Here is a 288,358-nt window from a genome sequence, read left to right as displayed (position 1 = left end):
TAGAAATCCAGTATCACCGACAGAAAATGAAATTCATATCCATCCCATAGGGACTGGGTGCGTGTGTCAAGCGGCGTTGTACTTGAGTCATGCTATCCACATTACCAGCAAGATTCGCTAGTTATCTAAATTTGGTTCGTTATCCACAAGATAATGAGGACGAAAGAAGCAGAATAGTGCATTCCTTCAAGGCAAATTATTATTATTATTATTATTATTATTATTATTATTATATGTTTTAAATAACCTCTTTCTTTACGACAATATGGAATAATATATCAAATATCAAAATTTTCAATTTTATGCATATCCACAAATCCTACGGGAAGGCTGTGATTTTTCCCAATAGGCCTATTCTTCAACTCTTATATTGCAAATAAAAGCCTATAAAGGTAAAAGGTAAAGGTAAAGGTATCCCCGTAGCAGTAATAAAAACTAATCAATACAAATAGAATCAAACTGATGACAAAATTTTTCAAAGAATTTTACGGAAATGTTTAATTTTTATCGTAAAGTTAGAGAAAATTAACAGGAAAGAGCATACAACCTGAATAAGAGTGATTAAAGCTATAGTATGTGAACGTCCCGCTCTAAAAATGCTATGGATGGAAATAAATTCATCGCTAGTCAAAATTAAGACTCTGAAACCAATAATGGAAAGAGTGTTCACTTTCACTTATTTGGAAAATATATTTTCGGAATACAGTTTTGATACCGACATCATAGTATAACAATGCAACAAAATGAATGTGATTGGAGGCGAAATTGTAAAGAAATTGGATTTGATCATGTTTTATCCAAGACAACTTCTGAAATAAAACGTGGAATAAAATTAAAAGCGACTAAAATGCGCTTCCCGAGACTGTTTTTTTATGATTAACACATTTAGAACACGAAATAAACACAGACACGCTGGAGAAACTAAATACTTAACTTACAGTAGAAGGTAATTATTATTTAGATGGTTTCCAGTTAAAAATTTAAGAAAATACTACCTAAGAATACTTGTAAGGCCTGTGTATTGCTTGGCGAAATAAACTCAATCCTAAATATTAGGAAGATGTAAAAAGAAGATACTTTATTTTTCTGGGGGAAAATGATTAGTTTTATCAACACAATTATGCTTTCAATTAGAAATTCTACGAACAGTAATGATAAGGCTTAAAAATATATTTGTAAAATTGACGTAATCCTAACCACTACCAATATGCGAGAAAAAAGAAAACTCATTTCTTCGAAAGAAAAAATAATACTCCAGAATAATTATTCATCTAATTAAAAATACTATGGATATAAATTATAAAGGTAAATAATGCCTACACAAATTACTCTCTGAAGTTATCATAACCTTTACCGTTACTGAAAAAGATCAGAATAAATAATTATTTTTTTTTGTAATTTTTACAGAGACTAAATCTGAAATTTCATAACTTGTTTCACTATCGAGCCACAAATGATTTTAAAGTCTGGACAGTCAGAGTTTAGACTTTTAAGAGAGCTACTGAAAACTGCTGTTATGACGCTATAATTTTCCAGGTTAGTATTTATAATGTAGTATTTTTTAATAAAAGATACAAAAATAGTGACTATTTTGCATTAGGTTTAATGTGTATTTGACAAGTGGTAATACAGAATCTCATTACAAATCTTTACAGCGTTGTAATAATGCATCAATTCTAAATACACATTTTTGCAAATAGCAATATTAAGTTATACTAGTGCAAGAATAGCTGTTACATGTGAATTTATCAAAGAATTGATTGTACATACCCACTTACATGATAGAATTTAAGACTAAAGTTATGCCGTATATCTTACTTTTGTAGCGTAAACATATATTTTTACAAAATTCTGAACACGAAAATTTGTTTTAATTCGAATTAACAGCAAACAATTTCAATTAAGCATGTCTTTTGAATGATAATTCAATGAAATCAAGTAGCCTACAAAATGGAATAATTGGAAACATGATATGAACTTATTCGTTACAAAACGTGTCCAACGTATAATGAAAATTAGATCGTCTTCAAGACACCAATTTTGTTTCCCATAAGACACTCAACAAGGATATAGTGAGATTATCATTGATTGGTGCCAGCACGACGTCGAGTCTGAAACACAAAAATTACATAGACGGCGGAAAAAACATTCTTATTCTTTAAGCACAGTATCTCCAGCGATTTATTGTTCAATATTAATGCCATATGTTATGTTTTAAAATTGCTTATTTATTCATTTGTTGTATTTCACGCACTTTACATCACACGACTATGATTAGTTTTCCAGACAGAGGTCGAGTTCTAAAATATTCGTTTTGTAACAACTAGCACAGAAAACAAGACCAAAACATTCAAGCCAGTGGTAAGGGATCAATAAGTTAGTCTGTGACTTTAGTAGTGCATCATGTACCAAAAGCTCCTGCTCAAAGAGCTGTGCAAATATAATGGGTTATACACAACAGTGTTTCTCCAACCTTATCCTTTGGAAGCTGTAATTAATTACACTACATATTCGACATTATGTAAACACACACACACCAGATTTTCTTTTAATACCTTTATAGCCTTGAGTTCATAACAACAGACGATAAAATTATTAAGTTCCATTAGAGACTACACAAATTTGCAGTGGGAAGATTGAAATGAATCGAACTCTGAAATTATTAGATTTAACGGCTTTTATGAGCTCTTTAGTGTCACCTGTATTTCTGTTGTTTCAGGAACTACACTGATGTCTACAAGTGACAAATGAGAAGTGGACTTTCAAAACGCAGTTTTGAACAGTACACGTTCTTTTTTTTTAATGTAAAGAACAGCTTTATGGAAAATGAACAAATGTCCAAACCAAATTCATATCTATACAACTGTGTAAATTATTATATAGTGACGCGAAAATCATACGTATAGTATGGAGGCTTATGTAAAATTATTTTGGTGCAATTCTTTTTAACTGCTTTCTGAAAGTCCACTCCTCAAATATAGAGTGTTTCAAAAGTATCCAATATTTTAGGGGGTGATAGTATGCATTAAAACAAGAAAATCATGTCTAATAAACATGAGTCATACAACACATACTTTCTGAGATCTGAACACTTGTTCATAGAAGGTGCTCAATGTGACGTCCATTTATGGCAATGCATTTTTCTGCCCTATAATACAGCAAACTAAAAGATAATCATACCGTAGTTGACACCCCTGGCATGGAATACTGATACGTCGCAAGGAATACTGAAAACAAAAGTTTAGTTGCGGATATGAGCGGGGTTCAGCAGAGATGATGTTGTGAATTTTCGTAATCAGCATGTGTAGGCTGATGAAAATCCCCATGGAGTTGAAGAAACAAGGCATCAGCACCGATTCTCAATCAACTTATTGGCAGCCGTTCTTTGTGATAGATTAATAGTGCCATACGTGCTACCACGGAGATTAACTGGAGCTCGTTATCAGGACTTTCTTATTAACGTGTTAACAACAAATTTCAAAGAGTGCGTGATTCCTTACGGCAAAGAGCAGAGAAATGCATTGCTATGAATTGACGTGCCATTGAGCACCTCTTATGTTCAGATCTCAGAAAGTGTGTGTTGTAGGACCCATGTTTACTAGACATTATTTTCTTGTTTTGATGCATGCTAGCACCTCCTAAAATATTGGATACATTTTTAACATTCTGTATAATTCACATTATAATTCAGACAAAATGGTTGAAATTTATTTTCATTCTCAAAAGCACACGCCCGTGAAGTGTGTGAGGGATCGTTCTGGAATTATTGTTGACAATGAGAGGGCGGATTGTTTAACTAAAACTACAGCTGCAATATGTAGTCTATGTGATGACTACGCTATCTGCACAATTTCGCATTTGAAAGAAAGCGAAAGAGAATTGAAAAATGCATATGAAAATAGGTAAAATAGTTGCATGATGTTGAAAAGAATGTTAGAAGAGTAATTTATTTTGAAATAATTTTCGCTAAAAATAAATTTTGTAATTACTTTGAATCGAATCACAGAATTTGGCTACTAAATCAAACTTATCAAAATAATTTTGAAATATTTAGACTGGCGAAGGTTTACACCTAAGTCGGATAGCGGAAATCGGACATTAATTTGCTTTATATATTTAAATCATTATATACAGGTACAGATACACACAGATATACGAAGGACTGAGCATGAGGTAGTCCTAAGTCACTCTTTAAGAGAAAAAAATTCTTTTGCGTATTTATTTCTTACACATATGGGGAAGGTACTAGTGAAACATTATAAAATTTACTCAACAAATAACAGAAAAATACACTGAAGAAATTATGATACCGTACCTAATAGCGTTAGACTCTAAACTTTCAGTACGCTCTCTTTTAAAATGTTGCCTTTGTGGTTTAGGATTATATCATTCTCAGCCCTTCATAATCAGTTGGCAGAAGCGCTTTTCTGTTGATTCGGAGTTGCTCTCGGGCGTGGGTTTGAATCCGGCTTTGATGATCACGTGGTTGGTTTTTTTCGAGGTTTTTCGCAACCGTAAGGCAAATGTCAAGTAATATATGGAGAATCCTCGACCTCATGTCGCAAAATGCCATCTCGCAAATTCAATTGACGCTAAATAACCTCGTAGTTGATACAGGGTCGGTAAATAGGCAACTAAAATATTTATAAAGTCACTGAAGTTACAGCAAATTTGAACACCAACATCCAATGAATAAATTCAAATGTATTAAAACGTATATCTTATTTCAAGATATTAATTTCTTGATTTTTACGACTGTTGTTGTTTAGGGTCAACTGTCCGAAGACTGGTCTGAACCTCACAATGATACCAACAAGGCTCCACTTACGAGACAACTAGGCCAGGAGATAATGGGGTAGGATGGACAGTTCCTTTCCCCCTCCATTGCATACATTGCCGACTAGCTACATATTGCACTAGTCAAACTTCAGATGCATAAAAACAATTGTTCTTCCTCTAACACACATCATCAAGTGAGGTGTACTGCCTGATAATAGATGTACCAGCCAGAACCTCAATAAGATGGTATTTACGACTGTGATACATAGTTATGTGACTGGCTGCTAAAACTTCTATGAGTTTGTGATAATTTAGATCCTTCTTCATTGTGATCATATACAGGGACATCATTTTATTTTTACTAACATTTTTAATATTAACCTGTCTATACCTTTAGAGAACCGGAAACACCGCTTGCTCCCCCCTCCAAGACTGGAGTTCGATGATACTGGCGTAAAACACAAATCACTGTACTAGGTATAGGATGGAAGAAAAGTAGTTCATCCATTTACGTAAACTAGGAAATATCGCGATTCTGAGTTTGATAATTTTCATTAGGTTTTTCTTTAATCAAAGTACAGTACTGTATTAAGAATAAGTGTTTTTACTCACGAAGTGAGTTATCCATGCGAACGTATTCATTATGCAGTGTATACTGTCTACAGCACATTAGCGTACAATATAGAGAAAGAAGTTAAATTGAAAAATAATCATAATATGAATATTTAAACACAATTTTGAAAATGGTGGCCGTTCATTTCGATACAGGCTTCAGTTCTTTTGTGCATATTATCGCACTATAGACTATTGCATCTAATTCCAATTGCCAGTTTCGTCCTTCGTACTAGCAACTCATGTTGAAATAATTCTGTAACTACTCTACGTATTGTGAATTCAATCTTCACTTCTGCCCGACCCGAAAATATAAAATTACTCAGACATGCTATCTACTGTCCGTCCAAGTGGTTATGCCGCAGGATTGTAGGAAGGGAGGAAATCACGTGACAGTTAATTACTTAACGAGGCCCTTTTACTTAAGTTAAATTAAACAGCTGTATAATATTACGTAAACGTCCAATTCCTAAGAAAAATTAATGTTTTCAGAAAAGAGCTAAGACAGCCCAGCTTTTACAGAGGGGCGAGCAGAAGCAGGTGGGGGAAATCGGGATGCGACGTAGGCAAACGGACAGTACCTGTGCGAAAATATGATTCAATATTGAAAGCTCTTTCGTCACTGGAAAACGCGAACATATTTCTGGAACGTACTATACTCAGTAACTCAGTACTGCTTACTATCTGCGGTCTTGGTTCTGTGTGGAGTTAGAACTTCCTTAGTAGAAGGGGTGGGAGTGAAGTACATTCAAAAACTCAGGTACAATAAAAATTGAAGTAAAAATAAAATGATGTCCCTGTAGAAATGAAAAAAAAAAATATCATTTATGAGGTAGAACCACGTATAAGACAAAGTTTATTGTACCCACTTATATGATAACAGGGATAAATGACTGCTAAATTTTGTCTGATCTCTGTTATTGAGAAACAAGTTTCTTTAGGGCGCCGTAATTAAACAAAAAAAAAAGTCAATATATTTTTCTTCCAAAGAAAATTATCCTAATGATTCTGTCAATCTAACAAATTAAATATTCTCAGTCGATTTTGAACGCGCAATAACTAATTCTAATTGGAAATATTGCTCATTACTGCAATACCGAGAACGACATTTTAATATAAACTATTTAACGACGCTGTATCAATTACTAGTAACCTAGGGTAAGTGAAATTGGTGAAAGTCGAATTGTATCAGACCAAGGATTCGCCATGAGATTAATTCACATTTTGCCTTACAGTTGGAAGAGTCTCGAAAAACCCCACTCAGGTAATCAATTCAAATGGGATTCGAATCTACACCATAGCGCAGTCTCGGGTCGCGAATCGAACTCCGTACCACTGAGATATGGCGGTATCCGAGGACTTGATCCAAACTCATAATTTATTAGGGATGTTTATTTCCGAAGAGATATATTTGACATATAAATGTGTTCTGTTTATCATATGTTTTAAATGATTTTCAGATTTCAATGCAAAGAATTTAATAATAATAATAATAATAATAATAATAATAATAATAATAATAATGATAATAATAATTTATTTATTTACGATATTTTACAATATTATTGTAATACTCGTATATGAATATTCTTAAAAATTCGAAATTGATTACCAGTCTCCTAGTAAAATAGCCTACATATTACAATTTATTCTATAAATACAATGTAACTGGGTCACACCCGAAAAAGCAAGATGCTTAAATTTGTGGCCTATATTAGCGTTACATTTATTTCTCCATGAATATAGGCTCGAAAAGATTGCGAACGGAATATCAATACCAGGACAAAAAAAAAAAAAAACAAAACAAAAAACAAAAAAAAAAAAAAAACAAACAAAACTTGTTCCGAACTCTTTCTGCAGTGTCTCTTAATGGAATAGCCACTATTTAAAGCTTCCTTGTCACGGAAACGACCTGGAACACACTACCACGGCAAACTTTGGTAGTCTGCTAAAATAGATAACCGCACTATGTAGCATTGGTATAAATGAATGTGTTGCCTTTATTGTATCCATTGGCTTAACTTAAGGCAGATTACTTAGTAATTTTCTGGAGAGTGTGGGAGATTTATTATTGGAGTACTGTTTACAATTGCTACTGCACTGGCTTTCTAGTTAAGAAGTTCTGATTCAGTACTGAGTGCGATGAAGGAGAAATGCACCAAGTGCAAGCACAGGGTGATTCACGAGGATTTACCGTCACTTACGAACCTTATTTCCGAAGACATTCTGAGAAAAAAGTCATATAAACATTTATCCTAATTTCAATATTTTCAGAGTTACACTAATTTGAAGTTGTTACCAAAATATCTTTTGTGCGAGATCGTGCGTATTTGCTTGGTTTCCGCACAAAACCAATCTGCGGAAAGTCTAAAATTCCACATTCAGTATTCCCAACCTAACACACATAACAATTTCCCTCTTCTTACCGCTTAAGTGACATATTGATTTTACTGCTTTAGGATTTTAACATATTATTTTTAGAGACGTTCAATGTAGTAATAATTATAAATTGGAAACTTACCACTGCAATTTCACCTTAATTGCACTGTTAATTATTGTTTTTAAATATTTGCAAAAATGAAGTAAACTCTACAACTCCACTAAAGTTACTGCATTCGTGATGCAAGTAACATTAAGGAAGCCGTGAAAAAATCAACAAAATTCCAGACTCATCATAGACTGGGAGAAAAAAAAGACAGACGTATATCACGGCCTGCTGGAGTATAGTAAACACAGAAAACGTTTTAAAGCAACAATGTTGAAGATAGATATTTTAGTTTTGCAAATTTGCCGTCATTGAACAGAAACCAAGATGGAGATTTCATTGCAACTAATTAGAAATTCCTCTTTCAGGTATGTAATAAACGATTTTCGCACAAAATAATGTACGATACACGAGCGGTATGTTTTCTTTCAATTCTCGGAAATTAAAAAAGCTCAACTACGTTTCGCTTTTTCAAACTTTTCCTCGAACATGAAAACTTCAACATACCGCTCTTGTAACGCATATTACTATTTCTTTAGTTTTAAGGGTAAAAAATATTACAAATAGAGAACACTGAAATCTAACAGAGACGAACTGGATCACTAAGACTGAAGAATGAATCTAGAGAATGAATGAATGAATCTTGCTATGTAATTAACGGTTGAGACTATTCATTTGAACTAAATCCACCCACAAGTCTACGTCAAAAGTAGTCAACAGTACAGAATGGCGCCAACTTTGTCAATTAAACAGCGAATACGGATTTCCATCATTCGCTACAATTGGCTACCGCTTTCAAACCCAGCGGCTTTATTTACACCACATTCGGTGTAATGTATGCTCGTTCAAAATTATAGCTAGTTGGAATATTAGGCTTTTAGTAATTAAAAATCCGTTCCATGATTACCATAACTCGATTTATTTTCAACCTTAACGTTATTCTCTATTATTACGGTTACTATTATTACTATTACGGCATTACAATCATAATAATCATTTCACGACTGGATCCTCTGTCTCTTCGGTTCCCAGACATATATGGATATTAAACAGATTTCCTACATCCACAAATGAAAGAACACTCTGGTCATGTGGTCGGTGTGTGTCAAGGACAACATTTTATAACAACAAACGAGAAATACAAGACGAGAGACACGCAATGGGAACAAAGCTTCACTTTGTTTTCAAGAAAAGAATTCGGGTTTTGCGGATTGATAACAGAAAACCAACTACTTGCGCATACTCAGGAGGATGTGTAGCCACATTACATTTGATTTATTGTATTGAAAGCTATTATATCTTACATTCATGTGGACATTGGGTTTTATATTTTCTCGCCAAATACGCAATATTATGCAATACTTCGCTTATATACTGTAATACAATATTTGTCAATAGTGTTGATTATGAATAACACTAATAACGTTGTAAGAAATTAAACAGCATCCCAGTGCTGGGTATTTTCTTTCATTTGGCTTTGAATTTGTGTCTTAATAACCAAGTTACTAGACGCGAAAGGTGGCCAAATGTAGAACGACGTCTCGCAACACCTGAAGCAGCGACATGGCACAGAATTCCAGGCAGACATATCGATCCTACAGTTGTCTTGTTGAACTGTGACCGACAGACAAAAGATTTTCTCGGTAATTCCATTCCATATAATAAAAAGTTATACAGTCTAACTTATTGATAGAGATGCGACATCTATCGAAGACAATGAACTTCCATTACCACATCTTCTGGGAATATCCTCGTAATAATGACCAAAATACAACATTTTTAATTGGATTATTTTACGACGCTGTATCAACATCTCAGGTTACTTAACGTCTGAATGAAATGGTGATAATGCCTGTGAAACGAATCCGGGGTCCAGCACCGGAAGTTTCCCAGCATTTGCTCGTACTGGGTTGAGGGAAAACCCCGCAAAATCTCAACGAGGTTTATGCCTTGACCAAGATTCGAACCCGGGCCACCTGGAATTCGCAGTCACCCTAATCTATTTTGCTCTGCTTCTGAACATACAGGGTGATTCAAAGGCACGTCAGTACACTAGAAAGTGAAAAGGCTCATAATTTGAACAAGAAATGTAAATTTAATTTTTTTTGCAATTTCACCTGTTTTGCATAATTAAGGTGGTAGCCGGAAAATGGGCCTATAGGTCTATAGGTCCTTTTTCGGGAGAATGCTTAATTCGATTCTACGTTTTAAAATCTACTTCCTTACGTACCCTTGTTTCAAAATCTTCTAAACAGAGGGGAGGGCAGAGAATTGAATGAATCCATGCATCCTTGCGTAGTAGTTGAACTCAGAAAACATCAGTGAAGATGATCCTCAAAGTGAGTGTGAGTCCACCCGGGATGTGCACTCTGAAGATAAACTTTGAAGTGAGTGTGAATCCATTCTAGATTAATATTATATAACGTGTAATGTATATTCTGTACTCAACAGATATTGCTGATTTTTACGTATTGGATACAATTTATGACGGAACTATGAGATATATGTAAGAAATATAATTTTACTAAAATGATTATGAACTTATAAACCTCTGTAATGTGCGCTGTTCAATGCAGATGTTTAATTTATGCTAAAATATAATCATATTGAAAGTATTTTGATAAAATTAACTTCTTCGGGAAAAGGGCCAATAAAATGCTTCTATAAAATATATTCTTTATTAACACTATTAAAGTTGGAATACATTATTTAACAGAAACTAGTAGACAAATATTATTGTTACAGTATGCAAATTGTTCTTTGATAAAAGTGCATTCAAATTGCAATTACACAAAAATAAATCTTTCAATCATAGTTTTCTCGAAACATGACTTTTGCTTATAGGCCCTTTTTCCGGCTACCGCCTCAATTCTGTGATGGGAGCAAACAAAGGTTTTGGTACTCAGTTGGGCCTACACTGAGACCAACTTGAAAAATTAACAGATTGATTTTTTTCGTACACATCTAAGTTAACACTACTGAAGATTATGAACATACTTAAAGTTTCACAAGTAGCCGGTCTCCCTGGCTATGTGATGAACATGACGCGAAGTCACCTTTAAAATGGCATGGGGTTCGTAGAGTCCCGGTAATTGCATGGAACTTTTAAGTGATTGATTGTGGTGTGATTCTGTGGGTTTGGAGGTTATGATGTGTATGAAATGAATTGAAGATCATCATGTATGTTGTATTATTAAGAGTTATTTCATTTGCATACAACATACTTGACAGCAAAATAACATGAAAAAAGTATCTGCTCATATATTTATTTTGTTGTTTGAAGTGCTTTTTTCTTTGAATATTTATACACATGCTATGTCTCTATATTCAAACTAAAAAGTACAATTTAATATTTTGCAATAACTTATTTGGAAACTCTGTTTTTATAATAGATTTGGCCTTGTATGAACAACAAAGTGATACACTGTAAATGTTGAGTAGTCGCAACCTATTTTATACTTCAAATAAACTATCACTGATATTCATTTGATAGAATGCGGACTGGACTCAGATCTATTCGTAAACTTAGTCTGAAAAATGTTGTTCCACTGGGATTACATCTTTGTCTTTCCAGTTTGTTATCACTCTGAATCCGTTTAGAGTTGAATTTCCACATGAGAGTCCCATAGGAGTAAACCTCAACGTGAGGGTTCCAAAGTAGGTTCACTTCACGCTTTATTTGATGATGAACATGAAAGTGACAACGATGGCGAAATAATCCCGAAGACCAGTAGCCTAGAAGTTGTGAGGGATTTGATCTTGAATGTGTTGAGAAAGAAATCCGAGAAAAAACCTCACCTAGGCAACTTATGCCAACCGAGATTTCAATCTGGACACGCTAGTTTAGTAGTCAAACAAGTCCTAACTTGTGGACTAGAGCAGACTCGTCGTTCTACCGACTAAGCTAACATGGTTTTAAGTAAGTAACGATATGTCATGCTGTCAAATATATGAACTTGTGAATTTCCTTAAATTCTTTAAATCAAGTGTGATATAACTTTGTCAATCTTACAGAAATAATGCTATAGAGCAGCGGTCATCGGCACAGTGCGTCCTCAGGCTAGCGTATCTTACCCGCGGATAAGAGACTGCACTATGGTACATCCGCGGTTGCTGGCGGCTATGCTTTATCTCTCTCTCCCTTCTGCACGACGGTGCATATTCCGAGACACTTCTTATCCTTTACCCTTTTCAGCGCATGCTATTACTATAGAGAATGTCCTAAAATCCGTGCACACAGACTACATCGTGATAATCCTGCATTAAAAAGAAGTCAAAATGTTTAAAAAAAATCTCATCTGAACAATTTTTAATTGAACAATGTGGCAACACTGTATTATGAAAATAATCGTTACTACTGTGAGCGTAGCTCAAGCTATCCACACACTGCTTTAAAATTAAAAATTCATAACAAACTTGTATAGGCTATCCGAGATATCCCCACGTCTTTTGAAATTAGACATATGACTTCGATATAAGTGAAAGTCTTTAAGAAAATGGAGAATAAATTGTAAAACATTTTCCACACTTGTACACTGACTTTCAAAGATATCCGACCTATGAATTTATGATCGTGTAAGCGAACTTTCCAAACACGGGATGTCATAACCAAAGATATGAAGAACTGACGAACCTTGAAAGAGTTCCGCTACTTCTCAATAGGTGACACCATTATTGGGGCCGTTGAAAAATTGTTAGGAAAAATGATGATGTAGATTGAGCATAAATTATTCTCATAATTGATAATTTGTACCTAAACTGTGTTGTTTTAAACTTAGTAAAATGGGATGAAATTCGAACTCTCTAATGCGGGTATATTTAATTATAATTGGCAACAGTTACTATTATCTTCGCCATCTATTCATAGAAGTAATAACTAAAGAATCCACGCTTACACCAACAAATTATCGATCACTATCGATTATGGAGTCAGATATCTTTGAACGTCAGTGTACGTAATACAATTCAATTGTGTTGGTAAAAGAATACATTTTCGTCAATACAATTATTTTCAAGCAAACTTACACAAGAAACTAAGTGCCTACCTGAATTAATTAGAGTAATGGTTTTCAGACAGCTTGTATCGGTCTACTGTATTTTGTTTATTTACGTGTACGAATTGGTGAGGCGAAGTTCTCCTGCGTGTCGAGTATTTAGATAGATCCATTAAGCGTACAGTCCCCAAAAGTTATGAGCAGAGAGCGAAACTTAGTGCCCAATGGGAGAGAGGCAAGTGGTTTCAAGTTAACTGTATTCTAGAGTCCCTCTACTGTGTACAATAGAAGGCGGCGTGGGTCATGTCCCGTTGTACTACTGTGCCTTATTTATTCGCTGTTTACTTGCTTTGTTTTGCAGTCGACAAATAACTTTTTAATTGGTTATTTTACGACGCTTTATCAACTGCGACGAGTAACTTACATCATGGACTTGAAACCAAAGGATTTCGTATTAATTTAAGAAATATATATATAATATTATATTTCGCGTTTTATCGCTAATTAGTTGCAAAATAATCGCAATAATTTCATATAAATTGGAAAGGGGTTTTTACGGTGACTATTACACTCTTACTACGTCATACTACTTTTGACCAATAAAACGGTACGAAAGGACGTATTTCAACCAATCATGGCTGCTTATCGCACAATTTTATCGCGTCCCTAGCATTTGTTTCGTTGTTTGCCAACATTTGAAACTGCGCTGGTCTGGACGTATATATATATATATACATATATACATATTTATTTATATATATATATATATATATATATATATATATATATATATATATATATATATATATATATATATAAATTACAAACCACTCCAGTCGATGCACAGCAGTTTCAAATATGACTCGCATTGGCATTCAAGAACAAGAATTAATAAAAATCACTGATCATACCTATGCATCTTCTGAAATCCGATTTACAATAAATGAAGAGCACCATGTAGGCCTAAATCAACGAGTTCCACTTCTATTACGCACACGTCCAATATAACATCAATTGAACCACCAACCACATTCAAATTTGAAAATTGTACACTCAATAATTATTCCTTTTAAAATTATTCATTCGGAAATTCTGAATAAGTTGAATACACCATGTAGGCCTAAATCAACGAGTTCCACTTCTATTACGCACACGTCCAATATAACATCAATTGAACCACCAACCACATTCAAATTTGAAAATTGTACATTCAATAATTATTCCTTTTTAAATTATTCATGTTTATTTTTTATGTCATCGTCGTTGATTAAAACTTTTCTAACACTTGTGTATATTAGTTAGGTTATGTTATAGCTTCTGCTATATGATATTATGGATAGTCACGTATCAGAGATTGTTTAATATTAAGATTTATTGAAAATCATCTGTCAAGTGACGTTGATTACTGGTATTCGGATAATTGAAGTGGAGTGTTGCATTTTAATAAAAATGAAACTGAATCAACAAAGTCTTCTTGACTAGTAACATTGCCATCGTGTATAATAGATCGAGAACTTCTCGACGAGAAGGCATTGCTCACTACTGCCATCTAGCATGCATCTAGCGTAATATTTGTAATGTTGAGATGGTACAATAATACATTTGAAGACAGTTGTATTTTCGTAAGTCAATTAATATTTTATTGTATTGGAGTACTTCGTTACTTCTAATCTTTATATACTTTCTTCTAATCGTGTAATAGTCAATTAAATCCCACTCGAGTTTTGATTTTCTCTAGATAAATCAAAACGTCTAGTGAGATTACTGTTGAAAAAATAACCCTATATTACATATTAGATGTTAAAATATTGATATAAGAAGATTTAATACAACAATTTATTCTACATACTAAAATTAAACACAACTTTATAACACTGATAAAAATATTTTTTTGTATTATGCAACATCAGCCGTTTCTATTTGTAGAATGAAACCATAGCAAAAGTGACCATATTATTTTCTTTCATTCTACGCCTACGGTCACTAACATTCAAATTACACATTTAGACAAACCTTTCTGTGTCAACAGATGCACAATGATCTCAGACACATTTCAACACAGCATATATAAATTCAGGTAATTCAACATGAGAGCTTGTAATGCCTTAATCACGTCAGCTTCAACATTGGAAGTGTTGGATGATTGTTTCAAGAGTTTCTTTTAAAGTAAGAAATCCTATGAAATATTTCCAAAATATCACCCGGACGCCACTAAGATGTCCTTCGATTGGTATCATGATTATCCCTCGAATACTAGCGGATGTCGCCATGGTCCTCACACTGCAGTCTCGTCGGTTACGGGCATCACAGCCGTCAAGGTCAGGGATCTACCTTAATTTCGCGGAATAATATTCCTGATATCTCTCACTACACTGCGTTGCAGGATTTCTATCCATCACCTTAAATGAAATATGAATTCGTTGAAGATGTATGAATGTAACAATAATGTAGCATCGTATTTGATATTTCAAATGTAATTGTTAATTTAAATTGATTCAAATATATTTAAATTTTCATGTTTGCATCCATTAGTCTTGTCAGAGATATAGTGCAATCTTGTCATCAAATCTTTCTCAATGACAAATTATAGACGTCTTGTATTCCTGTACTCCAATTGCGCATTATTTCAAATTCAAAATTCTTGAAATTCGATGGTTTGAAGGGGTTGAAGTCATTTTTTGTGCAAGTAGAATTTTCTTTCCCGGTTGAATACACTAGTTAAATTCTGCAAGTGCATGTGCAAAAAATATAATACTATCATTTGATGTTTTTATTTGTGTGCAAAATTATTTACAATAAGGGTTCAAAGTTTAATTTCTATTTATGTCAAAACTAATTTTTACCCAAACACCATCGCATTGTTCACTCATTTTCTTATCAGGTAATTTGTAATCCCATTAGATATAGACTTCAAGAGAGGTTAATTCTTGTTTTTTTTATTGTCTAATGTCCGATATACGACGAAATAAGAGAGAGAGACAGAATTAATGTTTCACAATTTTAATAAAATAATATCCATAGATTTATAGAAGTTTTTAACGGGTAGGACATAGGGCATCCCTAAGCATTTCAGTCAAATAATCTTTTTGTGAATCTGCGATGAAATCGGCCACATAACGATTATGTTGTCCGGTTAAGTCAGTTTCACCACCTGCTCTCTAAGAATTAATATCCAGCCACAAAATCAGTACACTGTACCTCTTGTAGTGGTCTCTCATCGTGCAAACTCGTCATCAAATCATTCTAAATAACAAAGTATAACAAGTTATGAGTTGTCATGTTCCTATAAAGCAAATAAAGATTCATATCTGTGAGTAATCTACAATCCATCACCACAGTGGTGCCCTATTTCTTGTGACGGAGTTGATGATTGATTTGAGGTGAGTATTGGCGGAATGGCGAGGGAAAACTGGAGAACTACAAAAAACTCTCACAATCTTATCTATGTCCACCACAAATACAAATGTCAGATGTTCCTTAGAATTCAGTAAATACATGTAAAAACAGAAATATTTATTAATTTAATGAATTCAAAAGTAAACTTTGGCGAAGGAAATGATATCTTCTTTATTTAATGAATTCAAAAGTAAACTTTGGCGAAGGAAATACCACCTTCTTCATTTAATGAATTCAAAAGTAATCTTTGGCGAAGTAAATAAAAGCTTTTTAATGAATTGAAAAGTAAACTTTGGCGAAGGAAATAATATGTTCTTTATTCAATGAATTGAAAAGTAAACACGCATTTTTAAAATTGGTTTGTATATTTCAAAGCCAGCAATATTTCTCCTTCCTGTAAAAATGTGAAAGTGAAATAGCATTTTTTGGAAACAAACCATTCATATAATATAGTGTCAATAAAAATTGGAGAAGAATTTGAGATCCTCTTTGTTAAGATATAAGTTTATAGATAAATAATAACACAATTTGTTCATAAAGGTATGGGCTTTATTAAAGCATAATCCAATTTAAAAACATTCAGCTATTGTTGTCATTTTCGCCCCCTACCAATAGTAGCTTCTCTTCTAGAGAATTAAAAGCACAGAGAGAAAAGTCTAGCAGAATAACTTCAGTTCTTTATAAGCTTCCACAACGACGATAAATTGCAGGGTCCATATCTCATTTTATTTAGATTTCTGAATCTTCTCAGTGAGCTGGAACAATCTCTATTACATTCATAATAACAATGAATAAGGGCAATTCGCTTTTGTTGAGGCAAGGCCATTTTTATGGTATGGATTTAAAAAAAAGAAAAAACATACACTTAAGGCTGATCCATAATAAACCGGGAACGGAAACGAAAACGAGAACGGAAAAATTGTTAAAATACATATATTTAAATGTGAGCGTTCATAATTAACGAGAAGCTTGCCGGAGACATGAAACGTGAACGTGAAGGTTGGCCAAGTTTTTAATTTGCCGTTCTCGTTTCCGATCACAGCCTACTACATTCATTCTGTTGTCATCAAAAACCTGTTTGGTTGAATTATATTTTGTAGTAAGGAGGCCGTGACATAATTTCCTTTTCACCCATCGTTTCTAAATAACTCAGAAATTCAGTAGAATCACTTTCAACATATGTTACACGTATATGTGACCGGACTACCACGTGAATTGAATTCCTAAATATTCCGTGCCATAAATTTTGTAGTTTGTTTACCTGTGTTCATGTTGGCTGGCTTGTACTCATGAGAGAACGCCATTGGTCAATTATACACAAATAACATCAGAATAAGTAATATCGACTTTACATATCGTTATTGACATACACATCGATATGCATAGTAGTTTCCTTGTGAATCAAAAATCTTCACGTTCACGTCCTCCGCTTCCCGTTCTCGTTCTGGTTTTCGTTCCCGGCTTATTCTGGACCAGCCTTAATTCATTCAAGAATATCTTGAATTGCAATTTATTTCATTTGCCATAGCAACAAATAGTGAAACAGAAGTTTCTATAAAAATAACATAAATAATTTTCCCAGGCATTTTAACATATAGGCGTAGGCGAAGAGAAATATTGTACCATCGTTTCGGAGAAATATACTTTTTCTGTATCAAGTATCCTGAAAAATTATAATTCCGTGAACATCTCTGAATCGATTGTTCAGACCATCAGAATACTTTCTCCTTGCATTTCTTACAACGAAGGCGTAAAAATGGTCTCTCCTTATCGCTTTCTTCCTCTCCCCTACCCCAGAGATTTGACGCTCGACTCGTCGAGATTTTAATCCCCGTTGTAATGTTTGCGATAATAATTCCAAAAATATTTCTGCTTGTGTGTGCCCGTGTGTCTGGAATTTGTTTGCTTGGCCGCAGAGCCCGGCTGCAATCAATACTATCCCGCACGCCATGTTTTATAAAACACACTGAACTCTAAGTGCGGACGGTACGATGGCTGAAGCTACTTTATTCCAAATGTGAGGTCTCTCACGTCATTCCCTCATTTGCACATTCCCCAGGTGAACCTTACTCCATTTCCACGAGTTTCTTTGAACGCAATAGCGCTAGGAAGAATCAATGCACTAACACACGGCAACCGGAGAGTTCAAGCACTTAAAATTAATTACAGTCATTAAACCTGCAAGTTCATCTCATAGGTCCATTGACATCTGCGATGTATAACAGGTAGTTACAGTCTATTTGTGGAGTTTATCCAGGTGGCCAGGTCAGCCGTCCGGAGAACGGTAAGAGCTGGAAGAGCTAGTGTAACTGCCCGAGAAGTAAAAAATAAACAATCTATTTTAAACTGGTAGCGAATCATTAAATTACTCGGTCCTCCTTTCTTCTCGGTTAATGCACGAACGAACTGGGTTAGAGAATCATTCCCATAACAATCACAAGACAGAGTCATTATTAAACGTTAATTAAAGAAAACATTACGGCATAAAGATATCAGACTTTCACGGGTACCAAATAAACATGTTCGGTTTCTCATCAAAATGGAAGCGGCCATTGTCGGTACATATATAAACATGAAGCCTGCAAACAATTCCTACCAATTTGACACATTGGAGGAATAAAATATCGAAATAATGTTGAAATTAAAAAAGAAAACTTTTTTCAGTTGAACAATAACACAATGAAGATGGAATCTGTAATAGTAATATGCGTTACAAGAGCGGTATGTTGACGTTTTCATGTTCCAGGAACAGATTGAAAAAGCGAAACGTAGTTGAGCTTTTTTAATTTCCGAGAACATGAAAACAAACATACCGCTCGTGTATCGTACATTATTTTGTGCGAAGGTCGTTTATTACATACCTGAAAGAGGAATTTCTAATTAGTTGCAATGAAATCTCCATCTTGGTTTCTGTTCAATGACGGCAACTTTGGAAAACAAATATATCTATCTTCAACATTGTTCCTACAAAATATTTTCTGTGTTTACTATACTCCAGCAGGTCGTGATACACGTCTGTCTTTTTTTTCCCCCAGTCTGTGATGAGTCTGGAATCTTGATTTTTTCACGGCTTCCTTAATGTTACTTGCATTACAAATGCAGTAACTTTTGTGGTGTTGTAGAGTTTGCTTAATTTTTGCAAATATTTAAAAACAATAATTAACAGTGCAATTTAGGTGAAATTGCAGTGGTAAGTTTCCAATTTATAATTATTACTATATTGAACGTCTTTAAAAATAATATGTTAAAAGCCTAAAGCAGTAAAATGAATATGACGCTTAAGCGGTAAGAACAGGGAAATTGTTATGTGTGTTACGTTGGGAATACTGAATGTGGTATTTCACACTTACCGCGTATTGGTTTTGTGCGGAAAGCAAGCAAATACGCACGAGCTCGCACAAAATAATTTCCAACCGTTGAAGAAATCAAGTTTCAACATATTGTTGAAATTCGAAAAAAGAATACAATAAATTAAAGGGCTCCACTTTTTGGTGAAATTAATTTTTTGCTTGTTCCATACGTTAAAAAATATGCCCGAGCTTTCAGTGCAAGAACGGTATGATTCCGAGATTTGGTAGTCTAGTAATGAAATGGAATTTATGGGAGGGGGCATTATGGCCCGGCACTGCGATCTGTTACGACCTTGCGCGCTAATTCTCAAGCTAGGCGAATTCCCAAACCCACGCTGCATACCCAGGTTTCGAACAGGTAAACACTCGTCCCTAGGCCAGCCCCCTCCGTGCGTCGCCAGCCGGCGATCGGGGACTTACATTTTTGTTCAGTAATCTATCACCAGTATTTTCTGCAGTTAATATCGTTTACATCCTGTATAACACATTTCTTTTACACCCAATGTTTTAAAAATACGACAAAGCACACATAATTATTTTAATAATGGCTACGTAAAATAGGCTATGATACTGGTGATAGTTGGGGGAGAAGAGGGGTTCTCTAAACAAATTGGTTAGGACTGCAACATCTTAATATTCCCCACTAGTCATTGTGGGGCGGAGTGCGTAATACTGACGAGTGCCGTAAGGGTGGTTCGTACTTGTGGTGGATAAAGCCATGGTTCTTGAGAGTTTTTCTTGGTGTTCTTTGGTTTCCCTTCATTTCCACCGTCACACTCCAATTAAATATTTATCATTATCACTTAAGGGGGGACAGAGGTGATATTTTTGGAATTTTAGTCAAAAATTCGGATTTTGTGGTTTTTACATTAAATACTTACACTTTGATGAATATCTCTACAAAATTTAATTTGTCTATGACACCTGGAACAATTATTTTCGTCGTCATTTTTAAAAGCCTGCATCGCATAAACATGACAGTCCAGCTACGCCCAGGCATTTAATCTCTCATAAACTTCTGAAACAAATATAGAAGTAAGTGTAAGCAAGTATAATTGTAGCATATGTCACGAAGATAAGGGCTGAAAATGTTGCCAAAAATAGGGATGGATTATCATTATATAAAACTGAGCATTTCTAAAAGTACAGGTTCAATGAATATGTGGTTTTTGTTATACACACACCATGCAAAATTTTAAACATTTTTTTTTTCTCGGTTCTAATATTTTGATAATTTTGTCATATCCAAAGTGTATCTTCTCCCACAATGTCAGAGCTAGGACTCTGAAATTTTTACATAATATTCTTTAAAATGTGTTTCTTAAAATGACCGATGGAATTTTTTGTCAGGGCTGAACTTAATTAAAAATAAAATAAAAAGTAAAATGTTGACCTGTTTTTTAATTTTTTTTCCATTTTGTCTTCATTTTTTTTTCCGAGTACTATTCGAAATTTCTTCGGACATTTTATTATTACGTACTAAAGAATGGAAAATAAGAAATAGAACATAACATTAATTTTTATGTGAGAAATCACTTTTCATTTTTGTTACTTTTTTTTTAATTTAAAGAAAAAAAATATATCCCAAAACTATTAGAGCTATTGAGTTCAAAATTGCCACAATTATTTTTAGTATCAATTAGACTGTCTGTGCAAAAAACTAGGTTTCTACCATGTATAGTTTGAAAAATCACTATTTTCACCTCGGTCCCCCCTTAAATTATGTCTACCAAATTGGTGCCGATGGATTAGTATTGTGATTGGCTTACAAACGGCATCAGTCTGAGGAGGCGTAGTACGCTACTAGGTGCTGAAAGAGCACTCTAGCGGAACTTCAAAAGACTTCGAGTTTACATGGCTGAATCGACAGATAGCACCACATAGCTGAAACACGATTTCTACAAGAAAGTAACCGTTCAGGCTCCGAAAGCCATTCCCACATAAAATAAGTAGTAAAGCACAATAAGTCTCGGACTTCGGGGCTAGCTTTCGGGTTCCTACTTCATACAAAAGAAAAAAGAAAATCTGCTCACTAGTGTGGTGGTTGTAGAAAAAGAAACTGAATAGTCTTGGAGTCTGAAACCTGAAGTATTATTGGAGTGGGTCAATGCGGGAATACCTAGGTACAATAGTACTAAAGTGAAATATGTTTATTATTATAATGCTGACAGTGAGAATAAGGATATAGGTCAGCACCCAAGACAGAACTCCGCATAGCCTACATATTCCTGGAAGTACAGATTAACTTAAAGTATCAATTATGACCTAAGCAAGAAATGTACATTTCTGAGAGACAGATTTAAAATAGCTTGAGGTCAGGTCACAACAGGAAGTATGGTGGCGTGTGCCTGCTTATCGACAAGTTATTCATAGAAACACGTGCAGTATGGAAAATCATTACGTTTCAAATTATCGCTCCACCGAATCAAAGTTGGACGGCGCACGGGATGATTTTTCAGTAGCCGGGAACATTAGTGGGAAGACCGAGAGCATGTCGACATCGGCTCCGCCTCCCATTTCAAAATCCGTATTTTATTGAACTGATCGGTGCAACAGAAATACTGTATTTATACGAAAAAATAATGTTACATTATCGTGACCAAGCACTTATTTTTTTAATATTTCATTTGTTATTTTATTTGCTTATTGTCGTCGATCGAGTGTTTTCTGGTCGATCTCACCTGCGCGAGTTCAAACCTGGCCGGCGCAATGAACTTTCAATAGCGATAAAAAGCCTTGCAAGTTAAACTTACACATCAGGTCGAAACCCCCTCTGAAAGTTACTATGCAGGTAAATACACCAGAGAGAAAGTGAATAAAAAACGTCGCTACCGATTTAAATTGCAGGACACAAAAATTAGGTTTTAAATTTAGTTTAAACATTTCCGCTTTAATAGTACTTCAAGAATTTCACTTGTAGCTCTCGAATAGTAGTAGTAGTAGTAGTAGTAGTAGTAGTAGTAGTAGTAGTAGTAGTAGTAGTAGTAGTAGTTGTTGTTGTAGTAGTATATAGCAGTAGTAGTAGTAGTAGTAGTAGTAGTAGTAGTAGTAGTAGTAGTAGTAGTAGTAGTACAGAGACCTCATATGACGAAACGGGAATTAGAAAAAAACATTGCCTTCCACAGTGCACCTGTCGTACGCGCAGAATTGCAAGGGTGATTGTCGGGCGTTGCATGCGTGCAGTTCAACTCAGTCCATTTTGAGCCACTGAAGGGATTACTCATTCGCTCGTAGTGCAGTGCAACCTACTGTCCTTTTTCTAATTATTTGAAAAGATTGAAGGGATTACTTATTCGTGCGTAGTGTAGTGCAAGCTATTGTGTTTTTATAATTGTTTGTTGTATGGTGTATAGCAAATAGTACTGCGACCTTTTTCTTGCAGTACTGAGTTATGCAAAATGGGGGGGGGGGGGATGTCCGACAAGTCACTTTGAACTTTTCTCAAGAAGAGGTCAGTCGAGTACTCTAAAACAATCTTGAGAGATGTCAAAAATCTATTGAAGAAGAAGAACACTGAACATACCTGATAAATTAAAGAAGTACTTGCATTCATTTTTAAGTTGATTATAAATATTTTTTTTTGCAAAACAGGTTTTACAAACTGATGTTACTACCGTAGAAACGGCGGACGATTTCGCGGAAACAGGGCGAGATATTAAGAGAAAATATCGTTTGAATTGGCAGTATAAGGAATGTCTTATGATTATCCCTCAGTAGTAGTAGTAGTAGTAGTAGTAGTAGTAGTAGTAGCAGCAGCAACAGTAGTAAGTAGTAGTAGCAGTAGTAGTAGTAGTAGCAACGGTAGTAGTAGTAACATTAGTAGTAGCAACAGTAGTAGTACTAGTAGCAACAGTAGTAGTAGTAAGTGTAGTGGTAGTAGTAACAGTAACACTAGTAGTAGTAACATTAGTAGTAGCAACAGTAGTAGTAGTAGTAACAGTAGTAGTAGTAGTAGTAGTAGTAGTAGTAGTAGTAGTAGTAGTAGTAACAGTAACATATAAATCATCCTGGCCCTGATTGTGATCTAAAATACAAATATGGTTATGTACACGTAGTAAGCGATGAAAGTATCGATATGTTAATGTAAGAGAGAAAGAGAGAGAGAAAGAGGGGGGGGAGCTTTCTCAGTAAGTAATATTTTATGCATCTCGTAAAAATTTAAATGTTATTTCATTTTTACAACTTCGGTAATTTAACATCTATTAACTACTATGTTTGCGATGAAAATTAATACACTATTATATTATTATAATCGATTGTATATTAGTAAATGAATCGCTGTATGCAAAAAGGACTTCAGTCACAAAAGTTAAAATGTTGGAAAATAAATTACTGTATATCTTCGTGTGATTATATTTTCAGAAGAAAATTCAAGTACACATTGTTAATCAGTGTTATCTTGATGTGCGGGGTTAACTACTTGTCTAAACATTTTAGGACACTCTTTTTTAAATAAAATGTAGGCTGAAGACCTTTCTGCTTAGAACAAAGAATATTACACTAAGAAATTTGGGCAAATTCAAGAAAAACATTTTAATTGTCAAAAAATTACACAAGATAAAATTGTTGGCTATTAGAGTCACAAAATGTGTATCCAATTCCTACCCACTTCACTTGCGTGATTCGGGACAACCTCAAAAATCGGATTTATAGAACAAAGAAGTCAAAATTGTTATGAATTTTTACAAAGCGTGTTACTTCTTAGACATCATCCATTCTGATGTCAGAAGTCGAACATGCCAAAACTTGCAGCTAAAATTCCTCACTTTCGCTGTATATGTATTTCTAATATTCTCGACCTTCGCTGATTTAATGGGCACTTTACCATCAGAATAAGCATTCGCTTTTGGAAAAACTGGAGTGTACTTTCCAGAAAGCGACAGTCTGAATGTGTCCTTCACCAACCCCCTGCTGTTAGTCTGCGCTGTTACATGACCAGGATTTCTGGCCTCGCTCTTCAGAAGATGATAGTTGCTGATTTTGAATTTAACTTTCTCAGATCTTGACACATCTTTCATGCTTGTCTCCTCTGAAACGGTAGTTTTTTTATATAATAAATGGGCCAACATCCCTAAAGTTCACAATATCATTAGCACATACTGTACTTCTTTTACAGTGAACTTGAACATATTGTTGCTCGTCAAAATCAGATTTGTAATATCACGGATTGTATGAATGCCATCGTGGCATCTTAGGTTTCTTTTTTGTCATACTGAATTGACGATCGCAGGGAATGTAAGAATGACCGCTTATTGGAAAGAAGTGTGAAAGCTCTGAGAATATTCCTCTGTCTGTCAAGGCAAGGATATATCTCGATAACGTATTATTCTTATTTCGTTCCCCACAATTGTCTGAAAACACACGAATCTTTGTTACAAGTGAGAGATTATGAGAATATTTTAAGGTAATTTTCTATAAAAGTACAGACCTCATTGGGTACTTTCTTTCCTTCCCGTTTATGTTTACATGCTAATCATTTTTTTTTTTTGCTTCTGTTCTTATGCATAAGAAAAATACAGTAGTCTCCGCATTTTCGTATCTGACATAAAACCTGATTTCATCAATTTAAATAAACAAAAAAAAATTTAGGAAGTAAAAAAGTGTGTATAGAACGATGATAAAAATAAAATGAGGATTTCGGCTGATGATGTGACCTTACCTGCAGGGTTCAGGAAGGATGGCCGCCAGTCAGCGTCGGATTCACGAATGCCACCTGGACCATCCATCGGACTTAAACAATCACACCTCCTCGTGCGTGCAATGATCTTAAAGAGTCTATGTGTAGGGATCAATCCCGGATCCAGCTCTCCTGAAACTAATTAGACAATCAATCAATCAGATACAGGGTTTATAGGTGCCAGGAATCTACTAAACAAAGATCATAACTTTACTTCTCTCCCGGAACCTTGGGTTCAACGGCAAGCACGGTAACTATGGTCCGTCCCAAGAATCTGTGAAGTAACTTCACGCATATGAGGGCGGAGTCTATCTGTGCCGGAGTGTATTGCGGGCAGCATCAGCTCGAGGCCGCTAAGGGGTAAGATGCTCAAGGTAGAAGGTAGAGTAAGTTCAGATAGAAATGATCCAATCCCTGCAAGCGATTGCTAGCTTCGCTCAACCAACACCTCCCCCCAGAGCGATCATTGGCCCTAACCCTTCCACATACCACTTGCGCAGAGGTCTTGTTTCGTCTTCCTACGCTACAGGTCCCTGTGACGGACCATACGTGACCAGCGAACAGTGGGATAGAAGTTCTGATTTCGTGGCCCACATTTAAGAAAGTAGTTTTTATTTTTTTTAGGAAAATATTTATTCCATACTGAATCAATGATAGTTAAAGCATGTTACAAGCGTAAATTTATGCAGATTGACTTTAGCGTTTTAGTGAAATCCTTGCCGTAACTTGATACTTCTGATCAAGCCTAGTCAGAAAATTTCTGTTCTATAAAATTGTTAATTCTTTATCGTATTGTATGTTGTGTGGATCATGTATGCCAGTCATTTCCAACTGGCCAACCTGTGACTCGGAAAACATGAACCGAACTTAAGGCCTCTTGCCGGTTTTCAACGGACTCTGTTATTTTATTTTATATGCTTCATTTCTACGTATTTTTGGATCCCTATGGAATAGGGCGAATTTTGTAGTATCTTGATATCCCCTTTCATGTTTGAACATTGCACTAGATTAGTTTTAGCCGCTTAGGGATTTATGCACTGATATTGTGCTTAGTTTTTCATATGAAATAGGTGAAGTTTTTAGTATCTTGTTCGCCTGTCCCATGTTCGAGCATTGCAGGACACTAATGAGACGAATAATGTATATGTGTACGATTGCGTGAAATAATTAATATACTAAAAATGATTAAATGACTATACATCTTGATTACACAAGAAGATAGCCCACAACAGGCTGAAACTAGTCAACAAGGTACCGCACCTAATATTTAACACTCGAAATCAATAAACTACATATTCCAAAGATTAAATTGGGTTCTGTATGAAAGTATTACCGTAAACGGGGCTACTTTGCTCCAATATTTAATCAAATTTAAAAGAAAATATAAATACAATATAAACTGTTTAAAAATTTGACAAAGTGATCCATTGTTAAGTTTACTATGTTAGATACTAACTGTAATGAATTTTCTTTGATTTTATAATTTAAAAATTGTTAATGCCCTAGGAAAAAGTGGAGCAAAGCAGCCCATACGGGAGTGTGACTTTGCTCCACTTTGAAAATCGATGTTTTATAGAGCGAAAAATAACATGGAGCAAAGTTACATAATTTTCATTCATTGTAATAGTGATCTAACTAATATAAATTGCTAGTTTTAAGTGGAAATTTTAAAGTTTGGATGTAAATAAAATTCTACACAGCAGGTTACCGGCTTTAATTATAGAAAAGATCAAACACTATAATTTATTTCGTCCCTTACTTATTTATGGTTTTAAGGAACCCGGAGTTTCATTGCCGCCCTCACATAAGCCCGCCATCGGTCCTTATCCTGTGCAAGATTAATCCAGTCTCTATCAACATATCTCACAGCCCTCAAATCCATTTTAATATTATCCTCCCATCTATATCTCTAAAATCATAATTGTTGATCAAGTAGAACTTAGTGTAACTTAAAGATTTAAATATATAAGTGATTAAATAGAAGTAAAAAATATTAGACTACAGACAAACAATTAAGACGATTAAGAGAGAAAAGTGATGGCGGTAAAAGAGAAAAGTGGTGGGGGCTACTTTGCTCCACTTTTTGCAGGGTGCAATGTAACCCCATAGCTGGCGTCATTGTATTCTACATGATACACAAGACAATAACGAAGTAATAAAGGAATATTCAAGAAAACGGTTATTTGATTGTCAATCACAAATTAATTGTGCATAACATTAATATATGCTCACCTCTTTCGATTCAAATTTGATGTCAGATTCTTATGACTTAATTTTGTTCACAAAACCACGATTACTTTCAATCACTCCGCAACAATAAGTGATACAAGATTGGTGAGTCCATAGACAAACTACAGGAAGTCACAGAGTGCCATCTATGATATTAGGGGAGAGTCGGGTAGTATCGGACAGCGGGTAATATCGGATAGTGAGTTTCTTTCATCTACCACACAATGATAGTACCTAATTGACATGGTTACGTTTCTGTGATATCGCATAGAGTAACGTAACCATGTCATTCAGGTACTACCATATGGTGGTAGATGAAAGAAACGCACTGTCCGATACTACCCGACTCTCGCCTATACTATAACTAATACGCAATACTTAATATTGTGCCCATCATATACCATTAAATCTTTTTATAATTTTGGGGCAAACTAGACCCCATAGAAGCAAAGTAGTCCAGTTTACAATACGTGAAATAATCGTATTCATACAATTAAGTTGAGTTTTATGTGAAAGAATAAACAAAGAGATTATGTGGGTTAATAAACGGATTTTTGGAAAACTGGATGAATTATTAGCGAATAAGTGAAGGAATGGAATTTCATTGTGCGAAAATGTGTACGAAGAACTGACGAATAAACGAACGAATGGGCGAATGTTGGTAATGTTACATTATCGAGATGTGAAAGCGAGACTGAAATGTTTTATTATGATTCTGAGGGTCACTATAGTCGTATAGCCGACTTGCTCATTACTCATGAGCATTTCAGCTAATGGATATCGTACTGCAATTCACGCAGTTCGTTGACATTTCGAGCCCTTTGTCGCACTGTGCAGCGTCATTATACAGAGCAGCTTTATCCCCCCTTCCGTATGCACAGTTTTCATTCCTCGTGCAGTAGCTTCACTCGAGAATCTGTCTGTAATTAGCAACACAACTGATAGTCAAACATAAGCAATAATCTCAGGGATGTCAAAATCATTTTCATAAAACTGCAGCAATTAACGCTGCTCAAACGTTTTTTTTCAAGATAGATACGTAGTCTTTTATTCTATTTAGAGATTAAGTGATTTGATCTATTTACGTTCTTATTTTATGAGGTATTTGCACCACCATTAGACATTCAATAGTATGATATATCTCGTCATGCAATCAGTAGAATGATTTGGGATAACCTTTACAATATTCAGATACATTAATAGTATGTTAAAAGAAGATCAATATTTGTGTAGCACGTCACAAACAAACGAGTCATCATTGTGACACAGTCCAATTTCGTACTAATACGCTACAGGCAACATAAACAAGACACACTGATTAAGATAAATATTTGAGATAACCTTTACAATATTCTGTTACAATAAATAGAATCATAAAAAGAGATCAATATTTGACTAGCAAGTGGCAAGCAAACGAGCAATCATTGTGATATAGTCTAATTTCGTACTAATAAGCTACGGGCAACACAAATAAGATACACTGATTAAGATAAATATTTGACATAAATTTACAATATTGTTACAATAAATTGATTGTTAAAAGAAGAGAAATATTTGAGTAGCACGTGCCAAGCAAACGAGTCATCCTTGTGCTACAGTCCAATTTCGTATTAATAAGCTACGGGCAACACAAACAAGATACACTGATTAGGATAAATATTTGAGATAAACTTTACAATATTCTATTACAATAAATAGAATGATAAAAAGAGATCAATATTGACTAGCAAGTGGCAAGCAAACGAGCCATCATTGTGATATAGTCTAATTTCGTACTAATAAAGTACGGGCAACACAAACAAGATACACTGATTAAGATAAATATTTGAGATAACTTTACGATATTCTGTTACAATAAATAGATTGTTAAAAGAAGATCAATATTTGAGTGGCACGGGACAAGAAAAACGAGTCATCCTTGTGATACAGTCCAATTTCGTACGTACTAATAAGCTACGGGCGATACACTGATTACGATAAATATTTGAGATAATCTTTACAATATTCTGTTACAAAAAATAGAATAATAAAAGGAGATCAATATTTGACTAGCAAGTGGCAAGCAAACGAGCCATCATTGTGATATAGTCTAATTTCGTACTAATAAGCTACGGGCAACACAAACAAGATACACTGATTAAGATAAATATTTGAGATAACTTTAAGATATTCTGTTACAATAAACAGAATAATTAAAAGAGATCAATATTTGACTAGCAAGTGGCAAGCAAACGAGCCATCATTGTGATATAGTCTAATTTCGTACTAATAAATTACGGGCAACACAAACAAGATACACTGATTAAGATAAATATTTGAGATAACTTTACGATATTCTGTTACAATAAATAGATCGTTAAAAGATCAATATTTGAGTAGCACGGGACAAGCAAACGAGTCATTCTTGTGATACAGTCCAATTTCGTACTAATAAGCCACGGGCGTTACACTGATTAAGATAAATATTTGAGATAACTTTACGATATTCTGTTACAATAAATAGATTGTTAAAAGAAGATCAATATTTGAGTGGCACGGGACAAGAAAAACGAGCCATCATTGTGATATAGTCTAATTTCGTACTAATAAGCTACGGGCAACACAAACAAGATACACTGATTAAGATAAATATTTGAGATAACTTTACGATATTCTGTTACAATAAATAGATTATTAAAATTGGCACTTGACAAGCAAACGAGTCATCCTTGTGATACAGTCTAATTTCGTACTAATAAGCTACGGGCAACACAAACAAGATACAACGATTAATATAAATACTTCAGCTGCTGCTAAGTTAACCTTGTCAGTAAGTTACACGTTGAGATATTTATATTTTGTAATTTCATGTTAATCCTTTCCCACGCCTCTCCTCTTGTAATATCCGAACATTGGACTTGAACATACTGAGGCAGGGGACTGCTATGAGAATTAGACCTACTTAAATAATGTAACACTTCTGGAATATTATAAACAATACTGTAAACAAATAGAACATTGGGCACTTCCAGTGATTGAAATTTACTATGACTAGTAGAGAGTTACTCTTGCTGAATAATCTTCCAAGGTCACCGTTTAAAACAACACATACTAAACATAAGGCAAGGGACGCATGACCATTTCCTATGGTTCTGAGACGAATTGCCACTATCCTATCGGAATCTAACTTCAATCTGATAAATTTGAAGCCTGGTACGCTGTCGAAGAAGGCATAATAGAAATGTGACATGAAAATAGTTTTATAATCTTATATAAAAACATTTAAAATTGTTAAAAATATACGTCTTACTAGTATTAAAAATTAATCAACATTTCACACTTTATTCAATACTAGTACCTTACAAAAATTTTTATGCGTCTTATAAAAATACATTTATCTAAATTTTACATACTATAAATTCTTAGATTTGTTACAAATGTACCGAATGAACAAGTATTATGACGAACAATTAATAAATAGGAAACGATTCATCAAATTTTACTCAATTACATGTAACAGTTTTCTGGTAATATTCAGCCACCGAAATAAATTTCATTGGTTGTAACCTTCTTTTAAAGAATGACGAAGAGTTAATGAATTTCACTGAATTAGCGGTATATCATGCTGTATTTCAATTGCTCTTTTATCTTGAATTTTGTTGAAGTATCCTGTGAAATACCGTGCTGGTACTATGTATATGAATATATTAGGCTATTTTGTCCTGCTCTCTGGACAAAATGGAAAATTTTCACGATTCTGTGATGATATTAATCAATACTGAAAATATTGTCAAATGACTATTCGAAGAGAGATCACACTGATACTTTATTTTCCCCTTGAACATTTCAACTTGGAACAGACAGGGATTAGAAGCAGGAACCGAGAGTCAGATTATGGTATAATAAATGTATAATTTAAATGCATGCAACTATATCATATGACGATTCAACTGCAACTTCGAATTATGTAAGACTTCAGATAATTTGCCAAATAAATAAATTGGTGATTATTAGAACCAAGTATTGCAGCCTTTAGTGATTATTGGTGCTTGCAGGAGTCTGTGTCTTTATTTAGTTTCTAATTATAAAAAGGAATTGGCGACTTAGTGCATTCGAGACAGAGAAACGATATGACGTAATTGACTTACATGTACGTACATCTGTGGAAGCCGAATCAATATTCCACACTCTCGTCTTTTATGCAGAAACTACGTGGGCGTCAGGGTGACAGAAACGAAGCAATGCATTAGAACTTGTCGGCTTAGATTTTAGACGGTATAGGAAGACTCACTCTTTTTAAATCTGTAATGAGATGATACTAAGGGATATGCTACTGGAGCTAAATGACAGCTGTGAGCAGCGTGGGATGAATAAAAATGCAAATAAGACGAAGATCTTCGTCATAGGAAGAAAAACAAAGAAGGTAAACTTTGCGAATTCTAAATGAGGCAGTACAGCAATTGGGCAGCTTCAAATACTTAGGGTGTACTATAAACAGTAACATGAGTTGCTGCCAGCAAGTCAAAAAGAAGATAGCAATGACAAAGGAAGCTTTTAATAGAAAAAGGAGCATCTTCTGCGAACCTCTGGAGAAAGAACTAAGGAAGAGACTAATGAAGTGATTTGTGTGGAGTGTGACATTGTATGGAGCAGAAACATGGGCATTACGACGAGGTGAAGAGAAGCGACTAGAACATTTGAAATGTGCATATCGAGAAGAATGGAACGTGTGAAATGAACAGACAGAATAAGAAAAGTAACTGTTTGAAAGAGTGGGTGAAGAAAGAATGATGCTGAAACTGATCAGGAAGAGAAAAAGGAATTGGTTGGATCATTGGTTGAAAATAAACTGGCGTCTGAAGTCTGCACTGAAAGGAATGCAACTGCAGAGGTTATATCAACGTTGCCGGTGTGCCGGAATTTTGTCCCGCAGGAGTTCTTTTACATGCCAGTATATCTACTGACAGGAGCCTGTTGCATTTAAACACACTTAAATGCCATCGACCTGGGCCGGGATCGAACCCGCAATCTCGAGCACAGAAGGCCAGCGCTATACCGACTACGTTACCCAGGCCGACAGGATCGTGGATTCAAGAGCGACGGATTTTAAGAGATATAAATATCTTCTGGATGAGGAAACTAAAGGTAGGAGCAGTGCTGTCAAGGTAAATTTTTCCTTGATCATACGCTCCCCCCTGTTATTTTTCATCCTTAAATTATGTTTTCTCTCCTCTCTCTATTCCTCCGCCGTTATTTAATGGATGTATTTATGTTAAGAAAGAAGTAAAAACATATTTTGCTTTACATTTTAATTATCGTAAAACAAGCTTCATTTAAACACGATTACATGAAACTCTTACAGTAGATGTGGCCTACACTTGTTTTGATGAATACTGTAGCGTGTATCTGCAGCACTTCGATGATTTTTTTACTTGGTTATTCAGCGACGCTGTATCAACTACTATGTTCTTTAGCGTCGATGGGATTGGTGATAGCGAGATGGTATTTGGCGAGATGAGGCTGAGGGTTCGCCATAGATTACCTGACATTCGCCTTACGGTTGGGGAAAACCTCGGATAAATCCCAACCAGGTAATCAGTCCAAGCGGGAATCGAACCCACGCTCGAGCGCAACTCCTGGTCGGCAGGCAAGCGCCTTAGCCGACTGAACTACGTCTGTGGCACTTCGATGTTTTTCAAACATTATTTTTATAGGGTTCTGGATTTCAGCGCTGTAGGTGTTTGTTAGTATCAATACATTAGGAACAGCAAGATGTGATCAAAGATTGGCACAGGTCTCCGTGTACAAAAAATATATAGATTTCCGTGTACAACACTTAGACACCCATACGCCGTATGGCTCCGTATGCGCAAAACTTTCTCTTCCCCCTACGGTTTATTAAAAAACTGGACCAAATCGCAATATAGCGAACGTAGAAGCTCCGCCCACGACCCCTTCCACTTTTCCCCTACTAGCTCATCAGACACTCTACCTGATAGGCGAGTGTTGTGTCGAATGCACATTTCATGTGGGTGGGGATAACTTCCCCTACTGGCGTTCGCTATATTGCGATTTATCCAAAAAAAAAAAACTGTAGTTCCCATACGCCGTATGGTCCCCATGACAGCACTGGTTAGGAGACATGTTTTACGCATTTGTAGCATGAAGAATAATCCTGTTCCTAAAAAAGAGGGCTCCAACAAAATTTATAGATAATTTCTTGCACATCTCAAAGTTTGGAAGTAAAATGGTTCTGTATAAGTCGCGTACGTGTCTGTGGGTTTCTTCCATCCTTCAGCTCCAATCCAATTACTGAATTCAAAGGCAGGAGTAGAGAGTCAAACTGCACAGTAGGCCTACTCAAACTCTTTATAGTTACATAAATGAAGTCCAAAATGCAACATTTTTCGCGTTAATGAGTTATAGTTATTTCAGAAATATTATTTTCCTTCAAAGAAAGAGTTTTAGGATTTTAAATTTTGTTGCTATGCGCAACTAATTTTCTCACTTGTATTCTGTAACAATTTTCACGAACAATTCGTAAGTTTCATATATTCTAACTAAACATCACATGTAAATTTCGGCAAGAATGTCCAATAGGCCTACTTTTGATGAATCACCATGTGTGTTCATGTATATATTTAACAATACTATGAACTTCCACAGTTATTCTGCATCCGGCGCGATTGTATCATGAAAATGTATTTGTGAATAGAATCCGAGTTGCGTCATTTATTCAAAGCCTCTTTTAAATTACAAAGGCTATTCACAGACAGTGGTGTAATGCTGTGGCAATAATGGAACATATGTTTAACAGAAGTAAACGAAAAAAAAATAGGGCTAACTACAAACCTCTATTTCCACACCAAATCTCGCATAGTTACGCTGTAGATCGAAGCCCATTTTGCATCTTGATAAAGAGTCACTTTATAAACAGAATGTTCGCAATAGGAACATGAATAATTATTTACTGGTATTCTATCACTTTTTAATTCTCGGGAAATTGGTAATTGAATCATTCATGTAATTTGTTTCCGCGTGTCTAAAATGTTATCAATTCCAAAACCCTAATTCAAATACTGTATAAAAAGGTTTTGCTCCCATCTGCTGATAGAAGATTAGAGAACAAATTGAAAGGTATCGTGTTTTTTTAATCAAGTTTATATTAATGGTGGTATTGAATTATTTATTTCTTACAGAGTAGACGGAATAAATACAGGGTGGAAATAAATTATTCCTCGTCATGTTTTAGCATTCTAGTTTATTTTTCTGGTATTCACTAAATCCTCATACATTGAGAACAGCTGACGTAATATTGTTTGACTTTTAGTTGACACAGGGATCAGCCGTGTTTGTATAGTGCATACGTTTTATCTTTCAACGTTCGCATGTGTGCAGTCCATTGTGTACTACCGCATCCGTTCTATAACAGTGAGCGTGAAAATATAAAATGTACGCACTATAGCTCAATTGGCAGCGTGCTAGCTTACGGCAAGTTGAAATCTCATATATGTGCAGAGTTATATTTTTGATGGAGAAAGCCAAAATTATGAGAGCTTTTCTCAGAGGTTCTCTCATTTTTGCCTCGTCATTCCACTAGCATTCCCTATACTTTCTGCATCATTATCATATCCATTTCGAAAAATAGGACACTTCCTGTGCTGCGAGACGCTGAATTCACAGGCCGACTCAATAGATATTCTCGCAGTTTGTCCAATAATTAGTAGGTGGAAGTGGTGTTGAATCGTAGATGACTCGAACACTTGTATAAAAAGGCACCGAAATGATACCGAAACATCACAGGATCTTATCCGTTATAACATGGCGAAATCGTATAGATCTATGAGGAACTGCTCACCACTAACAGAGGTACTGTATGTAGTTTTGATGATTGGAAAATAATTCGTAGTATGGAGGATATTGCAACCAGCTTAAAAGCAAACATTCTGATGGGGACAGATAAAATAGTTATTTTTTTTTCTTTCATCATGTTAATAAAGTCAAAAGAAGCCTTATAAAAATGTTGGCCACTCGACCGCAATTACGAGGGTCGTAAAAATAAGTTCGTCAGGGGTCGTTAACAGAAAGAAAACACAATTTCATTGGAAACATTTATTGGAACAGACACAGCAAGTATTGAGCTATTTTTCAACATATTTCCCACTGGAATTGAGACATTTGTCACATGGGATCGACAGAGAGGTGCAGACGGCTGTCAAACGCTGATCCCAGGCGGCAGACTTCTACGACACAAGGATACAAAAATTGATCCCAGGGTATGACAAATATCTCAGTTCCAGTTGGGGGATATGTTAAGAAATAGCGCAACAATTGCTGTATCTGTTTCAATAAATCTTTCCATGCAATTGTGCTTTTTCTGTAAACGGCCCCAGGAAAAATCACTTTCTGGACGGCCTCATAATTGCGGTCAAGTGGCAAAAATGTATATAAGCACTTATTTTGACATTATTAAGATGATGGAAGAAAAAAATTAACTTTCTTATCAGCTCCGATCAGAATGTTTGCTTGTTAGTCGTGCAGTATAGTAGACACGAAATTTATTCTACCACTGGTGCACAAAAAAATTATTTGGATTGAAGTGCATAAAGTTACTTCATGTCCTATCCCATAAACTTCTCTATCGTTGCGAACAGGTAGATTTGTATAGTTTTTTATTACTGTTAAATGCAAAGGTTTATAACTTTCTGTTAAAATGTCTGCAGATTTAAAATATTAAATCTTCACTTTTATACGTAGTTGTTTTGAGAACTTGTAGAAGTTAAAACCATAACTATAACCATAGTTCTCACTACCACCACAACCAGCAGATTCGGATTGCTATGGCCTAAAATTTAAAATTGTGCATAGTTGTAGGGTAAACATTGGTAATTTCGTTGCAGTAGTTATTTCGTGATACTTTTTCTTTGCTCTTTTGTGAACTAACCAATGGCGTTACGAGATTCAAATTTCCGTCAAGGGATTGCATATGTTTTCCGATTTCCAGAAACATACAGCTACGCTTTGTGTGACTATTATAGCTGCTTCAGTGAGCTTTTATGTTTGGAGAGCAAGTTAGCGTCGACTTCTCAGGCGTACAAATTTTGTGGATGTTTGTAATTACATTACAGGCTTGTTATTAAAGATAAGCATATGATATTTTTGGTACAAAGATTTATTATATCTTAATGAAATTTTAGGAAATGTTTTTGGAATTTTAGATACAGCTGTAGTCGCCATATAGGCTTAGCTTACTGATAGAAATCATAGCTGTTTGACGCGAAATTTTGTTGAGCATTGAGCGCTACATTTTATACTAAGAATTGTATTACAATACGAATTTTAGAAATCTGAAGATAAGATGTGATAACAAAAAAGGAAAGGGGGACGCAATGGGTTCAGTGTAGCTTCTGTTTGATTTGTTATCATGTTAAGTGCCAATGATAAGTGCTAGATAACTTACTTGCAAGAATTGTGACTGAAGATGAAACATGGAACCACCATTTTGGACCGGAGACAGGGGCAGACAATGGAGTGGCATCATGCAAATTCACCAAAGAAGTAGAAATTCAAAAGTGAACCTTCGGCAGGAAAAGTTATGGCTACTGTGTTTTTCGATTCAGAAGGACTCTTTCTTGTGGACATCATGCCACACGGAACCATAATTAATTCTGAAGCGTATGTGGCAACTCTCAAGAAACTTCAAGCTCGAATGAGTCGTGTTCGACGACATCGGGAGAAGCAGGATGTTCTGCTATTGCACGACAACGCACAGCCATATGTCAGTCACAAGACCACAGACCAGATCAGAAAATTCGGATAGACAACACTGCAACAACCGCCTTACAGTCCTGAACTGGCACCGTGCGATTACCATCTCTTTGGTAAACTGAACGATCCCTTCGCGGAACGAGGTTAGAAGATGACTCCCTTGTGCACGCTGCTAAAGAGTGGCGCAGACGTGTTGGTCCAGACTTTTACCGTGCTGGTCTACAGGCCCTCGTTCCTAGGTTACGTAAGGCAGTTGAAAGGGACGGGGATTATGTGCAAAAGTGACATCTTGTTCCTAAAGGATGCATCTACATTCTGTGAAAATAGCAAAGCTGTAGGATAAAAATATAATTTTTAAACACATGTTATGCATTACTTTTGGACTTACGCTAGTAATATAGGCTATAGTCAAGTACGTAATAAAAGTGTTCACCTTTTCAGGGCAAAGAAGAACCCTTTTCAATATCAATTTTTACTTTGATTTCATTCTTATTATGTGTATATGTATTTCTATGTTTCCTTGCTATGGATATTAGACGGAATTACTATGTTTGAAGTCTTGTAACAATAAATGAGAATTTCATTTGACTTTAATTGAATTTTTCCACAAATCATCTACCTCTCACGAAATTACCAATGTAATATCACGAAATTACCAAGGTTATCACGAAATAACCAACCTTTTAGCTTAAGTTGTAAAAGTGGTTTTTGGCACTTGTTCAAGAATGTGTCCAATCTTTTATGTCTCCAGATTTGTACAGCAGATTATCGTCTTTTAGATGAAAAAATCGGAATAAGGATATATTTACACATTTGCATTTTAAATTAATTTTCATGAAATTATCACGAAATTACCAATGTTTACCCTAATTGGAAGAAGAAAATCAATAGTGGTTATTCTGGGTATCCTTTTCGCTGGGATCTTCACAAATGCTAAATGAACTTAAGTGAATATTTAGTCTGTCACAAGACTAAGGCACAACCAAACTTTGAACATTGTGAAACCCTTATATTCATCGTTAGCAATTAAATAAATCCGATCTTCACCTCTTACAGACATTCAAGTTAATTCGATATGAAACTTTGACTATTACCATTCATTTAAAAGTGACGTATTCTCTAACTCAATGAATGAGATGTAGGCCTATAAAAAGAAAAAAGAAATACTCATGACAAATTTCTCATAAGTAAATAAAAGACTCATTTAAATGAACAACTACAGAATTTCAGATGAATAAAAACGAATCTCCTGGACTGATTATTTGCTATTTTCTATGAGTATAGTTGCAGACGGCTGTGACAATAGTCATATCCAGAGGCAGGATAGTAGGAATCGATTACAAACAAAACCTTTGCAAGAAAGATGTAATCTTCCTTTATTCCTCTACAATACCACAAAAACAAAATGGCTGATTAAGATTAATCAATCGTTGTGAAGAGAATTTCCTATGGTGGGTAATTTAATCTATTGGTGTGATTTATTTTAAGTGATAGCTAACAAATTAGATGATATTCTTGATACGGTGCTTTGATTTACTCCGAGATCATCTCCCACTCTAGTTTGAAATCCTTCATCGTCTAAATATCGCAAGAAAATTCTCACCTTCTGAGTGTTGTTTTTTTTTTTCCACTACGAGTTTCGTATGTTTATCCTAAAATATTGCCCATTCATTCCACATTACATTTTTCAAATGCACAAAGCTCTGTAATCAAACCTAAATTAATTTATTCTAATTTTATAAAACTACCTCTGCTTTCATACATCTACATATTCCTCATTAACCTCAAATGTCACATCTGCTCTCCAACTGAGCAACCTACTGAGATAACTCGAAACGTTGTGAGTAGTTACTCCTATCTGCTTTTATACATTCGAAGAATAGAGAAATTCAAACGATTATTTTAAAAACCGCACAAGTCCATTTTTAGCCAAAACGAGTTTTTTTTTCTGTTTCTGACATTTATATATTTATTTGCACGTCTGTAGGAGAAAGTAGATATGACCGCCTTATTTTAAGTGACGATATCGTGACAGTATTTTCCTGAAGGAAACGAAAACAAAAAAAAAGATTTTATAGTAAAATATTTTCTGGCCTAGTCGTAACAGAGAAGGCGCACCTTGGGAGTTGTAGCGCCGAACTCCAATAAGATATCAGTGTTCACTTTAAAAATATTCAGAATTTTTCTTTTCATTTTGTAATCTGAAGGCAAAATACATGATATACTAAATGTTCACTTGAATAGAATTTTTCTCATTAACTTACATCTATACTAATAATAAATCTGTAGCCAAAATTTTTCTGTTAATTTTCGATTTTCCAAAAATAATTGGTGTTAACATGTATAATTAACCATCCTGAAACCGAAAATCGCATTTTTTAAATTTTTGTTTGTATGTCTATCTGTCTTAATACAAGAGGGTGGAAGCGTTTTATCTAGCAAAATTTATAAACTTGTACTTGCTATTTGGGAAAAGGAAATTGTACCAGAACAATGGAAGGAGTCCATAATCGTACCTATTTTTAAGAAGGGGGACAAGACTAACTGTAGTAACTTTCGAGGAATATCACTTTTGTTGACGTCGTACAAAATTTTGTCGAATATCCTTTTGAGAAGGATGTAGATGAAATTATTGGGGATCATCAGTGTGGTTTCAGGCGTAATAGATCGACTATTGATCAGATTTTTTGTATTCGACAGATATTGGAGAAAAAATGGGAGTATAAGGGTACAGTACATCAGTTATTCGTAGATTTCAAAAAGGTGTATGACTTGGTTAAGAGAGAAGTTTTATATAATATTCTTATTGAATTTGATATTCCCAGGAAACTAGTTCGATTAATTAAAATGTGTCTTAGTGAAACTTACAGCAGAGTCCGTATGGACAGTTTCTATCTGATGCTTTTCCAATTCACTGCGGGCTAAAGCAGGGAGATGCACATTCACCTTTACTTTTTAACTTCGCTCTAGAATATGACATTAGCAAAGTTCAGGATAACACAGAGGGTTTGGAATTGAAGGGTTACATCAGCTTCTTGTCTATGGGATGACGTGAATATGTTAGCAGAAAATCCACAAACTATTAGGGAAAACGCGGAAATTCTACTAGAAGGAAGTAAAGAGATAGGATTGGAAGTAAATCCCGAAAAGACTAAGTATATGATTATGTCTCGTGATCAGAATATCGTACGAAATGGAACAATAAACGTTGGAGATTTTTACTTCGAAGAGGTGGAAAAATTCAAATATCTTGGAGCAACAGTAACAAATATAAATGACACTCGGGAGGAAATTAAACACAGAATAAATATGGGAAATGCCTGTTATTATTCGGTTGAGAAGCTTTTGTCAACTAGGTTGCTGTCAAAAAGTCTGAAAGTTAGAATTTATAAAACAGTTATATTACCGGTTGTTCTGTATGGCTGTGAAACTTGGACTCTCACTTTGAGAGAGGAACATAGGTTAAGGGTGTTTGAGAATAAGGTGCTTAGGAAAATATTTGGGGCTAAAAGGGATGAAGTTACAGGAGAATAGAGAAAGTTACACAACGCAGAGCTGCACGCATTGTATTCTTCACCTGACATAATTAGGAACATTAAATCCAGACGTTTGGGATGGGCAGGGCATGTAGCACGTATGGACGAATCCAGAAATGCATATAGAGTGTTAGTTGGGAGGCCAAAGGGGAAAAGACTTTTGGGGAGGCCGAGACGTAGATGGGAAGATAAAATTAAAATGGATTTGAGGGAGTTGGGATATGATGGTAGAGACTGGATTAATCTTGCTCAGGATAGGGACCAATGGCGGGCTTATGTGAGGGCGGCAATGAACCTCCGGGTTCCTTAAAAGTCAGTAAGTAAGTATATCTGTCTGTCTTTCTGTCTGTCTGTCTGGATGTTTGTTACCTTTTCACGCGATAATGGCTAAACGGATTGCGATGAAAATTGGAATATAAATTAAGTTTCTTGTAACTTAAATTTTAGGCTATATGCCATTCAAAATACGTTATTTAAAGGGGGTTATAAGGGGGCCTGAATTAAATAAATCGAAATGTCTCGCTTATTATTATTATTATTTTTTATGAAAAATATTACGTAACAAAAGTTTCTTTAAAAATGATTTCCGATAAGTTTTATTCTTTGAAAAAGTTTGGTAGGACTGGTATTTAATGAGATAAATGAGTTTTAAAATTAAAATAACTGCCATCTAAGGCGGTGTAATGAAATTAAAAACAAATTACAGTCTATAAAGGGCCTTGGACAACAACAATCGAAAGCTATGAAGCACAGCCTACAGATAATGTTTCTGTGTTTGTATGAAGTAATATCGGAATCTAAATTAACCGATTTGTATAATTAATTATTATTTCACCATTGGAAAGTGTAGTTTCTCTAGATGGACATAATGCTATAATGTTATTACAGTAATTTCTGAGTGAATCGAGGACTGGTAAGATTAAAATAGCTTCTTATGCACAGGAAACGTGGTAGGCTATTCTGTACATTTTTATTCTATGCAGAATTTTGATAGGACTGATATTTAAGAATATACAAGACTTTTAAGATAACAAAACAATACATTTTCTCCGCCGTCTCAGATTATTGTGTTGTTATTCCTGCAGTAACTCCTATGTGCAGAATATAAAATTTTTGAGTAGAAAGAAAAAACACATTTATTCATTCCATGGCAATGGTACATAGGAGATCGTGAATTCTTACATTTTCGAAAGAAAGAAATATAATTACATATCACGTATCACTATTTAAGTTATTTGAAGGGTTCAGAACCATAGTGGGCCAAGCGCCATTTACTGAAGACGTAGAAAACAAGGGTTAAAATTAAGTTATTAGTCCATAATTCAATGGAAACATATATACACATTAAAACTAAAAGATATGTCAATCTTCATTAAACTATGGTTGCATGTAATAACAATAAAATAAACATTTTAAAGGAATTGTCATTGCACCAAATGAGTCGTCTCTGGATCAAAATGATCGCATTTTAATTTTTTAAATACAATTTAAATTAAGTAACGTATTAAACGATTTATTCTTCTATCAAATACGAATGTTCCTTGGATCAAGTGTCCTATTTTAATTATGTAATTACTTTATATTTATTTCTAAAAGGTGCAGCGCAGCGCACGGGTATGGCTAGTACAAAATAAATACAAACAACTATAAATTTACTGAAATCATTTCGGGTATTTGAGAAACAACACATGCCCTCGAAATTAAGGACAACCTGGCGCACTCAAACATAATTAAAAGTTTCTTTAAAATATTTATAAATATAGCAATTCATATGAAAAATCAATTCTAGAAAGATTAGAACGTAGGTACATCCAATGTTTTTTTGCAGTTTTCTCAAAACGTATAGCTAAGTATATGTGCACTATAATAACCTATTAGTTACTCCTATCGAAAAAACTACTCTCATTGTGAGCAAGTATTCGTGATTGGGCACAGTAAGAAATATTTATTCATATGAAATTGAGTAATTTCTCTAAAATATCGAGAAAAGAGAACTTACTTACCTTTAGGAATGTTACTCAATATTGCACTCGTAAGTTAACGGTATAGTATGGACTAGAAGTGGCGATTGGAATGAACTCTCGCATATTGGGCCAGTGCGATCGAAAAGTTTTGCTACATTTGTATTTCGACGTGGACTATAAATGGCCTACAAAATTTCCCTGGAACCCTCTATGACGAACAGGTTTCTTTCATAAACGGCAATAATTAGAATTATTCTACCTTGCTGTCCTCCCAGCTTACTTGGAGAAAAGTCATATCGAGGATTTTATCGCACTTAAACGGATTTGAACAAGCAAAACTGAAATCCAACAGCTAGCATGGTAACCGCTACATAACAAAGGACGAATTCATACTCATACAATATTATGTTACATTCTTTATTTCTAGACTCAAAGCATACACACCTACGATCCAACAGAATGGTGTGACGCATAGAAAACCATTCCGCAGTGGTTAAAGTATGACCTTGGATGCGCAGTTGACGAAAATGCGTATACTCCGGAAGACTTCCACGTGATGGCACGCACATAACCTGCGCGAAATAACACGCAATTACCACGAAAGTAATTTCTCAACCCCTTTCCACCACTTTTTGTACTTCAGCAATTCTCTAAGAAAAAACGTAAAAAAAACGCTCACAAACATCAGAAAGACCGCACCCACTGTCAACTATTGTAACTAGTCTGCAAGAACCTCATTTAGCAAACGTTTTGTAAAGGGATCTGAAACATAAAATTCTCTGAACAGTAAGTTTTCAATACTACCTTACCGTCTCATGCGGAATTTAAATACTTTTAGCATTAAAAATCCAAAAAAAAAAAAAAAAAATTAATAAAATGCGCTCTCATTTCATTTCTTGATTTAAATATGACTTAAAACTAAAATATATTGAAACTTGTATGTACTCGAGTAAGAACAATATAAACTACGCCTCATTTAACGTAGAAGCCGAAAACGTTAAATTAACTTGAGTGGGTCTCTATAAGACCGCATACAAAAATCACTATAAATCTGGTAATATTTAAGCAGTAGATGCAACGGAAGTTGCAGTCTTAATTTTACGTAATTTATGGAGTGATATAATGAATTATTTTGGAATATTTTAAGGAGTGAAATGTAACTTATTGGTGTACAGCCTTTCTTTACTCACTATTATGTACTATGTGAACAAATATTTCAAAATTCACATATACTTAAGATTATGAGTTTACACATCTAAAAAGAATATGAAAATATCTTGATTTTTTACTACCAATTCTTAATAGGATAATCTTCAAATTATAATATTATACTAGCCTTTCTGTATGAGCTATAATAAAAGAGGTTCCATACAACTATAAAATCACTATAATTAAATTCATAATTTATATAGAAATACTTGAAATGCTTACGTTAATACCATGATAATAGGCTTAGTTAATTTTTAACGTAGTTGAATTCTGAGAGTCTAAAATATTTCAGCTTCCTAACATACTTCGTAGCCATCGGTGTAGCTCAGTCGGCAGAGGCGCTTGCCTGCCAATTTCGGGGTAGTCCTCTGGCGTGAGTTGGGTTTCCGGTTGTGCTGATTACCTAGATGAGTTTTTTTTTCGAGGTTTTCCTCAACCGTAATACAAATGTTAGATAATCTACAGCGTATCCTCTGCCTCGTCTTACCAAATATCACCTCGCCATCACAAATTCCGTCGAAGCTAAATAACCTAGTAGTTGATATAGCGTTGTTAAATAACTCACTGAAAAGAAAACGTCGTTTTTTAGTCGTGCGATTTAAATAAATTTAAGAATATTTTCAAATATTATGTAATGGTCAGTGAAGAAAAATAACTGTGAACCTAAATTTATAACTCGCACCTCAAAATATTCATAAAAAATCCAATAAAACGATTTAATTATATCAAAGTATGGCTGCAAATATTTGTGTTTTTTCTAGCTTATATATCAGCACATTTGTAATGAATCTTCCAATTCGTTCACGTATACGTCCACTTAAACACAGCAAAAGAGTTGAGGAAAAATATGTAATTATTAGAGATGAACAACGATCGAGAAAGCAAGACAAGCAGCGCCCGTAAAGCCGAAAACCCGCACGACAATGTTGTATACGTCGCGTCATTGACGTAAAGACTGCTTGTGAGTGTTTCGAGACGTCGAGATTGATCACTCCCGAAGTCCCGAACGTCAAGCAGCCTTGAATCGTCACAGTTGTTTATACCTGACTGAACTTCTATCTACTTTGGCAACTGTTATATATGTATAAACATTCAAGTAGCCTATTTGAAACATCATCTTTACTTTTCAGTGTAAAATAACCCGTTCCCTAGTCTTTATTTAATTACTAGGCCCTTATTCTCTTTTCATATGTTTGAGATCAAGTGTGCAATATCAAGTGAAAATATACTTATTAACGTTATGTTTTATGTTTCTTAGAAATCCAAATTTATTTGAGAATTTTTTTTCTATTTATATAACCATAGGTAATATCATAGAATCAGAACATTTTGATAACTAAGATACTGTTCTGTTTTGTCTTTCTGTCTCATTTAAACATTTATAATGTTATTTATCTCAATGATTTATGTTATTCAAAGTTACAAAATCTTTCCAAGTCGACCAAATGCTATTTCGAGAATGATGAGCGAGACTCGAAGTGCACGAGAATGACGAGACGAGACTCGAAAGACAAATGCAACGAACGCAGCGAGCTAGGGCGACAGTTAGTTTTGTTCATCTCTAGTAATTATCTATAGTAATCTCACTAGAGGTTTTGATTTATCATTAGAAAATCAAAACTCGAGTGGGATTTAGTTCACTATTACACGATTAAAAGAAATTATATAAAGATTAGTAGAAATAAAGTACTCTAATACAAAAAATATTAATTGATTTACTGAAATACTAAACTATCTTGAAAATGTATTATTGTACCATCTCATCATTACAAATATTCCGCTAGATGGCTAGGTGTTATAATGAGCTGTTCTCTTGTTACCAGTTGTGCCAACTATATAATCTCCATTAAACTCTATGGACGAATAATAGTCAAGAAGGCAAGTTTTAATTAAGGATGAAAAAATAAACAAGAATCATTTTAAAAGGTACAATTATTGAAAGTACAATGTTGACAATCAAAGAAATAAATGCTGGGGAGGTGATAAAAACAAACAAATGCTAGGGAGGTGATAAAATTGTAGGATAAGCATCCATGATTATTTCAAATACGTCGTTTCGTACAGTTTTATTGGTCAAAAGTAGTATGACGCAGTAAAAGTGTAATAGTCTCCATAATTAAGACTAAAATTTCGTTCACTCTTGTGAAGTTCACAAACCAAAACTAGACATTCGCCAGTAAGATAAATACTTGATCATACGGTAAATTGACAAAATATTTGACATATTTTCGCTTGTGTTTAATATTGGCTTTAATTTACCAAGATTTATCCGAGATTCATGTTTCTGCTTCCCGTGAGAAGAAATTATTCGTAAAATCTATATCCGCAAATTTAAAGAGAAAATGTTGGTTATCAGTGAAATTACTGTAAAAGGAATCTTAACAATGGGTATTAAGGGTAGCACAGATCAACGGTCCGCTTTTGACGTCAGCGTGCAGAGTGTGATATTTAACGACCTTTCCTGGCATTCTGTTACTCGTAGGGTCTCTTGCTTCAGTCAAAATGGCAACGCCGCACTCTATTCCATCTTACGTCATGATTATGAAAATTACATATTCTAAAATGATTTTCTCGACACAAACTATATCATAATCACAAAATAACGAGAAACGAAAGAGAATATTTAACTAACATCGTGAAAGACAGATTTTGGTAACACAATTTTAATCATTCTTGGTTTTAAAAGAGATTTACCGTTAATTAAACGAACTAAAAATATTTATAAACATGTGACACTATCAAGCAAGTTCCCTATTTATATTATTATATTAACTCTACAGGGCCTTACACACATTTAGCCTACTTCAAAAGTATCACTTTAAACATAACAGTTGTCTGATTAATAGTTCGATTCCCGCTTGGGTTGATTACCCGGTTGGGTTTTTTCCTAGGTTCTCCCCAACCGTAAGTCAAATGTCAGGTAATCTATAACGAATCCTCGGCCCAATCTCGCCAAATACCATCTCGTTATCACCATTCCCATCGACGGTAAATAACCTCGTAGTTGATACAACGTCGTTAATTAACCAAGTTCAAAAAACCTTCATCCCAGGGTTAAAGTATAGCCATTTGTTATTAATGGAGAAAAATTAGCTCCGGCGTCGAGGATTGAACCGGGACTCCCAGTTCTACGCACTAAGGCCACTAAAGGTAAAGAACCAAAGGAGAAAGATTCGATCCGATGCGGTGGGTTGAAATTCGGCGTATCTCAGTGATTAGTGCACCCAGTGCATAGAACTGGGGGTTCCGGGTTTGATCCTCGGCGACGGAGAGAATTTTTCTCCATTAATAACAAATGGTAACCACCATAGATAATTCTGTAAGACCAAAAGATTAATCTTTACCTAAGTTAAAGTACTGGCCCAATTAAAATCCTGAAACTTAAGTTTTAATATAATTACGCAATACTGGGAAGATTATGTACGGATTGATTCATAGAAGGATTGTTCGAACATTGTCATGCAATCCTTATTTCCAATAAAATGATTTACTTAATCACACAGTTACAGGTAATTACAAAAACACCACATAAAGCAGACCGACGTAGATATTTCTAGCCGAGGTCTTTCATCGACAGTATCCATTACAATGTGACAAGTCTATTCCATTAGCCAGTATGAGGTTGAAGCACTCAGACGACAGAAAAGAAAGGACTGTCAACGCATCATTTATTGTGTATACAGAACTATCAAAAACGTTAATGCGAAGAAATGCTACACATACGAAGATTTTTTTTTCACGAGTCGCTACATTATCATCTAGATATTTTGAACTATCTGAGAACAAACACTAGACGCGACGCAGAGACGTCACAGGACGAGTACAAGACAAGAAACAAACACAATGGAGACACATCACTGCCCACGCCGAGAATGAAGACAAGGACCATTTGGTTAGAAAGCGCAAGCGCTATCCATGAGCCACAACGGTTGAATCTACAGGAACAATTTAATTTTTTTTTTTTTAATAATCATAGTCCAAAAACATAAAGTGAGTCAGGGAAATCAAAAACTCCCTAATTCCAATAAACCAAATTTTACAGGAGAGTGGAAAAACAACTTATCATGTCTTATTAACTTTGAATATTATACATTTACCTATTAATATTGTGTAAAATTACATTCTTTATCAATTAAATACTTCAAAAACCTAAATTTTTACATTATCTTACGCTACAATTTGAAATAAACACTGCTGGAGTTATGGTTTTCTGACTTCCACAGTGTATGAATAAAATAAGCCATGTGAAGAAAAAAAAAGTATGGCATAATTCCCTTATGAAACATTGGAATATACGAGAAAATGGAAGTTTATTATTAAGATTAACATTGCTACATTTTTTTAAATTTCAAATGCGAGGGTGGACCCAAAAGTAACCGGAATCGAACTGTTGCGCGCGCATGCTTTGTAATTACGAGTTGTGCTCTCAGGTGGTGTTATTTTTGGGTCTCCCCCGACCGTTAGTGAGCTGGAGTCAGTCTGAGTTAAGTAGTTTGTTTGTGGTGCTGTGTTGTTTGCGTTCCTGTTTCAACCGTTTGGCGATTAGTGAGATGGCCGACCACAAGGAACAAACAGTGTTTGTAAAATTTTGTTTTCTGTTAGGGAAAACTGCAGCCGCGACCGTTGGGATGCTTCGGCAAGCCTTTAATGATGATGCTTTGGGGAAATCACAGGTCTACGAGTGGTTTTCCGTTTCAAACTGGCAACATGTCAACTGAAGACATGCCATGCCCCGGGCGTCCTTCGACAGGAAGAAATGACAAAAACATTGCCAAAATCAAACGTGCAAATTATGAAGATCGTCGAAAGACCATTGACGAAGTTTCTGAGCAAACGACCCTGTCATGGAGCACGGTCCAGCGAATTTTAACCGAAGATTTGCACATGAGACGGGTGTCTTCAAAATTTGTTCCTCGCTTGCTCACAGATGACCAAAGAGAAAACCGCGTGAGAGTTTGCCGCGACTTGAAGAATGAAGTGCAGAACGATCCAAAATTTCTTAAAAGAATTGTGACTGGGGATGAGTCTTGGTGCTATGGGTACGATCCAGAATCAAAGCAAGCGTCGAGCCAGTGGAAAACTCCAAATTCACTACGACCCAAGAAAGCACGTCAAGTGCGATCCAATGTGAAAACAATGTTGATTTGTTTTTTTGATGTGAATGGCATTGTCCATAAAAGAGTTCGTTCCGCCAGGAGAAACAGGGTGTTTTCTTTGACATCATCCACATCACTGAATCGCTTTCCTTTCAGACATTTCTTCATCCGTGGAAACAAAAAAAAGTTCTACGGAGCCAGATCGGGTGAGTAGGGTGGATGAGGCACAAGTACCATGCTGTTGTTTGTCAAAAACTCTCCGACCGTCAGAGCTGTGTGGGCTGGAGCATTGTCGTGGTGAAGCAACCAGTTCCCATTTCTCCACATTTCGGATGTGTTACGAAGATTACGAAAGAGTGTGCAACAAAAACGCCCCGAGGCATCCACCTTGCATTTATTTTTTCATGCCCAATTCGTTTATCAGAATATCATGCGCACTGTGGTAAGAGAAGCCCGTTTTCTCTACTTTATAGCTGATGGTGACTCGTCGATCTTGCAGCATTAAATCATGCAATTTATTGAAGTTTTCTGGTGTTGTGACAGTTCTCGAAGAGCCGCCACCATATTCATCTTGATACGATGTTCTCTGACATTTAAACATTCGACACCACCTTTCTACTATAGGCGTATCATAAGATACAGTAGATTTTCTCAAGGTGTCTGCAATATATTGGTGAATTTGAGATAGAGACATTCCCTTGTTTTGCAGATATTTAATCACAGCTCTTTGCTATACAGGCCAAATTTCTCTACTGACGCAGTACCTCCAGCCACTCGAACACTGCTACGAGCCAACGCGGACATGCACAGACTTGCAACTTGGCTTGTACCCGCTCCGACTCAAGGTTACGGTTGACACATTGATTTTTCGTCTATCAATCACCCTATACTTCATTTGAATTTGTCGTGTAGTAGGTATAGAAATAAAATTATAGGCGCGACAAAGATCGTCTCAAAATATGTCGGTCGACGTTCTGGAATCGCATTCTAGTACTCGATCGAACTTAGAGACATAATCACATCAACACAGTGGATATAGCACACTTAGTGAAATTTCAAATGTGTTATCGAACACACATACTAATGACGTCATTGAAGATGTCCATTTAAGTGACGTGCCTAATTTGAAGTACTGTATGCTGCAACTGTGAAAGCCAACGTGGAACGCAGTTTTTTCCATGTCAAAACCTAAGTTTTTTCTACCATGTAACAGAGTGTCGTTCTCAATGGAAATTTTGAAAATCATTTTCACTGTGTGCTATAAAAAGTCACACAAAGATTATAAGGTTTATGTTTGTTAATATTTAATGTGTAATATTGTAACATTTGAGATGTCGAGAAAGAATAGGCCTATGTATCTCTCTCTTCTTTATTGTTTGTTTATTTATTTATTTTGAAGGGCATCAATCAATTGACGTACATTTTGGGAAACCAACAAAAAACTATATTAAGAGGTTTAAAAAAACAATTGTAATTTTTCCTAATTCTTAATTATCTATGTGGTATTTTGAGAAGAGTTTTTAATATAGTAACGATTTATTTTTTTATAAGTGTTCTTATTTTTCACACGATAAATATTAGTAACATGTTCTTAAAAAAAACAAATGGATTAATTATTTATTTCGAATACCTTATAGTGTTCCAAATCCCTTGCCCTGCTTGTCACGTATACCGAAAAAATGAAGGTCCGATATTTCCAAAATACATACTAGTTATTTAAGATGCAAGTGCTAAAAAAGACATTATGTTCTGTGTGGAAGGATGTTTGTGAAACGAGGCCGCAAGCCGACTGGAGCGAACCTGTGAACAAAATAATTTAATTTTTGACATATGTTGTTGCCCACACTATTTTTCTTTAAGATATCCGTTGATCCGTGCTGATAGATACAATTCATCCCCGATTTCTCCACTGCTGTACTCTGCCTCATAACAGTGAAACTTTATTATCAGAATATTAATTGTCAATATTAATTTATTATCAGAGCTAGGAAGTTGGTACCGAAACTGTTAAGTTCTGTGAGCTTGGATTATATCTCTACCGAATGAAAGGTAGTAGCGCAGCTCTCAACGTCAATTAACCAGAACGACAAACATGTACAGCCGAGTGCTAACCAAACTTGTGCTCCAATCGTCCACGGCCTTAGAACAATAGAAGAATGAAGAAATAATATAAAAAAAAGTTATCTGTAATTATAAACTTCTTAAGTCCCATTCTAAAATAATTTACCCATACATATAAAAATAACATACAAATTATACAATTATGATTCAAGCCTTATTACAACAAATAACAATGAACATTTTCGTTTTATCAAAAGAAATGCTTCTTTTATGTTCAGAAAAAAATATTTGTGCTCTGAAAATATTCGTTCTACGTTACAAGACGTTACTGGAGCAAATCTTAAATATGATACAGTATTTCTTACTATCATCAGGTGACCAACAACGTTGTGAATCTAATAATGTATCTCGTATGTGGCACTTAATATTAAACTCATAATTGTTCAAGCAAATTTTTCATTTCTATTCTAATGCCAGCTAGGAAATTCGTATCGTAATTCTAATGTTGAATGAACTTGGACTGTAACGCAACCGAATGCATAGTAGCACCAAAACCTACAAGTATTGACGGATGGTAAATAAACTTCTCTTTCAACCAAAATTTATCGAAGAATAATCCGGGAGAAAAATAAACGTGTTATATAATCCTGTTCGCATAATTATTTAATAACAGATGATATTTTTTGGAATCATTCATAATATCAACATTACGTAAATAATACAATAATAACAGAATAGCTCACTTTCTTCAAAACATAAACTATTAATATAAATTAACAATAATCTTCAAACTGTTCACGACTGTACACAGCTCCACAGAATGATACTATGCGTCGTTTATGTGAACCGCGTATCGTCTGCAGCGAGCGGGAGCATGGCGAGGCGCGGGTGAAATCTATACTCCTGTACTCAACTGAAATCTACTCTTTTGGTATGAACTTCCTACCTAAGTTTATCACATTAAAAGCAGTAGTTGTTTCATATCAGTGGTAGAGCGTTAAACTAAAGACCCTGTTCGCATTGCTGTAATCAACTGAAATCTACTGTTTTGGTACGAACTTCCTACCTATGTTTATCACATTAAAAACAGTAGCCCTAGTTTTATATCAGTGGTAGAGCGTTAAACTAGGAGCCTTGTTCGCATCCGGCTGCCTACTAGTTTTAATTGCTTTTAGTTCTTAATTGTTTCGTATACTTATTGATAAAAATAGTTGTTGAAACAATGTACTAATTTCTGCAGGTTTCTTAACAAAAACAGTCTTTTCAGAAGTAGTCCTGCCTTTGAATAATTTCAAGAAAAAATTGTTCCGGGGCCGGGTATCGATCCCGGGATGCTTCGCTTAGCGCATGAATGCTCTTCAGACTGAGCTACCCAGGAACTATACACGACACCGTCATAATTCTTCCTTTATATCCACACAACTCAAATGGGTTCTGGCGTCTTGTCAGCCCATTTTAGTTGTGTGGATATAAAGGAAAAAATTATGACGGTGTCGTGTATAGTTCCTGGGTAGCTCAGTCTGAAGAGCATTCATGCGCTAAGCGAAGCATCCCGGGATCGATACCCGGCCCCGAAACAATTTTTCCTTGAAATTATTCAAACCTGCTTTATAGGGAGCTACTATCTGAAAGCCAGATTTGCATAGTCCTTCCTTTGTTTGAACTGCTTTATTGAACGGTTGTGATTGATCCCATGTGACATCTGGTGGGAAGCGATTGACAATCGGCGCAAAGAATTAAAAGTCAGCGTTAAAATACGTTTTTACACTAGTGTTGAAAGTACTTTTCGCACGTTACCATATAACAATCCATTTTAAACATTTCCTTAGCTTTAAAAAATTTCCTTTTTAGGAATGGCTGTCTAAAACAACGATTTTAATATTTTATTATAAACGCAACGCGATCGATTTCCTTTCTGTTTATTGCGGCAAAACTTCCGTACAAACACTCCTCGACCTTCAAACCGAGGAGGTTGATGCCAAGGAAGTTCGTAGCTGAGATTCGAGATTTAAATTACCTAGCCAAATCGTACCACTCACTTCATAAAGCTGCAGTGTTCCATGCCTGTGCAAGCGGCGAGAACCTAATACAGAGGTGATAAAAGTAGCCATCTATTTTCGGGCCAATTACCTTATGGATATGTTGTCCGGCAGTTAATAAAAGGCCTTAGCATTTCTTGGAGGTGAGGCTCGTAAAAGAGGTTAATGATTTACAGTAATCGTAAAATCTGAAGCAGCTGTCACGGGTATGTGAGAAATCAATTAATATAAAGCAGCTCTGCAAATACATATTGAACAACACATTAATTAGAAGATAATTAAAAGTTTAAATACGAGTAAATGTTTTAAAAGGTAAGAAGCCACAAAAACTACTTCAACAAAGACAAAAAAAAAATAAAATCAGACCGTACTTAGGACACTTTTGCAAGTATTAAAGCACCAAAACACTATAATCACAGCCATAAATATTAAAAGTTACATTACCGCTGCGTCCCAAAGTCAATTGTTTACATACAGTACGTTTCTTGCAGCTCTAACTTTCTTATAATTTCAGCGCACTGAAACAGAATAGCGGGGAAAGTTGTTTTGTCTTTAAACATGCAAAGGTATCCACCGCTGTGGAGTAATGGTTACCCTGCCTGATCGTGAAACGAACGGGCCAGGGTTCAAATTCTGGTTGGGACAAGCTACCTGGTTGGGATTTTTTCCGAGGTTTTCCCTCACCACTTGAAGCATAATTACTGGGTAATCTTAGGCGTTTTACTTCTCATTTCGCCTTCATTAGCATAATTTCATTAATCATCTTTAATAGTTACAGGTTGACCAGGATAAGCCCTACATCAGTAAATGCGCGGACCATTCAGGACCGGTGAAATAGAACACTGCGCGCGACGCCATATCAGTGGCACCTGAAGGAAGCAGACGAATAAGTTTATAGCTAGAAATGACACATCCGGACCCTTAATAACACATAACAATGTAATAAACTGCCAATTATTTTTTATTCTTACTAACCAAAAATAATTAATAACTAGACAGTAGGATTTATAAACACATTGCGTTAATAAAGTTTCATGCGAAGTTCTGTCTGCCTGCTGCACTTGAAGAAATAATGTACCTGCAGTATAGGGGCCTATATGTATACTATAACTATATTGCTTGTGTCGAAATTAATCCTATTGATATTCATATATTAAATACTATGCAAGCATTATTGTGAAGAACAAAGTGACAGCAAAAACGGACAGGATTGAAGAATTTGAGCTCGCAAAATTCGATGAACACTGAATTTGCTGATATCAATGTCACGAGAACATTGCCTCATTGACTTTGGGGATTGTGCAAAAGCCTGCATGACTGCATCAACACCCTCGTTATCGGCGGAACTTCTCTTTCTTCCGCACCGTCCTTTCAACACATTTTTCACCGTTCCGTCGACTTCAAACTTGTATCGGATTCTTGTGATAGTTAATCTTGTTGGTGGTTGTATTCCAAATTCAACCCTCAAACATCGTTGAACCGCAACAACATTCTCCATTTTCCAATAACATTTCAGTATCCACTTACGTTCATCGAACGATAATTCCACCGCCATGTTTGTTTATAAAGAGATGGACATGTTTCCATGTTTCCAATGTCTTCTGAATCACAAACTGAAAAAATCGTACTTCTATCTCATTTCTTTGCTGTAAAATATTATTTCAAAAAGTGTATACATCAATTTGGGATACACTGTATTAATAGCTTATTATACAAAATCACTAACAAATCCATCCTATTCTATTCCGAATTCTGATATGTTCTTTCACTTCTTCACAAACATTTAACAAATGCTCTTGCAACAGAAGAGAAAATGTCTCTTAACAATGGCACTTTTCGAGTTACCCATGCCTATTCGCTGTTATACTTTAAAGTAATCCGCAACGAAAATTATAATTCTACAAATATAAATTAATTTCTCGTCTATAAATATATTCCTGTAAATGCTAGGGATGCCTAACATCTGTCAATCTAAGATCACGAAAAAATAATCTGATGGCTATTGAATTTTAGCACCATTATGTTTCTATTTCAGATAAAGCCTTTTTAACAATTTATGAAAAATAATTATATTAAATTTGCATCATACCCAGATACACTCTACTTGCTCTTTTTCTTTCTCTGCACATTTGAATGGTGAGTTTGTTTAAACAATCCGGAATACTACAATACATGTCACGGAAATAGGATTCGTCCAGCTGCTCCAACAGTAAAATGAATAAGCATTTTACGGACTTTTGAAAATATGTAAATTCCAGTGGGGAGGACGCCTGCCAAATTACAGTACAATAAATTGTTTCTGTTATATTAGTAAGTGATGCGTGAAAATATTTATGAAAAAAAAAAAGCCGCTGTATATGTGCCACTTTTCGTCCTATTATCTGAACGGTTCAACTGACTCCTCGCGAGCGACCAATGTAGGCCTACATACAGCCCTTTAAGATCAAAAATGTTCTCTGAAATAATTTTCTAATATGATGCATTTTTTGTAGATGTCATTTATTCTCTGATTCAAACATTTGTACAGACGATTATTCTATTCCGCATTACTCAGGACCAGGGCGTAAGCAAGGGAGAGTCCCGGGTTTGAATACTCCTCTTGAAGTTAAAGAAATTATATATATATATATATATATATATATATATATATATATATATATATATTTTACTGTTTCCGTGGATATCTCTGTTATGTAAAGTGTCTTACCTACCACATGCAAGTAACTGTTGACTATATATATATAGGGTGTACAGTAATTAATGCCATTAATTTCAGGGGGTTATTGTTTGAGATATTTCAAACAAAAGAGTTTAATACAATTTCCCTCGCTTTTGCTTCCTTTTCGAGATAAAAATTGTTTTATATGAAACATTTCATAGAATGTTTTGGAAAAGCCATTGATTAAATTCCCAATAAGCTCAGTCAATTTAAGAGAGCAATATATTATTATGATAATAAATTATTGAAAGAATTTTGGTTCTGTCCTTTAAATGTGCAGAAATTTGATCATCCGAACAAATGTAACTTTGTAAAATTTATTTGCAGAACGAAAGGCTACATTCCTTCGGATTAAATTTCTGCACATTTAAAGAACAAAACTAAAATTCTTTCAATGTTTTATTATCATAATACAGTGCTGTCTTTAATTGACTAAGCATATTGGGAAATAAATCAACGGCTTTCCTAAAACACGCTATGAAATATTTCATATAGACCTAAAACAATTTTTATTTCGAAAAGGAAGAAATTGTATTAAACTTATTCGTCTTGAATATCTTAAAGAATAACCCCTGAAATTTATGACATTACTTACGGTTCACTCTGTATGTAATTATTATGTAGCTAAGTGTAATAATGACACAAGCATTTGATATTATACAAAATTAAACACAAGTTAAAATTTGTTAAAAATTGGATTTCTGTAAAAAAATTACGTTTGATAGATTTTATAAGGATATTCATAAATATGTTCTATTAGAACATAATAATAATAATAATAATAATAATAATAATAATAATTATTATTATTATTATTATTATTATAATTATTATTATTATTACTATTATTATTATTATTATTATTATTATTATTATTATTATTATTATTATGTAGCTAAGTGTAATAACGACACAAGCATTTGATATTATACAAAATTAAACACAAGTTAAATTTGTTAAAAATTGGATTTCCGTAAAAAAAATACGTTTGATAGGTTTTATAAGGATATTCATAAATATGTTCTATTAGAACATAATAATAATAATAATAATAATAATAATAATAATAATAATAATAATAATAATGTAGCTAAGTGTAATAACGACACAAGCATTTAATATTATAGAAAATTAAACACAAGTTAAAATTTGTTAAAAATTGGATTTCTGTAAAAAAAAATTACGTTTGATAGATTTTATAAGGATATTCATAAATATGTTCTATTAGAACATAATAATAATAATAATAATAATAATAATAATAATAATAATAAGTATGTAGCTAAATGTAATAACGACACAAGCATTTGATATTATAGAAAATTAAACACAAGTTAAAATTTGTTAAAAATTGGATTTCTGTAAAAAAATTACGTTTGATAGATTTTATGACATTCATAAATATGTTCTATTAGAACATAATAATAATAATAATAATATTAAAAATAATAATAATATTAAAAATAATAATAATATTAAAAATAATAATAATATTAAAAATAATAATAATAATAATTATTATTATTATTATTATTATTATTATTATTATGTAGCTAAGTGTAATAATGACACAAGCATTTGATATTATACAAAATTAAACACAAGTTAAAAATTGTTAAAAATTGGATTTCTGTAAAAAAAAATTACGTTTGATAGATTTTATAAGGATATTCATGAATATGTTCTATTAGAACATAATAATAATAATAATAATAGTAATAATAATAATAGTAATAATAATAATAGTAATAATAATAATAGTAATAATAATAATAGTAATAATAATAATAGTAATAATAATAATAATAATAATAATAGACATTTTAAAATACCCATAATATAAACTGTAAACAATTTTAATAATTACCATCCCTTGAAAAAATCCTGCGTATGCTATTGTTCAGTACTGTTTCTTATGTAAGGAAACGTGCAAATAGTTTGTGCTAATGGTGTTGTCCAATCAATCTCTTTTTGATGCATCTTATATAAAGGTGTTCATACTGATTACAGTTACTTCGGTGTAAATATATCTGCGATACGAACTACTCGTCAATAATGAATATGGACAAAATACGTGTGTGTCCATTAATTTGAAAGAAACGTCTATACATTTACATACAGAATGGACTAACACGCGCGCGTGCACACACACACTCGTAGGACAAATACACGGACACAAACATATAATAATAATAATAATAATAATAATAATAATAATAATAATGATAATAATAATAATAATGTACACACATACGAGTACATACACGTAGCACATATATAGATGCGTACATACAGAACATAGGTTTACTTACGTCCTTACAGCACCTTCATTACATACGTATAAACATATACATACAGTATACGCAGTGCTTTTCTTCTGAAGAAAAAGGTGGTGGAACTCTGTGTACGATATATTATAATAGAGTGGGAGATTATTACTATCCAATATCGTTTTTAACATCCTTTTCGCCCGACATTAAGAGTTTCTAGACCTAAGCGGAGTTCAAAGAAAAATTAATTAACACATTTCTCTCGTTTCATAATAAAAAAACACAACAAAAGGGCGCCGGAATGCTGTACCGGCGCGTTCCGCCAGAAAACAGTAGTGTATATATAACAAGCGGATACATCGACAGATGGAGACATAAATAGACAGATAAATAAGCAGCTAGGGAAACAGACAGACAGTCAATCAGACTTTTTGTCTATTGATATGAAATTTGTGTGTTTATTTTACTTGGTTATTTATCTACGCTGTATTAACGACTAGGTTATTTAGCGCCGATGGGATTGGTGATCGCGAGATGGTATTTGGCGAGATGAGGCCGAGGATTCGCCACAGATTAGCTGACATTCGTCTTGCGGTTGGGGAAAACCTCTGAAAAAATCCAACCAGGTAATAAGTCCAAGCGGGGATCGAACCCGCGCCCGAGCGCAACTTCGGATCGGCAGGCATCGCCTTAGCCGACTGAGCTACGCCGGTCTCCTCAATATATTTGGAAATGGGCTTCTTGTGAATTGGGGTACTTCACTCTTGATATAATGAAAATTTGGAAGACGAAATAATTCCTTGGAGCCCAGGACAAGACGTGATGCTAGATGGGTACCGGGTTTGGTCGAAAGCATGTCTCGCTACTGGCTGCAAGCCTACTACAGGCTGTCTCTCACCATATTCATACTGTCGCTTTGAGGACAAGTCGATTCAGGTGTAATTAATAAATAAGAAACATTTCTGCTCAAAAATTACATAACACGATGACCACTGATGACGTCATTGCCATGTGTTTGATCGCTGGCGCTGCTGCCGGCCAGCTGGATAACTGACTAACTGACTGACTGACTGACTAGTGACTGTCTGACTAGAATCGACTTACGGCTTGGAGTCAGGTGAGCAGGCGATTACAGAGAGGGAATGTGTTGGCATCAGGTTTTGTTCTCCACTGCAGGTGCTTCGCGCGAAGCCGCTTCCCCCTCTGTTCGCCTGACGTGGACAGGTGAAGAAGGCGGTTGGTGAATTTACAGGTAGCATTCAGCCATCGGTGGCCAGCCCAGCGAGAGCGGCGGGGATCTTCGCGGTCTAGCAAGTACGTACACAACACAGTTTTATTACAGCACTAACATTTTCTTATTGCTAACCTCTCTTTAAGGCTTTAGGATCGGGCACACGACCCCCGACACCCACTGTGGGCCCCCGGAGGAGTGTTGGTGACTGGTGCAACTTAATCTAGTGTGTGGTCATCCGCCCGTTACATTGTGGGGGGGAGATGTTACAACTATTATGTGATAAGCAACACTGAACTCGGGGCCCCTGGGAACCATAAATACTAGCTTTTTCCTTTCCTCTCATTTAAAATAAATGAATAATTGTTACATTTCACACAGATATCGTTTTTTTTTTCTCTTCGAAAGCGGGCTACCCTAATCTATTTCAAAATTAGAAGCTATGATTTTGTAATTAAGTGTCGAATGCTTCAACGGCTATATTTTATTCAAGTTATTACAGTAAATACAGAAAAGAATATCGTGGACGCTTCTTTTGTCGAGTGAACGTTTATGTAACATCACGCTTAATAGCCGAGCACATGAAAAACCTGAACTCACTCTGTTTCTTTTACACGACTGCCCCTCCCCCTAGCTAAAATTATCCGGTTGTTGAAATAACAACAATGTTGTCACTCTTAAATGTGTCTTAATTTCAGTAATAGACTCTTCTGATGCCGGACTTGAGGTACTTGATTGGTTTTCTTAACTTATTTCAGGTGTTTGTTACGAATTCTTCTTCCGAAATCCGAAATATATTCTAACCTCTGTCTAGTTTGTTGGTACATGAAGTTGGTCATAAAATTTAATTTAATTTAGACTTATTTATCACTGGCATTGCGTAATATATTGATTGTGTACGCATGCAACCACATTGCATACATAATACTTAAAATATGTGTGATATAAAATAATATAAAAATAATTAATTTCGCAGCGGTAGAATTAATTGTTTATTAACTATCAATATAATTGCAGTGTATTAGATATTTCTGAAGGATTCGGAAGAAGATTTATTAACAACAACCCCTGAAATGACTAAACAAAACCTATCCCTTAAATGAGTTAGTGACCTCGAAGTGGGAAAACCCCTTCACCGCGAGAGAACTTAGTACTAGGTGTAACATTAGCGAAGTTTCTTGCTTCTATTCTGCTTCATATAGTTGCAAACTTGTTTTGTTCTAAGACAGGGATGGAGAAAGTAAGGCCCGCGGGCAACGTGTGACCCGCAGCATAACAATCTGGATTGCGTAAATCCAACCAAACAGCGTATCTGTCCTTGACAACGTGTGCTTACAACAGTTTACCTCAAAACCCTAAAATAGTAAACCGGTATCTATATCGTCTGGCATTCACTCACAAAGGCGTCGAGACGAGTTGACAGGTCTCAAACGGATTCATTCCCATTTTTTGTTTAAAATTTGTGCCTACGATAAAGTGATATTTAATTTAAATGTCGTCTAAGGAGATGAAGCATCATAAATATCGATAAAATTTACAGATTTTATATTAACGGATGACGTAACTCAGATGTCCCTAAACGTCGGAAACATTAAATTCACTAGCACATCACTTGACTGCGGTGGAGAAAATTCTACGACGAAAAACCTTCGTAGTTTAAAAATACTCGTCTCGTACGACATGCAAATATTACAAGTTTGAAAAGAATTACACTTGATCCGTGACGACAATATTCAGCAGTGCGTGAATAAAACCCAGAGGCTTCCAGTCTTTATAGCTGTCACTGGAATCGATTCCTAAGTACTTAGACTAATGAATGTTGCAGTTCACCGTGGGAAGTCTAGCAATCAAAATTATTGTTATTCATTTCATACAACATTATAGATTTCTTAATTTAATGTTTTACATATTTTGAGTGCAGTAAAATCAGTAATGTAAATAATGTTACTAGTCTACGGAACGTTATAATAAGATCAATACAATGCGCCGCCCTTTATGCTCCAGACTAGACTGGTTGTCAAGTATATAAGCCTATATAGAAGCTTGTCATAGTATCTATTTTAATGAAGCGGTATAAGACAGCTTATATTTTTACGTAATCATAGCCAGTTTCTTTTTCTAATGCTGTAATAGTGTACACGAATTTATCTCTGAAACATGAAAAATGTATATGCTTTTACGTGAAGAATAAATTAATTTACTGATATGACTCAATGAACATATTTCATGTACGCATCACCTACCAATGAACAGAAAATGTTCTAACATGACCGCAGTCCCTCCGTGTAAGATTGACTATTACCTTCGTCTAATGATTTTTGAAAATATGCATTCCCGACTGTTGTTTAGAAAAAAAATCGATATTTTGTTCATCATAATTGAAGTTGAAATTTTTCATCTGAATGTGAATAGCTTAAAAAAATGCCGTTACCTTATAGCTTTGCATCTATTCAGCACTTCAAGCCTTTTCATTCATTAATATATTACCAGGCCTATTATTTCGAAAAATACTTTTCCCCTTTGCTTCCTCATGTACACTCTAACTTAAAGAATAGTAATATGCGTTACAAGAGCGGTATGTTGAAGTTTTCATGTTCGAGGAAAAGTCTGAAAAAGCGAAACGTAGTTGAGCTTTTTTAATTTCCGAAAATTGAAAGAAAACATACCGCTCGTGTATCGTACATTATTTTGTGCGAAGATCGTTTATTACATACTTGAAAGAGGAATTTCTAATTAGTTGCAATGAAATCTCCATCTTGGTTTCTGTTCAATGACGGCAATTTTAAAAAACAAAAATATCTATCTTCAACATTGTTGCTTTAAAATGTTTTCTGTGTTTACTATACTCCAGCAGTCCGTGACATACGTCTGTCTTTTTTTTCCCCCAGTCTATAAATGCGAACTTAAAACAAAGGGCTTCCTTAATGTTACATGCATCACGAAATGCAGTAACTTTAGTGGAGTTGTAGAGTCTACTTAATTTTTGCAAATATTTAAAAGCAATAATTAACAGTGCAATTTAGGTGAAATTGCAGTGGTAAGTTTCCAATTTATAATTAATACTATATTGAACGTCTCTAAAAATAATATGTTAAAAGCCTAAAGCACTAAAATCAATATGTCACTTAAGCGGTAAGAAGAGGGAAATTGTTGTGTGTGTTCGGTTGGGAATACTGAATGTGGAATTTTAGACTTACCGCGGGTTGATTTTGTGCGGAAACCAAGCAAATACGCACGATCTCGCACAATACAATATACCTATGTTCGAAGATTTACATTTAAGTCAAAGACAGTATTCGGACATTAATGTTAATTTTTAGAACTCGACGCAAAGAACGTATTTCCATGTGTCGCTTCTTTTAGCTCAATGAATGAGGTAAATTTTATTTCTATTTGAGCAATGATAATTATTTTCTTAATATTGGTTTTCTTATATGAAAATAAAAGGGCATATACATTATAAAATCAGCTCTAAATTATTTCTCGACTTTTTTTTATTTATGTGGATTAACTTTTCCCGAGCATAACTTTATTACGAGTGTGAATATACAGTACTGAGGACAGGTTTCAATGCCAGCTCCATTGAAGGCTGCAATAATTCTCAGTTATCTTAACAAACAAGAAGTTCTTGGACGTTTCTAGTACTAAATCCCATAGCAACTTTTGTGAAATCTCCATCGTGATTTACTGCAAAAGTATTTGAGACGTTGTCTAACATAAAGTAGAAAATAAATAAGCTTTTGAGTGCGTTAAGAAATATTTTCAATCTCAAATATTTTTATACTTAAGCGCCTTACAGTTGTAATTTATCTGAAGAGAACCCGGATATTCCTATCTTAACCTATGTTATATTAATGGTTTTAATGCACCTTTTCTCAGAAGCTACTGAGAGTAGAATAATGACATTTTTATAATTTATTCTTGGCACTTTTAGCGTTAATTTAACAGGGGTTTTTGAAAAAAAAATAATTTGCAAGTTATGAATTTTCTCATATAATGCGAATGTGAATACTATTTTTGTTACATTTTTAGAGCTAACTCCTAACTTAAAATGTCTGTGTTAAGTCATGAACTAAGATATAATAAATGTTCCCTGAAAGTTTGGAGTAATTTACTGTAGACGGCTAGAAACTTAGAAAGCGTGCATTTTTACGGAAAATGCCTTCAAAATGTTTAGAACAACCCAGCTGCATATAGCGAATTGTTACAAAAAATTAGCTCTTCAGGAGTGTGTAGTGTGTATATTTTATATGCCGTTGAGAAGAGGACATTTCAAAGAATGTAATGCAGTAAAAAAAAAACAAAAATTAAAATTTCGCTATTGTTCAACGTGAGTTTTGAAATGTACAGTACATCGTAGCTGCAAATGGCAGACTGATACAATTGTTTTTAGATCTTAAGAAGTCAGTAGTAATATATGTTTCATATAGGCCATACAGCTCGAAAGAGGAAATTTCAGAGAATATACAGTAATGCAGTAAGAAAATCAAAAATGAAAATTTTCGCTATTGTTCAACGTGAGTTTCAAAATGTTTTACATCGCAGTTGCAAATGGCAGATTGATACAATTGCTTTTAGCTCTTTAGAAGTGAGTAGTATAAGCTATACGTTTCATTAGGCCTTACAGCTCGAAAGAGGAAATGTCAGATAATATAATGCAGTAGAAAACCAAAATTGAAATTTTTTTCCTTATTTTTCAAGATCCGGTTTCCCTAAAGTATAGTTCGGGTCAGCCTACTTCATACTCTAAGTGTGAAAGCTAACCATTTTCCCCCATTACTACATATGCTAGTGGATTGTGGTGATTTTCTAGTTTGCAGGTTGAATTTTCTTTTGCCAACTTCGTTTCGAATTTCGATACTGACAAATACTACAAATGGTAGTAATTTTGTAACTAGTATGTTGGCAGCTGATACAAATATCGACAATATTTGTCGGTACTGGAGTTCCATGATATTAAAATTGTACTAGATTTCTGAGCCTGTTACTGAAAGCTGATGAAATTTGAACGTACTAATAATTAATTAATATCAGTATTGATATTAATACATAATAGTTATTTTATGTGTTGCGTTGTGGTTATAATTCAAGACTATAGTCAGGCAAGTTTTCAGAGTTAGTACTTATAATTTCATGTGGTCAAACAAAATACATGTCCACACCTGTGGAGTAGCGGTCAGCGCGTCTGGCTGCGAAACCAGGTGGCCCGGGTTCGAATCCCGGTCGGGGCAAGTTACCTGGTTGAGGTTTTTTCCGGGGTTTTCCCTCAACCCAATACGAGCAAATGCTGGGTAACTTTCGGTGCTGGACCCCGGACACATTTCACCGGCATTATCACCTTCATATCATTCAGACGCCAAATAACCTAGATGTTGATACAGCGTCGTAAAATAACCCAATAACAACAACAAAATACATTTTTAGGTTAGGTCTCGTGAGTCAATTGTTTAGTCAAACCAATGAATTTCGTATTGCCAGACAAAATACTTGACGTGTTGATCCCTTTCTCATATAGTTTGCCTACGAAAATATGTTACAAATTATTGAATTATTTAGAATAATCTTCCAACATACTGTAAGTAAATAAGTCATTTAGTACGTAGGATCGTGTAATATCTGGTAACAGTTGGCAACACTGACAAGATGGCAATATTTGCTGTTCAGAAGCTGTTCTTATTTGACTCTCACTATATCTGAAAGATAAAACTCTATGATTTTTAAAACGAATTAAATAAGTAATTTCAGAGCAGAAGAATTATACTTAAATATCTGCAATAAGAAATACTACACAACTTTCCTCCCATACAGTTAAGGCTAACAGGAACAGTAGAGCATACTCACCTCTCTTTAATACCCAAATCATCTGCATTACAAGGTTTAACATCATCTACTATTCATTAAAGGAGACCAAGTTTATTACTTAGACATTATGTAACACCTTTACGTCAGTGTTTCCGTAAGAGGAAACTGTTACTTGAGAACCCTCATTTTATTCACAAAGACGATTGAAAAACCGACTCGCAAGCATCCATCCACCTGCCATGACGAAGCCGCTACTGTTGCGACTCTTGTATTACCGACATTATAGTCCCAATTTCGCACGGCTCTAATATATGCATACTTCCGTTTCGAACCGAGGTTTCAGTGCAAACAACGTACATTTTTTTTTCTTTCTCTCTTGTGACATAAAAGGATTCATGTGAATCGAGGGCTTTCGGTGCATTCACTCAGAGATGATTGTTGAGTCACGATCATTATTCTACTCCATTAAACAAACTCGCAATAATAAAAAAATATGTTGTCATGATCGTTTCTACGTCTTGTATCTCACAGTTTCTCTCACAGGAACTGTAACATCCAACTTGCTAAGGCAAGTTTGGAAATTACAACTTGTAAACTAAAAGCATTTCTTTGTATTCAACGATAAACAATTTGAATACTTATTAACAATCAGGAGAAAGTTGCAGATGGGAAATGAAATAAGGGGAATTTAGTCTGTGTTTTGTCCCTTTCTGCAAGAGAACCAAGTACTTTTTATTAAGTTTTAAGCTTTCACAATGGTTGTGATTACAGAAAATGTTTAGCTTTTACTGTACAATATACAGGATAAATAGTGAGTAATGGTATTAATTTCATAGTGTTATTCTTTGAGACATTTCGAACAAAATGTTTAATACAAAATTTTGCTCGTTTTTCCTCCCTCTTCGAGATAAAAGCTGTTTTGTATGAAACATTTTATAACATGTTTTTGGAAAGCAATTGATTTAATTCCCAATGTACTCATGCAATTTAAGACAGCAGAGTATTATGATAATAAATGATTGAAAGATTATTATTTTTTCCTTTAAATGTGCTGGAATTTGATCCAAACAAATGTAACTTTGTAAAATTTCTTTCCAGAACGAAAAGTTACATTCGTTCTTATCAAATTTAGCCTATGCATATTTAAAGGACAAAACTAAAATTCTTTCAATCAATTATTATCATAATACTTTACTTTCTTAAACTGACGAAGCATGTTGGATATTAAATCAGAGTCACAGTGGGCCAAGCACCATTTATTAAAACGGAGAAAGCAAGGGTTAAAGTTAAGTGAATACCATAGTTTAACGAAGATTGACATACCATTTAGTTTTAATGTGTATACTTTATATTACTTGCTATATATTTCCATTGAATTATGGCGACTATTTCGTTTATATGACGTCATTCCATTTTCGGCCAATGAAGTGTAATGAAATTTTGAATTGCAACCAATCACAGTCATACATCGCGATAATTTCTGCAACTCGATTTATCACTATCAATTTATCGCATGGTCGTACTTTTGTTTAGTCAGTGTCGCCAACTGTTTCCACATAAATCGATGAGCATGAATTCATTGTACTAAATAAAATGCGAAATCCTACTTCCACATCTACATCTCCTAATTCCATATCCATTATGTCTAAAGAAAATGACACTCCTTCATAACAATTGTTCATTTAATTAATGTATTAATCAGGTTATTTGTAATTAAATTATAAAATGTTTAAATTAAATTATGGTTTCAGCAGATAATGAAAAAGTATTTCTGTTATAACAACAAGAGAAAAGCACAGTGCATGTAAATAACATTTTTAAATCTGTATTTCGCTTTTCCCAACTGGCATTACTGAAAAACATTCAATTTCTTTATTGCAGTAATCGTTATTCATCTATTTCGACTTCACAATGTCTGAATAGGTTAAGTATTCACAAATACACATTATTAGCATTTTGTGAGAGAATTTTAGGGATATATTATTTACATTTTTATTTTATTCACGAAATAGTCCGAATAAATGTCACTCGAGGTCTGAGATTACTGTAGATAACTTCATTTTAACCCTTGTTTTCTACGGTTTTAGTAAATGGCGCTTGGCCCACTATGGTTTTGAACACTTCAATTGCTTTTCCAAAACACTCTATGAAATGTTTCATATAAAAATTTATCTCCGAAAGGAAGCAAAACGAGAAAAATTGTATTGAGCTTTTTTTGTTTGAAATAACTCTAAGAATAATCCCCTGAAATTGTCATTACTTACGGTTCACTCTGTATATATGGAAAATATGCCCAAAGTTTCGGAATCAATTACAGATTCTTCATCAAAACAATATAGTATCAGACATGTTGGATCGTTTACTGTTTTGGTTACGTTATGCCTAATTGAAATAGCAAGGCTCTTCCAATCTGGTAATATATTAGCTTCAGAGCTCTAGAACTTTAATAGGCCTACATACAGTTTACACAACTGTATGTAGGCCTATTAAAGTTCTAGAGTCCTGAAGCTAATATAGAAACTTTTCTTCAGGGTAATTTGTTATAAAATTTCTTCAAGGAATGTGAAATGGAATGTATGTATGTATTTATTTACACTGCAAGTGGGCAAGCACCCGGTGGCAGTGGTATACACAATATAAACAATACACAATAAAATGATAAGCAATACACAATAAAATTTACAGTACACAACACAATTTTACAATACATATACAATTTTATACACAATACAATAAGAATACACAATACAATTTAACACAATAATAATAAAACATAAATAAAAATACCTAATTTTACAATACAACCTACATAATTATGTATAGGTCCTACATAAGTTTCAATAGTCTTTCACTTTACTCTCATCTCGCTCCCTGTAGTGGCACTATGACGCATTTCACTGACACTTTAGCACACATTTCACTGACACTCTGTAACACATTTCACTGACACTATAGGACACATTTCATTGACGCTATAAATTATCACTGATCGGAACTGTTCACTGCACTGTAAAAATCATAACTTCACTGACTCACCTTCCTTCACTGATACAACAGTTCAAATAAGTCAAATAATTACATCCTTATGCATACTTATAAACAGAACTATATTTAAACTAAACATTTCTAGTCTAAGGCCCTCTTACACGCTATTTTTAAATAATTTACAATTCAAACCAAATAAGTAACTCGTCAGGCTAGATAAATACGTCACCTTAAAAAATTAAATGTTAAATGTCACCTTAATTTTAATTTGCACTTCATACACAACTTTTTAAGTTATTCTTAAATCTCCTTAAGGAAGGACAGCCCTCAAAGACCGCTGCAGGTAGGTCATTCCAATCATTTATAGTTCTATTTAAAAATGAGAATTTACCGACATCCGTTTTCTGTTTCCTACATTCGATTTTAAAATCATGATCGTTCCTACCATAGTACGTTGGCTTTTCTAACCGAGCCGTTATGTCTACCCATGCTTTCTGACCTAGATGTGCTCTATACAATGATGTTATTCTAGTTTTCCTACGTCTGTTTTCCAAAGTTTCCCATCTAAGTTCTTTTATCGTATCGTTTCCATCTTCTCTTTTACCTTTAAGAAATTTAGCTGCCCTATACTGGATTCTTTCTAAGGAATTTATCTGATATATTCTATAGGGATCCCAACATGTAGTTCCGTATTCCATTAACGGTCGCACTAACGTTAGATATGCTATTTCCCTCGATTTGGGGCTAGCCTTTCTCAAGATTCTCATAATAAAGTGAAGTGCCCTCCATGCTTTACCCGTAACATTATCAATATGCTCTCCCCAAGAAAGTTTGGAGTTTAAATACACTCCTAGGTATTTACAACATTGTTCTTGCGGAATTACAACACCACTGAATGGAATGTAATTTGCGGGAGGGGGCACTATGCTCAGCACTGCGACCTTTCACGATCTATTGCTAACCCTGAAGCTAGGCGCATTCCCAAATCCACACCGGCTGACTACACTAAGATTTGCTGCATACCCAGGTTTCGAGCTGATGGCAAACCCTCCTCGTCCCTAGGCCAGACCCCTCCGTGCGTCGCCAGCCGGCGTTCGGGGAATGCTATAGAATAATGACGAAATGAGAAATTTTGACTGAATGATGTAGAAACCTAATATGGGAAAACGACAGAATCCCGAGGAAAACCCCAACTGCGACCTTGTCTACTACAAGTGTCACTTGATTTTTCCATGTAAATTCCCAGAACTGACTGGGACTAACCCGGGCCGCCTGTGTAAGATCTTACGATTCAGCCACTGCAGGGAACAAAGAATGTGGAGCTGTAACATGAACATGAATATTAGAATGTTCTATATATATATATATATTGCTGATGTGAATTCAAATTATATCTGTAGGCCTAATATCTGTGGCGAGAAAAAGGAAACATACTGCGACATCTGAATTCTGAGATTTCTACCTGAATTTATATTTCGTGAGTCGACCATTAGGGTAAACATTGGTAATTTCGTGATAATTTCATGAAAATTAATTTAAAATGCAAATGTGTAAATATATCCTTATTCCGATTTTTTCATCTAAAAGACGATAACTTGCTGTACCAATCTGGAGACATAAAAGATTGGATACGTTCTTGAATATGTGCCAAAAACCACTTTTACAACTTAAGCTGAAAGGTTGGTTATTTCGTGATAACCTTGGTAATTTCGTGATATTGCATTGATAATTTCGTGAGAGGTGGAGGAATTGTGGAACAATTCATTAAAGTCAAATGAAATTCTCATTTATTGTTACAAGACATCAAACATAGTAATTCCGTCTAATATTCATAGCAAGAAAACATAGAAATACATATCAACACATAATAAGAATGAAATCAAAGTAAGAATTGAAATTGAAAAGGGATCTTCTTTGCCCTGAAAGGGTGAACATTTTTATTACGGACTTTACTATAGCCTATATTACTAGGGTAACTCCAAAAGTAATGCATAACGATTGTTTATAAATTATATTTTTATCCTACAGCTTTGCTATTTTCACAGAATGTAGATGCATCCTTAAGGAACAAAATGACACTTTTCCACATAATCCCTGTCCCTTTCAACTGCTTTACGTAACCTAGGAACGAGGGTCTGTAGACCAGCACGGTAAAAGTCTGGACCAACACGTCTGAGCCACTCTTTAGCAGCGTGCACAAGGGAGTCATCTACTAACCTCGTTCCGCGAAGGGATCCTTCAGTTTACCAAAGAGATGGTAATCGTACGGTGCCAGTTCAGGACTGTAAGGCGGATGTTTCAGTGTTGTCTATCAAAATTTTTTGATCTGGTCTGTGGTCTTGTGACTGACATATGGCTGTGCGTTGTCGTGCAATAGCAGAACATCCTGCTTCTCCCGATGTCGTCGAACACGACTCAGTCGAACTTGAAGTTTCTTGAGAGTTGCAACATACCCGTCAGAATTAATGGTGGTTCCGTGTGGCATGATGTCCACAAGCAAGAGTCCTTCTGAATCGAAAAACACAGTAGCCATAACGTTTCCTGCCGAAGGTGTACTTTTGAATTTCTATTTCTTTGGTGAATTTGCATGATGCCACTCCATTGTCTGCCTCTGTCTCCGGTCCAAAATGGTGGAGCCATGTTCCATCTTCTGTCACAATTCTTGCAAGTCATCTAGCACTTATCATTGACACTTATCATGATAACAAATAAAACAGAAGCTACACTGAACCCATTCCGTGTCCGTTTTCTTCTTTGTTCTCACATCTTGTCTTCAGATTTCTAAAATTCCTATTGTAATACATTTTATACTATTTTAAAAATTGTAACACTTAATGCTCAACAAAATTTCGCTTCAAACAGCTAAGATTTCTATCAATAAAGCTAAGCCCATATGGTGACTACAGATGTATCTAAAATTCCAAAAACATTTCCTAAAATTTCATGAAGATACAATAAATCTTTGTACCAAATATCATATGCTTTCCTTTAGTAATAAGCCTGTAATGTAATTACAAACATCCACAAAATTTGTATGCCTGAGAAGTCGACGCAAACTTGCTCTCTCCAAACATAAAAGCTCACTGAAGCAATTACAATAGTCACACAAAGCTTAGCTGTATGTTTCTGGAAACTGGACAACATATGCAATCCCTTGGCGGAAATTTGGATCTCGTAACACCATTGGTTAGTTCACAAAATAGCAAAGAAAAAGTATCACGAAATAACCACTGCCACGAAATTACCAATGTTTACCCTATATGGAAATATCTAAAATTCGCTCGATTACGTGAAGAAGTACAAGACAGAAATATTTACTCTTGTGATAAGTGCATTTCACAAGGAAGTGCTAGGACTCTATTAAGAAAGGGTGAGTTAAATGCATTACAATTGAATAAAACTTTAAGTTAAAGTACTTAAATAATTACAACTACATTACACCAACTACCGTTTAAGAGTGTTCGGTTATTTTTTTAACTTTGTTATTTAGCGACGTTGTAGCAACTACTAGGTTATTTAGCGTCGATGGGATTGGTGATAGCGAGATGGTACTTAGTGAGCTGAGTCCGAGTATTCACCATAGATTACCTGATATTCCCCTTAAGGTTCGAGAAAATCTCGGAAAAAAAAACCCAATTAGGTAATCAGCCCAAGCGAGAATCGAACCCACGTCCGAGCGCAACTTTCAATCGGCAAGCAAGCGCCTCAACCGACTACGCTACACCGGTGGCTGTTCGGTTCTTATTCAGTTCTTAAGTATTAATTAATTTTATGAAAACAGGTCGTTTCACATCGCCGTACTTTTAACATTTTCACGAAAAAATTGATAAATTAATTGAATTAGATATGTTGGAATTGTAATTATAGCATTTTTTTAAATAAATATTATACATGTATGTATTTTATGTGAAAACATTTACAAATGGTGTAATGAAGTTGATTATACATACTTCACTGAACGACTTCCGTGAAACTTTCGCTTATCAAACACTACATCTGAATGGATCTGAAATAAAATAAAGAATAATTTTTATTTCTCGGTTCCCAACCGTTCCGTATTTTTAATCTGCTTGACAAAGTCGGATAGAACTTTCTTTTAAGAAATGAGGGTGTAACAAAGAACAATAATATTGAGGCGTGAGTTATGCAGACCTGTAAAATACCAAAATGATTTTAAATTGTTTACATCTGAAGTGTGTATTGACATGATATTCTTTTATATGAGTTATAAGAGGTCAGACGTCTGGATTACTCTGGCTTAAAGTGCACAACTGAGTAGGCGATCTCTCTGAACTTACCTTTTGCTCTGGCGATGGATTTGTATGTAGTTCCGAAACGTATCAAGTTCCAGGACACGGTGGATTACCCAAAAACCTAATTCTGATTATATTCTTTATTCGGTTATTTAACGACATTGTATCAACTAATAGGTTATCTAGTATCGATGGAATTGCCGATAGTGAGATGATATTTGGCGAAATGAGTCCAAGGAATTTCCATGGAATTATCTCACTGTCGCCTTACATTTGGGTAAAACCTCGGGGAAAAAACCCAAGCACGTAATCGGGCCAAGTGAGATTCGAACCCACGCCCGAACGTAATCTCCGATTCGCGGGCACACATGTTGTCAACGAAGAAAAACTACGTCAGTCAATTCTACTTCCACGACATCTGGATTGTGAAATTCCAGAAACGAGAGAACACGATGTATTTTCCCTTACCCTTCAAACAAATTTAATTTCACATTTCATAAGAAAATGCTCCAAATGTATTGAAAAAGGATAGTTTACATGTATGTTTGCATTCAAATTTAAATTATCTAAACACATACACAAATTGTTGCGCGATAGCTCATGAAGGGGCAAGGTCTACCAGATGTTGATTCGTCCTCAGCAGAAGACAAAGATAATCCAACCAGTACTGGGGTGACGTGTGAATAGCACAATGATCCTCCCAGGCGTAGTAGCTTGATTGCGAAACCGGCTTTTGCTACTCACTGTAGCTCTCCAAATTCAACACAATGCTGAGTGAACATCGGTCCAATACACTGGGCCCAAATTTCACGAGAATTTTTTTTTTCCCCATGAGGTCTCGAACCAGCACACATTCCGTAATGCTAGTCTAAGGCATGACGGTCTTAGACACACAGCTACCGCGTCGGACTTTCTGAATATACAGTTACAATACTCAGAACAACGTTGTGTCGATTCTCGTTAAAAGTTAGAGAATTGGAGATAAAATACTGAGAGATATGTATAGTACTTGGTTGTGATACGAAGAGTCCACTGCAAGAATGATGGATGTAATTTGGAATACATTTTGCAGGAGAAGCAATTGAAAGTTTGAAATGCTTAGCGCTCAAAGCTTAACTGTGATTTTCCGATCATCACTGGAGAATGACTATCAGTGTTAATGCCATATAACTCTCTATGTATTTTCTATATGTCTTAAGCTATGCATTGACAGTCTTGGTTCATTTTCGACAAGAAAGTGACATCCATCATTCTTGCAGTGGACTCTTCATATGTAATACATGAGTAATAAAAATATTGATGGGGAGGAACTGAACCAATCATTTTAAATTCACATACTTGTCCTATTTTCAAGAACATACAGGCAATAAAATTGCACCACATGAACTTACTATCACTACATAGTCGTCTTATGAAAATGGTTACACATTTGATTATGTTGAGTTATAACATAAAATGAAAAGGGTGAGAATGACGTAGTCCTAAGCCACACAGATTTTACAGGAGAGCTTATTAAAAGTTTAGAGTGCAATGGTACTAGGTGCGGTTTCATAATTTCTTCTGCTTATATTACGTCATTTGAGTAATTTTTAGAATATCTTACTACCAGCTTCCTCATATGTGTAAGCAGTGAACGCGGACAAAAAAAATTCTTTAAAGTTTAACTTTAGACTAACTTATCTCATTTTCACACCTTCAATTGATAAAAAGTTGGCAAGAAAAATAAATTCAATTAACGTTTTTTTAGATATATTCCTCATCAAAAGCAACATGTGAACTAAATTCAGTAGAAAAACGAAGTTTTATTTAACAACTCTGAATCATTCTGTTCCCAAATTCTTTCGACACTATACAGTAAGCAGAGACTTCCTTATGTATCAGTTGAGAGGATTATTTTTCTTCAACTCTTGAATCATTTAGCCGCATTCTCCAACATGGTAAAACTACCAGTTCTTAAGTGTATCTGAAGGTCTGAAAAGTAATAAGTGGTAAGACTTTGAATATATTAATTTATTGGCTTTAAGTTATTAGTAGATAACTTAGATTTAAGCTAACGGATAAAACGTTTAGACGAATTACTAAATTCCTTCAGGTTGAACAAACAGTACGTATAGCGCTTAACTGCCGCTTTAACCTGCAGGCATTGTAGAATTGCTTTCAATACTTGTAATTTTCGTGCATATGTAGTTTTGCAACTTACTGAAATTTACACACCCACCCACGAACTGCGGTATAACTTCTGGAGGGATTGAGGAAGATCACGACAAAACCTGCTACTGGAGCCGTCTGAACAAGCTGGGTGCATGTCTGATACTCGTTGAAAGAAAATTAATACTTCGTAAAAATCCAAGTTGAAATTTTGTTTACGGTCAGAAGAGTTAATCTTGATGTTTTGTGAATTTTTGGTGTGTTTAATATCTTGTTGGCAATGTTATTGTGTCATTATACGAAGGCACAACCACAGTAATCAACGCACTGTCCTGGGACAAAGGTCACGCTACCGAGGGGTGGAGGAGGTTTAATAATATCGTTTATAATTATGACTGTTCGCAGATATTCTCATGGCAAATAGCTATTTAATTTCTGTAATTAGCATTGACTGGAAAATCATCTCAAATTACACTCGGTTCATTCTAGATTAGACAGTTCGAGATGCTTCTGGGATTTAAATATTACTCGGTTCAAAGAGCATCCAGGTACCAGCAGAAACATTATTCTTCCGTGACGCTACTTCTTCATTAGCTGTGACGTGGTTCGCAACCCGCGATGAACTGGATGCTTACACTTTCATTTTTCTTTTACCTCAGAAGTAAAATGTATGTTGTTTTCCCAGTTTCATTCAATGCAAACTTACGTAATTTCTTTCTTTTGTAATTGTTAAAGAAGGAACTTTAATGCGTTAATATTTGAAGTTTCTAAGTTGGTAGTAAAGAGGAGGTAAAACGGATAGAGGAGAAGGAAGGAAGGAAGGAACGAAAGAAAGAAAGAAAGAAAGAAAGAAAGAAAGAAAGAAACATAGAAAGAAAGAAAAAAAAGAAAAAATAAAAAGCGAGAGATAAAGAAAAAAGAAAGAAAGAAAAACGAAAGAAAAGAAAGACAAAAAGCAAAAAGGAGAGGAAAAGACATTCGAAGCTTTGAAGGTAATGTTGAAGATAAAACTTCTTTTATACGTTTCAGACATCCATTTTTCACACTTATTTGTTTTTTTTCTGAGATGGCGGCAAAATTTCTCTAATTCCCATGTTAATTTATTCCGGTTAAATGTTTGCCGTTTATTCGTTTTTTTTTACTTATACACGTATTTAAACTCCAGGAGATACGAAACCTCAATTATATGAGGCCGAGGATTCGCCACAGATTACCTGACATTCGCCTGACGGTTGTGGAAAACCTCGGAAAAATTCAACAAGATAATCAGCCCAAGCAGGACTCGAATCTATGCCCGAGCGCAACTCCGGATCAGCAGGCAAATGCACTACAGAATGAGCTACGCCGGTGGCTCAGTTTCATTGTTAAGTTGTGGCCCACTTTGAAATTCGTGGAAATTAGACGCTGTCCATGCTGCCCTAAAAATTCCTGGATTATTTATTGCTTCAGAAACTGTGAAACAATTTGTAAAACATCAGGATGTACTCGTAACTGAACAAACTACGGAACAATTATCACAATTTGAGGTTATGGTTTTTTCCTTAGTTGCAAGCAGACCAAAATAACTGCCTTTTTTAAAACTATCATAGACTATATCCTTAAATGAAGGTCACAAAGTAAGAAGTAGACGAGCCAAATTTGCAAAATTTTCTGGATTGGAGTTTGAAATATAATAAATCAGACACCTTTCGCTCTGTCAGTCAAGATTTTCTACGGATAGTCACACATTGGAGACAGTGTTGATTCCAATACCGAAGAAAAATAATGCAAAGAAATGTAAGGACTTCAGAACTATCAGCCTAATGTCGCAATCGGAAAGGATTCTCTTGCGAATACTGAATCGACGTTTATATTCCAAGATGAAAGAGTAGTTGGAAGAAGAGCAGTTTGGCTTCAGGAAGGGAAAAAGGTACGAGAGATGCAATTGGACTGCTACGGACAATCGGCGAAAGATACCTAGAGAAGAATAAAGAAGTGTATGTAGTATTTGTGGACCTAGAAAGGCTTTTGACAGAATGGATTGGAGTAAACTGATGGGAATCCTGAAGAAAATTGGTGTGGATTGGAAAGAGAGAAGACTGTTTAGTAATCGTTATATGAAACAACGAGTCAAAGTCAGGATAGAAGAAGAAATGTCAGAAGGAAGTAAAATTGAGAGAGGAGTACGTCAAGGATGTCCTTTATCACCTACCCTCTTCAACATCTACTTGGAGGATTTAGTAAAGAACTGTTTTCAGAACATGGGAGGAGTGACAGTAGGAGGAAAAAGAATAAAGTGCATAAGATTTGCTGATGATATGGCGTTGTTAGCAGAAGAGGAAATGACACTAAAGGATATGGTACTGGAGCTAAATGACAGCTGTGAGCAGTATGGGATGAAGATAAATGCAAATAAGACGAAAAGCATGGTCATAGGAAGAAAAATACCGAAGATAAACTTGCGAATTCTACTGTAAATGAGTCAGTAGAGCAAGTGGACAACTTCAATTACTTGGGGTGTACTATAAGCAGTAACATGAGCTGCTGCCAGGAAGTCAGGAGGAGGATAGCAATGGCCAAGGAAGGTTTAATAGAAAAAGGAGGATATTCTGTGGACCTCTGGAAAAAGAACTAAGGAAGAGACTAGTGAAGTGCTTTGAATGAAGTGTGGTATTGTATGAGGCAGAAACATAGACATTACGACGAAGTGAAGAGAAGCGAATAGAAGCATTTGAAATGTGGATATGGAGAAGAATGGAACGTGTGAAGTGGACGGACAGAATAAGAAATGAAGCTGTGTTGGAAAGAGTGGATGAAGAAAGAATGATGATGAAACTGATCAGGAAAAGGAATTGGTTGGGTCACTGGTTGAGAAGAAACTGCCTACTGACAGATGCACTAGAAGGAATGGTGAACGGGAGAAGAGTTCGGTGTAGAAGAAGATATCAGATGATAGACGACATTAAGGTATATGGATCATATGAGGAAACAAAGAGGAAGGCAGAAAATAGGAAAGATTCGAGAATGCTGGGTTTGCAGTGAAAGACCTGCCCTTGGGCAAAACACTAAATTAAATGAATTGCAAATTCTTCAAGAATATATGTTATAGCTTTGAGTACTCTCTTATATACTCAAATAAGTCTTAACTATGAAGTTCTAAATTTATCTTGTGAAAATTTGACTCAATTGACTTAACTTGTTCTTCCCGTATAGTCTTCAAATACTTTTTTTTTTAGATGTTATTAAATGTGAATTCATTTATACGGTTTTCACACTTATGTAATTTTCAGATCCCTATACAAACGATTACATAAAGTTTTACTGTATTAATATACAAAATGAGAATATACTTTTCATAAATCAATCATCTCTACAAGAAGAACCTTTTCCTGTATAACTTCAAACATTACATTTGATTTTAATTCCATACAAGATGAAAGAATACACGTTAAACTCGTGTTGTCAAAACCAGGGTTGTTTGCTGTACCTTCTCTGTACCAAGTGTTCAGGTGTACAAGAACATAAGTTTCGAATAATTTATCCTTTCAACAAGAGAATGGCATAAATTGAGAATTCTTTCTAAAAATAAGTTACAAAGGACATATTTACACAATTTGGTAATGAAATAACGAGTTACATAAAGTTATCAGAGACGTAGTACATATCCAAGGAAAGTGAAACACGAATTTGTTTCAGAATTTTAAAACAGAATAAAATCCATTTTGAAGTTGATCAAGTTTTTATCTAGGGGAATTTAAACAAACGGGTTATAAAATTTCGAAAGAATCATACAAACGTTTATTTAGTTTAATAAAAAAAATGGAGCAAGTTCCTGAGTTCTCTATGAAATCTTTGTATCTAACGCGTAATTCTATGTTGAAGCTCCGAGACATGGCGAACAATCGCTCATTTTTATGTCTGTTCTTTGTCATGCCGTCTGACCTAGTTGTTATTCTCTCGTCCCCTCTTTTGTCAGTTAGCATCTTAACAATAGTGAATCGCTATTAATCATGGCTTTCTGAACTTCGCTATATTTTAGCGACTTTTGTGAAATTAGTTTGTTCCCCTCTACAGGCGAAGAAGTTGACTGAACCCACGTAGCCTCAATACTGTAAATGTATCTCAGTTACAAAATGGCAAATTATTATTAAATCTCTGAAGAAGAGACGAGAACTTGTAATTATTTACGGAATATTCTATATCACAATGAACAATCTCAACGGCGCCTTTTGTTACATAAAAATAATCAAAAATAGTTGCTATCCAGAATGTGTTGAAATTACACAGCTGTAAAGTACTATTTAATTACGACTTTGAGAATTAAAACTATTCACGAACTATCCTGGAAATTTTAGCACGTATTCCATTTCTAATATAAAACGAAGTGTCAGCTAACCGATTCCTGAACTTTGAAATTTAATAAGAAATTCGATGTCTGACCTTACGGCACAAATGTGTTAGTCATCTAGAAACCAACGAAAATGTGAATAAAGGTATTAAAATAAGAATAGCGTTCACGTCATTATTTGCATCACCAAAAAAAAAAGAAGAGAATTCAACAATTTTCAAGAACAGTAATGCCTTACAAAATGCTACAAAATGAACGCAGTAAGATATGTGAACGTAATAAAACTTATGCTGAATGTAATATATTCAGACAATATAATTATTTAAAAGTTATGGTTTTATTGCAAAAATTTAACATTTTTTACTATCATCAGTTTTGCTAAAGCATTTTTCTGCTTTTTAGCGAAAAAACTTGGACTTGCAGAGTTCAAACTTCGGTATAATTTATCGGATTTTTACAAGCAGAATACGTCACGAAATTATATGACATACTTGAATGTAATGTGGCAATACTGAGTCAGAATCTCAGAGAAGAGATTTGCAAGAACATTAATGATTAAAATCCTTTTAGTAAAATACGTAAAAACGAATGTTTTTTCTTAAAATACTTAATTCAATAAAATATATTGTTGCAAAATAAAACTCTTTACAGATAGCCAAAAACCACTTATATAGTTAACATAATGAATTTGAGTGTTTAAGATATATATGACGAGTTGCTCCTGACTTGTGCTGCACTTAGTCCAATTTATTTTTTATTTATTCATTTAATATTAAAAAAAACGAAAGCTAACAAAATAATATTTATGCGAAACAAGCGAGGTAGGCAATAATTTCACATTATTGCGTAATTATTTTATATATTATTTAATTTCGAGGAAATTTAACACATTTAATAGACAAATGAAAGGTGTTAGCATGGATTTAAGGGTAAATATGTTTGAAATTTCTATCAGTATTATGTTTTCTATGTGTCCTGTATTGTGTTAAGTGATGACTTTGCACCATGCTACCAACATGAGAGCGAACTGCTATTATTTACTTGTGCATATATATTGTTCCTTCGAAATCTCGAAAAGAATTTTTATTTTAGTTGGTTATTTAACGACGCTGTATCAACTACTAGGTTATTTAGCGTCGATGAGATTAGTGATAGCGAAATGATATACTTGGCGAGATGAGGCCGAGGATACGCCATAGATTACCTTGCATTCACATTACGGTTGGGGAAAACCTCGGAAAAAAACCCAACCAGGCAGTCAGCCCAAGGGGGATCGAACCCGCGCCCAAACGCAACTTCAGAACGGCAGGCAAGCGCCTTAACCGACTGAGCCACGGCGGTGGCTCTCTCGACAAGAAAGAAGAGAAAGGAATCCAAGGAAAGAAATTCTTTGAAGCAGAATATTATACCTACTATGATCGGCTTTTCATTCAATCATAATAGTACATTATGCAACGAGCCTATAATGGTAGTAATTAAGACGCGATTATGTTTGTTTATGAAACGAGCGCAAGCGAGTTTCATAATTTTCATACGAGCGTCTTAATTACCATTACAGGCAAGTTTCATACGACTTTTTATGGTCGACCATACTTCTTACTTGAAATTATTCATAAGTATTCATTTCATTCATTCATTTATTTTATTCCATAGATCTTACATGGTCAATGAAGCTTTAAGATGTGGAACAAGTCAAAATTTTACAATATTACAATTACAATTTTTAGAAATTGTTATAATTTTGCAATTTAGTAATTTTCTACAATTTTTACAATTTTGTGCAATTTTTTACAATATTTTGGCGAGATGTAGCGAGATGAGGTGAGGTCCGAGGATTCGCCAAAATATTACCCGGCCATGTTATGGTTATGTGAGGAGCGGAACTGACCTAAATTGTGAGATGTGCGCAGACGTGAAAGTATTGATTTTTTCCGAGGAACGAATGTGTCATTGACCTTGATATAATCTAGAGAATAACATGAACAATTTTGATATAACCTGGAAATTGATTTAGAATTGAAAAACGAGATGACAAATTGAATTTATTTGAATATTATTTACAATTAACGCTAATTATTATAGTAACAGAACATAACCTTCTGCGACAGTATTGGATTTCCAGTCTCCGTGACGTTTCCCTAATTGTCTTTCGATTGCATATCCGAGAATAATCGAAAACCTGAACTTTAATGAATAGGTGTACTTTAATGACATGCATTAAAGGACTGCTACCAGGTGTATAATTACTACATTTCGGCATGGTTGAGCATAAAATAATGAATGCATTGTTTATCTTCAATTATTGTGTTCTTTGATCTATTACATCATCCTCGTTGTCAATTTTGTCAGGATTATCAACGATATTAGGCACATACTGTCAGCGGATGACAACGCAACATCCTAAAGCCTTGGTTTTTCTGAACCGACGCATGCGACGTGCGAGGTCCGCCTCGCACAAATCCGGACTACACGAGAGATAGTGAGTGGTTTCTATAACTGCGAGATGCGAAGTCTGCGAACCTAGCAGCCATAGAAACCACTCACTATCTCTCGTGTAGTCCGGATTTGTGCGAGGCGGGCCTCGCACCCCGCTCGTCGCATGCGTTGGTTCAGAAAAACCAAGGCTTAACTCTTTCTTACCTATAGATACCATATGGCAATAATTAAATTTATAGCATTTATATACTTGTGTGTTACATATGAAGGTAAATTTTGCTGGATAACTTCTATTTCAATGCATTTTCTTCAATATAGTTTTGTTTCAAATGTTGCCACTCCCGTAACTTGGTCACTGAATTGGTCCTAATACAGCTATTTGTTTCAACATGGATTGCTTGTAAATTTAATCTGGGTTAGAAAGGGTTAAGACATCATAGCTGAGAAAATCAAAGCTCGTGGACTCAGAAATTATGAGTGGGGTTAAGAATGTTGGTTTCAAGGCGGCAGTGCTGAGATACTTCTACGACTTCGAAGCTGGTGTGAGTAAAGCACTTGCACAAAGTTAAAAGTACAACAGTAACGCCCCTTTATCCGGAACGGATTATAACTATGCAACAAGAAAGTATCGGAGACAAAGTATCGTGTGTTTACTTTCGAAAGTGGATGCAACATCACTCATTTCGACACTCACGCGTTTACAAACGAGTGTCAAGACAAAATAAATATGTACCAGACCAACTTTTCTATTGCCTGTACTAAATCTTATTCTAGTGTTCCGAAGCAGCATGTTCTGTATACACTTCACCTAAAACAATGTCTCTCATTAACAATTACAATTCTGACATGCTGTATTTGCTACTACAACGATTGTGCTTATTCTGTATTTGAACATATTAGCTCTGCGCATTTCTTTGAATTCCGTTACAGTGATTAGAACACAGGGATGTCTTACATAGTTTTATTTTTTTCCTATGGCGATTAATTGATTCTGCGTCATTCACCCTAGCGTCCCCGTGTAGGAGTGGCTTGGTTTGGCTTGACTTCGACGTGGGATGGACTCGGGAAGGATCTGTACATTTAGGCAAGGTTAGGCCCTTTATGCGCCTCTACAGCCCTTATCAAAAGTTTAAGGACACTCCTTCGTAAGTGATGTTTCATTCTGTCCTTACACATACGTGAAATCTCGTGATGTTTATACAGGGACCAAATATCTATAAAAAGTGAAGTGTTTTTACTGAAAACCCAATTCGTCTCTCTTCCAAACTGTGGATTATGTAACAATTTTTCTTTTATGGAAAGTTGTTGAAAAATTATATATTTTGTAGGGAAAACAATAATTACTCCAGAATGGGTTGACTTAGATCAGCGAATTTTGGGATACAGTTCAACATATCTGAAAGACTTCTTGCGCAATTATTGCTTTTTGTTTAAAAATATTTGTAACAATTCGTAAGTCATTGTATTTCAGATTGTGTTTTTTTTTCCTTTAGGAAAAATTGTCGCTTTCTAAAATTCTCTTGAGCTTGAAATTCGCGGCAAATAGACCCTGGTCCGCTACTGTCGTTTACACCATAACATTGGGAATTGGTAACATTGATCCATCAGCTTATTCCCTCCATTTTAGTAATCAGCTGTGGAGTTTGCTACAAGTATGGAAAGGTTAGATTTCTTCCTTGAAAAAAGAAATGAAAATAGGTCCAAATTCAGTGAGTGTGGACGTGAAGTCGCAGATTATTGGGATGTGGAAGAATAACTGGAGATAATATCTAACTTCATTCCAATATTCACTGATCTAACTCAACCCATTCTGCAGTAATTAATTTTTTTCCTACAAAATATGTGATTTTTTTTCAATAAGTTAATTTTTCAATAAGTTTCATAACAGGCAAATTGTTATATAATCCACAGTTTGGAGGATAGACAGATTTGGTTTGCAGTAAAAACTTGACTTTTCCCAGAAATTTGGTCCCTGTATAAACATGAGGGGGGTTTCACATAAGTATAAGGACAAGAGTGAAACATCACTTTTGGAGGGATGTCCTTAAACTTTTGGTAGGAGCTGTACATGCGATGATTATCCAAGTCCGACAGCTGGCCTGGGTGGCATTCGTGGGCCATCCTGCCTCAGCCCCTGATAGAGCCAGGTCCCGCTTCGCGTACGAGTAGCATGATAAGCCCCATGGGGCCGGAGCCTCAAGCCCTTCCTGATTAGTCAACGCTGACAGGTGACCCATCCTGCTTCAGCCCCTGGTAGCCAGGTCCCGTCCGCATGCGAGTAGTCTGATAAGCGCCAAGCCTTCCTATATCGACATTGGAAACCCGTACTACCCAAGACTTCACCCCAACCTATTTTTACTATTGCGGATGATAGATGAAATGAGGAGGAAGTGGAGAGTGTTGGTGGAATAATAGAGGCAAACGGAAGTACCTCGAGAAAAACATTCTGCAACGTCTGTTTTGTCCACTGCAAATTCCATAGCTACCTGGCCGCGGAACGAACCCGGGCCACCTGGACGGAAGGCCAGTGCTCTAGCACTGCAGCCGCGTCGGTCCGTATAGGAGTGACTCAACGAAGTTGTAGTTCTTTTTGCCGCCGGTTTAGCGTTGCCTCCGGCGTAGCGCATACTAAAGATGATGACTAATGGAATAATTGTGGAGTGCCCGTAAGGAAACGTGAATACCTTCAGGAAATCTACTACCAAGCAAAAATTCCACTTCGAGCCACCGGAATTCGATCCCAGGTTTACAAGACTGTCTAGTCGTTCGGCTAAGACTGTGGCCACAGTCTAGTATATACAGTTACGAAGCTTGAGTTGTGAGGGTGCTAGGAACAATAGACTGTGCCGGTACTAATTCGCATTGTCTGTAATGAGGCGATATTAGCGATCCTAGTGGTTAGAAACTATCTACTGATGCATATTTACTACGTATTGAGCTTCGTGACTGTATATACTAGACTGTGCTGTGACTGCCTCTGGAAATAAAGCAGGACGTAACAATCGAGAGGCTAGACTCTACATTCTCTGGGTTCGTAGATAGAAATTATACTTCTTTACTGACTTACAAGCTTATGCGGTATAGGGAAAAGAGGATGTTTTCTGTGAATCGACACTAGATACATCCACACATTTCGGGCCTCCCTGAATGTGGCATTAGAAGGACACAAGATCACCACAGAGACATCACAGGGCAACCACAAAACAACGGACAATCACTCAGTCTCGTAGATCGGAAATAAATTTCTTCCACTGCCCACGCCGGCAATCGAACCACGGACCGCTTGGATGGACAGTGTGTACGCTACCTCAGAGCCATCGCAGCGGACTAGGAATGATATTTTTGGGATAAAATTGTGAAATTGGCACACTGATTACTAAATATATCAGTAGCAAATAACTGCCACTTCAATTTACTAAAAAATAGCAAATAGCGCTCATGATGCGGTGTAAAGTATGTTTCCTTCTAAATACTGAAAGAATATGCCTATTTCCTGTTATTTAATTAATATTTGTGGTTAGCTTAAAAATACTTAGGGTCGTTTTATTTTCAATTTTTTATTACTACTTTAGTTGGTTATTTAACGACGCTGTATCAACTACCCCGTTATTTAGCGTCGATGAGATTGGTAATAGGAGATGATATTTGGCGAGATGAGGCCGAGGATTCGCCATAAATTACCTTGTGTTCACATTAAAGTTGGAGAAAACCTCGGAAAAACCCAATCAAGTAATCAGTCTAAGTGGGGATCGAACCCGCGCCCGAACGCAACTTTAGACCGGCAGGCAAGCGTATTAACCGACTGAGCCACGCCCGTGGCTCTTAGGGCCGTATTCTCAATAGTAGTTTAAACTATCTTTTAACTGACAGAAAGTTTAAACTGTGGTTTAAACAAAAAACCTTATTCTCAAGTTCAGTTTAACTGTCTTTCTTGGTTTAAACACTAGTTTAGTTTAAATTACCAATATTATAGATATATTAATTTGTCCTACAGAATTTATCTGTAATATTGACACTTAATATTTGAGGAGAAAAATTCGCTCCGGCGCCGGGGATCGAACCCGGGTCCTTGGTTCTACGTACCAAGCGCTCTGACCACTGAGCTACGCCGAATTCAATCCACAGCACCGGATCGAATCTTCCTCCTTCAATGTTTCCCTTTGTGGCCTGACTCCAAGTTAGGCATATATATGTTGACTTATATATGTCCAATGTCAACTGCCATTATACTAGGAGCGCACTCAGCTGAGCGACTTGTTGGCCAGGAATCCGCAGTTATTAATGCACTGCTAGCTACGAAAATATTATAGATATATTAATTTGTCCTACAGAATTTATCTGTAATATTGACACTTAACATTAGAGGAGAAAAATTCGCTCCGGCGCCGGGGATCGAAAGACTGCTTACATCCGAATACAGATTTTTGAGTCAATTGTCTGAAACTCAAACTCAAGAAAAGTAATTTAACATCTAACAGCTCGCTCGCGTTGCAGAATTATACTATTGTGATCGTGTGGAGTTATGTTTTTATTTTTCATATAGCCTGGATGCGCCATATTACGCCAGAACAACTAGTAGTCGTGACCAAGAGAACACAAGTTACTTTGTACACTAAAAATATTACTACAAGTTTTAAAATCATTCTGTAAATAGTATATTATGAAACAAGTTCATAATGTCATATGTTATGACACGAGTCAATTTTTAGGAAATGAGCGAAGCGAGTGCAATAAGTGAATAATATTATAAACGTGTTTCATACGTTTTTTTATACTTCAACATTATAAAGTAATAACACAGTATAGTATATACAGTCACGAAGCTTGAGTTGTGAGGGTGCTAGAAACAATAGTCTGTGCCGGTACTATTTCGCATTGTCTGTAATGAGGCGATAGTAGCGATCCTAGTGGTTAGCAACTATCTATGGATGCATATTTACTATGTGTTGAGCTTCGTGAGTGTATATACTAGATTCTGGTAATAATTAATAAAGATATAACATCAGATTTGTAATGATGGGTAGTTTGATATCATGGTCTATGAAGAAAGGGGTTGCTATGACAACAATGATGTATTAAATATTATAAAATGGAAAATCGTTTCATACTGTTAAATATATGGCACAAGTTATACCGTCATAATAGAAGTCACGGCGTTTTAGTTGGCGTGGTAAAATTTCACGGCTCTGGTACAATAATGTGGCATATTAGGCCTATGCACGATTTTCATTAACGATAAAGACTTTATAATGCTGAAGCACAAAAATAAATATGTCAGATCAATTTAATTTACTAAACGCTTTATATTATGAAACTCAATGTGACTTTATGTCTTCAATCAGAGTGTTTCAATGTGGTTATATTTCATGATTCATCTCCCTTAGCTGGCATGGCGTTTAATGCCATTAATTTGATATGTGACTTGCCACATAAATAATAATAATAATAATAATAATAATAATAATAATAATAATAACAATAATAATAATAATAATAAACGAAATATAAAAAAAACAGAATTCAATGTACGGTGATATTGCACAATAATGCATAAATTAACTTCAAACTATATCGTATTTTTATTGATCAGGATTTGACATTACACAGAAACGCTTTCTTCTTTTCTTCGAAAATAAACAAAAGTTTCCAGCAATCTATAGACTCCGCAATTTTCTTCCTCGAAAGTTTATAAAGATTTCAAGGCCCTCTACAACGGTCACGTAACATCGTTTTGAAGTGATACATATTGATCAGAACTAAGTCGTATATTAAATGAAAGACATTTACGATGGCAATTCATAATTAATTTCTTTATGCTACATAAATGTGTTGTAACAAAGACTTGTAAAGAAGATTGTGTGTTATTCAACACAGCCGAGCGGTGTCCTCTCTTGGCAGAATCCCTATCTCTACCTGCTCTAAAACACAGACCCAACGCCCAACAGTATCCAAAATTGTTCCCTTACAAATGGTCGCATGGATCAGGGTTAGAGATCTAATGATATGGTCTGTTGAGTTCTTGTAACACAAGAAATGCGTAGTTAACATGGAATTTTTCCATAATATCACAGTGGAAAAAAACGAAGATAGTAGCAACGAATGGCATCTAATGCGATGAATCTGGTACACGGGCCATATACAACATACAAAGATTTAGGCCGTGGTGTCAAAATTTCTCCTTGCTTTAAAGCAAGTCCACCATTATATTCTGTGACCTATTTTTATGTTAATATCGTCCTACTGAATCGCATCAGTATTACACTGTAACTCTGAGAGTTTTATTTTTTATGTATATTTGAATTCGTTCTCCAATGTCTAAATATCTCATGAAAAAATAACTTTCAGACTTGGGAAATGCTGAGGCAACGTTTGAAGAGAAAAGTTAAGGGGAGAGGATGGTATTTTTAAAACTTTTTTCCTATTTAGTATAAAATATTATTTTTTTGTATGCAGAGAGCTCATAGCTGTGGCAACTCAACCAAATAAAAATATTTTGAAAAAAATTATGTGGGGCCCAAATTTGAAAAAAAAAAAAACCAATGCAGGATTGTACTAAAACCGATATATCTAAACCGTTTTTAAAGATAGATTCAAACAGTTTTTTGTAATGTATTTGCAAAAGCATGTTCTACAAACTGTCTATAACAGAATTTTGATATTAGTCCCTACGTTTGTAAAATAAACAATTAAAATTTAATAACAATTTTCTGATTTCCTTTCTTGCAAACAAACGGACGTATTTTTAAAATGAAATCAATTAACAAAATTCTGTTACAGAAAAAAGTTTCCTAATAGTCTAAAGAATGTGTGTTCTGAATTTCATGCATGTATCTTTAATAGTTCAGAAATTATATCCATTTTTGTCTAGCAATGTAGCAAAATAAATGAAGTTACTGGAAACCGATAAAAGCGGGCGTGTGATTTAAAAATCCATAGCGCAGGAAGTTTAAAAATGACGTCTCAACATCCGATAAGGGCACTAATACCCACAAAATGTTATGCAATGCATTCCACACATATCAAAGGGTATTTTAAAGAAGTAAAAAAATGTTTGAAAATTTAATTTACCGGAAACAACAATAAAAGTGGGCGAGTGATTTAAAAATCCATAACGCAGGAAGTTTAAAAATGGCGACCCAACATCCGATAAGGGCACAAATACCTACAAAATGTTATGATATGCATTCCACACATATCACAGGGTATTTTAAAGATTTTTTTTTGTAAATTTACTAATTTTTCACCAAAAAAAATACCATCCTCTCCCCTTAAACGCATAAGAGCACAGTTTCTGAATTTTCATGATACTACGATTATGAAATAACAGATTTTGTTATTACTCCGAATAATTGTTAAGCGCAATGGCTAAAGGAACAGATTAGGCCAATAATTACGATATATTTTGAAGTGAAAAATTATGATCAGAGAATTGTTTTTTAAATTTGATATTTATATCTAAATTATAAACTGCCAAAATATTTTTAAAATTCAGTTACTACCAATGTAACAATTTCTTTCCGAGAGGAGAAAGAAAGGAAATTGCTCTAACTGTTGTTACAAATGCACTACATTTTAATGTAGGAAATGAGACGCTGCAAGTGATGTATATATTACATTTCCTTCATATTTTCGAGCTAGTTTCAAATGATTCTGAGTTGTATTCGTGCATGGGTTCGAATTCCGCTTGGACTGGCAAGTTGGTTTCTTTTATATCGGAAGTGTTTCCCAGCTGTAAACGGATGTGAGGTAATACACGAAGAATCCTCTAGCTCATTTAGCCTAATACTATTTTGTTATTACTAATTCCTTCGAGTAATTGACCATTGAAGAATAAAGTAAGACTTCTCTGTTGGATCAAAACTTCCATGGTATGCGACACAACATAGTTCCATATTTATTGGGGTATTTCTAGTGCTGTTGATAGATCAAAATATTTAATCGATTAACTATTTGAATTTAATCGATTAATCGATAGATTAATCGATAGATTAATCGAGTTTTGATCGAGTTGAAAAAATGTTTTAATATACTGTAATACACAATTATTGTTAAATTTAACTTGTGTTCGGTGATAAGCATAAGTATTAAATATTGTATATCTGTATCTATTGTATCATTATATTACAAAACAATTATTTTAATCACTTACTAACATATTTATTGTGAGGCTTATAATTTATTGTGTCAATTTCTCCGGGAATTTTTGAAACAAACATAAATAACAAAAAGTATTAGGACTCACCTAGTTAATACTGCTTCATCCATGCTTTTAAACATGTGGGTGCATTCTCATGCTCCGAATTAAGTGCCGCTCTACGTTTAGTAACAATGTTTCCTGTATCACTAAACACGAAAAACTTTTCTATCAAGCACCTCTCCACGATCGTTCAATTTAGATCCAAACGTTTCACTGAGTTTACCTCTCAAATTCTCATATAACGTAATGGAGTTTACACTTTTCACAAACCACAGAAAACTGATTCTTTTTCTTTATCAAACTAAACACACAACCTTCATATATAAATTCAGTACAGAAACTGCAACTGCAAAATTACAGCGGTCTAAACAGAAGACTGGCCCCTATTGTAATCGAATTATCATATTTTAGAAAGAGAAGAAGGTAGTGACGCTCTCACTTGCACACGATGTAGACATGGCTATTTTATAAGGGATGAGGAGGACGAATCCCAGAAAATTATGTATTTCATATGCTATGAAAATGAGCTGACAAGGTGGAAGTTTTCTTGAAAAACCTTAAAACTTAAGAACTGTTTCGCATTGTGTTTCAACTTTCAATACAAGAAGACTAGGTCACTGTCCTCATATCTCCATCTCTTTCTGAAGTGTTTGTGCAAAGATTTTCCCTACGCTACCTGGTTTACAGTTAGAAAATAACAGTACTATTGTGCTTTTAAGTAAGCAATTTCCGAGAGAGAAATAGTCGGAATTTTTAATATGAGTTAGTATTAACAAAATAATAATTAATATCAACTACAACCGATAATTTTAATCGACTCGATTATTCGATTAAATATCTTTAATCGATTAATCTTACAACAGAAATTGATCGATTAATCGATTACATTAATCGATTAAATGCCACAACACTAGTTATTTCATTGTCAGAGAGATATCCAACACTCCAGCTCTACGCAATGTCTCCAATAACACTGAATAAAAGAAATGGGAAACATATGAAGAGTCCATTGCAAGAATGATGGATGTCATTTGGAATACATTTTTCAGGAGAAGCAATTGAAAGTTTGAAATGCTTAGTGCTCAAAGCTTAACTCTGATTTTCCGATCATTACTGGACAATCACTATCAGTGTTAATGTCATATTAACTCTCTATGTACATTCTATATGTCTTAAGCTATGCATTGACATCCATCATTCTTGCAGTGGACTCTTCATATCTGTTGGATCATATTCAGTTAATTCTATGGGGAGAATGTTTACAATAACTACAAGAGTTCCAGCAGAATCTTTTCGCTTTTACTGACGTCCCTGACAACGCATAATTACATAATGTGGGACATTTATGCAACTACAGTATAAGATGGCCGAAAAAACATAAATTCTCGCACAAAATATTAAAGATTATTGTTTCCTGTAAAACAGGCTACTGCTCGTGAATAAGATTGAACTCTCGGAACTCTTGATTCAACCACAAATATGGTAACTACAATAAGTTGACAATGGACAATTGATAGAATGATGGTACCGGAAGACAAGAACTTCTCGAAGAAGTCACTTAATCCTCGTATTTTTAGCTCTGGTCTTGGGCTTGGGAAACCGGCGCTCTAGTCGTGTGGATGATTTCATGGTTATAACACTATAAAACGAGCTGTTCTCACTGTAAAATAAAAAGGATTACCTCCTCAAACATTTCGATTATGGACAGCTGAAATTTTCAGCTTACACTGAATATGGCCTCCGACTTCTGTACATGCCAACATGGCTAGATCAGTTTCAGTTGCATCTAGGCGTAGTACGTGCTTGCGATTTGACCTCATTCTTGCCCTGTGCACAGTGTACAATTAACAAAGTAGCCAGATCACAATCATGCTCTGTGTTGTTTCCAGGTGAATCCAAGTAAAGCTGTCATTTCTCCCCTCTTACAAATATTTGTGGCGACGCCCCTGGTTATGACACCGGGTCTGAGAGAGCCTGGGCCATAGAATAGGATACATATAATTATTCAGATACCCGGGACTGGAGTCACGCCACGCTTTTTGCAACGTATTGGCCGAAACGGCGCTATATTTGGAGTCCACACAATCACGCATCGGCTCCACACCACAATAAACTTCTTTATGACAGGGAAATTTCTCTTCGCCGCTTTACCTGCGTAATAGTGTTCTTCACCTAAGGAGGTGGAATGGCCGCCAATATGGCCCAGAAATCAATAATTGCACACGTCTCTACTTGAATTGCACGGTGACTAATCATAAGGAAGAAAATGTCCGAGCCTTCTCACCTCAAGGTTCACAGGTCATCCAACTCAATCGAACTGCCATCATGTAAGCCCTACCGCTAATGAAAATGTCGACATTGTTTTAAGACTTGCACTGATTCTGATTAGTCAAGATGAGAAAATATAAATGTGTTGAATATCATATATTTATATATTTGAGTGTGTTTCATATTATTATTATTATTATTATTATTATTATTATTATTATTATTATTATTATTATTATTATTATTTTATTAACTCTGTATTAACTCATTTGCCTCTTCAGAATATAATTTACAATTCTTATGTGCAAAATATAAAATTTTTCAGTAGGAAGAAAAAACACATTTATTGATCCTATGGCAGCCGTACATAGGAGAGTGTGATTTCTTACATTTTCGAAACAAAGAAATATAATTACATATAGGAGATTTTATTATTTGCTGTATCATTATTTAAGTTATTTAACAGCAAAAATCTGAAAATCGATAAATACGTCACATAGGAGATATTGCAGGAACAACGACGATATCATATAATATTGCTATGGGACTTTATTATTTCTGAAGTTGGTGAGGATATGTATTATATTGATGGTTATTCATTTTTCTACGAAATTTTGTTAAGTGAAAACAAAAATAAATGATCACTTATTCAAAACATATCAGTCGTAACAATCGTGTGTGCTATATAAGATATTAGAAGAAAAGATATTCCTTAACAAATATTATTTCAAATGCCATTTATAAGTGAAGGTTCAGAATTTTACAGAGAACTATACGAAATGTCAGTTTTCGTAACCAGATTTCTTTAGGAAACCGAGCAATGTCAACAAAGAGACTTTCTGGAACAGAATAATACTGACTAGATCATAGACGTGTCAGTAATTTGGGAGTACCGGTAATTTAATACCTTAGTGCTACGGAAAACAATGACCAGAGAAAGTGTTTCACACACAGCCATTACTCAACGATTCCGAGTGGCGCTGCTAGCAACTTAAAGACGCCACGTATTAGCACTAGTCACTACGTAACTATTTCTTCTTCGTATGAAGACTTGCAATGCTTTTGTTAGTTCAGATTTGCAGCGGTGCTTAGCTGTTGGTGGCAAGGTTCAACTACTCATAGTACGATGAAAGAATAATGGAACGGAGAAAAATTCTCTCCGGCACCGGGATTTGAACCCGGCTTTTCAGCTCTACGTGCTGATGCTTTATCCACTAAACCACACCGGATGCCCATCCCGGTGTCGGACAGAATCGTCTCAGTTTAAGTTCCAACTCTTGGGTTCCCTCTGGTGGCCGCCCTCTGCACTACGTCATAGATGTCTATGAACGAGGACTGAAGTCACACATGTGCTGAGGTGCACTCGTAATGAGTGACTAGTTGGCCGGGATCCGACGGAATAAGCGCCGTCTTAAATCACGAAGTGATTTACGCATATCATATATATTATTTTAATGTACCGAAGTACATATGATATTTCCATGCAGATATTCTGCGTCATCATACGATGAAAGAGTAATGGAACGGAGAAAAATTCTCTCCGGCACCGGGATTTGAACCCGGGTTTTCAGCTCTACGTGCTGATGCTTTATCCACTAGAGGGAACCCAAGAGTTGGAACTTAAACTGAGACGATTCTGTCCGACACCGGGATGGGTATCCGGTGTGGCTTAGTGGATAAAGCATCAGCACGTAGAGCTGAAAACCCGGGTTCAAATCCCGGTGCCGGAGAGAATTTTTCTCCGTTCCATTACTCTTTCATCGTATGATAATGCAGAATATCTGCATGGAAATATCATATGTACTTTGGTACATTAAAATAATATATACTGATAGTACAGTAAATGTTGCGATATACGTATGACTGCACATATTTAAATCAATATATTGATAGCTATCACGATGGTGAAGTACACCTTTGAGTGGTGGTGTGTGGAAATGTTCTGAGAAAGAGTTATCACAGGAAAATGATTTTCGTCTCTATCGACGAAAGCACTGACTTAGAGGGTCGTTGTACTGCCAATTTATTTGGTGGAATGATGGACCCTGAAATATATACAATTATCTACTTACGACTTTAGTCTGAGCCCGATAGTCATTACATACTATGCAGACTACTAGAGATCGATGATTGTGCTATTGCCAGAGGGCGTACAATAGGATGACGTTGTGATCTTCGTGACCGACACGGCGTCATACATTGTTAAAGCGGACAAAGCAGTCAAAGCATTTTATTCGAAGTTTGTACACGTGACGTGCCTAGCTTACTCTTTGCAAAAGGTGACGTAGAAAGTAAGAAAAAAAATTTGGAGAAGTTGACACCTTACATCACATACCGGTACCAAGGAAGTATTTTCTAAGGCAATATCGTACGAGAACTAGAATTGATGACTTCATAATTGAAATACTGTTACAATTTCCAAATACCAAAGAAATTGGTTCGTTTTGCTGAAGAACAAAATGCAAAAATCATGTATGCAGTCTGCACAAAAGCTATTTTCAGGCAGGGAATGCCGAGGAAGCCGGTTTATGAAGGAAAATATCAGTTTCTTTTCGTCGATCATTACACATCTTCAGTACAGAATAGGCCTACGTCCTATAAAATTGATTAGAACGACTGTACGTGTACTGGAATATGTGCGGGGTGGCATTGGTGAGTTGGTGAAGGGCAAACGATATATTGTACTTACTTATGGCTTTAAAGGAACTCGGAGGTTCATTACCTCTCTCACATAAGCCCGCCAACGGTCCCTATCCTGAGAAAGATTAATCCAGTCTCTACAATCATATCCCACCTCCCTCAAGTCCATTTTAATATTATCCTCCCATCTACGTCTCGGCCCCCTCCAAAAGTCTTTTTCCCTCCGGCCTCCCAACTAACACTCTATATCCATTTCTGGATTCGCCCATTCGTGATACATGTCTTGCCCATCTCAAACGTTTGGATTTCTTCTTCTTCTTCTTCTTCTTCTTCTTTCATTAGGATCAAATCCTGTTGGTTTTCAATTGGTGCCGCTATTCCCCGAGGCAGGTGACCAGCTTTTCAGCCATCTTTTCGGAGGTCGTCCCAGCGGTCTGGTGGTGTCAGGTTTTTCCTTCATGGCGATTTTAGGTAGACGATCATTTTGCATCCTCAAAGTATAATGTCTCCATTCTTTTCTTCTCTTTTTAACCCACTTAGTAACATCTTGTATTCCACATTTGTTTCGGATTTCTTGATTTGTTTTCCTGTCATATAGACTATAACCTGAAATACTCCGTAATATTCGCATTTCTACTGTTGTCATCATTTGCTGAGTCCTTTTTGTTTCTGCCCTTGTTTCTGTAGCATATGTTAGTATCGGTCTCACACATGTTTTATATATCCTAATTTTACTTCCAACATTCATATTTTTATTTCTCCAAATTATGTCCTTCAAGAAACCCGATATAATTCATGTCTGGATTTAATGTTCCTAATTATGTCAGGTGAAGAAAACAATGCGTGCAGTTCTGCGTTGTGTAACTTTCTCCATTCTCCTGTAACTTCATCTCTCTACTTCACAAAATTATGTTTTAATTTATTTTAGACTAATTTTAGCGTGTGATATTGCTGTTATAAACCAAATAAATTTTGTCCCAGTCCTACGTCATTATTTCATATAAAATAAATTGTTGTTTTGTACTACTTTTGCATGCAAGTCTCATTGATTTAGTAGGCCTATATTAATAACAGAAGAGTATGAGTGCGTGATTTAAAAGCCGATAATAACCGGCCAAAGCTAGCTAAATCTAATAAAAAACAGGCACGTAGCAAGGCGAAACTAATCTTTGTCAAGCTCTTTTCGTATGAGTTCCGCTAATGTTTGGTCCCTTTTAATTTCGAAATCCTTCATACCAGTGTTCATTGAATCGAGAGTTAAATTTATTATTAAGAATTGATATCCACGCTCCTTTCTAGAAAAAAACTGACTCGTCCAATATGAATACGAATGAGATCTGTCCAACACTTAGGCGAAACCACTAGGCTAAACACAAAGAAAGCTAAGTCAAATGAATTCCTAGGTACAAGGAATTCTCAGAACATGATCTTTCACATAAATTTCCAAACGGGACTTCACATCGTCACAATATCTTGTTTATGCTTCGTGCAATGAGAAGTAAATATACTGAGCTTTCTTGGGTTGTCATTGATCTCGTATGTCGTAGACCATTTTATATGTCATAGTCTGAATCCAAAATCTTTTAGGTTCTATCTAGGTTGTGACGTTCTCATGGTGTTGTCGGAAGAAGTGACATACTTAAAATATCGTCAAATAAATGAATAAATAGTGTTAAAACTCTACGCTGTCTGTTTTTACAAGTACCTTTTCTCATTATGTCCGTATTTATCACGTATAAAATAAAAACAAATTAATTTGAAGGATTGGAAATAACTTATGTATTAATAAATAATATGAGAAGAGCAAATGACTCTATAAAACACTATTCAATTAAAAATGCTACTATAAGGAACGTTGGAAAGCGGAAAGAAAATAAATAATTAACATAACGAATTGACTGCACAAGTTTAAAATTAAATTATCACACAAAAACTAAAATTTGTAACATTCACGTGACGATGCCAGTGGAAGTTACCCACACCATTGATTACGCTTGCGAAACTCTTAAATACCTCCCACATGACTGGATTGATATTTGGGCTGCCTAAACAAAAATGAACAGCTTGTATAGGCCAACATAACATACACTGTATTACCCATTATATCAGTGACATAACATATATTACATTAGGCCTACATTACATTACATGCATAGCATACATTACATTACGTACATAGCATTCATTACATTACATACATAATATACATTTCATTACATGGGTAATGTACCGTACATAACATACATTACAATACATACATATTATACATAACATACATTATATTACATTATACACACAAAATATATTACATAACATTAGGGTAACTAGAATCACATCAATGCCACCGGCGTGGCTCAGTCGGTTAAGGGGCTTGCCTGTCAGTCTGAAGTTGAGCTCGGGCGCGGGTTCGATTCCCGCTTGGGCTGATTAACTGGTTGGGTTTTTCTGAGGTTTTCCCCAACCGTAAGGTGAATGCCAGGTAATCTATGGCGAATCCTCGGCCTCATCTCGCTATCACCAATCCCATCGACGCTAAATAATCTTGTAGTTGATACAGCGTCGTTAAATAACCAATTAAAAAATTCACATCGATAGAAAAGAGGACACAGAACTTCAAAGAGGAGGACATTGTTCGAAAAAAGAGGACAGAAACTATGTACTTAGATTTAGGACTAGGCCTATATTATACTATAAATTATGTCAATATCTATTTTCTTACAAAATATTTACAGTACAGATTTAGCCTTATACCATACTTAAAAGTATGTTAATATTAGAAAATAATTATGATAAAACTTGATAATGATTTTACAGTTAGCTACATATGAAAGTCAAGAGAACTATTTATTAAAGAGGACAGGAAATATATATATTTAGATTTAGGCTTAGACCTATATTGTACTTAATATTATGTCAATATCTATTTTATGATAAAACTTAATAATATAAAATCATTTTAGAATTAACTAAATGAAAGCCAAGGTAACTATAATTTTATTATCAAAATACATAAAAAGACCGCATAAAATGTGAATTTAATATTACTTTGTAAGCAAATAGAGTTATGATCGTTGGCGAAGGATATATTCCGTCGATGCTCCTGCCACCTACAGGAAAATTACTTGAAAAAAAAGCGTCAATTCAGATAATTTCAAAATATCAGGCATACAAGTTACGAAAAGGAGGACATTTCCTGATTTTTAAAAAATCCGCCCGGACCCCGGACAAAGGCCTAAAAAGGAGGACATATCCGGACAAAAGAGGACATTTGGTCACCCTACGTAACATTACACACAGCATATATTATATAAAATCACACACATAGCATTACATTACATTACATGTATATAGCCTACATAAACAATACATATTATATACATTACATGCATTACATTATATAAATTATATTATATACTCTACATATTATATATTACATTACAATTATAACGGGGAAAGGAACTGCCACCCTACGCCATTATCTCCTGGCTTAGTTTCCTCGTGATTGATTCCTTATTGGTCTAACTTATGAGGTTAAAACCTGTCTCCGACAGTTAACAAACATCAACATTACATTACATACATAACATATTACATTACATAGATGACAAATTATATTACATAAATAACATGCATTACATTACGTACATAACATACATTATATACCTAACATACACTGTCATATATTATAAACACATACATTTTTGTAATATACAAAACAAATAATGATTTTAATCCTTTCTCGTTTCATTATATTTTCGTGCTTTTAATTACGAATCCTAATGGTCAACATCACTTGAGGACGGATGATTTTGAATAAATCGTAGCACTATGTAACATGCATTACCTACATTACATTACATATGTCAGGTAACATATTATGAAGTACATTTTCGATCTCAGGAATAGTGAAAAACTGCGTTAATTTAGAATTCTCGAAATCGATGTTCGCAGCATCACAACTTTTTATACATTTCATATAGTCAGAAAATAAAGACTATGACTTCTATTCTTCTCACATCCAGAAACAAAACAATATAACATTTTATAGTTTGCAGTGCATCAAACTATGGTTTTGACACAGTAACGCAAATATGATGACTCTATGCAAAGAATCCCTTATGGTCTACTCTATGGGGTTGAATGCCTGCGCCTTTCTCGCTGCAGCACTTGTTTCACGACAATGAGGAAAGTCAATTGTTATTCGTATTGTTATTCCAAGCACTGAACTCGCATATCTTGCAGGTTGACTCAAGTGAAATCCCTGAATACAAATACATGGCGTATAGTCACACATTATATACAATAGAACACTAACACTAGCAACTTCCGCCATAATGCTTAAGAAAGTTAAAATAAAAGATAAGGAACTTTTCCATGACATTTAAGACTCAACACACTATCACAGCAAAGCGACCTCGTTCCCTACTACTAGTACTGAAATATTTATGCATCTAACGCTGGATCTCTGTAACAGGAAAGTGTGTGTACTTTCATGAAGAAGATGTAGATAATCGGACGTGGTAGCCACATGAGCTTCGGATAGCGCGCGCACATTGCCCTTGTGTCTTCAGCTCTCAAGACCGCAGCGCTGTCATCGTAAAGGATATTTATCGATTTCGAAGTTTTCATATCTCAATGTCGATTCATATCATATAGAGTCAATTGTATGACGGAAAAAATGTGTAAGGTCAAGTTTTCCCCATGAAATCCTCTAGCTATTTATTTATTCTGAGAATTATTTGAGTAGCTGATGTTTCCTCATTAAGAAGTTCTGAGTTATATCTTAAAATAGTCTACGAAATTCATACAGAGGGCAACTGGACGGATTACGCAATAAGCGACCAACCGCCAAAAACCTGTTTTCGAGATACTGACCACTGAAATAAACTTGGTTTTTATTAAACATATGTAAGAAGTATTGTAACATTCATATTATTACAAAAAATAGCACAAATAACACTAAAAGAGGCTAACCGATTTTTAATAACAGATCAGCACTTGATTTAATATTGCAAAGCAAAATAAATAAATGAATTTATGCAATAAACAAATTTGGGTTATAAATAGGAGCAAAATGCAGATATCACATTCTTCGGTTTTTTTTCCGAGTTAAATAATCCAGCCAACAACAGATTTATGCGAATATCTCAATTATTTCAAATTGTCGGTTGGTCTATTGTTGCGTAAAAAAGTCCAACTACGAATCAGGTTTATCGCCAGTACATTGCTGTCATCGCAATAGTAATCAATGAAAATAATACACGACTTGATATTGACAATCAACCAGGGACTCAATAATTATTCCCCCGGGAGTAAGCTGAAAGTCAAATTTGATGAAGGAAAGAATAGGCAATTGACTTCTTGAAGTTTTGGTGTCAGGTTACGTTAACTTCTTCTGCTCCCCCGCAGTTTCCCAGTTTCCTTTTCGCGAGACATTATTTTTCTAAGTTTCCTTCCAGAAACTGTCCTCCACTTTATCTCAAGTGGAAAAAATTCAAATTACAGATACACGGGATCCGGGTTGAACTCCCAGTAGGAAAGTCCATTATTTATACTCCTTCCTTAGGGACTTAGTGTCTGTAACTCCCCCTCTATTTGCTATGATTTATCTAAGCTGTGTCCTTGCGTAATGCTGACGGCATGATGAGAAAATCCCGCTACATTCATATCTAACAGTGCGTTTACGTTGCCTTGGATTTTATCCAGTAGATCTGTTTTAAATATGTTGTGAACTGCCCCGAAACGTCCGTATAAAATAAATTAAGACTTGGGAGGGAGGAAAACTAATGTCACATTTAGTTAATTTCGAGAAAAACGAAACAAACATAAAGAACTTCAGCATTTATTTTCTGCTTATATAATATTTTCATTCGCTTCATTCTCTGGACTCTTAGCCAGCAGTAAATTGAAAAAGCGTCAGACAGAAAATGTATTATTATTATTATTATTATTATTATTATTATTATTATTATTATTATTATTATTATTATTATTATAAAAAGTAGACAAAAACAGATTCAATGAAGGGTTTCATTCACAAACGTTATCTAAACTTTGTTCAAAAACAAGGCAGAACGTAAAACATTGAAAAATTTAGGCGAATATGATGATGATGATGATTATTATTATTATTATAATATTATTATTATTATTATTATTATTATTATTATTATTATTATAAAAAGTAGACAAAAACAGATTCAATGAAGGGTTTCATTCACAAACGTTATCTAAACTTTGTTCAAAAACAAGGCAGAACGTAAAACATTGAAAAATTTAGGCGAATATGATGATGATGATGATTATTATTATTATTATAATATTATTATTATTATTATTATTATTATTATAAAAAGTAGACAAAAACAGATTCAATGAAGGGTTTCATTCACAAACGTTATCTAAACTTTGTTCAAAAACAAGGCAGAACGTAAAACATTGAAAAATTTAGGCGAATATGATGATGATGATGATTATTATTATTATTATAATATTATTATTATTATTATTATTATTATTATTATTATTATAAAAAGTAGACAAAAACAGATTCAATGAAGGGTTTCATTCACAAACGTTATCTAAACTTTGTTCAAAAACAAGGCAGAACGTAAAACATTGAAAAATTTAGGCGAATATGATGATGATGATGATTATTATTATTATTATAATATTATTATTATTATTATTATTATAAAAAGTAGACAAAAACAGATTCAATGAAGGGTTTCATTCACAAACGTTATCTAAACTTTGTTCAAAAACAAGGCAGAACGTAAAACATTGAAAAATTTAGGCGAATATGATGATGATGATGATTATTATTATTATTATAATATTATTATTATTATTATTATTATTATTATTAACCAAGTTAATTAGCAAATGTGATAAACGCTTTGAATACTGAATGCAACATATTCAGTGACGTTCATTTTAAAGTTATAAAAATATGTAAAAGAAACTACCAGAACATTATACATTCTTAATGGAATAAGCCAGCTTAGCTAAAGTAGGGGCCACCGACTTCTAACAACAAGCAGTTCTAGGAATACGTTGCGATAACTCGTTGTGTTTCCACAATACTGATAATAGCAACTTCGCTTATACTTTAATTGCTTACCATGAACTTCACTTTGTTATTTGAAACATTAGTCACAGTTCACAAGCGTATGAGTAGCTAGGCGGATATTCTTCACTATTGCGTTCAGTTTTAGTTTCTAGTTCAATCTTAACAAAATCCGAGATCTTAATTTTCACGGCATCAAAACTTAATTTATTGATCATATCATTTCTGTATAGAAAGAATGTCATCATCTCATGTCGGTGTCTTTTGTTTCACGATGTGTAAGTTCTCATGTTGTACTAACTACAGTGGTTCCCAATTACTTCAGAGTTGTATACCCCCTTTTATATTTTTAAGACAAGCTAAGTAGCACATCTTTAAACTTTGGTATCTGCGTAGAAGTAGTAGTTCAGAGGTAGGTAGCAATATTAACAACAATTACATTGAAAACGCAGTATATACCTGAATCTATATGTCACGGGAAAAATCACACCTCTTTTTGTTTCGGACAATTCTTTCCACGTCTGGTTTAATATTTGCTACTTTTAGCCTTATATCAGGTTCAACATCGAGGCGATTTCCATAAGCTTATTTGTTTTTCAGGAATCAAAGTATTGAAAAGGTTTGTTCGCAAATATATGTGCTACAAAATGGAACTAGGTGTTTCAATGTCTTTTCACCTATTTTCTTACACTCAGAAAATACCTTCACCCAAAACTTATCAAGTGTACATTCTTTGAAAAATATTTTAAACAAGCCATTACAAGTACTGTAACATCAAGTTCATCGTGCTCCTCCTCAGAGAATGTTTTTAATTGTACCGCACCATGCTCGAAAGAATTTCTTATCAGTGAGTTTTCAGAATCAGATGGAGGGAAGTAATCTCTGAAGCTAGTCGCTCAACGATGACATGTTGAACTTTTTGTTGCAATTGTTCATCAGTGTACTACAGAAATGACTTCAATTTTGGGAAGGTGCTGTGACTACCACCTTCAGCTCGACTTGCCCACAGCCGTATTTTTATAATTGCTGCCTCAATCCTTTCACCAACGTCAAAAATATTCATACCACTACCTTGAAGACTCATATTGAGTGTGTTCAAGTACGCAAAAATATCTGCTAAGTAGGCTGCCATAGTCAACCAAGAGAAGTTATTCATTTGATCACATGGAAATTTAGTATCACTCAGAAATGGTCGTACTTCATTACTTTTGCACACATGAGTGCATTGGTTATCCAGAGGAAGAATTTTGCAGCGATTCTTTACAAAATTGAGTGGGTTATAAATTATGAGATTTAAAATAATGCCATGGACTCCCTAAAATTGTACTATGGAACCCCAGGAGTCCGCGCACCACCAATCGGGAAACACTGTTAACTAGCACACACTGCCTCCAGGAAAAATATATGTACAGTACAGATACGGAAATAACATTTGGAGCTCCCTTCTTATAAAAGTTTCGCTTACAACACACTGCGCATGTGCAGTAAACAAGAGCCCCTGTATATATGCTACTTGTGGACAGTCGTGTGCAATTATTGCCCCATACAGGTAGACTCGTACAAAATTTTAATTCCATATAATGTACGTTAAAACAAAAACGGACACAAATATTGTCATTATACTTAGACCCTATCTTTTACACAGCAAGTAAAATAAGCGTTATGATCAATAGATTTACTTAAATTATTGAATATTATTTCTTTAGAATTGTTGCATACGTTATTTTATTCAGATGATCATATAGTCATTGCGGAAGATGAAGAATGTTTTAACAATTTGATAAGAAAATTGAAGGAAGAGTACGCAATTCTTAAATCTAGACTCAACATAATATACAGTAGAGAGTGGAAGTGAAATAACCCTGAAAATTGAAATGGACGATAGAGTACACTGAAATGAATAGAAAACATGTATTAAGTTTTGTGATTAAATGCACAGTTAATTAGAAAATTAAGTATGAAGTTTCAGCAGTCCGACAACATCGCCGCGAACACACGCTTCTCGTGATACAGATGTAAAAGGTCAACGAACTCGGTAACTCGGTGTGTCTCGCTAGATGAGCTGGCGCTATGTTGCAATCAATTCGCAGCTTGCAATTGCTTGAACTTAGACGTTTTTAAAATTAAATTTACACGAAAACAGTCCACAATATTGAAATACGCCAAAGGGATAAATTATTCTTTATTAGTTTTCATATCGATGTGGACAAAAATCACGACCCTACTCGCAATAGTTACCGAATAGGAGGTTTTAAACATTTGAGAAAAAAAAACATTTTTTTAAGGAAACAACTATTAACTTTCCACCAATATAATAACTTATTTTAGTTTTTTGTTACATACAACAAGAGCTATTCGCACTCAAAATCTGCAAGGCTATTTCGCTTCTACCCTGTATAACATGTCTAAAATTTAGAGACTAGAAAATTGTCTAATAAGTCTATATTTTTGGCATTCAACAAAATTTTTGACAGTCTGAGACGACATCGCTTTCTTACAGAGAGGGCGAAAGAAATTCCTCCTCTGTGTATATTAACAGATCCTTTTAACTCTAGTACGCCTCTCAGCAGGTAGAGGTGATATGAAGGGTTCAGAGCCATAGTGGGCCAAGCGCCATTTATTAAAAACTGAGAAAGCAAGGGTTAAAGTTAAGTGAATACCATAGTTTAATGAATATTGATATATCATTTTGTTTTAATGTGTATACTTTATATTACTTGTTACATGTTTCCATTGAATTATGGTAATAACTTCATTTTAACCCTTGTTTTCTACGGTTTTAGTAAATGACGCTTGGCCCACTATGGTTCTGAACCCTTCATATAAGTGAGGAACTTTATGGATGGTTTTCCATTAAAGGAGATAGTACCCAGATGACTCAGAAAGGTCCATTTTCAGAATATCAGCAGAACGCCACATAGACGGTCTCCGATATGCACCATGACCATCCCTCGGATGATAGGGAGTCTCGCTGCAAGACGCCCTTCTTATAGCACCCCGAATGGTAGCAAGTATCGCCATTTCAAAGTCTCCGTCTGGCAGTAGTGCAAGATCGTAAATGTTTTTCAGTGAAATAGAAATCTTATTTTTCTCCACCCAGCATCACCGGAGTTCGTACACCTTAACCAGAAATCGCATTTCTTGTTAACCTGAGGTGATTGGAATAGGATGAAATGGAGAGTGTGGATGGAGAGATTTTTGTAATTGTATTGAAGCAGAAGAATGCCGGGAAAATCTCTCATTCTTGGTTACTTTAAATATTTTTATCTTTTTTTCAACGACGCTGTATCAACTGCGATATAATAGAGCATGGATGGAATAAGTGGTAGCGAGACTGCGTTTTGCGAGACGTATCCAACAATTCGCCACGGGATCATCTGACATTCGCCTTACAATTCAGATAATCAATCCACGCATAACCCAATTCCACGCCCGAGCACAGTATCAGGGCACGAGTCTCGCTGGCTAACTCCTAGACCAGGCCAGTAGTTCCTCCCGTCTTGTTGTTCCTCCCGTCTTGTTGTGCACCATAAGAATCATTTCTGTCAACGCCAGGGATCGAAAACGAGTTCGCAGAACGATAAGCCTTATTCATAGCACTTACAAACAAAGAGTGTCTTTCTTATTGTTCCTGGCTTTATCACAAATTACTTCTGTTATTACCGCTCTACCCAGCCGTGGCGTTCACGCTTATTATAACTCTCTGTTTACACGTGGAAGCCAAGGCCATGGGTTCGATACGCACTAGGGCACTGCTTATCTGTCTTTTGTTAATGTGTTCTGTGATGACTAGAGTTCTGTGTTTCGTTACCTAAAGCTTTCCTGTGACACACTATAGGCTATATCCCTCCGCTGGGCACGTGGGAGAAATTACTTAAATGGACAGTTGGAGTCTTTAAGGACCCCTGCATTTTTACAAGACATTTTGTTTTCATATATTGTCACTTCATTGTGTTCGTTAACAACATAAGTCACAATAACACAATATTAATTAAGCTAATCCTTATTCTTTTCTAAGAACTTTGGAGAAGTTACGGAGATGGACATTCGGGGTTTTTAAGGACACCTTCAGTTTTTTGCAAGAAATATTGCTGTTATATTATCACTTCTTTGTAATCATAATGACATAAACTATAACCCGTTATAAAAAGTCTTGGCATTTGTTTTAACAATTACTGTACAGTCAAACCAATAATAATTAAATGCCACCGCCGTCGTTCAGGTGGTAACGCGTTTGGCTTTGATTTCCGCTTGAATTGATTACCTGGTTGGTTTTTTTCCGAGATTTTCCCCAACCGTAAGGCGAATGTCAAGTAATCTATAGCAAACCCTCGGCCTCACCTGGCCACATACCATAATCCAGTATTTGATACAGCATCGTTAAATAACCAAGTTAAAAAATAAAACTTAAATGAACCAATTACTTTTGAAACCGCAGAATTGCATGCCAGAAATTTGTGCCATCGGGACAAATTTACCTAAATATTACGCTAACCACCGACCGCCACATTAGATCTACGCCTGGTTCTTCGGCAAGTGTCTGGGCACAGTTGCTAATTTTTTTAATAGGTTTAAATGTGACATAACGACGTTGCCTTGTGGTAAGGCAAGAAGCTGAAATATTGCAGGGAATGTGGCGTGCCTTGGGAATATCACACAACAAGAAACGTCGTGATGCACGACCGCGCAGCGATTGCGGCCCGGGACGATATTTTCAGCATTCCTGTACTCAGGAATGTTTTCAGTGCAACATTCGGACACGGTGGCCAGTGAGATTTCCGAGCCTGACTCTCGTGTTCCCCAGTCACAATGAAAAGTAATCACTGTTATTACATTTTCCTCTATTCTGTACAGAGTTCAGAGGGAAAGATATCAGAATGGGTCAGGAGGTGACTTACGAGGACACGAATCGGGTTTCAAACACTCAAATTGGAGCCTAATGGCTAGATTAAACCTTTCATCTGTGGTGGAAACATTTCAATTCGATCGAGTAGCGATAATAGTGAAAAGTGTTTCATCTGTGCATCGCCATTTTCATGCGTCATCTGACAGCCTTGGGTCCGAGTCTATTTTTAGATATATTAGATGAATAGGGATATCCTAAACTAGCACCAACAGATAGCGCGCTTGTACTTTGAGGGATGCGCTTTGCGTGTGCATTTGTTTTCCGGTATATAAACATTGAGGATTTATGTAGTGTATTAGTACAATAAATACTCTTTTATTTATTGAGTTATTTTACGACGCTGTATCAACATCTAGGTCATTTAGCGTCTGAATGATATAAAGGTGATAATGCCGGTGAAATGAGTCCTGGGTCCAGCACCGAAAGTTACCCAGCATTTGCTCGTATTGTGTTGAGGAAAAACCCCGGAAAAAACCTCAACCAGGTAACTTGCCCCGACCAGGATTCGAACCCGGGCCACCTGGTTTCGCAGCCAGACTCACTGACCGTTACTCCATAGGTGTGGACTAAATACTCTTAAAAACAACTCAAAATGCCAAAATTTTTGTTGTGTTCCTATATTTGAAAACCATAGAAAGCCTTTTGTCTTCATTCAGGTCCCGAAATATTCTGAATATATGCTTTAAACCTTAAAAAAATTTAACCAATTAAATTGCGCCTAGAAAGTGCTAGCTATTAAACAAAAATAACTACTTTAAGTAAGGAATTGCTGGCTACAGTTTCATTTTGGAGGAGGGGAATGAAAAATTGATAAAAACATATGCAACGTCAACAGCAAGCTATGTTAGATTAGATTATATTCTGTACTTCTGCAAGTCTCCGAAGTTTACGCCAGCATTTTACGCCTGCAGTAAACTCTCGACAGGTGTGGACCGATAGAGGACAGTAGGAGAACAATATTAGTTACGGCAACTAAATTTTTGGGTTATATTGCACAGAAAGAAAAAAATGATAGCTAGAAAAGATGTTTAATTCATACAAACGACAAAAACTAAGTCGAATCGGGTAAAAGATTACAAATTGAAATGGGTTTGAAGTATGAGCGTCATAAATATCGTTTACTGTAGTAGCATGTTTGTTTCTTACAGTATAATACAGTTTCTGGTTTTGTCATTCAATTATTACTTTCAGACTCATGGTCATTTAACAAAAAACGTTTGTTTTGGTCTCTTCTATCATCCCTAGAAGTTTGGGTATTGAATTTTGTTACACCCTGTATATCTGAAATGAAATAACATATACGATTGCCACTTTCAATTTAATAGCAGTATATTTCTCATGACTAACATTGCAATTTCTTCTTCATCATCATCATCATCATCATCATCATCATCATCGCATACATTTTCTTCCTTGCTTTCATTACAATTCTAGATATTATAAATATTAACATTTATTTATTATTAATATTCATATTATCCGTCGGTATGGCTCAGTCCATAGCGACTGCGCTTCCCAACCAAGCGGTCTGTGGTTAAAATCCCAGCGTGGGAGGAAATTTGTTTCCATTTTACGGAACTGGATGCTTTGACCCCTGTTTTGTACTTGTTCTGTGACGTTTCCGTGGTGGTTCGGCATCATACTGACCACACGGTCAGGGAGAATCACGTTACAAGAGTGTCTAATGTTAGTACATAATATATATTAATATTATTTTATTGTTATCAAATCAATGTTTCTCTTAATGGCGAACCTGGTACATAGGTACAAAACCATATCCTCCTTCACACAGCATTCGAATATAAGTCAGCGAAAAAGGAGGAAGTTAAAAACACGATAAATGAAGAAAGGCGAACGAATTACTCTAGTTTCCCAGAACTTTCTGTTTCCTGAAATCGAGCAAATGGAAGATGCTCGGTTTCAAGATCATCTTTCAACAAGATGAAGCACCGTCCAGCATTGCAAATGAATTTACTGCCATTATGGACTGTGACACCTCGAAATTACTAGGACATGTTCATTTGTTTTAGGTATTCACGATTCGTAGATTATTCTGACCATAATATAAAACATAACACAAGATTGATTTGGAATTGACGGTTTTTTTTGCTAAATTCTCTTGATTGTAAAATATTTATTATGTGATTTTTAACATATTATCAAGGATAAATTCAGTCTCTTAATATAGCTTTATAACAAAAATACTCCAAGAGTTTTAAAAATTACTAATGCATGTTTTATTAACCACATTCTAATGATATTCTCTGTTTCTCCTCCTCCTTCCTTCTTATCTCTCTTTTATTCCTATATTTCTCTTCTTAAGGGGAGAGGATGGTATTTTTTGGTGAAAAATGAATACATTTTCAAAACAAATTCTTTAAAAATACTCTGTGATATGTGTGGAATGCATAGCATAACATTTTGTGGGTACTTGTGCCCTTATCAGATGTTGAGTCGCCATTTTTAAACTTCCTGCGTTATGTATTTTTAAATCACACGCCCACTTTTATTGTTGTTTACGGTAAATTAAATTTTCAAATTTTTTTAAATACCCTTTGATATGTCTGGAATGCATTGCATAACATTTTGTGGTTATTTGTGCCCTTATCGGATGTTGAGACGTCATTTTTAAACTTCCTGCGCTATGGATTTTTAAATCACACGCCTGCTTTTATCGGTTTCCAGTAACTTCATTTTTTTTGCTACATTGCCAGACAAAAATGGATATAATTTCTGAACTATTAAAGATACATGCATGAAATTTAGAACACACATTCTTTAGACTATTAGGAAACTTTTCTCTGTAACAGAATTTTGTTAATTGATTTCATTTTAAAAATACGTCCGTTTGTTTGCAAGAAACGAAATCAGAAAATTGTTATTAAATTTTAATTGTTTATTTTACAAACGTAGGGACTAATATCAAAATTCTGTTACAGACAGTTTGTAGAACATATTTTTGCAAATGCATTGCAAAAAACTGTTTGAATCTATCTTTAAAAACGGTTTAGATATATCGGTTTTAGTACAATCCTGCATTGGTTTTTTTTTTTCAAATTTGGGCCCCACATAATTTTTTTCAAACTACTTTTATTTGGTTGAGTTGCCACAGCTATGAGCTCTCTACATACAAAACATTAATAATTTACACCAAATGGGAGAAAAGTTTTAAAAAAAATACCATCCTCTCCCCTTAATTTATTTCCCTACTCCTTCGTCACCAATAACATCACAATCATCACCTGACTACATATTCCTCTCTTTGTTCCGAACGCTGTCTTACCCTTTTCCATCATCACGTAACATTAATCTCAATGTGTAAGTTTTGGCTCGCACGCTTATGATTTTGTTTGCTAAGCATATTGATTAAGCTCACAAGCAGCGTCCAAAGAAAACAAAAGAAACTGTGTGACGTCGATAACTGGGGGCCAATGTGGTGCTTGGCAGAGCGTGGCGACGTCCTCGCGTCCCTCCCCTAGCTCAGCGCCCCCGGAGATATGGTGCCAAATATCCACGGAGCAGAAGTTTATTACAACTATATAGGCATTCATAAACCTTGCGTTGGCTGAGTGGTGAGACTCCCCGTCCTGTCACGCAGGCGGCCCAGGTTCGAGTCACGGTCAGGTCTACAATTTTTCACTGAAAAATCCGTACTGACACTTATGGAGGACAAGGTCGCAGTTGGGGTTTTTCTCGGGGTTCTACGTCTTTCCCATATTAGGCATCTACATCATTCCATCACCATTTCTCCATTCCGCCATCATTCCCCTATCGCCAGCTAACGATGCACGGAGAGGAGTTGCCTGCTCGAAACCTGGGTACGCAGCGAACCTTAGTGTAGTCAGCCGGTGTGGGTTTGGGAATGCGCCTAGCTTGAGGGTTAGCGTAACAGGTCGCAGTGATGGGTCATAGTGCCCCCCTCCTGTAATTTCCAATCAGTCCCACGTAGAGAGAAGAAAAGAAATTTTGTGAATGAGTTACTTCCCTCTTGCACCAAGCCCTTCAATTGTTTAAGTTGTGCTTATCTAGTCCATAAAACTCAACTGGAAAATATTGTCAATACTCGCACAAAATATTCTACTATGTAACAGTAATCTTTTTTAGTAGAATATACTGTTCTACATTAAAAACATTTCCATGACAAATAATACCACGGGCACGTTTCATAAAACTGATAAATTAATATTATTAGTAAGCAAGATAATATTAACTAATACTACTAGTGTTCTGTTTCGTAAAATTACTAGTTAATAATATTAGTTATTAGTGTATATAATAATCATAATAATTCCACAGTGGCTTAATGCTAGCGCTATGGGCTTATAAGCCAGGTGCTGAGGTTCAAATCCCGGTTTTATCCACATTGAATTTATAATTTGTGTTGCACAAACTCGTGCTCCAGGCAACGCAAGGGTTTTCTAAGAGTACTCCGGTTCTTCTGTGACATCCCAAATACAATTTTCAATCATCAACCACTACGAGTGTAACGCAGACCCACAGCCTATGGTGCACTCTGGATTGCTTCCTATGAATTAAGTGGTATACTCTTCTCATCACTAGCGACATCTATAAGCCATGCTAGTAGTGTCGTCGGGGCTAATATTATCAAATTAATGGACGTGTCATTACACAATAATAATAATAATAATAATAATAATAATAATAATAATAATAATAATAATAATAATTTCCAACTTGGTTATTTAACAAGATAGTGGGATGGTATTAGGAGAGATGAGGCCGGGGATTCGCCATAGATTACCTGACATTCGCCTCACGGTTGGGGAAAACCTCGAAGAAACCCAACCAGGTAGTCAGCTCAAGCGGGGATCGAACCCGCGCCCGAGCGCAACTCCGAATCGGCAGGCAAGCGCCTTAACCGACTAAGCAATAATAAAAAAATAATAAAAACAATAATAATAATTGTTTATGCTATATTTTTCTATCTTCTATTTGGAGAGAATTTTGAACCGATATCAGACATAAAAACTGGCCGTATGGTTATTGTAATGTAGAAGTGTAGCTCCATCTATTGAAACAGCACAGAACAAGGGACCAATTTATTCCTTAAAGGTAATCTAAGCAAAAACATTTGGATTTCTAACAAGGATGTTATCACTTTTTCCGTAGGTAGTAGTGATGGTGAATAATAATAATAATAATAATAATAATAATAATAATAATAATAATAATAATAATAATAATAATAATTATTATTATTATTATTATTATTATTATTATTATTATTAGTAGTAGTAGTAGTAGTAGTATTTACTGCTACTATTACAATTATTTACTATTATTAGTAGTAGGCCTATTTACTGCTATTATCATTATTATCATTATTATTATTATTATTATTATTATTATTGAGATAATTAACTTTATGTACTGATAATTTGTAGTACGAACAACATGGTACAAATCTACTGCTTGCTTACACAACATAGGACAATACAAACTAAGAAATACATCCACTGTCAATGAATGATAATTAAAAATGCACTTTCATACCGGGAATCGAAGCAATCTGCCGGTTTTGTAGGCGGGAACTCTACAACTTCAGCCATATAAGGAAATAAAAATAATGATAACTGAATTAATGTTCATCTATATTTTCATCTTGATCTGGACTAGGGTATCTGCCGTGTTCCCCAGGCTCGCTGTTATGTGACCACACTGTCAAGTAGAGACGTCAGGAATGATCGCTGTCGCTGAAATTTTCGTCTCGCAGTGCAGACTACTCCCTTTTGTGTGCTGGCTGGTATTTGTGATCCCCGCTCTGCCCCATAATGCCACAGCGTCGGTTCCGCTCTGCGAAGCACCGAAGCTGACATTTCTAAAGCGTCCTTCTTGTACAGAATAGGAAAGTTCGTTGTAATAAATTGCGTCGTTGTTTATACAATGATTCCTCACACAACGCTCACAGATGATCCATTATTTTCTACTAGTTCATAATTAATTTGTTTTACACGTCGATTACTTCAACTGATATAGGCCTACATACTAGTCAAAACAATAGCATTATTATTCCTACGAATGTCCTTACGTACATACATACTGTATGTAAAGCAGACTGTAGTTTTACTGCCAATCTAATTGTACTGCCCTTCTATCACTATGTAAATGTAAAATATTCATAAGCTAGATACATACAATCAAACAGAATTATTGTTAATTAAAAATAACTACAATGAGAACTACGCCAGAGTTAAAGCAGTTGAAAGTCCCTCTACAAGAGTTAATGAAATTCAATATCTTGTATATACTGTAAGATAACAATGTAAAAATGAGGCAGGTATACTTTCCGAAACTTCTATCTTTATTTTAGTAGGTTATTTTACGACGCTGTATCAACATCTCAGGTTATTTAGCGTCTGAATGAAATGAAGGTGAAAATGCCGGTGAAATGAGTCCGGGGTCCAGCACCAAAAGTTACCCAGCATTTGATCATATTGGGTTGAGGGAAAACCCCGGAAAAAACCTTAACCAGGTAACTTGTACGGACCGGGATTCGAACCCAGGCCACCTGGTTTCACGGCCAGACGCGCTAACCGTTACTCCACAGGTGTGGACTGAAACTTCTAACAATCGTATAGTTTTTGTTCTACGATTTTTCCGTTCTTTGCATTTTATCTCTTCAACTACGACCAGGGCTGTTAGATGGGCACATTTCTGCAATTATACATCCATCCTGGTGATGCTGCATGATATTTCAACTTTAATGACATCATTATGTAAATAACTACTTCCCTGCAACACCGAACGACGGGAGTGTGTCAGATCTGGTCTTTGCTTCACTGGTTGCACTATATCACTATAACTTCGAAATATATTACAATGAACATATACTTAGGTATACAAATTAATTTCAAACACCCAATAGTCCAAGATGAACTTATGTTCTACTTAGTAATGTTTGATTTTTAAAAGTTTATAATTTTTGTAAGAGTAATTTGTTAGAGAATCGTTTTCTAATTACATGGTAATAATAATAATAATAATAATAATTTGCGCATTCATAGACATTTCGTTAATCCCGCGCTACGAGCGTGCTAAACTACCCCGGCTATCGACTGGTTACTTGTACGGGATTAATATCATATCATATCATATCATATATCATATCATATATCATATCATATATCATATCATATCATATCATATCATATCATATCATATATCGCTAACACTGGTTTATGAATACGAAAAACGTTAGTTCGCTGATCATCCACCGGAAGCCCGCGCTAAGAATGTCTATGAATACGGCCCTTAGAATCCCCATCTCTATTTTCGCTTATAAAAATATGTTTTCTTTATTTATCGTTTAACCTCCTTGTGGGTCCTAAACCCAGTGCCCGTTGTGTAGGGATAATTTTTTGGATCACACTCGAGACATGGACAATGAAAGGACTCCTGTAGTAAGAGATGAGCTCGACAAAGGGACCACCTCCTGAAGACAAAATAAACTCATACAGACACCGGACATAACGTTCTGGGTAGATGGAAAGTAAAATTTAGTCCTACATTCATTTTTACGCTTCGGAAACCCCCAGAAAAAAAAAACAATCAAATTGGCCGGCCTCAGGATTTGAACCCAAGCCTCATAGACTCGGCTATCTCAAGATATCACTGTGGTGACAGAAATTTGCTATATTGTCTGACAACGTCCAAGTCACTGGGTTTCGTATATAAATAACAGTATATGGTATAGTAGACGAGTAAAGACCTGTCCTGTGGCCATATCATACATCGTGTCTCTATTGCCAGTGGGTATGGAGGGGGAAGATAAGTTTTTAGTCTGAGCTTCCGTGTTTGTAGATTCGTGTAATATTAACGACCGTCACCCCTCACACGCCAAACTCTTTTTATGATCGCCTAACATTTTCCTTATCGCGCAACTCGCATGCCAGGTCTCGCCTCCTGAACTATACGAAATCTAGAATCATCCAGGTGAGTAAGGTATTGTCCGTGAATCCAATAAAATTGCAGTTAACAAATAACCTTGATACGACAACTCTTGGAGGGACAAGGCCGACCAGCTGACTGCAGGCTTCACGTCCATATACATCAGTAGAGGAGAACGATCATCCACTTAATACGACGGTAATGTGTGGATTAGGACGATTATTCCTTCAGCCATTATAGCTGTTTTAGGAAACCGGATTTCGCTACTCACTGTAGCTACCCAAATTCATCACGATGCTGTGAGACATAGATTCCGAACACTGGCTGAAATGTCATAACAAAATTTCTTCCCCATGAAGACTTGGACTAGCATTCATAACTCGAGTCCAAGCCATGACGCGGCTAGGGAGCGGGTCTGGGAGCATGAGACGATGCAACAGTTTCCCGTTTTGTTCTCCATAGGCGGCATGGATTATTAACTCTTAAGCAGCCTAACTTTGCAACATTAAGAGCCGAGCAACTACTTAAGCGTTAATATTTACGAATAAATGTGGAATTATGGTAGGAATAGCGTTTACCATTAGTTTTATTTGAGCTTGTTTGAATTCCCCAAGATTTATGTCCGAGTCACCGGATGGAAAACCGATACTCTAGTCCGGTCTAGCCGTGAGAAAACAACACAGATTATAGTAAAGCATTGTTTTTCTTTTTATATAGGTATATAAAATGACTTTTAATAGCTAAGACATAAACTTGGAAACGTGTCAGTTAACAGAGAGTTGATTAACTTGACACCACCCTAGAGCCAACAGGAATTATTGTTAAGCGAGCAAGAACAATCGCTTCTGCAGAATGACACGCTGCGCACCCATAAATCCGAAGCACAATACGTACAGAGAAATGGGTTCGAACCACTGACCGGACGTTCTTTTAACCGTGTCGTGACCTCACTTCCGTCGAATAGCGGCATAATGGGACGAACGAAGAAACAGAAATGACCTTACTGCTGTAATAAAAATGACGTTGATAGGATAGAATATTACACTTTATATAAGTTACTAGAAGTATTTTATTTGTAACTTAAATCACCGCGTTATTAGGAAGAGTACAGATTGGCCTATCATTCCTTGCAGGTTATTTTATTTTACGACGCTTTATTAACAGCTTAGGTTATTTAGCGTCTGAATGGGATGAAGCTGATAATGCCGGTGAAATGAGTCCGGGGTCCAGCACCGAAAGTTACCCAGCATTTGCTCATATTGGGTTGAGGGAAAACCCCAGAAAAAACCCATTCCTTGCCCGCTCTTCCTTATGATAGAGCAGAACTACATGTTCACTCAACATAATGACGAAGGGTACTCATGGTCGATCTCGAGTAATTAGAATAACGAAAATTAATTTAAAAATAAATAACATCGAAATAGATTAAAAAAACCAAGTCACGTTTTAGTATTTGGGCCGTGCAGGAAACAATAAAACATTTATAATAAGCATTTCAGCATGCAATAAAAATATTTTGTAAATTTAAAAACTTAATTTCTCTACTTTAGTTCAAGTGGCAGCGTTCATGGTTATAAATCCATATTGCCTGGTTGTGCATCTTTTCGCATTTGTCCTGTATTACTTTAAACTGTGTCCCCCCACCAGCTCCTCCACATGATTTGGTGGTCCCAGTACTTGTCTGTAAGAACGAATCGAACGATTCAGCTTCGAATGATGATGATTATGATCACAATTATGATATATTGTATAATTTACTTAAGAATCAGTCGTTCGTCGTTATGTGCTCCGTAAGATGGACCGTAAGGTGTACAGTAGAACCAAGCTGATATGAGTCTCGCAAATCCGAGACTCCGTTAAGTCCGTGCTAGCTATATCACGCGCATGCTCGTTACGGTAGTGTGGATCCCCTCCGCCAGAGTCGCGTCTCTCTGTCACAGCAATAGGAGAATCTCTGTTACTCAAGGGATGCCATGACACTGTCTTGCAAAAACGTTGCAACATCCAGAAGCAGAAGTCTGTCATGGACGTCTTAAAAATAACCTTAATATTTTTGTTTCTGTTTTGTTAAACAATCAATCTGAGTCGTAACACTATAATTTACAATAAAATATTCTTAGCTTTATTTGCTACTGGTTTTATTTTCATCTCTTATTATTTTTCCTACGATGCTCCGTGTAGTCCGAGTTATTCTAAACCCGGAGTACCCTTACCGTCCATTATCTCGGATTACCGAGATTCTACTGTATTCCGTTTTCTCTTGTGAGAGTTAGGAGCCCACATTATACGAGTACAAGAATCAACTACTTGTTTAACTGAAACATCACGTCAAGCCACCGGCGTAGATCAGGTGGTAGCGCGTTTGCCCGCTGTTGCGCTCGGGCGTGGGTTCGATTCCCGATTTGGCTGATCACATGGTTGGTTTATTCCGAGGTTTTCCTCAACCGTAAGTGGAATGTTAGGTCATCTATAGCGAATCCCAGGTCTCATCTTTACAAGTACCATCTAGCCATCACCAATTCTATCGACGCTAAATAACCAAGCAAAAAAGATCACATCTAGATTCATGATTTCTCATTTTAAGAACTAGAAAGGGATAAACTTGTAATAGTGTAAATTTTCCTCTACATACACGTACCGGTATTCTGCATCTCTTACTCACATCGAAAAGTAGTTTTGAGCATATCTCCCCGTCTGTATGCAGAAATTTTTCTTTAACTACTGAACGAATTTGGTTAATACTCCGTACTTACTAGTAAAATTATTCAGGAATGATGCACATGAAATATAATAATTTGTAGTAAAAAATAATGGTTCTTTATTTAAAGTTAAAACACGCAAATGTATTCGTAAAACAATTTTCTTCCATGTATTTAATTCGTAGAATAAACTACGAAATGACATGGTAAAATTAATATAGAGAGAAGAGCGTTTGCATTAGAGAAATGTATTATTAAAGACAGAATTGTTTCTACTTTCCATAGGGAATTTCCTCAAAATCTTATACACTCCGGCTTTAAGTCCATTAGTTTTGAAACATTAATCATTCAACGATCAGTTATAAAACATTCGATACGCGTGGGTGAATCAATGAGGAAGGGTTTTGAAAGTTGACTAAGAAAGGAAAGGCTCTGAGAGTCTCACAATAATTTATTAATTGCACCTACTTTCAAAATCTATATCACTTTTAAATGAATATCTCGGTAAACAGAAAAATAATAATGTGATGATACGTCCAATGTCCCTACGTACTGTTATTGTATGTAAATTTGTGCAATGTTAATTACGTGTATCTACTTTAAATGAAGTAAATTGCCTTACTTTAGGATTATGAGGAATTTCTCTGCATGCAATGCAAAAAATGAAAGTTCGTCTTCTGATTTAGGTTCACATTAAATTATTCCATTTATTTACACTTATTGTTTGAACAGTATTTGTTTCTGGAACGGCAGTTGCTTGTACTAATGCATAGCGCGCCGCTGTTACGTCACCTGTGCAGTACGATCGGTCTCTTATTCTAGTCATGTATAGTCCGGATCAGCTTACTAAATACCCTAAGGGTGAAACCTAACCATTTCCTCCCCCCCCATTACTATATATATACAGGGACATCATTTTATTTTTACTAACATTTTTAATATTAACCTGGCTATACCTTTGGATTAATGTTTCAGAGCCGGAAACACAGTTTGCTAACCCCTTCCACGATTGAAGTTCGATGATTCTGGCGTAAAATACAAACACATCACTTTATTAAGTATAGGTGGGAAGGAAAGTAGTTCATCCATTTACGTAAACTAGGAGATATCGTAATTTTGAATTTGATAATTTTCATTAGGTTTTTGTTTAATCAAAATACAGTACAGTATTAACAATAAGTGTTTTTACTCACGAACTGAGTAAAGTTATCCATGCGAACGTATTCATTATGCAGTGTATATTATACTGTCTACAGCACATTAGCGTACAATATAAGAGAATGAAGTTAAATTTAAAAATAATCATAATATGGATATTTTAAACACATTTTTTAAAATGGTGGCCGTTCATTTAGATACAGGGTTCAGTTCTTTTGTGCATATTATCGCACTATAGACTAATTTCAATTACCAGTTTCGTCCTTCGTACTAGTAACTCATGTTGAAATAATTCTATACCTATTATATAAAAGAGTACCTTACGTACTGTAAATTCAATCGCACAAATAACACTACTCAGACATGCTATCTACTGTCCGTCCAAGTGGTTATGTCGCAGGATCGTAGAAAGGGGGAAAATCACGTGACAGTTAATTATTTTATTTAAGTTATTTTAAACAGTTGCGGGTGAGGGAAATCGGGATGCGACGTAGGCAAACGGACGACAGTACCTGTGCGAAAATATGATTCAATATTGAAAGCTCTTTCGTCACTGGAAAACGCGAACATGTTTCTGGAACATACTGTACTCACTAACTCAATACTATTTGTGTTTACTAGGACCTTGCGACTTTGACTGTATACGCTTGGTTCTGTGTGGTGAACAGTTGGAAGTTCCCTAGTAGAGAGGATGGGATTGAAGTACATTAAAAAACTCAGGTACAATAAAAATTGAAGTAAAAATAAAATGATGTCCCTGTACTAGTAGATTATGGTGATTTTCTGGTTTGAAGGTTGAATTTTCTTTTGCCAACTTCGTTTCGAATTTCGATACTGAAAATACTACAACTGGTAGTGACTTTCTAACTGTTATGTTGGCAGCAGGATCAGTTCTCAACAGTGCAAATTCTGAAAATTCAAATTGTTCTTCATTTCTGAGCTGATTACTGGAAGCTAGTGAAATTCGAACATACTAATAATTAATTAATATAAATATTATATTAATACATAATAGTTATTTTGTGTGTTGCGTTGTGGCTACAATTCAAGATTATAGTCAGATAAGTATAAATAAATATAACATATTGTATTGAGTTAGCGATAGAAAATGCGCAGGGAGACATCAATTATAACTAGAATAGCAAAATTATTAGGAGCAACTAAGCGTTCTTAAGCACACATTTCAAAGTGGCATTCGGTTTTCGAAATTTGTATTAATCATTTCACGTGATCAAACAAAATACACTTTTAGGTTAGGTCTCGTGAATCGTAAACTGTTTAGTCAAGGCAATGAATTTCATTTTATCAGACAAAATACATTTTAATATTAGATCATATTAATCTACTAATTTCCAACATAACATGCAAGAGGTCCAGGAGGAAAATATAGGCCTACTCTTTCACAAATGATTGAACCATTTAGAAAACACCCCCAACATAACGATGAGATGTAGTAAATAACTAAATAAGCAAGACATCGTTATTGTTAACAGATTATTATTATTATTATTATTATTATTATTATTATTCATGGCATTGTGAGTTTACCCTCTTTGGTGATATCTGGTATTAGTTGGCAACACTGGAGAGGGGGCAAATTAGCCTTTTAGGAACTGCTCTTACGTATCCTCACTATACTACAGTATCTCTTTCTCTTCCCCACAGAGTAATAAATAATCATTCGCAATATAATGAAGCAACTGAACTGTTACAAAACACGTGAAACATATAAGAAGAGAACATGTGCCATCTTTGTGAGACACTTTTATATTCCTTGTAGCCGTTTCAAAGGTGTAAGAGAAGCGAATGTTAGACAAGTCTTCTCAATTTACTGCAGTTTCCACCATTGCTCTGACGTCGTCATGTTGTCATCTCATAGAATAGGCCTACATGAATAATCTCTGTGATGTAAATGGGTGGAGAAATGGAGACTCGAGACGGAACAGCAGACGCCACGACAACTGTGAACCACAGCAGGAAGAACAGAAGGAACTGAATACAATAAAGAAAAGAAACATGTGGGACATAATATTCCATAGGGGCTGAAGGCACTGCCAGGGCAATAAAGAAATATCCGCGGCAGACAGGAAGGCGCGAAACAGGAAACAATGCATGCGAGAGCTCTGGGAGACTGCGAAGGACTTCAAGTTGGTGTAAAAGGATCAACGTGTAAATTGAAATGTAACTCAGCGCGACAAAGAGACATCTTAAGGACTACTATAGTGTCTACCATGTAAGCCAAATAATATTATTTGAAGTATCACCCTCAAAAGTCACATAATCACCCTTGTAACTCTTTACAGGATTGGCGATAGTGTGATATCTACAGTCTGATGACATCTTGCTCACTGTAGTGTTTGCACAGAAATGAGTACTGGTCTAAAATGTATCTGACGGCTACCTCTGTACAGTGTTTAGGATACAGTTTACGTAACATTGAAAACTTCCTAAGCAGAACGAAAAGTTACATTTGTTCGGATCAAATTTCTGCACATTTAAAAGACAAAACTAAAATTCTTTCAATCATTTATTATTATAATACACTGTTCTCTGAAACTGGCTGAGCATATTGGGAATTCAATCAATGGTTTTCCCAAAACAAGCTATGAAGTGTTTCATATAAAACAATTTTTATCTCGAAAAAGAAGCAAAAAATAGCAAAATTGCATTAAAATTCTTTTAAAAAATACGGCGTCTCAAAGAATAGCACCTTAAAATTAATGGCATTACGGTTCACCCTGTTTTTTAGTCTATTTGTATTTCTAAAAACATAATAAATGGCAAAGATTTACTTCTATTGTATAATGTACGTTAGAAAATACGTAAATAACTTATTTAAGTAATATTGTAAAGAGAGAGGATGTCCGCTAAGAAGACTTCTATATACAGTACTCTACAGTATTTTCTAAACCCCAAACGCACTAACAGTATCTCGAGTTCAGGATTATCAAAGAAACCCAGAACGGTATCAAAATCTATATTGCTTTCCTTTTGTCCTGACTCACTGCTTATAAACGACGAATCGTAAAGTAGTATTCATGAACTTTTACCCTAATTTGGGTAGGTTATAGTACGTTCGTTCAAATGGCTCTGTGTTCTGAAATATCCTTCAAAATAGAAATTTTGTGAACGGCGTTTCATTAGTCACCAAAAATTACCACTCGGCTTGATTTGAGGGGCTATCGAGCCTGCCATTGGTTTATCCCAGATTTGCTTAAGGCGCAAGGCAAATATCAGGTTGTATCCTATAGTAGGCATAAATGACTCATATAAGCCTACAAACCTGTCCTCCACAATTAAAGTAAGATATTATCTTTTTCAATAGTGGTTCATTTAGGAGCTCAATTCTTCCACCTCGTGTTCTTCTATCTTCTATCTTTGCTGTACGAAAGAGTCGAGATTCCAAATATGATTCGTGAAGATATAACTCACTTGTCCACAGTAGTTTCTCGTTTCTTGTACACCGATATTTGGGGTTATTATGGAATTATGAAGAGAAATACCGGAGAAATAGTAAGGATAACAGGAGTCCCTTAAAAAAAAAAAAAAAAAAAAAAAAAACCTGTCAGAATATAGTCTGAGTCCATCACAATTCTACTTAAACTCACTGGTATATAAGCATAGATCTCCAGTGTTGAAACGCTATTTTAGAATAATTATACGTCTTTCTTTAACACTGATGCTAAATATATAGGCTACCATGAATGAAAGAAAGGTTTTAGTTCTCCAAACCTCAGTATTCTCTCCCGTGTCATGTATGTTTGGCATGATATTTATTTTGATCTTTTACTAAATTTATTAGGAATGATTAAGAGTAATATTTATTAACTTCCAGAAACCAATTTGACAAGTACTGCCAACATTTTCCATTTCTGTTATTCAGTTTGTGCTTCTGTTTTTCAAAATGTTATCGCTCTCAGCGACTCTTCAGTTTGAGATCTGAGGCGAGTTTTATTCCAGATGAATTACTCTTTCATTGTTACAGTGAGGGTGTGGCGTTCGTCCTGAACATAGCAACAATTAGTGTAAGAATAATGTTTATTTAGAGTTTTCCCTGACGCAGCTGACACTTCAAATCACACCTCCATTCACCTCATATGAATACGTGTACCAGACAACTTTGGACAGAGTTACTCACATTTGCATCTCATTTGGCTTAATGTCTCTCGATTGTTTAGGCATCGCCTGTTCAAAACCACAGTGAAGCTCAACTTTTTTAATTGACATAAATTTGTCACTCAAGTTCACAATGGTTCTACTGCTCCACTTTCGACAATCGACCTTCCCTATTGTTTATATTACAACAATTTTTAACAATATTCACTTTGCGCATTCAGAAATAAATCATGTGTTGACTATTTTGTATTCGTATGTTCCAAAAATGTAGCTTTTCCCTTTTGTTCTTAGCGTTCATTATGAATTGTGATTAAGAATTAGGAATAGACAGATGAAACTGTGTCCCTTAAAATAAATATAAAATATAAAATCATAATTATAAAGACATTTCTTATGCTTTCACATCTTCATGTTCACTGTCGATATTACAACCACTATCACCATATCCGTCTCCCTTCAAGAATCGAACTCTTCGACTAGTTTCGTTCTCAGTCTTGGGAGGGCTCAGCCAAAACTATGTAATATTCACAACTAGTGCAACTTCTTCTTAATTTAGTCAGCGTGGTGGAAGTTCACAACTTAGGAAAGTACAAAAAAATAAATAAATTTCTGCCGGTAAACGAACATGTATCGGTTAAATTTGCACCAGACACGCGTCCACTTGAACAGCAGAGGATAATCCTTCACGTACTTCAAAATCATAATAATTAATAACAGCGTAATAATAATTCGTTACCTCCATGATCGCTTGATTAATATGACGCAAAATTACAGCTCAAAATAAGACAAGCACAAGACAGAAAAAAAAAACTATATCTGTGAAGGATAGAAAAATATCCAGAAATACGCCGATTTCTTTGTCATTTTATAATAATGACCTTTTTGATCGCGTAGTGAAATGCCACCACTCAGAACAGCATAGATAAATATAAGACAAAGAGTACACATTCTGTCTCTATGGAAGACAAGATATATCTTTAGAAATTCGTCTCCTCATACCATTTTAGTAGCATATCTTTTTGATTACGTCATTAACACGGTGTAAGGCCACCACTTAAAACAACGTACGAAGGAACACAACTTGTCTCTATTAGGGATTGATAAATCTCAGCACGTACACCTGATTCCTATGTAATTTTAATAGCGAAACTTCCTTGTAGCGTGGTCAGCATGACACAAGATGATTACTCAAAACAAACACAAGAGAAAGAAACGCTTTCTGTCTCTATAGGCGTAACTTGAAAATAAATCTCCAGAAATTCGCCGGCTTCTCATGTAAAGTTGTAGTTGTGGACCTTATTTATAGTATTATTATTGTGTTGCAAGCCCACCACTTAAAATTAGAGTGCAAGTAAAAGACAAAAAAAAAAAAATGCACAATCTGTCTCTGTGGGAGGAAAGACAGATCTGCAGATATACATCTGATTACCTTGTCGAGATTTACCTTTTCTCCACAGGGACAGGTTTTGTATTCTCTTTCTTGTATTTTTCATTTGTTATTTTAATTGATGTTTCACCATACTAACCATATTGTGAAGAAGGTTCGCTAATAAAAATTGACATGGGAATTATGTGTATTTCTGGAGATTTACCTTTACAAAACCTGTCTCTGTGAAGGAAAGGTAAATCACCAGAAATACACCTAATTCCCATGTCAATTTTTATTAGCGAACCTTCTTCACAATATAGTTAGTATGGTGAAACATCAATTAAAAGAACAAATAAAAAATACAAGGCAGAGAATACAAAACCTGTCCCTGTGGAGGAAAGGTAAATCTCCAAAAATACACCTGATTCCCACAGTCAATTTGTAGTGGTTATCATGTTCGAAGACCATCGATTTAAACAACAGAGGACAAGTAGAAGGTAAAGAATACACAACCTATCTCTACACAGGACAAGTACAATATAAAGCATACACAACCTGTCCCTGTAGAGGAAAGGTAAATCTCCAAAAATACATCTGACTCATATGCCAATTTGTAGTGGTTTCCATGTTGGAAGACCATCGCTTAAAACAACAGCGGACAAGTACAAGTTAAAGAATACACAACCTGTCCCTGTGGAGGAAAGTTAAATCTCCAGAAGCACACCTGCTTGCATGTTATTGTATTGGTCCTTTTCGATCGTGTGTTTGGCCTTGTTTAAGACCACCGCTTAAGATCACAGAAGAAATAAAAGACAAAGGAAACACAACTGGTCCAAATGAAAGATAAATCTCCAGAAATGAGCTGTTTCTCATGTCATTTGGTGTCAATGTCCTCATTAGACGTCCAATTACGTATCCGAGCAAGACAAAATAACATATCGAGTACACAATGGGAGCATTTCATGTTATCAGCTTCCTGAGCAGAAAACAAAGCAAAAGAAAGAAGGGCATTATGTTTGCACCAGCAAAACCAGTCTTGACTTCTTACTTTTTACGCACAATAGACACAAATGTGTGTACTACAAAGCGTTCTGTTATGCTTCTACAGTTCTAGTTCACACACTAACATGATTATGGAAAAACATCAATGAATCACGCGTTCAAACTTACTAAAAGTATTTCTCGATAAAACGGCATGTCGAATTCTGCAGTCGCTACATCACAGTAGAGCGTAGAATTAGTGAAGAGGAAGATTGAATCCTTTAAGTTTCGCCCATATTTGGGTTTGAAAATACAAAACATGACTTTTGCAGACCCCCCCCCCAATTCCGGGAGCAATTTCACTTGTTCTGGATTTCTTTGTTGTAAACAACTCCTCTCAAAGTCTGATTGTACTGCAAAGGAGAAAGCAGTCTGAGGACTGGCGATCATATTTCACGACCTGTGTAGGTAATTACTGAAATTCCGGGCGGGCAATGGGAACCACAGGGCATCGACCAACAGCTGCCAGGTCCACGCAACACCGTTACCTGTTAGATTTTTTTATCCTTGAGATCCGTGCTGAAGAGGAACAAAACTATCAAAAGCATTGTCACTCCCGAACCCACATCATTGCCGGCATTTTCATTGTTCTTAAGGTGCAGTATGCCGTAGGCAGAGCAGGTCTACATCCGGCTATCCCCCATTCATTACATGTTGTTAAGCCCGTTGAGTGGCAACGAAAAATTTAACATTGCTAAAATGATATAATTTAGACTTATGTATTTTATTGGTTCATTAATTTCGAAATAATTATTAGTGTTTCATTAACTTGTGAATCAGTAATTTCATTGCAAATATGGATTAACGTTCTGAGTCCTGAGTGATTTCTTGTTCTATTTTTAAAGTTCAATGTAATTCTGCACTTCAAAAAAAGTCACTAAAATGAGGGGAAAATGCTACAGTTAGGGCACAAATGCAGGTACATTATACTATAAACTTCGGGTCTCTGCACATATATCTTATATCATAGTTTTTTACCCTTAAACTATAACGTTTACTTTGCACTTACTTCGAAAGCATGTCCTACGGTGCCTTGGTGTTGAGTTGCTGATCGCCATTTTCATTTTGAAACACGCAATGCAATGATTGAATCGATCTTCTTGCGCTTCCTGCAAGTAACAAGAGATGTCAGGAGCTTGACAAGCACAGAAAAGTAATCGATAACGATTCCACTTAGTGGCAAATTTGAAACTAAATGCATGTATGAAGTATATTATGCTATACTCCGGGATCCAGGAAGTTAAGCATGTTTTGATAAAATTTTCTTTTTAAAATTTGGAGGCCGTCATGGTGGCTGAATCATGGTGTAATTATGGGATATTTTTATAACGCTTCGGAGAAAACAAGACTATAAATAACAGAACAACCTACAGTAGGTTTTATTAAACAGAAGTAAAGCCTAAATTTTAAAAATGCCAAGAAATAAGATATAGACTATAAGCAGCAAATCGATCCCTGTTTTATATTCAAAGACTCCAAGTCATTTCTATAATACATATTCAAATTTTGGTATATAAAATATGTTTTAAATACATAAAAATATATTGAACAATTGAGTACCTCCGTGGAAAAAGGTTCGATGTAACATATTGCCCAAGTGTTACATTCAATCTTATTCCACGGAGGTAACCAATTTACGACTCCATTGAAGAACGTCGCATTCGCACATGTAGTTGAACAGCACACATTTTATAGTTCTGCATTTCAAATCTTTTCATTGAATAAAATAATCTTGACTTTAGTTTCAAGTACATCAAACCGCGTAAGTATTTCATGCGCCTTTTGCCTGAATTCTGTATTATGCAAATGAAAACCAAGTAAACACGAGGTGCATCCAGAAAGTAAGTTTCCATATTCTTTCCCCTTGAAAGTAAACGTAATTAGCCGTGTCAATTGCGCATGCGTAACAGATCTATGACGTATCAATCATATGCCAGCCGTACAGGTCCCGCCTGGTGTCAGTAGCGTGGCAGCAGTGGTCCGAAATGGAAGCTCTTATTCCTCCTCCCGCCGCCTGCGAGGTTCGGTCCAGTGCTGCTCATCGGAGTGACTACTACCGCGGAGGAATCGGAGATTACGAATAAAGCTCTCCACCGGTGATCTCCGATACTACCGTAGGTGGAACAGGGGACATACGGAGGGATGCGGGGGTTCGGAGCGAAGCGACAGTTTGCTCAAGGATGACCGGCGCGTACGGACTGACGGTAGTTGTGAGGGGAATAAAATGGCACCAAATCGGATATCCGTCGCATGGAAATTCTTTAATTTAGTTGAAGGTAATAATAAAGTCGCACACTGTAAACTTTGTGGGCGAATTTACTCTAAGGGTGGTGGAACTTCGAATTTGTTAGACCATTTGAAGCGATCGCACAATCGCGAACTTGATGAAAACAATTACGCAAAACATTTGAGACGATTTCTTTTTAAATTGTTTTAGTGCTATTGTTCCCAAACGCTCACAGTCTATGAAAAAGTCTTGAAATTTCTCTAAAACATAACTTTCGAGGCAATAAAAAAATAAATGATATATTTACAAGACGACTTGAGTTATATTTTACTGTTTAGACAACTTGAGTTATATTTTACTATTTGGATTAAAATATTTCTGAGTGAAACTAAAGAAACATCTGGTAATAATATAATTACAATTATCCTTAAGTTGATATCCACTTATATTTTTATTACAGAGCAGGAGTGGGCGTTTTAGAAGATGCAGTTCAAATACTGACACCCTTTAACACAATAATCACAATCCTGTCCGGTCAAGAATCTGAATAAATTATGTTGGACAGTAAACTTTATCCCATTGATAGCCCACGTTTTTTTTTTGTTTTTTTTTTTTTCATTCTGAAGCTCCCTTAATATATTTTACGTTAACTAAACCGATTAGAATAATAATTGACAAACACTGTTTGCGATTAAACGAGAGTTTCTAGGAGAATTAAAGTATAAATGTTTACATTAGCTATTGAAAAGCTTTACTTCTGCATTAGTTTTGCAGTTAGATTGAATGTTATTAATTTGATCAATGACATAAAACTAATACGGCTTTCCACATATACTATGAATTTCAAAACTAGAAAAAAAGTCTGTCAGCTAATGTAGCACTTTAAGCAACACAAAAAAAAGAGCCGAAGAAAGAGAGTGTGATTGACATAAAAGAGAGATTAAACAACAAATTAGAATTTATTTTAAAAGATACGCGGACGTCAGCGGACTCGAATCACTACCTGATCCGATTAAAGGAATGCTCAGCGGAAAGTGTATGTCTGCGCCACAGCATATATACAACCTGCGCTGCATCAATCGGAGATAACCGGAGGTCTCCGATTGAAAGCGCGCAAACAACCGCTCCGGAGAAAACCTAATCATAAGCAGCACTAGTTCGGTGGGTGATAAAGTTCTTTAATGCACAAAGCATTGCGCCAATTGAAATTCATCGGCAGCTCTGTCAGGTCTATGGGCCGAACATCATGAGTAAGCAGATGGTGCGTCGCTGGTGTAGGCAGTTTTCCGAAGGTCGTCAAAGTGTCCATGATGAAGAGCGCAGTGGGCGACCGTCCCTCATCAATGATGATCGTGTTGAGCTGGTGCGGCAGTGCATCATGGAGAACCGTCGCTTCACGATTACGGAGCTGAGCAGCCATTTTCCGCAGATATCGCGATCCTTGTTGCATGAGATTGTCACTAAGCACCTGCTGTTCAAAAAAGTGAGTGCCAGGTGGGTGCCGAAAAACCTGACACCCGAACACAAAATGCAACGTTTAGGAGCAGCACTGACATTTCTGCAACGGTATCACGATGACGGCGACGAGTTCCTCGACAGGATCGTCACGGGCGATGAGACTTGGATTTCGCACTTCACCCCGGAAACCAAGCAGCAGTCAATGCATTGGCGGCATAGTGGATCTCCGGTCAGGACGAAATTCAAACAGACGCTGTCGGTACGGAAAGTGATGTGCACGGTGTTCTGGGACAGGGAGGGCATTCTGCTCATTGACTTCCTTCCAAGAGTTGAAACAGTGAACGCTGACCGTTACTGTGAAACACTGCGAAAATTGCGACGTGCCATTCAAAACAAGAGGCGTGGAATGCTTACTGCAGGTGTTGTGCTCCTCCATGACAATGCTCGTCCACATATGGCTCGGCGCATAGCAGCTGTTTTGACGGAATTTGGCTGGGAGTTGTTTGATCACCCACCCTACAGTCCTGATCTTGTTCCCAGCGATTTTCAAGTTTTCTTGCACCTCAAGAAATTCCTGTCCTCTGGTGAGCGTTTTGGCAACGACGAAGAGCTGAAGACGTCTGTCACACGCTGGTTCCATTCACAGGCGGCAGAGTTCTACGACAGAGGGATACAACATTTGATCCCACGATACGACAAGTGTCTCAATTCTGATGGTGGCTGTTGAAAAATAGCTGAAACATTGCTGTACCTGTTGCCAACAAATGTTTTCCTGAAAGTGTGTGTTCTTTTTTTAAAAAAAAATAGGGAAACTTACTTTCTGGATGCGCCTCGTAAATCAAAAAAATGTGGAGACTAGCCGCTGTAACGAATGTAAGGGAGAAAGTCTCTTTCCCTAAAGTAAGTGACGAATGTAACAAAAGAGACCTATTCGTTTTCTGTCTCTTCCTGACCATTCAAACAACGAATATACCCCAAATTCTGCCACTATTTCCCTCACAACGCTGCATTAATTCCTAACATTGACCTTGATGTACCGTAATTCGGTCTGTTAAACGTTTATCATCAAGGGAATTTTAACACTTCTTCCAGGGAGATTTAGGCAGTAAAAATGGTATTATTTATTGGTTCCTTATTTAGGGACATACCGCACGTTTCATCGGAAGAAATCTCCAGAGATGGCGGCGAATAAGAAGTCCCTGGAGATGGAAACAATATAATTCTGAAACGTAGAAAATTTGATAGAGGCACTGTTGTAACACCCGAAAGTTACATCGTAACCCACCACTTCCGAAGTCTCAAATCACGCAAAATTATTAAATACACGTCTCTCCGAAAGCAGTCCTCAGTTGAGACTAAAGAAATAAAGTAGTCAGTTAAAAATCCATCAGACGTGGATTCGATTTCCGGGAAGGAAGTGTACATTTATTTCTTGTTCAGAGGACGTATTACTTGCATATTTTCGCTGTCTTGTTTTCAATGGTGACTTTGCTCCGTGCTGACCACTTTGACAGAGACTCCCACTACTCGTGATTGTGTATTTTTTATTAAAATTTCTCACTAAATTGACGAGGAAATGGGTCAAAGAGTCCAACGCTAGAAACAGACTACTACTACTACTACTACTACTACTACTATTATTATTACTATTATTATATTATTACTATTATTATTATCATTATCATCATTACTATTAGAATTATTATTAAGTTCATATTGTTCTCAAAATACTGTAATTACTGCAAATTGCAATTGCAAATTATATTGATATAATTACTGTACTAATTACCTAAGACTAATTACAATTACCATGAACAGAAATACGATAGTAAATTCTCAATTTCAAATTGGTAGTGCTCCAAAATAGACTACAATCGCTGCGTTCAGCATAGTAACCTTGTGTCAACGATAAATGGAGACTGCAATAATCATAAACAAAATGATATCAGTTAATTATCAGAATAGTAAGAGGATAATGAAATGACTAATGTACTTTGAGGCTCTTAGTAACTCTTCAAATGTAATTTTTAGAGTCAGTGTAAACAATGACATTTTTGTGAAGATGAAAAATTACGCACAGATAATCGGTGCACTGGAATTTTTAAACGTTAATTAAGTAGATCGTTTCTCAGTGCTGACCAGTATTTTCCTTAACCTATACAATTATCTTCGTCAGCAATGTCCGTTTATTCATGATTATTTGCCAGCGCTCTACCTCTTTTCCTCTGCTTCCCAAGTTTCGAAATGCAGTCACTTCTTGCACAACTTAGCATTATGTTACACTCCCATACAAAAGTGACGCATAGGAAATGAGTGCTTATATTCAGAAGCTACTGGACATGCAGCAGCTGCTGCGAAGGTTATAAATACAACTTGCTGGTACTTTATATATGACACATTCCACATACATCTCAAATCCTCGCAAAACTCCTCCAAAAGGTTAGGGTGCTGTGAGAGATCAAGAACACGAACATAAAAATTCATATTGTGCAGATAAGTAATTATATTATTTTAGTTGTAGTATAGAGGGCATTCTGAGACGGTGAGATTTGATCACAATATGGCAGAAATGAGATGAAAATTGCAAAAAAGAAAAATTGAAGGCTCCGAAGCAATGCTCCCTCCCAAAAGTTTTGGCCGCCAGAAATTTTGTTTTCCCCACGAGTATTGTACTCTTTCACCACAGACACTTTAAAGCCCTCTTACACGTTCGATAATTTAAAAAAAGATGTCAATATAGCGTACATATTTGTCAGCTCTTCAATTTCGATTTCAAGAGATACATGCTCTTGTCAATACCTCAAATGAATAGACTATCTTAAAAGAATTACATTAATGTTTTTGTAACAAAGTTAGGGGCTTATATAGTTAAAAAGAAAGCGAGAGAGAGAGAGAGAGAGAGAGAGAGAGAGAGAGACCGAATGCTTGGATTCTTTCCTTTAATTTCGCATCAGCAACTTGATTGAGTTAAATTTCCCACGCCCTTAACGAATGCAATTTATTAGGTGAATACTGTTGTTGTTTAGTCAACTGTCCGAAGACAGGTTTCAACCTCATAAGTAATACCAATAAGGTATCACTCATGAGGCAACTAGGCCAGGAGATAATGGGGTAGGGTTGCCAGTTGCTTTCCCTCTCCAATGCATATATCGTCGATTAGCTACGTATTCCACTAATCAGACTTCAGATGCATACAAACAATTGTTCTTCCTCTGACACATATCGTCAAGTGAGATGTACTGTCTGATAATATATATATATCAGCCAGAATCTCAATCAGAGGTAAGGTGAATACTAGTTCTCTTTAATGTCTCATACCATTTCATTTATTTGTAGTTATGTTTTCTCATAATTCTGTGAGAACAAGATAAGATGTCAAACTTTCGAGAAACGTCGTAAACACTGCCATTTCTGATGAGAACTTGATCGCATAAACATGTCTAATATACATCAGTCTTTCAAGTTCTTATAATTGTGTAGCTCATTTTCAGGTCTTCGTCAGCCTCATTTCTTTTGGAACGTATTTCGTAATGTGTATGAAATAATAAATTAATATACCTCAATAATGTAACTAAATTAAAAATCTACGGGGCACAATACAACAAAGCCTCTGAAATAAAAAAAAAAATTCTACAAAGCAATGGCGGTACTCAGAGTTTTTTTTATCCCTGTGAATTCTCGACTTTGACGTAACAGAATTAATAAATAGAAGCCAAGCCATGAAAATTGTTTGTCTAGAAACATTTCAGGATACTCGTTTCTGGATAGGAAAAGAAATGAAGGTATGCGTAAAGGAATAAAAACTTATATTCACTAGATAACGGAAAATATATACAAGGTGAACCGTAAGTAGTGTCATTAATTTCTGGGGGTTATTCTTGAGATATTTCAAATAAAGTTTGATACTATTTTGCTCGTTTTTTTTATTCCTTTTCGAGGTAAAAATTGTTTTGTATGAAAAATTCCCTAGTCTATTTTGGACAAGCCATTGGTTTAATCCCCAATGTGCTTATCCAGTTTAAGAGAGCAGTGTATTATGATAATAAATGATTCAAAGAACCTTAGTTTTGTTCTTCAAATGTGCAGAAATTCGATCCGAAGAAATGTAACATGGTAAAATTCCTTTCCAGAACAAAAAGTTACATTTGTTCGGATCAAATTTCTACAAATTTAAAGGATAAAACTTAAATTCTTCCAAACATTTGTTATAATAATATACTGCTCTGCTAAACTGACAGAGCACATTGGGAATTAAATCAATGGCTTCCCGAAAACGCGCATTGAAATGTTTCATATAAAACAATTTTTATCTCTAAATAGAATCATAAACGAGCAAAACACTACATTCAACTATGTTTTTAAATATCTTAAAGAATAATCTACTGAAATTAATGAGTTACTTACGGTTCAACCTGTATATACATTGGAAAGAACACATTTAAAGAACGAATAAATAATTACACAACTGCCGGGAACTAGTACTGAAATACCAAGGAAAATTAATTTAAATCATTTTCACTGCCAGAACCGCAAAATGCCAAACAGAATAAAAAAACTGTACCTTATAGCTGGTAATAATGTTCAAGATATTTACAGTGATGGAATTTATTCATTATTTGGTATTCTGTCCACTTTCGCATCACCCGTGGTCGAGAGTAACATCAAGTTTTATGTAGTCAAATAGGTTTGAATGTTGCTAATTCGTATTCCGATTTCGCAGAGTGGGAAATATACATGGGTTTAGTTTTCGATGGGTTCTTTCAATAAAAAATAGACCATATTGTAACATGTATTCGGACATTTGAGGAACTTTTATACTTCCTTGTTAAAATACGAATTAAATGAGATATAATTTTAAAAAATTATGTAACGTACGTTAATTCTTAAACGTTATTACATTGATGTTTGTCAACAGTAATCAAAAAGAATTCGTCTCATTAAGATGGGTGAAACGTTTGTGTCCATTGCATTCACTTTCCTGTAATATTTTCGTCAAGCGTTGTGGAAATTTACCATGAAAGTTTGTCAGAAAGGATGCAGACGACAGTGTGCAAAACCGCGATGATGTCATCTGTACTCAGGACCTATTTCGAAGATAGCAATTCATTTGTCACTTTCGAAATTTTATTCATTTGATCGTATCCTACAGCACTTCTAGTAGATTTTATACTATAAACAATATTAGTTTACAAATAGCGAGTTCTGTAATAACCTCTCATCATAACAATGGGCAGAAGGACTGGTTAAAAAACAGACCATGCCGATGCTTCTATGGCCTTGGTGTTGACAATTGTGGATGTCTTGAAGGAGTCGTTCACTTTTACAAATGAAGCTACTATAAATGAAGAGTCCACTGCAAGAATGTTGGAGGTCACTTTCTTGTCGAAAATGAACCAAGACTGTCAATGCATAGCTTAAGACATATAGAATGTACCCAGTAATGATCGGAAAATCACAGTTAAGCTTTGAGCGCTAAACATTTCAAACTTTCAATTGCTTCTCCTGCAAAATGTATTCCAAATGACATCCATCATTCTAACAGTGGACTCTCCAAATGCATTTACCCGTGGTAGGTTATCGGATTGCACCTTTATGAATTCCTTATCAACCATGAGCAATCGAATGTAGGAGCCAACAATACGAACAAACAACAAACTTAATCTGAACCATGGCCAAGCAGAACCTGCACAAAGCTGTTTGTGAACTATGACATCGCACCCATTTTTAGATGCTCTTTCACTCTACTAACACTCTTCACCTACCCTTCATTTTATCTGTAATTTGCAAAGTTAAAAATGACCGCTTTGGTATCTCGGTTTGCTTATTATGTCTGCGGACTCGGTTTTGAAGCCCTGTGGTGCTGATTCGTATTTGTGGTGGACAAAGTCAAGATTTCTGGAGATTTTCTTAGGTTTTCCCCCTTTTTATATTATTCATTATGGCCATTGTAAGAGTACACTGTCTCCGTAAAGTCATGATGCTGTTTCAGACACTTGTAATGGCTGAACGAAATAAAAGCAAATTATGATATTTACACTGCACTGAAGAGTATCGCAAAGAGTTTCGGAAACGTAAAGATATGTGATGCGCGTGCAGGTAATCACGTGACATGGGTATTCATTATATGAGTCATTCTCGAGTTTTGCAGCAATTCCTGTCCACGGCAAATACCATTACTATGTTTCATATTTACTACATAAATTAAATTTTAAAATAATCAGTAGAACACAAAGAACAGTTGGGATAACGATTTAATTGTGCTTCAAAATATTATATATTATATTTAAAAGGTTTTCATAAGATAGTTGAAGTACTTGTAAATATAAATCGTCCACAACCACAAAATTAAAATAATATCGCTTTACAACTCCACAGATAGTGGGAAGATTCAGATGTTCTTCTTTGAAAACTAACTCCTACTAAATTTGTACCAAACCTACGCGCTTTATATGCTCACTCTATGAAACTTAAACTTAGAAATTAATTTTCAAATGCGTCATTGAATATTGATGTCCTTGGTGTTACCTAATATCTGTGATAATATTTATATATTTGCAATTTGTTTCTGGACTATACTGTAGAGTGTGTGTTATCAGAACATATTCTTCACATAAATATAGGTGGAAAGAAGAAGAATTCTTTGCAGTGTGTAATTGTGCTTCAAGTGTTACATAATATAAAAGTATGTTATATTAATTGTATGTCTTTTGAGTTACTTAATATTTTGACAGTAATAATACTGAAATGTCAATTACTTGTTCCTTTGTTTATATAACATAACTTCAATTTGATACAGGCATTTTTTAAATTATAAAAAAATCTAAAAAAAAGCAAATGTTCCCTGAGTTTTTGTCCTTTGTGTTACCATAAAATATGAACCAAAATGACTGGGTAACACCAACCATATTAACATTTCAATTAAATGCTTTGATAAGTATAAAAGTGTGTGCAATAAACCAGTTCACTTAAACTGAAATGTTTCAAGTACTCTGGGGAATTTATAATTTTCCATTTCTGATCTTCTCTATTGCTCCGAACTCAGAGAATGACCCATATTAAATTCATCCATGCACGTGACGTGACAGTGAAAACGTGAGTAAAAACCCTGGAAAAACCTGAACCAGTTAACTTGTCTCAACTAGGATTTGAACCCAGACTCCCTCGTTTCACGGTCAGATATGCTAACCGTTATTCCACAGCGGTGGATATAAATTTGTAACAAATCGTCGTTGTTCCTGCAATAACTCCTATGTGCAAAATATACCATTTTTCAGTAGGAGGAAAAAAACACTTTTATTCTTCCTATGGCAGCCGTACATAGGGGATTGTGAATTCTTACATTTCCGAAAGAAAGAAATATAATTACATATAGCAGATTTTATTATTTGCTGTATCACTATTTAAGTCATTTAATAGTGCAAAAATCTGAAAATCGATAAATATATCAAATAGAATTTATTGCAGGAACAACGATGAAATACTTAAATTTTACTTCTGCATTATAAGTCGATATCGGTCTAAGACGGCCAGTGTTATCGTTAATAATATTGCCGTAAGACTGATTGACTGAAGATGTCTGGTCAGTGGAGAATGTTGTGATAAGCGGCATACAGTACTTGGGAGTTGAAGCACGGCTCACAGCGAGGGCGGGTGGCGGTCACTTCCCCATAGTGAGCTGCTGCCGACAATGCCAGCCCGTGCTTACAGAATGGTAATGGAGTTCATTACAGTGCATGGTTAAGTATGCGACTGCCGTCTGGTCAGTGAATTGTTTGCTGTGCTTCGGTTAAGTCAACAACACTTACACTGCAGCAGTTCCACAAGAAACTTCACTTACAAGACGAACCGCAGGCACGGAAATTGCAATTCCATTTCACAAGCCGTAGGGTACAAGGCCGTTAAGACAGTCTCCGAACACCGTTAGGCGAATGGCTATTTCATCTGTTTCCCACATTGGAGACACGGCTTCATAGCCCGGCGATGTTAAGGGTAGAATTTTTGATTAAGAGAAATGATGAGATTTCACTACACGTTGACGTTTCCTAAGCCACAATACTGTTATTTCTCTGTATTATCTATCACATATTCTACCAACATTATGTGGTTCAAAGGTAAAAGCTGATATGGCAATTGAATCGATCATTTGTAAAACCACATGAGTCCACATTTTTATGAAAATGAGTTACTATAGGAAGCACAATGGATAGACGCATCACTTCCAGTCAAAATAACACGAGTCCGATCATTACTAAACACTCTATAAAATCTTAAAATATTAAGTTCATTCAAAACCACATCAGTCCCGGAATCATGTGGGTTTAACGCTTAACGGCATGATGCAGCCATGACGCATTTATCATGCACTTCTTTGTCAAGGTGTTGGGCAGTGAGTGTAGTTCCAAGGCTTCTGTAGAAGAAAAATAATCAACAGTGTTTTATGAAAGTACCTGTACCAGATGGAATAGACATTTTATTAAAACTACGTCATTTGAAAACAAAAAGGAACAAGATGTGTACCTTTAAGGACTTGTAGAAGTGCATGATATGAAGAGAAAAATTCCTCGAAGAGAGATCCCAAAGCAAGAAACACCATCTTTTTTTGGAGAGATAATATGTAATTTATGTTATTTTATTATTGTGAACTAAAGATATGTCTGTACTCATACACTGCCATTAAACATGTGGCACACTGGTAAGAAAATTAATTACTCGCAAATAACTTTTTTTAAAGTCGGGTATGATATTTTGAATTTAATTTGTGAATGGTAGGAATCATTTTGAATATGAAATAAAAATAAGAATATAAATTGATTGAAAACTGTATAATAATGTATTTCACACTACAACAAACAATATACTCCATATTTTGTCAGGATACTGGAGTTGTTATTATTGGTACTTGTTAAAACAACATGAGTTCAAGAAATTAAAACATATTTTAAGATGATATGAAATGATATAATTAAGAAAAAATGCTTTTGTAATCAGATATACTAATGTATGTTCCTCTTGTAAAAATTTCACAGAACTAACAGAAAATCCATTAACTATAGGTATTTTTTTTTCTATTTTTCTCGAAACTTATTTTCTGTGACTCATGTGTTTTACAAATGACCTATTCAATTGAAGACTGGACATAAAAAGACTGTAAGTGCCAAAAAGACAAAGTGTACAAAAAATGGCTTTCTTGTGCAACTAGTAATATAACATCATACATTTTGCACTTCTATGAGAGAAGCTAGGCTTTACATAAAATTACAATTAGACTTATCATTTTTCTCAGTATATTAAGCCAGGGACATACTCTTTTTCCGAAAATATAATTTTCAAAGGTATTGACACTTTCAGCCTTTGTTTATGTCCAATCTTCAATTTATGGCAAAATGAGTTTTTGCGATATATTATGCATCCTGATTATATCTTTATTGTGGCAAAAGATGACATGCTTATCTGTATTATTTTCCTCTCTAACCCGTTATTAAACAAGACATGATTTTACACAGTAGTTCAAACTTTCAATTCGCTCTCCTGAAAAACTGCAAGAAATGACATCACATTTTGCCTTGGAGCCACAGAATTATAGATGGACAGAATCATACTGCGATTGTAATGTTCCCATAGAGCATTTGCCACTTTATTTGATATACCTTTTCTTGCGAAGCAACTCGAAAGAAATGGAATACACGTTAGCTCTACTTCGTTTCCACTGGTATTGACTTTAAATAAAACATTCGTGTTCCAGTTAGAAGAGCACACAAGAGCAATGGATACGATTTATTTACTTTAAACTTGGACAAAGTTAAGTGGTAAATAAAACATACTACCCACATGCCATTCTGTAGTGGAAAAAGGGCTACACGATTATGCTAAGATTTAACTGTCTTTCAGCCCGGTATTCCAACTATTTTGAAACATGAATGTTTCCCTCAATCCTTTTTTCATTAGTTGTGTTGCTTGCTTAGGGATTTGACATGTAAATATTTATTTATTTGACGACCAAATAACCCTCATGTAATTGAAGACTGTGGAACAAAATGGCGATATACTTCTGAAAATTGGTTGAAATTACGTTATTTTTCTAATTTTCATAACGTCCGAAATCTTTCAAATGTAGATTTGTTAGAAGCTGTAGGCTGTAAAAATATATGTAAATCTCTGAGACAAATCAACGTAAAGTCGTTACTTTACTAGGGAAATTAGGAACAGGTTGTGATAAATATAGTCTACATTTTAATGTACAGCTCATGAATTTTGTGAAGACACACCCCACTCTTCCTACAGAGCTGCGCACGAGGTCGGATGAGTCTACAGCGCATGCATTATGTCCAGACACTCCCCTATTCTTCCTACAGAGCTGCGCACGAGATCGAATGAGTCTAGTTACGAATTATAGGAGAATGGGTTACTCTTTGCCTTGTCTTTCGTTAGACACAGGCCCGACCTTCCCTTCTATTTGTACCCCCTCCACAGATATATTGTTCCCGTACTGCACATCGCGAGTGTCTTGACAAAATGCATGAGCTGTATGACATGTAAATCGCAACTGGGGAAAAAAAAAACATTTTGAGTGTGATTTGTAAACCACATGCAGGAATAATTTAATGTTTGTAATATGTAATGATGGAGTGTGCCGTTCTGCATGGCACTCAAATTTCTTATATCATCCTCATCATCGTCGTCGACCACTTCATGTGTTTCGGCCTCTGGGTCTGTTAAAAACTCCTAGAGAATTTATTCCCTCACTAGCCGGAAGGCATCAGACATCTGTGCGTCCTCTGGCTTCGTAATCTAGTATTATTCAGGAGAGTTTTCCCGTTTTCATTTTTAAAATGCGTTTTACCAGCATTGTTCCTGTTTTTTATACTCCGTAATTAAGTTGACTATATTCACGTCCTCTATTATGGGTCTATCTGAACTCTTCTTTAATTTAAAATTGTGTTTCCTGCCAACGAAAAGTAGGAATTTCGTCTGAGCCCACTCGATTTTTCTTTACAATCCTTAGTATTCGATTTTCACTTTCATAAGTCGACTTGAGTCTCACTATCATCACCAAGAATCAAGTTGAGCCTTCGTAGACTTGATTCGACCTCAATAAGAAACATACAGATCTTTGACGCCGTATGCAACCTTTCGGTTTGTAGTCTCTTTTCAATCTCAGAACTGTTTTTGATCTGTGCCAAAACGTATTGAAGCAAATTATGTTTGTTACTCTAGATTCTACAAGCGATTGGTTCTACTTTTAGTACTACTAAACTCCTCTCTCATCTCCTGGTGTAAAAATATGCATAATCCTGTTTCCCTGAGGAATCTCGTTTAAAATCATTTCAGTCTTGTTTTATCTTTACGTTTGAGAGTCCATTGTTTACTACATACTGGGAAAAGATAATACACATAGTGGAAATGATATACTTAACTTTGCAAGAGGGTAATTGAATACAATAAAATAAAAAATAAAAAACCATTACCCGTTTTGTAATTAAGTGCATGGGTATTTAGAAAATTGGGCTGACGTCTGCGTATTTTTGGAAACAACGCATCGCCGGCTCACGAATACACACAATATCAGATCTGAATAGCAGCATTCCGTCTGTAATTTATGTTTTAATGTTTTTTTGTTCAGTATTGTTCGTATTGTTCCATTTACTGTGTATTAAAAGCCAGACAGTTAAGGTTTCATTCTTATTGTGTTTTGTGTCTTATTTTTTCGTTTAATATTTTACACAATTCACAAGTTCAGCGCAATGCCTCTGCGAAAGCGTAAAACTGGGGTTTCTTTCATCAGAGCCAGAGTTCTCAGACTGCTGCTGTCGTTTTTATTTCGAAGCCCCGGTTTCTTGAGCGACCAGCAGGCGGATGTGCGCCCCTGCCCGTCTCTTCCTGTGGTCGCCCGCCTCAGCCAGCAGATGTTGTGGCTTGCAGGTGTTTTGACCATCCAGTTCTGCACACCGCCTGCATCTCTCTCAAAAGCCAACATTTTCATTCGTGATAGAATTTTACAACATCAATTTTAAAACCGTCTGATACTTATAAAGTTGAGGTATTTCTCATTCATGAAATATTCAAGAAGGAAAACTGACCATTCTCTGAGTTCCTTCCAACCCTCTACACAAGCCCGAAAGCGAATTTCGAATTCCTTTAGGCTAGAAATATACAAGCAACATTGATTAGCAAAGCGTCAAAATGCAACAGACATTCTTGGTAATTCTGACGTTGAGTGTAGGCAATGGTTTTTTGTTGTAATATTTTTCCTTTGTAATGAATGTTACTCCGTTGTTATTCTCTGTATTGACGTAGTTGGATGCAAGACATCACCTTAACTCTATGTCAAGGGAGCTATGCCAAATTTTTGTCATTCTTTGTGGCTCATTTCAAAGTATAAAATAATATGTAACCCTCAACCCCTCTACTGAAATCAAAATAACCATTGATATTTACTATAAATAAATTATTATTATCATTATTGATACTACTTATTCTTTTGAAGACTACATAATATTTCCATCATCAAAAAAGTAATAAATGTGTAATACCACTTGCCAAATGCTCTGCTTCCATTGTTTTACACCTGTGTTGTGCCCTACAGTAATTGTATTCATAATTTATTCAAGGTTTAATTTACACCGGAACGCTCAAGTCGAGGTATTCAGCAGTGAAAATCCATCTTCACCACCTTTCATACACTTATTTACAGCAGGTACATTCATAAATTCCAGTGTCTACAATTCAGATTATCTTCCTGTATTTCTTTCGCTAGTTTAATTTTTTTTTTTTTTCAAAATTTACCCAGTAATCAAGAACTGTTTATTCTAATTATATTATGTATCCATTTGTATTTGTTATGTGTTCCTTTTCATTTAATTAATGATCTTTTAAATTTTATTGGATATCACCATTAGTTTTGTCATGAGATACTTTGTATTTCACAAAAATTTTAAGAAATTTCACTTGTATTCCTCTTTGTCGCTCTATTGCTTTTATCCATTTTACATTTTTGTGGGGTAAAGCTGTCATACAATGTTAAAATTACTTCCTTCTGCCTTTTATTTTTGACATACTCATCTTTCAGTGGTACCATTCATATGAACGAAATTGTTAGCTTCTTCTTGAAAGTTTAAAAGTAGGAGAGCACGTACTAAAATCGAACGCCGATGCAATAGGTCTAATCAGAGAACAGAACAGGTGCTGCGATTTGTACGACTATTAAATTGAAACTTAAGGGGAAACTTCACTAAAGTGACAATTTTTTTCCTAATCTTTTTTTTTTTCAACCAAATTTTGAGAGCATGTTTACTATGGAAAAACTAACAAAATCCAAATTTTTAACTCCCAAATGTTTTTTGTTTTTAATTTTTTATTTTTTCCATCTTTAAAAAGATTTTCAAACCCAACTTTTTAGTAGAAGATATGCATTTTTAAATTTTTTTTGTTACATTCATAAGACATAGAGAAACATTTATATGTATTCATTTTATGAAATATCTCATTTATTCGCTTTCAAAACATTTTCTATAATTCACGAAAAAAATATAATAAAGTAAACTAGCAGCATTTCTTACAAAATAAATGAATAGAAACATGCAGCTATCTCATAAATACTTGGAGTAATAATTTCATCCAGAGTGATCAACATTTTGAATAAAAAAGTTGGTGTTCAATAAAAAAATAAATAAATTTACAGAAAAGTGGATTTGAAAGTAAAATGAATATTTATGTAACACATACCTATTAAAATTCTCCTAAGCTACATTTATCTAGTAACTTCAGGAAACCAACTTTATAACAAAAAGTTACTAAATTTGTAATCAGAAATTTGTAAAAGAGTATTCTTTAATAAAGAAAATAATTTTGACACCTCTTCTTCCTTAATTAAAAAAATGTGTACATATTTGTAATTAGAATTGAACTAAATCCATTTATGGTATGAAAATATACATTCTAAGGAAGCGAAATAGTAAAAAATATTTTTGAAAATTCTCATGATTTTCAGTGGAGCCTCCCCTTCACATGTAAAACTTTAATAATTTTTATCTTGGGTTATGTTGTAATCAATTAAATCTCTTATACAATAAAGAGAAAATACCCAGTTTGCTTCTGAAAATGCTAATAAATAAACACTGGCTGCTATTACTATCATTCTGTTTCAATTTCGATACAAAATGTTTATTATTTTCCATAAGTATCGTGTTGCCTATAAAAATGCATGCCAGATTTTTCACAACCTGAAATAATGGTTAAAAGCACAGGAAAGACGAATACCACACAAGAGTATATGCACATGAAATATCTTCTTTTTTAATATGTTATTTAACGTTGAAGGAATTGTGATAGCGAGATATTTGACAAGATTCGCCATAGATCACCTGACATTCGCTTTACCATAGGAGAAAACTTCGGAAATGAACCAACCAGTCAATCAGCCGAAAAGGGAATCGAATCCACGCCCGAGCGCAACTTCGAATCAGCAGGCAAATGCGCTGCCGCCCGAGTCACGCCTGTGGCTGAAATATCTTCAGGAAGAAAACTATATAAGACAGCCATGGTGTACGCAGTAGTTACGAAACATGTTTAATGCTCGCGTATAAACAGAGCTGCATTATCTGTACACAGAACGTTTGGATCCGATTCTTTCATAGAAGTCCAATATGTATTAGTAATTTTAACCCTCCACTGTAATTGTAAATATTGTCACAAGACACTTCATCTTCAACTCTTGAATCATCAGATAATGTTTTACACCTATAATCTGTATTTACGTATAAATGGAATGACTATCGTAGGCAACTTCAGAATACTGTTTTTAAAGTATTGGAGTCAAATTCATGAGGTTTTGTTCCTACACCAACTGACTCAACGTGTTCTTAAACTTCTGTAATATAAGGTTGTCAGCTGACACGGTATGGAAGTTTTATTAAACTACTTAATAAAATTATTAGTGGTCAGATTCTGTATCCATACATTTCTGCTGACTCCGAATCCACTCAGAATTACAACTCTGACTCCACGATCTCCACCAGAATTACTTACGAATCTTACTCCACAATCCCCACTCCGATTTCACTCAGAATTACTCACGCCTCCGATTAAACAATCCTCACTCCGATCCTCTCAGAATTACTAACGATTTGGACTTCATGATCTCCACTTCCATTCCTCCTAGAATTATTTCTGACTTCGGCTCTACTACCCCAACCGAAATTGGTTACGACTCCGACTTCATGATCCCTACCCATAATTATTTAGGACTCCGACTTCACGAGCCGAACTGCGCCCTTTCCCAGAATTATTTATGATCCCGCACCAAGATCTCAACCCCGATCCCACCCAGAATTACTTAGGCCTACTTACGAGTTATGACTCTGACTCCACGATCCTCACTCAGAATTAAGACTCCGACACCAAGATCCCACCTGGAATTACTAATGACTCCGGTTCCACGATCCCCACCCCGATCCCATCCGAAATTACTTATGACTCCAATCCAATGAACCTCACCCAGAATAACTTACGACTCCGATTCCACGATCCTCACACAGAATTTGTCTACTTACGACTCCGACTCCATGATTGCCACCCAGAATTACTTACCACTCCGAATCCACGATCTCCACCCCGATTTCATCCAGAAAAATTTACGAATCTTACTCCACAATTCCCACCCCGAATTCACCCATAATCACGTCTCCGATTAAACAATCCCCACTCCGATCCCCTCAGAATTACTTACGATTTAGACTCTGCGATCCCCACTTCGATCCCTCCTAGAATTATTTCTGAATTCGGCTCCACTATCCCAACCGAAATTGGTTACGACTCCGACTTCATGATCCTACCCAGATTTATTTACGACTCCTACATCACGAGACCAACTGCGACCTTTCTCAGAATTATTTATGACTCCACACCAAGATTCCAACCCCGATCCCACCCGGAATTACTTATGACTTCAAACCAACGAACCTCACTCAGAATCACAACTCTGATTCCACGATCTCCACCTAGAATTTGTCTACTTAGACTTCGACTACACGATCGCCACCCAGAATTACTTACTACTCCGAATCCACGATCTCCACCCCGATTCCACCCAAAATTACTTACGACTCCCACTCCACAATCCCCATCCCAAATCCACCCAGGCCTTCAACTCCGAATCCACCACGAATTATTTACGACTCGAGTTACTACTCTGACTCCACTATCCCTATCCTGATTACACCCAGAATAAAATTACTTACGACTCCCACTCGACGATTCTGAATCAGACTCCCCCCTGATCCCACTTAGAATGACTTACGACTCCAACTCCATGATTACCAAATCTTGAGTTGAAGTCCCAGTCATGTATTAAAATCTCTCCCGGAGTATTGATATTTGTCCATTAAATGCGCGAGATTGAATGTTTAGATAGGTTCCCGACATAGTGCTGTCTGCATGTCTTTGGTTTCCACCACGTGTTTGTCTAGTTTCAGGTAAGAAACATCGTCTGAGCAATCGAAAACAAAACTCGTCTGTAGAAGAAAAAATAAATACATTAAGTTGTTGCCAGCGCATTCAAATATTTACGAGTTTTTAGCACTGTGCATCTTCCATAATGGAAACACTCACTGTCAGTTCTTGGAGCTAATAGGTATTTTGCTGTGAATAACGGTCTTCACTTGCACGATTTCAAGTATTTAAATTTTTAAAGTAACATAATTTTACAATTACTCCACCATTTTGTTACTACGCATGACAGCTTATGTTTAAAACCGCTATTACACATTTAAATATACCTGCTAGAGGAATGCTGGAATTCTCAGCTTTATTTTCAATTCGAGACACAACTCTTCACGCAATAATGTTAATAGTAATAGTTTTTCTTTTTTTTTTGTCGGCTTTAATCTCTCCTTTTTTCGTCTTACACACCGCTGCTGTTAGCGGAGAGAGAATCACTAAATCACATACTATACATATCACAAGTGCGGGCCTTCCTGATCATGTGGTCAACGTTGCATAGAGCCACCACAGAGACATCACGGGACAGTCACAAAACAACGTACAAACACCCAGTCCCGCGGACAGAAAATAAATTTCTTCCATTGCTCACTCCGGAAATCGCACTCAGGAAGCGCACTCGCTAAGTAGTAGTAGTAGTAGTAGTAGTAGTAGTAGTAGTAGTAGTAACAAGAATATCTTTAAGAAAAACTTGTCTCTTTCGCTCTAGGTCGTAACAGCTAAGAGATGTTAATTTTCAGAACACATTCGGATGGATGTGACAAATCCTGAAACATTTATCTGGAATAAATTAAGAACAGATGTAAAATTATTGAAAGGTGTTCGGTGACAAGACATTTTTGGAGATATACTACCTACATCATTTCGCTTATCGCAGCCATGAGAATAAGAGGGAAAGTGGAAGGGACGGGGAAACCCCCGCCCATGTCCTTTTTGCCTTACTCTTCCTTATAAACAAACGTGCAGTAAGGCTTTGTGCATAAGTGGTGGATTTTAGGCGACCAGAGAGAGCCGAAAGTTAATAAGAGCTACGATGCCCACCTGACACAATCCGTCACTGAATTTCCTGTCTGCTCGCACCGCACCAAAACATCAGTCTCATTTTTATGTCATATTTTCAGATAAGTTATATATGTATAATAAAGTTTATTATATAGTTTTCTGTCTACAAACTTATCAAACAAGGTAAAAGGTTAAAAACCATTATATTCTTATTCACTCTATAATAATAATAATAATAATAATAATAATAATAATAATAATAATAATGATGATGATGATAATGTAATGGTTTTTAACTTTTACCTTGATTTGATAAGTTTTTAGGCTGAAAACCATATAATAAACTTTATTATTGTCTCAGCCGGGGAAAGTGGAGTGGAGAGTTATGGGTAGGCCTGCAGTGACTCAATCGAATTAATAACGTCCAGGCTTCGCTTATCATATGATATATGTGAGAAACAAAATCATGGTAAATGTCGTCTTTGAGGAAATCACTAATGTGTTATCTCTTTGAATAAAAACGAAATTACATTGTAGTAAGACTATATCATATGTCATATACATCTTTACCAGTTGAATTGACTCGTAGATATGAATAACATCCGTTCATTAGCTTAGTAGAAATTATATAGGCTGCATAGAAAACAGCAGGGTGAGTACAAACACTGTAGGGTACATACTTGTCTCTAGGCGTTGGCGCCATCACATAGCAGATTCACAAGTTTCAACTTAATTTTTTGTCTGAGTAAATGTATTATGAAATGGTATTAGTCTAAATGACTTGAAAATATTTTTGTCGTTACCGTTAAAACAATTATTTTATTTAGAGGAGTTACCACTGTAATTATTTACTCTTATATTTGTATGTGTACTTTTTTACTTGGTTATTTAACGACGCTGTATCAACTACGAGGTTATTTAGCATCGATGGGATTGGTGATAGCGAGATGATATTTGGCGAGATGAGGCCGAGGATTCGCCATAGATTATCTGACATTTGCCTTATGATTGGGGAAAACCTCGGAAAAAAAACCAACCAGGTAATCAGTCCAAGCGGGAATCGAACCCGCGCCCGAACGCAACTCTGGATCGGCAGGCAAGTGCCTTAGCCGACTGAGCTACGCCGGTGGCTTGTATGTGTTACTGAAAAATCTTCTCCTTATATTTGTATGATCCACACCTGTGGAGTAACGGTTACCGAAATCTGGGTGCGAAACCAGGTGGCCCGGGTTCGATTACCGGTCGGGGTAATTTACCTGGTTGAGGTTTTTTCCAGAGTTTTCCCTCAACCCAATATGAGAAAATGCTGGGTAAATATAGTTGCAGACTCCGGACTCATTTCACCGGCATTATCACATTCTTCTCATTCAGACGCTAAATAACCTAAGATGTTGATAAAGCGTCGTAAAATAACCTACCAAAAAAGTATTCGTATGTGTACAAATTTAGATGCTAAAATAATACTTATTTAAGTTTGTGATATTTTCATGTTTAAATTGGAATAGGCCTACATTTCTTTCTTCTTCTTTACTGTATCTTTTGTTGTCAACGTCGAGCATCAGCAAAGCGATCGCCTTATCAGTAACGTATTGAGTGGTGTTCCTGTACTGGGTGGAGTCGGCTAGCTTTCCAAATTAGAAGTTTCTATAACAGAAGTTTCCAACGGAGGGACTCCACTGTACTTTTACACCCTTGTGTTACCAAGGTTTATCACAACTTACTAATACCAAGGGGAGTAATAATGACCCACATCAAAATCATATACCATTCTTTGTTAAGAATTTTTAATATTTAACAATTTATGTGTTATCGAATATAGACCGCCAGAAAATTTAAAAATATAAAATAAACGTCCTATTTTTTTTAAATACAGGGTTGTTAAAAAGTCCCGTTCTATATTGCTGAAAATTTAAAAACCATAAATATGTTACTTGTGACATTAAGATGATATACCGGTACACAGTAAATTTAAACTTGTCTCACTTCCACTTCAAGACAAAGTCCTCAAAGATATAAAGTTTTAACACAGTGAACAACAAAGCTATAAGCTATGAATGTCAGTTCTATAACATAAATTGGATAACATATAAGTTATTTGTTGAAGTATAAATTTTGGAATACAATCTAAACCAACCGTGGCGAAAGTGTAACTCACGAGCACATTGTGGCTCGCAATGATAGCTGTGCATGTCTCTTACTCCCCCAACCCCCACCCCCTCACTCACTGGACTCAAACTCCGTTCCATTTGCATTTGTCTCTGACCTGCGAGGGGGGTATCGTCGCAATGTCTCTCTCGAAACCATGTACCTCTACAAAAACGAAAGTTTCAAGTAGGATGGGAGGACGCATTTTTTTTTTGCTGCCAATATGGTGAGAATATTAAATGTATGATTTGTTTACAAGTATTACGAGGAAAACGGTTGTATAGCATAAAACAGAATTATACTACATGTTACTCATGAAACATTATAAGGTTGTGTTATTATTTATTATTATTATTATTATTATTATTATTATTATTATTATTATTATTATTATTATTATTACTTCGATCCTTTTTCAGCAGATGTACGAATAATGCGGTTAGGTCTTCAATTTAAACTCACAGATTTACAATGTAGTGTTACAATGAAAGCTAGATGTAAGGACTTGACAAATGTTGAACTTTTCAAATCTTTGCCAAAAAAAAAAATATCCGAAGCTTCGTTCTTTCGCTTGGTCTGTTGAAGCCATGTTCGCTACAACTTAAGTTTGTGAAAAATTATTTTCAACAATGGAAATAGTAAAAACCTAATTTAGAGTACGACTGGTAGACAAATACCTTCGTGATCAACTACGACTGGCAGTAAGTGACATAATTCCTGATTTTGAAATTTGTCGCAGAGACATACTGAAGACCGTTAACTTTAGATTGTGATAATGTGTCCTATGTTTTCTTGTTCATTTTTTTTTTTCGTTACACGTACTAAACATTAGTTTGTAACCTTATACTACATAAAATTATATTTAAGTGCTTGACGTAAGGAAAATGAAAATCCGTTAATAAGTAAGACAGTTGCTTCACTTCCTCTTCGGGTGTCCGCCTCCCTCTATAGGTGCTATGCACGTTGCTGGTTACACAGTGGCTCGGCGCACGATTACATTTTCCCCACGGTTGCTCTAGGATATGTGAAGTAAGAGATGATTATACGATAAATTTTCCCAGGAGTAGCCCTATTAACCTAGCATTGTAGCTCTAAATCAGCTATTATTTTATTGTCACTATATTTTAATCTAATAAAATTTTAATTGCCTGCAACAGACTTTAGTTTGCAGGAGTCGTTCAATAAAGACTTTCCAACTAAAAGAAGTCAAGTTGAAAGTGCAAACCATTGATGGACCGAACAGACGTGTATTCTATTGCAGGAAGTGAAAGTGCAAACCATTGATGGACCGAACAGACGTGTATTCTATTGCAGGAAGGCCTATGGATAAGAAATATTTCGCCATAACCTTCCACAACATTTTCGAAGCGTCTGGTAAAGTCGGCATAAGGGGATCTTAAACCCGCATGTTATTCTAGACACGAAGTAGGTACTTCTTTGACTCCAGGCCCCACACGCGCCGTTGTGGCACGGATACTGGAAATTGTACCTCTACCACAAACCGAGAGGATGTATGATGCCAGACCGCGATTGTTCGGGAGCATTGCGCAGTCAGCAGTTGGACGGCGATCGTGGCAGTGAGCAATATCTCCGGGACGAAGTCGTACTGTACACAGTATTGTCCACAAAGCACAGTGTGAATTATTTGAGTTGACATTCCGCTGTGGCTCAAAAGTATAGAGCGTATTCTGAATCTCACCGGTGAGCAATCCGATGGCATCACGGTGTTCCGAATTCCACCGATGACGTCATTGATGCTCCACCGGTGTCGCACCGGTGCCATCAACTTGCAGAGGTGGTGGCAGTCTTCATCAGCCGCCATCAGTGAATTTTTTTTATTTTAGTTGGTTATTTAACGACGCTGTATCAACTACTAGGTTATTTAGCGTCGATGAGATTGGTGAGAGCGAAATGATATTTGGCGAGATGAGGCCGAGGATTCGCCATAGATTACCTTGCATTCACATCACGGTTGGGGAAAACCTCGGAAAAAACCCAACCAGGTAATCAACCCAAGCGGGGATCGAACCCGCGCCCGAACGCAACTTCAGACCGGCAGGCAAGCGCCTTAACCGACTGAGCCACGCCGGTGGCCATCAGTGAATCTGATTGGTTCTTGTATAGGGCGGGAATTAGCAGACGAATAACATCGTGCACTGTTGTGTCATGGCGGTGTGTTCTGCTGTATTGTTTGTAATGAGCACAACGTAAAACAATATGTTAATGGCTTATGAGCGAACATGTCAACGGACCAGTTATTACTACCGGTTCAAGAAATAAGTTGTTTATGATCTCTTTTCTTTGAACGAGATGGCAGTGCGGAAATTTCGCAAAATTTTGCTAGCGTAGCACAGATAACCACTTACACAGTCGCCATGACAGCATGGATTCTTCCAGCAGTTTTGTTCCTTATTTTCGTTGCAACGTGATGTCATTGATGCCACCGGACCGGTGAGATTCGGAATACGCTGATAGTTCGTGGCTACAAAGGCGACGAACATGATTCATTCCCGACTAAGGCAGAGATAGCTACATCTTCATTATCAGGTTGGATTGAATTTAAGGAAGGGGCAGTACGAACCAAAACTCTGACCTTTCAACAACTATTGCGCTAACCCTCTAGCTAGGCGCATTCCCAAACCCACACCGGCTGATTATACTAAGGTTCGCTGCGTACGAAAGTTTCGAGCAGGCAACCTCACTCGTCCCTAGGCCAATCCCCTTCGTGACGCTAGGTAATCTGAGTCCCCAATAGTTGTTTTCTTACTTTCATATAGGTAAACTGAGTCCCTGGGATTATAGGAGTATAGGTAAACTGAGTCCCAGTATACTTACTTACTTACAAATGGCTTTTAAGGAACCCGAAGGTTCATTGCCGCCCTCACATAAGCCCGCCAGAGGTCCCTATCCTGTACAAGATTAATCCAGTCTCTATCATCATACCCCACCTCCCTCAAATCCTTTTTAATATTATCCTCCCATCTACGTCTCGGCCTCCCTAAAGGTATTTTTCCCTCCGGTCTCCCAACTAATACTCTATGCATTTCTGGATTCGTCCATACGTGCTACATCCCTGCCCATCTCAAACGTCTGGATTTAATGTTCCTAATTATGTCAGGTGAACAATACAATGCATGCAGTTCTGTGTTGTGTAACTTTCTCCATTCTCCTGTAACTTCATCCCGCTTAGCCCCAAATATTTTCCTAAGCACCTTATTCTCAAACACCCTTAACCTATGTTCCTCTCTCAGAGTGAGAGTCCAAGTTTCACAGCCATACAGAAGAACCGGTAATATAACTGTTTTATAAATTCTAACTTTCAGATTTTTGGACAGCAGACTGGATGATAAGAGCTTCTCAACCGAATAATAACACGCATTTCCCATATTTATTCTGCGTTTAATTTCCTCCCGAGTGTCATTTATATTTGTTACTGTTCCTCCAAGATATTTGAATTTTTCCACCTCTTCGAGTCCCAGTATACCTGACAAAAATGCGTGGAGATATATTTGAATTATTATGCTGATATGGTTTTAACCCCCTGCTACCAAGGGTGGGTAATAGGATTAGTCCACTGATGATTTTTGTATATTTTTTTCCATTTTTGTCTGTATTTATTTTTTTAAATTCCTTGTATTTTTCTGTTATATGTCCACTAACATTTTGAAATAAGAATAATATAAATAATTCATCTACTTAAGAAGTAATTTGCTTTATTCATTTGGGATGAACTTGTTCCCCCCTTGGTAGTCTGTGTCATGAAAATTCCAGGAGATTAAATTCTATCTGTAGCTTAATTTTGTTCATTTCTGAGTTTGTTTGGTGCCAAATTATTTTCTTTCGTATTACGTCATTATTCATACTGTTATTTATACAGGGACATCATTTTATTTTTACTTCAATTTTTATTGTACCTGAGTTTTTGAATGTACTTCACTCCCACCCCTTCTACTAAGGAAGTTCCAACTCCACACAGAACTAAGACCGCAGATAGTAAGCAGTACTGAGTTACTGAGTATAGTACGTTCCAGAAATATGTTCGCGTTTTCCAGTGACGAAAGAGCTTTCAATATTGAATCATATTTTCGCACAGGTACTGTCCGTTTGCCTACGTCGCATCCCGATTTCCCCCACCTGCTTCTGCTCGCCCCTCTGTAAAAGCTGGGCTGTCTTAGCTCTTTTCTGAAAACATTAATTTCTCTTAGGAACTGGACGTTTACGTAATATTATACAGCTGTTTAATTTAACTTAAATAAAAGGGCCTCGTTAAGTAATTAACTGTCACGTGATTTCCTCCCTTTCTACAATCCTGCGGCATAACCACTTGGACGGACAGTAGATAGCATGTCTGAGTAATTTTATATTTTCGGGTCGGGCAGAAGTGAAGATTGAATTCACAGTACGTAGAGTAGGTACAGAATTATTTCAACATGAGTTACTAGTACGAAGGACGAAACTGGCAATTGGAATTAGATGCAATAGTCTATAGTGCGATAATATGCACTAAAGAACTGAAGCCTGTATCGAAATGAACGGCCACCATTTTAAAAATTGTGTTTAAATATTCATATTATGATTATTTTTCAATTTAACTTCTTTCTGTATATTGTACGCTAATGTGCTGTAGACAGTATGCACTGCATAATGAATACGTTCGCATGGATAACTCATTTCGTGAGTAAAAACACTTATTCTTAATACAGTACTGTACTTTGATTAAAGAAAACCTAATGAAAATTATCAAACTCAAAATCGCGATATTTCCTAGTTTACGTAAATGGATGAACTACTTTTCTTCCATCCTATACCTAGTAGAGTGATTTGTGTTTTACACCAGTATCATCGGACTCCAGTCTTGGAGGGGGGAGCAAGCGGTGTTTCCGGTTCTCTAAAGGTATAGACAGGTTAATATTAAAAATGTTAGTAAAAATAAAATTATGTCCCTGTATAATAATAATAATAATAATAATAATTATAATAATAATAATGATAATAATAATAATAATAATAATGCTTTATTTTCTTCTGGCAGAGTTGAGGCCGTGAAAAAATATGCATAAGCCAAAAGATTATCGAAATTAAATACCTACTTAAACTAGATGACAAATTAAATTATATGAGTATTTTATAAACTGGTTACAATTGTGAATTTTAATATACAACCTGAGACACTGTGCGTTCTAAAATAAGATTTTTCACTTCGGACTTGAAAGCGTTTAAGGTCGGGCAGCCCCTAACATCTGTAGGTAATGAATTCCAAGAACGGGTAGTGTCTATTGTAAAAGACGAAGAATACGCAGAAGTTCTGTGGAGAGGGACTGACAATAGTGTGTTGTGTCGTAACCGGGTATACAGATTATGATGTTTGGATAGATTATGAAATCGTGATGCAAGGTAGGCTATTCAGCGGTTGATGTATGCAAAGTCTGATAGAGAAGAGAGAGGCAATGCAAACTGCGTCTGTCAGCCAGCTGGAGCCAAGACAATTCATTGAAAGATGATGAGATATGATCATAGAGACGGATATTACATATAAACCGAAAACAGGCATTATGGACACGCTGTAATTTTTGAGTCAGATCATGGCTGAGATCACTTAATAGAACATCGAACTGCGTCATTATGACCTTTGGTTTCCAAATTTTTTTATTCCTGGGTGTTACAGTCATTCTAAAATCGATTTTATTAGAAGTAATTATTAGTGAACCCTTTTTTTTCGAGATGACCATTGTAGTGTAGGTGGTGTTCGAATATTTCAATTTCAACAAAAAAACTAAATATTGTTTTATTGGATTTATATTTATATTTATTTATTTATTTTTATACGTTTTTATAGATTTTTTCACAATTTTATTTTATTATAAACAAATCTTTTGAAGATGTTTATGTTTGTTTAGATCAGCGGTGGCGAAAATGTAATCGTGCGCCGAGCCACTGTGTAACCTGCGACGTGCATAGCACCTATAGAAGGAGGCGGACACCCGAAGGGGTAGTGAAGCAACTGTCTGACTTATTAACGGATTTTCATTTTCCTTACGTCAAGCACTTAAATATAATTTTATACAGTACAAGGCCACAAACTAATGTTTAGTACGTGTAACGTAGAAAGAAATGAACAATAAATGAACAATATCACAACCTAAAATTAACTGTCTTCAGAATGTCTCTGCGACAAAGTTTCAAAATCAGGAATTATGTCACTTACTGCCAGTCGTAGTTGATCACGAAGGTATTTGTCTGTCAGTCGTGATCTAAATTAGTTTTTTACTATTTTAATTGTTGAAAATAATTTTTCACAAACTTAAGTTGTAGCGAACATGGCTTCACCAGAGCAAGCGAAAGAACGAAGCTTCGTATATTTATATTTTGGCAAAGATTTGAAAGTTCAACATTTGTCAAGTCCTTACATTTAGCTTTCATTTGACATCACATAGTAAATCAGTGAGTTCAAGTTGAAGAGATAACCGCATTATTCGTACATCTGCTGAAAAAGGGTCGACGTACAGAGATGATGATGATGATGATGATGATAACAATAACACAACCTTTTAATGTTTCATCAGTAACATGTAGTATAATGCCGTTTTATGTTATACAACCGTTTTCCTCGTAATACTTGTGAACAAATCATACATTTAATATTCTCATCATATTGACAGCAAAAAAAATGCGTCCTCCCATCCTACCTGGAACTTTCGTACATGGTTCCGAGAAAGACATATGCCACTCGCAGGTCAGAGACAAATACAAATGGAACGGAGTTTGACTCCAGTGAGTGAGAGGGTGGGGGTTGGCGGAGGTTAGAAGCAAGTGAAATGCACAGCTATCACAGCGAGCCACAATGTCTCGTGAGACACATTCTCGCCACGGCTGCAATAAATGAATTGAAATGAAAAGAAAAAGGAAAGAAATAGAGCTTCGGCTTTCAATTTTCGATGAATTTGTGACAAGTTGGTGAAGTCTATCATTGTAAAGCTTTGTCCATCTGCAGGTTTAAAGCCGAAGGATAATGCTTCACAATGAGTATGAAGCAGTAACTGTCTCCTGATGTCTTATCAAAAGGCCGGGTTTACAGCTGTGCATATTCCGCATGATTTATCGTGCGGACAAAAGGAACCCAGATAACTGCTATGTGTGCTGTACCTTACTTGTTATTCTATTACACTACATAAAATTAGTTCCATGGAAGCAAACATTCCACATTCATAATTATTAGTATTACAGTAACAATATCAGACACTTTAGCAAAGGCAACTTTTTTCAGTACATTTATTGTTTTTATTTTTTCAGTCTACAAATTACCTCTGATTGAGGTTGTGGCTGATAAATCTACTATCAAGCAGTACATCTCACTTGATGATATGTGTCAGAGGAGGAACAATGCTTTTTACAACTTAATTATGATTAGTGTAGTATGTTACTGGTCAGCGATGTATGTAATGGAGGAGGAAAGGGACGGGCCACACTACTTCATTATCTCCTGGCTCAGTTGCCTCGTGAGTGATGCCTTATTGTTATCATGTCTTATAAGGTTCAACCTGTGTTCGGACAGTTGACTAAACAACAGCAGTAGTCTACAAATACAGACTACTTTGATACTTTAAAAGATCGATTATTCCGGAGTCACGTGTTTTCAGTGCCCCTGATATCGATAAGTCGCTGAGAATGTGTCTTTATCTGTCTGTCTGTCTCTCTACGTATAAGAATTTTTGTCAAATAAATAATTGGACGGCATTTAGTCATATTCAGATCTATAAGTTAACTCCACAGGAAATGAAACACATGAAAAAAAAATACTAAAATTATTATTAATGGCATCCATTATTTAATCATTAAAAAAACTCAATCTGACTTCACTCGAAATAGGATTTTTTTTTTAATTTTGTTGATCACATAATCCAAAATGATAAATTAAATGGTATGGGGAGTTGTTCCTAAAGCTCTATATTTCGGAGAAAGTAAATTGTTTATGTAATATCAAGCAACAACTTCCTCAATCACAAATTTTGGGTCTTAAAATATTTTTCGGAATGAGTTTACAACAGGACATTTCCCATTCTCATAAAGGCTCGTCCAGTGTACAGTCTCAAAGGTGCATTCTACGTTGAAAATTGAAGTACGTTAGATTGGAAGCTACATATAACCCACAATTTTCCCTTTTCTCCATTTTTTCGCCATCTGCACTAATAACGGAATTTTTCTATGTCGCCGGACTTTTGAATCACTCTGTATAATAAATCTCCCCAAAATATAGCCACCTGGGAACATAATGCTCACCTAGTTTAATTCATTTCTACACCGTGTTCAAGAAGCAAAATTTATACATCGTTAGGGTCGATTTGGTACCTAGAGATTTTGGTGTCATGATTGAAATAAAGAGGCATTCATTTTTACGAAAGTATTGCACTCCACGTGCAATGTTCCTGGATGAACTGACTGGTAAATAATGAATATCAACAAAATCCTGCAAATAGTGTAGGAGAAATGACTGTTCAACAATACAGAGGCGCACAGACAGACAAAGGGATTGCAGAAATTTTCAAAACCATTGTTCCGGCGTCAGGAATGCTGAAAACTTATATTTCCTAAAGTTTCGAAATACAGTTGTTTGAAATACCACCAACAATACTTTGTCTAATGATAGAGTAAAGAACTCTGCTCTATAAAAGAAAACAAAGAGTGCCTGCTTTAAATAAATTTTCCTGTTTTGGATAGAACACAAAAAATACATTCTCCCAGTCCTTCGTTCATTATAAGGACTAACAACTTAAGGTGTTATTTCTGGGAGTAAAAGAGGACGAATTGTTGTAATGAGCACATCACCTCCTTGTAGTATCGAAGTCTAAAAAGCATGGGACCTCTACCTCCCTGCTTCCTATATACGTCTCAAGAATGTCAATAGAGCAATTTAAATTTTCGATATTATATTTCATTTGTGTCGGATAATTTTAGTGATAATTCATGAAAATAAAAGTGACAAACGAAATTATCGTTTACAGCAAGGTAATTGTAATGAATTTTTGCAAAACTTCTAAAAGTATGAAAAATATTTATCACCTTCATTGCACCACATTTCTTATTACTAGTTGAATATTCGTGCATGCTGCTCCATTCTTCCTCGCACTGCATTGTGAGCACCAGATTTGCATTACCGCCCACATTTAGGACCGCGTGTGGGTGACCCTAGTCAGCATGTTGACACTACTATAATGTGCGGTTCTTTATACAGGATAAACCATAAGTAATGTTCATTTCAAGGGGTTATTATATGAGATATTTCAAGCAAAATAGTTTAATACAATTTTGCTCCATTTGCGTTTTCGAGATAAAGTTATTTTACATGAAATATTTCCGAGTGTCTTTTGGGAAAACCACTGATTTAATTCCCAATATGCTCAATCAGTTTAAAAGAGCAGTGTAGTAGGATAACGTGCCGATATTTGATCCGAACAAATGTAACATTACATAATTCCTTTGCAAAACGAAAAGTTAGGGGAGAGTCGGGTAGTATCGGACATCGGGTAGTAACGGACAGTGCGTTTCTTTCATCTACCACCATATGGTAGTACCTGAATGATATGGTTACGTTTCTCTATGCGACATCACAGAAACGTAACCATGTCAATCAGGTACTATCATCGTGTGGTAGATGAAAGAAACTCACTGTCCGATATTACCCGATCTCCGATGCTACCCGACTCTCCCCTACATTCGTTCAGATCATTTTTTTTTTTTACATTTAAAGGACAAAACCGAAATTCTTTCAATCATTTATTACCATAATACACTGCTCTCTTAACCCTCAACTGGTATCGCTTTTTAAGTGTACATTACGATATCAAGCAATATGGGTCTATATTGACCCACAGATACCAGTTGAGGGTTATTGATTGACCATATTGGGAACTAAATCAATGACTTTCCCAAAACACGTTATGAAATGTTTCATGTAATCAATTTTTATCTCGGAAAGTAAGCAAAAACGAGCAAAATTGCATGAAGATTTTTTATTTCAAACATCTCAAAGAATAGCCCTCTGAAATTAATGACTACTTACGGTTCACTCTGTATATGCAAATTGTTCCGGTATTCGTAGTCAACAATTTACAGCGGTCAAGTGCGGATTCAACAAACTTGTAACTGCTTTACACAATGCAGTGGATAATACTGTAAGCGCCAGGATCACACAAGTTCATGTTCTTGTACGGCCCTTTTACGTGCAACTTGAGGAAAGACATCTCTAGGCTATTCTGGCGTGAATGATTGCTGAGTGGTTTTTTCTTAGATGAAATGTATTGCAGTATGTGTAGCCATTATCTATTTCTTTTTCTTTGCAATAAATAACTTACAATTGATACAGAGTCGGACAGAGTGGCATAAGCAGAATTTTGATATTGACGTAAGACGTTTAGTTCAGTATTTCGCCGATCGGGTAAACGCTTGATCGCATTATACTGAGGAGTATAATGAAAAAACATGTATCAATTTTCAAATGTATGCAGACATTTTCTAGCAATTTTCTTTTACTAACATAGTAAATCATACGCAAAATTCTACGTATTTACGTGGTACTTACAACTTCTTATATTGTCCCTAAGTTCGTCTGTAGTGTGGAGGGTATTCCTTTATACACATTTTTAGCGTTTTTTTTTTGCAAGTGAATAAAAATATTTTACCGAAAGATATCGGAAATGTGTGAATGCAGGCGGACACCAATCGCTTCGAAATAATCGCATGATACACGCTAGAGCTCATGCGAAGTAAATATATAATTGTGCGCATGCTGTTGATAATCAAAGTTATGTGAGTAAAGTTATGCGGGAATTTACAGATCGATAACGCGGTCTACGCTGGCCATGCAAGTGAGTTTGATGCGAATGTTCCCGGCCGAGAGTCAAGCTGAACGCTCTGTATTTAAATCGTACATTTTATCGCTGGAGCCTTTTGTTTTTGTGCAAAGCAGAAAACAAACAACACGTAAATATGTCATTTGTAGCATAATTAAAGAAGCGATTTGTGGCGAAACTCGTAAAATATGCGTGGAAAAAGGCGTATAACATCAATTTCCAGGAGTTATATATCAGGCCTTCAGCTGAAAATTTTGTCAAATAATTTTTAATTACACTTTTGTGTTATTTACCATATTTCCATTAATATGAGTTATTAGATGAAAATTTATTGAATAACACAAGAGTGTGAATAATAATTTGTAAACAGTAACTTATCAGAATAACAATATGAATGTTAAAATATTTAAGTAGTGCTTTTCATAGTACCAATAATCTGTTGAGAATTTATAGACTTACAAATGGTTGGGTATAATTCTACCCGAGGTGCTTTGGCAGCAGCGTTGCCACATTTCCATTGCCAAGTTATTACATTTGACGAATGAATTTTATAATCCTTTCTTAGGCGATTAAACAAAACCCTTACTTTCTACGACTAAAACATGGTCATAAATTGCATATTCTGTGCTATGGTACAAGAACCTCGAATTTTAAAATAATTTCACGGAATCCGCAAATAACAGTTTAAAAAGAAATTACATTTTTTAAGCCATCCGAAAATGAACAAAATGGTATTACATTTTTTGTTCGTCATGCTTCTAGGAATTATATCTTTGTAGGAATCTAATACTTTCTACGTACACTATATAACGAGAAATTACTTATCATGTGTAATTTTGGTGAAATCGGTATTTTATTTCTCTTCAACAGCAAGTGCTTTTGATTTTCATCATCGATCCAACCGTATCTCTGAAAAGAGTGACTCGCCAGTACTCTAGATAAGTTTGTCGCCATAGAGAGGCTATCGAGTGTGGTACAGCATGGCGGTGGTGTGCGTTACATCAGGATGACAATGAATAATTAAGAAATTTTGAAATCCCTGCACAGAAAACGGGAGTACTACACAGAGAAACTCTTCCCCAAATACCGTGCTCGTCCACTACACATTCATATTGTACTCACCGTAGGTTGAAACAGTGGTCGGTAAAATTACGTCACATAAAATGCAGCCCGCTTTACACAGCAAAGACGAAGGTAGGGGGAGGATACTCAAACTGCTTAACATTGAATGAACAAGTGACGACAAAGGGGAGGGAGATTTTACCTTACCCCTCCGCCCTGGTTTTGTATTATGGGACTGACTCTTGAGTCAAGAAATGCCGACCGCTGGGTTGAACAGTCGATATTCTACATCTACGCGTTGACATAACGTGTTGCCAATGGAAGTCCCAGTAGCATTAATCAGCACGTTAAATCGTAGATAACTCTGTATTTGGAGGTGACTGTCTTTACAGAAACCAGGCATAAGACTTCAGTTACAGAGGAGGATGTCCTTTATGGTATTGCTCTCAATGAGTGTTGTTAGTTAACACAAATCAATTGATGCTGCTGATGTTTACTCAAATCATTAGCTGACAACGGCCGACACTTCCAGCGGAAGGAGAGTGCACGTGACGCTTCTCAATAGTGGCCCGATACATAAATCCGATCACCTTTTTTGTTTTGATAAGAAACTTGGGTGCTTTATTAGCAAAACACACGAATTCATGCAATCAGTGATACAATGTTGTGCATCGAATAAGCACCTGAATAAACAGACAGAAACCACAAGTGTTACGTATACGCTTCAGTAGAGAGTATTCACACGTGTGGGAATTAATTACACTGAGAAAGGTACGAGTATTATGATTCTGACTAACTTTCCCAGATAAATGTTCTGCAGGTATCATTTTTAAATTAGCTTAAATAGTGTCCAGGAAATGCTGCGAATAGCTTTGGGAGGTGATTCTACACATAAAAATTATTTTTAATATGCTAATGATATTAAAAGAGGCGATTCTACATATAAATACAAAGTGGAAGTGAAATAATACTGCAGATTGAAAACGACGACAGGGTATACTTAAATAAATAGACAACCTATATTATATTTTGTGATTAAATGCACGGTTAAATAGAAAATTAATTTGGAAGTTTCAGCTGTCTGGCAACTTCGCCTCTAACACAGTCCTCTTTCTTCTTGTAATACAGATGTAAGAAATGAACGAACTCAGATATGTATTTCTACGTGAACTGTCTCCCACCTCCCTCACTGATTACAACGTTGTAATCTGGTTGCATCATTCAATGGCTTGACATTAGTGGTTTTTAAGTTAAATTTACAGCCCCATGCATTTTGTCAAGACATTCGCGATGCGCAGTAAGGGAACAACGTTTCTGTAGCGGGGGTAGGAGTAGAAGGGAAGGTCGGGCGTGTGTATACCGAGTTCAAGGCAAAGACTAACCCTTTCCCCTATAATTCGTAAGTAGACTCATTCGATCTCGTGCACAGCTCTGTAGGAAGAGTGGGGGAGTGTCTGGACATAATGCATGAGCTGTACACGAAAACCGTCCACGCTACTGAAATACTCCAGAGGAATAAATTATAGAATTCTAGACTGGACTCGAATTCGCTACCGTGGCTTCCATGTACCATTGAAACTAAGCAGATTGTCATTTGCGTATATCGCGACCTGTACTAGCCTAACTCGTATGAGATATCATCATCATGATCATCATCATCATCATCATCATCATCATCATCGTCGTCCAGGATATCATTCAAAGCGTTATAGTAGCCTATATGCCGAAAAGAAATCTTGATTGGTCTCGCCACTGGAATTACACCATGCAACTGACTACTACTAGTATAATTCGTAACATTAATATACTATCATCATCATCATCATCATCATCATCACACGAAAGTTAATTATAAGCATTACATTATAAACCTCACAAAAATTCCTGGAATCATAATTCTCCAACTGACTACTACTAGTTTAATTCTTATGATTACTATATTATCAACATAAAGGAGATGATTCTGAGCTTTACATCAGTGGTCTGCATTTCTTGACTCACGAGTAAACCCCTTAATACACAAGCAGAGTGGAAGGGTAAGGCATCATCTCCCTCCCCTTACCCACCACTTGTTCATTCAACGTTAAGCAGTTTGGGTAACCTCCCCCTCCGACCTTCTCCTTTGCTCTGTATTGCGGGCTATATTCTACATGAAGTAATCTTTGCCATCATTGTTTACATTATAAGCCGAGAAGAAATCTTGATTGGCCTCACAAAAATTCCTGGAATCATAATGTTGGAACCGACTATTACTAATGTAATTCCTATGAAAACTATGCTCTCATAATTGTAACAATAATAAGAATAATATTGACGTTAATAATAATAATAATAATAATAATAATAATAATAATAATAATCATCATCATCATCATCATCATCATCTTCACATAGAATATATTTCTGACCTTTAGACTACATTATAAGCCGAGAAGAAATCTAGATGCACATCACAAAAATTCCTGGAATTATAATTTTGTAAATAACTACTACTAGTATAATTCGTATGATTACTATGCCATCATCATCATCACCATCGTCATCATCATAATACAGAAGTTAATTCTGAGCATTACGTTATAAGCCGTGAAGAAATCTTAACAGATTTCACAAAAATTGCCTCCATTTTAAAGTTGAAACTGACTACTACTAGTATATTTTTAAGTTGGTTATTTAACGATGGTGTATCAATTGCTAGGTTATTTAGTGTGGATGGGATTGGTGATATTGAGATGGTATTTGGCGAAATGAGGTCGAGGATTCATCATAGATTACATGACATTCGTCTTAGCCTACGGTTCGGAAAACCTCGTAAATAACCCAACCAGATAGTCAGCCCAAGTGAGAATCGAACCCACGCCCGAGCGCAACTTCAAATCGGTAGCCAAGCGCCTCACCCGACTGAGCTACACCGGCGGCCTACTACTAGTGTATTTCATGTGATTACTGTCATCATCATACAGAAGATATTTCTGAGCTATACTTTATAAGCCGAGAATAAATCTTTATATACCTCAAAAAATTCCTAGAATCATGAGCTCGCAATCTGTCAAATAATGTAATTCGTATGATCACTATATCATACGTTAAAACTGGTATTAATACAGTTTTTACCAAAAGAAACCCATCAACATTGGCCGAGATCAAACCCATGAACCTTCGGTATGGAGACAAATACGGCAGCCACTACACCACTGAAGGCAACTGTTCTTGAATGCATAAACCATTTTATGACAATAAATGAATGGTTCAGAACCATAATGGGCCAAGTGCCATTTACTAAAACCGTAGAAAGCAAGGGTTAAAATGAAGTTATTACCATAAATCAATGGAAACATATAGCAAGTAATATAAAGTATACACATTAAAACTAAATGATATATCAATCTTCATTAAACTATGATATTCACTTAACTTTAACCCTTGTTTTCTCCGTTTTTAATAAATGGCGCTTGGCCCACTGCGGCTCTGAACCCTTCAAATGATGTTCTTTTACGAGGATGACAGATAAACAAGGTTGAAGTTATATACAGATTTAAAGATTAGAGCGCAGAAATAAACATGAAATAGTGAAGCTGCATTCACATTCTTCACATAAACTTACATGTTTATATATAACGAGGTAAATCTGTTTTAAATCAGTATCGTGACAATTTATAGACTTAGACGTCATACCGAAGACGATTGGACATCGCAGGTACGCAAACATCTTCAGCATTATATTTCACACTTGACTTGTACGGAATTGGAATATTACTGTGAAATGCAAGAAGAGATTGCAGCAGAGTTGTGAAAGTCACTGTAGGTTCAAGCGTCTAAATAAATATTTACAAGGCGGGTGTAAACTTGAAGTACTTCAATTATAATGTATAGTGATGGACACATTTGCTTCCGGAGCGCCTGCAATGCTTTAGTTTGCTTTCACTGCGTCATTCGCTCATTATCACAGATAACATCGACGCTAAGAGATAACGGCTGTTGTAGATAATACTAACGCCAGGATACCAGGATGCAGACCGGGCGGAGCAAATCAATATCCCAGTATTTTTAAAGAAATCGATACAGAGGGATATTTCCAACATACAGAGTGGAACTGATGTAACTGTGCAGATAGATGGGGGCAACAGAAAACATTAAAGTAAATACAAACTTATTGCGCGTTTTGTAATTAAGTGTATGGTTAATTAAGAACGTTGAGCTGAAAGTTTGCGTAGCTTGGCAACAGCGAATCGCCGGGTCACGTACGAAAGCACACACGCACTCCGTCTGAACATCAGAGTTGCTACTTAGTCGCTCCAGAAGGGTCCCCAGACATCCTAATGACAGAAAAATGTTAAGTGTTAATCTTCTTAACAATTTTTTAGAAAATCGTTCATTCTACTGAAAAACTGTGAAGGAACAAATCATTCCTTATCAGTTTTTATAATTTCAATTACACTTTTACTACGTCATACTACTTTTAACCAATAAAACTGTACAGAACAACTGTTTCAACCAATCATGGCTCCTTATCCTACAATTTTGATCACCTCCCTAGCATTCGTTTGTTTTTATCACCTTCGTATCATTTGTTTCTTTCCTTGCCAACATAGTACTTTGCGTTTACTTTGTCTGAAGCAAGTCGTCCTTAAACATCCATCTCCGTAAGCCGGACTTCAACAGAACTCGTGAATCTAGGAACTATGAGCAAACGTGGTAAATTTTACACTACGAAAGCTAAGCTTTCAGACATTATCTTAATGTAAGAAGAGGGAGATGTGACGTAAGGATAGCGCTTTAAACTTCCGTAGCATCCAATTCCCTACGCATTCCAATTTGTTGCGGTTGTCCAGACATAATGTTGAAGTTACAATCGAATATCTTATTAGTGACAACTGTCCATCTTCTGAAATAAATATTTACTACATTAAAATGAGGTCCTCTTACTTTATTGAGCTTATTTTCTTTAGTGAATTATGTTATATTTGTTGTTACAATACAGTGCAATCCATATAAAACTTTACCATTCTAATTAGTTATAATTTCTATTTGGGAGGTAATATTCAATTTAAAGTTTATACTATGATCTCTGTGGTTGCGGGAGAATTTATATTGTTACCCCTGACACGATTGCCATCAATTTCTTATATTCACATTGGTTATTATTGCAAAGTGTATATACTGCGCTTTTCAAATAACAAGCGGTTTGTCGTCGACAGCCATGCGACCAATGTTCAAAAGGGAAGAAGCGAAAGAACAGCAGTTGGCATTCTCTATGCATGAAGTAGTAAGGTTTCACTAATATTATGGTCCGTCCCAGGAATCTGTGGAGTAGAAAGACGAAACAAGACCTCTGCGAAAGTGGTATGTGGGAGGGTTAGGGCTAATGACTGCTCTGGGGGCAGGAATTGCTTGAACGAAGGGAGCAATCACTTGCAGGAAGGGATAATGTCAATCTGAACTCTACTCTACCTTCTACCACAAGCATCTTACCCCTTAGCGGGCTCGAGTTGATGCTGCCCGCAATACACTCCGGCACAAATAAGCTCCGCTCCAATATGCGCAAAGTTACTCCACAGATTTCTGGGACGGGCCATAGTATCCACTGGCTGCTGAGTAATTCATTTCCCATTTGAAACGTACAATAGTGGTTAGTTCGTCGTAAAAGTATGTATGTATCGCCGTGTGGTATTTTTGCTGTTTTATTTAGAGTTATACAGTGGAAGCTCTTAAGTTCGACAGAAATCAAATTCGACATCTTATAGTTCGACTGCTTACGTAGGAGAATTAGACAAGCCCCTACACGGGCACTAAGAAATGGGTTTGCCATTTGAATGGGAATTGGTTCTGTGTCTTGTAGTGATACTTCTGTTAAAAGAAAAGAGAATATTTTATTGACTATGAAATCCATATTGATCACCGTTTTCAAATTAATGAACTCTTCTTTATCTATTTGAGAATTGTGCCGTTTGTGAGACGGAACTGTCGAAACCCACTGTAGTACTAGAAGCACATACACAAGTCTCGGGGCGGGCAGGAAATGCAAGTACAGTTGATGGATAACCAATAAGGATTTGTATTCATTTCACCTGCCACACCGACTACCCTTATTGGACTGAACTTTCAATTCTCTTTTGTCGAACTTAGGAGAGTCCACTGTATTTTATTGTAATTTTATATAAATCCGGATGCATATAAAATTCAGTATATTGTGTGAAAGTAATAAACGCGTCTGCCAAATTATTAAATTAAACTAATTAAAATGGTTATAAAAATTCCTAAATATCCAGTGTCGTTCTGAAACTACGTCACTCTACATCCATTGTGTATTCGTAAAATGAAGTCCAAAAATTCCAAAATATTTGCACAGAGTATACTCCGACCGGGGGTAAAAAACTTTAAAGAATAGGAAGAAGAATAAGAAGAAATAATATGCATCTACACGTTTTGAGTTGTAATTCAAATGGCGTTATACTATAAGGAACAATGAATGTCCCTTCAACAAATTTCAGACGACCTTTTGGTCTGCAGTTGTGTCGGTAGGAATATCATTACATTCATTATTCATGACTGCAAGCAAATTGCGAGTCGCGAACTTTAATTACCATTCTCAATTATCCACTTCCGCAGAGGATGTTATAAATAGTGCACCTGTGTTCAACTTGAGTTTAACCTGAAGACAACGTGCTGGGGGACAAGGAAAGCCTGTGCATTGTATTTCTTTATTTATTTATTCTTCTTCTCTCATCTGTTTCGTTACTGATTCTAAGCATTTCTTCATAGTGGCTTTTAAATTTCATAAAGTAATTTACGTATTTAAAATCACTGCACAGAATTATGCGTTAACAAATAATATGCTTTCGATAGTTTCATGACTTACTGTAACTAACAAGAGCAGGTTGTGGTGGATAAACGTGTAGACTCGAACGCTTAGGATATAGGTGCATACGGGCAGTCATTAGTTTTACAAAAATTACGTAACATGACGAAACGACCGTTACGATTCTTCACTATGCATCAGCTGCAGTTTGTGCTTCAAGAATGTGCCAGACAAATGACTAAGGTCATAGATAGAAATGCATGAGTTTTCAGGTTCGAATCTGCTGCTTATATTTCCGCTTTTACACTTACTGCTTATTTCTATTCTACATAAATGTTTATATTATAGTTTATTGATTTTTTATCCATAACATGAACAATGACGAGCAAGGAAATAAAAGCGGAAGAAGTCGGGAATTTGATCCTGGACCCAGTCTTTTCGGCGGTCTAATGTTTAACATGAAATTGGAATTGAATTTACCGGAGAGGTAATATGGTCTAGCACTGCGCCCTGTTACGATCTATTGCGCTAACCCTCAAGCTAGGCACATTCCCAAGCCACACCGGCTGACTACACTAAGGTTCGCTGCGTACCCAGGTTTCGAGGTGGCAACCCCCACTCACCCCTAAACCAGCCCCCTTCTGCGTCGCCAGCCGGCGATCGGAGATTGTTATGGAATGATGACGAAATGGGAAATGGTGACGGAAATATGTAGATGCCTAATATTGGGAAAAACGGAAGAACCCCGACAAAAAACTCAACAAGGCCGCCACAAGTGTCACTATGGATTTTTCAATGAAAAGTCCCAAACCTGACCGGGACTAGAACCCAGGCTGGAGGTCTGACCAATCAGCCACCGCAGATGTGAATGTTTAACATACTTGCCACTTCTTTCGAAGTTAATAGCTTCAAACCCGGTAGGAGGAGGTAGATTTTAAGCGCGACAAAACACTGAGGAGGGCTTGAAATGGAACGGACAAAGCCGGGAGACTTGTTTCGTCGATTTGTGATACATAAAATAACCCTGTCCAAGGATGAGAGAGCTTCAAAGAAAATTTACCTCTCAATTCACCTGTATTTTGGAGACAGCACAGTGGATCGGTATACGTGATCCAAATATATGTGGTTGTGTCAGTTTTACCTGTAATCCATCCTCTCTCCATACTGGGGTAGGCCCACAATCTTCTCAGAGGTGATTGCAATAAAAATGGCGGAGTGGTAACTTCATGAGAACTCTTTAATGAACTACATATATAATAGAATCATATGATCTGCATAGAATTGATCGAATCTTAAGATTTCTGTTGGATTAAAGGAATAGTACAGAGGTTTTCTTCTTTTCGACATTTGATTTTTCTTCAGTTTCCTCCCTACCCTTTCTTTTATTCCCATACAAGTCCATTACTCAGTCCCCTATACACTGCAGTATCCACAAATATAGGCTACATTTCTGAGTTCCAAATTCTGGCGCTCACTTGTCTTCGGCTAGCAATGGAGTCTTGCAATTTGGCGGTGCTTCTCATATCTCCAGCTGGCAGCGAAAATTTGGCTTTGGCGGTGCTTCTTTCCTCCCTCCTCTCGGCGACTAGAAGGGAAGCTGTTGTAACATGCGGCGGTAGTCGCTGTCTATGCTGTTGTGAGTAACTGTGCGCGGCTAGCTTAATCGCCAGCAGTTTAACGTTATTTCTAGTTTAAGTTTTTTTTTCCGGATTTTCCCTTGCAAAATTTAAGTCCCACAATTGGGACAGTGTGAACGAAGTGAAACAACTGGTCTTTAGGCTAGGAGCTCACATAAATATTAAGGTGAGTTCCAAGAGTCCTTGCAAGGACGCGATCTCATAGTTTTCATCTTGCTCTTCCTCCTTTCTCTCTCATTGATTCATTGATCCATCGAGGCTACCAGAAGTCTTTGCGGTCTGATTAGGTCTTGACCTCCAGATACATCCGCAGTCTCAGTCGAGAAGATGACTCGCAGAATCGCCTGACTTTGAAGTAGACAGCTTTACGGGGCGAGGAACAGCTGGTAGATAATTTTACCTCCAGTTATTTTAATCTGACTATTACACTTTTACTACGTCATACTACTTTTGACCAATAAAACTGTACGAAAGGACGTCTTTCAACCAATCATGGTTGCTTATCGGACAATTTTATCGCGTCCCTAGCATTTGTTTAATTTTGTCCCTTCCATAGCATTTGTTTGTTTTTATCGCTACCCTAGCATTTGTTTATTTCCCAACATTTCAAACTGCACAGGTCTGGACGTCAAAAAGTAGAAAATTACAAACCACTCCAGTCGATGCACAGCAGTTTCAAATATGACTTTCATTGGCATTCAAGAACAAGAATTAATAAAGATCACTGGTAATAGCTATGCATCTTCCCTGAAACCCTATTTACAAATAAATGAAGAGCATCATTCGGAAATCCTAAGTATGTTGAAGAATACACCATGTACATCAACGAGTTCCACTTCTTTTACGCACACGTCCAATATAACATCAACTGAACCACCAACCACTAAAACATTCAAATTTGAAAATTGTACTTACAATAATTGTTTCTTTTAAAATTATTCATGTTTATTTTTGTTTCATCATCCTTAATTAAAAGTTTTCTTGTTTATTTCATCATCCCTAATTAAAACTTTTCTAACACTTGCATAAATTATTTAGGTTATACTATAGTTTCTGCTATATGATATTATGTATAGTCACGTATCATAGATTGTTTAATACTAAGATATATTGAAAATAATCTGTCAAATGACGTTGATTACTGGGATCCGGATAATTGAAGTGGAATGAAACTGTTTTAATAAAAATGAAACTGAATCAACACAGCCTTCTTGACTAGTAACCGTCCACTGAGTTCAATGAAGATTCCATAGTTGGCACAACTGATAAGAAAACAGCTAATCATAACACACTACTGCCATCTAGTGTCATATTTGTAATGTTCAGATGGTACAATAACATTTGAAGACAGTTGTATTTTCGTAAGTCAATTAATATTTTATTGTATTGGAGTATATCGTTACTTTAAGTGTGCTATTCATAGATATTTCGCTAGTCTGCGCTACGAGCGTGCTAAACTAGCCCCGGCTATCGAGTGATTACTTGTACAGGATTCATATCATTTCGCTAACACTGGTTCATGAATACGAAAAACGTTAGTTCGCTGATCATCCATCGGAAGCCCGCGCTAAGAATGTCTATGAATATGGCCCCTAATCTTTATATAGTTTTTTTATAATTGTGTAATAGTCAATTAAATCCCACGCGAGTTTTTATTTTCTCTAGATAAATCAAAACCTCTAGTGAGATTACTGTTGAAAAATGTTACTTTATAAGCTGTAAATTTAGGAAAAAAAGTTCGGCTTATTTTTCTTCCGAAAAGACCCATGCTAGGGATTTCAATCAAATGTTCTTTGCCTGATCGTTAGATCCAACGTAAAATATTAGTCACAAGATCAAAAGAAATAATTATATTTTGCTCCATTACCGTCGTAATGTAATCTCAGTACACATCTGTACTGCCACAATGACCATAAGAAGCAGAGACCGAAATCTCTCTCCCTTAGTATCGAACCTGCGTCCTTCAGTTTCCTGACCCTATTGAGTGAGTCAACAGGTGTAGACGTGTAAACAATATAATGTTGAATATGCCCTTTCTGCACGGTTCATGAACTGTGATGGTGAAATCGGATATCCCTTTCATAGTCAGATATCCCATTGTGTGTGCGGCAGGCACATTTCACATCCAATTCTGCTGCGACATTAAATTACTGTCATGTGTGTAAAGTGAATTAAACACTAACGACATTGTAGAAGCTTCCTTTCGCCTAACATTCTGCTGATCTGAGTCATGATCCGCCAACTGTTTCAATAAGGATTCACGCAGAGGCCGATGGATGTGGACTGCTACGGTTTTCCCATGAAGGTTAGAAGTGCGAAATTCGTTCCAGCTGGAGGAACAGAGTTTGCCAATCTGTTCAAAAGTCACTGAATCTCACGGGTCATGTAACCTGGGCGATGCTCGTGGCTTTGTTTTCTATAACTACCAACTGTTGAGAGCGACTGAATTGCATTGCTTTCAGCTCGATACAAGAATTGCAGTACACTTTTCCCGTTTCTAGAAGAACGCGATTACTGATGGAATGCAAGAATTATTATTATTATTATTATTATTATTATTATTATTATTATTATTATTATTATTCAGGACAACAGGCAGGGTTTGGAATTGGACGGGTTACATCAGCTTCTTGTCTATGCGGATGACGTGAATATGTTAGGAGAAAATCCACAAACGATTAGGGAAAACACGGAAATTTTACTTGAAGCAAGTAAAGCGATCGGTTTGGAAGTAAATCCCGAAAAGACAAAGTATATGATTATGTCTCGTGACCAGAATATTGTACGAAATGGAAATATAAAAATTGGAGATTTATCCTTCGAAGAGGTGGAAAAATTAAAATATCTTGGAGCAACAGTAACAAATATAAATGACACTCGGGAGGAAATTAAACGCAGAATAAATATGGGAAATGCGTGTTATTATTCGGTTGAGAAGCTCTTATCATCCAGTCTGCTGTCCAAAAATCTGAAAGTTAGAATTTATAAAACAGTTATATTACCGGTTCTTCTGTATGGTTGTGAAACTTGGACTCTCACTCTCACTCAGGGTGTTTGAGAATAAGGTGCTTAGGAAAATATTTGGGGCTAAGCGGGATGAAGTTACAGGAGAATGGAGAAAGTTACACAACACAGAACTGCACGCATTGTATTCTTCACCTGACATAATTAGGAACATTAAATCCAGACGTTTGAGATGGGCAGGGCATGTAGTACGTATGGGCGAATCCAGAAGTGCATATAGAGTGTTAGTTGTGAGACCGGAGGGAAAAAGACCTTTAGGGAGGCCGAGACGTAGATGGGAGGATAATATTAAAAAGGATTTGAGGGAGGTGGGGTATGATGATAGAGACTGGATTAATCTTGCACAGGATAGGAACCGCTGGCGGGCTTATGTGAGGGCGGCAATGAACCTTCGGGTTCCTTAAAAGCCATTTGTAAGTAAGTAAGTATTATTATTATTATTATTATTATTATTATTATTATTATTTATTTATTATTACTATTATATAATTCATACACTATGTGCATATACAAACAGGGTGTTAGGTAAATGTGTGCAAATGTTTTGACCTATTAGCGATCAAATTAATACAAATTTAAAGTTCCACTGCATTTTTTTTTTTTGCTTATTCTAGTGGTATATAGGCTATAAACAGCAATATATCAATCTAACATGTTTTTCGAACGAATGTAATACCTAAACGCCTGCAGCAATTCTGTCGTTCTCAGTTTATATAAATAAGATAATACCACAGTCTAGTATATACAGTCACGAAGCTCAATACGTAGTAAATATGCATCCGTACATAGTTGCTAACCACTAGGATCGCTACTATCGCCTCATTACAGACAATGCGAAATAGTACCTGCACAGTCTATTGTTCCTAGTACCCTCAAAAACTCAAGTTTCGTGACTGTAGGGTATATACTAGATTGTGATAATACCTAAGCTAAGAATATTTCATTTTCGCATTACACAAGAGCATTATGGAATATACCAAAATACATAACGAATTTTAATTTATTTAATTAATCTCCATTACCCACATAAATATTTGCAATTATTTCCCTAATACTAATAATATCACTAACGAGATAAGTTTACTGTTAGCGGTGACGACTTCATTATTAACAACTGCATAATGAAGATATTACAGAAATTAGATATCACGACATGTCGTACTGAGGAGTAACACTGATATCCAACTGTTTGTTCAAAATTCGGCAACATTCTGCAGGAAGTAATCATCTCACAATGCAAAAACTGATGAATTGAAGACTTCCGGAATAAGGATGTAGCCAAAAAATCTATAATACACGGCCCAGGAAAAAGGAAAATAATTTCAGGGACATATTTCGTTAGGCCTATATTTACTAGCAGAACCATTTGACAAATATCTGGGAGCAACAGTAACAAATATAAATGATACTCGGGAGGAAATTAAACACAGAATAAATATGGGAAATGCTTGTTATTATTCGGTTAAGAAGCTTTTATCATCCAGTCTGCTGTAAAAAAATCTTAAAGTTAGAATTTATAAAACAGTTATATTACCGGTTGTTCTTTATGATTGTGAAACTTGGACTCTCACTTTGAGAGAAGAACATAGGTTAAGGGTGTTTGAGAATAAGGTGCTTAGGAAAATATTTGGGGCTAAGAGGGATGAAGGTACAGGAGAATGGAGGAAGTTACGCAACAGAGAAATGCACGCATTGTATTCTTCACCTGACATAATTAGGAACATTAAATCCAGACTTTTGAGATGGGCATGGCATGTAGCAGGTATGGGCGAATCCAGAAATGCATATAGAGTGTTAGTTGGGAGGCCGGAGAGAAAAAGACCTTTGGGGAGGCCGAGACGTAGATGTGACGATAATATTAAAATGGATTTGAGGAAGGTGGGATATGATGATAGAGACTGGATTAATCTTGCTGAGGATAGGGACCAATGGCGGGCTTATGTGAGGGCGGCAATGAACTTCCGGGTTCCTTAAAAGCCAGTAAGTAAGTAAGTACCATTTGACTAATCAAGAATACACGTTTATTCAGCTACTGGATGCAATCATTAATGTTTCAAAATTACTTTTTCCACAGGAGTCACATATTTCGTTAATTTGGCGCTGCATCCTTTTTTCCGGGAAGTTCTTCAATTGCAATCTCACTGAAGGCTCCAATAAATCATAACTCTACAATATTAAATTCTACAGATGTCAACAGCTATTTTGCTTATGCGCAAATTTATAATGGGGTGTAAGAATCCGATGAACTTCAACCAATTAAAGCCATCTATGAGTGCAATATTGTCGATTTTATATTGTCACTCATGTCTTTGTCGCTGATTCTTCGCAATTGTTTCCTGCTTAGTAGGTTATGCAAGTATTTAGAGAGCAATGACAATTGAAGACCTAACATTCTAAATGTGCTAAATGCCAATTTTTTCAAATTTAATTTTATTCAATCTAAGGGAGAAACATCCATATGACAATATCATACTAAATTGTCTTTGTCGTAGCTCAACTGTAAGTGACTCATTCGTCCGCCAAAAACGGTGTTGTAGGTATCTCAACATGCATTTCGCAGTGTTTTTCATCGATATCTCAGAAAGTTGTTTTTGGTACTTAGTACATTTAGAATGTTAGGTCCTCAATTGATGTGAATATTTATACAAATCAAAGAGGAACACCGTAATCTAATTGTCAATAACATACAGGGTGAAAGTAATATAACTGCGCACATTTTAACTGCTTATTCCTTGGATAGAGTACAATAAAAATTGCAATGCCATATTAGTTCTAAATACAGTATATTTTTCTCAAAACAAAAAAGAATATTTTTCCCCCTAAATATTAACACTTTTCACTCTATAAGTAGGTGAGAGTCGGGTAGTATCGGATATCGGGTAATATCGGACAGTGAGTTTCTTTCATCTACCACACGATGATAGTACCTGATTGACATGGTTACGTTTCTGTGATGTCGCATAGAGAAACGTAACCATGTCATTCAGGTACTACCATATGGTGGTAGATGAAAGAAACGCACTGTCCGATATTACCCGATGTCCGATACTACCCGACTCTCCCCTACTATCCGTACGATTCTTATCTTTATTCTTACAATTCGAAGGTGTTCGGGTAAAGGGAGTTGTCATTTTTTGTGCAAATGAAATTTTGTTACCGAGGTGAACACACAAGTCAAACTCTACAAGTGGGTATGCAAAAAAACTGCAGAATACTAGCACTTTATGCGTTTTATCTGTAGAAAATAATTTGCAATAAGGTTCCGAAGTTTAATTTCCACTTATCTCAAAACTCATTTTTATGACTTACGTATCTCTCTTCACTCAATACAATCGAATCAGTTCTAGAAACTGACAATGAATGACATCCATTTGTAGTTTTTCATTAAAATGGACGTTTTCTTGGAAATTAAACAAAAGGTTTAACACGTATTGTTATTTCCTGCCATTAAAATATCCCACATCACTACTGCAGTGACTGAAGGACGAAATGCTACTATTCAGATCTGAATTCGTGTGTATTCGTGGGTGAGCTATTGATGCGCTGTTGCCAAACTACGTAGACTTCGAGCCTATTTTTTAATTAATTTTACATTTAAGTACAAGACGCATAATAGATTTTAATTTATTTTGACGAATTCCATTTCCCTTTCAATCTGCACAGTTATATTACTTTCAACCCTGTATACCTTAAAGTAGAGCTTCTCAATTTCACGCACTAACTTTATCGAGATTTTCGAGGGTGTTGTCTGAAACTCCTGAGAGCGAAACGTTTATAGACATAAAACCTTTTTTACTATGTAATCGAGAGAAGAGACATTTCGGCATCCAATATAGTTCTTTAAAAGAAGGTAATTTTATTACGATGTATTTAATTACAATGAACATTTACACGTTATGTTCAAAATATTAACCACAAACAACGCGACAAACGGTTGGACGCTACACATGACTCACGGAAACGCCCTAGCACCCCACAAATTATACGCATCTCCTGAAAATCTGCAGAAATGCAAGAAACAATGATTACAATAGTTTTCAAGAAATACGTTATTCGATAAAATAAGAGAATAAGCACGTTCTGGAACTTTATCTTTCAACTTTAAGATGCTTTTGAGAGTCACTCCTTTAGAAGTGTGCCCTTAGATATTCTATTGCTTTCAGGTAATTCCAACAATAAACGTACACACGGCGGGACTCCTCTGTCGTTGCGATGGCATGATGCAGGACTATGACCGAAACATCACAATCATCGCACTTACAATGTACAGGAGTGGCAAAAAAACCGGACCGACCCTTGTAGCTGATTTCAGAGCCTTGTTCACTCCAGAGCACGATAGACTGGTAACTAAGGCTTTCGTGGTTCGAATCCTGCCTGGAAAGGAAACTTTTTTTTCGTTCCTTATTCAAATTTATTCCCAATACTTTTCGATTGCTGGTAAAATTCATGTTCTGGGAATAATAAATTAAGTAGTAAAATATCGCTGCAATAGAAAAGTATTGGGAATAAATTTGAATAAGGAATATATCGTCAATAACAAATAAGAATCTTAATGCAATACAGACAGAGCTCAATTTTTAAGTAGGTTATTTTACGACGCTTTATCAACATCTAGGCTATTTAGCGTCTGAATGAGATTAATGTGATAATGCCGGTGAAATGAGTCCGGGGTCCAGCATCGAAAGTTACCCAGCATTTGCTCGTATTGGGTTGAGGGAAAACCCCGGAAAAACCTCAACCAGGTAACTTGCCCCGACCGGGAATCGAACCCGGGCCACCTGGTTTCGCGGCTAGACGTGCTAGCCGTTACTCCACAGGTGTGGACAGGGAGAGCTCAATTTAGGAGTAATATATCTGATGTGTTTTTCGGTCCAAATCCTACTCCAAACCAAGAAAATTTGTGCTTATAGAATATTTGAAATCAGTTCCATTTAATCGAATATTGTAAGAAAACTAAGCACTATTATGTGTACCAAACTTCATTACACTGCTTTTACCAGCATTATGTGCTAGTGTATTTGCACTAAACCATAATTAAGAGAAAGAGGGAACATATCTGTTGGATCTTTAATTAACTATGAACTTTTCGTCTGGAGAATGGTTTCCTGTAATGGACACAACAGAATATATTCCTACGTTCCCTGCCTTTCTGATGATGGAGCTCTGAAACGTAGGATGTCTGTACATCTGTCGAACGTAGTAAACATTAAGCAAATCTCCGCACCCTGTTAAACAACCGATTCCCAAATCAAATCCAAATAGCGAGACATTTTACACCCATCTATTGGTATGGGGTATAATTACGAATATGGTCGGAAAATATCGAATTATAGATCTGATGTCAGCAAAGCTCTTTTTATATCGCTGTATTTTAGTAAAGCAACTAGTGTGAATATAGGTTACAATTCCATCAATATCCTTACAGTGGGTAGAGATGCTCAGCGGACAAACATGACAAAGCTCTAAGGCATGTCGAATGTGAACGCACCTATGAAAGTCGTTTTATGGTAATTTACATTATAGTGGACTTTTTGTTTCCATTTGCATAACGATGGCGAAAAGTCTGCGAGGATTACAAGATCGTCTGGGTTTAATGCGAACATGAAAATGCCTGAAACACCGCATCCGTAACGCGGCCATTAATACGCTGTCATCCTGTCCCAGTCTTCATTCACTTGTAGGTATATAAAACATCAGTATGCAGATGGGTGAAGTAAAGAATTCCAAATTAATATTCAACTCCGTTTTACTATATCGAGGAGAAGCGGGATAAATTATTTTGGAAAGGATAGAAAAATATGATCACAACTGAACACCCACACTCAAAATAAGAGTGATGTAAAAGCGTTTTGTTGAAGCCCTTACCATCCTAAATTGTCGGATTGAAACCTACCTTGAAAATTCGCACACGGGTAAACACAAAGATAAAGCGCAAATACAAAAATGACTCATAATTGAGAACAAAAAGACATAAAAGCAGTTTGAGAAGCCTTTATGATAAGGGTAGACTCCACTGAAAATCATGAAAATTTTCCAAAAAACTTTTTATTGGCTATTTCACGTCTTTACAATGTATATCTTCATACCCCAAATGTATTTAGTTCAATTATGATTACGTATATGTTCAAAAATGTTTTTAAATTAAAGCTGTAAGGGAGCGTGGCATTTAAAGAGCTGTCAAAATTATTTTTTTATCAAAGAATTATATTTTACAAATTTCTGATTACAAATCTCGCAACTTTTCGTTCTAAAGTTGGCTTCCTGAAGTTACCAGATGAATGTAGTGGAGAAGAATTTTAGTCGGCATGTGTTACATAAATATTGATTTCACTTTCAAATTAATTTTTCCGTTAGTTTATTTTTCTTGATTCAACACCAACTTTCTTATGCGAAATATTAATCAATCTGGATGAACTTTTTATTGCAAATATTTATGAGGTAGCTGCATGTTTCTATGCATTTATTTTGTAATAAATGCTGATAGTTTATTTTATTAATATTTTTGATGAATTGTAGAAAAAATAACATATTTAAAATTTCAAAAATGTTTTTGAAAGTGAATAAGTGATATATTCCATAAAACGAACGCATAGAAGTGTTTCTCTATGTCTTGTGAATGTAACCAAAATCAAAAAGAAGCTTAAAAATTGAGATATTCTACATAAGACTTGGGTTTTAAAATAGTTCTAAAAATATAGGAAAAAATCAAAAGCCAAAAACATTTGGAAGTTCGAAATTTGGATTTTGTTTGTCCTTTACATAGTAAACATTCTCTCAAAATTCGTTTGAAGAAATGGTTAGGAAAAAGTTGTAATTTTTAGTGGAGTTTCCCCTTAACAGAACACAATTTCTTTACATAACTCTGCATGATTCTTCACTTATAATCGTTGGTTAAGCTTTTAAGTCAAATATAAACATTGTCTCTTCGATCTTCTTTATCATACTAAGTTGTATTAGGAGAGAGAACGGGGAATTCCTCACAAGCGATCAACGAAAGCATAGCACGCAGTTCGTAGTACACACTGATTAGTTAAATATTGACTTACAGTTTACAGCAATCTGTCTCCACAATAGCATAAAGGTGTGACGTATTCAACTTGTCTTCGCTAATAAGTAGGAAGTTTACTCAAGTACGCGCTATATTTAAAAATATTTTGTGTCACTGTACTGGCAGCTAACTTTGTAGATACAGTACCTTTTTTCTATACAGTATTTCCTTATATACAAACTTTCAAGGGCCTTTCGAACTGAAATTGTAGAAGTAAACTTAACTATAGGGTAAATATTGGTAATATTGTGATACTAATAATATCATGATAGTTCTTTTTGAGCATTTTTTACAATTTTACTGAGAGAGAGAGAGAAAGATCGGTTTTTTGCGTCAACATATTAAGGGAATGTTCGTGGACAAGTTTCTGCACAAAACCGGTCCTTCTCTCGCTCAGTAAAATTGTAAAAAATTCTCAAAAAGTACTATTATAATATTATTGGTATCAAAATATTACCAACCTTTACCCTACTTACAAATAATGTATTGTTATAATTGTAACAGTCCGCCCATAAAATACTTTCCAAAACTTATGCTCCTGTAAAGGTGAATAAATATATACAATTAATAATCTCTCTTGAGTGTGGTCACAGGGCTTGGACCAATAACCAAAAGACCACCAGAATTAACAGATATTAATGAATATTGGTAACTACCTTACAATGAGATTGTATACTGATGGGTTGTTGGATTTTCTGTTCACGAACCTCAAGACATACACTTCATATTTATAGAAAGACAGTGTGTTTCAAGGACAGTGGTTCAAATTAATAAATAACTGTGTCCGTAACGTCTTCTTCCACTTTCAACGCTTATTGATCGAAACAATTGTACATCAAATCAGAAAACTACATGTTGGTGCAGCAGTCGGAAAATGACTTCTATATTGCCTTACGCTGATCTAGTTCAGCTAGGAGAAAACTAAATTTAAAAAAACTCACACAATAGCTAGCCAACTCTCTTGAAGGCATTAGTATACAGATAAATGTAAACATAACGAAACGTTTTTCCTTATTCGTAAGCATCAAATCAACGCAACTTCACATTCAAGTATCTGAACGATTAAGCAACTTTCTATATTTGGGAACATTCAACTTACAACTAATGCATTTTGTCAAGACACTCGCGATGCGCAGTAGGGAAACAACGTTTCTGTAGAGGGGTAGGAGTAGAAGGGAAGGTAGGGCGTGTGTCTACCGAGATCAAGGCAAAGGCTAACCCATTCCCCTATAATTCGTAAATAGACTCATCCGATCTCGTGTGCAGCTCTGTAGGAAGAGTGGGGGAGTGTCTGGACATAATGCATGAGCTGTACCAACGTGAAAATAATAGGTTTGTTGCAGCACGGTTCAGAATCAATCCTGATGCGCAGTATCTCAATGTGCGTTCCAACAAGACTTGAACTGATTCTGAACCGCTTCTGAACTCCCAGTTTCCTGTTTCAACGTGCTTTGGAACTCGTTCGGAACGAGTGAAATTGGTTCTCGATTAAGAACAGGAACTGAGAATTCTGAACTGCTGACGCATGCACAGATGGCTTAATCCGAGGTTGAGGTTAAAATTAAAAAATAGTCGGTCATGAGTGATTTGGAAGGTGATAGTGATCTATACTTACTTACAAATGGCTTTTAAGGAACCCGAAGGTGCATTGCCGCCCTCACATAAGCCCGCCATCGGTCCCTATCCTGTGCAAGATTAATCCAGTCTCTATCATCATATCCCACTTCCCTCAAATCCATTTTAATATTATCCTCCCATCTACGTCTCGGCTCCCCAAAGGTCATTTTCCCTCCGGTCTCCCAACTAACACTCTATATGCACTTCTGGATTCGCCCATACGTGCTACATGCCCTGTCCATCTCAAACGTCTGGATTTAATGTTCCTAATTATGTCAGGTGAAGAATACAATGCGTGCAGTTCTGCGTTGTGTAACTTTCTCCATTCTCCTGTAACTTCATCCCGCTTAGCCCCAAATATTTTCCTAAGCACCTTATTCTCAAACATCCTTAACGATAGTGATCTATTTAATGACAAATTAAGTTCGGATGATGAATATAATTTTAATACGAGAGAAAACTCCGAAGTCCGTGAAGGAAAAGTTCAAGAAACGTTCCAACAGCGTAAAATCCCGAACTAGTTCTGAGAACGTACTCAACTAGCGCATGCGTCGAAAGATGTTCGATATTAGTTCGTAACGCTTTCTGAATTGCTTCCTGGAACAAACCTAATAAATTATATTAGAATCTAAAACGCAAATAACACCTACAACACACTTTCCGTATTTCAAAAAGTAGAATGATTTCTAGGAACGCTTAGATAGACTACATAATTGGAAATCTTTAATACAGCCTGTTTTAGCATATACACACGTAATATAAACAATAAAAATATACACATAAAGACTAAGAATATTTGAAATTAAACTTTATGAATCATTTTTGAGGCGGTGAAGAACTATTACTGAGGATTTTATAATTCTTAAAAAATGATTACCGGTAATTTATTACATACATATTTAAAGACCCAGACATACTGTAGCAACATAAATTAAAGACAGACGCATTAAATTGGATATGTCTTAAGATCTATGCTGGACATATTGATTAAAACAGTAACCGAAGAAATGTCAGAAGGATAAATAACATTAGATTGTTAAAATTAGATCATTGCATAATTTGGAGAATCATTTTAAAATTCTGAAAGTTGGTAATTAGAAAAATTTGTTTCAACAGATCAAATCAGTGTAATATTGCGAAGTCTGGAGCAAGATGTCTCCAGAGCTTGTAATTAGTGTACACCACCACCACCAAATAATAATAATAATAATAATAATAATAATAATAATAATAATAATAATAATAATAATATGGTAAGATCCAAGATTCAATCGCTGTTTTTGTTTTCAGACGAATAGCAAATTCATGACAAGATCTATGACGTCACGCACGATGACAATATTTGAAAATAAAAAAAAAACCAAAGTAATCGGGGACTACCGCTCCTGACACCCCCGGTTTTCTATCTCCCACGCTTCACCACTCCACTATATTGCACTCCCTTACATATTTTCTTCCACTTCTTCCTTCTTCCTCTACCTACTTTATTCTATTAACTATTTTCTATTAAATTGGAATACATAACTTACCCTTGAATCTTGAATTCTTGAATTTACCAGTATTCGATCCTAGACCCTATCGTGTAGTGAATTACTATCATAGACATTACGCTACGAATTCGTTGATGAACAAATCCTTAAAAATTATACTTACGCACAATTAACATTAAATACTTTGAAAGCTAATACATATGTGACTTTTATAATAGAACTGAATTTATTTCATTGCTATTAATCTTATTACAGTAAATATGACAAATAGATCACGAATTAATTAACTTATATTGTACAAGGAACTAATATGATACATATCCGAATGAGTACCAATTGCCTTACTATACGTTTATTAAATCGATTCACTACACTACGTACTCCCTGTAGTATCCTATTAATCTTACTGAGGTAAGTTAAACAGCCACACTTCAGTTTTTCGTACTTGCAATGTAATTGCGGACATACGTGACGTCATATATGCCTCTTGCATCATCCAACTTCGAAAACTGCGACTCTTCCTTGGATCCTAACAATAAGAGTACTAATAATAATAATAATAATAATAATAATAATAATAATAATAATAATAATAATAATAATAATACGGTGATAGCGAAATCGTATTTCGGAGAGTACTCGCCATGGGATTTACAGACATCCGTTTTACAGCTGAAGAAAGTGACGGAAAAAAACAACCATCCCGGGCGGAGCCCCAGGAGCACGAGTCCCGCACGTTAGCCCTAGACAGACCTGGTGGTCACTTTTCTTCAATGGTGATATCTCACTCTTACGGACAATAGGAACCTATATTATCAGTGAAACTCTCTTTCTAACGAAAACAAGCCTAAGTGCAAGGACCCACCTCGAGTCCGGCCTTCGAGAAGCCAAGTCAAGCTACAATGCGGTCAACACACACTACAGAAAAATCACCAAAGGTTACACCCAGTCTCAATGAGTGATCAATTTCCACTTCGCTGTCGGGAATGGAACACGACTTTGTCGGGTTTTTACCTTGAAACGCAACCATATGAAGCTTTACCTACAATTTGGCAACATATTACACTGACTTCAAATGCTGAGAACTTCACAGCAGTGCCCTGCTACGTAGAAAAGCGAGAGGTCGAATATAAACGTGATGGATCGATATCTCGCTGGCAGTGGATGGAACAGGGGCGCTGACGACGGCCAGGAAGTTGCAGCGGATGCAACACGCAAGTGGAATACCAGGCATCCAGCAGACCCGAACTGGATGCTACGTGGCCTATAAACAAATAATTATAGTTACGTTTGTGGTCGCACTTCTCGCCTGTACACGAGAAATGCGCTGCATACACTTACGTCTATGAACGTGATTCACAATTCGCTTTTTCTTTCAATCGGCTATATGTGCATTCGACATATCGATTATGAAAAATAAGAGAGAGAGAGAGCCTTCGTTCTAGCTGTAATGTCACATTCTGAGACAAGCATTTTGTTTCAGGTATTAGTCTAAAGAACTGTGTTCGAATGTTCCATTTTCTCGATGCCAAAAATTTTATTTGTTATTAAATGCAATATTTCTACAAATTGATTACCATCACATCCATTGTATGATGATGATGATGATGATGATGATGATGATGATACAATCATAGCGAGACAACAGAGGTTCGATCCTCTACTATGATGAACAAAGCGGTTGTGCTGAAAATATTCTTCGAATACTTCCGTTTTCTTTGCCTTCATTCCACCCTTGCTATATTATCATCCCATGACTTGTGACAGGCAAAATATTTATTTCATTCCATATTTAAATCATGCCTGTCAGCGATATGGGAACATGGATTTTCACGATTCAACATGTACAGGGTGATATAAAAGGTCATTTACAATGTTTGAGGGATGGTAGGGGGGGGGGTCAAGAGGAACACTTTTATGCACGAAAATTCATGTACATCGACCGTTTTACCGCTAGGGGCGCTGATAAAGTGGAGCGGTTAGGGACTAGGAGCGCGCATCCTCCATGATCAAAAATTCGTTTACAACGTTTAAGATATGATAGATGAGATCAAGATGAACAACATTTTAATGTATGTACCGAAATTCATGTTACATCAACCGATTACCCGCTGCGGTGGGTCACAGCTCTACGTACTAAGTACCATTTCCACGAAAGCAGACTTCACATGTTTAGCTCGCCATTGACTCCAACACAGGGGTGGCATCTGTGTACCCTTGATTGTCTATATTGATTGATGTATATAGTTTTAGTAGGTTATTTTACGACGCTTTATCAACATCTCAGGTTATTTAGAGTCTGATTCAGATGAAAGTGATAATGCCGGTGAAATGAGTCCGGAGTCCAGCACCGAATGAGCATTTGCTCATATTGAGTGAAAACTCCGAAAAAAACCTCAACCGGTTAACTTACCCCGACCGGGAATCGAACCCGGGCCATCTGGTTTCGCGGCCAGACACGCTAACCGTTACTCCACAAGTGTGGACTTAACGAGTATAAAAACGGTTTCACTGAATTGCAGTGAACAACGAAAAAACAGACCTTCTACACATCGCAAGAAGATATAGGACCGAATTTTGCAGATAAATGGAAATGCTACAAGCCTAATATGAAATCGGGGAGGGAAACGAAGTTGTGTCTGACGTAATATACAGCCATACGGGTTCTTACAGTAATTAGTAACAGCTAGAAATGCTGCATTATTGAAAACACTCGAAATTCTATATTTATGTTTCTTGTAAATTGTCATTGCTTGAGCTGTTAGGAGGAGGGAAGACTGCGATGATAATCTTTATTCTAAAAACGATATACATTTACGTTATACTGTTCACTTGAATTTTATGTCACTGACTAACGAAAGCGATACTTCTAGGAAGTTTTACCAGGTTTCACTAATGCACAAGCGCTGAATATGTCTTTTTCCTAATCGTTCCCATCGGCACAGTTTTAGTGCGAGAAGTCTAAATGCTCCGAATGTTCACCAGTTATTTCCTATTGTAAGAGATTTTAGGTACTAAATGATTTCAGAAGAGAAATTCACTTGTCAGAATCGAATAAACCATACCGATTTATTCCCTTACCTTTCGTCATATTCACTAGTTATCCCAGGTGAAATCGCTTCGGAAATTTTTACACTGCAGGCAACTAAGAAATACATGTCCTTGAATTTGATATACGGCCGTTTCGGAGTTTTATCCTCCGTCGAAAACCGCTGTCGACGGAGAATAAAACTTCGAAGCAACAGCACTCCAAATTCAAGATATATCATTGTTATAATATTTTAACTATAAAGATTTTAAAGTTGTATTTCATACATTAAATGTGTTGTAACGCGAATCACAATCGAATTAATTCACTTTTATCCAATTCAATAAATAATTGTAGACAATAATTCAATTATCAGCATTAAGGGACACTAGACTGAGTTTTGAAATTTTTACAACTTCAATCAGATTTCTTTCGTTTTTACCCGTTTATTAGTTGCATTAAGTGTAAGGGATGTGAAAAGTTTCAGCTCAATCGGACTGATAGTTTTGAAATTAATTATTTTAAATTGAGACGGTTAGGAACAAAGGGATGCAAGTGACATTTCTAAAAAAAAATATTTAAGTGCATCCAGGGTAAACTAAAGCATTTAAAATTTCAATGGTAAAGGGCTATATCTTTTAACCACATCACACAGTAACATTTAAAATTAAAACTTCACGGAATTTACGAAAACTTAGTAATGTTTAGTCTATTTTCTTCGAAAATAACTTAAGTGCACTTACACCCCTTTGCTCTGACCGTCTCAATTATGTAAATTAGTGATACAGTCAAAATGCTTCAGTCGCACTACTTTTAGAGACAGCAAGTTCGTATTTTTTCATATGGACCCTGACTTGCGGGTAATATTTTAACGTTGAGAAATTCATAACATCTAGGTTAGTTTAGACACAATAAATTCATGGAACTTAAGTATTTATTTATTCTTATTTTTTATTTACACATTTCCGTTATTTTTTTTTAATTTTGGATATACAGTACATAGAATTTCTCAACATTGGATATCAGATAATATATGCATGGTAAAATATGAATATTTCATTGAATTTTGTGAAAACTTGCATGCGCATGGAGTATTTTGAACATCTAAAAATGTAGTTTCGAGAAAAAGGCAAATTTGTTAAAGGGAGTGCAATACAGACTTATGGAGCAGACGTATATAAAAATCGCTCCTGGATCACAACGAAGACGTAGAGACAGAAAGCAAACTTCCTACCATCAACTTTCGAGTGCCCGATGAACATTTTCGTACAAAAAAAATTGATTTTTGTAACTATTTTTAAAACTTAGTCCTAATATCCCTTAAACTACAGAACACTTTAGGTTCAGTGATGTGTAGGACATTTGAAGAAACTTAGAGTACTCAAGAAATACCTGTGCAAGTACCTTATCACAACACCACTATCACAGATTCTGCCGAGAATTTATTGAAACTATGTCGCTTAGGCTGGGCGCACACAGGAAGAGACGAGACTGTCAGACACAAAGAGGCTGAAGACAAATTGTTAGAGACTAAATATCTCGCTTCTCTCAGTTTCAGTCATTATGGCACGTTATGAAGATGTGCCTGTTATTTTATACTATTACCTGCTGCGTTTGGACGAAAAGCCGATAGGAACTTATTTTTTTACTATTTAAACTTAAATATATAGAATACAGAATATAATTACAACAAAACAGAAATAGAAATAAAATAATACAATCAATATAAAAAAGAAGGTACAGTAATACAGCCAGTTCCCATGAAATAAAAGAGGAACCTTACAAATTTTTTAGGTGAACTTCGAGACGATCATAAGAAATTCTTCAACGTCACACGAATGAGTGTACAAAGTTTTGACAATCTAATTCCATTGTAGTGCTGATGCACGACAGTGACACTGAAATCAAATTAATCTGAATCTCCTTCCGATACTCGGCAACGCTGATAATATAAAATAATGAAAACAGAAGTACGCGCATGCGCAAACTGGACTGACTAGTTTCCTCGAGACGAGAGGTAATTCCACGCACATTCACTGTTTTGCTTCAAACAGTCTCTGAAGCCTGAGACGAGTGTCTCTACCTATGTGCGGCTGATCCATAACAAACCATGTTAAATAATTTCAAGAAAAACTCGTTCCGGGGCCGGGCATCGATCCCGGGACCCTTCGCATAGCGCACGAATGCTCTGCCGACTGAGCTACCCCAGGAACTATACACGACACCGTCATGTCAGCCCATTTGAGTTTTGTGGATATATATAGGATAAAATTGTGACTGTGTCGTGTATAGTTCCTGGGGTAGCTCAGTCGGCAGAGCATTCGTGCGCTAAGCGAAGGGTCCCGGGATTGATGCCAGGCCCCGGAACAGTTTTCTTTGAAATTATTCAAACCTGCTTTACAAGGAGCTACTAGGCCTACTTGAAAGCCAGATTTGAAAAAAAAAACAATGTTAACTTTATTCTCGAGTCGGTCTCTCACAAAAATGAGCCATCTCAAGCTATGTCGTCTAGCCTTACGTAACAGACTGTCAGATGCGACTGGGCCACCGTCTGAGACAACACAGAAGCGACATGACGGAAGTCACAAACATGTCGTTCTCATGAAATGAAAGGATAAGTACAGTAGTGGCAAAAAAAACGGACCGACCCTTGTAGCTGATACAAAAGAATCCTGTGCTGTGTATTGTGTCAAACGATGGTAATTTCAACATGGATAGTGAAGCCAGAGGTATGTACTGCTATTTAATGTAAAAGTACGCAGTTATCTTTGCCGAATAGAGGTAGAAATGTAATATTGATGCCAGATGAGAATAAAACTCCCAAAGATTTTTCGTCTGTAAGTTTGAGACACTGAAGGAAACAAAAGACGGTAAGAGTCGAACAAATGCAATAAATTTCATTATTACAATTAATTATACAAGATGGATGTGTTTTGTGACTACCAAAATTTGAATCTGTGACTCTGAAATCAGCTACAAGGGTCGGTCCGGTTTTTTTTGCTACTACTGTACATAGTCAAGAGTTGGGTCCGTGCCCCTGATGTCCCGTATATGTATATCTCCAAACGCAGAAGAATGATGCAAGACACCACAATTAATTTATTATATTTTGATCGTTATAGAACTTTCTTCCTGTCCCCTAACAGAAACAACAATAGAATTGTCCGGGGATTGAGGATGCAATCGTTGCTGCAGAGCTGAGTTTGCAGAGAGTGTTTTCCTTGTTTTATTGACGTTTCGAATGGCTAACATGGCAGCGTCGATCCGCTGCGAGTCACGACATCTCGCATTATAACTGTACACTCGAAACATTCTACGCTGCTAAAAATGTCCGACGTTTTCCAATGAAAGAGCTGGAATAATTTAACCGAAATAAGTCTGAATGCGGTTGCATAGGATAAAGCCAGCGTTCCAGTCCCAGAGGCATCGCATCGACGCGGTGGTGAGGGCGGCTCGTCCTTGTACACAATTAGAATCGTGTCACCGGCATTGTACGTGTTTTCCTCCCGAGGGAGGAACTGCGTCATAACAGCTTTCTCCATTATTTCAGTCCAGTCAGCCATCATACTTTTCTCTGTTCTTAGACACACTTCTGCACTACCATGCAGTAGTGATTCAATTGACGGGGAGAAAACGTCACAGTAAAGGCTCATTCACAATGAAAATTAAACATAACGTAAGCGTTGACTTAAGAATATAAACGTTACGGTAAAATCAAAAAGTCATATCATCATTCACGATGGGAACATAAACATAACCGCAAACATACTTGGTAACCATGGAAACATAACAACGACGCCATTTCCTCATATTTTGTCGTATACTTCAGCGCTCCACGATTGTGTTCTGTTTGCAAATCACGTAAGCATAAGCATGAAAGTTTGGAGTTTGCAATGTAATGTTTATGTCAATGCTTATGTGAATCATTGTGAATGATCCCATTTGGTAGCCTGGGCAGAAACTTCTGTGTTTATATTACGGTTATGTTTAATTTTCATTGTGAATGGGCCTTAACAATTTTTTTCCTTATATCATTTGACTTTTACGTCCACCGTAGTAAGAAATTTGATCACATTTGAAGATAGGAGTTATTCGGAACTCACTGGTACTGGAATTACAAAGTTACGACACATTATATCACTTCACCGCTTATCCACATCTTCATTACTAGGGCTCGGATTTCTATGACGTCATATTTTATCCTAGTTCCCTTTTACAAACTTAAGTTAAATTAAACACATTTTTATCTTTTTTCATACGATAACACTATTTTATTAGCCACATAAATGCATATTTACATATTTTAGCATTAAGTCGTGTTTGGCAAAAAATTGTATAACCTCCAGAATCCTGAGAGTATAGTATACTATACTTCATACATGTTTATGATATAAGATGTACGTGCAGAGACCCGAAATATAGTGTAATATACCTATATTGTACAATTTTTTTTAAATCGTAAAAAAAAAAAATTTCGTATAGCAGAAGGATAGTGTTTTACATATGAAGAGTCCACTGCAAGAATGATGGATGTCATTTGGAATACGTTTTGCAGGAGAAGCAATTGAAAGTTTGAAATGCTTAGCGTTCAAAGCTTATCTGTGATTTTCCGATCATTACTGGACAATGACTATCAGTGTTACTGCCATATAACTATGTACATTCTATATGTCTTAAGCTATGTATTGACAGTATTGGTTCATTTTCGACAAGAAAGTGACACCCATCATTTTTGCAGTGGACTCTTCATATACCAATTTTCATTATTGTACAAGATACAGTAATGGAGGAAAAAAATGTTGAATATTTCCAAAAATGTTGCTGCTGTCAGCTGTACCTAACGCCTTAAAATTATGGACGCTGTAGTATGTTTTATCCATTTGAAATAATTTAGAATAGGTCACAAGATAATTTAAAATCGAGGTGAATTTAAAAATGTCGGACTCACGAATTGTAGCTTAGAAATAGCGTTACTTTGAAATTGTACTATAATCTAGTTAGTCTTCTTTGTTTTGTGATGATTGCTCCGATTCTTTTCGGTGCAGGCTTGCTCATTGCACTGATATTTAAATAAACTACTTTTTGAATATCAAGCAGTACACATATTCTTCTTCTTCTTCTTCTTCTTCTTCTGTGCCAATTCTTTCCATCTTCTAACTCCCATACTCTTCAAATCCATTTCCACGTCTTGCAACCATCTTTTCCATGGCCTTCCTTCCTTCCTGACTCCTATTATTCCATTGTTCAACAGGTATTTTGGTGTCCTATCATTTTGCATCCTTTCTACATGACCCAAAACAGTACACTTACAGTCTTTTAAATGTTTGGATGAAAGCTGTAAAACCGAGAGTCAAGGGGTGGCTAGAATGATTCGCACCTATTTGTGATGTGATCCATGGCTCCGGAACATTCTGCCCACAATGCTGGTGGTAATTGCCCTTCTTCAGAAATGTTATTATCTGTTAGATAATCACAGAAAGCAATGACTTGTGGGTCAGTTGGGCGGTATTCAGTCATGTCAATAGCAAAACTTCTGCTACACCATTAACGTGTAAGTAAGATAATCCTAATACAAGCATAATCCACATACCTGTTTCACATTCCTTGTTCTTGTAAACGGCTGCGAGATCAAAACTGAAGTTTCCGTCACCAAGCCTGGCATAAATGGAATTGGCAACACTTTATTTATACGTCTCTTTGCCACACTTCTCTGTATTTCAAATGAAATATGATTTAAGACTCAATAGCATTTACGGTTAACGGCGTACTATGGTTAATTACCGCTGAGCAGTACAGTCACTTCCAAATAAAATATGTTGTTTTACGACTAATGAAATTCTTAGTTCAGTGCAAAAACAAATTTGGCGGAATAACAAAACGAGTAAATTGGTCAAATTCAGCGCATATCCACTGCGCCGTGACGGGTCGTCCCTGTTTTATACTGCGTGCAGAGCCATGTATAATTGAAGTAGGAAATCTGGACGAAGAAATGACCGGTAATTTTGCCTGAAACTCTTCCTTATAGGACAGGTTTAATTTACGAGTTATAAATACACGAAAAGTTTCAGTTGCCTTAAACAGATCTCGATACTAGTAGTAATCATTATTAACCACTAGACCATTGACACAATCAACAAAACCAAATAAGATAATAAATCTTTCTTTGTTACTACTATGGTTTCGTTTCTTGTTCTAGATGGAGGATAGGCGTCGTGCTGATCTCACATCATGGGAATCCTACAACGTGTCTCTCCCTTAGGTAAGTTTAAGTTTCTTAATAATGTTTAAAAGTAAAATTCTGACAAAACAGGAAAAGAAACACAATACTGTATTTCACTATTCTTTCTTCAGAGTTCCATGCTAAATAATCCACATTATATTGTATTGTCTAGAGTAATTTATTGTTTTACTTTTAAATTTCATTCATTTTTATTTAAATTTTAGTTTCATTATTTTTCCTTTGGCCTATCATCTCACAAGGAAGAAGGTTTGTCAGAAATAAGTTTACTGAACTTTTATTTAATAGAAATAAATACCTGTTTTCAACGAAAGTTTTACGGAATTCCTATTTAGCTATAATATTAAATCCCTTCAAAATTATTTTTAAAATCCTGAATGCCAACTGCAAGTGCTGAAATAATTAGAAAGGATAAGTATTAATAAATACTTCTAGCATTATTCCAGATTAAATTAGAACATCTTAATAGCTCCTTCAAAGTTGGTAACTTAATAACGCAATTTTCATCGACATTAAAACTTATCGATTCAGTTTTTCAGTAGGTTTTCTTCCTAGACGCTCCTTCTCCTTATAAGAAGAAACAATTCAATGTATTTTTGTGAAACAATAACTTCAATGGAATTATTTTCTGCTGCAGTATCAAGTTCGCTACTTATTTCTATAATTATTTTTAAGAGTTATCGTTTTAAGAACTACACACTTTCATGAAGTCGGTTTGAAGATATCATTGTCAGAACTGTCTCGTATCGCTCCCTTATGAATTTCCAATGATCACAATTTTCCTGAGGATAAAACTGAAATTGAACGCCTTTCTCTTCCTTCACATAAAAAGAATATGCGCAATAACATTTCCACTAATCAGAAGAGTTTCAACATCTTGTGTATTTCATTTACACAATTCTTCCGGTCCTGTATGTTAATACTGAGATAACATAACCTCTCCACAACCATTCCATTAAGATTTCCTAACCACAGTCTAACACATCAACAAGGTAACCGATGGACGTGTGGAACAATAAAATTAAAGAAGTTTGAAAAGTCAATGCTTTAATGCTTCAAAAAATATATTTAGAGATTTTCACCGAAATAGACATTTTCAGCAACTCTGATATAAAAAAGTGGCTTTAAGCATAGCATCTGTCTGTCTATCTGTCCGTCCGTCCGCCTGCCCGCATTTTTATTTATATATTTTGAATAAAAGAGGTGATAAGGGACATCCTTGTCTTAGGCCTTTTGTGACATGAAGTACAGTTGAAATCTTGTTTTCCATTTTAATTTTCGTGTATGATTTATCACATAAGTTTTTATCGCCTGGATAATGATATTGTTTATTTTGTAGCCCATTGTTTTAACGATTCTCATAATTTATTCCATGGCACACTATCATACATATCTAAGTCTACAAACAATAGGTATAGAGATTGTTGGAAATTTATCCTTTTTTCAATCAGTTGTCTTACACTAAAAATATGACCCATAGTTGATCGTCCTGCACGGAAGCCCGCTTCTTCTTCTATTTCTAAAAGATTTAAATTCCTGTTCTATAAAGTACTTTAATATTTCTCCATACATACGACTGAAAATGCTTGTTACAGTGATTCCTCTATAGTTTTTACATTCATTTATGTTCCCTTTTTTATGTATGGCTGAAATAAGATCAAATTTCCATGCATTTGGTACTGGTTTCCCATTTAAACATCTACCGAAAAGTTGTTGTAATAATTTTAACAATTTGTTACTGCCATATTTGAGTTCTTCTGGCATTCCATCTTCTCCACATGCTTTCTTGTGTTTAAGAGAATCAACCGTAATATCTATACCGTATCTATTAAGTCCAAATGTATATAATTTGTTTGTACGTTTTCATTTGTTTCCTCAGAAGCAGTTTCTAAATAAGTTTGTCGTTGTTCAGTTAAAAGTTCTTTAAAATGTTTCCCATTTGTCCATTGAAATGAATTCTATACCATGTTTTTTCACATTCATTCTTCCTTAAATTTTTTTAACATTCGCCAAGCTTCGCTACTTTTCCTTGCCACCTAAATATGTTTGGATAGTATTACATGTTTTTCCCAGCTTTTCTTCTCTTTTGTAACTTCCTTTCTAATGTCTGCTTGCATTTTTTTAAAACTCTATCTTATTTTCAACTTTTTTGGGTTCAGCCATTTGTTATATTTTTCCTTTTATGTTTTTACCATCTCATCAATTTCTTTATTCCATAAATATAAATTTTTATTTCCATATTTCGTTTGTTCTTCTCCCAATGCTCCAAAAGCTGCTTCATGAATTTTTTTCAGTTATATATTTATACAGATTTTCTGTAGTATCAAATTCTGTTTGATCTAGTTTTCCATCCTATCTTCTTCTGTGTAAATCCGCTGTACTTTCTTCCTGTAAACTATATATATATATATATATATATATATATATATATATATATATATATATATATATATATATTATATTTCCTTGTAAATTCCGTCGATTCTGTCAATTTGATTTTATTTGTCTCCTTATCTGGAATGTTTATAAAAGAGCAAAAAATCTTACTATTTACGAAATAATGATCATTTCTATATAGAATCCCTCTATGTGCTCTTACATCTTATACTTTTAGGTTAGAGTTTTGTTTTATTATTATATAGTCGATTATTGATTTTAATTGCAAACTATCTTTGTGCCGTGTATATTTATGTACTTCTTTACGTTGAAAGAATCCATTTAAAATTTTTAGTCAAACGTACTATGAAATTGAATTACACCGGAATTTTCTAATGATAAATCCTACTAACAATAGTAATTATATAATAATTATTATACAGCAAGAACAGACATAGCGGTAATTATTTAAAAGTGTTTGCTATAAATTTTAATCCTTGAAACTGACGACCCAATAACGATTAGTTCTTGAATTTCTACAAATAACTGTCACACAATTTATCCTGCTCGAGTTCAGTTCAACAATTTACAATATTCTATGCATTTCAAATCGCGGTGTTAAGACAGTAACTACTTTTACTCTCTATTTTAATTCTTTATGCACCTCTTATAAAATTTCTTGAAGATATTCCAGGTGCATAACATCGCCGTGGCCTATTATGAAAGGTTGTTTGGATATTCAAGTTTTATGCGGAGTGATTTATACCCGATCATTAACCACGGTTAAAGTTATACGTACTTTGTAGAACTTTTTGTAATCCCTTAGGCTATAAAACAACAATTCTTGGGGAAATTTTTGCAACAACCAACTTTACGATACGACATCAAATGCAGTAGCTTTAATGGCAATATGCCACAAAATTCTTCCCTGACATTGATGGATTGGTTTTAAGAACTACATGGGTTCGTATCAGGTATCTGGTTTCATAAAGCTGAAACGTGACATAAACGGGGCAATGCGTTTACGTCTCTAACATATAGCACCGCCCTCTGTCTACTGACCCTTTGACACAGTTTGGAACTATAATCTATAGAATTCACTTTTTAGTCTTAAAACTTTCTCACGCCACTCATAGGGCAATTTCATTGCAATGAAGTACATAATATGTGTGAATATGTTCCCAGCAAGCAATTCGCAATCTCAATGATCACAAATGATTTAATAGCCTTGAACTAAAAACATGTCGAGTATATTACATTGTAGTAAAATAGGCTAATTAAAATATACAGTACGCTTATGCTGATTCTGAACGAAGTGAAACACAGAAACAAACAATAACAATTCAAGTTCTTATTTCGCTCACAAGACTGTAGGATACACAGCTGCAGTGGTGCTGGTCTACTTGGTGATAAGGATAAATTACGAAATTTCCTAGTTAAGAAGAAATAGGTTGTTTTTTTAATGTAATTACCTTCGATCAAAAAGGAAATTCAGAGTGCACAGAAGTCATTCACAATGTTTCATACTATTACCCGAAGATAGGTTTGTGAAATAATTTTATTCTTGAAATCTTGTAAATCTGTCATTGCCTTGTCTCGCTCAACATAATTCACAAATTTTTCTTATTTCTCTGCTATGTGATTTCGAGCAAGATGGAGCTTCATTCCACTACCACAAAAATGTCACTAAGGTGATCACTGAAACCTTATCGCAACGACGGATTGGACATGGTGGATACACTGCCACCAAATTTTCCACAGCCGACACCAATTGTCTTTTGCATGTAGCTTTTAAAATATTTTGTATGTGTACATATTTCTCGACATTTGCAAGACCTACAAGAAATAATAAAACAGGCAACTGCTTTGATGCGCCAGATGTTCTTGGGAGAAAGTATGGCAAAAAGTAGAATTTCAATGGAACGTATTCCGCATCGCCTGTGGAGACATTTTGAAGCTGAATAATATTACACCAATTACTCTCCTGTCACGTGCCTTTCGCCAAACATCTGTACCTGATGGTCTAAGGCCTAAGGTATCAATCAGTATTATTGGTGTATTTATTGCAGTAAGTCTTCCATGTGGCCCACCCTATCGACCCATTATGTAGGACTAGCTTCATTATTCTTTGAATATCCTTAATTATGAAATTCCCATCAGGTCTGAAATGCATTAAGTATTCTGGTTTGTTTGTGTATTCACCGAGTGTCCCGTGACGCGATTGCAATAGCTTAAAGTTGTATTGGTGAGGTAACTTTAATTCTAAAGTATTAGCCTATATGAGCATAATGTCCGACACTCGTTATACAGTTACGCACATTTTAATTTTGTCTACAGAAGCTTTGATTTATCTAGAGAAAATCAAAACTCGAGTGGGATTTAATTGACTATTACACGATTACAAGAAAGTATATCAATATTAGAAGAAATAAAGTACTCTAATACAATAAAATATTAACTGACTTATTAAAATTCTATTTCACTAATGTTAGCTTCACCAAAACGTTTGAACTGAGCCTTCATTTTCAGTTAATTATTTATGCGGTAAACGAATGACAATCGCAAAGCATGTTTTATAGTGCCGTAAAGAATTTGTATTTTTAAATGTTGGCAAACAAAGAAAAAAATGCTAGGGAAGTGATAAAAACAAATGTTAGAGAAATGATAAAAATAATCAAATGCTAAGAAAGTGATAAAACAGTAACGATAAACAGCCATGATTGGTTGAAACACGTCCTTTCGTACCGTTTAATTGGTCAAAAGTAGTATGACGCAAACTTACTAGGCACTTGGTCAGTAATTGAGACTCGTTCAGACATGGTTTCTTGTAAATAGTTCTTTTAATCTACCACAAAATATCTCAATATCCGGTAATTTCATCACTATAGAATTTTGTTATTGTAGGTTTAATTTGTAATTTAGTAAATACAAAAATATTCTTTGTTCTTAACTTCTATGATAAAATGTCTAGCTTTCATTAATCAGGTATTCTTGTCGTACTTTAATTTTTATTGTAATTGTAATTGTAAATTTAATATTAATTGTAATCTTATTGTTCATGTTATAGTTGTAATCCCCTGGTAGAGGGGCAGAGAAGGCCTGACGGCCTTATCTCTACCAGGTTAAATAAATAAATCTAATCTAATCTAAAAGTGTAATAGTCAACTCAAAACAAATTGCCGCAATATTCATTCTTTATGATTTTGAATTGTTTAGGTAACACTTAACATGTAACATTTTAACATGATATTTGTTCAAGTTCTGCTCCTGCTATCTGTATAAACATTCAAGCTCGATACAGTTAAGAGTCGGCCTGGGTAGCATAGTTGGTATAGCGCTGGCCTTCTGTGCTCAAGGTTGCGGGTTCAATCCCGGCCCAGGTCGATGGCATTTAAGTGTGTTTAAATGCGACAGGCTCATGTCAGTAGTTTTACTGGAATATGTAAAAGAAATCCTGCGGGACAAAATTCCGGCACACCGGCGACGCTGATACAATCTCTGCAGTTGCGAGCGTCGTTAAATAAAACATAATTTAATTTTTTTACAGTTGAGAAGGAAGTTCTCCGATGAATACGAGGGTTATGGCTATAATGCATTATAGCTTTAATTTCTTAATAACCTTATATTCTCGATTAAAGATATACTGAACTAAAAATCACATTCTGGAATGATATATTCTAAACAATATGCATTTGATTGAACACACAATGCCGCGAGATAGACCTTTCTGCAAAGTTGCAGAATTACATGTCCTAAGATCATAAAATAAGTATTTGATTCTTACCATGAGAAACAAAATGTGTCCAATGAGCAGTGGCGACTGGTAGTAATTTTGGCTGCATGTGCAGTACCAATAAAGTTATTTCTTTCGAAGTTAACCGAGTTTGATAGAATTTTCTATATACCCATAATTCAGTTTCTTCTTAATTTTACAAAACCATGCACAAATTTAAAAATAATATAATCAGACATTAGCAAACAACAGTTTGAAAGTAACATGTCAAATTTTTTTTATATTCTTGCTGCGATAATGAAGAAAATGTAAATTTTGGGTTGAAGTCACGTATTTTGGCATTGTAAAAGAAAGTAAAACGAAAATAAAAATCACATATTGTGATACTATTATTTTACAAGTTCGATCTTGTAACTTTTACTATCATCATCATCATCATCATCATCATCATCATCATCGGTACTACGGCCCTTTGACCACCTTTAGACCGACTGACCAATCTTCTTTTCCAGTGCCCTTTGTCTCCATTTCTTTATCATCCCTACTTTAGCAAGATCATTCTGGACATCTTCCAACCATCGCAATTTAGGTCTTCCAACTTTCCTTTCCCCACTTGGCTTTGCATCTATCACAATTTTGAGTACCGTAACTTCACACAACCATGGTCCTGGAACACAACTATAGTCCACAATACAACCATTCAAATAACATTGTAGAAGTATTATAGACCGCTCATAGATAGTAGCAGCAACTTGACTTCAAACTTCAGTACAGCAAAAATGTGGATAAACGAGGTACTAACTTACAGACTACAAACTTTGAATGGTTGTATCGTGGACCATAGTTATGTGAAATTTACTCGATTACTGTCTGTCCTGATTCTGTGACCCAACCACCCCAATCTTATGATTTTAGTACCAGTGAAATATTAACATTTTCATATATATGTTGTAGTTTTAAAGTTTGTTCTGATTCCCCAAATTTCTTTGTCATAATTAGGCCCAAAAATTTATAAACCGGTTATCATGTTTCAACAACCTAAAAATTGAGAGTTCGTATAAATAATTTGCTCATAATTATAGTGTTTTGGGTTGTATTTATCACACATTTTTCAATTATCGCTGGGCATCTGGCACGGGTAGGCTACCTGCGGAGCACTGTGCGACGATAGACCTGTCTGAAATAATTGAGGCGTTTTCTGGAATAGTAACTTAACTACAAAACTTGAATTTGAGGTAAAGAGTATCAAAACATTTTACATCTCGTATAACAGCATTGAGAAGAACGACATTCAAATGTTTCTAAAGGGCACTGTGTTTGTTGGAGGGAAATAATATTTTGTCAGGAGGGAAATTTATTAGGCCTATTAAGGATCAAATACGCTGTAAACGGAAAAACGATTTAAGGTATATTAAGTTTTTATTGCAAGAAACGCCTCAATTTCAGGACATAGAACATGCAACTAGTGTTTGGTTGCACCTTACAGACATGTTATTTTCTAAATTTTAGAAGACACTCCTGCGTAAATCAACTTAGCTGTTGGGTTTATAAAATAAAAGTAGTGGTATTAATGCATTATTTAACGACTATTTATACTATAGTATCGACGCTGTTATTCCCGGCGTGACTCTTCCTCTTTGCTTACGTCTTAGGAAGTGAAGGCTCTATAAAATCTAGGTAGGTAGTATCGTTCGCCATTTTTGCTCTTTCGTTGCCGAGCTACCAGACGAGGGATCTAGTTGCCAAACCGTTAAACATTATCATGTCGTAGCTCTTATGATAATAAATCAAACGCACTGCAATTCAAAATAATTGAGCGGCAAATAACGTCCTCGTGTGCTTTCTGCGAACGCCAACGAAAGAGCCAAAATGGTGGGCGATTGTATTATTTATCGAGCCTTAGAAAATGTATGACGTCTTCATCAGCAAATTACAAGACACACACGTTTAAATGTAGCCGATCTGCAACGTGATTGGCTGCCGGAAATTAGAGCGACGGGACTATAGAAAAATTGTTCGGGTCTAAATTCAACGTGAGTAAGAAATTCCAGACAAATTTTGCATGGAGCACACTTATCAGGGCCAGGGTTCTTCTGTGTGTCCTATAGTGCATATGTTTACATCCATCCCGGTGGAAGACATGCTAATTACTTTATCACCCTCTAAAATTCTTCACCTTCTATCGAGTTTTAACTCGCAAAATACAAATACAATGCATAGCATGATAACCACTAAAACATTGGGTGCGATTTGCAGAGTTATAGCCACCGAAAGAATTCCAGCATATTGAATACATGGCCCGAATAATGTTTTCAATATGCCTTGCAGACAAATGTTACTTTTCTCATTTTTGTATGTTTGGTATATTCTTAGGTATAACATTTTTTTTTTTTAGTGTTGCTTTTACTAAAATAAGACAAAAGTAACCGTTTGTTAGTTGTAGCCTTCACATAAGGCGCTTTTAAGAAGGTAATGGGATGACAAAACGACGTAACTGAATGCAGCGACAGAATGATGAACAGAGCGTGGACGAGACAGGTTCCGCACGCGGTCGTGGCGACCGACGGCGGCAGATGGGTGGCAGGTGGTTGGGCAGACCACCAGATGCTCGCTGGCTGGTTATCAATATTTTCATTGGATCACCGGCGTAAGTCCCATCATCTTGCACTTCGGGGCCCTTCCGCTAACTGCACTTCCTCAACGTTTGCTTGCTTTCGTGACTCCCAAGTTTTTAAATGATTTTAAACACTACTTTGCTTCCTTCATTGGTGTCAGTTCCATGATCATGAAGTCATCAATGTTCAGCATTTAGCATTAGCACAACTGTTGATGTGTTGCATTTCCTACAGAATAAGTACGTCCAAATTTCAATTTTGTGTGTAGGTACATGTTTATAAAAAGGAAAATATCAATGTATGAGTACTCTAACAGTAAGTTAGCCATCCATCTTTCCATATTTGTTAAGAGGACCGTAGTTGAATCCCAGGCATATTTAGCGAGGTTTTCTCTGGTTCTAGAGCATAAAATCGTGTCAGATTCATGTTTTCATTCCACCATTAAACTCCTACATTATCACTGTGTAACGTTTAGTTTGAAATGGTTCTGTGCTTTAAGAGGACACTAAGGGCCGTATTCATAGACATTCTTAGCGCGGGCTTGCGGTGGATGGTCAGCGAACTAACATGTTTCGTATTCATAAACCTGTGTTAGCGATATATGATTGATATGATATGATATGATATGATATGATATGATATGATATGATATGATATGATATGATATGATATGATATGATATGATATGATATGATATGATATATGATATGATATGATATGATATGATATGATATGATATGATATGATATGATATGATATATGATATGATATATGATATGATATATGATATGATATGATATGATATGATATGATATGATATGATGATATGATATATGATGATATGATATGATATATGATATGATATATGAGATATGATATGAATCCTGTACAAGTAACCAGTCGATAGCCGGGGCTAGTTTAGCACACTTGTAGAGCAGGCTAGCGAAATGTCTATGAATAGCACCCTATATAAACTAAATAGATATACAGAATGAACCGTAAGCAATGTCATTAATTTCAGCGGATTATTCTTTGAGATATTTCAAATAAAATTGTTTAATACAATTTTGCTCGTTTTGCTTCCTTTTCGTGATAAAATTGTTTTATATGAAACATTTCATAGCGTGTTTTGGGAAAGCCATAGATTGAATTCCCAATATGCTCAGTCAATTTAAGACAGCAGTGTATTATGATAAGTGTCTGAAAGAATTTTAATTTTGTCCTTTAAATGTGTAGAAATTTGATTCGAATAAATGTAACTTTTCGTTCTGCAAATGAATTTTACAATGTTGCATTCGTTCGGATCAAATGTCTGCACATTTAATAGACAAATATAAAATTGTTTCAATCATTTATCATCATAATACACTGCTCTCTTAATTTGACTGAGCATATTGGGAATCAAATTAATGGATTTCCGAAAACACGCTATGAATCAAAGACGAGCAAAATTTCATTAAAACTTTTTTGTTTCAAATATCTTAAAGAATATCCCCTGAAATTAATAATATTACTTATGGTCCACCAAATATAGGCATTAAGCTAGTAAGAGAATACTTCTGCCTAAGAAATATTCAATTTGCCCAATTACTCAATTTCACACATTCTTTTCATGCATTTCTTCCATTCGCCTATCTACCGTTTCATCTACCAACTTACTAATAGTCATAGGGATAGATGTTATCCGGGCTAATGCCGTGGTCTGTTGGAGCTGTTGCTACCATACGTTTCGTCTGCTACTCCGGCAGACATCATCAGTGGTGTGGCACACAGGAGCGCAAAGATATCTTTATCTTGATGATGTCTGCCGGAGCAGCAGACGAAACGTATGGTAGCAACAGCTCCAACAGACCACTGCTCTTTAGCCCTGATAACATCGATTCCAACATTCCAAGGTTACTAAAAGTCAGTCTCTCTTTATTCGTTTTTATATTCATTAAACCATATATTCCTTCGTTCATTGATTCAATTACCTGTCCATTCCAACCTCCGTCCATTCCAGCAAACTTTCCTTCGAGAAGCCATTCAATCGAGCAACCATGTCCAAATACCCGTTCATAGTAATCCGTCCATTCATCCAGCCATCGATCCATCCACCCACCCATCTACTTATCGATCAAATCATCTATTCATTCACCCACCCACCCATTGATTAACCCATGAATACATCCATTCATTCAACAATTCATTTATCCACCCATTGATTCTTTCACTCATTCATCCATCCGTCCATCCATTCATTCATTAACACAATCATACATCCATTCATTCACCTAATAATTCATTCATCTAATCATTTATTCGTTCATTCATCCAATCTCAATCCATTCCTTCACTCATTAACCAATTCATTCATGTCTTCATATTTTCACTGATGCTTTAAGGTTTCTTTCGACCCATTCATCCAGTCACTCTGCATTGCACATGCGCTTAGGCCTATACTTTCGTTCATTTTGTCGTCCACGTATTTACTTATTAATATACCGTTTTCTGTCGTTCATCCATGCACTCACTCATAGGCCGTATATTTTATTTTTATTTTAGTAGATTATTTTACGACGTTTTATCAACATCTTAGGTTATTTAGCGTCTGAATGAGATGAAGGTAATATTGCCGGTGAAATGACTCCGGGGTCCAGCATTTGCTCATATTGGATTGAGGGGAAACCCCGGAAAAAACCTCAACCAGGTAAATTGCCCCGACCGGGAATCGAACCCGGGCCACCTGGTTTCGCGGCCAGAAGCGCTAACCGTTACTCCACAGGTGTGGACTAGGCCGTATATCAAATTCATCTATGTACATATCAATTCCTCAATTCATACATTCATTCATGCAATTTTCAATTGCTTAATCCGTTCATTTGTTAATTAATTTCATTATATTAACTACCCACTGATTATCGATTCACAAACGCATTTTCATTGCGGATAGCAAGGGAACGCAGTGTACTCGTTTAAACTCTCGACACAGCAGTCTAGTAGATTTTGTGCTGTAAAGTTGTCTTGCTTGTGCACAAGGTCTCTCAGATATCCGGTCGTAGTGTAGAGTTCAGGATGACGGAACATTCACATTTCCGTTTGTTATCAGTGCCGATTCATTTAGCGTTGCTTTTTGAACTGCGACATTTACGTCGGATGGAAAGTTCTGATGAAATGAAAGCAAAATGCAGACAATCCTGTTTCCCGTTAAAATCACGCGAGGTTTTATGAAAGCTTTGATTTGGCGAACATGTAGGTGTAAAAAGTCTGTCAGACGAATGTTAGTTTAATTTTTTTTTTTTTTTTTCATTCTGCTTCAAATCTTACTAGTGTAGAAGTTAATGTTACACGCAAATGATCGAAATTTAAAATGAAAAATAATGCACACTTAGTTCCACCGGTGAAAATTCTGCTTACTAAATTTACATTTATTTTCTTGGTACTACTGCGATTAAGGTGCCGCGATACACCTTCACATGAACTTTACTCGATCTCACATTGCATCAATACATGGTGTGACTCCTGTGATGGGACGTTAGCACGAAACCATATTGTTAGGAACAACGTCCTGTGTTCATTTTCAATCCACATTTTACTTAGTCCCTGCGGCATTTACATTAAAAATGGAAAGCAAATAGCAGTAGTGTTTACAATAATAAATACACTGTCTGCACCAAAATGAAAATTAGAATTAAGACGCGAGTTGCTAAATTTCGTTAAGTATTTTGTCAATGCTTTAACATTATTCAATGCATTTATCCACACACTGAAAAGCGAAAACAAACAGACTGGGAAAAGTGAAAGCAAAAAGGGACTGCTAATGACGATTATATAGTCATTATCATTATCATCAAGTTCAACATTATGTTATTAGATTATTATTATTATTATTATTATTATTATTATTATTATTATTATTATTATTATTATTATTAATTCAGTAACAACATCTTAAAAGAATGCTTAGCCTGTAATTGCTAATTGAAATAAAAGTGAATAGTTTGAAAATATAATAATTTTAATAAGTTTATATGCACCTAGAACGGGCCTGCGCGCTATTAACTCGATTGGGTCTCTACAGACCAACCCTTAACTCCTCACTCCATCTTCCTCGGCTGAGACAGTTATGTTTTAGTGCGGTACGAGAAGACAGGAAGTCAGTGACGGATTATGTAAGACTTTTACGAACTTCCGGCTCTCGCTGGTCGCCTAAAATCCACCATGATGCACAGAGCCTTATTTTGCGTTTGTTTATAAGGCGATGTAAGCGAAAATGACATGAGCAGGGGTTTCTGCATCACTTCTATTTCCCCTCTTATGGCCAGGGCTGACCTAGACGGTAATTAAAGGTAAAAGGTAAAGGTAGCCTCTTCACATGACATGAAGGCACTTGGGGGCATGAAGGTAGAGCTTCATGCTTTCTTGGCCTCGGCACTAGAATGAGGTGTGGTCGGCAACCTGCTCCAACCGCCTTTTACCCCTGGGAAGTTCTTTTTAGTAGGTTATTTTACGACGCTGCATCAACATCTCAGGTTATTTAGCGTCTAAATGAAATGAAGGTGATAATGCCGGTGAAATGAGTCCGGGCTCCAGCACCGATAGTTACCCAGCATTTGCTCATACTGGGTTGATGGAAAACCCCGGAATAAACCTCAACCATGTAACTTGCCCCGACAAGAAATCGAACTCGGGCCACCAGGTTTCGCTGCCAGACGCGCTAGCCGTTATTCCACAGGTGTAGACCTCCGAGAAATACCCGGTACTCAATTTGATAGAGGGCTGAGGGAACCTCGGTGCCGTTCTGGAAGTTTCACAGCAGTCATCCCCGGTTCGAATCCCTGGCTTTCCAGTCCGTAGCCAGCTGCTTTAACACTGAGCTACCCGGCCGCAAGAAGTAATTACTGACGTAAATCCTAACACAGTACATTTCGACCACATTTCAAACTCATTAAGGAAACTAATAGGCTAAATTAACGTAAAAACTTTGAATATTGTAACATGTGGGACGGAGAAAATTTCCAGTTGACCACGGCTCTACCAATACAAAATTAATTAATAAATCTGTTTATCAGAACGGGTGATTTGAAATTTGATTTACTCTACGTGCGTTCTTGTAGAGAATATTTTTAACTGCAGTCTTATCATTTTTATGACTTGGAAGGAACATTGCATAATCTAGCACACACAATGTAGAAGAATTATTAGTTACAAGTGAAGGGGAAAACATTCCCACCAGATGTCTCTCTGTGTGCGTGTTTGAGTAAGTCTGCTTGAGGAAGTGGATTACTGTCTTCTTTCTTTTTGAGTCAAAATCTTGACCAGCCATATTCAATCGATATGCCGCGAGAAAATGAAAATAGTAAAGGTTGTAGCAAAATTTGACAATGAAACCGAAAAGAGTAGGTAGTAAAAAGTGAGTTCACAGGAGTCAACTTTCAGTTTCGCGGCACAAATTAACATTCAGTAAACACAGTGTAGATGTCCGAGCGGCAGAGAAGAGAATGACGAGCAGCCAGGGTTGCCAGATCGGTAATGTTAGTCAGAATATCGTACCAACCTTGAATTGGATTTGAATTTAAAGGAGAAGACAATACGATCCATCACTGCGTCCTTATTAGATCTATTGCGCTGACCCTCAAAAGCTAGGCGCAGCCTATTTCTAACCCACGCAGGCTGACTACACTGAGGTTCGCTGCATAGCCAGGTTTCGATCGGGCAACCCCACTCTCCTCCTGGTCAGTCTCCCCTCTATGTTGACGGAATGATGTCATGTATTCAATATGCTGGAACTCGTTCGATGGCTATATCCCTGCAAGTAGCGCCCAATGATTTAGTGGTTATCATGCTATGCATTGCATTCGTGGTTCGCGAGTTCAAACTCTACAGAAGGCGAAAAATTTTAGATTCATATATAATATGCGTTACAAGAGCGGTATGTTGAAGTTTTCATGTTGGAGGAAAAGTTTGAAAAAGCGAAACGTAGTTGAGCTTTTTTAATTTCCGAGAATTGAAAGAAAACATACCGCTCGTGTATCGTACATTATTTTGTGCGAAGATCGTTTATTACATACCTGAAAGAGGAATTTCTAATTAGTTGCAATGAAATCTCATCTTGGTTTCTGTTCAATGACGGCAAATTTGCAAAACAAAATTATCTATCTTCAACATTGTTGCTTTAAAATGTTTTCTGTGTTTACTATACTCCAGCAGGCCGTGATATACGTCTGACTTCCCCCCCCCCAGTCTATGATGAGTCTGGAATCTTGTTGATTTTTCACGACTTCCTTAATGTTACTTGCATCACGAATGCAGTAACTTTAGTAGAGTTGTAGAGTTTACTTAATTTTTGCAAATATTTAAAAACAAAAATTAACAGTGCAATTTAGGTGAAATTGCAGTGGTAAGTTTCCAATTTATAATTATTACTATATTGAATGTCTTTAAAAATAATATGTTAAAAGCCTAAAGCAGTAAAATCAATATGTCACTTAAGCGGTAAGAAGAGGGAAATTGTTATGTGTGTTAAGTTGGGAATACTGAATGTGGAATTTTAGACTTTCCGCGGATTGGTTTTGTGCCGAAACCAAGCAAATACGCACGATCTCGCACAAAAGTAATTAGCATGTCTTCCACCGGGAGGGATGTAAAGATATGCACTATACGACATATAGAAGAACCCTGGCCCTGATAAGTTTGCTCCACGCAAAATTTGTCCGGAATTTCTTACTCACGTTGAAATTAGACATCGAATGTAGATGCCTAATATGAGGAAACTGGAGAACCCCGTCAAAAACCCCAACTGCGATAATGTCCACCACAAGTGTCACTATGGAGCAACCTTAAAACGTATTACATTTTACATGTATTTAAGAAAAATATCCCCCCTACTTAGGAATCACTGGTTTAGATTATAGGAGTGTGCCGGGGGGGATTTTAAATTATAACTTTGGAGTGCCACATATTGAAAAAGTTGAAAAAAAAAACGCTGATCTAGTCCATTATTTTTAACTGTATTGAGCCTGCAATTTTAAGTAACATGCCAGTATGAAAACCCTACTCCCAAATAGGCTATGTCTGTAGATTTACTATACACTTGTATATTTCCATAGTGAAGTAGCGTGTTACCACAGTCTAGTGTATACAGTCACGAAGCTCAATACGTAGTAAATATGCATCCATAGATAGTTGCTAACTACTAGGATCGCTAATATCGCCTCATTACAGACAATGCGAAATAGTACCGGCACAGTCTATTGTTCCCAGCACCCTCACAACTCAAGCTTCGTGACTGTATATACTAGACTGTGGTGTTACCTTCTTTAACTGCATCAGGACGTTAAAATTAAATTAAAATGTTTTTTACGCAGATATATGAAGTGCTTTATTCCAAACCGATTAATATAAACACTGTACAGTCTAGAAAAAGTTTTGTCGCATAGATACAAGTCCCAGAAAGGAGGCAGTCCGCATGATCAGATTTACAACGAAACAAAACTAATTGTATTACCTCAATTAGTCCTTCGCTTGTGAACTAGGTCGTTCGTTCTCTGATCATGCGTACTGCTTCCTTTCTGGGACTTATAAAGTATCTGTGCGACAAAACTTTTTTCTAAGACTGTACATATCCACTATTCAAACGTTCCTTTTAAGTGATCGCTTGCGAAAAACCCTTAAATTATTTATTTATTTATTTACTTATTTATTTACGTATTTATTTATTTACGTATTTATTTATTTACTTATTTATTTACGTATTTATTTACTTATTTATTTACGTATTTATTTATTTACTTATTTATTTATTTACGTATTTATTTATTCACGTATTTATTTATTTACGTATTTATTTATTTACGTATTTATTTATTTACTTATTTATTTATTTACTTATCTACTTATTTACTTACACATTTATGTATTTATTTATTTATTTATATAACAGGGCAAAGCCCCAATTACAATAGACAGTACAGACATTTGTTTAAAAAACATGGAATTGCATATAACATGAAAAAAGGGATAAAACAAATACAAGTGTAAATACAAATGAAAAATGAAAAATAAAAAACAGACAAATAGATACTACCTAAATAAAAACACAGATAAATGAAAAATGAAAAATACAAAATAAAAATAAATGAAAAATAGTTAAGTATAGATATAGCCAAAAATGTAAAATGTAGCTATAATTGTCAAATTACAGAGTAACAAAGAGATAGCAATATTATTTAAAATCAACTACCTTCAGTATATTAATAAGAAAATGTTTATATTCCATGTAAGAAAAGCTGAAATCTAGATCCAATGTTTTACATATTTCATTGAAATATGAACACATTTTTAACACTGGTGAATTTTTATGTGATGAAGTGTTTGGTTTTTTTATAATATAACAGTTTTCAAGAGATTTTAAATGTTAGATACATTTCTCTCAGACAATACTCAAGTTAATGTTTCTAATCGTACACAGTGATAAATCAGTCCTTTAGGGAACAAAACAATTCGTTCTAAAAGTGAAGATATATGTATGTGATTTCCATCCACGGCACTACAGCCGCACGAGGGATCTGGAACACGCCGAGCAACTGCTATGAGGTAGTCAACTGTGTGAACTACCAGACGGTATAAGGATGTTGCATGATCAGTGTTGAGTCCGCACAGGTGTTATTAATCGGGTTTCTTTAACCGGAGTTCGCCAGTTATCTTGGCACCCCATTTTTTCTTTTCAAGACGCTTGTTATACTCAACTCCAAACTCTTGGAAAGCTTATTGAGTATAGCGGAGAAACGAACGCGAGGTCTCCTGGTTCATATACAGGCTACCTAACTACTACACTCAGATGGTGGTAAGATAGTTGTCATCTGATGTGGAAAAAAGTTAATTTTGCAAATTAAAAGTATAATCCTACACATAATATGTTAACATACAGACTAGTATTTATTCAGTGCATGGTTTCAAGGAAATATATTTAATTTTGACGTAGCTAAAATTTTCAATTTCTTTATTCAATATTTTCAGTGATGGACCGATATTTTATATCTGACATATATTTCACATTACTTGATCTTTGAATTTTACTAAATTTGGTTTACTCACACTCTAAAACTACTAGGCCTACTCTATGCCCAAGATCCAATGAAATTTTAGGTACAGTTTCTTTTATACTTTGCAAATATTTTATTTTTTTTTTATTTAAGTAGGTTATTTTACGACGCTTTATCAACATCTTAGGTTATTTAGCGTCTGAATGAGACGAATATGATAATACCGGTGAAATGAGTCCGGGGTCCAGCACCGAGAGTTACCCAGCATTTGCTCATATTGGGTTGAGGGAAAACCCCGGAAAAACCTCAACCAGGTAACTTGCCCCGACCAGGAATCGAACCTGGTTTCACGGGCAGACGCGCTAGCCGTTACTCCACAGGTGTGGACTTTGCAAATGCATACAAGAATTTGATATTATACAATCAGATGCAATTTATTTATTTACCTATGGCTTTTATGGAACCCGTAGGTTCATTGCCGCCCTCACATAAGTCCGACATCGGTCTCTATCCTGTGCAAGATTATTCCAGTCTCTATTATCATATCCCACCTCCCTCAGACCCATTTTAATATTATCCTCCCATCTATGTCTCGGCCTTCCCGAATTAAATTAATAAATTCTTGCAAATCAACAGAGTCCTTGTAATTATGTTCGACGCACAGTTCGGCTTAGTAACTATACATTTCTGGATCGTCTCTGGACTCAGGACGATATAATATGAAGAGTCCACTGCAAGAATGATGGATATCATTTGGAATGCATTTTTCAGGAGAAGCAATTGAAAGTTTGAAATGCTTAGCGCTCAAAGCTTAACTGTGATTTTCCGATCATTACTGGACAATGACTATCAGTGTTAATGCCATATAACTCTCTATGTACATTCTATATGTCTTAAGCTATGCATTGACAGTCTTGGTTCATTTTCGACAAGAAAGTGACATCCATCATTCTTGCAGTGGACTCTTCATATATTGTATAATTAATTCAGACTGTTTTTATTCAGTTGCGATCAATTCCTTTCTAATTTATTTCAGATCAGGGTACGTCACATTAGGTGTGACTAATGTTAGGTTAGGTTAAGTTAGAAGAAACAGGAAGGAAAACTAACGAGATCGTTTAAAATAATACATTGTTATGAAGCACTAGTGAAAAAAAAACTAACCTAGAGGAAACTTATTTCTAATTTCCGCCATATTTCTTACAACATTTTTAGGCATCGAATCCGCACACTTTGACATAACAGACAGCAACGCCACGTAAAGGAGGCGATAGAAATGTCTCAATCCTATATTTATTACATTATCTAGATATGTAAGGTCTTCCGTCAGTCTTTTCCGAAGTATACAACTCTGTTATGTCCCTGAGGAGTGAAGTTTTTGCTGGGAAGTCCAAGCCTCGTGTCATTTATTACTCGTCTTGTGCAGAGACCCCTTCCCTGGACACGAAGTAATTAATGTCGACAATTACGTTAATTCCGAGAAGTGAACTGAGGTGACGAACGGAGAGGCAATAAAATCATGTGCGCCAAGAGCAGGTGCAACGAACTTCCCAAGCTCAGGGAACCGCTCATCTAGAGGACGAAACTACTCAATTTGTCAACCTTTCCACTTGGAACATCAGTGCTTTCTATAATGATGTTATCAGCGGAGAAATGGATTAAATCTAGTCAGTGTTTTCCAGTGCAATTCCTACCACACAAAGAATGGAAAAGCTGTTCAGAAGCGGTGAATAAGTTTTCTTACGGTTTGACGGTTCATCCGGAACTCAGATCACGATCTTTCACAAAAAGAAACCCGAGTTTGATTCCTTGCAAGTTCCGTGTGATTCACAGTATAAAAAATAAGCGTGGAGGCAAATTACCTCAAATCGGTGAGGATAGAGACTATGACTTCTTTAAAACGAATTCCCCCCACTTGTCATACCACCAACAACAATGTCGTCTTCATCATCGAAGTTATTTCTTTCATCTTAATTTTCGCTCTCTTATTTTACTCCTAGTCTTTCTCACTTCTATTTTCTTCTTTATTCTAATTATTAAAACCTCTGTTTTTATTCCCTTTCCTACCTTTGTTTATTTTCTTTGATTCTTTCTATTATTCTGTACTCTTTTCTCATTTTACTGTTTGTATTTTTCTCTTTTCTTCTTTATTAATTTCCTTTAATTTTTCATTCCCTTTCTATCGCCTTCTTTTAATATTATGTTTCTTCTTTGGGATAAATCGCAATATAGCGAACGCCAGCAGGGGAAGTTATCCCCACCCACATGAAATGTGCATTCGACACAACACTCGCCTATCACATAGAGTGTCTAGTGAGCTAGGAGGGGAAAAGTGGAAGGGGTCGTGGGCGGAGCTTCTACGTTCGTTATATTGCGATTTGCCCAGATACACATACACTCACAGAGTTGGCCTCAGTAACATAATTGGTATAGCGCTGGCTTTCTCTGCTCGAGATTGCGGGTTCGAACCCGGCCCAGGTCAATGGCATTTAAGTGTGATTAAATGCGACAGGCTCATGTCAGTAGATTTTCTGGCATGTAAAAGAATTCCTGCTGGACAAAATTCCGTCACACCGGCGACCTCTGCAGTTGCGAGCGTCGTTAAATAAACCATATTTTAATTTTTTACCCCCACAGATGCATAGCATAAACACATCAACATAATTAAATGAGGAAAACCCCGATTGCATAATTAAAAAGGGAAACCATGGCCAATCAGCACAAACAAATTAGATAATAAATATATTACATGAAAGATTTCAATACATTTGTAAGGAAAATCTGAGAATATATTAAAGATATGTTATATAATATGGATCAAATAGAGTAAATAAAGCGACGGATTGTAAAAAAAAACTGTGCCTATATAAGGCGTCATAAGTTTACAGTTACAACAGCATAATTAGCCTTAATTTTCAACATACAGATCAAATGAAGATGCAAAGTGGCCGCTTAATAGAATCAAATTTGTTAGGAATTATGTGAAAGATTGAAGTAAATTTGTGAAACAAATCTGATTATAAAAGTACATATTAAATAAACTATACACGTACAGGCGTACACAAAAAATACTTTATGGTTATTTTGTATTATTAGATTATTCAGCATTAGTTACTTACTTATTATGTTATAGGTAGCTTTAAAATTGAGGCATAAGAACTACTTACAAATTAGCACATTAGCAAATTTACAATAAATTGAATATCAGAACAAGTAGTGTTAGACCTAAATTTGAATCAATCATGCTGTATAAGAAATTAATTAACTGATAGATTAATTTACTAAAAAAAACACACACAACAAACGCAACACACACACTTATTTATTTGCCTAAGAATAACTTCAGTAATTTGAAAACGTACTGAAGTAACAAACACTGATTTCAATTTTCTACAAACAACGCACAAATATTGCCTCCGACTAGTAAAAATAAGTCCCCTGAATGCATTACCCATACAAGAACAAATTTCTTCTTTCCAAATATCCCCATTGTATCAGATTATTTGTAATAAATAGACTTCGAGGTAACCTAAGGGGCGAGGGATATATATATATATATATATATATATATATATATATATATGAAAAAGAGACAAAAAGATAGTTTCACGCTCAAGTGGCGTAAGGGATTAGGTAGTTCGGGAGGTAACAAATAGACTAGGGTTAGATAATAATTCGTTATCTGTGATAGTGGAAGATTCTGATGCAAGCAGAATATTCTTGGTGGAATTTGTAACAAAACTCGACATAGTTTTTAGACCTACTCCAAAGGTAAAGCAAGAGTTCTGGTAGACGCGGCTGCATTTCTTGAGGTTTACTGTATAAAAAATATAGAGCGCTCGAGGCACAGAGCTAAATGCTTCACATTCTTCCTATGTTATGTCACGAATCCCGAATCCATACAGGCATGTGGTTCACTTTCATGTTTCAACAAAATGCAACAGTAGTGTTACCAGTGGCAGTAGCAGTGATGTAAATTGTACAAATAAATGTAGGAGCAGCAATAGGTCTAACACTGCCTACATCAGAATATTAGAATTCATTTCACTTCTACCGTTCATGTTATAGATATAGAACATAGAGAAATTCAGCCTCACAAATACAAAATTACTGTCCACAACTGTGCAGTAACGGCTAGCGCGTCTGGCCGCGAAACCAGGTGGCCCAGATTCGAATCACGGTCGGGCAAGTTACCTGGTCGAGGATTTTTCCGGGGTTTTCCCTCAACCCAATATCAGCAAATTCTGGGTTTCTATCGATGCTGGACCTCGGACTCATTTCACCGACATTACCACCTTCACTTCATTCAGACGCTAAATAACCTGAGATTTATGTATGTATGTATGTATGTATGTATGTATGTATGTATGTATGTATGTATGTATGTATGTATGTATGTATGTATGTATGTATGTATGTATGTATGTATGTATTCACACTGCAAATGGGTAAATACCTGACGTCACTGGTAACTAATTGCACTCAATAATGGCAATTAATAATAAACACAATAATAATAATAATAATTATTATTATTATTATTATTATTAGTATTATTATTAGTATTATTATTATTATTATTATTATTATTATTATTATTATTATTATTATGAATATCCCAAATTAAATGAAGCACGATCACTTAAAATAACATTTAAAGTAAATCTAATTTGTATCGTAACCCTAAGTTCGAACTAAAACCCACGGGTATATGTTCATACATGCACAAGTACCTTTCAGCACTACACTCATTTCGCTGTCAACTCACTCACTGCACTGGAACTGCAACACATTTCACTGATACTATCCTGATTTCACTAACACTTCAAAAACATTTCGCTGTTCAAATACTTTGCACAACCACTATAAACTATAAAACTTCACTGACACAAACAGACTTCACTTACACAACGCACTTCACACTTCACTGACACAACACACTTCTTCTCTGATAGAACACTTCAAATAACAAAACATCAGTTGATACAGCATCGTAAAATAACCTACTAAAAAAACGAAATTACCCAAAAACAATGATACGAAGAGAAGATACTCAACAAAGGAAAGACCACGAGGCACTCATTCAATTACTTATCGGAAAAAATTATTGCAAACAAAATCGCTGATGCGGTATATTATCTCGGGGAACTCCTGTTTACTCTGTTAGCCTTCTAAGAGATAACCTTACTTGCATTATCGGCCGACGTCGTAGAGAAATCCCCTGTTTGCGAGTTAAGACGGAAACATAGCGCCTCAATATCTCATAGCTTACCAACTAAATGGAAAGCCAATGGCGTTGTTTAGGGGTAGCGAGAGAGACTCTTGTCCGAAGCAGCGCTCTGACGTAGCTTCGAATCCCACTTGAGCTGATTACTTGGTTCGACTCCTTTTAAATCTTCTCCAACTGTAAGACGAATTTAAGATAAGACCACGACGAATCCTGAACTCATATTCCCGTAATACCACCTCATTTCACAAATCCATCGTCGCTAGGAAACTTTGCAGTTGATATAACGTCTTTAAATTACCAAATAAAACTTTAACGGAAATTATACTCGTATATAAAATAAAAAGTGCTAGTGAAAGAAACTATGTCTTTTCTTAACTTGGAAAATGTCTGGAAAAAAAAAAGAACCGTTTACGTATCAAAGAACCAAGACTACCATTGCACGTGTGGCTTTCTCCCTTTCAGACACAGGCATCCAGTTTTCTAGATCAATCTCCATAATTATGCAGTCGAAATAAGAAAGGGAGAGCTTCTGTTTAGATCCTTCCTTTCCCTTTATCATGAATCAACCTTGTCATTATCACATCAATTTTCAAACAAGTGTAGCCTGGGGAACAAGAAGAGTAACCAACAAAAATAAATAAATAAATAAATAGGTGAGTGAGTGAGTGAGTGAGTGAGTGAGTGAGTGAGTGAGTGAGTGAGTGAGTGAGTGAGTGAGTGAGTGAGTGAGTGAGTGAGTGAGTGAGTGAGTGAGTGAGTGAGTGAGTGAGTAAATAAATAAATAAACCCAATACTTAGGTTTAGGAAGATGATTTTGCGAATGATGTGAGCAGTGACTAAAATTCTTTTCTATTCACTCAAGTTTGATACTTCATGAATGGTAGAAAGAAGTTCAGTGATCTTCTAACGCTTCTGGAGTCACTTGCATTCCATTATTTGTTCTGGATCTGTACTTCATGCAAACAACAAATTTATGAAATTCAACCTAACACAATTGATTGTTAAGTCCGCCGAGTTAGCTCTGTGGTAGTACGTCTGCCTCCAGAGGTCAGTGATTTTCATGTAAAATTTCTACTTCGAGACTAGGAGAGATGGAGTTGCACTGCTTCTAATCACTAGACTATGCACCAATATGTCACGGTTAAATCTCAAATCTCTCCGCAATAGACTACATATGACAAGAGGACATATGTCACTCTTGATAGTGATTCGTCCGTCGAATGGCGAAGTTAACCATGGCGGCCCCCTTGGTGCTATTCGACAGGCGAAGGCTACGTTCCGGCACCGGGTTTCTCCTTCTCGCTTCATCTTCATCATCACCATTAATTCCACTAACTACCCTTATACATACACTCACTCTAGTACATGATATAACTCCACAGATACATATCATGCACAGCGTGGCCCGCCGGAGTGGTGTGCAACTTTTAAATGGGTCAGAATCCTGCCATCTCCCTCAATATGTGGAACCCGAACCACGCAAGTAAAGTGGGTAGGCAATTAATTGTTTGTAACAAACTGCATGGAACTCTTGCAGCAAACCTAAATTTACTACAACCTTTAATATGTACATTTATAATGTCATAGTCTCATTCCTGAAATTTCATGTTTAAGTCAAACTCTATTCACTGTAATATGTTATTTTTTCTATTAACTGTATTTTTTCTCTGGTTGGAATATCTCAAAGAATAACCCCTTGAAATTAATGACATTACTTACTGTTCGCCCTATATGCATTACATTCAAGATTTTACTAGTGGCTTCAGCACCGAATGCTGCAGTTGGTTTCTTGCACTGGTAACGAAATTATTTCAGAGTTCTAATTTGTTTAATGATTATCCTAAGATGAGTTCCCCTGGGGTGACTGAGTGGTCAGGCCTTCAGTCTGACACGCAAGCGATCCGGGTTTGAGTCCCAGTCAGGTCTGGAATGAAAAATCCATAGTGACACTTGTGGCGGACAAGGTCAAAATTTCAGTTTTTCTCTGGGTTACCCTTTCCCCTTATTAGGGATCATTCAGTCAACATCTCTCTATTCCATCATAATTCCACAGCATTCCCCGAACGCCAGCTGGCGACGCACGGAGAGGCTGGCCTAGGGACGAGTGGGGTTGTGTGCTCGAAACTTGAAAACGCGGCGAGCTTTAATGTAGTCAGCCGGTGTGGGGTTAGGAATGCGCCTAGCTTGAGAGTTAGCGCAATAGATCTTAAAATTCGCGATGCTGGGTCATAGTCCCCCCAGCCGAAATTCAATTAAGTCTCATCAAGCGGTCATCTACGATTATATGAAATCACATAACCACCAAATGCTTTATGTTCCACACAATTATAGAGATTCTATCAATGCCTTGCTATCTTTTTGTAATAGTGAAGAAATTAAACAGATTTCATTTTCATATATGATTGAAGTCCTTTGCGATTCAACGTCTACCTCTGAATTAATCTATCGGTATGGCATAGTTGCGCCCCGCGGACAATTGGGAGGCCTAGGCATGGCATAATTGCGCCCCGAAAAAATCAGGTAGCAGATGGGACATGGCATAGTTGCGCCCCGATGGGCATAATACACACGAAATTGATTGTCATAAAATAAATAAATTACTTAAAAATATTACAGTGATAGCTGCATTGAAATCAGGTAGGCCTAGCGTATGATCAATTTTGCTATTTACAATAACACTTTTTTATTGATCACACACAATAAATGAACTGCATTTTTTGTTTCTACATCGATATCTTAACCCTACGGTACAGGGTTTCGAAAATTGAAACTTAGAACCATTGTAAATTATTAACTCTTCACCCTTTTCACTAAACTTAACATTCATTTTAAATTAACTTCACTATACGCCACAGACGGTGTGAAAATCACTAATAAAATGTCAAGACTGCTAAGGCCCCACATTCCAACGGCTCACTCATTTGAATATGTCAGTTAATAAAGTACTGCCAACTTCATGGTGTTCATTTTAACGGTAGGCTATTGGTAATCACTACATAAACAGCAGAAAAACAATTAATAAAATATTGCCAACTTCATGATGTTCATTTCAACGGTATCGATAATGAATATTAAATCGAATAAGAAATCAATAAGGTTGGTTGATTACGAGGCTCGAGTTTCCGTAGTGTCTTTTTCTCTACCTATTTCATCGGGGCGCAACTATGCAATGCCCTTTTCTTTACCTGATGGGAACGGGGCGCAACTATGTCATGCCCTTTTCTCTACCTGATGGGAACGGGGCGCAACTATGCCCACAAAACAGGGACCCTTTTGTATCTGCTGCATTTTATCTGACCGTGGGGCGCAACTATGCCCTGCCCTAATCTATTGCATAAGACAAAGATAAAAACAGGAATCTTGCAGGCGCACAGATATAAGAATTAACGTCTACAAATTGCCCGGTTTGCAAATTTGTTGATGAACTGATTAGCCGTTGCATTAGCCGACGTTCTTTCTGTCCAATGCATTACCATGAGAGGAAGAGAATGTAGAGGGGCGCTCGACGGACCAATAAATCAGCACTCTGACATTTAAACCGCACTTTATCAACGGGGCTGTTCCATATCAAACGAAAGGGCAGTTTAAGAGCATGCAATCAGCTATAGAGCGCAGCGAGATAAGAAATTACCATTCCATTCAGTGACTTCACTCCCCGGTGACTTCCCACAGTGCCGTCAGCATTCATGAAAGGCAAGGGAGCATCATCACGTTCCGTGAGATTCACTCAGGAGACAACTGAAATATCTGTATCGAGATAGCTGTAGGCCTATCCTAAGAAGTTTCTCAGCAAGCAGAGTGAGGTTTGGTCAGATTGTAAATTCGGTCATATTTGTGGCTGATAAATATTGCTGTTCACCGAACTCTAGAAGCATCGCGTTTTCAAGCCGAAGACCTCGGTTAAAATCCAGACGCGTTCAAGTGGATTTTGTGCTGGATAAAGACGGTGTTGAAATATTTCCTCTGCGGTACATTCATCTCGATTAAGTCTTATCCGTGAAATGGAAGAGAAATGTGAGCTGGAAAACGGGAATTACTGAGCGATTGAGTGCAGTATTTGAATTCAAGAACCAGTAGTCACATATTTTTCGAAAGCAAGAGTTTACCGTAAGTTGCAAGGAAACTTTAAATCAGCTCACATTGAAATATTTCCGTCAAACTGCTCATATTGCAGAAGACCGATAAATACAAAAAAATGGTTATCCATATTAACTGTAAGTTTACGAAATTAAAACGTGAACGAAAGCTCGGCCTTGGAAGTTACTTCTCACTCAACTAGCGCAGAACTTAAGTACCGTACATACTGTATAACTAAAGCACTGACACGGGTACCATGCTTCATTATATTAACTGAACACGAACCATTCTGCTCTATAGTATATACTTCTAGTAGACCTACATAAAATGTAATTTTGTACAAAAACATTAGTTACATAAATTTGCATAATATAGAAACAAGTTTTGACGTTATAGGTCCTACATGTTTATATATATATATATATATATATATATATATATATATATATATATATATATATATATAATATTTAATATTAATAATATTAATAATAATAATAATAATAATAATAATAATAATGTTTCATTTCGATACATATAGTATAGGCCCTATGCAGTTTAATGAACTTTAGGCTAAATGAAATATGACTGTATAAAATGTGAAATATTCAATTTGTATTTCTGCATTTTATGTTTTCATTTACAGATATACATATAAAATACAGAAATATAAATTGAATATTTCACATTTTATACAGTCATATTTCATTTAGCCTAAAGTTCATTAAACTGCATAGGGCCTATACTATATGTATCGAAATGAAACATTATTATTATTATTACTATTATTATTATTATTATTATTATTATTATTATTATTATTATTATTATTATTATTATTATTATTAAATATTTGGGGCTAAGAGGGATGAAGTTACAGGAGAATGGAGAAAGTTACACAACGCAGAGCTGCACGCATTGTATCCTTCACCTGACATAATTAGGAACATTAAATTCAGACGTTTGAGATGGGCTGGGCATGTAGCACGTATGGACGAATCCAGAAATGCATATAGAGTGTTAGTTGGGAGGCCAGAGGGGAAAAGACCTTTGGGAAGGCCGAGACGTAGTTGGGAAGATAATATTAAAATGGATTTGAGGGAGGTGGGATATGATGGTAGGGATTGGATTAATATTGCTCAGGATAGGGACCAATGGCGGGCTTATGTGAGGGCGGGAATGAACCTCCGGGTTCCTTAAAAGCCAGTAAGTAAGTATTATTATTATTATTATTATTATTATTATTATTATTATTAGGCTTATTTAACGACGCTTTATCAACTGGTATGTTTATCTGGAGTTTGAGCGAGATTAAGGTGACTATTACACTTTTATTACGTCATAGGCCTACTACATTTTAACGGTACGAAAGGATGTGTTTCATCCAATCATGGCTTTTATCGCTACAATTTTATCACTTCTCTAGCATTTGTTTATTTTTATTACTTCCCTAGCATTTGATTGTTTTATCACTTCCCTAACATTTGTTTCTTTGTTTGAAACATTTCAAACTGAAAATTATTTACGGTACTGTAAAACATAATTTGCGATCGTCATTTGTTTCCCGCAGAGATAGTCAACTGAAAATGGCGGCTCTGTTCAAACGTTTTGGTGAAGCTAACATTAGTGAAGAGCCACCGGCGTGACTCAGTCGGTTAAGGCGTTTGCCTGCCGGTCTGAAGTTGCGCTCGGGCGCGGGTTCGATCCCCGCTTGGGCTGATTACCTGGTTGGGGTTTTTCCGAGGTTTTTCCCAACCGTAAGGTGAATTCCAGGTAATCTATGGCGAATCCTCGGCCTCATCTCGCCAAATACCATTTCGCTATCACCAATCTCATCGACGCTAAATAACCTCGTAGTTGATACAGCGTCGTTAAATAACCAACTAAAAAAAACATTAGTGAAATATAATTTAGCAAGTCAATTAATATCTGTTTTATTGTATTAGAGTACTTTATTTCTTCTAATCTTTATATAATTCTTTCTGTTTTTATCAACTTCCTACCATTTGTTTATTTGTTTGCCAACATTTCAAACTGAAAATTCCTTACGGTTCTATAAAACATGTTTGTGATCATTTGTTTACAGCATAGATAGTCAACTGAAAATGGTGGCTCCGTTCAAGTGTATTTCTGAAGCTAACATATTTCATTGCATTAGAGTACTTTATTTTTTCTAATCTTTATATACTTTCTTCTAATCTTATAATAGTCACTTAAATCCCACTCGAGTTTGATTTCGTCTAGATAAATCAAAACCTCTAGTGATATTACTATTAATAATACCGATGAAATGTATCCACGCCAGTGTCGAAAGTTACTCAGCATTTGCACTTAATGGGCTGAGGGAAAACCCCTGGTAAAACCTCAACCAGGTAACTTGTCCCAACCAGATTTGAACACGAACTCGCTCGTTGTACGGTCAGACATGCTAATGCAGGACTGTTACAATTTGATGTGCATTCTTCTGTGTGATATCATTCGGCTCAAAAAAACATATGAACATATTCAGGGATGTTCTTAATTCTTATGCGGTTTGCTTTAGCCTATTTAGAACTTTTTACACTCATTAAATCTTAGATGGAAATTTCAACGAAAGAATAGTAAGACTTTGTTACTAGAATTCGGAAAATTACACTTACAATGAAATCCGACAAACTCGAATGTTCTGGATTATTTTAAATACATCTTTGAGCCTGCGATGTATGCCAATAGCCATTGAAATCTACTACAGAGTGATTTATATAGAACTGACACATTTCTTTCTTTAATTATTCCGTTGGAAATTCATTCAATGACCCAACTTTAGCACCAAATTAAGCAGAATGTTCTGGAGTTTCGATTTCTTGTCACTAGATGCGCAGATGTTTATGTTTTATTCCTATTGGTGGCAGCTGTTTTCGACATTTTATGTCAACGTGAAAATGCAGTACACATTAAATCAACGACTCTTCCTTGTGAAGCAATACTGGATTACGAATTCAATTACAGCTACTCAATGGGCATACCAGAGAGAATTTGGTGTTCGCAATCCTCCCAAAAGAAACACAATACTGGGACTGGTAAACAAATTGGAAACAACTGGATCTCTTGTGAGTGAAAAGGTCAAGCATCGTTCATCTAGGCTCCCCACGGTTGTTGTTGACGTAAGAGCACGACTGGAGCAGTCACCCAAAAAATCATTAAGACGTTTGTCGCAGGAGACAGGGTACACCTACTCAATGTGTCAGAGAGCCTAAAGCCATATAGGGTTACGGTTGTTCATCAGCTACAGGAACCAGATAAGGATAAAAGATTGAATTATTGTCGTTGGTTTCAGACTTTCATTGTGCAAAATCCTGCCATGTTGTCCATCACATGGTTCACAGATGAAGCATGGTTCCATTTATCCGGTTATGTGACGACCGAATAATTTCCAGGAACCTGTGGCCACCGAGATCTCCGGATTTGACAACGCCGGACTTCTTTCTATGGGGTTACTTAAAAGACAGGGTTTACCCCACACGTCCCCAGACATTGGACGATCTGAAGCACAACATCAACAGGAGATTCAAGCTATTGACAACAGAGTCCTCCAACGAGTGGCCAGTAACATGGAACGACGTGTTGAGTTGTGCCTTATGCAGGATGGAGGACATTTTCAAAATTTGCTATAGAGGTAAATAATCTCCCAGAATTCCTCTACATTTTAGGTATAATAAGTTGTCGCTAGCACAATTCGTTTTGAAACAATTAATGAAAGAAATGTGTCAGTTCTATATAAATCACTCTGTATATAACAAACCACGTTGCTGGCAGCTTTTACTGTAAGTATTCCGGTTTATTCTTCGTTATTTCGTCATTGCTTCCACATCATTACCCAAGCTCAGCTACTGATGTTTGTAAGGGTCGTGGAATATAGAAGTAATTACCCCGGCACGAAGCCGATGCCTTGTGAAATTGTGACTGCCGGGGCTTCCTTGTAAAGTAAACACAGCGCCGCTGTCTTGTGAGCACTCCCCACTTGGCAGGCTTACATCATTTAACCACAATAGCGACAAGCCGTGCCTTGCCGCAGACGACTTTACACTTCCACTTGTCCGGATTCAAGAGGGGAGAAAAATTAACTCAATGTTCTGAACTGATCTTCACTATAAGAATCAGGTTTCTACCATTTCAACTTCAAAACGATATACGTCTTTATCTTAAGGGGAGAGGATGGTACTTTTTGGTGAAAAATGAGTAAATTAAAAAAAAATTCTTTAAAATACTCTGTGATATGTGTGGCATGCATAGTGTAATATTTTGTGAGTATTTGCGCCCTTATCACATGTTGAGACGCCAATTTTAAACTTCCTGCACTATGGATTTTTAAATCACTGGCCCCCTTTTATCGGTTTACGGTAACTTCATTTTTTTGCTACATTGCCAGAAAAAAATGGATATAACTTCTGAACTATTAAAGATACATGCATGAAATTTAGAACACATATTCTTTAGACTATTAGGCAACTTTTCTCTGTAACAGAAGTTTGTTAATTGATTTCATTTTAAAATTACGTCCGTTTGTTTGCAAGAAAGGAAATCAGAAAAGTGTTATTAAATTTTAATTGTTTATTTTACAAACGTAGGGGGAAATATCAACATTCTGTTACAGACAGTTTGTAGAGCATGCTTTTGCAAGTACATTGCAAAAAGCTGGATGAATATACCTTTAAAAATAGTTTAAATATATCGGTTTTAGTAAAATCCTGCATTTGGTACATTTTTTTTTTTTTCAAATCTGGGCCCCCAAATAATTTTTTATTTCAAAATATTTATTTTTGGTTGAGTTGCTACAGCTATGAGTTCTCTACATACAAATAATTAATATTTTACACCAAATAGGAAAAAAGTTTTAAAAAATACCGTCCTCTCCTCTTAAGTGATCATCTCTACACTCTGAAACAATTTACTGAAGACATTAAACAAGAACTAAAACTGAGCTAACATTGCTGATAAATTAACAACATTTTCGGAAGGAGGAAATTAAGTTGTAGTTGCCAAAAATACCTATTTATTTTGCACCCTTTACACTAAAAGTGGAACAAAATAAAGGTATCAAAATCTGGTAGGTCAAACTGCACTTTAGAATTAATTTTTGAGGCGAAAAATTCGCTCCGGCGCCGGGTGATCGAACCCGGGTACTTTGTTCTACGTACCAAGCGCTCTGACCACTGAGCTAGGCCGAATTCAATTCACAGCACCGGACCGAACCCTCCTCCTTCAATGTTTCCCTTTGCGGAGCGAATTTTTCTCCTCAAATATTAATTGTCAATATTACAGATATTATTTCGTAGGACAAATTAATAAAAATCTATAATATGCACTTTAGAAGACAACGTTTATCACAAATCTTGTGTACCATTATTGATCTTAAAATACATATTATTTATAATTATAAATATTTACATTTTATTTTTCTTATAATATTTGAGCACGAAATTATTTTATAAAATTTGTTTAAGTTATACGGTCACGTATTAAAAAATAAAAAAAATTATAATACTGTAGAACTTATAATAGGCCTATATCTGTCTTTCACTTTTTTAATTATGATGGCAATTCATTTGGAATGGATTTCTAAGTTTTATTTTTTTTCTACTGGTTTATTTTACGACGCCATGGTTATCTAGCTCCTGAATTAACTGAGGGGTGATAATACCAGAGAAATGGGTCCACGGTCCAGCGCCGAATGTTAACCAGCATTTGCTCTTAATGGGTTGAAGGAAATCCCGGAGAAACTTCCATCAGATGACTTGTCCCAACCAGGATTTGAACCCGGGCCCGCTCGTTTCACGGCGAGGCATGCTAACCGTTACCCCACAGCGGTGGACAGCTTTAAGTTCTTTGGATGTATTTTCTATGTAGGCCTATATGACTGTGGGAAAGGAAGAAGTTTGATTGTTGTACTCAAAAGAATTCAGGAAACATCACTCGTTAAAACTTTGTCATTTTAATTTTCATTAAAAATAATTATGGGTAGACATTTTAATCACAAAAATATTCATCACTGTCTGCAATGGCTTTTTCTGTGTATGTGAATGTGAAGGATGGGATAAAACTATGGAATTTATATAATAGTGATGTGAATGAGAGTTTTGTAATGTTCCAATAGAGATTAAGAGCACAAAAATTCCGAAGGGAAACTTTGTTTGTTTTTTATGTATTTTTCTTTTCTTTTCAGTAATAATAATAATAATAATAACAATAATAATAAAAACAAAGGTAAAGGTATCCCCGTAATATGCCACGAAGGCACGTGGGGGGCATGGAGGTAGAGCTACATGCTTTCCATGACCTCGGCACTAGAATGAGGTGGTGTGGTCGGCACCACGCTCTGACCGTCTTTTACCCCCGGGAAAGACCCGGTACTCAATTTTATAGGAGGCTAATAATAATAATAATAATAATAATAATAATAATAATAATAATAATAATAATAACCGTCGCAAAAACCACTTCTTTTAATGCTTTTGTTTTTTTTTCCTTTTTTTTACATACTTCACGTTTTCTACTTATTTTATGTTTTTTTTTTTGCGTAATTTACTGCGACGTATAAAACAACTATTTAGGCTTAATTACACAACCCTCCCTAAAATTCAGTTAGCATGACGTGAGGATAAAGCAATACAGGACAAAACTAATGAAAGAGATTCAAATGTTGCTCAAAATAAGTCAATTGTCGTAAGTACACATGTGCCTATTTTTGTGTAGGCTAACTCTCAAAGTTGTACGGTTATGTGGAGTGAAACAAAAGTGAAATTTCAACCAGACATTTGCAAACATTCAATTTTGGATTTATGTACTATGGTTGGTCATTAGATTAACTAAAATTCCCTTGGTAATAGCTCCTAGCACGCTAGAAGAAGGTAATTTTTACCTGTGTGTACACACTGCTCGTGATCTAACGCTACTTCACCTTGAGTTTATGGAGACTGAACCAACAGTCACAGCTGACAGGTACTGTGCAACATTATGACGATTAAAAGGGGCAATTCGCAGGAGGTGGTCTGGTTTGTAAGCTTCTTCACAATAATGCCAGACCTCACAGTGCACAGTAAACACAGTAACTTTTGCAGTCCTTCCACTTGAACATTATGAAGCATCCTTTTACAGTCCGGATTCAGTCCCATTCGATTTTATTTTATTTTGGGGGGTAGGAAGACTGAAGAATTATCTTGGAGGAAGACGACGCTATCTTCCGACAGTGCAGGCCAGCGTACAATTTTTGTATCACCCAACTTTGATGTTCTTGCACCAGCCGGCACACTCTAGTAATCAGACACCCGTTGCAGTTTTCACCTCTTGTAGGGCTGTTGTAGAGTCGTAAAGATTGATGCTGACTATCAGGAGTTCGTCCACTCCTGGAGTTGTATGCCGTAATAACGTTTTACGATCTCAGATCTAACGGCTCCCGACTTCTACGAGCTGCGGACTACATAAATAACTATTTATACCTTTCTGTAAGAGCGCAACTTTTATTGCGCCTCTCCTTTCGAGTGACAAACTGTTCGTAATGACATTTCATTAGGATTTCTTTCTTGTAGCTTCCGCTTAGAATGTGTAGTTCATTTGTCTTAAAATATAGTCCTTACTTACTTAATAGACTATCCTAAGGATGAAACCTAACCATTTTTCCCCTGTTACTACATATGCTAGTGGATTATAGTGGTTTTCTAGCTCTCAGGTTGAATTTTCTTTTACTAACTTCGTTTCAATTTCGGGTACTGACAAATACTACAACTGACAGTTATTTTCTAACTGTTATGCTGGTATCAATAACTTCGCTTTGCAGTAAAGTAAACTGATGAAAGTGCAAGTACCTAGACTTGTGAATTAATAATTAATTAGTAATACCGGTAATAATATTAATATCAATACTCAATTCAGTTCTGTTTCGTTGTGATTCCAATTCAACTCTATATTCAAATAAGTGTAATTAAATAAGAAATAACTTACAGACATACTTCGTACGAAACATGCATGCAAATATATTGACATTTTAGTGAAATTCTTTCGTGTTTAGATTTCTATTAAAATGTCCAAGAGAGGAAATAGCATGGTAGCGACTTCCCCAAGAAAGAAAGTGCTTGTAAGTATTTTAAGTAAGCTATACGTTTTAAAGTTGTGTTCTGTTTTCGGAATTCGCACTAATCATTTCGTGTGATCAAAGTATATTTTTAGGTTAGGTCTCGTGAATCGTAAACTGTTTAGTTAAAGCAATGAATGTCATGTTGCCAGACAAAATAAATTTTAATATTAGATCATACTAATCCTAATTACCAACATAAATGGGAGAATACCTGAAGGAAAATATACTATTTCATAAATGATTGAATCATGTAGAAACACCTCTCAACATGAAGATGAGATGTGGTACATAAGTAAGACATGTAGTTATTGTTAATTACTGTATTATTATTATTATTATTATTATTATTATTATTATTATTTCAGTTACGTAGCATTGTGATTTTACTCTCTTTGCTGATATGTGGTATTAGTTGGCAACACTGAAGAGACGGCCAAATTAGACTTTTAGGAACTACACTTACGTGATCCTCACTATAAATGTAACACTTTACAATTTCGCGACGGCAGTGTATTTAGAAAACTTATTTTTGGTTTTGAATTATGTACTAGATTTAATATTTGCAATATTTAGGAACTACTTGCAGATTTGATTTCCCTTACTATCATTCAACCATTTATCTTTCAGCCAAAATCATTATGAACTCTGGAGGGGACAAAGAGAAGCTATCTACATTGGCAGTCATCTGTAGGCTATATGATATTCTTTTAGCGAAAGCTTCACAGAACAACCGAACCTGGAAATCCATGATAACTAGAAAAGTCGGAGGTTCTGCAGACGAAACGACAGTTCCGCATAGTCATAACAATTATATCAGCTGACTCAGGAACATTTGCTCCCAAAATGTAAAGCACAAAGAAATATGGAAATGAGTGAAGTGAGAACACCGCCAATGAATCTGCATCACATTACATGTTTAATTGTTTCAAGGGCTGGTTTACAATGCTTAAAATTTGAGGATATGAATACTCAAGCAAAAGCAGTAATAGCAGTAGTAGGTAGTAGTAATGTTAGCAATAGAAGTAGTTGGCCTAATATTAACAGTAGAAGTGTAGGAGTATTAACAGCAGCAGTAGTTTTTAATTGATTATTTTACGACTCTTTTTCAACTGCTCTGATTATATAGCGTCTGAATGAGTTGATGGGGATAACGTCAGACAAATTAATCCAGGGTCCAGCGCCGAAAGTTACCCAGCATTTGCTCTTATTTGGTAGCATCAGTAGTAATAGTAACAGTAGCAGTAAGGGATTAGTAGTAATGGTCGTAGCACAGTAGAAGTAGTAGAATATTAGTAGCAGTAGTGCAATAATTATAACAGTAATAATAGCAGATCAATAGCAGTAGCAGTAGTAGTAGTAGCACAGTCTAGTATATAGTCACAAAGCTTGAGTTGTTGAGGGTACCGTACTAGGAACAATAGACTGTTTCGCATTGTCTAGTATATAGTCACAAAGCTTGAGTTGTTGAGGGTACCGTACTAGGAACAATAGAGTGTTTCGCATTGTCTAGTATATAGTCACAAAGCTTGAGTTGTTGAGGGTACCGTACTAGGAACAATAGACTGTTTCGCATTGTCTAGTATACAGTCACAATGCTTGAGTTGTTGAGGGTACCGTACTAGGAACAATAGACTGTTTCGCATTGTCCGTAATTAAGCGACAGTTGCGATCCTAGTGGTTAGCAATTATCTATGGATGCATATTCCCTACGTATTGAGCTTCGTGACTGTACTGTATATACTAGACTGTGGTAGTACCGTAAAATAGGGTGAATAGAGACGCAGTGGGTGAATAGGGACGAAGTTTTATTTTTTATTTCTCTGTCCCAAAGAGTAAATATAAGATCCGGAGCATCGCGAATCCATGGCTTCAACTCTCCAAAAACCACATCTCTATCACTAATTCCACAGACACTAAGTAACTTAGTAATTGATACAGTGTCGTCAAATAACCTATTAAAACTACTACTACTACTACTACTACTACAACAACTGCTGCTGCTACTGCTACTACTACTACTACTACTACTTCTGTTGATGCTGCTTCTGCTACCACCACCACCACCACCACCACCAGCACCATCATCGTAAAATGGGGTAAGTAGGGACGCAGGGTGTGAATAGGGACGAAGTTTCATTATTTTTATTTCTTTGCGTCAAATATTAAATATAATAAGAGAGTTTATGTTTTATTCGTAATAAGCGAAGAAATGAACACTCTTATATCTGGAGGCCGTCTCCTCGATCCGCAACCTGAGGACGCGCCATACCGTAGTGATAGGGACCCACAATACATACCCTGGTATCTATACTTGAAGTATATGTTGCTTCAAATAGAGCTACTGTAATTACACAACAAAAATTACCCAGAATCATTTTCTCTGGGAGGACGTAACGTTGCCATAAACACACGACGAAACTCGCGTCATTAGTCAAATCTCTTCGAGAATAAACTATGGAACACAGTTTAATAACTGCCAACAGACATGTCTATGGCACGCACATAGCATTCTTGCGTTTACCATGCCAACCGCTGGATCCGAGATTCCAGTTCGTGAGTTCAAACCCGTTCGCAAGCGATGCATTTTAAAGCTCAGCGTAGCTTCCTCCAGAAGGTAATACAAGCTATGAGTGCCGTGTAGTAGATTTACGCCACGTGGGAACAACTCTGTTACCAACAGAGGATTCTAAGCTAATTTCTTGACCGTTTCTCGCCAAATTTAATTTCGACTATAATCTTTGCGGTTGAATGGGTCAGTAAATAACACAGAGGACGTTTTCTTTTGGACATAAGATATGAGTTTGTTTATTGATTAGGTCTTCTCAGATGTCACTCCACTCACAAGAAGCGATAACATATGTCTACCAATGATGCGTTAGCAATTTTAATTCACGCTCTGATATCTACTCCATGCGAAGTAAAATCCAATGTTGTCGTATCTGAAGTTGATCGACGACGACAAACAAAGTTAATAATTGTAATTTCAATTTTAATTAAATGTAATATTATAGCTTAAAATGTAGAAATCAGTGTGGTAGAAATCAATGTACTGATGTCAGTATAAAAATAATTGTAACCAGAAACAATCTTTGCAACAAAAAACTAGTGAACTATACCGTCATTCCTCGAACATCACTATTTTGACGTCAGATTATACGAACTATTACCACAGTCTAGTATATACAGTCACGAAGCTCAATACATAGGGAATATGCATCCATAGATAGTTGCTAACCACTAGGATAGCTACTATCGCCTCATCACAGACAATGGGAATAGTACAGGCACAGTCTATTGTTCCTAGTACCCTCAACAACTCAAGCTTCGTGACTGTATATACTAGACTGTGCTATTACTATATAGGTTGCCTGTTTAGAAAGAGAGCGAAAGATAATAGCTGTAATAGTCTCTACTGCTATGGGTTTTGTGTTGTGCTAAGCAGATAACAGGCGGCACGGAAAGAAAATATTCAATAATCAATTTTTATTCAGTACAACTTAGATTGTATAGATCATATTTACTGTAGGGCTACAAATTTAACGAAAGAGCTACTATTAATAAAATAACGTACTGTGCACAGTAGGTATAACAAATTTTAGTTATTTGTGGCTTGATTTACTATCTGCAGAGCGGTTACAATTAATAACAATATACTTACTCGTACTTCCGAAAACTATCGAAAGAGTAACTTTTTCGAATATTATCCAACTAGTTTGCACTTTGAAAAATTTCATTCCACAGTACAGGGCGTTACTGGTACAAAACGAAAGTAACGTTCTATATAGCATGAACCGTACGTAATGTCATCAATTTCAGGGGTTTTATTCTTTGAGATATTACGAACAAAAAGTGTTAAATACAATTTTACTCGTTTTTGCTTCTTTTCGAGAAAAAAAAATGTCGGGCACAAACATTTCATTGCGTGTTTTCGGAAAGCCAGTGACTAACCTCCCAATATGTTTGATCAGTTTTTAGATAACATTGTATCACGACAATAAATAATTGAAAGGATTTTAATTTTGTCCTTTAAATGTGCAGAAATTTGATCCGAACAAATGGAACTTTTCGTTTTGCAAAGAAATTTTAAAATTTTACATTTGTTCGGATCAAACTTCTACACAGTTAAAGGAGAAAACTAAAATTATTTCAATCATTATCATAATACACCGCTCTATTAAAACTGACTGATCATAATGATAATTAAATCAATGTCTTTCCCAGAACACGCTATGAAATGTTTCAGATAAAACTTTTTTTTTCTCGAAAAAGAACCAAAAAGGAGCAAAATTTGTATTAAACTTCTTTTTTCGTAGTATCTCGAAGAATAACCCCTTGAAATTAATAACATTACTTACGGTTTACTCTATATACAATATGTCAGGTGTCTAGCATTTTAAAGTTACAAATCTTTTCGTTATCCCACATTCCTTATGTTAAGAATCGATGAATATCAAGGGTTTTTCTATAAAACAAATTTCAATTTTTTTATTTTTTTTTTAATTTCAGCATACATATTTTTCTCTGTCAAGTAAATGTCGCGACAAAATTTCGACAATGTGTAGGGAATCAGACAGTTCATATATTATAATTAAAGTTGTTAGAGAACATATTTGATTAATTGCAAATTTTCTTAAAGCTGTTGTGATAATAAAAGATTTCACTAACAACTTTACATTTTCAAGGCGCGTTTCAGGGTTGTAATAAGTATTTTCTCTCTCCTACATGGCGTAATTTACGAAATATTTGTTGTCCTTTTATACTGAAATACTCACGTTCGTATCCATGTACAAATGAACCATCTCCCTCGTGTCTGTTTTGGGCATATTTAATCAGATGACAGTGGCCGGTCAGTTCACTTGGTACTTGCAGCCTACAGCACGTCTTTCGCTTGTTTACAGACTCGATGACTGAGGCATTGCTCGGGGGAGGGGAAGCTCCATCTATACTGTTTTCGCTGTAAGAAAAATCCTAATGTAAACACAAGCACGTTGCTGTCATACCCGTAATTGGCTCCCAGTCGAAACACTCACATGACGTAGGAAAATATAGTTCGTATTTGGAAACCATAATCTTGTATTATTTGAAAATAAAAAATTGAATTCTAGTTGTTAAATATGATGAAACATTTAACTTCACTCATATGTAAAACGATATGTAAAAGAAAAGCTACTTTTATATTTTGTTATGTACTATGAACGCGGATGAATACCAACAGTAATACCGAGGTAGTCTGTTCTTGTGACAAGCTGGCATCACTTGAGCACGTGGTACTGAAGTATGGCTTCTGTACCCTCAAATGTCCATTGTGAAGGCATAAAGACTTAAAAATAATTTAATTGCAGTAATTATAAAGTAAATGTCTCCTAATCAAACGAATGCATAGTAGTGAGGTTAGGCCTACTTGACGAGTAACGGGAAATGTTTAACATGAAACAGAATGTACAACAGTGGGCGGGAACACGTACTGAGGATCTATGGCGCCAAACAGCAGCCAATGAAGCCTCGCTTCAATCACGTTCTATTGTTTATATTAGGATTTTTCTTACAGCGAAAAGATTATATACTCTCTACTTGTCATAGGCGAGCAGGAATCGGGCATGCCCTGGCTTAGATGGGCAACTACTGTCTAACCGAGTGGTTGTGCTGCAGGGTCGTCGAAATGGGGGAAAATCAAGAAACAGTTACTTGCTTAACGGAACCCTTTTCTTTAAATTATTTTAAACAATTGTATAATTACGTAGAATTCTGCAATGCTTGGGAAAAGTGGCATAAGTCAGTTTCCACAAATATTTTTTATTAATTTATTGACAACTTACGGAACATCTGCTCGCTTAGCAAAAGAGACATAAGCATTTCTCCCATTACAATAATTCATACAGAAGAAAATCAAATCGACATAAACCAGTATGAAGACAGTTTTTTTTCCTTCTCCTGTAAAATTAACATTTTTTACTTGTACCACTTTTCCCGAGCACTACAGAATTATAATTCCGTACAGCAGATATTTTCAGGGAAAAGCCTAACACCCCAGCCACTAGCCTTTACAGAGAGGACAGCAAAAACGGGTAGAGGAAACCGGGATGCGAATAACCACTCTGTGGGACAGTAGTGGGCAGATATTGCACTGAATATGAAGCAAGAGGATTTCAGTGGCGGTTATTAAGTCGCTAATTTCGTAGTGCAGCGGTTCTTAACCCTAGTTCGGTCTCATGGTCAAAAATATATACTAGTTCGGTCCCGGATCGAAAATAGAGCAGCACTGGTTTGAAATCAACATTTTCCTTCCCATTCTATGCAGGCTTAGGACTGGCATAAGCCAGGAATAGGTAAATTCGTGACTCGAAACAGCAAACTACAAAATTGCCTGCCCTTTTCCTTAAGACATGGTTATAATGTACAGTGTAAACCTTAGTCAAAGCTTCTTAAACATCAGATTAGTCAGTGATCCTAGGAGGTACGTATGTTTTTGGGACAAATTTGTAGAAAAGTGTTTTTATATGCTGGAGTCTGTTTTTTATTTAGATACAAATTCTGCCATTTGGTCTCTAATATATTGTTCTCTCTGTAATTGGTCTGGCATTCTTTTTGTTACTGAACTTCTAATTTGTATGTACTACCTGTAAGTGTCAATTTTAAATCGTTTTAGAACGAAAATCAATTCAAAGATGCTAGGGTGAGCAGTCTAGAATAAGCCATTTAAATTTGTATGGAAAGATTCACGACTGTTTCTCGTTCTTTATGTCGTAGCTACGATATCATATTGATATCATACCAACATGAAAACATGTCGGATTCGATACGACAGCTAGTTTATAATATATACTAGACCAACATGAAAACACGTCAGTATCGATATCATACCAAGATGCAAACATGTCGGATTCGATACTACAGCTAGTTTATAATATACAGAGTGTTTCAAAAATACGGGGCATAATTTCAGGTATGTATTTCCCACATGTAGACAATCAAAATAGTTCATTACAACATGTGTCCGGAAATGCTTTATTTCCGAGTTATGGCCTTCACAACATTGAAATTCACCGGAACGTTTTTCTTTCCGCAGGTCGTTGCCGTCAAAGGAGACATTAAGAGGGCACTCTGATAGTTCATTCCGAGGCGAAGGTTACATTCAGTGTTGTGTAGGCGTTAGACTGTACGACATGTATTCAAATCAAGAGCTGGCAGAGATACACTTCATGTACGGTAAGGCGGACGGCAATGCTGCGCTGGCTCGTCGTTTGTACCAGGAGAGGTACCCACAGCGACAATGTCCAGATCGAAAGACATTTGTACGTCTCCATTACCGTCTGTGCGAGTATGGAAAATTTAACTCTCCTGGTTTGGGAAGGGGACGACCAAGATCTACAACTCCAGAAGTACAGGAGGAGATTCTGGAGGCTGTGAACATGACTCCTTCTATCATCACACGAAGGGTAGCGTTGCAAGTCAATGTTCCTCATACGACTGTCTGGAGACTATTGAAAGAGTATCAATTGTATCCTTATCATTTGCAACGTGTACAGGCCCTGTCACCAGCAGATTACCCTGCACGAGTTAGGTTCTGTCAGTGGTTCTTGCAGCAGTGTGGTGTAAATCCGAACTTTCCTGCCTTACTGTAGTATTATTTACAGATGAAGCACAGTTCACACGAGATGGCATAACAAATTTCCACAATCAGCATGTATGGGCGTATGAAAACCCACGTGCAACTGTTCCATCTCATCACCAGGTGCGGTTCTCCCTCAACATGTGGGCCGGTATCATTGGTGATCGATTAGTTGGACCCCATGTACTTGTAAACAGACTTACGGGGCAGGCGTACACAACTTCCTGGAAAACACAATACCTCATGTTTTAGAAGACACTCCACTGATCAATCGTCAACACATTCACTTCTTGCATAATGGCGCTCCTGCACACTTCAGTCGTACGGCTCGCCGGTACTTGGATCGAAAGTTTCCTGATCGATGGATAGGTAGAAGTGGCCCAATTTCTTGGTCTCCACGCTCACCTGATCTGAACCGTCTCGATTTCTACTTGTGGGGCCATTTAAAATCATTGGTTTATTCGTCTCCGGTGCCTGATTTGGAATCCCTTCGGAATCGAATTGTGGCATGTTCTGAGGACATACGCAATACTCCTGGAGTTTGGGATCGTGATCGCAGGTCAATGAGACATCGATGTGAGGTCTGTATTCAAGCAAGAGGTGGACATTTTGAACATCTTCTGTAATGACAACGACCTGCGGAAAGAAAAACGTTCCGGTGAATTTCAATGTTGTGAAGGCCACAACTCGGAAATGAAGCATTTCCGGACACATGTTGTAATGAACTATTTTGATTGTCTACATGTGGGAAATACATACCTGAAATTATGCCCCGTATTTTTTAAACACCCTGTATACTAGACCACCATGAAAACACGTCAGTATCGATATCATACCAACATGAAAACATGTCGGATTCCATACGACAGCTAGTTTATAATACATATATACTATACCAGTCAGTATCGATATCATAACATGAAAACTTTTCTATGCTTGCATAGTTCGGACCGAATTAGTAAGGTATATTTCAGGTGCGTATCTGATAGGACCGAACTAGTAAGCACCCTCTTAACCTGTGGTCCATGGATCCCTTGGAGTTCCGGGGTTTGGCTGCAAGGGGTCCATGAAAGTCACATAAATCTAACGTGTATATTCACTAGCAGAGCTGTATCTAAAAACTGTTGTCACTATTTAACATTTTTCTAGGGAGAGGTTTCATAGCTACAATATATAACCATACCATACAGTACACTACAATACATACCATACAATACAGTACAGTATAATTATACCATACAATATACTATAATACATACATACATACAATACATCGGATAGTTATACGATACAATATACCATGCCATACATAATACAATAGCCTACCTCTGATTGAGGTTCTGGCTGATATGTACATCTATTATCGGTCAGTACATCTCACTTGACAATATAGGCTATGATAGAGGAAGAACAGTTGTTTGTGTGCATCTGAAGTCTGATTAGTGGAATATGTGGCTAATCGACTATGTATGCAAAGGAGGGGATAGGAACTAGCCACCTTATCCCATTATCTCCTGTCCTGGTTACCTCATAAATGGTGCTATGTTGGTATCACTTTTGAGGTTCAGACCTGTCTTCGGACAGTTGACATACAGAACATTGTCATCTACAAGTACTTAACCTACACATGCAGTATAGTTTTGTTATTGCAGCTCTTGTTTTAAGTCTCTCCAATCCACAACCGCTGTTCCCACGAGAAAATAAATTTGACTATGCCCACAATTTCCAGCAGTTTTCCGAAGATACTTAGACTGCGAGTGTAGACTTTGCACAAAGAAACAAAAAGAGCGATCCAATCCTCGAAATAACACGGAGTACGAGACCGCTAAGCGCGTTCCTCAGGCGTTGACGGTTCTCGAAAGCAACTTTTTTGCTTTAAATTAAAGTTGTGTTTTGTGCGGACATGTTCTGGTGGTGATAATGCCAGCGGGGTCTATAACCCTGACCACGCGGTGTGACAAGAACGGTTTCGCTTGGCTTGGGGCCTGGCTATCAGGAGTTCCCGCATCCCCGCTCGACACGGGCGGGCGATAACCGGAACCACCTGACGGCAGACGTGTCTGAACGCGCTCTTCATCATAGCCATTCTTTTTCCAATGATTTCCGTATAAATGGACTGAATGGACTCCGTATTTGCCAACTTCAATTTTCTCCTTTAGTTTCGAGTCTCATATATGTTGCTCCTTATCCCCTCCGATGGCTGAGTGTTCAGACCTTCAGCCTATGACGCAGACTTCGCATCCCGGTAAGGCTTGGAATTTTTCATTGAAAAATCCATAGTGACATTGTGGCGGACAAGGTCGCAGTTGGTGGGAGGTTTTCTCGGGGTTCTCCTGTTTCCTCATCTCAGGCAATACATCATCCCGATAACATTTCCCCATTCTATCATCATTCTATAGCATTCCCTGAACGCTGACTGGCGACACATGAAGGGAACTGGCCTAGGGACGACTGATGTTGCTTGCTCGAAACCTGGGTACACAACAAACCTTAGTGTAGTCATCCGGTGTGAGTTTGGGAATGTGTCTAGCTTGAGGGTTAACGCAGTAGATCTTAAAAGATCACAATACTGAGGCATAATGCCCCCTCCCGAAAATTTCTTTCCATTCCTTGTTGCTCCTTATTCTAAATCACGTTTGGTTGTTAACTGTAGCAGGTACGCACAATTAAGAACTCCGTGTACATTGATAACCTGGCTCTGTGGAGAATTTCATTTCATAGGATGGGGCACCTCTAAGGAGGAATTCAGCACTTCCAATGATACGATAGTAGACGAGGACGATGAGTAAAACTAGGCAAATGGTTCATGAATTTTACCTCTCATTCCGGAGTGGGGTCAATTTATAATACAAGCCTTTCAGACTAAATTCTCTTGCTTTGATAATGACTTTTATATCATTAAAAAATGTGTATCCTTGGACCTGTATTGAACGCATGAGAATGTAGGTACACTGAAGTATGAAATCAACTATCCAATTAAATAGTACAAAATGTAACCAAATTGAGAAAAACTTACGAGTTTTACGAACAAAAGAGATTCAAAATTTTGCAAACAAGAACCGGATTATATTCTATATAAATTAGACTTACAAGTAGGCCTTTATATCTGTTCTTAATTCGCTGATATATTTCTCACGTGTCTAGTTTTTCAACAATGCTCTCGCAGTAATATTTCCTTCCCATGTGAATGAGAGTAAATAGAATTACAATCAATGTAGCAAAACTCCAAGAATGTATAAGATGTATTTACATAGTATCGATCAGCTTGAAATCATATTTACAATACTTTATTACTAAACATACAATACATCGTCAACTAAATGAATAGAGAAGCTGCTATGGTAGTATGCATAGAGCAGCAGGTTTCTCAGGAAAATGAGGTGACTACTGCAGTATTGACGAGAAGGGGAAAGCAGGTTCGTGCATAAGTCGTCACTAGGGATGGAAGTTCGGACATCGAACATATGAAGTTAACTACACCGCATATTATACAATTTGTGTTGTTTACATCAAGTCAGGGTAGTACAGGAACTTGTACAGAGCACTTCTGTGCTTGAATCAAAACATTGCTCGGTGTAATCGGATGACTAAAACATGTAGGGTTAACACACATTTACGAAAGCGACTTATTTCATTCTCTTCTTTGTAGAAAATGGTGATACGTTCTAAATAATAATAGTGTACAGTACGATTATTTAGTCCTGACAGTCGCCGGAGATGTGCGCGTGGGACAGGCGAGTACATTTAGTTACGCCAAGGGGTGTTTGGTTTATTCACTCGCTTGCCTTTACCGACTGCTCACCCTTATCTCTACTCCGGAACTCTCCCCACTCCTCGACTACTTCCCCTCTTTCGCGTCGCTAAGCTGTCTGGACTAAATAATCGGTTTGTACTTTAAGTGTCACTAATTTTGTTGCAATGTACAACTGTGTACATTCGTAAATTGTCAAATATAAACCTGTTTCGATTGTCACTCAAACAAGAAAATGTTCTTTAGACATCACGCGAAGTTATTGGTGCGAATTTTAGTTCATACTGCACTTCACAGAGTTTCGAATATGCAGGATATTTTATCTTCAAGAATACTCTTCATCAGTTTTAGTTTAACACTTTTATTGTTACTAACAGCTGATTGTATAGAATTGAAAGTTATTTCATAACACGAGGATAAGTATTCTGTACGCATGGTTGTTTGTAGTTGGTTATTTTACGACGATTTATCAACTACTGTGGTTATCTAGCGTCCGAATTATATGAAGGTGGTAATGCCGACGAAATGAGTCTAGGGTCCAACGCCGAAAGTTACCCAGTATTTTCTCTTTTTGAGTCCAGGGAAAACCCAGGAACATGTCAACCAGTTAACTTGTCCCAACCAGGATTTGAACCCAGGCCCGCTCGTTTCATGGTCAGGCTTGCTAACCGTTACGCCACAGCGGTGGACTTGCATGGTTATTGAAGTTGGCAATTTTCTAAACGTATACTTTTGAATGAAGTGTTTAAAATGTGGATTCTCAAGTTTATGGAACGTAATAAGGTCCCTGAGCCAAATAACGCCATGTATACCTTTAACGCCACCCGATTAAAATTTGTTAACGACACAAGTTTTCGGTAGTGCACTACTATAGCCTGCATCCGCTTGCAATGTAGTGATGAAATGAGTTACTAGCTGTATGCTGACAATTACGAGTGACATTATATTCCATCATTTTCCTGTTGTGTGTTGATAGTGAATGGCTGTTCTTATATCAAGGCAAGAGGTAATATTTTATTTTGTGTGTTGAGCAAATAATAACTATATTAAACTATATATTTTCGTGATCCTTAAACATTCTTCTAAGTATAGAAAGTATTTGCTATCTATAAAATTTGAAAATGTTTGAGAAACAGGCATGTCATGTTATCAAGTACTCAGTAGCTCTTTAACGCCATGTGGCGTTAAAGGTCTACAGACAAAATTTTAGGTTATGTAAGTACTAAGGCTGACAGTACAGAATCAGTGTGAAAACATCAGGAAAATCACTAAGCTTTCAACTTACAAATGTTCAGAATGTGCAGTGATGATATTGGTTCAATTGCTTATCGAACTCTTAATTTTTTTTTTATTTTACATAACTTAATTTTTTTGTTTTACTTATTGGAAAACATTCATATTAAACTAAGGTTAATGCTTTGTATTTAATAACTGTCTACTGTATCACATTGGCTCTTTTTTTTAAGGAGTCACTGGAAAACATATTTTCCTAATCCATCTGGTGTTTCAGTTTCAGATCAAGAATCTTTCATTGTATTGAGTGATTTTGTATCTTTTATTAACAGAAACTCAAATTTAGTCGCTTAGTTCTATTTGTGTTGCTTAGGAAAAACAATTCATTAACAATTATAAGTGTATAGGTTACTAGAAAATAGGTGGCGTTAATTGGACAACCTGTTCCTAATAACGCCAGTTTACAACGTTTTCCTATTTGAGTTCTAATTCTTGTTCGGTGTATAATATATCCATTGTCATTGTGCTATTTTGTGAAAATAAGATTACATCTATTTCATAATTTTCGTGTTTGTACATAACTTATTTCCAGAGCAAAAGTGACTGAAGTGTTAAGGTGGCGTTATTTGGTACGTGTACCTTATTCTCACATATCAGCATCGGACACAAGTCATAATAAAAAGTGGACTGATCCCAAATCATATCACTAAACAATTCCAGATTTTCGATGTCTCTTTTAAAGTTACAATGATTTTGTAAATCATGACGCTTATTAACTTTTATGTCTAACTTACACACTTTACACCATAATATATTTTCGTCCTTGGCTGAAAAATAGTCATTTCCGAAGTCTTTTACAAGCACAGGCAAAGTTGCAAATTTTATTGGACCATTTTAATACATTTTCACATTGTCTTTGCTAGATCACAACTGAACTCCTGACGAAACGTTTACTTTTTAAATAGAAAATAGGCGTTGTGTGTCGAAAAAATCTATTATAATGCATTAAAAAATACAAAACCCGCACCCATTAAACTTCGAATCAACATAGATTCCTTCAAGCGACGCCCTCCATTTTGCATACGAACCTGAATGTATATTAGTAAAGTAAACAACTGACGTCATCCTATAGCCAGTGTTCCTTGTAGAGCCTTTAGGCAATGTTTTAGTGTCCAGAATTCGTTCCCGAGTCGTCACTCATTTATTCTAATTTTAATAACGTCGTTCATATTGATATCAATAATACATTTAAGTTCACTGGACTCTCTTGTAACCTTTCAAATGAGCGAGTATTATTAACACTAGACTCTCTTGTAACCTTTCAAATGAGCGAGCATTAACAACACTGGACTCTCTTGTAACCTTTCAAATGAGCGAGCATTAACAACACTGGACTTCCTTGTAACCTTTCAAATGAGAGAGCATTAACAACACTGGACTCTCTCGCAACCTTTCAAATGAGTGAGCATTAACAATACTGGACTCTCTTGTAACCTTTCAAATGAGCGAGTATTAACAACACTGGACCTGCTTGTAACTTTTCAAATGAGCGAGCATTAACAACACTGGACCTGCTTGTAACTTTTCAAATGAGCGAGTATTAACAACACTGGACTGTCTTGTAACCTTTCAAATGAGCGAGTATTAACAAGACTGAACTCTATTGTAATCTCTCAAATGAGCAAGTATTAACAACACTGGACTCTCTTGTAACCTTTCAAATGAGCGAGCATTAACAACACTGGACTGTCTTGTAACCTTTCAAATGAGCGAGCATTAACAACACTGGACTCTCTTGTAACCTTTCAAATGAGCGAGCATTAACACTGTACTGTCTTGTAACCTTTCAAATGAGCGAGTATTAACAACATTGGACTGTCTTGTAACCTTTCAATTGAGCGAGCATTAACAACATTGGACTGTCTTGTAACCTTTCAAATGAGCGAGCATTAACAACACTGGACTGTCTTGTAACCTTTCAAATGAGCGAGTATTAACAACTCTGGACTCTCTTGTAACCTTTCAAATGAGCGAGCATTAACAACACTGGACTGTCTTGTAACCTTTCAAATGAGCGAGCATTAACAACACTGTACTGTCTTGTAACCTTTCAAATGAGCGAGCATTAACAACACTGGACTGTCTTGTAACCTTTCAAATGAGCGAATAGAATAAAATTTCCAGTTTTGAGCATGTGGTCATTTGACAGGAAATTTAAAAGGCTCGTACATATCAGTAAGTTAAAAAAAAGACAAACTTCATTCCAGAAGTCAAGAACCGAAACTTGGCCGGCTGTATTTGCAGCCGCGATGAACTTCCAACATGCGATAATTTGCATGTCGTCCTTCTGCTGTTAAGCTGCAAGAACGCTGCTCAGCGACATCGGGGTTGTGTCATGTGGGTGGTGCGCTAGTTCTCCGCGCTCAGTGCTATAGAGGCAGACAAGGTCATTAGCCTCGTGTTTAGCACTTATCTAAGAGACCTTGTCGGGATATGATCGCGGTATTATTCCCAGAACTAGGTTGTAATTTTCGATACAGGTGTTGTAGTAAGGCATTGGACAGGAAACAAAAATTACTTCTACCGAGATAATTATTTCAGCAATTTATTTTTCTTAATAACCATTGTGCGTGTCTCAGTTTTACTGATACGATGGTCCGAATTAATTAATCTACTAAAGGATGTAGGAAATATTTGACATTGCTGAGCAATGATCTGAAAAATAATCATCATTATCATTACTATCACAATAATAACCATTGGGTTCATCACCACCATTAGGCGTATCACTATCACCACAATGTTCCCTCGAGAAATTATTTATTTCACGCAATATAATATAGAGAGTCAGCAGCGTCACTAACCTTCAGTGAACTAGGTTATTTCATGGTAAAGTTGTCCATTTGATGATAGGCGACCACCTGAGAAAACACAGAACGAACAATATACAGTGTCTTGTATTACAGTATTGGAATAATAATTTTTATTGTTGGTTTTATTCATTTACAATAATTTAGTCTTCAAAACGGAAATAATTTGTTGTATATTTCTAATAAAGTTCTGAGTTAGATTGTTCAATTCATTTTGCACATGTGAACTCTCAAACACTTAATATATATTAGTGTCATCATCATTATCATTATTATTATTATTATTATTATTATTATTATTATTATTATTATTATTATTATTATTATTATTATTATGTTCATATATGCAAAATCGTAAAAACTCCAGTAACGTTATAAAGAAATTGTAAAATGTTAAGTGTCACACTTCGCCTTCTTTTATTCTTTCTCTTGAGGGGTTTAAATGGACTGCGAACCATTCCTTAAGGGGTTAGGTACAGCTTACAGCAGTAAAATTTTGGAAATAGTCAACATTTTTTCCCTCCATTACTGTATCTTGTACAATAGTGAAAATTATGTGTAAAACACTGTCCTTCTGCTATATGCAAAAATTATTTTTACGATTTAAAAAAAATATATGTATTTTTTATTTTATTTTATTTTTTTCAAAATTCAATTCACTGTGCAATAATGAAGCGTTTCCCCACATAACTCAAAAACTACCCAACATTCTGTGATGAAATTTTTTGTGTGTATTTATGCAAGTCATATTTATAATACGATGCAAGATCACTTCTCTACCTTTGATAGATTCTCTGATAAAAAATTAAATGCATTTAAATAATGGTCAAATATCAGTATTTTCTTCTGAAACAAAATAAAAAAATATATATTATTTATTAAGGAATGTAGTTGAAAGATCATGATATTGTAAACACGAGTTTCAGTAATAAACTAAAAGATAGAGAACATGAAAAAGTTAACAAGTTTATGAGATATGAGGGAAGCGTTTCATCACTGCACAGTAAACTACCAATATTTTGAATGTTGAAAATATATATATATATATATTTTTTAAATCGTAAAATATTTTTTTCATATAGCAGAAGGATAGTGTTTTACACATACCAATATTCATTATTGTACAAAATACAGTAATGGATGGAAGAAATGTTGAATATTTCCAATTTTTTTTTTCGTGGTGTCCAGATGTAAAAGGGCAGACTACAAACTTCCAAACTACAAAGACAGACTACGAACTTCCATACGTTTGCCAATAATAGCCTATGTTACACATGGATGACATTAATTTTTGTATTAAATAGCGACTTTTATAATTTTTCACACAGTATCACTATACAGTGCACAAAAATTATGAAATATTGCTCATTGCTTTATATTTTTTAGTTTTGCTATAATATGTTATGGCATATTAAAAATATTGGAAATAAATCAAGTAATATTATGACAGTATTAAAAGTAAATAAATTCTTAAAATAGTCCTATGCAGGCTGTGACAAAATCCGTATTTTTAAATAACACTATTAATTTCATATATTAGAAATTTGCACTAAAATAAATTTGAGTAGCCTGCGAAAATATCGGTCTAAATATTGTATCCATGTCACTGAATACCCTTTTACAGAATACATATGTATAGGCCTATTGAGCCTATGTGGCGAAATAGAATATCTAAAACATAAATTTATTGTAAACATATTGTAAGACAGATTGTAGTGAACGCAGTTACATGAAAAGGGAATGGCTACATTTTTGTAATGACATAATTTTGTATTAGCCGAAGTATCAAGAATTACAAATGAGCACGCTAGAAAGTGCTTAGAAATATATTTTAGGAAAGTAGAAGAAAAGCGAATGAGGGAAATAAATTATACCAGTTGAAAGAAATATAAAATAATTATTTAAGAAAGTGTGTATGTGTGTAGGCCTATAAAATGTTAAGTAGACCTACCTTGGTGCATGAAAAATGTATGCTGATAGGCCTAGGTAGATGACAACTAAATGACAGGAGGCAATGTTGTCATTCAATATGTAACGCACTGCAACCAAATAAAATAAATGAAGCAAGGTTATAAATTATGTAAGAAAACTGAAGAAAGAAAATAATTATGAGAGTGGTTGTAAGCACAAAAGTAATATGCGCAATTGTATGCAAATATTGTGAACTACAAGAAACTAATGCTATTGCACTCAAAATAAAGGAAAGAATACTCTAAATAAGGAATTAAACATTAGGCCTATTTCTTTTCTTTATTTATCATGTTTTATCTGCTGTTATACAAATCTACAATCAAAAGTAGTGTAGGGGAGACTATATAAGTTTTCCGTGGACAAACATTTGACAGACACGCATTGTAAGTATCTCTGGTCGTAGTTTGGCATACAGCCACCGCAGAGACATCACAGGACAGCACATGACAAGACAATCCCTGTCCCATGAACGGAAGATAAATCTAAGAAACTAAACAATGAAATTAAATTATTAAAAGAAGTAATAGTTCAAATTACGAAACCAAAAGTAATTGAACAATACGAGTAAATGAGACAAAATTAGGGATGTTAAATTCATGTAGGTCTACACATTGTACTTCTCTTCATTTTCTATTTCCTTCACGTAAAGAGAAATAGGCCTATATGCTCTTTCAGCTCTTTTCTAAATAGGAAGTGTCGATGATATCGTTGGCCGAGTGGTTATTACTGACTACACTGTTGCTTTTTTCTTTAGACATCATCCTGATTGTGCTGCATTTTCAAAATTGTCTCATAATAATCTCTTTCTGTTATCTAATATCATTTGAAATATATTAACATTCTATGTATTTTAGTTTAATTCTGCTACACAGTTTATTTCAGTGTTTAATTAATAGTTCATAGTATTTTGTTGTTTAATTCGTAAATAACTCTTGTATACATGTAACTCTCATCTAAATCAAATTGTTGAATTCTTTGTAAGTTCATGCATATGTATATACACTTTCTGCTGGTTGAGTGGAAGAGAAGGCCTTACGGCCTTAACTCTGCCAGCTAAAATAAATCATTATTATTATTATTATTATTATTATTATTATTATTATTATTATTATTATCACAGTAGCCGTTGGGACTGAACGAGGAACAATGAATTTTAAATGGAGATAAAATTCTGGGTGGAATGTAAAGCTGTAACACACATATTTTTGTTTTACAGCACGTGCCTGAAAGAGGACTCCTTGCAATTTCTTTTTTTTTTATATATATATAATTTCTCCCTCGCGTTAAATTTTGGTACTAAATAACCTGTGCAGTTGAAAACGTCGTTAAATCACATCTTTATTACTCCTGAAGCCCCTTACCTCTCGGGCACCTAAACATTCACTATCGTGATTGTCTATACCTAACAACGAACACCTTCTAGTCGATTTTGTGATTGCGCCTGCAATGACTACCCAAATTGAACGCATCTGCGCGTGACGTAGTTACGTGTCAGCCATTTTGTCGAGGGTTACTAGACTATTAATGGCATCTCTCGCATAGCATCGCTAGCAATGGGGACGGCATTGTCCGACGCGAATTCAGATTGGTTCAGTACAAGCACAAGATGGAGGCTCGACATTGATCTGGGTGGCCGGCTTCCCCCACGCCCCGCCCTGCCCCTCTCACCTTTGTAGAGACCCTTAAATGGCGCCGGCGCGTCGGCGTCGTTTCATACAAATTCTGTATCCGCGTATCAAAATGCTGAGTCAATCATGGCTACCCGAAAGCACAATAACATGATGTGATCAATAAGCCGAGGAAGGTGTCTAGATGGCCACGGCGCGCCGTGCGTCCTGACAGAAACCGGTACATTTCTCTGAGTTCAGAATATTGTATTTATGTTCTTACGCATTACGGAGTAAAGGCACTCAATACTGAAGCTTTGTTATTCTCCAAAAGTATATTTTCAGTATTTTCATTGTAAAAATGACAATGCCATGTAGGCTACATTAATTAATTAATGATGGCCATGACGATGACAACAACTACAATAACAACAACAATTGAAGAGTAAGTAAGTAATGGCTTTATTTAACCTGGCAGAGTTAAGGCCTTAGGGCCTTCTCTTACACTCAACCAGGATTAAAACTTGCTTACACAGTTGAACATAAAACTTGATCAGAATTGAGTAATTACATACTGATACATAATGAGATCAAAAGAGGTTGTTACATAAAATTTACCTCATAAAATAAAAATAAACATAGTGAAATAAGTTACATATTAATTTGTTAGAATCAAATACGAATCACATAAAAACAGAAGCCGATAATTCAATAAAAAAAGAAAAATGTACACAGTAAAAATAAAAGTAAACAATTAGAATACATATTAGTATTAGATTACAATTAAGTAGGATTTACATAATTAAACCAGAAACCAACAATTGAATAAAATGTACACAAAAAGTAGATTAATAATAAAAACAACAACACAGTGGGATACATATTAGCATTAAGTGTTAAATAAACACGATTTATATAACAAAAATAAATAAATAAAAACAGTGGAACACATTTGCAACACGTTAGGTCTGGCAACTCATCATAAGATACTTTTCTAATTTACATTTAAAGGAAATTAAAGTTCGGCAGCCCTTGACTTCAGGCGGCAGAGAATTCCAGTGACGAGAAGTAGCAACAGTGAAAGACGAAGAATAGAGAGATGATGTGTGCAGTGGTATTTCTAGCGTGTTGTCGTATTGTGACCGAGTATTTAAGTTATGATACCGAGAAAGACTGTGGAATCGGACAGATAAGTAAGAGGGAGCAGAGGTGTGCAAAATTCGGTATAAGAGAGAAAGGGAATGTAACTTTCTCCTCTCATTTAACCTGAGCCACAAGAGTCCACTGCAAGAATGATGGATGTCACTTTCTTGTCGAAAATGAACCAAAACTGTCAATGCATAGCTTAAGGGAACCAGGTAGTGATTAGAGGTCAAAAATCCGATTTCTTATTTTGTGTTTTAAAAAAGTACAAAATTTGCCCTTTAAAACAATATAAATACTCTGGGAGGTATTTCTGGGGGTAAGCCCTTTAAATAACCTCTTTAAATTTGACTGTGCATGTAATTCATATATCCTTCTGTTTTTTAAATGCAGTTTTCCATAAGTTGATATTTTTCAAACGTAAGTGCATTTTTCTCTGAAACTACTGAATCAATTTACATACAATTTTTACAGTGTTTTCTGCAGCTTGTGTAGTACATAGTAAACCTACGGATTTAAAAATATCGCAGATATAATACGGGAAAAAATACATTGAAAAAAATTGCAAAAAATGTTAAATAAAGTTCAATATTTTTCTGTTTCACTAGGGGTGAAATATTTAACTAAATTTTGCTTTAGTATTTACAATACACATTACTATATAACTTAAAAAAAATGCAAGGTATATGAGTGAAGATTGTAGAAAGTAATGTGCACCTGAAGAATGAGGTACATTTAACAAAGTCGGAAAACAGGTTATCATTAGGGCCTTTCTTTTGCACTTGGATACGAAACTAATTAGTTGTCTTTTATACCACTGAATTCAGAATGATTGATTGTATCACATGGCAATCTTTATTCCACTCTGAGCACTAAAAGCCTAGAAATATTGAACTCAATTTTTGTACTGAAATTTTTTAATCGCACAGGCATCACTACCCAGTTCCCTTAAGACATATAGAATGTACATACAGAGTTATATGGTATTAACACTGCTAGTCATTGTCCAGTAATGAACGAAAATCACAGTTAAGCTTTCAGCGCTAAGCATTTCAAACTTTCAATTGCTTCTCCTGCAAAATGTATTCCAAATGACATCAATCATTCTTACAGTGGACTCTTCAATTACAACGATGAAGATTTTATTATCGCTCCTATTCCAAAATATTTTAATGGCATGTTGTAGTCTAATTACTATTCGTGCCAATTTCAGGAAAATCCATCGATTACTTATAAAATAATACGAAGAAATTCTATTGCTGTCATAGTCTTCTTTTTTTTTTTTAGTTTATGTTATGACACTTTATAAACTGCGATGGTTATCTAACGTCTGAGTAAAATGAAGGTGATAACGCAGGCGAAATGAGTCCAGGGTCAGAGCCGAAATTCACGCAACATTTGCTCTTAACGGGTTGAGGGAAAACCCCGGAAAAAGGCTCTACCCAGGAAATTTGTCCCAAGCAGGATCGTTTCACGGTCAGAAATATTGACAGTTACTTCACAGCGGTGAACTTTCTTTTCTCAGATGACTTGTCGTATATAAAATTATTGTGTCAATTACAGAAATTTCATTTAATTGCTTCCACAGTCGGTCATAACTCACGCCGAAATCTTGCCACCATCATTATCACCATCTTTTTTCCCATTCTTCTTCCCTCGCCTATAGTTTTGTTGCTTTCCAGAATTTGGTACCAATTTCAGGTATTCCCACCAGTTTCGGGGCAGTTGAATGTATTTTTACAATGAATTCCACGAAGTTTGTTTATCAGACAGTGGGACATGACGTAAAAATTTACTCCTGTAATGCTTATACTGCATAATATTAATATTTTTATCCTTTGTCCAAAATTCAACGAAATGTCATTGCAACTACCACCACCGTTATCCACGTGATTTGGACTAATTATCTGCTTTGATGTATTTGAAGATACACTCGCATCCATTGTCAGTCGTAATAATATGACAATTGTAACATTTAGTTAATTCCTAATGTGTTCCTTAAGTTTTTTTTTCCTTTTGTCCAATACGCCTAATATATATCGTGTAATTCTTCTAAGGAATTTCATTTCTACATACATAGGCCTGCTCTGTTCCAATTTGCCAAACTGATTCTTATTGCCCGAGATTCGCAGACATAATCTTTACTTTATACCTGGTTTTAGAGACTTCCTTTATTGCAGTATTGCTCAGGTATCCATACATTTTGTTTCTATATGAGTGGAGGAGGAGGCGAATGACCTTAACTCCTCCAGAATAAGAAATAAACAAATAGGCTAAATATATATATATATATATATAAAGTAAATACATAATTGAACAAGTAAATGCAATAATGTAAGAAAAAATTTTTCTATCGTCTAAATGCTTTGAATCACAACTTAGATAAAAATAACAATATTACTTCGATACAAAAGGATGTCAATGGCTGATGATATGCACAAATATCTACTTTTCGTACAAGCGTCTTGATTGGTTTCAAGCTGTGTCTTCTGTTCGAAAAATTAAAATGTATTAGTTCCTTTGAGTTGTCTAACGCATTTCGTCCTACGGATCCTATAATAATCTGGCCCATAAATTCACCACAATGCAGTTGTTTCCCGCTGTGTACGTCGATTGTAGGGGTAATACTATAGACCTATGTTATAAAATTAAAAAGAAATAATGAAATAGTCAAATAAAAGCAGACGTCTCGAATAAAGTTACTCCAAAAGTGTGCAACAGGAATTTCACCCACAATTTCAGGATTGAATCCGAATGTAAATTGTAGGTTTGTAAAATATGAAAAATTAAGGAATGCGGGCTGATTCGAGTCCTTATGTGAAAGGAATTTTCCCATGTGTGTTATGATAATAATTCACTGAAAGAATTTTAGTTTTGTCCCTTAAATGTGCAGAAATTTGATCCGAACAGATGTAACTTTTCATTTTGCAAAGGAATTTTACAATGTGACATTTGTCCGGACCAAATTTCTGAGTATTTAAAGGACAAAATTAAAATTCGTTCAATCACTTATAATAATACACCGCTCTCTTAAATTGACTGAGCATATTGGGAATTCAATCAATGGCTTTCCCTAAACACGCTATGAAATGTTTCATATAAAATCATTTTTATCTCGAAAGGAAGCAAAAACGGGCAAAGTTATAATACTTTTTTGTTTGAAATATCTCAAAGAATAACTCCCTGAAATTAATGACTAGAGCAGTGCAAAGGGAGCAGTTATTCGACACACCGGCAACAGGGCAAGGGTTGTAAATTCACCTTGTGTACCCGCAGAGGTCTGACTCTACGGTACACAGGATAGCTGCAAGCAGTAGGTACAGCTTGGTAAAGGAAACGTCAGTACTGAAGAAAGATAAGAACAATTCGGTTCTAGTGTTACGATGCCTAAGGGGGAGAAAATTCGTTCGGCAAAGTTTAAGGGTGCTATTCATAGACATTTCGCTAGCCCGCGCTACGAGCGTGCTAAACAGGATTCATATCATATCATATCATATCGCTGACACTGATTTATGAATACGAAAAACGTTAGTTCGCTGATTATCCACCGAAAGCCCGCGCTAAGAATGTCTATGAATACGGCCCTAAGAGATTTCTTTCCGAATATGGTGATATTTTTTTGTTGCAACGAAGATAAACTATTCTGTAAATTGTGTAAAATATCAGTTTCAGTAACTAGAGCATATAATGCTCGAAGACACGTAAATAGGGATGCACAAAAACGTGTTCTCATGAAGTTGAAAAAAAAAGGCGAAATATATGAGCAGGGTCACAGTTCTTCATCCGTGTTCCATGAAGAAATGTATGATGCGTTTTGTTAAGCATTCAAGAAGATATGTCCTGGTGTATCTCTTCCTCCTTCTATACTTACTCGATGGGGTTCCTGGTTGAAGGCCTGCATTTATTACTGTAAATATTTCGACCAGGTCCAGAATGTTATTCAATCATTTGATGTGAAAGATGCATTTGCAATACCAATAGCCCAACGTCTGTTGGTTGATTCAAGCATAAAACAACTATTGGATTACAATGAATCGAATTACGGGTTTATTCCTGATTGTGTAACAGCTGTAGAAAAGTCTGGTACAAAACTGGTTGATCAGATTTCCCTTTTGCGAAATATCTGGAAGAAAGTGACTCAAGTAGACGATAAAATTTCTAAAATAATATCTGCGAAAATAACAAATATGTTGAAAAAATTGGTGGATATTATAAACTTTGCAAGATTAGTGACAGTATTTCTGGAGATAAGGATTCCTTTGAAGAACTAACAGAAATTGAAAAAAATGTTGTACAGGATTTTACGTATGCCCCAGTTGTTTCAACAGACGTAGAAAGAAGCTTCTCCATATATAAGGCCATGCTATCAGGTAGGCGATAATCGTTTTCTGTTAATAACTTACAAATGTCATTTGTTGTGCACTGTAACAATATTTGGAAGAAAAGTGATAACGTATAACATGTGCGTTAATAACTCACACTCATTGTAAAGAAAAGAAAAACACAAAAAACAATTGTTCAAGTGCTTTTGCGAATAGAATATCATGAACCCGTTACAAATAAACAGTGATTTTGTTTGCGTTCTGTATGAAATCATACATGTAAAATATATATTATTTCTTTAGGATGAAATGGTTAATTAGTTTTGCAATTTTGATATCTTATTAAAGTATCTGTAGAAAATTAATTGCAGAAACGTTAGGGAACTGTGTCATTTCTATTGTGTCGTCTGTACGTCAACACATCGTGTACATGACCGTCGCTTGTACACAGGGAACACGCCGAGTAACGTCGGAACCTTTCCTATGATGCCATTCCGTCTGTCATGTGCTCCGTCTGCACCGCTCTATTAATGACATTGCTTACGGTGCAGGTTAATCCTATATATCAGTCACAAGAATAAGACAGGAGCATTGGTTAAAAGAGTATTTCAGTCCGATCTGACGCGAAGTGAAGAAAATCTTCAGTTACTTGAGAAAAAAAAACAGACCTATACTGGAAGTATGAAAAGATAAAGCTGAATGCAGGATCGTAAGCAAAGCTATAATTTACCTTGACCAGTTAGCCTGTCAGTTCTTTTTGTTAGGTTGTATCCAATGTAGGAAAAATTGCACGACATAATTGTATAATTATCTGAATCACACGTTTGTAATGTAAATGATTTTAAAATCTTAAAACTTAATCTTTTGACAGAAATTGGTGCATACACTCGATTTTAACATTTTTTAAAGAAATTAGAAAAATCCGAACAGATGCAGCGGGCAGAACAAAGACATGCACATAGTACACGTCCTTCCTTACTGGCTCCAAAGCAAAGCACCCCACACATTTCCAAAGTTGTAATGCATTTTCTCCATGCTTTTCCCGCTGTGTCAGTAACGTGTTCCCCCCAGCCGAGATCGTTGCTAAATGTTATTCCTAGTTATTTACATTTGTTAACTTCCGGAATGGTTTCACCGTATAAGGCATGTCAAGAGCGGTTCATAGAGAGATTTGGAGACAACCGACATCCACCAAGTAAGTCCACCATTTGGGCCTTATCGAAGAACCGATTATGCTCATTCGTTCAAAAAGTGTTTAATATGAGTTTTTATACAGTATTCTATCACTCGTCTCGATTTTCCACTGAAACAAATTTTTTCTGAAAATTTCATAACGCTAAGTTAAGTAGTTTCTGAAAAAAGGTCACCAATGTGACTCATGTGATTTTACAAATGACCGATTCAATTGTAAGTCACAATTAGGGCTGAGATCAAGATTTAAATATTTCTTTTACCCATCATTTTACCTTACACTGAAATTGTCATCTACGCTGTCAGTTGTTTCATTAGTAAAGTCACATACAGTCTTAATCCTGACAGCATACTCAGTGCTTCGGTAGATGTTGTGCGAAAGGCTTTTGATCGTTGCGTTCCACCGCTAACCTCACCGACAGAAGAATAGATGGCCATTGGTCCTTTATTTTCAAATCGATAGCGATATTAGCGTACATTATAAACATGTCCGCCTGAAATAAAAACATTACAATGGGTATAAATCAATTGTGTACGTATTATGGGATAATATAAATACACAATTAGAAATTTGTTTAAAAATGATAATCCTTTACGGAAGCGGGAGAGATTAAAATTTTACATTAGAAAAAAGTTCGTAGGTTTTACCTTCTATAATCTCTTGGAGGGTTTGTTAGAACTACGGGTTCACTGAAAGTAGAATCAATCCGTTTGCAGCTACGTGTCTTACACTGAGTGGGTGGTCATTCCTAACCACTCGCAAGACAGCAGACGTCCGTACATTGAGTGGGCAACTATGCCACGACCCGTGTATGTACAGATCGTGACAGCACTGGAGCCTGCTACCCGGTGCCTACGTAAGATGTCTCAATGAAAACTACTCTTCCACTTCTCAAGTTTCTGTATGTCTCTAACTCACAGACACTTTGGAGTGGACTGCATTGCGCGTATTAAATTTTCGCAATAAACAAAAATTTTCATTCAGAAAGTGAACTACAGTATCTATTATTCCCCTTGAGGGAAGAGGCACTGCCTGGAGACTGCCCTCGCTTGTATCGGCCCATTTTACTACAGGAATGGAATAATCCCCCCGCCCTACAGATTCCCCTGCTGGCCGATTCAGAACCCCCTACAGCAGGAATGTCAAAACGCCTGAATTACGTGCTCATACTAAAAGCAATACAAATCCAACAAGATTCACTTATCAGCAAGATAAAGTACAATCATCCCTCTTAAGAAAATGTTGTGTGTGTTCTTGAGAGTGCGCATTGCAGGCGTTTTGACACCCATGCCCTACAGCCTGCAGAATCCCCTTACTTTTCCACGCAGGCATCACCGCAACCATGCAACCCCGGTCCCACTAGCTACCATGACCTCGGGGGAGAATCTACGGTACACAGTAGAGTTGGAAAACGATAAGACTAACAGCACCTGCAAAGCCGAAAACCCGCACGACAATATTGCCTACGTTGGTGACTGCTTGATAGTGAATCAAGCGACGTTCAAGACATCGGGAGTGGTCAATGTCAAACAGCCTTGAATCGTTACAGTTGTTATTAGTAGACTGAAATTCTATCTATTTTGGCAATTGTTATATATGTATAAACAATCAAGTAGCCCATTTGAAACATCATTTCTACCTTTCAGTGTATAATAATCCTTTTCCCAATCTTTATTTAATTACTAGGCCTTTATTAAAAGTCTAGATTTTATTTTTCATATGTTTGAGATCAAGTGTACAATCTCAAGTTAAAAATATTAACACTTTACTTAATGTTATGTTTCATGTTTCTTAGAAATGTAAATTTATTTGAGAATTTTTTTCTACTTATATAACCATATGTGAAATCTGATCATATAACCAGAACACTTTGATAAATATGATACTCTTTTGTTTTGTATTGTTGTATCAATTAAACATCTCTAAAGTTATTTCTTTCCATGACGTAAGTTTTTCAAAGTTACGAAAGCTTTCCACGCATATCAAATGTTATTCCGAAAATGATGAGCGAGACTCGAAGCGCACGAGAGTTACGAGAAGAGACTCGAGAGATAAGTGCAACGAAAACAGTGAGCGAGAGCAGTAGTTAGTTTTGTTCAACTCTAGTACATAGCACTACCACCAGCAATTAATGACCACATATCACAGGGTCCAAGTTCGGCGATTGCCCGCAGCCGACTGTATGTCGGAGCAAGCCCAAAATGTAGAAAGGAAACGGAGATGATGATGGATGAGGATAAGTGTAGCCCTATTTATGATGACGAAATTAGTCCTAAGTCCAACACCGAAAGTTACCCAGCAATTCTACTTCAAATGGTTGAGGGAAAACCTCGGAAATATCTAAACCAAGTAATTTGTCCCAACCAGGATTTGAATCCGAGCCCACTCGTTGCACGATCAGGCATCCTTCACAGCGGTGGACAAAAACTGAATTGACACAAGGAAACAAATTCTACGATATAATAAAACTTGCCACTTTCGTAGAACAATGAAACTCAACCACTGTAATGTACATGTTAATTAATGTCTCTAGGTATAGTAACTAAATCACACCACCATCTGTCAATAACTCATAACTATCTTTATCACTGTAGGAAGCAAAGGGAAACTACTACATCTCACCATCTCCTCCTGAAATCAACGCGTTGCAACGCCATGAGAGCCTATGGCGAAAACTTCACGGAGAAAGTAACCGTGTTGATTCCAATGCCTGAGTTAATATGTCAAGATAATATCAGGGGATGACTCAAGGTCTTTGTAAGGGCGCCACAAAAGACGCAATCGAAAGAGAGAAGGTTGTGATAATGGAAGAACCGACATTGGAACTATTTGTACCCCATAAAAATACATGCACAGGTTGGGGTATTATGAAGGACCGTATAGTTGTTGAATTTGTAGGCTGGGAAAGACTGCCTGGCATATAAATGTGACTCAGTAAGTTTAAAAAATATAATGGTTCGATATCATAAATCCGGCAAGTAATATCATCAGAAGAGACTAAGTAAACTTGTGAGACTCATTAGGGTTTCAAGTACAATTTAATTAACTCCATAATTGTATTGTAAGGGGGTGCGCGGTAGCATCGCAGTTAAGGCGTAACACTGCAAGCCGGAAGGTCGTGGGTTCGATTCCCGATGGTGGAATGAATTTTCTCCACTGACATCATCCTTCTGGCCTTGTTATACCTCTGGGGTTTACTCAGTCTCCAACAGAAATAAGTAGGCCGACCAGGTTGATGTACCTGGAGGTAAAGGCGGCGGTATATACAGGACTGACTTCATTAATGCCGATTGTCTGTACAACTGTGGGCCTTCATGGTCTATAATGAGAATGACCTTAGCTTTTATTTTGACGTGACAGTGCTATAAAAATGGTTAAATTCTCAGATGTATCTCACAAATTCTTAGTTCTAAATCTAATTATAAATATATAATACAACAGAACGATAAGATATTCCAAAAATTGTATGAATTAAAAGCATTTATACTCAGCAATGAAAACAAGACAACTATGATCATTAAAAAAGGTGAAGTTTCTAATATTCAGTATAGGCTAAGTGTTTGTGTGTGTGTGACTAATTCCTACCCACTTCACTTGCATGATTCGGTTTCCGCATACTGCGGATAGATGGCAGGACTGTGACCCATTTTTAAATTGCACACCACTTCGGCGGGCCACGTTATGCATGATGTGTAGGCTATCTGTAGAGTGATGTCATGTATTAGGGTATGTTAATTGTTTGTATAAGTGTAGTGTAGAGAATTGGTGAGGATGATGAAGATGAGGAAGGGAGCAGGGGAAATCCGGTGCCGGCACGTAGCCAACTCCTGTCGAATAGCACCAGACTTAACGTCCCCATCCGACGGACTAATCACTATCAACAGTGACATATGCCTTCCCTTCATATGCACTGCGGAGAGATTTGGGATTTAACCCAGGTATATTGATGCACAATTTAGTGATTAAAAGTTGTGCACCACCATCTCTCCTATTCCCGAGGTAGAAAATTTCTGACCCCGCCGGAAATCGAACCCGGGCCGGGCGGACTTATTCAGTATGAGTTCTGTCATAATCATAATACAGTTATTGTCGCAATAAATAAAGAATTCCTACAATCACTGCCATCGCCACGATGATTGTGATAGTAATAATAATAAATAAGAGTGTTAGTAGTATGTAATAATAATAATAAAATATATCATAATAAAATAATTATAATTATTATTATTATCATCATCACAAAAAGGAGGGGTGATAGTAGGAGTAAGAATGAAGTGCATAAGATTTGCTGATATGGCGTTGTTAGCAGAAGAGGTGACGATACTAAGTGATATGATACCGGAGCTAAATGACAGCTGTGAGCATTATGATATGAAGATAAATGCAAACAAGACGAAGAACATGGTTTTCGGAAGAAAAATAAAGTAAACGTGCGAATTCGAAATGAGGCAGTGGAAGAATTGGACAGCTTCAAATACTTGGGGTGTACTATAAGCAGTAGCATGAGCTGCTGCCAAGAAGTCAAATGGAGGATAGCAATGGCAAAGGAAGCTTTTAATAGAAAAAGGAGCAACTTTTGCGGACCACTGGGAAAAGAACTAAGGAAGATTCTATTGAATGACTCTGTGTGGAATGTGGCAATATATGTGATAGAAACATGGACGTTACGACGAAGTGAACAGAAACGACTAGAAACATTTGAAATGTGAATATGGAGAGGAGTGGAGGGTGTGAAATTGACACACAGAATAATAAATAAAATTCTGCTAGAAGGAGTGAGTGAGAAAAATAATGCTGAAATGATCAAGAAGAGAAAACAACTGTCTCGGTCACGGTTGAGAAGAAATTGCCTATTGAAGGTTGCGCTGGAAGGAATTGTGAACGGAATAAAAGTTCGGGGCAGAAGAAGATATCAGATGATAGACAACATTATGGTACATGGTTCGTATCGGATACTTAGGGGAAGGCAGCAAATAGGAAAGATTGGATTATGCTGAGTTTGGAGTTGAAGACCTGCCATTGGGCAGAAAACTTGGAATAATAATAATATTTTTCTGTAGTACAGAATTCTTATTGCAAATTTCAATTATACCGTAAAAACATTATACCTTACAATAAACAATTAATAAAACTTCAATAACGGTGCTTATTAGAGCAGAATACTATGAAGTTTTGCTTAATTCTCTCTCTTCTCATAGAGACGTTCACAACAACGTAGCCTACTGTCAATCCTACTGCATAAATCGTCTCTGTGAATTCCAAGTAGCAGAGTTGTGTCATCCTAGGAAGTTCCTCTAACGTAAGTATAGGCTTCGTTCTCACAGAACCGTGCCATTAGATGCTCTCTTGTGCCAAGCACGGTTAGAAGGGAATTACATTCTTAGAACTAAGGATGAAAATATATTCTTATGCATGATGAGAATAACGATTGTTATTAAAATTCTTAGCATTGTTTCTTAGTCGCGTTTTAATGTCTTGTATATAATTTTCTTCAGTCTATCTTAAATATGAGAAAATTTCACATTGTTACTTTTCTTACTATGTCATACTGAGCACAAGCTTATGTGTAATTTCTATTCAGAATGGGCAAAATCTTTAATATAAGGAAGGCTTACAAAGCAGTATTATGGTAACCCAAAGTTACGGAACCCCGTCACGCTGATTATGCGACAATTCGTCCCAGGAAATTCGTACCAGTTCTTTTCGTACCAAGCACAATTTGTACCGTGACAAATTCGGTACAGACTGTTCATCCCGGACAATTTGTAGCGTGAAAACATTTGTCCCATACAATAAGTACCAAGGAAGTCAAAGCGTAATAAATATTTATTTGAAATCAATTAATGCCATAGAAGCTTAGAATAAATTGCCGCTTGTATTGTGAGCAATTGCCCGCAAGTAACCAAGTATGTCTTCATTATCATATCTTTAAAGACTTCTGGTTATCCTCTTGTCTGTTTCAACATAGTTTGTTTTTCTGTTTAGGGGGATTTGGAGGCAGTAAATTAGTTTAAGCCTTTCTCTTTGTACTGTACGTCTTAATGAATGGGTTTTGGAATTTTCAGGTAAGTTTCGCTTCTGTTTCTCCTACTTGCCTGCTTATTATGGAACTAGTAGATTCATTAGAAGATACTGCAGATTTTTTTAATATACAGTAGAACCCCGATTATCCGACACCCTATTAACCGATTGACGGATTATCCGACTGTGTTTCGCTCACTCTCCTTTTCTTTTCTTTATTTTTTATTATTATTTTTTTTTGCTACAGAAACATATGAACTACGATTGTACGTTATATTAGTACGTATTTTTTTTTTCTAGAGAGTGTTATTACAAGCATTTACTCTTCCAGTTTGGTCTACTGTTCGAGTTGTCGTGTTGTACAACGTCTACATAAAATGTATCCCATGAATGTCAAAAGAAAACTTTTGTGATAAGTATCAAAAAATGCATATAATTCAGTGATTTGGGGAAAGAGAAACTGTGGCTCATCTCGCATCAGAATACGAGACTGATATTACAACTGTGCGCGATTTAATAAAAATTAAGGATAAAGTGTATAGAGCATGTAAATCTACAACATGACACCTCTACTATTTCTATCTTTCCGCTTACAGCCATTTCAAGGAGTTTCCTTGCCCTTAAAAACTACGTCCTTGACAACCGAACTTAAATTAGTGAACTTCTGATCCACTACCTAGCGTGTTAAACACAAGAGTACGGAGGAAATTACGAAACTTCAAGAATTATTCACTTCATTTACGAAAATATTTTATGGTACGGATTATCCGATTTTTTCGAGTAATCGTTCAGCCCACCCCCTTCATTACCACGGATAATAGAGGTTCTACTACAGGACACATTTCTAAAGCCTTGCACTGCTCCAATGAGGTCCAAAGAAGTGGTCACTCCCTTTAAGGATTTTATAACTCACTTGCTATACGTATCCGCGAAATGCAGTCTCCTCTTTTCTCAGACCTTCATTCAATTTTTCTTCCACCTTCCTTGTGCTTCGTATAAAGGTGTCCCTTAGGGGGAGTCGGGTAGTATCGGACATCGGGTAGTATCGGACAGTGCGTTTCTTTCATCTACCACCATATGGTAGTACCTGAATGACATGATTACGTTTCTCTATGCGACATCACAGAAACGTAACCATGTCAATCAGGTACTATCATCGTGTGGTAAATGAAAGAAACTCACTGTCCGATATTACCCGATGTCCGATACTACCCGACTCTCCCCTATACATCAATTTTGGTTTCCCCTTCCCTGATAACGTTAACCCTGGACGATCCATAATTTATAAACTTTACAATGAACGAGTAGAATGTATTTATATACTTTTATTTTAGACTGTTTTATTCAGTTTAATTCTTGTCATTTTCACAGAAATTAGCATTCTTTGATGCACTGTTGTGGGACACAGACTGTTTTATTTTCATTATAGAATGTTTTATTTTTGCTGGCAGATTTAAGATCACAAGGCCTTCTCTTCCACTCAACCAGACGGTACGAATTAAAATGGAACCAATTTACCGGGACAAACTTGTAAAATGTACGAATCGTCGCAGGTACGAATTTTCTGGGACGAATTGTCGTAGTGACAAATTGACCGGGACGAATTGTCGCGACACCCGTCACGCTTCAGTATATTACCAGGTCAAAAATAACTAGATGGATTTGGGTAAATCCAGTTAAAGGTATGAAAATCTTCTAAGAAAAAAGGACTTGAAATTACGAAAGAAGCAAAGTCACAATTAGATTTTGGGAAGAAGAGGCTCTTTTACTTTTCACTTGGTAGAGATATAGTCCAAACTCACACAACTTAACAGTTTTGGTACCAACTTCCTAGCTATAGTTTTTACAAACCTTTACACTTAGGCCTACACAGTTTGGTCTACTGTTCGAGTTGTCGTACTATACAACTTCTATGTAAAATGTATTCCATAAGTGTCAAAAGAAAACGTGTTGTGCTAAGTACAAAAAATGCAAATAATTGAGTGATTTTGGGAAAGAGAAACTGTAGCTCATCTCGCTTCAGAATACCAGACTGATGTTACAACTGTGCGCGATTTAATAAAAATCAAGCATAAAATGTATAGAGCAGCGTTTCTCAAACTTTTTTGAAGTGCGGACCACTTTTTAAAGACAGAACAGTTCCGCGGACCACCTTACTCTTGTTCCCTTCGAAAGCAAATTTATCATTTTCGTAGCATATTTTAATGCCAGTACACTTATATTTTAAAATTGAATTAAGGTTCGGTACTTTGGTCCTCTTTTATGATTTCGGGTGGTCCCTGGTTGGGTTACAGGCGCGGCGCCAGTTGTGCAGGGAAAAAATGTCGAGAAACACCACGTATATAGTGCTTTAAATCTTTCTTTTTCTGCTGAGAGTAGAATGGGAAGTCGATAAGCGGGTAGGGTAATAAATTTCATAAAATGCAGTACTGGGAGAAAAAGTGAAATTCGATTGCCATGTGTCATTTCCAGACTCTGAGATTTTAAGCTATAGTGTGATACGCAATTCGTTTGAATTTTATTTTTTCTTCTGTCTTTTTTGAAAGACCACAAAGGCAGACCTCGAAAACCACAGGTGGCCCGCGGACCACAGTTTGACAAACGCTGGTATAGAGTATGTAAATCTACAACATGAGACCTCTACTATTCCTAGCCTACCGCTAACAGCCATTACAGGGAATTTTCTTTCCCCCTAGAAACACGTCGTTGACAACCGAACTGGCGAATGTCAGATAATCTATGATGAATCCTCAGCCTCATCTCGCCATCACCAATCCCATCGACACTAAATAACCTCGTAGTTGATACATCGTCGTTAAATGACCAAGTAAAAAAACAACCGAACTTAAATTAGTGACTTTCTGATTCACTACCTTGCGTGTTAAACACAAGACCGAACAGGAAATGACGAAAGTTTAAATATTATTCACTTAATTTACGAAATTATTTTATGGTACGGATTATCCGATTTTTTCGATTAACCGTTCAGTCCACCCCCTTCATTACCACGGTCAATAGATGTTCTACTGTATTTCCAGCCTGATGCAAGGTTGCTCAGTAGGCTCTGAGCTATCATTTTCTGCATTTTACATGTATCAGCTAATCCGCCGTGATTCTGACTTCACTGCCTCGTCAGTTGAAGCGCGTTGTACTATGGTAAGGCGAGGCTACGAGTTCGATGGAAGAGGTCTTATGAGACACATCATAAACCCATGCAACTCACACATGGGAGTAAACCAGAAGATATGAATTTCCTTAGAGGGACTGATCTTTTTCATGTTTATTTTTATTCCTTTCAAAATTGTGAGAAAATCTTCTTTGAAAGAATGTTTCGGGCTTCGAGAGTACATGCACATGCCCTTGGGAAAGATCCCCTTGTTGATGTCATAAAAACAACACATCAGCTTTCACATGGAGCTCAATGTTAATACAAGTGTACGACTTAAGAATGGACTGCACAATGGCAGAGTAACAATTGTGCGAGTGGAGGTCAGGGAAAGAGCCGCTCCGAGCTCCCAGCGCCGCCCCGTCGCTCAAGGTAAAGCGTCACGTCCAGATCTGACGTGGAGCTGGCAGCTCTACAGTCCAGTCTCTTGTTATCATAATGTTATTAATCTGGATTTGCAATTATTTATTTATTCTGTACCAATTTGTATTAATTTACTTATGGCAGTCAGACTGTCTAAAATAAAACATCTGCGCTGAGTAAAATCGGTGGTGGGGATGCCACCTTAAATCTTTTTGTTTTAGCTCAAATAATTCTGGTGGCAGAACAAACCAATAGATCTGATTCATGTTATTGAAGATGATGCTGGCGATGAGTTTTTTTTTATAGAATAGTGGTAAATGTAGTATTCTTCGTGACGTCGTTTTCGAGTTCAACCTTCATTTCCATACACAATTGCGATAATAAGAAATAAGTAACAAGAAAATCGCAAACGAGTTAAAGTACAAAAAATAATCTTCATTATCCTGCCTAATGATAAGAATATACTACGACTTTAAATAAATGAGATGTTATTGGAGTCTTATGTAAGGTATCCTCGCTTTTCCTTCTACACACTGATACTTTTTTATCCTTTCTTTCTGTCATCTTAAAAAGGAAGTAAAAGAAAACTTTTCCAGCATTTAGTACAATTTTAACTGTTAACTTACACTGAAATGAAAATAAAGTCTATTTACTGTCAGTTCGTTTAGTGAATTTAATATAGTAAGGATAGGCTATGTGGATGCAAATTGTACATCACGAGTAGGCTATCATAAACACGAACATTAATGTCGCTGTTGTGTGTGTACTTATTTACACTGAGAGTGGGCAAGCACCCGGTGGCAGTGGTATACACAATATAAACAATACACAATAAACTTACAATACACAATACAATTATATAATGCAAATACAATTATACAATACACAATAAAATTATATACACAATACAATTGAACACATAATTACAATTAATAATAATACATAAAATAACCTAATTAATAAGTGAACCTAATTTTACAATACAACCTACATATTATGTATAGGCCCTACATAAGTTTCTCATTGGTACTGATAATAGTCTTTCACTTTACTCTCATCTCACTCACTGTAGTAGGACTATGACGCATTTCACTGATACTTTAGGACACATTTCATTGACCGTCTATAACACATTCCACTGACACTATAGAACACATTTCATTTACACTATAAATTATCACTGATCGGAACTATTCACTGCACTGTAAAACCATAACTTCACTGACTCACCACGCTTCACTGATACAACAGCTCAAATAAGACAAATACTTACACCCTTATGCATACTTATAAGCTGAACTACATTTAAGCTAAACATGAACTACATTTAAGGTAATCACAACCACCACCACCACCACCACTCTTCTGCAGAAATCACCACACCATTGCACAACAAACATCAATTTCACTACCACAATCACCTTTACTTATTCTACAGTTACAATCTTAGACATTACAACTACAAAGCCACAACTGCCACTTGCACAACTACCAGTATTGCACTACAACTACAACCTGTCACCACAAGTACGATGCTACAACAGCTAACACCATTGCCACAATCACTACAACTACCACAAAAAATCACTGTCTTAACCACAACTACAATCACTTCTTAACCACTATCACAACCACTACCAACTATTATTACCACTACCAAAATAACCACCACAATTACCACGACCACCAACACTGCCACAACTAACAGTCAAATGTTTTGCGTAGAAAGTGAGTGCACATCGTCGTTGTTCCTGCAATAACTCCTATGTGCAAAATATAAAATTTTTCAGTAGGAAGAAGAAACACTTGTATTTATCCTATGACAGTCGTAGGGCCTACATAGGAGGCTGTGAATTCTTACTTTTTCGAAACAAAGAAATATAATTACATATAGGAGATATTATTTGCTGTACCACTCTTTGAGTTATTTAATAAAGCAAAAATCTGAAAAATCGATAAATATGTCACATAGGAGTTATTGCAGGAACAACGACGATATAACTTCATTCCTTGCCTAGTATTGTCTTGAGCATTAATTTTGCGTTATGTTCACCACATAACCGAAGTGTCCTATCACATGTGAATAGCTGATGCTTATTCAAATGGAAGTATGTGCGAAGACTAAAGAAACCAAGGAGTCAACTTTTGAAGGTACGTACGCAGTAAGGGATATTTGGAGAATTTAAACACGCCGCAGCGTGTTCCCTCCGCCTACGGGCCAACAACACGGGGAGGTAAAGAGAATGTGACCTTGCGTGAGTGTTTACATTCTCCAACTATCCCTTGTAGCGATCGCACACGTACATTATCAGTTTCATTAATAATTACTTTATTTCAAGTACTGGACCTCTGGCTCTCTCCGTCCCAAACGAAATTTATAATACTAGTTATCTGGTTCACTGACCACGTTGCTAGGATTGTAAAAGAAAACCATTCCTTGAGACAACACTGTACAATCACGAGGGCAACAGCCTAGTTCCTCTGGAGAAAACATGAATATCCACCTGCTGAGAGGGAATCGAGCCACACACGCTGCCAATGACACGACACATTTCAAGTACAAAACGTCGAGCTCGTCGCGAGACTGGAGGAGGCGCAGCACTGCAAGATGCTTCCTGTGCTCGAGGAACAAGTTTACGCGCGTCGTGTATGGAAGATGTTTCCTGCCCTGTTTGGAAGAGTTTTTACGTTCGTTACCTTCTGGATATAGAGACAGTACCTTCATCCGCAGCACGTGAGGTTCCTCACATACAGGGAACACAGCCGCACTACAGCATTGTTTGCTTTGTGTTTTATAGAGTCCGATTTAGATCCCCAAATTATGTGTAGCTTATACAGAGAGTATTTCGTGATTTTCTTGGTTTCAACACTGCATACTCTTAAGGTAGTATCTACAGGGACATCATTTTATTTTTACTAACATTTCTGATATTAACCTGGCTATACCTTTGAATCAACGGTTGCTAACCCCTTCCACGACTGGAGTTCGATGGCGTAATATACAAACAAATCACTTTACTAGGTATAGGAGGGAAGAAAAGTAATTCATTCATTTACGTAAACTATGAAATATTACGCTTTTGAGTTTGATAATTTTCATTAGGTTTTTGTTTAATTAAAATACAGTACACTATTAACAACGAGTGTTTTTACTCACGAACTGAGCTGTCCATACAGGCGTATTCATTATGCAGTGTATATTATAGTGTCTATAGCACATTAGCATACACTATAGAGAATGAAGTTAAATTGAAAAATAATCATAATATGGATATTTAAACATATTTTTGAAAATGGTGGCCGTTCATTTCGATACAGGCTTCAGTTCTAATGTATGTAATTCCAATTACCAGTTTCGTCCTTCGTACTAGTAACTCATGTTGAAATAATTCTGTACCTACTCTGTAAAAGAGTACCTTACGTACTGTAAATTCAATTTTCACTTCTGCTCGATCCGAAAAGATAAAATTACTCAGACATGCTAGCTATTGTCCGTCCAAATGGTTATGTCGCAGGATCGTAGAAAGGAGCGAAATCACGTGACAGTTAATTACTTAACGAGGCCCTTTCATTTAAGTTATTTTAAACAGTTGTATGGGTATAATATTACGTATATGTCCAATTCCTAACAGAAATTAATGTTTTCAGAAAAGAACTAAGACAGCCCAGCCACTAGCCTTTACGGAAAGGCGAATAGAAGCTGGTGGGGAAAACCGGAATGCGACGTAGGCAAATGGACGACAGTACCTGTGCGAAAATGATGCAATATTGAAAGCTCTTTCGTCATTGGAAAACGCGAACATATTTTTGGAACGTACTGTGACGGTAAAGCTACTATGACTGTATGTGCGGTCTTGGATCTATGTGGAAGACGGTTGAACTTCATTAATAGAAGGGGTGGGAGTGAAGTACATTCAAAAACTCAGGTACAATAAAAATTGAAGTAAAAATAAAATGATGTCCCTGTATAATTAAGCATTGACATTCATTCATTGTTTTCTACCAAAGGTCAGATATTTCACTGCAAACTCATCATTCTCCAATCTTCCCTATTTTTCGCCTTCCTTTTCACCTCCGCATACGATCCATATATTTCAATGTTATCTATCATCTGACTTTTTTTTTGCTTCGCACTTTTATCCCGTTCACCATTCCTTCCAGTGCAACCTTCAGTAAGAAATTTCTTCTTAGATAGTGTCCCAGCCAATTTCTTTTTCTCTTCTTGATCATAAGTAATTGATTAACTAGCGGACTTACTCGTGTTAATTATGTAAGTCTGTGCGGCTTACAGCTGTTTCGGTGCTTCATCACACCATCCTCAGAGCCTACTAGATCTCGCGTCATCTCGAACTTCTCTGCCTGTTATGTGGGTGCGTTTGATTGTTGAAAGGTGTTGAAAAGTGGAGTGAAATAGTGTGTTTGTACTGAGAAGTTCGAGATGACGCCGAGATCTAGTAGGCTCTAAGGATGGTGTAATGAAGCACCGAAACAGCTGTGAGCCGCACAAACTTGCATAATTAACACGAGTAAGTCCGCTAGTTAATCAATTACTTATATTCAAATGTTAAAAGTAGTGTACGCAAGATTCAAAATGGATCTTCTTGATCAGTTTCTACATTGTTCCTTTTCCAACCACTCTTTCTAGCACAGCTTCAGTTCTCATTCGATCTATCCATTTCACATGCTCCATTCTTCTCCACATCCATATTCTTTTTTATTTTATGTAGGTTATTTTGCGACGCTTTATCAACATCTTAGGTTATTTAGCGTCTGAATGAGATGAAGGTGATAATGCAGGTGAAATGAGTCCGGGGTCCAGCACCGAAAGCTACCCAGCAATTGCTCATATTGGTTGAGGGAAAACCCCGGAAAAAACCTGAACCAGGTAACTTGCCCCTACCGGGAATCGAACCCGGGCCACTTGGTTTCGCTGCTAGACGCGCTAACAGTTACTCCACAGGTGTGGACTCCATATTTCAAGTCGGCCTGGTTGGCGCAGTTAGTATGGCTCCCAAGGTTGCGGGTTCGATCCCGGGCCAGGTCGATGGCATTTAAGTGTGCTTAAATGCGACAGGCTCATGTCAGTAGATTTACTGGCATGTAAAAGAATTCCTGCGGGACAAAATTCCGGCACACCGGCGACGCTGATATAACCTCGGCAGTTGCGAGCGTCGTTAAATAAAACGTAACATTTAATTCTGTATTTCAAATGATTCTAGTCATTTCTCTTTACTTCATCGTAATGTCCATGTTTCTGCACCATACAATGCCACACTCCACACAAAGCACTTCATTGGGCTCTTTATCCTTCTTACTTCCTGGCAGCAGCTCATGTTACTAGCCAAGTACATTGACATTAATTCGCATTTCTGTATCATCATCATCATCATCATCATCATCATCACCATTATTATTACCATCTCCTCCGTGGTTTAAGTTGTGAAGCTTACAACAGTTAAACTGGGTTCGAACCTGACCAGAAATAGAATAGGCCACATTTTGTTCCTCAGATGTCTATGACTGTAACACTTGTCATTTGTTTTCCTGCGTTGTCTTAGAACGCCATTTCTTGGTTCATGAAGATTGCAGATCATGTGAGTAGAGAATACCTCTACGTTTGATTGTCTAATGTTAGTTCATAATCCTCATAGAATTGAAGATTACTGGTGAAAACCTTAAAGACAGATGGCGATGATGATAATGAAGGATGAAGATGACGGTTGTCATAAATAATCCGCAGCAATGGCGGTAACAGCAGCCATGACTGTCTAATTCACAGTTTCCATCGTTGTTGGGAGAGTGAGAACAAAACCTCCGTATGTTTCGCTTTTCGAAAACTGTTTGTCAAGAAATGAGGTTAAGTAACCAGGCAATTCAAGAAGCAGTTGTTAATGGACGCAATGATTGATCGTTGCTGTAGATAAGTAGTTCCCCAGCGTAATTTCTATGAAATATGTGCAGTGCATACCAAAATATATTTGTGCATATTCACTTGTTTGTCACTCTTAGTTACTGGCTGTAATAAAAAGTTTCCTGACAAGGCTTTAAATTTACTTTTTTGATTTATTGGGTGCGCACACAATCTGGAATACATTTTCCTTTGCGAACTATCAACAGTTTCGTATATATCGCACCCTATTAAGTTAAGGTATCATTTTCTGAGTTTAGTCTAAAGAAAAAATTTTATATCGTTATTGTGTTTTGTTTTGTATAGTACATTGGTAGAGTATTACAAGTGATACCAATAAAATCTAGACCTAAATAAATATCTTTCAGATATAAATCGTACAAATATTTTGTCAGACAGTAAACAATAACTATTGCAAAGTACTTTGATAAAAAGATAATGGACATTCTTTTCGTCACCTCTTCTTTTAGCTAAACAAGATTTGCTGAACTATACAAGTCCTTTATGGCTCGAGTGGTAACATATTCGCCAAGTATGAATACGATAGACACAGCTTCGTATTCCTTGAAAGAAGTGTATAATTACCTGTAAGAGAAATTTGTCGTGCGTCGATAATAACAATAATAATAATAATAATAATAATAATAATAATAATAATAATAATAATAATAATAATAATTCCATAAATGGATTCGGACCACTGGTGATCAGGTCTGGTCCCAATTGTCTAATAGCCATTTCAACGTTATTTCATTATTCTTAGGAGAAGTTTTCGTGGCACTCTTGGAACTTGTGAAAACCAAATTTATTTTTGTATTTTTAATTTTATCTCAAACTGGAGTGAATTTTAATTAATTTAGGATTACTTCACTAAATGAAATTTTATCTTGTAATTTATCCGACCAAATATATTGTGCAGTACTTTCATAAATTGCGTTTTAGGTGCTCTAATTCACGATTGTCCCTGACTTTTAGTATCCAGATGCAGCTGGCATACATTAATATTGGAAGGTTCGAAGTGTTACAAATTTTTATAAGAGTATTCTTCGATTTTTTTTGTTTTGTTTAAATGTGTTATTAATAGTTTGTTATTTTTTTTAATATTACATTGTTTTGTACGGTATGTCTTCATTTTCAGAGGGTATTAAGCATCTTACATAATTCGTAGTAACACTTCAAATCTACCAGTACCGTTGCCACTAATATACAAGCCACACTCAAGCTGTTCCTTGGGGATGGGAAGATTGTTGTAGTTTAGTCAACTATCCGAAGACAGGTCTGAACCTCATAAGTGATACCAACAAGACACCAATTATGAGGCAACTATGCCAGGAGATACTGGGATAGGAACGCTAGATGGAAGTACAGTTGCTCCATGCAATTCAAATGAGAGTTATAACGTGACTTCTTATGCAGTAGCTAGGTGGCAGCATAGTGAAATTGCGGTCTTACTAATAAACCGTGTATAGTTTTTAAACGAGACTTATGCAGAGTTGAGGCAGAAAACGTTACTAATAAACCATGCAAAAGCGATGGATGTATAAACAGTCTGTAACTATACAATGGGAATTGCTTTTCAGTAGTTATATATACGAAACCCCTTGTTTAAGCGTTGTATTTAGAGAAAAAAATGGCCGCCCCTGTAACAGCTGTTCGTATCGACTGTCATTTTATGATGGTTGCCTTGTAACCACAAAAGAACACACCAAAGAGCACAGAATAACAAGAATAATATTGCTGTATCTTGTACTCTTTGACCAAAATATAGTATGGTAATCGATCAGAACCAGTTGTAATATCGATATTTACCACGGCGCACTAGAGCACTCTATCGGATGCAATAGAGAACCTCAGATATTCTGTTACCTTTCGTAATGAAGTAATGACGTAGCTGCGTAACAGTTGTACTGTTATACACGGCATATGTAGTGATTATTGGTAAGGAATCTGCACAAGACTTATAAACGGGCTACTCATTGTATAAGTATAAGACAGTTAAACGTCTGTATATAGAGTTTTTATTAGTGAGACCGAAAGTATATAAGGCTGAGCAATGTTATATATGTGCTCTGGGGTGTAAGCTATTCACGATTCGTGAAGATAAGAGAATGTATCAAAATAAAAATGGAAGGACTTGAATTACCGCACTCAAAGAAAGAGAGCTTCGTCCATCACACTTCTTGTACGGTCTGGTATGAACATGAGGAAGGTACGTTATGTAGGTAGTGAGAACCCGGCGGGTGGGTGACTGACCAACTTTGGTCGAAACGTCATGGAAGCGTAAAGACGCTTGTAGACATACTGTATATACGCCGCAACCCTGTATTTTGCCGGCCGCTTTAGCCCGAAGGAAGATAATTAAAAGATGAACCCATTGTTTATTAGCGGAAGGAGTTATAAAACACTGGTTACTGAGCCGCTTTGAATATTTTGATTCGCTTGCTGAGGGCTTTGAGACTACAGAAGTCGGTGATGCAACGCTAGTTCGTTCGCTTTTGTTATCGAGGCAACTCGGAGCATCGACACACTCTAGCTCTAGCAAGTTGCAACATGCAGTTCAAGTGGAATGTCAGTTTCGCGATATTGTGTCAACTCTACACTTGTAACAAGTAATGGAGTAAGTGACCGAGACCGAAAAGTGAGTCATGCTTCTTCAAACCCGTTACATTACTCTTGGTGTCACTAGGTCCACCTCATGAAATTAAAAAATTAAATTATGGTTTATTTAACGACGCTCGCAACTGCCGAGGTTACATCAGCGTTGCCGGTGTACCGGAATTTTGTCCCGCAGGAGTTCTTTTACATGCCAGTAAATCTACTGCCATGAGCCTGTCAGATTTAAGCACACTTAAATGCCATCGACCTGGGCCGGGATCGAGCCCGCAACCTCGAGCAGAGAAGGCCAGCACTATACCGACTGCGCTACCCAGTTCGACTCCATCTCATGAACAGCACGAATCTTAAATAGTTAGTTGAGTCTGGCAGGAAATTTACTAGTATGTAACTAACAGCAGTCGTCGCTGCTACTTCCACCACCACCACCACCACCACCACCACCACCAACAACAACAACAACAACAACAACAACAACAGTTGCTCATAATCGAATCAGTAATTTTAGAAAGAGCTTTATTTCCAAAACACAACAGCATAAAAATGTCCTTATTCCAGGTTTCTTCAAATTGTGTATCTTTTGTACACCTTAACAAATCCATGGAATAATATCATTTCTTAACAGAAAGGTGTATTCAAGTATGACTAATAAAATAGCGTTAGTAAATTACTTTGTCAAGCAATGGAATAAACCCCTTCCTAAAATGATTGATTCAATTATTACCTACCTAAAATTGTGTTCTTTTGCCCCATTTCCTCCTCGCTATTTTGATGATGTTGAAAACAGCACTAAGCATTCACAAGTTGTAGAGGTTTCTTATGCATTAAGATTGTCATAAAACTACCACTACTAAACTACTACTGCGCTCGGGCGTGAGGTTCGATTCCCGCTTGGGCTGATTATCTGGTTGGGTTTTTTCCCTGAGAATTTCCCCAGCCGTAAGACAAATGCGAGATAATCTATGGCGAATCCTCGGCCTCATCTCGCCAAATACCATCTCGCTTTCACCAATTCCATCGACGCTAAATAACCGAGTAGTTGATACAGCGTCGTTAAATAACAAAAAATGACAACATAGGAACCGCGTCTGTGGCTTAAATGCTAGCGTCCTGGTCTTCCATGAGACGGCCCCGATTCAATCTCCGACCAAATCATGATGCAATTTCTGGTGGACAAAAACTTTGGCGAGGGTTTTTCTCAGAGTACTGTCGTTTCCCTCTATCATTCCATTAATGCACTCCACTTCCGCCTCATTTCATCTATCATCTGCAATATAGTAAGGATATGCTTGGGTTAATTCTTAAGGATAGTACGGGTTTCCGATGCTGATATACAAAAGGGCTTCAGGCTTCGGACCTAGGGCTTATCAGAATACTCGTCCAAAGGTGGGATCTGGCTGTCAGGGATGAGGCGAGATGGCCCACCTGTCAGCTTCGGCTTCACAATTCCACCCATGCTACCAGATGGACTTGAATACTGTAATCATCGCATATACATATAGGGTGCACATTGGACCGAAGTATCCTTAAGTGTAAAGAATCGTCTAGAGTCCAGCCCTCGTAAAGCCAAGCCAAGTCAACAAAGAATTATACAAGAGAAGGGAGATGCACTCAGCAAACAATAAAAAATGTTGACTTCAATTTCCAGCCAGTCAGCACTATGCACACAATCGGGAATAATAATAATAATAATAATAGTAATAATAATAATAATAATAATAATAATAGTCTGTCCTTTTTTATTGCGGTACGCAGTAATGGTAGTTTTTATCCTTCATTTTTTTACTTAACATCTCTCATGGAATAGTAAAATGAATCATGAAGTCATCAGAAGATACAAACAGCAAACAATGATTCCATTAGAAAGAATGTGTCTACCAATACGCCTCAAAATTGATAGGTACCGGTATTACAAATCTTTACTGGACTATAACTCGTAACTTTTGGTGAATACCGCCATCTGTCATAAAGAATGATGATGTTTGATAATGATGATGATGATGATGATGATGATGATGACGACTAGCTGAACTACAAGGACAGGAAAATAATGAAGGTTAATTCTTCTAAAATGCTCAGACATACTGAGGAACAGAGAGTAAAAATTTTACTGCACCTTGGAAGTACCGTTCATCACTTGTAAAAATTAACCAGGATATTGCTGAGGTTAGGGAATATAGCCCGTAATAACAATAACAATAATAATAATAATAATAATAATAATAATAATAATAATAACTGCCACCCGTGTACCTCAGACGGCACTCGTCTGCCTGTCCACACCTGTGGAGTAACGGCTAGAGCGTCTGGCCGCGAAACCAGGTGGCCCGGGTTCGATTCCCGGTCGGGGCAAGTTACCTGGTTGAGATTTTTCCGGGGTTTTCCCTCAACCCAACATGAGCAAATGCTGGGTAACTATCGGTGCTGGACCCCGGACTCATTTCACCGTCATTATCACCTTTATATCATTCAGACGCTAAATAACCTGAGATGTTGATACAGCGTCGTAAAATAACCTACTAAAAAAACTCGTCTGCCTACTTCTCCGGAGCTGCGCTTGGGCGTGGGTTCGATCCCCATTTAGGCTGATTAACTGGTTAGGTTTTACCGAGATTTTCCCAACCGTAAGGCGATCGTCAAGTAGTCAAATGGCAAGTCCTTTTGCCTCATCTCGTCAAGTACCACCTCAATATCACCAATTCCATTGATGCTGAATATCCTAGATCAGTAGTTGATGCAGCGTCTTTATATGAGCTACAGAAGAAGAAGAAATTAAGGCCTTCAAATCAGTTTTACCAATAGAAATTAAACTTACAATAACAATACCAAGTTACTTAAATAACCAACTAAAAACATATTACTACAACGTGTAATTTCTGTAAAGACTCACTTTTAGAAAAAACATAACACATAAAATTGAAAACCAATAGTCGTGATACTATAAATATACATTAATAATGATATAATAATACAAAATGAAATAATTTGGAAACAGACAAACTGAAAAAAAGAAAATTAAGCTACACATTGAATATCGCATTCTGGAATTTTAATGACACAGACTACCATGCAGGTAACAAGATCAACCCACATGAATAATGCGAATTATTCCTTAAATTAGATTTATTATTTATGTTATTATTATTTTAAAATGTTAGTAGACATACAATGGACAAATACATGGAATTTCACAATAAATACGGAAACACTGAAAAACCGTCAGTGGGACAATCCTTTTACTCCCTTTGGTAGCAGGAGAGTTAAAGTGGCGCAGTATAGCTAAGGAAATTACATCAACATTTACAATCCTGTAGAGATGAAAAATTGCGCACCTATATGTACTGCAATCTTGGTGAACACCTTTTCAACAATGTAAAGTCGACTAGACAAATTTAAATCCCGTCGACATCCATTTATCATTAGCTTCTTTGACCTGTCTGGATTCCCCTTTCCTTGTGTTTCTGAAGAAGACAATGCAATCTTCCGCTCGAGAAACGATTTATCATATAATTATAATACGTCACTTTGTGCTTGCAAGCGAAAGAGGTGCCCCACACAAACGTCTTGCATGTGTGGCAGTGTCCGTAATTTAAAAAGTAGTGTTGTTTAACATCAGTCACGGATTTCACAACGTATTATTTGTGAACACCTAATGACAAGAAGAAACACTTCGTGCTTCAAGACGTAAGCGATCTACAGGCGAGTTATCGAACACTCAGTTCATTGGGTAATATTAGCTTAACCTTCCTGCTACCAAGAGGGGTAATGGGATTACCCCACTGAAGATTTTTCAATAATATTTTTATTTTTCTCCATATTTATTTTTGAAATTCCATGTATTTGTCCGTTATATGTCTACCAGAGGTCTGCATCGGACGTTTTCGCTCGAGCGCCAAGTAGTTCATAGTATAATCCGATAGATAGCGCACATGCATGATGGGTAAAACTGTCGCGAGCGATAAATCCTCGAACGGTATAAGCCGAGCGTTAGACATTCGTTCTTGTTACAGTGATGAACTGTGTAGTAACATCATAGATGTTTATCATTTCAAAACTTTGCAGTGTATAACTAACCTCTCCATAGCACAACTACAAAACTTCCTTTAAAAAGTACCGGTAATATAAATGTTGTAATTTTTTTTATTCCAAACAGGAGTGATTTTGTTTTTGCCACATCTGACAGATGTTATTGGATGTAAATGTAATTATTATAAACGGAGAACACAATCACGATAATGCAAGAACCGTATCAAGTTTTCTAGTAATAATAATAATCTATAATAATTAGTGTATCAATCTTTGCGTCTGTAACAGTTGTGCAGCATGATTATTCGTTATATTATATTTTCTGTGACGTTATCTCTGTACTAATATTGTTATTAATCTACTGCTATATCAATAATATTTTATAAAACGTTTCTACATTGTCGCAGTATATAGGCGGAATACTATGTATGGACCTATCATATTATATATGTGGTAAATCAAATATTGAATAATTATTAATTAGCAATAATAACTGTATATCGAAGTTTTTCATACTATTTTATTTATAACTTCATATTACTGTTTTGGTATGTTCCATTAAACGTTTGTCATAAACGCAGAAAATAAAGCCTTATTTTTACCGTGTGAGCAAAACATGTGTATCTTATCTGTCGCCTTCCATACAAGATAAAACATGTCGGTGAGATGACCTTGTACTGTGCTTCTATTTATTACGAGGGTATCACGACCGATCTTCTCTCACTCGAGGGTGCGATATTCGACCGAGTCCAAGGGAGCGATTTAACTCCAATGCAGCACTCTGATGTCTACTAACAATTTGAATTACCGATAACATAAATAATTACTCTAATTTAAGATGTAATTCACATTATTTATGTGGGGTGTTCTTGTTATACCTCTTGATACCCTGTGTCATGACAATTCCAGAGTATAACATTCAACCTTGTAGCTTAATTTTCTTCATGTCTATGTTTGTCTCCCTCTAAATTACTTTATTTTGTGTTATTTATAACAATTTTTATATTGTTATTTATATTATCATGATCTTTCATTCGCAATTTTTTATTTTTTTGTTTCTGTGTGTTAAGGTTTTTCTGAAAGTGATTTTGTTATAAATAATTATTAGTTTAGCCTTTTTTCGAGATACTCATTGTAGTATAGTTGGTGTTCGAACACAGTATTTGGAAAATTAAATTATGATTTATTTAACAACACCCATGCCAAACACTTTTTCGTTTCTCCTGAAAATTTATATTTTTGGACTAACAGTTTTTTGTTTCTCCTGACAATTTATGTTTTTGGACTATGGTTGCTTTTCAAAAAGAACCTTCGATTCTATTCGTAGCATAAAGTGACTTGGAAACACGAGTTTAATTATTAGTTTAGTCTTTTTTAGAGATACTCATTGTAGTATAGTTGGTGTTCGAACACAGTATTTGGAAAATTAAATTATGGTTTATTTAACAACACCCATGCCAAACAGTTTTTCGTTTCTCCTGAAAATTTATGTTTTTGGACTAATAGTTTTTGTTTCTCCTGAAAATTTATGTTTTTGGACTATGGTTGCTTTTCAAAAAGAACCTTCGATTCTATTCGTAGCATAGAGTGACTTGGAAACACGAGTTTAATTATTAGTTTAGCCTTTTTTAGAGATACTCATTGTGGTATAGTTGGTGTTCGAACACAGTATTTGGAAAATTAAATTATGGTTTATTTAACAACACCCATGCCAAACAGTTGTTCGTTTCTCCTGAAAATTTATGTTTTTGGACTAATAGTTTTTTGTTTCTCCTGAAAATTTATGTTTTTGGACTATGGTTGCTTTTCAAAAAGAACCTTCGATTCTATTCGTAGCATAAAGTGACTTGGAAACACGAGTTTGTCTATGTAGTGTGTGCGAAAAATAAAAATCCTCGAGCTTTTCACTACAATAGTAAAAAAAAAATATGATCTGCAATAACCTCCTGGAAACTTTACACTGCGTCGTGTGCCGTGCGTCTCATACTGAGAATAAATGCTTCAAATTAATTAGTAGGCCGCAGTAATGTAAATAAAAATGGTACTTTGCCAGAATTTCTCAGTACTCTTACCTTCTTACCGATTTGAATTCGTCCCTCATACAACGGAACTCACTGAGTCACGTGTTCGAATGTCGATAACTGTGTGAGATTAACGCTGCTAAACGACGGAGAAGTTGCAGCACGAACTTGTGACTAGAGAAGCTGGCTCTTCGTCAATTTGCCATACTTGCTTAGCAATAAGCTGTTGCTCTGCCCGGTATGTGTTTTAGTTGTTTACGTCCCATTTGCTGACAATTCTCCGCGCTCTGAACTTTATAGTCACTTCATTGCGACGTTGAATCCCGGATTGACACAAATCATAAACAAGCTTGAGGTTTACTCAGCTGTTCAAAAGGAACCTCGTGACTTCCTGTACAAACACAACTTAACGAACGTAGAAATTTTCATTCCCTTGTTCTCCTTTTCCAAGTCCTTTACACCTCTACACCTACGTACCTTGCCTCCCGCTTCAGTTACCTATCATCGTATCACAATCTCTTCACACGCATGCAAAATAGCTGCATACTAGCCATACAAACACATAAGACATCATCGTATTCATCATCATACACAATCTCGCTATCGCGCTTGTGGAATACCCTACCCAGTGACATCAGAGACTGTTGGAATATAATAGTGTTAAAAAAGAAACTCATTAAGCATTTTCTTACTGTGTTGAGTGCAATGAAGTAAACTGAGTATACTAACTCATTGCAAATGCTTCGAAATTTTTACTGTTTTGTTCCGCTTTACATTTGCACAGTCAGCTACTTACTTATAGATATTTAATTACTCTTCTTAATCACCAATATATTAGGTATACTGTATTACTACCTTTTGTACCCATTGTGATCTTATCTTCCTACTTATACATTTTTTTCTCTAATCCTTTTTTGTATTTGTGTTTTATTTATTTTTATCTGTAATTTAACTTCTGTTTATTATTTCCTTCTTCTCTCTGCATTTGTTTCTAGTTTATGTCTATTTCTATTCTGGTGGTGTGGTAGAGAAGGCCTGATGGCCTTAACTCCGCCAGATTAAATAAAAAAAAGTAATATATAAATAAATCTTTTCCGCACGACTGCAGTTCCGAAATCAAATAAAAGTTAAATTACTTTTGTTTATATTCCACTCTACTGTGGACTTTCTTTACGTATAAATATTTATATTTTCTCAAGAGATGAAAGATGAATTCATTACTTAAAAATCTGCTATGTAATAATGAATTATCATTGAATCATAAAACAATATCTTTGATATCTTTACACCACTGCACGTCCCACTGTTTGAGAAACACTGTTCGAGGAGTCGAGGAGAGGACCTCCGGTATACGGAAACCGATGACTGTTTATTAAGCAGGGATGCTGACCGTGGTACTCGCTTCTTCTTTGTTCCAGCTCGGAGTAATTGCGGAGGCTTGCTTGCTGTCACGGCTTGCCCCAGGCGCGAAAACAGTGATTCATCCAGCTTGTATCAATAAGGTATGTTCCAACCTCCTGTCGTTAACAGCGATCCTTCCACTTCTTTAACATGGTCTTTGCACCACTGGTGCCCACTCACTAATATATGTGTACTGTTTGTTTTACAGTATCTTTATTTAAAATGTATACCACCGTTTCACGAAGTCTTAAGGCCCATTCACAATGAAAATTAAACATAACCGTAACATAAATACAGAAGTTTGCGCCCAGGCTACCAAATGGGATCATTCACAAATTCACATGAGCATTGACATAAACATTACCGTAAGACGTTAACATGAAAGTTTGCAAACTCCAAACTTTCATGCTTATGCTTACGTGATTTGCAAACAGAACGCAATCGTGGAGCGCTGAAGTATACGACTGGGTATGAGGAAATGGCGTCGTTGTTATGTTTCCATGGTTACCAAGTATGTTTGCGGTTATGTTTATGTTCCCATCGTGAATGATGGTATGACTTCTTGATTTTACCGTAACGTTTATATTCTTAAGTTAACGCTTACGTTATGTTTAATTTTCATTGTGAATGAGCCTTTATACTCTGATATTTACGTAGGTCAAATTCAATTCCGCATTTATAACACTTTTATGAAGCTGCAATTAATTTATTCTTATTAAACCTGCAAATTTTGGTATATAAATTTTTCATATAATTATTAAATTGAGGTGTGTAGTTTGAAAGTCAGGGAAAACTAACTTCAGTAAATTAAGAGATAGCTATTCGTCCTAACGCACGGTATGCTATTTGTGAATTGACGAAAATCAGTAAAATGTTATAAAGATTGTGAAAATGAAATTTCGTGCCTAAACAGTATAGTTAAATAACCTCTCTTCTGAATATAAACAGATAATTCACAATTCGAATTGCTAAATTTGAAATTAAACTCGTCAAATTTACTGAGGTGTTCCAAAAAGTTGAGTAATAAATATAAGTGCACCGTGAAGGAAATCTTGGTAAACTTTAATGCATTGCGCACCGGAAGTACACCTTTCGCTAGTATAATTGCACTATATACCAACATTTTTTCCCTCGGAATGTATAGATTTTTTGGAAATAAAAATTAGAATGTTTAATACACACTATCTATACATCACAGCAATTTTAATGTGTTTTAAAAGCTAATATATTTGTAATTATGAAAATATGTGGAGTATATTTTCCAGCCGGACGGCGTTTACTTCATAACTCTGAAAGTACTTAAGATATTTTAATGTAACTTTGCATGCGTGTATAGCCTCCCGTCTATACAACATACTCTAAAATATTTAATGTAGAATGTATAGTTTATTTATTTTAAATAATATTTCATACTGAATTCTTCATAAAAATTTTGATGAAAATTATTTTTAAATAAAATATGCATTCTACATTAATGATTTTAGAGTATGTTGTTCACGCGCGAGAAATATACATGTATGCAAAGTTTCGTTAAAACATCTTATGCACTTTTACAGTTATCAGGTAAGCGCTCTCCTACTGGACAAAATACTCCACCACAGATTTTCATAATTAAAAAAAATTACTAGGACCTATAAGATTTTCAAAAACATTAAAATTGCTTAATAATGTGCAAAGAGTGTATGTTAAATACACCAACGTTTATGTTGACAGAACCTATAGAGTCTGAGGAAAAAAATGATTTAAAGTAGTAAAATTACGGTATACAAGCGAAATGTGTACCTCCGAATTAAAATTAGTAATAAAACTCCTAACGAAATTGTGCTTATAAATGCCAGACTTCTACATCCACATCTACATTTTATGTGTTTCTTACTTACAAGCAAAGGCTTGAACTTCAGATTATGATATTTCATGTCTGTAATTTCACAATTATTTTACAGCAAAACAAATCAAATTTTTATCAATCTCATTTATTTATTCTGAATGTATTTATTAACTCTACAGCACTCCTTTGCTTACTTCATATACCTTATTCTTGAAGATGATTGTGAAAGTTTTGAAAAGGACGCAACAGTATATAAAATGAATCTCTGTGTTATAGATCCAAGTTCCTTTTGGTTGTTCATGCTGTCATTTACTCAATCAAAAAATGTTCCTAAACCTCGCCATTAATTATTTGAAGCCAGTGCGTGCCGATATTTTCCCAGACTCCTGTGGTTTACTGTTTCCCTTTCATATCTATCGCCTGCACAAAAGCCTATCGAGCTAGATGAACTATCAGCTTGATCCATTAGAAGCAGCTGTGAGGTGGTGCACACCCTATTTTAGCCACCGCCCTTCCTTCTTCAGCAAATTTTCACCCTCCTAACCAGTCATTCAAAAGGCATAGCTTTCATCTCTATTGCTATTCCTTAAACTGATGACAGTATATAGACAAACCTCAGCAATTGAAAGGAACTTCACAGACACTTTTAACAACATTTGGAGAAAAGTTACAAATTATATTGAAAAGTTAAATTAAAGTCATTGGTTTAAACATGAAACGGTATTTTCCTTATACTGTTAGTTATGTACCAGCTATATCAAAATTAAATGAAGTTAATGAAGTGGGTGACCTCACTGTCCTCAAACGCAATCTTTAAACACATTTTGTAAATGCAATAAGAAAAACTTAACTTGTACCCGTAACTTTGCTCCAACAACTTTTGAATTGTGTTAGATTAGAAATGAAATATATCATCATTTGCAAACTTGTTCTTTGCAACGTATACACTTTGTATAATTGAAAAATAAGTTTAAAAATTTTAAGTTTAACTCCATAATAATGTAGAGAGCCGCAATTGCAAAAAAATATGGAAATTGTTTGGATATATATTTATGTCATTCCACAAATTGTAAGTTTTCAGTTGTACACAACAGAATTCTCAAATCACTAAAATATTCCCCAATTGTATGTTTCTCTCATCATATATTATAAAAATTACACGGTAGATATAGGCCTACTGTTACAAATCTTCCTGTTACAGAAAAATATTTCACGTGCATAATGTTTTTTGATACTTATCTATTGGTATGAAATGTTGTGTAATCTGTAACAATTAACCCTTACTCCGACCGCCCACGATCAATTAAGTAGTGTTACACGGAGGTCACGACCTCTGCGTCGAAGCAGGGGCTGGGGTTGACCTTACAATTTTATGAAGTAACCTGCAGAAGCTGGGGATGACCTAGAAAAAGTCACGACTTCTGCAGGGTAATTACAACAAAGAGGATATCGCGGCCCCACTTTCAACACACTTCACTTTGCTCTGTTTATAAGTTAAGAAAATACTAACACATTAATTCTTCAAAGTAAAATTTAACTTCCTAGCTTGCTCCTACAAAACAAATAGTATTTCTACATAAAATTGGCATACCACACACTAACAAATTAAGTAGTTCTAACATTCTTGGTGTTTGAACTCTATTCTAGTCTTTCGGAGGAGAGAGCTGTAGTAGATAAATAAAAATCGGAGAGTTAAACAGAGGAATATCAAGCCAATTAAAGTGAATTAAATTAGTATTGAAGTAATTATTAAGTTAAACTTGTGACTATTGTTTTAATAGCTTAATTTTTAAGAAAATTTGAGTTTTACCTGAGGATTAATATTTAGATAATAATGAGTAATCACTTGTAGAGTACTGTGACAAAAATTTTGAGACAATGAAGGCTAAATTTCATATTACAAATTCTTCATTGGGAATGATATTTGTTCCATCTGTTGAACACTCTGACACCAATGAATGACCGCAAAGTAAAATACAATGAAAACAAGGCAACATTAATCCTTTACTTCAACTTATCTTAACAGTCATTCACGGCTACAGTCATTCTTCTTCTTGACTGATAACAAATGCTTCAATAATGCGAATTACATAGGATAGACACTTTAGCACTAGACTCTCAAGACCTAGCAGACTTTCGATTTGCAGCATTCAGTGTTCACTTTGATTGCTACTAGAAAAGATGCCTGGCCAGAGTCTGGGGTTAAATGGTATAGGTCATTCGTTATCTCGTGGAACCTTTCTGGAAAACTAACTACTGCATTAGACTCAAAGTATAAGATGCCATATTACACGCTACATGTCTCATTTTTTTTATCAAAATGTTGGTTACCATGTTTTACGCCCAAGCCCCTCAGTTCATAATTATTACATTGTTAAATTGAAGACTTAAACTGTGATTCGGTTTTAAAGTGAATATTTGGGTTCTGCAAACGTCTGTTGAGATATAATTTTTCTGAATTTTTAACACCAAAATAATTCTGAAGCACTTTGCCGGAATTTTTGTAGACGAACATTAATAATTATGAATTCGTGCGTTTATATTTAAGTGGACTGAGAAGCTTCCCCCCCCCCTCCCTACGCTCCTATATGTGGCCAGGGCGTTCACTTACCCTCACCATAAGATTCTTACTATATGCTAAAATGCACACAAGCATTTGGTTTCACGAGATAACTAATGACCTATACACACTATACAATCCACATTTCTACTAAAAGCTATGTCGCAAACATTTCAATGCTATTTTATTCTATATTATCAATGTATTATTACACAGATGTGTGAGAGGTGCATGAATCGATATCATCAAAAAGCGCGGGTGAAAATATTTACAATTTGAAACATAATGATAGTACATTTAATCAATGTACGCAATTCCACATCTAGCTACTGTTCATGTATCTGCAATATGAAGGGAAATTAAGTCTTCCTTGCTTAACTAACATGCATTAATATATTTATATTACCTACCACATATTATCCTTGAATTCTTCGATATTATCGTTTTGTGAATCATACAAATCTAAGACAGATTTAGTGAGATTTTATGAACGTGGCCAAGTACAAAACATGTTTCGTCACGAGCAAATCACGCGTTACTCATACATAGGTCGTGATACATAAAATTTCACTATCGCTGTGACTGCATATTTTTGTGTTGACTAATAGTAAATGAGACACTTGAATTGTAATTTGTATTATACTAATGTTTGGTTAAATTAGTTATATAAACAACTTTTTTAACTTTCCTGTTTTTTTTTAACTATTATGATATTTTAACTTAGTTAATGACTAGTTTCGACTTAATTTCCGCCATCTTCAGATTTATTCAGGTAACTAGAAATTTAAAGATAGCGTAAATTAAGCCAAAACTGGTCATTAACTAAGGTAAAATACTATTGCACTTTCAATTAATAGAGGAAAGTAAAAAAAATTGTTTATATAACAAATTTGTTACAAATAATTAGTGATAAAAGTGTTAAAATTGTATAATCTGTATGTGCATTATGTTTATCCAACGCTTTCTAGCAACTTAATTGTGTGTATTAAGCCCAAAACGGCAAGTATCATTCGTTAGATTTCAGAAGAGGGAAAATTTATTTATGCCAAAAGTAGATTTGAAGAACATACTGTGAATGTTAAGATAATATTGCGTAACGTTGTGTAAAATTACGTTGACTTACAAATATTTTGTAGAATTGTGATTCACATGGAGCAATTTCCTTAGTTTTCTTAAGGCGAGGGAAAATTATTATATCGCTTTTAAATTTATTCAATTCTTTTACTGTTTAATTTTCAACATCCTGAAAGCTCCACGTCAATCTCTTCACATCATAAAACTTAAAGTAAAAAGAATATAATTTATAATCATCACCATCATCATCAGCCATATAGGTTACAGTCCCGGAAAGGCTGTTACGGTCCACAACCGTTTTCAGCCGATCTCTTCATTGGATATCCAGTTGATCTCCTGCCTCTAGGTTGATAATGGAGGATTGCACGAGGGATTCTAGTTCTAGACATACGCCTCACATGCTGACGTCAGTTATCTTGATAGTGACGTATGTCTGCTAGCATAGAGTTCATTTCAAGTTCCTTTAAGATGTCTTCATTTCTTTTATGGTCCTACTTAGCGCTGTTCGATGCGTGAATCTCATTTCACTAACAGTGATTCTTCTTGCGTCATATTTCTTTAGAGTCTATGCTTCACGTCCATAGCACAGGACTGGTCGTGCTAAGGTTTTATACAGACGAGTGCGGGTATGTCGCTGAAATAGAGATGGTTTTATGAATCTGTTCATGATCCCCATTGATTTATTATACTGTAAAATTTTGTGGTGAATGTCTAAATCTGCTAAGAAAGATAATTTGTAGCCAAGATAATTAGATTCTTTAACTCTTTCCAAAATACTTCCATTAATATAAATCTTGTTAGGAACGGGCTCTTTGCCACAAAAAGCCATAATTTTAGTTTTGTCGGTAGAAATTTCCATAGAACATTTATCTGCTATGAGTTCCAAATTGTATACGGACCTTTGTAAATCGTCCTCTGAACAGGCTAGCAAAGACAAATCATCTGCAAATAACAATACGTCCAAATTTAAATTGAGGTTTACTTGTATGTGACCATGTCTTGTTTTCCTAAATTCACGTATCATGGCATTCATATATATGTTAAATAGAAGAAGGGACAGTGGGCATCCTTGTCGGACACCAGAACAAACAATCTTCTAGGCTGACAATTTATCTGTAATTTTAATTGAGACCCTTGCTAGCAACTAGTTGGAGGAAAATTCTAACATACTTGAAGAGTCCACTGCAAGAATTATGGATGTCATTTGGAATACATTTTGCAGGAGAAGCGATTGAAAGTTTGAAATGCTTAGCGCTCAAAGCTTAACTGTGATTTTCCGATCATTACTGGATAATGACTATCATTGTTAATGCCATATAACTCTCTATGTACATTCTATATGTCTTAAGCTATGCATTGACAGTCTTGGTTCATTTTCGACAAGAAAGTGACATCCATCATTCTTGCAGTGGGCTCTTCACTTGCAAGACTACAAAAAGATAATATAATTTATAACAGTTCAAATCACTGTTAAATGTATTGTTTATTCTGAAGCGAGTCAAGTCGTTTTAAATTATATCCATAATGTTCATTACAGCAAATTACTTTCATTGAAATAAGAATGTAAATAATTTTTGTTAGTTTATCCACTGTTCATATTCTGCGACTTTACTATTAATTAACACATACTACCGAATATGCAATATCAATAGCGAAACTAATTGATTACAATTTATAAAAAACAGGTTACCGTAATTTGTGCATACTAATGAATGTATACTGCATACGTATGTACACGTAACTACGTAAATATTAGAACTACAGAATATTCGTGTGTGAAGATCAATACCGTAGTATGTGAGTAATATGTTTTCAAACCACTAGTAAGAATTTAAAACTCTGACGTGAACATATGAACGTTGGGCGAATGTATTCCATCTGCATGGCTAAATTTAAATCCTTACAAATATTTTCAGGCTGATGATCTATTGAAATACTACATTATACGCAAAGTTTTGAGTTTTTTTGTGTCTTACTAGGCCTAACTTGCAGTTTGCATATTATGCTGCCAACAACTCTCAAGTCTTCGAACGTTATACACCTTGACTTTGCTATATTTCGTGTTTCATTAACTTCCATCGGAAGCAGTACCATCAAAATCGGTGTTCCCAAAAGCGTTCTCTCTCCTGAGTAAGTAAGAATAAGCGACCGGTCGCTTGCAGAAAGGTTGAGTGATGCTGATGGTAAAGGTATCGGGGAGGGTGAAGTTTGAAGACTGTGCGTGCGCAATATGAGGGAAATAATGACAAGTGTCTCGAAGGAGACTGCGTCGCTTATTTTGGCAAAAGCACGGGAGAGAGGTGGGGTCTGGCGGACGAGTAGGTGTGACACTGCCATCACGAGATGAAATAACTCAGCAGTGACAAAGCGTCGGCAATTATTGAGCTCTTTACAGGTCTCCGCGGTCCGGATTGCGCAGTCGTTCCTCCCGGAGGTGACGAAGCCCGCACCACGTCACGTGGGCGTACCAATCAATATGGCATTCCACGTCTGTAATCTCGATGAAACGACTCATTTTATGGCGAAAAGGCAATTTCACTCTAAATAATATCGGTAGTAATTATTACGTGTTTAACGTAACGCTTAACATGTTAATGCTTTTCCACGACATTAAAATCTGCCCTTAATGATTCGAAATAAAATGAGACCCATACAGACAGCCGAGTGTTCCTCAAGGAGTGAAGAATTCACCTTGGTGACACCGCTTCATTGTCTTGTATTCCCATAATGAAAAATCGCTGCACATTGCTACCACGTCATTATGTTCATCGAATGTTTTATTTATTTATTCATTCATTCATTCGTTCGTTCGTTTATTTATTTATTTATTTATTTATTTAACTAGCTAGCTAGTGAGTAAAATTAAATTTATAAAACAAAAATGTTTCTAGCCACTACCCTAAGAGCCAGGCTCGTGTACGGTGTGATCTTAGCCATAACATAACATAAAATTTACAAGGACAGTTTACTAAATACAGTAAGTAACTTAATTCAAACCATTAAATACAAGAGCAAGAATAAAGAAGAAAGAGAAAAAGAGAGAAAAATACACATTTAATATAAATTGACAATCCGACAGAAGCCAGTGATATTCAATAAAAACATTAATATTGTCGACAGAAATAAAAGGTAAAAAAATACATTTGTTAATATTATATATCATGGATAATTTTACAAATTTCTGTTTTAAAAGCTTCAATTTTAAAATATTTCAAATTTGGAAAGTGCTTTGTAATTTTATTATAAAGTCTTGGGCCGAAACTAGCACCATGTTTAAGAGCTGCACTTGTATGGCATTTAGGCTCAATTAATGGGAAAGAATATACGAATAGACGTGGTTTTCATACAATAGCATCTGTGTGATAGGATGTGTGCCTACCACGGACTTTGAAAATGGGGATTAAACTCTTTACTATAGAGATGGCGTGAATGTTATTTTGTCTTGGTTTATAGAGAAACTCTTTCAAGCTGAACGTTTTCCATGGTAGGCACCTGGGGAGTGAGTTACAGTAATTGTCAAGTATTATATACAGTAGCTGCAAAATTCATAGATATACGATACGAGGACAATAATGATGGTGTTATCAAAACATAGACATTTCTTCCTTTGCTTAATCCTCGTAACCTATCTTGGGTCTTTTCTGACCTCATAATTTTTGCATGCGCTTGTAAGTTGGCAGAATGTAGTTCTATTCATCCAATATTCTAGACATGCTTCTTTACACTCTCTAAATTGGTTTGTACATATATGTATTTGTTTTTTTACATAATTATTTGTAATCGAATTTCGAATATTTGAACTTGGGGACACAAAACACCCCAGCGTAGGTTGTGAGCTACTTCCCATTTCATTTTGCTTTGTTCATCTGAAGTTATTTAATTTAAATGTTGTTATGACTCTGTACTAGCTCCAGGTGTTGCTACAATATGCAGCTGGTACTTAAATCCATTTTTATACCTACGCTGCTTCAATAACGTTCTGTACCTACTCAATACAGTTTCAGTCATAAGGAATACCTGATTGTAGCAAGACGTGTTTTGTGCTACACAATACATTATACGGTACTACGGTTATATACTAAGGTTCATATAATGGAAAGCGTACGTTTAGAAAAGGGATACAGTGAACAGCAAGCCTTGTATGATATTGATGATAACTTTGATGACGATAGTGATAGAAGCGATGCGATTACCTAAACATTTAGTAAATAAAAATTTAATAAAATATTTATTATGAAAGAGAAAACAACACGACAATAGTATAAGTAAATATAATTATAATAAATTACATAACACAACATATGGCTTATATAAAATAAGAAGATAACAAAAATTTAATCAAAAATTTTAAAAAAAATCCGGGGTCAGAAAAGACCTTAGGTAGATTGTACGTAATTTTAGACATGATAGGTTGCGACGGTTAAATAATCGCCCTTAAGCAGAACACGGACTTAAGACTTTCTTCTTAACCAATAAATGAAGAGTCCACTGCAAGAATGATGGATGTCATTTGGAATACATTTTGCAGGAGAAGCAATTGAAAGTTTGAAATGCTTAGCGCTCAAAGCTTAACTGTGATTTTCCGATCATTACTGGACAATGATTATCAGTGTTAATGCCACATAACTCTCTATGTACATTCTATATGTCTTAAGCTATGCATTGACAGTCTTGGTTCATTTTCGACAAAAAAGTGACATCCATCATTCTTGCAGTGGACTCTTCAAATGATATCAACATAAGTTTGTCTGTAGAATGTGCAGAAAACATTTATATAGTTCCGCTGTATCCTTATATATATATATATATATATATATTTATTTATTTATTTATTTATTTATTTAAAGTATGTGTCGGTTTACAAGCAAAACATATCAAGTCAAAAATATTACTTCTGAGAAAAGGGCGTGTATAATGTACGTAATGTATGTGTATGAATTTAAAAATTTAAAAATGAAGTACACATAAAGAGAAAGAACTTGCTAAAAATACTATTTTGAGGATTCAGTTTTGTCAAGACATAGTGAGTGGCTTCTATGACTGTGAGGTGCGCAGACCTCGCATCTCTTAGTTATAGAAACCACTCACTATTTCTCGTGTAGTCCGGATTTGTGCTAGGCGGGCCTCACATCCCGCACGTAGCATGAGTCGGTTCACTAAAACCAAGTCTTTATTCCTAACAAAACTAATTCATTACTAATTCTTCTAGCTGAAAATCACAGCAACTGTGAGATACAAGCCTTTTCCTAACCATACTTGAAGAGTTTCTCGTTCTATCGGTATAATAATTACAATAATTATCTGTTGCTTATTTATCTGTGGTGAATTATGAAAGATGGTGTATATATTTCATCAATAAAATCACTTTCATAACACAGAGACATAACAAAATATATCACCAATGAAATTGTTACAGTAGTAGCTGTAGTCATAACCACAGTGCTTCCGTATAGAAGGAAGTATTGCATGAAAATGTTCTTTCAGGTGATATTTAAAAACTCTAGAGTGTCGTTTAATCAGGTTTTCGATGACGTCATAACTCGTGCATACAATAATATTAGCAAAAACATTTTTTCATAAAAATATTTGTTTCTAAATATAATGTTTGACAAGTCGCAGCTTTTTGTCTAAAATCTCTTCATTGAATTTTAGCTTAATTATTGCAAATATGAGTTACTCTTGA

General features: G+C 35.9%; 1 long non-coding RNA gene across 1 annotated transcript; it reads left to right on the top strand.

Moving 5' to 3' along the window:
- Window positions 1-59,430: 59,430 nt before the first annotated feature.
- Window positions 59,431-277,463, top strand: LOC138707280 (uncharacterized). Its single transcript, XR_011334148.1, has 3 exons — window positions 59,431-59,477; window positions 190,791-190,853; window positions 277,231-277,463. It is a non-coding gene; the product is annotated as an uncharacterized lncRNA (long non-coding RNA).
- Window positions 277,464-288,358: the final 10,895 nt, after the last annotated feature.

The sequence above is a fragment of the Periplaneta americana genome, chromosome 10 (assembly GCF_040183065.1).
Source record: "Periplaneta americana isolate PAMFEO1 chromosome 10, P.americana_PAMFEO1_priV1, whole genome shotgun sequence".
NCBI classification, from domain to species: domain Eukaryota; kingdom Metazoa; phylum Arthropoda; class Insecta; order Blattodea; family Blattidae; genus Periplaneta; species Periplaneta americana.
Note: the sequence above shows the minus strand (reverse complement) of the source record. Positions and strands in the feature narration are given on the sequence as shown.